We start from the raw sequence: 235,012 nt of genomic DNA, 5'->3' as shown, positions 1-235,012 counted from the left end.
GAGTTCAGCTCTTACAGGGTGGGGGGAGAGGCGAATCATTATCTCGCAGACAGAGAGGGGAAGAATCAGAGGTGGAGGGCGGCGGGCCGCGATAGCGAGGGAGAAAGGCCTCACGTTGGGAAGGAGACACACCGATAAAAGAAAGAAACCATCAGCCGAGCAAGAGAGAAAAAGGGCCTCACATATTGGCAAAGAGAAGTCAGGGTCTCTCTGCTTTGCATTTCATTTACATGACTGGCCGTATCGACCAATCGGATTGGGAGCAGAGCCCGTGGCTTAGGAAGGCGAATAAAGACTCCAAATGCCTTCACTGCTCTCATCCCTCTCTCTCATAATACCCTGTCTGCCCCTCTTTTCTCTCGCTCCCTCTCTTTTCTCTCCTCGCTGTCATAATACCTTTTCTCTCCCATTCTCCGCTGGCTGGCGCCGCACTATAAGCAGACCCTGTCCAATGTGATAGTGGGATGAGGAGAGCGGGAGAGGCGACGCAGGGATGAGTTTTTTCCCTTTCTTTGCCGCCTGCCACCCATGAAAGCCAAGGAGGGAAGGTTACTCTTGTGTGTTGCGCATCCGAAGGTGTTTCTGCACGTGCGTGCTCTTTTTAGATGGAACGCAGACACGTGCAGGCGTCCCCGTCCACACAGGAAACTACAGCTGACAGGACGACTGTAGAAGTACCATACGTGCAACAACTTATGTAACACTGTTTCCCAACACCCCCCCAAGACTCACCGGAAGTTGCAAAAGGAATTACTGACAATAAATTATTTTATTTATTTAGGCAGTGCTGCCCAGATCCAGTTCTGGGTGGCCGAGGTTTGCTTGGAACAAGTTTTTCTACCTGGTAGGACAGAAATCCTGGCTGGATTACGGCCCTCCAGGACTGGATTTCCCCCTCCCCGATCGAAGGCGCCCTTTAAATATGTTTGCATCCCGTTTTAAATGTCGTCCTTTATCATCTGTTCTACCTTTATAACATCGACACAAGTCATGACGGCACCATGTCACCCAGAAACACCGAATGCCTAAAATCACGTGTGAATCATCTTAACAGCACAAACATTTGAATAATGTTTGCAGACCTGACATCAGAGAAGCCCATGCTCGACTCCAGGCAGGTCTCACATTAAAAAGCAACTATTTAAATCATAAGGACGCCCCACACACTCACACGGGCTTGCTGGGATCTTTTTTTTTTGCCATATTAGAAGCTGAATGCTCCACCTTCCACCAGCCTCCGTCTACAAGAGGGAACCTTTTTATTCCCACTAATACGTCAGTGTAAAAGCAGGAATGAGAGGCCCAGTTACACCAGTAGCTGCCCCCCTCTGCACACCTCACTGGCCGGCACATACGCACGAACCGCCTGGTGCATGCACATTAAACCCCTTCTGGTCCACCCGCCATCCAGACTGATATATAGAGGTTGAGGCCCCCACCCCCGCCACACACGCACACCTCACTCCCGCTACACTCGTCTCTCTGCCACCCTCACTGCTGTTAATGATCCATAACAATACCTTATTTGTCAGGGAGGAATGTTTACAATGGGATGGGCCCCCCCCAGGCGTGCGAGCCCCTCCTTCAACACCGCAGTGTGTCAGTGTGCCACCAATTACCGAGCGCAAACTAAATGAGGTCATAGCGAGATGGGGTCATTAGCAAAACAAACCTGTCGGCCCTGTGGGGCATAAAAAGGCGTGGGGGGGGGGCGGTGTCAATCAGAAGCCTCCAACACTGATGCTACACCCTGATGCTACAGGTTGCTACAGGGGATGGTTTGGTCCAAATATGTCATTTTTATTTCTTTAGAAGCAGCGAAAGCACTGGATTACATCACGCACTCAAATCAAGAGTAAAACTGTCCTTTACATTAACCAGCACAACTCTGACAGCACAGACTGTCCTTAATTATATCCCCCTTTAAAAGGTGAGGAATCGTTGGAAAAAACGACTCTAACTGCAGACAGATTTCATCTCCCAGGTGATGAGTCTGCATATGTATATATTTATATATATATATATTCAGGTTTAATCAGACCAGTAGCCCATAATTTTCTTCGTTTCACTCCAATCTGGTCTTTGGATTTCATCGAATTTGGCTGATATTGGTATTTTCTTTCTGAACTGGCTTGAGAAATTCTCCCTGACACGTATGAATGCATCTTTTTTTGTAAAATGACACTTAAACACACCACAAAGAAAACAAGAGGCCACAGCTGCTCTTAATACCGGCGACGTTCTGATGAGGGTCGGCTGACGTCAGCGTGTTTTCGAGAGTTGAAAAGTAGGACAACAGATTCTGTTGTGGGTGCCAGGAGAGCCGGCGTGGCAAACACCACCCTCCACACACACACACTCACACACACACACACACGCATGCATGCTGACACGTGCGTGGAAAGACGCTGTCAAGAAATAATCCATTGCTCTGAACTCTCCTCCTGACAGCGTCAGTCATCACAAACATCATCTGCCACGTCGGCCATCCTTCACCAAACTGGGAAAAGGCTGAAGTTGCTACAGGCGATTAGCGGCGATGCCGTGCGTGTGCATGTGTGTGTGTGTGTCCTTTGTTGGCTGAGGACATATTTGTGTTTGTGTATTTCCATTGTGACGCGTGTAATCCGCATGCTCTCTAATCCTGGAGCAGGTGGCCAGGCGTGTGGCGGCGGCGGGGGTGCAAAGGGGGCACACTCCTCCTGCCCCCTCGGCCACTAACACACTTACACAAATGTGATGATTGATCCATAAACCCACAGACGCATCAACGCTCTTCGGGACACCCATCGAGACAAACACCTGCACACACACACAAGCGTGCGTGTGCCTGTGTGTCAGGTCCGTCCCTCCATGGTCACCTCCTCCCTACACGCACACACGCTCGCCGCTGCCATTAACAGGTGGGGAGAGAAGAAGGCATCTGCCATCGAGGCTACCTGCCTCTCCATCTGCCCAGTCAGGAGGAAACAGGAGGAAGACGGGATTTTACTGAACATCCAGACTCCCTTTCAACACATCAACGTCCAATTCTCAATTCTCCTTTGAACTTTTAGAAGAATAAACTTGTGCGAACGGCAAATAAACAAGAGAATCAACGGTTTTCACCATATAGCAGTTAGCAACAGCAATTTCACTGGAATGATTGTAAAATCTAATTTTTCCCCTCGTTATTACAGCGTAATTACATCCATCTTTGCTGATTATTATCGTGTTGTGAACATCATCCAGTTGGTTCATATGCAGAACTGATTATTTCTGTAAACCGCGATGCTCCGCGAGGTGCTGCTCTGCATAGCTGCTCCCCACTTCTCTTCTTCCACTGGGAGGCCCCTTGACCTTTGACATCTGTATTGTCAGACAAGTACAGGAGAGGTCTGACAGTTGAGGGCGGCATTTAACAACTCAATGTGACCTTATTTTGAAGACGGTGTATCCTTCTAGGAACAGCTAACGCCACAGGAGCCCTTCAGATGCTGCGGAACGCCGCAGGCCTGTTTTTGTGCCATTGTCCTTTATCTGAGGAGCGTGGATTGATTACACTGAATTGATTTTTCTGCATTTATGTACGTTTGATGTTCGGCGTGAAGCCTTTTATTGCACCGGTCAATCCCAGTTTTAATCAGAGCACTTCACTGGTTTCCATCCACTCGATTTACATTTAAAACAGCTTTTTTGAGGGTTAGGTTGAAGCTCTGGGTTTCTCTTGTGTAAAATTGCCCTATAAGCATCTGACTGAATGGTTATTTTAGGTTTAATAAAGTTTTGCAGGTTTATTGTGTAATCCCTGATACAACATAACATAAGAGGTTAAAATAATAGGGGTTTTGATCATTAGTAATGGCTCCATCCTCTCTCGTCTCTCCTAGCTTCCTAAACAATACGTCACTCAATCATCTGTTAGCATCAAATGCTTTTAGCTCTGGTTTGCGGATATAAATTTGGCTATTAAGTGCATGTAATCTGTTATTACAACATCTCCCTTTGGCTCTTTTAAGAAGATTTATCTTTTTTTCCAGCTAATGGTCTGTTCTTATAGGAACAGGAGTGCTTTGTTGGCTGAATGTCCACCGTCAACATAATCCGGGGTTGCAAAGTCCTAAGCTAAATGGATGCTTTGGAGAAAAAAATGGGAGGAAAAAGACATAAATAGGCATTGACATTCGTGAACCACCAATTTAGCGTTTATTTTATTTTGCATATGCTGGATTGTCTTTAAACCTATAATGAGATTTCTGACCTCTGCGATTGTGTCTGTCTACCCATGTTTTCTGAAATGTGAACATTTAAGCATTTTTTTTAATGAAAAAGTGCCTTTTTAACCACGCGGACGTGCAATTCCAAGAGAAAACCAAGCATGCAGCGCACCACATTTGCTACACAAACACACCAGCAAGAGCACGAAAGCAGCCTTTTATATCCAGAAGACCACTCTGCAGGTCCAGGGGAAACTATTTTTTTCAGGTGTTTCCAGCTGATAAAGAGCCAAACATATATTAAACATGCTCCAAAACCTAAAACTACTGGGAGAATAAATTGGTGCAGTTTAGCTGCGAGTCCAATTTGAGCAAATGAGAGTTTCAGAGCTCCAACACCAGTTACAAGGGCTGTGGAGCAGCACATCATTAATTCTGGATATCTCTTGCATGTTCCAAATGTGTTATTTAGAACCCTTTCATTCCTCCAAAAGCTCACGTTCAGCATTTCTGCCCTGAAATGTCCACCAGCCGAGGGGACGCTCTCTGTCCTCCATCAGGGATGCCGCTTCCTTTGCAATCAACGCAACTTCCGCTGCCCCTCCGAGTGTTTGAAGCAATTAAAAGAACATTCCGCCTCACTTTAAGTCCCATTAAAACGCCGCATGGCAGCGTTCAGAATGTGCATCTGATAGAACTGAGTTTAATCCCATCAAATAGTGTAATCCGTGTGGATGAAATCACGCTAAACGCGAGGTGGCTTAACGCAGATCGAGGAGGTCTGGGAGAGTGTTTAGGTTTGCCCATTTACCATATCCTCAACCGCCAGTCTAATGGAGTACAGGAGCGCTATTGTCTCATGGATTCAAATGAGATTCCACGACTGTTGTTGGTGCAGATGAATTATGTATGTGTTACTGTGCTGATATGTGATAGACATCATCTCTGGGGGAATGTAGGACACATGCTTATGCATAACAAAAGATTTCGGTTGTATTCTCACCCACAACTTGGCCGTTTAGCTCCCATTTTCTCTTCCTAATAAAACAAACTATTCAGCTCATCTGAAGCAACTGTTGCCAGAGAATTGGGCCCGTATCCCTCTTTATTAACATACAGGATTGCCCCAGAACTTTCCCTCAGTCTTTTCTTCTGGAAAGAGAAAACAAAGTCACGCGGCTGCTGGCGACCCCGAGCATCTGGGAGTTCATTTAAGATATTGTTTGACACCTTTTGAAATGGAGATATTATCCAATCCAAACATTTGGTGGGTCTGTTCTGTAGATCTGACCCGTATGGTGTTGAGAAGAGGCCAGAAAATCCTGATCGGTTGTTTAAAATCTCTTTTTTTAGTTGTCTTTCAGGGTTGTCCTACTTTTAATCTAAATCAGTATTAAATTTTTAAAAAAAAATACAATAAAAATTCGAAGTGAATGTATCGATTTTACATTAATTCAATTTGATGTGCAAAAAAAGTTCTGTAAAAATAAAATAAAATAAAAAACATTGACTTTATTTTGTGTTTTGAGTTATTCAGTAAAAATGGAACGAGGCCCCCGGAAGTCACTGGGAGAAGTGGGTTCATTTTCAGAGTGGATCTCTCAATGAGAGAGCTTAAATCTGCCACCATCCCGGCAGATCACCGGAAGTCCGCAGTTCAGAGCTGCTGTTCGGGACGAACCTCCTCTAAATGTGCGCGCTCCTCCACTAAAAGGAGGCTTCCTTCTCTGATTGTTTAACATCCTCAAATATGATGAGGGGATTAATAAAGCGCGTCTGTCGGGCCCATATGTCCCCCTTTAGTGCCGCTTGTGCTTAATTAAAACCAAATGGATGCTCTGGGGCCCCGCTCGTCCTGCAGGAGGACCGACTTTGGCCGAATCTGTCCAAAACGTCTGAGTCTGGTTTTAACGTTTGTACATCGTCTCGATATAATTAAAAAGATTTTCCGGATTGCTGTTTTTTACTCATATTTTAAGGAGGAACTACAAGTCGTTTTTCGTGCCTCAAAACCTTAAGAATTCAGATCCAACCCGAGATATTTTGTTAAATCTGTGCGTCTCCAGACGGCCTTGAGCCACAGTCCACATTAGACGCGGGCCAAGCGGACAATAAAGTCCTTGGAGGTGAAAATCCAGAATTCTGAGACTGTCACGTCCTAATTAGACCGATAGCACGACTCGGTTTTTACCTTTAATCCCCGCACGAGTCGTTGGATTAATTCACGCACGTTTCTCCCGCAAAATCCGTCTAAACACGCGTCATAACGCGCGGCACTATCTATCTATCTATCTATCTATCTATCTATCTATCTATCTATCTATCTATCTATCTTGGATTATCCCTCTTTACGAGACGGGATTAACATAGTTCTGCCATAATTCACATTCCATTAGAAATGAAGAGTTTCACTGGTACAGAGATGATAATTAAAGCCAGTTTTATGTCGACAAAGAAGGTTTGAACATTCAACCACATAAAAATTGTCAAATGTTAGGGGTTATATTGATTTCCCCGCAGATTATGGCAGCGTGTCGTGTGGGTATTTTGTGGAATAAACACAGATTAGATGGATTTACACAAGTGTTATCGTGTCTTCTTTATTGTCATATGTTTGTGGCCTTTACATGAACCTTGCTATAGACTTGATTTACCCTGCAATCCCTATTTTCATTCAACTAATGGAGCCTCGCAATAATTTACCAGTTCACAGTTGAGACATGGAAACAAACCCGTCAAATTCACAGTTGTCTTTGTGGTGTGGGGAGAAAAAAAGTGTACACAGGTACAAAGAAGCACAATTTAAACAGAAATCTAAAAACTGGGAAATGTGTCAAAACATAGAAGGACATTTATGAACACGCGCAAATGGACTGATTGTCTCTGTAACCTAAGATTAAACATATTTCTCATAAATTAATAGTGCATCTGTGTTCATATCAATGCTGCTCTCTATTACACGCACACTTTACGCACACGCTCACGCACGACGCTTTGATCAAAAGGGCTTTTCAGCGTTTTCAAAAGAAAAAAAATTAAAAGAAAAGACAAGAGAGGGGAGTCTTTAAGAAGCTTAGAAGAAAATCTGACCTATTTCTCAAATTCCGCCCAGTCAGGCTTTGGATCTTTTAAGTCTTTTGATTCTTTTTTTCTCCTTTTGGTCAACTCATTTGTTCCGTGTCCTTGATCAAAGTGGAGGAGAAGTCAGTGTGAATGTTCAATAAATTAACCCAACAAGTGAGACAACCGGCTGCCAGTCCTCTGCTGTGTCCGAGGTAGAATTTGGAGCTTGGAGAAATCGCCAGCTCGCTGCTCCCAGCCTCGGATTTGACTTTTTTGTTTGTTTGTTTGTTTTGCTTTGCTTTTTTTTAAATTCACAGTTTGCAGTTCCGAGGGTGTCTTTTATAGTTTTCTCCTGTCACAACACTTGGAACTTCCACGCTGCCTGGTCTTTGTAATCCAAACAGTCGGCGTTGAAATTGAGCTTCCACGACGAGGACGTTTGGTCCTTATAGTCCAGACAGTCCCCGCTGAATCCCAGCCCCGCAGCCCCGTACGCAGACGAGGACAGGGAGGACGCGGTGCTCAGGTGGTTGGACATCCCGTTGTTGCCCATGGGGCTCATGGTGGAGCCTGCGGCGGACAGCTGGTGGTGCATGGGCGAAAGGTAGGAGCCGCAGTCCATCCCGGCGAAGTAGGACGAGGAGCCCGTGTAGCTCTGGTTGTAGGCCGGCGCTTGGCTGTAGGTCATTGGGTAAGAGCGCTGCATGCAGGAGGAGGAGGAGGAAGAGGTAGACAGCGGGTCGGAGAGCGGGGAAATGGACGCGGGGCTCCAGATGGAAACGGGCGCCGCGCTGCCGCCGCCGCCGCCGCCGCCGCCGCCGCTGCTGCTCACAGGCGGGAGAGAGGTGCTGGAAGGCGGGGTGAACTGCCCGCTGGCTCCGCTCTCTGAGCTGACCTCCCTCACCGGAGAGGACTTCTTTTTCAGAGGCTTTGCGACGGCCTTGTTCTGCGCTCCGGACTGGGTCTGCTGGGCCTGCTGGCGATGCTTGGCCCGTCTGTTTTTGAACCAAACCTAGCAGAAAAATATGCGAATATTAACAAACACGGCCTATTTTATCGTAACTACACTGGGTGTTCTACTTATCACAAAATAATAAATAAAACAGAGTAGTTGTAATTTATTTCATTGTGATTTATATTTCATGTTCAAAAACAAAAAAGGCAAATGTCTCAGGGGGGGTTCAGTAATATCACGCTCACCTGCACTCGGGACTCTGGCAGGTTGATCTTTAAGGCCACCTCTTCTCTCATGAAGATATCAGGATAGCGAGTCTTGCCGAACAGGTTCTCCAGCACGTCGAGCTGGGCCCGAGTGAAGGTCGTCCTCTCCCTTCTCTGCTTGCGAGGGGTTGCTGATAAGAAGAAGGAAAATCGATTATTTACATCTCTGGTATCAGTAAAAAGTTATTTTCGTAGCCCGGCAGCGACGCCGAAGCCGCAATTTATCTTTAAAATGAAAAAACGGTTAAATCACTTGCAAACTACCAGCACAACCTGACTTTACTGTTGCTATTTTTTATTTTTTTTACCTTGATATCCCACTGAAGGGTGCAGCAGGTCCACTCCGGAGGTAGATAAGCTCAGTCCGTTCACCGTGTACGGCGGCTGCTTCAAATAGGACATCATGCTGACGGCCGGCGAGAAGAAAAGCCCCCCAAAAAATGCCAAAAAAAATTGTAATCCTTGCTGATCCGCGCACGGATGAACCTGGAGAAAGGCGCAAAGCGGAGAGGCAAAGGTTACCCGGACTCTGGTGTATTTTCACGCGCAGCCTTTACGCACCGCGGCAGCTTTAAAAAGTGGGCATCCTCGGGCGAGCTGGGCTCTTAAAAGGCGAGTGGAGACCCCCAGCTGTCCCTGCCGGAGTGAGGATGCTCTGTCTGGCTGACAGGCGCTTACGCCATCACCCCCCCTACACACACACACACACACACACACACACACACACACACACTAACTGCTACTATAACCCCGCCTCTTCTCCCCCTCCACCTCTCTCCCAAACGCACTCCTCTTCGAGCACCAAAACAAAACATTGTCGTTAAAATGCGCACAGGCGCTGGGCCCCAACCGGGCCCTTGATTAGCATATACCCACAGGTTAGGCGCAGCTTAATAGACAGCTGATTGGGGGGCCATTTGCAGAAACAAAGCTCACTGTTGACTGATAAGTAATGCTGATAACAAAAGACTTTAGGAAACAAACAAAGAGGTCGATGCTGCAAACTGCGCGCTCCTGCAGCTCCAGCCGAGCATCTTCATTTATAGATCCCCAACTATTGTCGCTTCCCCATAAAACTCTTGTACATTGAAATGTAACTGTAAATTATAATACGAAGGGGAACTTTTAACAAATAATTAGGAACACGGAGGCATTCCCCCGAAGTGAATGCTGACATATTACTCTCCTCTGAGCGGCCCTCCTCCCGCACGCACCCCCGCCCCGCACGCACACACACACCCTTTCCTAATGAATTGCTCCCAGTAATTAGATTTGGAAGGCGAGACTATCGAAAAGTGTTGATTAGAGAGAAGCATTTAATCTAAATAAACAAGGAGATGACCCACTAAATTTGCTGTTAAAGGAGAAAACGTTTTTACCCCGAGAGTCATTGATTTCCGCCACTAATTGTATTATTTTTAATGTTAATAACGAAGAAGTGATTGAGTAATTAAAAGCAAACCTTTTAGAAATCGGTAATAAATGTAATGCATTAATAATATATATATATTATTGATTGTAGTAAACTAAATCAAAGCAAAATTATTTCAGAAAAAACTCACAAATGTTAAAATTGTTGTTCAATTTCTGTCTTTTTTTAGGTTGTAAACTAGCATTATTACAAATAATAACCTGCTTGCGTGAGGTTATTAAACCCATAAACGAGTAATGCGCAATAGGCTTCATCAGAAGTTTATTTTCATTAGTAGCTAATTAGTTTTACCATATGCTGCTGTCTGGATCCACTGCTAACGTTTTCAGTGACACCTACCTGTAGAATAAAGTTCCCAGGACGGCGGGGGGCCGTTTTATATAGAGCCAATAACGGCCACTCGATCCCTCAATCTGCCACCTTTTTCCTCTTTGCTGCCGTTTGCGCCGCATCCGTTCAATAACATGGCCCGCACCCATGCCATTAATTATGATTATTATGGGCTGCGGGAGGGTTTCTCCTGCTCTCTCCACGTCTTTCTGTTCCTTCTGTAAGAAATTAACGAGATAATCCGGACGGCACGCGTTGGCCTGATTACATGACGCCAGCCACGACTCCGCATCCAGACCCCCGCAATTTTCTGCGTCACGAAAATAAAACAAAGCCTGGTATTGTATTTATCAGACCAGCTGACTGCCAGACACCCCCCGAAACCCCCCAGCGCATCCACAAACCGACAAGACGCACATTATTATTATTATTATTATTATTATTATTATTATTATTATTATTATTATCGTTGCTGTTGTTGTTGGCAATAGTAATAAATGATCATTTATTTTATTAAATCTGATATCATATTTTACTCCCACAGTTATTTCAATTAAATAAAATAGTGCTAATCAAGACTCCAGTTGGCCTTTTTATCCGCTTGAAAAGGTCCAGAGTTTGTAGTCAAACCCCAAACTCGAGTGCGGCCATTATCTGAAGAGGAGCTGCTCCACGTCCGTCATTAATCGCTCGAGTGCTTCTTTACTTGCGAGTCTGCGGTCCGGAGCAAAGTTTTTTTTTTTTTTTCTTTTAAAAGAACTCCTCCTCAATTAGCTCGCCCTGGGCTTTAAGTTCACGCCGACTAACTGTTAACACTATCTAAAACAGGCCCTGTAGCTACTGAAATGCTCCAAAAACCGCAAATTAAATAAGCCACTTACTTTAATTGCCGATATTTAACAGTTCGATTCAAAAACAAATCTCCAATCGCCCAGTGTTTTCAGCAAGGTTGGTTCCCTCTCGGTGGCTTGTTGGACGTGCATAAGAGATGCTCAGTATTTATACACAGAGAGGCAGACTGCCAGAAATTCCACCCACCAATGGAAAAGAGAGGAAATATGATGGACGGAGGTGCGCAAAAACGCAGCTGCTTCAGTCAAGCATTCTGCAGGTGGCCGCCATCACCTCAATATTCCACATATCTTTCAATATTATTATTTCAAGGCCACTGAACCGATGAATGCATGAAACAAATCCGACCAGAAGATTTAAAGCCAGCAGATTTAATTGTCAAAAAGCGCTGAGCAAGCAAAACCGAGGCAACTCTGTCAGCGGGAGGTGAAAATAACTTCCCCGTGGATGTGTCACGGTTTGATTCTGTGTAACCCTGTAAAGGAGATTTAAGAGAGGGGGGAAAACTCGGTCTGAGAACCTCTACGCCCCTCACACACACACACACACACACCCCACACACCCAGTTTATAGCTATTACACTTTAAAAAACAAAGATGTTTTTCTTTCATTTCATGGAGGAACTTTGGCCTCATGGTGCGGCCCAGGATGGAGGTTCCTCCCCAACAAGCAGCAGGTTAGAAAACTAATTAGGAGAAAACATGCCAGATGAACAGACTGTGGGGCTGCTGGGCTCTTAGACACAATCAATACGTTGCTGTATGCACTCCAGTCTTTATAGAGTCCCCTATCATCGTTTATTAAACACCTCAGGTCAAAGATGGTGGCGCGGAAGGAACATTTGTTGATTTTATGACACCTTTTTCTTCTTTTGGCAATGCTACTAATTATAGTAACAACGCTAAACAGCATTTAATTATAACAACTGTTCATATTCCTGTAAAGCAGCACGATAGAGTTTTCCCATTTACCCCCAGCGATCCCAGTTAAACAAACAGCCTAAGCACACTTAAATGCTATCTGGTTGCCTTGTTGTCCCACAGCTATATGTTTTTGGCTCCCGCCGAGTGCTTTCATCTTTAGCTCTGATATATAATTCATCAGAAAATATCTAATAGCCCTGGGGAGTGTTTGAGCTAAACGGGGCCGTGGTTGTAAAAAGGTGAAGTCGCTTGTTAACGTCTGTGGCGATGTGCCCTCCCCCTGTCTGCGGGCCAATTGATGAAGTCACGGTTTCTCCTGCTGTCAGGGAGACGAATTGAAGGCTAAGAATCGTGGGACTGAGATAGCGCGCTCTCACACGCAGAGCTGGATAATGCCGGCCGGAATGAGGAGGGTCTGATGTGCTGCCTGCTCTGTTTTCCAGCAGCTTTTTTTTGTTGTTGTTTGCTGCCTAACATCCCATAATATCACCGTTTCTCACATCAAAACCTTCCCCCGGAGTCTCTTCAGTGGTCCATCTCAAGGTCAAATCAATGACAAATCCCATCTGCTGGAGTCACGTATGAAGGCCTGCTTTTGACCATCTGCACCTCCAAGTTTGCGCCGATAGATTTATTGATGGACACGACGGCGGAGGCGATAAACTCGTCAATGCTTCTACAACAAACCAAAGCGTCCAAACATATTGAATTACCATATTTCCAGGGCTCCAGACGGGAGGTGCTCCTGGCACAAAAAGGAGAAGACAGACAAAGGATGTAAAGGCCTCTTTATTTTTACCTTTTTCATGTTAAACACAACCTGCTGCGATCGATTGGCGCCAGTTTTGCTTTTCACACGCAGTCAAATCAGATGTTTTGGGATGTAATTTTGCAGATTTGGACACACCACAGAATGCTGAATGCAGATAAATATGTTAATAATTAAAAGTCGTAATGAAATGGCGCGAGGATGTGATGGCAACTCCGTGATTGGAGCTATAAATTGTCCTAGTGACACGAGCACGCTTGTCCATGCGTCCTCAGCTTCAGTCTTGAGTTGTCCATCATTATCCTACAGTTCAGGGTTGATTATCACTGTTTTGTTTAAAGGTCGATTGAGGAAGACGAAGAAAATCATTTATTTGTCTTGCAGTGGGGACATTTTCCGTGTCGCAACCGTCTAACGTTAAACTATCTAAAAATTGCACGTGCAAAGTGCTTGTACATGGATCCATGACAGTGTTGGTTGGAGAACCTGACAGGAAGGAAAGTCCGGTTGATCGGATCAGTGTCACCAAAGCTGCTCTCCAGAGCAGACAGGGCGTCCGACAGGGGTGTGAGTAGATGTGAGTTGGACCAGGACCCTTCTGTCCCCCACTTCCAGAGGACAGAGGACAGGCAGGACCAGCCGTAGTTCTGAATCTCCTCAGGTTAATTGTTGTTGAGAATTAGACTGTTACCAGGGTCGTTAGTGTTTGTCAGCGAAGTGGTCAACAGAGAGAGACGTTTGTTTTACTAGAAAATGACGATTATATGAGCATTTTCACGCGTTTCATTCAGACACATCCACCACTTGTGGTTCGCCCAAGGGAGGCCTGAATGTCTTTGCCCTGCTGGTACCTCGTTAACCTCCCGCGGCCTGCGGCTAGTATTAACCAAACCGAGAAGCCTCATACCTGGGTACTGGTCAGCAGGGACTGCCCTGGGAGCCCTGGACCCCCCACCAGGTTAGGGGAGGGAGACAGGCGGGACAGAGGAGGGACAAACAAAAACACAACCTGGCAACCCCACTGCAAACAGCCCACCTACTGTCAGCCAGCATCTGGGCCACAGTACACATGAAGCCCCTTTATTCCCCATTCACACTGCAAACACTGAGCAAAACACACACACACACACACACACACACACACACACACACACCTATATATACACACGGGGGAATCACTGCACATCTCTATCCTGTTAACACATGCACTGTCTTGATCGGGAGAGGGATGTAAATAACAAAGAACGTAGTATTTCTTTAAATTAAATTATTTCCCTTAGATTTAATGACATGGAATACGTCCGGATCCATTTCAACACTTTGAATGCATCATTTTAACGTATCTTTCTACAATAACGTGCACATAGAATGTCAGAAAGGGACTGGGGGATAGAGTAACGGAGAGAGAGGAGGAGGAGGAGGAGTGTAAAGTTAATCCAGGCTGAATCGATGGGCCCGGCTGCAGGAGTGACACTGAAAACAGTTTTTCTTTTCTTTCTTTTCTCTGCAAATTTGCTCTCCCCTCTCCCTCTCTCTTTGCTTCCTCCCGTGCCTCTCACTATTTTTCTGCCTTCTTATCCTTTTTAATTAGAGGGGCTATTCTGCTGCACAGAGGACCTTAATCCCCAACTGACCAACAATGCAAAAAGCCAGCCTTTGAACAGCCGAACCGCTCCCCTCTTGCCCCCCCCCCCCATTACTTCCACCGGTCATTGCGCTGCCCAAACACTCCACCGCTCCCATCGCTGGGAAAACTAAAGCTCTCTTCCTCCTTCTTCCATGATTTTTTTCTCCTGACGTCTTGGACAAAGTATCTGAAAGAGCTTCTCCACCCAACTGCCCCGAAAGCTTTTTTATTCCCTGGCAATGGGATGGAGTCAGAGGTCAAACGGCAGGTGACTCTGGATGGAGAAGAGTTCCCAAAATCCTGCGAACATCTGACGTTTCTAGAAGAGATTACGCTGAACATTGGAAATGCTGGCACGACAATAGAAAAATCGCCAGAGTCCATCTGCTCAGTTCCACAGAAGTCAATCATATTTGTTTCCATTGTTTTTATTTGCACTTTTCTCCCCAATTCATTCAGTTTTGAAACATTCCAGGATCTAAACACGTAAAGCTCTTAACACAATCGTGTCCAACTGTTAGATTCCTCGTGCAAAAACAGAATTGTAATTTAAAAATGAATCAAACTGTCTCACTATTTCTCCCCAAAACACATCAACCACCCAATAACAGATAACCGCATCTTGGTAATATGCAACATATGCGGACACGCAAACAACCACCATTCACATTCATCACTCATTAATAAAACGGGGGTGTTTTCTTAATTAAATCCACCTTAAGTGGGGTCGACAGTTATTTGTCCAGCGGTCCGAGATAATTAGTGTTAATGATAACAATACTCCAACTCTGCCGACAACTAACTGAACTAATTTTCCTGTAATTTTATCCCTTCTCTATCAACGTTTCGCCAACACAGCAGTCTAACAAATTGCCGCTGGAGCACAATGACGGCCCACGCGCGTTCAACCCCGGCTGCCTCGCACGCCAATGATGGGGAAATTACATTCCTCGCGGTTTCTCATTTCTGCGCGCAGCGTGCTGGCTCGACGCTCCCTCGCACAGACGGGGAAAAGCCAAACCTTCTGCCTGGCTAATCACAGGCCCAATATTTCCAGAGTAGGCAATTAGCATCCTGCTTTTATGTGCGAAATGGCTAAGGCGAGGGAAGGAGCGAGTCGGGAAGAGCGGCACGGTAAAAATGAAGAGAGAATAAAAGAGCAATTAAGATGTTGGGTGAGCGGAGGACAGAGACAGGCAGTCTGCTGCCGTGTGATTTGAGGCTTGCAGGCCCAGTAATTAGCCCTTCATTGTGAGATAATGGACTTGGCTGGTCTTCCCGGTTCCCTGAGCTATCCAGCCCAAGTCAACCCACGAAAGGTCAAAGGCCACAATGTGCTGTTTGGCTTCTGTATGTTTGTGCGCGTCTGTTTGTGTTTGTGGTACAATACTGTACCAGCGTCTCTGCACACCTGATATCACAGAACAACGGCGGATTAATAATCTCTCTAAATCTGGAAATTTAGCCTGTGAGCTAGCGTCAGCCGGGCTTTGAGGCGCCACAGTCGCGGCTCCTCAGGGCTGGTGCTCCTTTCTCCCGCCATCTTTAGAAGAACGGTAATCTGTGAACCCTGAATCATAAGCTTCGGGTAAATCTATGTAATACGGGTAATTCGATGAAGCAGTATTTTCCTGGTGAGGAGCGAAATCCTGTTGACTATTCAGGGATTGAATCATCCAACAGTAATGCCATTAGACCAGTGCCACGGATTCCTTGGAAAATGCTGTTTAATTGCCAGTAGCCGGCCATTGTTTGGTGACGGGTAAACACTAGCCGACTTTTTTTTTTTTTTTTTTTTGGTGGGGGGGTGGGGGTGTCAGGCAAAGAAGCATGTGAAAAAGATGGCCCCTTCGTCTCCAGCCAATCGCCATTGAGCGACAGATTTACTCAGGCTGGATGGATCCCGCGCTGCAAAGTGGCAAAGGCACAGGCTTAACTAAAGTCTTCAGGAGTATAAATGCAGAGTTACTCTTGCCTTTAATACAGGATTTGCTCAACAATGCGATTTAGGGGGGGTGTCTATTCAAAACAGACATTTTTTATTTGAGTGGCGAGGGGTGGTTTTTTCTTCTTCTCTCTCTTTAGGATCAAGCCTTGTTGCTCAAGTTTATTAGCGCGAGACCGCGCAGCTCAGGGATTGTTGATGGTTGTAATCGTTGAGCAGTTTATCCATGTTTGTGTTTGGCTTACCCTCTGACACTAAGTCCTATTCTCTGCACCTGTATTGAGAGACTTTTAAGAACAATAACCACCTCCGCAGCCGTTTATCCTCTGATATTCGCCATCCAAATCAACATGAAGTGATCTAAAGCTACTCTAATAGTGCTATTTTCACTTTTTACTTGTTAATCCAATTCTCACCACGTAGTTTCTTTTTTTATGTAATAAGAATTTAAGTATTTCTTCAAGAGCATTGTCGTCCCTCCACGCGGCCCCCTCGCTCTCAGTGCCGTCCTGGAGGATGCAGATTGGAAGTGAGAGGTGTGGCGGCCCAGGATCACCTCCATTGTGAGCCGGTGCCTGGGAGACGGGCCGCGCTGCCAGGCCAGACGCTGATTGGGTTTGACACTGCGTCCAGGAGGCGAGAAGGAGCTTTTCTCTTGCTCTTTTTTTTCCTTTCTTTCAGTAAAAGAGAGCCTTTTTGTATCAAATCCCCCTCCTCTGCTCTCCAACTCCCCCTGGTTCTGTTGTGCCTCTCGATTCTTTCTTTCCCTCCTCGCTTTACGTTCATATATCGACTCCCTCGTTTTTCTCCCCCCTCCGAGATTAAAACCGGCGGACTTCTGTTCCTTTTCTCCTCTTCTTTCATCATCCCTCTCATTTGGACGTTGACCAGTAAATTTGATCCTCGCATCACATGATAAAAAAAATTTAAAAAATCACTTTTGTCCTCTGTTGCAATAAGGAACAATAGCTGTTACAGTAAAACACCGAGGGCTCCAAATCTCTCTCTCTGGCTAAGCCTGCCGCATACTGAGCCCACTACTCTGTCTGAGGAGGGACACTTTGCCACATAGGGAACCCTAATCACCCTGCCTCAGGCTATGGCTGCACACTGATCAACGCGAGGGCCTTTACACCTGATTTATCGCTCCGTTATATCAGATTAGAGCGCTTAAATTCAGAAGTGACACTGTGGATTCGTCAGGCTGTGATTATATTTATATTTCTTTTATTTTCTCATCATTCCTGCGTTGTTTCTTGGAGAGCCTCTCTGTATTTCTTTTCTGAATTGGGGGTCTGCGGCGCCGTGCAGATGGTAAACCTAGAGATAGGCTGTTGTTGTTTTTTTGATGCAGCTTTCTACAGCTCCAACCCAGAGGATTACGGGCAAGCTAGCGGAGATATTGGCTCTATTGCAGCCCGGCGTCCTGAGAAGGTGGGACGGCGGAGTATTATTATCATTGATTAATCTCTCCGGCTGATCACCAAAGGAGAGCACGGCCCTCTGGAACAGCTTAATGGCGGCACTAATGATGAGCTCCATTAGTTTAATATATGCTTTTATCGCTCTGCCCTTAGATGACTGCACTGTTTCATTAGACATGTCTGCCTCATATCTCACTTTGCACCCAGAGGAAACTGTGAAGGGATTAATTTTATGATGGACCCCCTGCCTCCTCCTGCCTCCTCCTGCCTCCTCCTGCCTCCTCCTCCCTCCTGCTCCCTCCCTCCCGCTCCCTCCCTCTCTCCCTCCCTCATGCAGCTCGGCTCCCGGCCGCAGCCACGGGGACCCAGGAGGAATAGTGTCTTTGTCGCCCTGCCGTTTTTCAGAGTTGAGGAACAAGAGGAGTTTAATCCTCATTGTCCAGGAGACTGCAGAGGGTGAGGGGGGTCCTCCGGCTGTAAAATGATCCAACTGGCCCCGACTAATCCCCTCCTAACCCCCACTCCCAGGCCTGACCCCCCTCCCGGACTTAATTCATGCCCGGGCCCTTACTAGAATGTACACAAACACATTTCTAAAAATTCGAAGCTGGGTTTGGATGTGAACAACATCACAAAGTAATAAACTTTCCCCACAATCTCAACAACTTAATGGACAATAATTTATTCATAGTTCTGCGGTAAGTGGTATGGGGGTATTTTTAAGTAGGATTTAACTTAATCACCTACATATAGGCTTAATCAACCAGTAATTCATCTTCCACTCTGGGGATCCTCACCACCAGTTGAGGTATCTAACAACTGAGGCCCCCACCATCTTCGCCGCCGCCATCCACAGCCACATAAACACTTTTTTTTGTCCATTTCATGTGTGTGTTCTGAGCCGCACCGATAAGGAAGCAGCCAGAATTAGCATCGACTGTAACTGGTGCTGTGCGTGGATGTTTGTTGGTGGCGGCGAATAAACGACAAATAGCCTCGTGTCGTCGTCAGCCCGATTAGCGGTGATGTGGACATGTGTGTCCGTGCACGAGCGCGCATCTGTATGTATGTATAAAAACATTATTGTTCTTCTCATTAGCTGAAGGATTATTTTGAGATCAAGCAGGACGCGGCTGGACGTCTGTTTGACGTTAAGTCTCCGTCTAATAAGACGGATGCTCTCCAGTCTGTACAAATCATCCCCTTTGATTTTTTTTCTACCTTTGCGTGAAGCCCTTCCCTCCCTCTCCATCTCTCTTCTGTCTTTATTTCTCCTCTGTCTCCTCCTCTCTTTCTTTTTCGGTGCTCCTCCCTGAGTGACAGCTCAATGCCCAACTCTCCCAGGCTTATCTAGCCTCAGCAGATGGTTGACTTGGATCACTGTTCATACGCCACGATCTGGGCCTATGATAAAGACTGTAACAGAGGGAATATTTGACATCTCTTGCTAGTGTTTGCTTTCTTCTCTCTGCTCCTCTTTATCGACACTGTCATTTCTACCCTTTTGTCCAGCTCTGTCTGTTCTTACCTGGACACGGATCCAGTCTTCTCCTTGTCGCCGTCCTCCACCTTTCACCACTTTCCCACCCACCCCTCCTCGGTCCGCCTCATCTCTGCCATCCCTCCATCTCTCTGTACTGGATCTGGAGCTGCGTGATTGTCTCTGCCTCCCTGCTGGGCTGGCGCCTGTCTAAAGGGCCCCAGGACCCCTCACACACTGAGGGTCTCCAGCCATGCCAGAGATGCCCTCTCTCCTCTCCTCCCCGTGTCTTCTCCCCTCACCTCCTCTCACTCTTATCAGCTCATCTGGTCCCTCTTCATCTCTCTGGGACAGAAGAAAAGGTCAAATAAATTTTTTATAGCTCTCCATGCCGTCCAAATTAGAAATGTAAGCGTTTTTGGCCAGATATGTTGTCTATCTTTTGTTTGTTTTAAAATGGTAGCAATATGTAAGAAAACGCAGGCAACCCTCAAACTATAGCAAGCAGAAGCTCTAGTAGACTCACATTGGTTGCTTTTATTTGTTTCATTTGCAAGATCACTGCATTTCAATGACTGATGTTGTGTTCAGAGGCTTGGACTGGCCAGTTTCTGTATACTTCACTTGCCTGGATTGGTTATTTCATGTCCTCCTTGTGTTTTCTGTTCAACAGAGTCCCGCAACAAAGCACAAGGAAAGGATATAGCCGCCACCCTGAGATGAAAAAGGAAAGGACCATGCTGCCATGACAGTGATATGAATGAGACCAAACACCAAAGCGTCTTGTCTGACGGTGGGACTTGAACGCAACATACAGTAAATGAGCTGAGTTTGATGTGTGCTGGTTAACATTAGAGGGAAAGGGGACAAAAGCGAGCGGAGATCCTGTCATCACGGGGTGGAAATACAAAGGAAAACTGCTTAAATGTCTGAACTAATACATCTAATGATGCCAGCGTGGGTGCACAAGGGGAAAAAAACCCTCTCCTGACATTCATTCTCTTTCTGTTCGATACTCCAGACAATTTGCAGCCATCTTAATCTGAACGGTGGAATCTGGCAACGACACAGGAGCACCTGCATCCGTCCAGCCTGACCCGCTTTTGTTGCGGTCCAACCCCCTAACTTTAGCCCCTAATTAACCCAACAGAAACTAATTAAATACAGCTCTTGTGGACCAGACGCCAAGCAGAGGGGGAAAAAAGACATTAAAAATAGGAGGAGAACATGGGGAGGTGAACTGAGGGAGGCAAGTGAGCCAATATGACAAGCAGGAGTAGGAGAAGGGAGGGGTAGGAAAGAGGAGATCCAAGGGTTGGCCTGCAGCCCCTGAGACCGCTTCAATCAGAAAGACTGGGAGAGAGATTCGAAAGAAGAGGGTATTTGGGAGTCTTTGTCAGCCTGAGCTGCAGAGCTTCGCGCTGACCTTATGTCTCTTTACACTCACTGTGATTTTCAAGGTATTTTAGACTCGTCCTCTTGGATGAGCACGGTTGCCAACTTCTGTAATCACAAGCGCACCAGTCACATGATGCAACTGACGCCCTGGAGATATTTGGAAAAGGGTAGATGCAGGATGGAGAGGGGAAAAGAAGGAGGAGGATGACGAAAAAGGAAGGTGTATAAGGGACGGTGCTGTATAAGAGAGAAAATGTATAAATATGGGTTCAACCCAGCCAAGTGTCTTTGGCAAGAGGCTGCTGCTCCTAGTCTCCAGGACTGCTCGCTAAGTGATAGAGAAAGTAATTAAGAGAAGCCTGTTCAAGTAGATAGGCCTGTAAAGGAGATTTGAAAAGGGGGAACTGATTGTGCATGTCTGATTCCAGCTCTTCAGAGTTCTCAGCCCCAAGGCTTAGCTTTCAATGGACCATTTCTGTCTCGGTCTTTTTCTCTATGACACACAAACAGACAAATGTCATGTATCAAGAACATATAAGGTCAAGGTGACTCAACATCAAGGACAAATGAGGTTTTCGCTCACTGCCTCTGTTCCTGCGTATGAGAGGGCATGTTTAATCAAGACATCGCCTTACTGCATTCAGAAAACTGCAGTTGGGAAAGTTGTTGTGATGCATTTTTAAACTTTAAACTGTGTAAACTGTGTGAAGAAGACGGCGCAACACTACCATCCCGGATAGATGGTGGCATCTGGCTGATAAACCTGAATCAGAAAACTCAAACCTCTTGCCAGTGGTAGTTTGATCATAAGATTGATTAATCAAATTTTATGTAATGTTTTAAAAATACCATCACTATCCAAATCACACATTCCAATTTAAAAGGCCAAGCATGTATATACTGCAGTATATCATTCACCAAAATATGAGAAAATTGTTTTGTTTTTTGTTGTAAACGTGATGCCATTTAAAATCAGTAGTAAAATGTTTTTAAGACGTGCGTTTTATGTGAAAATAACTAGAGAAGGCATATAAGGGTCAAACACACGTAATGGAATGAAATATAAAACGTGTATGACCCAATAAAGGCCCGAGGCAAACCAAGACGCCCAAAACCCGGTAAGAATTGGTAATATATCGACATCTTCTGGAGATATTTAGAATTACACTTGTGATCAAACAAACAAAAAAAAAAAACCGAACTCATTCATTAATAACTAAAGAATAGTTACAATTTTACGTCCTCTGCAGGTGCCTGAGTAAACAAGTAATCTATGTTATAGATTTCACAAAATCTTAACGCACTGAATTTCACCAAAAAGGTAATATCATTAATAATTAATACTATATATGGCCTGAATATATAATAAAATCACACTACTGTAAGTTATGAATGAATGACAAAACTCGATTGTGTCGCTCGTAAACCACTGTCGTAAAACGCTGCTGGATTCTGTTGCAATGGCGTTTGCAGCGGCAGCACTTTACGGCAGAAGGGAAATCGAGGAGAAAGCAGCGACGAACGTCGCCAGCAGATACATAATTGTCACAGGCGCATCGGATTTATGTAATATTCGGTGAACTTGATCTTATATTGTGGGTTTATTCCTTCGCCTTGTGGATGAGATTTTGTTCGACGTTTTACAATCGTGACTCTCCACCTTAATGCGGTGGAATGGCCACAGTGCCGCCTGGGCCTAGTAGCGCACTGCCCGCATCCCCGGCTGATATTTCCCCATTTCCCACTGCTGGGAACGTGGAGGCGGCGGAGGAAGACGGGGAGCCGGCCTGCCGCAGGGAGGAGCGTGGATTCATCAGTACGGGAAAGAAATCTGTAAGCGAAGTCAAAACGTCGCTAAAGAATAAGAAGAAAAACATGCTAGCTCGTAGTAGCCCGGCAGCGCTGCACCTTAAAATTCAAGCCAGAGAGCAGCAACAGTTAAACGGCTTGGCCAGCCCTTCAGAGGACGATGACAGCCACCAACATTCAGGAAACCGGCCTGACAATCCGAGACCGTCCTTGGACAACTGTGACAGCGGCAGCGGTGCTTGCAACGATGATATGTCTTCTGTTAAATACAATAGTGAGCATTTCCAACACGAAGGCCACAGCCCCTTCTCCAAAAACGGTAGTCACTCTCCGCTGGTTAACAATAGCATGAACGGAGTGCCGGGGCTCACGAGAACTGAGGGGGCCCACGGCCGCTCCGGGGAGGACGGCAAAGAAGACATTTTTGACCACCCGGAGGCACCGAGACCACCGAGCGTCAAGACTCAAGAGGCTACGGGTCCAGGCGGGGTCAGTCCTGACAACGACCCGCAGCAACCGCTCTCAGCGGAGATGGCCAGACTGGACCTGGGCACTTCTTCCAGCCAGACGGAAGCAGACAGCCACGGCATTTGTTATGTCCGCTACGAGTCCGAGCTTCAGATGCCGTGGATCATGAGACTGATCACCAAGGACTTGTCTGAACCTTATTCGATTTACACTTACAGGTACTTCATCCACAACTGGCCACAGCTCTGCTTCCTGGTGAGTGTGACGGTGAAACACGTGACCTGAATACCTGTGCTTCCGGCCCAACTGACTGAACGTGAGCAGGTCGAGTCCAGAGATCTGGAGCTTGGTTGAGAGGGCCGACAAACACCACTTGAACACACGGAGATACCCCGTGATGACTGCACGTTTTGGAATTTGTATTGCTAGCAGCTGTCGTGCACATGCCTCACAAGGATCTTTTAGACTTGGTGTTGTGTAATTTAGCTACAATCTATGGTTGTGCAGGGGAGAAACAATAATGGCGCAACAGGGACTTTGGGTGTTTATCAGTGGTGTGTGGATTTTTGCTGGTTTTGTCTCTAAAACCCAATCTTCTGTTTATCATCTTTGCCTCAACATCACACGCTTCCTTTTTTTTTTTTTTTGAAGAGCTGCATGTGACTAAAGAGGAAAGGCCTTGAAACAAGGGTCAGAGGTCAGCTCTTTGAGTCAGTGGTTGGCTGACAGCTAAACTTTCTCTGTCTTGTCTGACACAGGCCATGGTGGGACAGGAGTGCGTCGGGGCAATAGTATGTAAGCTTGACATGCACAAAAAGATGTTCCGTCGAGGCTACATCGCCATGCTGGCCGTGGACTCAAAACACAGAAGGAAAAGTATCGGTGAGATATGTCTTTGTCTCTTCATGTACATTACAGCCGAGTCCATGTTGTGCAGCAGCATATTTTTATACTTTGATTATCAATCCTTTAATGCAAACTGAAGGGCTGATAAGTTAGACGCTCCCGACTGAAGTGTGACCCTGTCAACCTACTGAGCTGAGCAGGAATGTTGTTTTTCCAAAAGCTCATGTTATATTTGTGCCACTGACTTCAGACTTTTCTTTTTTAGGTACTAATCTAGTGAAAAAGGCCATCTATGCCATGGTGGAGGGTGACTGTGATGAGGTAAGTTGCAGTAGAGGAGTGTATCGCCTCTGTTTTTATGTAGCGGTCTATATAGGCAGGAAAAGTGAGACGTTCGTTAACATCGTGGTGCTGACATGCGAGGGGGAGCTTTAATATACCTGACGTTGCAAACGCCAAGTCGGCGTTTTAACTCGGTGTTGATGTCAGCAGGACACGGTGTGGAACAGCTCAGTGGCACAAAGGGAGCACAAAAAATACTCGTCTTTTGTCAATTCTGTCAATAATCATGTTTCTTTAGCAGCAACTATAGGCGCCAACTGACTATACATTTCCTCTCATTAAAAGAAAACAACCAAAATGAACTGTTAACGGTCTCGTATCTTTGTTGCACTCGTTTATTTCACTTAAGGTGAAATGTATTTCAAATCTCGTTTACACTGTGCATTTGTTGAAAGTTAGACACTTTGATGTTACAATTGATCTATTACCTCTTTGTATCATTCAGCAGAAAGAGAATCGTTAATGCCTTTCTTGTTATTTGATAATAACACTGGTACAGATATAGTCTTGTCACTTAAAACTAAAATAAATCCCCCTCAAGTTTTCTGTCTCTTTCGTTGTACTGATGTCTTCAGTCTTTACTTAGAAAACAGCATTTTCTGTTGTTTTACAAGTGGGTTAGGTTCTTTACCGTGCGAGTGTTGCTGTAACAGCACAATCAGCCACACTGGAGACTTTTCTTCCAGAGGAGCAGAAACTGCCAAACACCAACAGCATGTAGAGCCGAGGCTTGTTGAGCCTGTTGAGTGCTGCGTGATGTGTGATTTCAAGCTCCATAAACCTCAGCTGACTGCGGCGCAAGCAGCCTACAAGAACCCAGCGCATCCTTTGAACCGGCTTCTGTGATGGGAGGAAATCCTGGTCAACCAGTCTATATAAAAGCATGCTCACGCGGTTGTGTCTCTCCTCAGGTCGTATTGGAGACCGAAATCACCAACAAGTCTGCCCTGAAGCTGTACGAGAACTTGGGTTTTGTCAGAGACAAACGGCTGTTCAGATACTACCTGAACGGAGTGGACGCACTGCGGCTCAAACTGTGGCTCCGCTAGAGGAAAGACGAGGGGACAAGGAGAACGGGACAGCGGGTGCTGCTCACCTCACTCACTATCAGCCCGGAAGCCTCAGCTCCCTCCTGGTGGTTTCACACTAATAAACCCACACATACATCTCCAACACACACACAAACAGCCACACACAGAAGTATGCACATAGGTATGCATAAACATGCAAACACACCCTCCTTTATGTCCTCGATCTTTCAACAACTGTTGTTTGGACAGAAATGGACTGACATCCAGCCTGGGGGTTTCATCAAGAGGCTCCTGACCCCTTATTTGACAAGGAAGTCTGGGCAGCCTCTGGAATAACCTTGACTGGGGATGTTTTTGGGTTGTTGTTGTTTTTTGTTTTTGTTTTTTTTTAAGCTTGGGTGCCACATTGTCAAGGTGACAAGGCATGAGGCAGCTCAAGGGGGGGGCAAGGAGAGGACAGTACTACACCAAATCCTACAGATCCTACAGGACAAACACAGATTTAAAGAAAACACAACAACCAGGAACGCAGGGCTGTAAAAACAAACTGAGAAGAAACTGTTGTGGAGTTTATTTTTGTGTTTCTTTTTTAACCTTAAAAGTTGGACAGTTGACAGAAAAGGTATAGTATGCCTGTGTGGTTTGTACCGCCTCTTTTGTGTTTCTTTATTCTTTTTTTTTTTTTTTTTAAACGAGTGGGCTACTTTTGTGCTTCTGTGGCACGGCCGGTGGTCTGTTGAACATGTGTGGTTGTGACGGCGCGTGCTTGATTGGAATCGCACGTACTGTCGGCAACAGCCACTCCCTGCTGCTGTTTCATTCACCTGCCTCGATCTTCAGGACCGAAGCCTGTAAAGATATGCATGCATTTAGTTCAGTGCAAGTGCTGCGGAAAAGGCGCGTGTTTATTAACCAGTCGGGGGGGGAAAAAAGAACCTTCCACACCCTCCCTCGGGGAGGATCACTCCAAATTTCCAACAATAGAACCGTTTAGTCTGCTGACCTTTTCCAAAGTCCCTGGAGGTAAGGGAGGTTTTCCCAAAGGCACTGCCAGCTGCTACAGAAGTCCTAGAGAAGACGCCATCTATCAAGAGTCCTTGCCAGTTATGGTGATGGGGCAGTCGGACGTATTCCGAGTGCACTTTTCCCCCCTTCACCACGCTTCCCCAGTTCCGGATGTTCAATTATGGCGCGTGTGCAAAATGGATAAGTATTCTCTACAGACTGTATTTTATTGATTTCATGTGAGAGTCTGGACTTGCACGTGTTTAACTTCATCAGTCCACAGTGCCCTTAATTAACAAGCCCCTCCCCCAGCCCCGCCAGAACATCCAGTCTGCACGAATTATTGGAAATACCTTTTTCTTTTTTTCTTTTTTGCTTCAGCTGTGTTCCCCGAAAAAGTCAAAGATTGGATGCAATATTTTGGAAAAGGGTGCACGTGTGTGTATGAATGTGCATATCCACCTGTTCCCTGCTGTTCACATCCCAAAGCTCCAAAACCAGAGCCTTTTGTGATGGGTTTTTTTTTTTTTTTTTTTTTTTTGCTCCAGCTTTATAAACACAACGTGAAGGAACAAATGTCTTGCTTTTATTTGGCAGAGCCTGGGTTGGGGCGTCACAGCCGTCAGTAATCTCCAGATCAAAATTCTGAACAGATCACAAATGCGTTTCCGTGTCGGGTCTCTTCTCCTCGTGGCGCCCGTCTCGTTTATTCCTGCCTGCGGCGCTCGGAGCAGGATGCGGCGCAGCGTCCTGCCGTGTGACACAACCTCAAGAGTAAGGTCTTGGTAGATATTGACAAAACACAGGATCTTTGGAAATACGCGAGTGGAACGACGTGGACCGATGTAGCCTCTATGAAGGACACTACGGGACTTGGGTTGACTCCCTTTCAGTTTTTCAGGAAGGGGGAGTAGATGTTTACAGTATTTCCACCACATTACAATTGTCCGTATAGGTCTGTAACTGCGTTTGGAGCAGCAGATCACCTGTTTGTTCTTTCATTTTTGTTCTCCAGATTTGTATTCGAGTGTCGCTCTGTCAGATATACCGAGGCGCATGTTGTGAATCATCTGATGGGGAGAGGGCGGTTTGAGTTGATTTATCACCTGAGTTTTAATTTCTGTGAGGTTTTACCCCTTCGAGAGGTGTGACTGCAATAATGAGCAGCTTTTTGTGGGTATATGAAATGCTCTAAAACATAAACTACTTAAGGCCACTGCTGGAAATTGAATTAAAACCGTGCATCAAATTTTATTTTTTTCCAAAAATGGCACAGGCTACCTTTTTTCCTTTACACGACTGGCACGTGATGGGCAACATCTTCTCTGGTGCTCAAAAACCATTGAGGAGGTGTCATTTTTAGGCGAGAGGGTCCGTTATCTTCCTTTTCTTTTTCCTCTGGCAATTCCAATAGGTTTAAGGGCATTACTGTAGGTTGCAAGGAGCCCAAAAAGGTGCTGTGTTACCATGGTAACAGACTGAAGGGCTTCATCAACAATATCTGTTTGTATCCATGGTCGAAGGTGGCAGTTTTGGTCTCTCTCTCTGATTAAGGGTTTGGAAAACTTGACATGCCAGTTCAGTGTTGAATCATTTTTAAATCCCCCCCCCCCCCCCCCCCCCCCCCCCCCCAAGCAATTGCTTTCTTTATTTTTAAAATCATGGCTATGCTAAAATCCCCCCCAACAAGTAATCAGCCAACCACAGGGGCTTCCTGCTGTCTTTACGGTGGCCATTGAACCACCCTCCACCACCACCCACAAAAATGAGCAAAAGATATATAAACATATATATTTTTTGCATGTCAGAGTTGTTTCCCCTCTTCCTTCTTCCTGTCCCCTCTGTAGAATTTTGATCTGGAAATGTCCAATAGCTTTTATTTAATGTGGAAAAAGAACACAGAAATAAATTATTTGATTTTGGTTTTTTTAATACTGGCTCATCTTGTGTGCTGTGTGCTTCTTCTTTTTTTTTTTTTATTTCAAACATATTACAGCTGAGTCGGTCGGACATTTATTTGACCATGTTCTCTTTCTAAAACGAGACAAAAATATCCACTTTGTTACAATACACCAACCCCAAAACAGTATTGCTGCATATGAACAAGCAGTTGTGTTTAGTACAGCTGGATGCCAAAAGATGAGGCCTGCGTTACAGTTACTGCGTCAGAACACAACGTTTAAAGCTTCAGGAGATGAAATGTGTTTATGCTTTTCAGCAAACGGAACAAAACAGTTGGAAACAGCTAAACACATTTATTTTTTAGATCTATACACAGGGTTTGTACCGGTGCTTGAAATCCTTGAAAATGCTTGAAATTTAATGTGTTTTTAAGGTCTGAAACATGCTTGAATTTTGGGTCTAGAGCCTGTTGGTACTAAGTGAAATTGCCATTTTGAAAGCATTCATTTGTATCGTAGACAAATTTACATGCTTAAAAACCAACCTTGAAAGTCTTTTAAAAATGTACTTGAATTTGACTATGAAATATGTGTACAAACCCTGTATACAGTATAAACTTTATTATAACTTAAGTATTTTGCATTATTGCAACACATGCAATTAAATCAACCAAAAAATATATACAGTACAATACATTTCCCAAAAAAAGGTATAAAATGGAAGGAGAAAGGAACTGCTACATACACTACCATGACTTAACAGAAGTCGGCTGCAAACAGTGTGTTGGTGTTTTTATTTACATTATTATTGTGGGCGAATGCAGCTCTCCATCAGCCCTTTTTAAACGCTCGGCGGAGTGACCAGTTCCAGGACTTTGCAAGCATAGCATTCCTCCAGGCTGACAACCTTGCTAGTGCATCGCTTTACAAGATCATGTTTCAATGATGGCGTGGAGCCGTCACGCCAACCCTGCCGTGACACCACCTGACAACACTGGGAAAAGTGCTCACATTGATGTTATGAGGAATATTTGGGAGGACACACACACACACACACAAAGGAGACCTTTGTACAGCCGCTGTCACATTCTGAGTATCAGATGAGTCATAGCCAAACAGCCTTGGGTGGGTAGAGACACGGTTGTCATAGCGATAGGGATTTTTCTTTTCTTTTTTCTTTTTTTTTGCAGAGCCTCCGATACGGGATTGGACGTTTACAAAAAAGTAGGTCCAGAGGGTCAGAACTCATCCTCGGAGCTGTCGGCGAGCAGCATGGCTTGGTCCTGACTGCTGCTCCCCGTTTCTCCGGTTTGCTGGGAAGAAGAAAACTCCTTAAAAGACGCCCGATTGTCAATGAGAAACAAACTTTGAAGGGACGGACCTGTTGTCTGGTCTTCGTCCTCTGGTGCTTGAGATTGTTCCTCCTTTTGCGGTGAATCGTTCTGATGCCGTACAGGACGCCGACGATTAACAGGGCCCCAGAGATGCTGATTCCAACGGGGGCCAACATCCCGGACACATAACCTGCCTGGGGGAGTGGAGGAAACTAGTGAAGAGGTGTACTCCAGGTGAGCTCAGGCACTGTCCCTTGCAGCTCCAAATGGTTAAGCTTAGAAATAAAGAGGCTCTAACCTTTTCTCTAATCAGTTCCAACCAGCTCCGCACTGCAGGGAAAATCCACACATTTACCAGCGTGACCTTAAATGTTGCAGAACTCATCATTCAGGCTAAAAGACCACATGATGCAGAAAAACATGCTAGCCTACTCAGCCCCTGGTTGCGTTGAACGCAGACGGAAGGTAGAGGAAACATGCAGATCGCAGGCCCCATGGAGGAGGAGTCCGGCGTCGCCGTTGCGTCCTCTTCACTCTTATCTTCCAGCGATTCTTCAGAGTTCTCGTCCTCTTCATCGGGATCCTCTGTGAGGAGCAAACCAGAGATATTTCGGGCCAGAATCTCTTCTTAAAACATCCTCAGCCTGTAAATCTTAATTAGATCCTTGTTAAACCTTAATGCTGCTTTATTCTCTCACCGTCAGACTCCATCGCCTCCAACCCTGATCTGGATTTGTGTTGATGGGTTGTCACCGTTAAAGCTGTCACGGCGTGCTGGTCGGATGAGAAGGTGGAGCCACGGGTGGGCAAATTTGCCTCTAATTTTGGCATCTTCGAGGCACCTGATAAATAAATCAAGAGTGAGGGAATATCTGTGACTTTGAGCCAGAAAGAGTAAAAACACAGTTCTAAAGAAGAGAGTCTCTGTCGGAGTGATTCCCCAGATCACCTCCAGCCGGTTGTGGGGAAACAGAAGTGCTGGGGAATGTGGTCGGCTCTAGCTGCTCCCTGCCAGACGTCTGCCAGGGTGGCGTCCAATCTGGAAGTGGTGAGGTCGGTGAGGATGAGGGGCCTTCACTGTCGGCGGGAAAGGGAGGATGGAGGTTGCCGGGCGCCAGCGTGACGGCTGACGCCGTGTCGGGTGGAGCTCTTTCCAATACAGCATCTTCCAAGGGCTCAAAGATGAGAGGGAGCGCTTCTGATGACATGGTGCCTTCCATGGCCTCATCCGGGGACAGCGGGACCACCGTGTCCGCTGCGAGTATATGAGACAAGACGAGGGTCAAGCTGGTTGACAGGTGGAAGGATTTTCAGCCCACATTTTACCCGTCAGCGATAGAAAAGAACACGAGTTCCCTTTTGGTCTTAAATATCTCCAAAGTAAGCGGAATATACTTTAACTAGGCTGTAAAACTGCCTTGGGAATTGAGGATTTTTTTCCTGCATCCTTCTATAAGGAAGAAGCTTCATCAAACGGACAAACCCCAGTGGATGCTGGGAACACATATTGACTCAGTCATACTCACTAATCCATCTCTATTTTACCTTGCAGAAAAAAATGCTGAATATCAACATTTCTGTTTCTTTTGGACGTGGAAAGTGGATAAAAAAAGAGGTTGTAAATTAAACGTATAAAAGAGGTGTGAGATTACTACTATACAACGCACCGTTCCTTTTCTGGCACTTGTGTGTGTTCTCACATTTCCTTCCATGCCCGAGTCAAAAATAGAAAGTAATTAGAGCGCTAAGGGTCTCGGCTGGGGCTCAAAGTGGAAGAAAAGCAGCAAAGGGAGCGCCTCCGTTGTTAATAATCTAAGGCAATCTCTGCCTCTAGACGTTTCTCCTTTACATTTCACTTTTACATGTAGCCTCACTAAAGCCTGTTCATACTGAATAGCCCTAATAAAGGGCAGATCTTTGCTAACCCTTAAAAAAAGAAAAACAAGAAATTGAGCACCACTGTGCACATGCATGGCCATTTTCATGGTCTATTCACCTTCACTGGCCCTGGTTGCCTCAGTCCACACACTTTGTGGTCCATCATCTCTGGGCATCAAGTTTGCTCCGATATCAGGTAAGAGAGGATCAGGCTGGGAGGATCCAGTTGGTCCATAATGATCCCAAAATGGCGTGGAGGTCCGAGGGGTGGCGAAATCCAAAGGAGGGATCGATGATGGATGGTGATCGGTCCGATCTGGTTTATGTTGCTTATCTTTGGCGTCACCTTGGTCTCTGCTCTCCCTCTTTGTGATATTCATCTGGGGTAAAATGGAGGAAGGTGCCGAATTTCCACCCAGAGGTAACCTGGCAGTCAGCACATCTCCTTGTTTAGGTGTAACCGGATGGTCCAGGAACAGAGGTGACACTGAAGACGATTGTCTTCCAGAGTCCCTCGTCTCAGATGCGATCCCAACCTTTTTTATCTCACTGCTGTTGTTCCAGGCCTCTCCGCCAGCCACGCTCGACCCAGATCTTCCACCATGGCCGTCCCCGTTTTCTCTCTGCGTCACCACAGCTGCCCCCGTGGGTGTTTCATGTGGGGCGGCTTCTCCTCCTGCACCTACTTTCCAGAGCAGCCCACTCACACCTGAGTGGCCAGACCTCAGGTGTTTGGTTTCCAGCGAGCCGACACACTCTCCAGAACAGTTGGGGTCCTGGCTGTGGTGGACTGGCGTTCCACACACGCAGAGGCAGATCCCAGTCAGGAGGAGGGGGCGGAGGGTCTTGAACAGCATCATCTCTCTCACACCTTATTCCCTGTAAAGTGGATGCAAATTGAAATGCCAACAGGCTCAAAGCAGCAGACGTGTGGTCAGAAACGGAGTGAACATGGCGCATTTAAAGTACAATGGTCAGAATGACTCCTACGTGCAATCGGTTGTGAATAATGTGGATATAAACTCCTTATAGTCACAGACTCGTCTGGCTAGCATGGCCACCCACACATTCTTCATCTTCACAGGGCTTTAATTAATTTATGGCCTTCTGGACCGAGTCTGCAGAAAACACAGACACATTTGTATGGATGGATGCCCTGAAACCCTCACTTTGTTGTTTTGGATACAGTGGTGAACTGTAAAAGGGAGAGGGAGGGGATCTGACACAGCAAATCTTCCGCTCCCCCTCAGTGTTCCTCCTAAAAATAGCAGCAGGTTTTCTATCCTGTAGCCTACATAAAGATCCATGAATGTTACATTTTCTCATTACATAAGCCTAAATCTCCGCAGTAAAACAAGGAACAGCCATTTTCATAGTCAGAATCCTATTTAAATGCGAGGTACACATGGGAACTGCACGTGGCGCACATGATTTGGCATCATTGATCACCCAATGATCGATCACAGTTGTGGGAAAGATGGACGATACAAACTACTTTTCCATGATGTCCGAGCGTGACAAAAACACGTCAGAGAGGAAGAGATCACCCTGATTCCAGCAATGTCACAGCACATCCCACTTTGCCACCAACATGCGCACGTCCCCTGGAATCGATTAACGCGCTCAGACGCGTCTCACATTGCGAACATTTGAATTCGGATGCGAGCTGCGTTCCTGCACAGCGTCTGACAACGACAATGCATTCTGATTGACAGTTCGCGAACAAATGCGTAAAAGGAATCAAATAAACTTTACCCTCCTGTGCTCATGATCGCTCCACCTGTAAGAGACGCAGCTTCTCCCGCAGCGCGCAAAAGGATTTGCAGGGACACGAAGGCTGAAGGATGAGAGGCTTGTTGTGCAGTTCAGCGTCACCGACTCAAAGTCTCTATCCACGCCTGCTTCATGAGGGGTGCCAAGAAATATGATAAATATGACGTCTGACGACGATGGACGTACAAATGAATCAAAAGTCATTTATTCAGTCGTGCAAGACTTGAAGAATGACAGAGACTGAAGAAACCTCCCACTGACCTTACTTTATTTTTTTTTTAAAAGAAAGTATTTTAACTTTCTTTCTTATAGCACAAAAAAGAAGTGTGATAGTACAATTAAGGCTTCTCATTTTTATTATCTTTAAAAATATGATTAATGATATGATGTCACATCGTTGCAACAGTGTGACGTGATATCTGTGAATGGGTTTGCCTTCATTAAACTGTTATTCTAAAGGAGCGTGCGGTAAATGTGTTAATATTTTTTGCTTTTAAATGGTTCCTTTTTGGAAAGTTCAAGAAAATGACGTTTTGATCAGGCACCTTGACGTGACGTCATCCTGTCTCGGAGGACCCAACCCAACCCCACCGGAAGACAACAGATTTTTTATCCATTTCATACGATGCAAATTTGGAATTATCAACGCTAACTATCGGCATTTTTTCCAGAAGAATTTGGTACAATGCCCTTATTTGACGGCTTAGTAAGTGGAGGAGAGAAAACTGCGATCGTCATTGACTTGGGAGCGGCATATACAAAGTGAGCGTCAGTTGCTATCGCATTGTTTTTCAATAGATCCATCCATTTAGCATAATATCTCGGCGAAATTTTCTTTATTCTCTAATCACAACTGATCGGCACTTTTAGCAGTAAGATTCCACAGTTGCAGTATGTACGGTTTCTATGCGGATGTATAGCTGTACCAATGCTAACTGATGCTAATGCTAAGGTTTGGCATGTTACTGTTTAGCTTATTCAAAATGCAAGATAGTGTCTAATCTGTATAAATATGTATGGTTATTTATGGCTTCATGGTGAAGTGCACTGCCCCATAAACGCATTACAACACCATGACATTATGCTACCATTAGAATGTCCAATTCAGTAGTAGCTAAACGCATGTTAAATTATTTACGTAGCCAGAAATGCATGGAATGCTGTTGAAACATGTGTTTATATGTGGCTAAATTATAAAGTGACCCAGAATTTTATTGTGACATAGACGATTGATCTTTAAAAGTAAGTAGGTTTTTGCACCCGGGGAACAAAAGTCTTTAGCAATAGTAAATGCTGGTGTAAGTTGCTGAACATTTCATCCTGTTGATTAGAAACCAGCCCAAGGCAAGTCACATGAATATCAAGAGATCAAATCCTTTAATAAGGTTGCATTTGTTTGTTACTTAATTCTGAATTTGGACATTTTGAGTTGGTGGGTTTAAAATAATACGTCTTGGCTTTATACCAACAACTGCTACAATTAACTGCTAAAAAAAAAATCTCCCCAAAAACGTTAAACTCCATTCACTTGTATGGCTATATGTGGCTGAATTGGGAACTGTTGTGTTATTGCTTGTGTTTGACCCTTATCTCCCTTACAGATGTGGCTTTGCAGGGGAAACGGGGCCCAGGTTCATAATTCCGAGCGAGATCAGGAAACCAGGACAACAACAGGTGGGACGGCAGCATTTTTTGCTGTGTGGAAATACTTGCATTGTCCAAAATGTTAACTGAATGACTCAATGTCATGTTCGCAGGCCATCAAAGTAGTTCAGTACAATATCAACACAGAAGAACTTTATGCCATCCTCAGAGAGTTTATCCATTTACTGTACTTCAGGTGAGGCTGCTTTGTTTGTTCATAAATGTCTAAATGCAAGAGTTGAGCTCCCTAAAATCCTCCTATTTGTCTCATCAGGCACCTGCTTGTGAATCCTCGCGACAGAAGGGTGGTCATCATCGAGTCCATCCTCTGCCCGTCTCACTTCAGGGAGACACTCACCAAGGTTTTCTTCAAACAGTTTGAGGTATCAACACAAATTTAATCTGTTTTATAGTATCTGGAACCTAAGTAATTTCAAAATATATGCCAAAATCTTTTAAATCACGCTCAATGCTCCTCCTGTGCTTATTTTTATTTTTTTTCCAACACAAATGACCCTTTGGTAAATGTAAAAACTGTCTTGTTTCCTTCTTTGTGTCTAAGTTGTTGCTGTTGAACTTTATTTTGCCAGGTGCCATCTGTGCTCTTTGCTCCAAGCCACCTCATGGCCATCATGACTTTGGGCATTAACTCTGCCCTGGTGATGGACTGTGGATACACAGAAACACTCGTCCTGCCTGTATCCTTTTATTGTCCTAGAGGAGGAACACGCAAGTCTCAAAGCTGCCCACTGGGACATGAATTGTTTACAGTTTGGGTGGACAAAAATAATAGATTATTACAAGTACATGAAACAAAGCTTTGCATAGTAAGAAGAAAACATAAAAAAAACTGAGCTGTAGGTGTACCTTGTTTTTAAAGAAGCATTTGTAGGGATAAAAAATGAATTTGTTTTCCATCTGGAAGCAAGAACAAGATTCAGTATTAACTTTACCCTTTTAGAGGTTAAGCAAATTTGTATCTTATAGAATTGTTTCCACCTTAATTGTGAGATTAGGTGTATGAGTGCACTCCTATCCTGCCAGCTTGGGAGGCATTGCCTTTGGGAGGAAAAGCCATCCATAAGTAAGTAGCTCTTCAGGACAGGAGTGGGAGGATAGTGTTTTGGTAAACTATAAAAAGAAATAGATCCCTTTAGGGTGGAAATCATGGAAATCTTTTGTTTTTCTTGCAGAGAGTTAGATGGGCTCCTCATAGAGCAGTGCACAGTGGACACAGATGCAGCTGCTGGACAGAGCATACCTGCTGTCATCGGTACTCACTGGCATTGGAATTACTCTGTTTCTTTTAAGTCCCTTATATCTGATAAATTTGCCTTACAGTACAGGGAAAAAATGTATTGTTTTTGACCTGTGATGCGTCATTAATAGGAATGGCGGTAAATTATACCTACTGCATGTACTCTATTTTAGCATTCTTGCACCAAACAGAACCATTGTGAGCTCTGAGGTTTGCAGCAGAGAGGAAGCAGCTCGACACACTCAACTGCATCAATAATTAAGAGTCGCTCACTTGACTCAACTGGCACCTCTGCAGTGAGCTCTGAAGGGCTTAATCCCACCTCAGGATGAAAAATACAAGAAGTCTGCAGAGTTTATAAACTGTATTAAAGAAGATTATGTTATTATCATCTATTTTCCCCCACAAATCCTCCATATGCATGTGCACAGTCTTCTAGATGAGTCTTTATGTGACAGTAGGGATCATATACTGAGGTTTTCTCTCGCATTCCCCTAATCGCTGATGTTTGAGTTTAATGGAAGAGCCACATAACTGATTTACACCGAAGTGAACTACAGTTATTTGATGTGGCTCTCTTCTCTTTTTGCGTTAAGGAACAATCCCAGAGGAGACTGTGGAGGATATCAAGGGTAAGTTTGAATAGTTTATTTTCATGTGATCTTTTTTGGCTCACAAATTTTGTTCTTTTAGTTTCAGAAAAGCTGAAACACAAACACATTTTTTCATTTTCAATTATCACTTTTTGGTTCTGGCAGCTCGAACATGTTTTGTCAGTGACCTTCAGAGAGGTTTAAAGATCCAAGAAGCCAAGTTTAACCTGGATGGATCAGCTCAGGTAAGCATCTAGTTCTAGACCTTTGCATCTAGTTACAGTCATTAATAAGCCATTCAAATGATTCGCCTCTGTTTTTTAGCGCCCTGCTGATCCTCCCGATGTTGCATATCCTCTGGATGGTGAGAAGATACTTCACATAAAAGGATCAATCAGGTAGCTGACCAAATATGCGTTCAGTGGATTCACATTATTTTGGCCTTTTTAAAAAAAAATAAAAAAAATAATTATTTCATCCTTCTTACACCTATCACTAAAGTGAGTAGTTTTAGTGCACATTAGAACCCTGTTACTTCAGGGAGGATGACTACAGATGGGTGAGCTTCAGGGCCTAGTTTTTCCTTAAGAATAGTGACATCTAGCGGCGGATTGCCCTTAAAGCAGCAACTCGATTTGGTCCCGGTAGTCACCTTTACAGTAAATAATCAGAGGAATATGTATGTGGTGGAGAAGTGCCATCACACTGTGTAAAAATACTTTAAATCCCAGTACTTTTATAGCAGTTCTCTGAACACTGCAGAGCAAATGCATCATCTGTCTTTATTATTGTTTTTTCCTTACAGGGACTCTGTGATGGAGATCCTTTTTGAACAGGACAATGAAGAAAAGAGTGTTGCCACCCTCATTCTGGATACCCTCGTCAAGGTACAGATAAAATATGAAAACTATACGACAGATACAATCTGCTTCCTAATTATCCTGCTGGAATCCTTTAGTGTCTTTGGCAGGCGGAACGCAAGAACCTAGTTTTTTCTACTCCAAAAAGAGATTGATTACGCAGTTTGACGTAATGTGGTTGCCATGGCAATGTGGGCTACAGTGTTGTTTTGTTTCTCCATTGGGAACCATGTCAGCAGAGCACAGCCTAATTAATCTCTGTAGGTCCAGAAGCAGCAGCGCTGATGTGTGTGCCCTAAGACAAGCCTATATATATAATGTGACTATGCAATTTTAATGTTGGGATTTGTTCATGTGTCTCTAGTGCCCCATTGATGCTCGGAAGGTGCTGTCGGAGAACCTGGTAGTGATCGGCGGCACCTCCATGCTGCCAGGTTTCCTCCACCGACTCTTGGCTGAGATACGCCTCCTGGTGGAGCAACCGAAGTACAGCAACGTGCTGGCGAGCAAGAGCTTCCGCATACACTCTCTTCCAGCCAAGCCCAACTGCACCGCCTGGCTTGGAGGTCAGACATGAAGTTCTTATCACCCTGGTGTTAGAATTTGTGGAAAATAATCGGTGCGTATTTGTAAACCATTATTCCTGTCTCCATACTGTACAGGTGCTATTTTCGGAGCACTTCAGGATATACTGGGCAGCAGGTCTGTGTCTCGGGACTACTACAACCAGACAGGCCGCATTCCAGACTGGTGTTGCCTGAGCTCCCCTCCACCAGAATCCCTGTACGAAGCAGGAAAGACCCCTCCTCCACTGATGAAGAGAGCCTTTTCCACAGAGAAGTAGTTTGCGAGGTCGTTCAAGCAGCATATTATTCTTTACCCAAACAGAACACCGCAGTCATTTAAGTGTAACTTACTGTTATTTGTGAACTACAGGCAGTTCTACTTGTTAGGAAGGTATATTTATTCCTCCCGCACTGATTCAGGACTGTTTGACGATCAGGTGAGCTGGATTCTGACCACAACCCAACACATCTGGTAAATTAAGGAGGGCAAAATGATATTCAAAACCACTTAAAGTGTGAGAATTTCAGCTAGATTTTAATGAATGTGCTTCACATAGCAGCATCTGTTTGTGTAGAAGACTCACGTGTGGATGTGTTGGAAGTGAAACTTAAGAAGCAAAACAAAAATGTGGTTTAAAAAAAAAAGCAGATGTGACCACGGGGGGTGGGTGGGGGACCATGTCCCAGAGGGATTAAAACCAAGCTTCTCTTATTTATTTTACGGGCTGTGCTTTCATTGCCCACGTGTTGCAAGTTATTCCACATGATAACACTTTTTATAGTTGGGCGGATTTGTTGATGTGAAATTTCTCACATTCCGGCTCAAATACAAATGCCTCCTCCTGTCACAGCTCTGAAAAGCAAATCGGACAAACCAAACCAAATTTGGCTGCATGTGTTTGTTCATAAACTGTAACACAACCTTCCCGACCACCTCGTCTTACTCTGTAACTTGTAAACGAAAACATTAAAAGCGTCATATTGCTCATACGTTCTGACCTTTGTTTTCAAAGAAGGTGAAACTATAAATACATACCATAATAATTTGCTATGATTTTAAGACTTTATGTTCAAATTATAATATTGTGATTAGTCTAAGCTTTTGTGGACTGTCCAGGCCTCAGTCCAAACATGTCCCTCGTGTCCCTGATTTGTTGACTGTATTTGTGATTTGTAGGTCACGCTAAAACGGTTGCGTAACAGTCGGCCGTCAGACAGAATATAATCCCTGGTGATAATTCCCCAGCTGAGCCGTAACCTCTGAACTCACTGTTGTGCTTGTCCAAGAATGGGGGCAGCTCCGTTTGACCTTTCGGGTCACACGCTCGGCGCCGGTCCATCTCCGGGCTTGGGAACGGTAGCATTACCCAGAATGCACCTGCCGCTCAAACACAAGCAAATGTGGGAAATGAGATGAGTCTCTTCAGGTTTCTGCAGATGATGTAGGGCCGGGCCATGGTCGCACAGATATGGTCTCCTGTGGTCACTAAAGATTCACCCACATTTAAGGAAATGTAGGGCTACACAAACCCACCTGCTGCTTCTGCCACGGCGGAGGGAAACCCCGTCCTCCCTCGATGGGGACTGGGACTGGAGCATCAGTGAGGTTCCCAGAGACAGAAAGTAGCAGCAGCAGCTGTCAGTTTGACCTCTGGATTTCATACTGGGAGTCTGAGTAGAGGAGAGGAAACACCACCCCCCCTCCAGAAAGTGGGTGAGTTATCGCTGTAGTGAGTGCTGGGACTTTGGGATCGCTGTTCACACACCCCCAAATCTGTCAGGATTTCACCTTTGCACAGGATAGCACGATGTTTAATAACCTTTAGAAACGCTCTGAAACTGTGGGAATAATATTTGCTTGTGCACATGGTACAAAATGCCCCGCCAAGAAAATACACCAAGTCTAATTGTAAAATTGCTGAATTATGTAATTGCAGTTCAAAAAATAGGCATCCTGATTTGGATCGGGCCATTTGTGAGGGGGGAAAAAGGGAGGAAAATCATTTGTGGCAGTCTTCTTGTCATTTACTGACCCTGTTTACGAGCTGCTGCAGCACCCAGCTGCTCCAGCTGGGTGTTTTCAGAACAGAGCAGACCCATAAATTTGTTGAAACACATCTGAGCCCTCCCAATAAACACAAGAACACTGGTGTGACGTTTTCAGCCTGGAGCTGCGATCGATGCAGTTTTTTTGACTCAACTTTTCACATTATAATCAATTTAGATCCTGTATTAGATTAAATGCAACACAAATCCTCTATGAAATACACTGTATGGCTGGTTACTTTCACTAACGTAAAACCGACGTCGTACCACAAAAACCCCTCAGTGACCATAACGGATATGTTTAAACTAAGGCAACTATCTCTTTTTTAGGGTCATTATAGATGAATATTCTTGTTTTTGTAATTACCGCGACGTCATTTGTGTTTGTGGCGCGCGCGCTCCGTCGCAGCTCGTGCTCGCAGAGGGACGTCATTTAAAAAGTCGCGCGCCGTCCTCACGCCTCTTCAGATGTTCCTTCCTGAGAGGAGCGGAGGTGCTGGTTCTGTTCGGCAACATGCAGCTTCTAATCGGAACCATGCAGCTCTTATTGGCTCTCGTGCTCCAGGTCGCACCTGCGCAGGTAAATCTGGGTTTTTAAATAATCGCACGCCCTTTTCTGTGAAGCCACAGCCATTATTGAGATTTGTTTTAGGAGTCCCGAAAGCTGACTTAGCATTATTATCACATGATATTATTTGAATTCATGTGCAATAATTTAAAAGCATAAAGTGACGAAAGAATTGATGATTCCTCAAACTGATGCGGAACAGGACCCAACTGGCGCATTAATAATTGTTGCCCCCAGAATCGGAATTGCAGTGAGCATCAATGTTTTTAAACGATCACTTCTGATCAGCAGTGATTAGGTTTTGTGGATTAAAGCCAACCATACTTCCACTTCTACTGTAAATGTAAAATGACGTGTAAAGAGGAACTGAGGTCATTCTCTTGAAGAGCAGAAACTGATGAGATCACCAAAATAAGGACAATAACAACAGGGATACGCTTTAGACCTTAGTACCAAACTCAGGGAGACAGAGTATCTCTTTTATCCTAATATTACAGATATTAGTTTAAATGGACTCCAACACACTGAGAAGTCAGTCCCTCACTAAAAAATCCCTGAACCCTTTATGAAGTGGTCCAGTACCACCTATAGAGGGGATGCTAGTATTATTCTGAGGTTTTTTTTATTTACTGTAGAACCCTGCACGTTTGAGTACAGTCCTGCCTGTTTGACCAAACATAAAAGCCCTTCTTGGTTAAACTGTTGCCCTTTGGAGCGTTTGGTTTTCTCACATCGCATCAGTGTTGGCAGAACATAGGGATGCAGCAGAGAGGTGAGGAGCAACAAAGACACTGTTGAGTTTCAGAAACAGAGGAGAGCCAAGATCAATCTAGCACTTGTGTTTCTCTTCAGTTTGATGCTCACAAATCTGGACTGGGAGTATGTGAGAACATGACTGGATTCACGCTGAGTCCTGAACCATGCCTTTGTTTAAACCGTCTTTATTGTGTGTAAATCTCCCACGAGTGAAGATGACGGCTACTCTTCGCTGTTATTCTTTTCAGACTTTGAGGGGGTTTGCTTTCTTGTCATAATAAAACATTCTAGGGTTACGGTAGATGGGGCTGCTGGTGGCTCCTCTCGTCGATTTTTGCTGATTTGCACAGCGGTGCACCAGAGAAACCATGCTGCATCTTTGTTGCTCTGGGTTCGGGGGCTTTTCCTCTGATTGGCGGACTGAGTGTCAATGTAATGAACACCAAACTGGCTATGACTGCACAGGAATCGGTGTGTGAATGGGCTGTGAAACCTTTTGAAATACCCACTTTTGCCACAAGATGGCAGAGTTACCGCTGATTTCTTCTATGGACTTATACTTTTATAATTACCAACTTTAAATGTAAGTGGCTGTTTAATATCTATATTTTCACCTTTTTAAAGATTTCATATCCACCAGAAAAGGGTCCCACAAAAGGTAGGCACTCTGTTTGGCTTTATCACACCAAAAGCTATTCTCCTGCTCGCGCTATTTTAAAGCCTTAAGATTGAACTTGTCACGTAGTAATGACATTCCAAGAGGTGTGGGCAAAGAGCATGTGTCAGCCCATGGAGCAGCTGGTGGATGTAGAGCAAGAGTACCCTGGAGAAGTGGAATATACCTACATGCCTGCTTGTGTCCCACTTAAGAGATGCTCTGGTTGCTGTGGAGATGAGTATCTGGAGTGCCAGGCGACACTTGAAAGCAACATCACTCTGCAGGTGTGGCTGCATCTCTGATCAGACCGGATTTGTGAACTTCCTTCACACCTTTGGGGTTAAAGATAAACATTCAGTTTTCACTTTTCCTCCCCTATCAGGTGATAAGAATTCAGCAGGCATCCATGAACTATGTGGAGATCACATTTGTAGAGCATCAAAGATGTGAATGCGGGTGAATCACAGATTCTTTCTATTGCAGCCTAAAGTAATTTTTAAAAAAAGCTAATTTTCAATTGTTTTTCATCCCAGATTAAAGATCCATAAGAAATCCATCAATAATAAAAGGTCAGTCAGTCGATTTGCTCTTTCTGTCTAAGACCTGAATGCATCGGCGAACATCCTCAGTGCACTTTGCTCTTCCTCCACTGCAGCAGTGACTCTGTCAAGAACAAACTTCGTCGGATGAAGCACAAGAAGGCAGCAGACGGCTGCGGGAAGTAAGAAATGGATTAGCTCAAAGACACACACACACACACACACACACACAGAAACACACAGAAACACACAGAAACACACAGAAACACACCATTTTCTAATGTTGTAACCTCTACTGCTGCATTCAGGATGGTTTCGTATTCAGCAGCACTTTAATCCACCGGCCATTTTGTGGCATAAATGAGTGTTTCTGTGGGTTTTATCTAATGACAGCAAGTGTGGAAATATTCTCAGGAAAGGAGGATGAGTTAAAAAAGAAATAGAAATGATGTGACCCAAACAGAAGTCAAGCCAAAGACTCCACAGATGTTTCACATCTGAATCAGCCTGAGTCCATATCGGTGCAGATAAATGTGCAACTGGCCACATGAGACTGACCAGAGATCAGACAGAGGCTGAGTATACTAGCGCCATCATTCTGTATTCACGCGGGGGCTTTTGCTTTTGCTATTATGGTCAAATATGTTTATCTTTATGCCTTATGCCTTTATTTTAGCTGAAGGAAACTGCACTGAAGCTAAACTTCAGAGTAAATATATGAGAAAAAAACCCAGAAGTATCTGAAATAATTATCCACTAGTGCAAGAAACAAATAGTAATACTACATATTTCCCAGCATTCATCACCACGTGTCTGTATATGATATGGGAGGTACATTTTTGGCCTTGCTTATATAGTTTCATGGTAGTCATGGACACACTCTAAGACTGGTCAGACCGGTCGCTCGATGGCAGCTGAACAGCTGAACTGCGCCTGTGATCTGGTGTCTGGGAACCCAGGAGACGGTGGTGCAGCTTCACCGCAGAGGCACCGAGCATGGCTGTTTTCATTTCCACCCCTATGTCTGAGGCTTTGACAGCAAATGGAGCCTTTAGAATTAACCCCGCTGGGCCGTGCCAGTTCAGACACAGAAGCTGCAACTGCGATCCAGATGCAAGACAAAGTGACAAACCTGGTTCAGGGTCTCTTTAGCCCAACACCGGACCTGCTGGTGGCCCAGCGACGGTTTCGGATCCTGTGTGGCCACGTTGGCCCGTGCTGATTACCTCACGTTGGTTCAAACCCCTTTTCCATTCCGACTTTAGTGGTTTGGAGAACACACATTTGCCACAATGATCATTTCTCTCATCACATCTGGGTGCCCTGAATTATGTGGCGGCGTTAGTGAAAATAAACTGCACTGCACTGCAGTTTCATATGAGACCAGATGGAGTAATGATCCACTTCAAAGATGTCACAGTGGCTTATTTCTGTGGCTGTTTAGAGTTAGTCATGAGGGACATGTTGCCTTTTCACGCACAGAGATTCACTTGTACGTGACCTCTGACCTCATATTTATACAGCCATATTTTTACAGACACACCTGAGGGTTGTGATGATATTCACGATCTTTTTTTAAGTGCAGCAGGTCAGAAAGCCTTACAGACGTGTGCTTTATGTACTTTAACCAATTTTTAATGGTTTAAATTGTGCATTTCAACCAGCCCTGTAAAATTGCCTCTAGCTGCGTTGCCATTCTTAGCAAAAATAGCAGCGTTTACTGACAAATTGCTATGAGCTCCCTCAGGTGTGAATATGAATAAATGTGTTTTTCCTCTGTTTACCCACAATTCTGTTGCTGGAGAAGCAAATCTCACTGGAAAACTGAGCAGAAGTTCATTAATAATGGATAATCCATATGCAATCATTAACACCCAACGTGCTGAATCATCCAGATCGTCCACCGTGATGTTCGGTTGTATTAATCTTCAATAATCAGTGCTTGCAGACGGTGATGCCAGACTGGTTGTGATTTCTGTCTTCTCAGGTGCCAGTTGTCACAAAACAAGATTAATCTGCACTGAGATGGATTCCTCTTTATCATTGTTTATCCAGCACATTTATCGAACATTCATTTTTGTCCACAACCTTTTTTTTAAAAACTTTTTTGTTTATTTGCCATTGAATAATAATACCTGCAGTGTTTTTTTAAAAATATGAAGACAGCAACATCAATGTTTATTTTACAAAAAAAGCTAATTTCTTTCATGCAAGAGGCTTAAAATAGACACGATATTCACCAGCCAGAAGGTGTACAGACAATGATGTGACTGTTTACTGATTAACTGTCAGATCAACAGTCAAACTGAGGCTGCGCCATTGAGGACTCTGCAGAGCGACTATAATGCCATAAAAGCTCATTGTCTGAGGGTGTGTGTGTCTATGGAATCATTAAGCTACTACATATATCTGGGTTTTATGCTGTAACAAAATAAAATTTAATCCAAACAAGAACTCCTGTGTTGTCTGAAGCTCTTCTCAATGCACCTGCCTCTGTATTAAACACCAAGGGTTATTGTTTCTGTTGCTGTTGACATGTTCCTAACCTTTCAGAGGGTGGGAGAGGATGCAGGGGTGGTTTTGGTTACCGTTGCTCAGCACATTTCTCTTAACATGATGATGGGGGGGCGTCCAACATCACATTTCTCATTTTAAATAGACTTGAATCCCTATTGTTTCGCTAATCTAAAGTCGATTTGGCTGCCTTTTATGCCTGGGCCTGTTGTTCTGCAGACGGATATCAGCAATAAGGGTCATTTGTTCAAGGGAAGCGTGTCTCCACGTGAGAACACGCTGTTCTGCAGGACCGTGTCGAGTAGACTTAAACATGCGGCAGAGAGAGAGAGAAAAGGGGGCCAAGATAGGTTATGTAATACACCAGAACATCACAGTCGAAACTTGGCGTCACTGCTTTCCCCGACATGCCTGTACTGTACTACACCTCCTGGATGCACGGTGGCGAACACAATGTCCTCAACTTGCCACACATTCACCCGCGGTCACGTTTTTCAGCTGCTGGCTCCTCCGGCCAATCAGAAGCCGCGAACGCCACCAGGTGGGCCGGCCTTTTGTGCGCGGACCGTGACGTCTACGCTCCTCTGGCCAAAGCCACGCCCCGACTACCAAACATGGTAGGGTGTCTGTAACGAATATCCTGTCCTTTGCCTGTTTTATTTGGCGTCGTAGGTAGACCGGTGAGCACCCCTCGGTCCCCCAGCTAATGTTGCGCGTTATCGGACGGTGGGAACAGACAAACAGCGGCGGCCGACGGTTACTGGCAACTTCCTTTCCTATGTGACCGAGCCACCAAGGGAGGGGCAGCGAGTCTCGTGTATTGTATCGTGGAACATCGAGTTCTCGGAATGTAGTTGTAGGCACACGCTTTGGACCAGTTCATACGAGCAGCCCCGATACAGCTGCGTAGTCGAGTCCTGCAGCTCCGCAGCGTCGTCGGATCACCGCCCAGCTCGAAGTAAGTTGAAAAGATTTGGTTTTTCTGTTTCTGTTTCTGTTGTCAAGTTAACGTCAGCGAAGTTTAATGCCAAGTTATTCATTCATGAAGGTTCAGTTGCTCATTTCGTTATTGGCATTTAAAAACACTGAGATCATCAAAATCCAAATTGCCTCTCTAGGTCTTCCTGATAGTTTAAGATAACTTCATATCATCTAGCATCATTTATTGCCAGGTGATGTCTGAAATATGTGTTTTTCATTGTTTAATATTATTGATTTCATATGCAGAATGTCTGACGTGAGTTGTTTTTGGACAATAGTGCAGCTTATCCCGGCACCTGAATATTTAGCTCGAAGCGACGGATGTGGCTAAATATGCGTGTAAAACTTAAGTTTACAGCAGCGATTAGGACCCGCTTTGTCCAAGATCACCTTGTCTAAACAATTGTCAGTTGTATTAAGTATTTTTCTTTCTGTATGAATGTGAAAATCCCTTATCTGCTCTTAGAGGGGCGAGTCCACTAGCTAGCTTCTGTTTTGACACATAGCACCTAAAGCTAGCTGCAAAAACCCGTCTAGACTGAAAACCCAGGCAAAGTGCTCAGTCTAGACTGAGCACTTTGCCTGGGTTTTAGAAGCAACTGCATCCTTGTGTACAGAGTGGTGAAAGGGGCGGTGAGTGGTTACAATGTCTGTAATGTTGCAACGTTTTTTCATTTAATGACCAGCCCCTTGGTTTGCTCTGAGAGGAAGGACAGTGTCTGTCCAGCAGGAGACGAGACGAGATGAGCACCAAGAGAAAAGCCGAGAGTCATTCAAGGACAGTGAGCAGACCACGGATCATGAAGTCCGGGGGCTCTCAAGTGGAATCAGAGAGAGACTCAGGATTTTCAGGTTTGGAAGGATCCAGTAGCATTTAAGAGTTCTAATGCAGAAACCCGTCATTTAACGGCCAAATTTCTTTTCTAGATGCCAGCTCGGAGCATATGAGCACGATGGACACCACCGACGCTGAGGACTCGCCCCGCCCATCTGTCAAGCAAGGTCTGCAGGCTTCAAGTTCTGGCCAGCCGTCTCAGCTCACTGTGGTGGGGGGCTCCTACTCCAACATGTCCCCCATGATCATAATGAACAACGTCCTCCTCAAACAGGTACGTGGACGGTGCCCAGCAATACCTTTATTCTGTAGCAGACGTCTAACTGTGGACGGAGGTCCTACAAGGAAAAGATATCCCCCAATTTTATTTTGGGTTTTTGCATTGGAATCTTTCACGTCAAGAATGTTTTGCTGCTCCCACCTAAAAAGATGACCTTTGACCTCTGACATAGCAGAGAGAATTTGCTGACTAGCAGCAATCCTGCAGCAGGAAAAGCCTGAAGTCACTTGTGCCTCTTTTACAAGCTACAAGCCCTTTATTTACTTTGGTGATTACCTCAGAGGTAAATTCACTACTCTTGAGGCTAGAAAGTGTCAAAAAGCTAAAGTATAAATAGGCCGACTGGCATTTAAGGAGCTGGAACCTGTAAATAATTTGCTTTAATCTCAATGACTTCTAAATTACTTATTTATATCATGTGTTGTTTGCTGATCTCTGATTCCCTGGAGAGGTGAAGAGGAGGTCGTAATCCGATTAGAATGGAATATTTTTATTGATGACTATGAGGTTTATGACGCACGTGTGTCTACGGTGGGTGCATGTGACATTAAGTGGTCTGTGGGGCTCCATCACCACCAGCCCTGATGATTAGTCGCGCACGCCTGCGCATTTTCTGGGTCACGCTGAAGCTCTCACTGGCAGCTGATCATCAGAAAAGAGGCAATTCTTGTGTCTGATGTCAAATGATTTAAAAGCATGATTTTTAAAAAAAAAAACAACCCAAAATTTCTTATTTTTTTCTGCAGCCTGGGGACAATCCTCCTGCCCTCAAACCCTGGGGGTTCAGCCCCACCGTGGAGGTGGTCCAGCCTGTGGTCCAGCAGCCTCAGGTGGTCTTTCTCCAGCCTGTAGTGTCTCGTCGAGCTTCCTCGGCCTCCAAAGAGGTCTCGTCCAGACACAGGCGGCCCAAAAATTACCTTCCGATCCTGAAGTCCTATCCTAAGATCGCTCCACACCCCGGGGATGGCTCCAGCTCCTCGGGGAGAGGAACCGCGTCCTCGTCCTCTTCCACCTCCTCCTCTTCCTCTGGGTCAGAGAAGGGCAGCAGTCCGTCCTGCCAGAGAGACAAGCAGCAGAAAGGTAGCGGCAGTGCCAGCAGCCTCAGCCCCTCCGCTCCTGCTGTTCCGTCGAGTCCCCACCCAGCTGAAGCCGACAGCGGCAGCGCCTCTGTCAGAGAGAAGCCTTCATCACCCGTCAGCCAGGCACAGTTGATCAGCTCCTCGGCGTCGCCCCCCACCTCTGTCGCCAAGAGCCTCCCTGTCCCCTGGGGGGACGCCCAGGAGGACACACAGGTGCCACCTGATCCCAGCGAGAGCAGCGCTGACATAAAGAGGAAGCGCTTCTGCAACACGTACAATATCCTGAGCAAGTCCGGCCTGTTAGACATCGCTCTCCGAACCAAAGAGCTCCACAGGCAGAACCGCCGCACCCAGACTGACCTGGAGCAGCTGAAGGAGCACACCGACCTCTTCCTTCAGGCTCTGTACAGCGGCGACGCCAGCATCTGCATCAAGCTGCAGGCCCGTCTCCAGGAAGAAGGTGGGGAGAGGGCTGCTCAGGCCCTCTCCAAGACGGATAAGAGCTAGACCAGGGCCAGGGGGTAATCCTTTACACCCAGACGGGGGAAGACCCACCAGGGTGGGGGTTGGAGAGACAGATGGAGCATAAATAACGTGCTCCACAGAACACACCCACACCCAGACCGCCTCACGCAGACGCTGCTGTGACCTACATTTTGGCTGCCGGCTGCTTTCGGGCCCCGACGCACCATCGCCTCCAAGAACTCGGTGCAGACGAAGACTTTCTGTTGCCTCTTCTATTTAGAAATTGCACATATCCTGATGAGAGCAGGTGGTCTGCTGACCACCAGTAATGAGCAACGTGCACATATGTTCTGCACCTGCTGGAGGAGACGCTCCAGTCAGTTGGAGGTTGATAGGTTTTTACCACGATAGCGTCCAGATACTTCTGCGAGCTTAAAAGCGGCCGCACCAATGGTGCGTCAGGAATCTGACAAGGCTGGGGGAATACACAATATTCCATCTTTATAGATGCTTAAAAAACCCACAAATCATCAAGAATTTATAAAAAGATGTTTGATTAGTGAGATATTTTCTGTATTCAAAGCACAATAGAAGGCCAGAACACACTTGTTTGACGTGTCGAGTGGTCCACAGTGTTGATTTCATCTGAAACGAAGGAGGACTCAGTAGTTGACTCATCCTAAGGTGCCAGTTCCTTTAGCATTCCTTGTCTTTAGTATTTCTCCTGCATCCTGTTTCAGGCGTCACCCTGATATCAGCGTTGGCGAGGGGCATAAGGAAAAGCTCCAAGGCGGCTCCTCGGCTGCTGCCTCGCAGGACTGGATGGGAAAGATTTGGCTCAGGCCGTCGGCGTTCCCGTCGTGTTGATGGCAGCTGTAAACGCGGCAGCGGAAAACCAAACTGACAATTAGACGCTAACATCCAAGCATAATTAGCGCTTCCTGCAAATTCAAGCATTTTCAATGCCGACTCGCGTGTGACTTCTCCTTTTGGACTTTTTGTAACATTGCGGTTATCAGTTTAGGGAAATAATTTATTTTGCTGCCTTTTTTTCAGCATTTTTGGTAAGAACTTGTTAAGCATTATCAGTAGTTTGGATGTGTTTTTGAATCATGGCCTTAGTATCCACACCGAGGGTGTTGCATTTGCACTAGAAATTGACCTGAAGCAAAATTCAACGGCAGCTATCGTAGCTCATTTTTGAGGCGCATTTTTTTTTTCAACCTGTAATATAAGCACACCTCCAGCTACCCTCGTTCTCCAGATCTGCATTAATCTGTGCTATAAGAGAAAATTAAATAAAAGCATAGTTGCTCCTGAGGAACGTCTTTGATAAGGGATCCGTTTATCTACGTCTTAGCTCGTGTACAATAAAGGTTACACGCGAGGGTTGTGTATTTGTGATAAAGCTGTGTTTGTGTTTTAAAGATGCATGTTTTTCAGAGGCCATAGTGATGATTTAAGATCTGCCAGGTGACGCAGCTGTTGGCGTCCGATGTCTTTAGGACGTCAGTTTGCGTGGGCAGAAAAATGGCATTTGTGCTGTTAACACTGTAATAGAGTAGCCATTTTTATATCTCTAGTGTCCTTAATGAAGGCCTTATTAAGACACTGGATTATCTTTTTTTTGCCTTAAAACAAATACCAACAGAGCAGTTAAATACAGATGTTTACATCTGGATGCTGTAAAATTGCTTTATTAAACTGGCTGGCAGCAGGAGCAGAGTTTTTGCTTGTTTTTTTGTTTTTTTTCAATCATCGGCTCACAGTAATCAGAATTCTGGCCTGTTTACACCGATCCACCCAGCTGTGGTTGGATAATAGGTTAATTTATTAAATCTTTGTTTCTGATGCCACTTTCATGTTTGTTTAAGTGATTTTTAGCGATCGTGTGATCGCGATTGTGTTTCCCGACCGCAAATTTTTGTTTAAGGAACTCAAGTCATCTGGGTTTATCGTGTGTTGGCAGCTCTTGTCTCTGCATTTCGGTCTCCATTTTTTTGTGAATATTCTGAAATTTTTGTGTATTTAATTGCAATTTCTCTTTGGCGCACCAGCAGCAGTGATTGAATAGTGGAATGCTTTTTGTCATTGTAAATGCCATCAAAACTTGCCATAGTGAACTCTCATGTCCTTTGTACCTAAACAGGGGCTCTGTAATAAATCCTGATATTTCTGAAAGACAAATCAATGAAAAATTGATTTGATTTGGAAAAATAAATAAAATGAGGGAAAAAGCTCATGTGTGTCTTCAAGGCCTTTTTTTGTACATTTATGTGAAAGACTGGTCTAATAAATGTCATTCCAAAGAAAATTAGTCTCATTTGACTGATGACCTAATGTGCTCCATTTATTTATAGATTTTCTTTTTCTTTTTAGATTATTTACCTAAAGTTTAGGTTTCTTGGACCATAAACCGTTTGCAAATACTCAAAAGTCTTGTGCTCTGGATAACAGCTCTGGATAATTCAAGTTATGTTGGAAATTACTGTAGATTATAAAAAGCACACTCCTAAACGTTTCCAATTTTTTTTTAACTCGATTGAGCGCTCCGTCCAGATGGGCTAACGCTCGATTCCATTTCCCTCCGCTAGATGGCGACATATACGTTGCATAATGCCGCCATATACGGAAGTGCTCCGCGTTTGTTCCCTCAGAGACTCCGTAGAGATTACCTGCTACTCTGTTTTGGGACAATTTTTCTTTATTTTGCGGTGGTTTGTATTTTCAAAAGATGCCAGGTAAATCTATTAGTTTAATATTTAGAGGTAAGGTGTGGAAATGGCTATATATGCAGGGTTAGGTAGAGACCAGGCTTTGTCATCGCGAAGCTACTATCTGTCTGTTAGCACCGGTAGCTAGTTAATGAACTGCTACCTTGCTAGCTAAGTTAACAACGCAGCTTTCTTTACATCTGTTCCCTAAGAAAACAATAATATACTGATTCAGCCTTGTTGTTTTAGCTACAATTAGTTATTATGACCGTGTATGTTGTTCTCCCGGTCTTCAATTAACACAAGTTTAACATCTGACTAGCAAAGATGGAAGGTTTGTATATTAAGACGTTTTCTCTCGTTTTACAGTAGATTGTGTGACGGTTTTGACCAAAAGATGACAAACTACACCCTATGACGGACAGAAAATCCCAGATTTAGCAGGTCATAATCAAGGTAAATGTTTTATTGAATTGATTAAAACGAGTCCAGTGACATTTGGGTACCTTTTGTACACTGAAGACCATCACTATGCTGTTCTACAGGTTCTGCAAAGGGTGACCCATGCTTTCTGATGAGCTTGACTCCAAGCCAGAGGTAATATGTTTCCACTGCAAGGAACAAATAAAGGATCTCATTGCCAGCCCCTTGTTGCATTACAATGTTAATTCTTTTCAGCTGCTGGTGCAGTTTGTACAGAACGCATCCATCCCGTTGGTGCAGGGTCTGGAGGACTCTGATTGCAAACACTCCTGCCTGCCTCTGCTGACGCCAGCAGACAGCTCGCTGTGCAGCCCGCTGGAGCTCACAGGTCAGCATCGGTGTAAAACGCCATCTCGGTTTTTATCCGATTGTGTGTAAGTAGGCATTATAGCTCCCATTTTGAGCGCACGATCCAGAAAAGGCAGATAAAAACCGCGATTTTTACCAAGTTTTTCTTTAACGTATAAGCAGCAGATGCAACATTCATCACAGCAGACACTCCAATGTTAGTGATGGCCCAGATTGGAGTGAGAGTGCACAGCGTGGGTGAAGGAAACACGCTGTGTTCCTGTAGGTGCTAATACATGACCAAACGCCTCATCGCTCCTCTATTTCAGTATCAGTCTGAAGAGACATTGTTGTCACTGTGTAACTATAATGCTTATCTGCTCTTATTTATGCACCAGGCAGCAGCACACCCACTTGCTGCCCTGTAGTGCAGCTTTGGAGGTCCATTATGCAACTTTTAAAGTTTTATAATTATACTGTAATTGTTGTTTTTCCACATATTAGACTCTTATGGGGTGTTTTTAATCTGAAATGTAAATGGACCATCTAGGGATGGTGGAAGAACGTGTACGGGTGGACCGTGCGCTGCCCCTGCAGAGCACTACAGCCCATCTCCTGATTCCTCGCAGTGCTGACTCAAGACGAAAACTCACACTCAGTTTTTCACACTCAGATGGAGGCCTGAGTCATGAGCCTGAGAATTCTCACTCCCTCTCAGACTTCGGTGGTCTGTCAGAACGTAGCCCGTTAGTGGTCCAGACGCACGCCCCTCCGCGGGTCACAGCCAGCCCCTCGCCCATCCTGCATGACCTGCAGCAGTCAGACAGCGCTTCCTACGTCCTTCTGAACCTCGCCAAAGGTAAAGAGGATAAAATAAAGCAGCTTTTCAGTACTGCTCTCCTCCATGACTGGGTTTCGTCTGAACGAATGAAATGATTTTTGTGATGGTGTGAAGACCAATATTAACACCCCAAAATACTCCTTTTTCTGTGCTGTGCTGTTCTTTTCTGAGTGCATCGTCTCAGGCTGTAATGTGAAAACTTTTATATTGATTTCTGTCCTGCCCTGTTCTTTTCTTGCCTCTCAGGCATCACTGCCTCGTCGGAGTCGCTCATCTTCGCCACAGACGGCGCCGGAGAAGACGACGATGAGGGGGTGTCTTCGGGGGACTACGGGATAGATGGCAGCGCCCCCTGGTACCTGCGGGTACAGGAGCTGGCTCACGACAGCCTCATCGCCGCCACACGGGCGCAGCTCGCCAGAGACGCCAAAGCCAGTCAGGACGCCAGAGCTGCCAGCGTCAGTAACGGTAAAGCAGCACATTTCTGAGATGGCATCGGCTGATCTGTGAGCACCTGATATCAGGGGCGGAAATGAAGAACGAAGGCAGCGATTAGATGAAAAGGTGCTTTTAATCGGCACTGACTGAATCCATCTTGATCTCGCCGCATCATAATCTCTCCATCAAAGTGAATCTGGGATCTGTCGATAAGACTTCAGTCGAGTCAGCAAATGGAGTTTGATGTGCAACACGGAGGAGAGGCAGACAGAACAGGCCTGGACCCGGATGAGAGCCGTGACTGGGAATGCTATCCCGGCTTCTTTACTGGTTAAAACCACCTCTTACCTCATAGCTCGCCTGGTCAAAATGAGTACTTTCATCTTTTTTTCCCCACTCACTTTATCGCAACGCGTCCATCTGAAATCCCCGACCGCCGCTGCTCTACCGCAGTGCGTCTGGCGTCGCAGCCCGCTTCTCTCCACAGGCCGCTCGATACCCGTGACACGCATGGAAGGAGCCGTGGCTTCCAGCAGCATCTCTGATCTTTGAACTTCTGAATTGCAGCCAGAGGTCTTGGTGAGAAAAGGGGATGAGGGAGCGCCGGCTTTCATTTCTGGAGTTTGTTCAGGAAGTTCACCTTAAAGGCCGACTCGATGGACGAGCCCTCGCTTCCTCAAAACACAGATTTCCTGGTTCACAAACAGAAAAGGGGAGATTTAGCATTCGGGGAAAATGATGGAGCCTTTTTAGCGACTTGAGCCAAAGGAAATGCACAATTTTTCCCTCGCAATAATTCATTTCCTGGTTGCGCACTATGACCTTTTGAATTTCTTCATTAATTCTTCACCTCAGGACAGTTGTAATTGGATAAACTATTCTAATGATCAGAGGTAAAAGGCTCACTCTGGAGCCGGACAAAAATGAGATAAAATGTTTTGCACGTACTGTAATAAACATTAATGTTTTCCAGCTGATAGGTCAGCAGCAGAGGGCTTGAAATAACCATTAAATAAAATGTTTGCAGCAGACTGGCTCTCACTGTGGGAATAAAACTCCATTATCTGATCCTGTGTAATAGCTTGACCTCCCACCAGCTTGCATTAGATTACTTTCTTTCAGCGGTGGGCCATCAGCTAAAGGTGCATTACTGCTGGCGAGCCTCACGCTAAATTGGCCCTGTTTAAGGGATTTCGAAGGAAGTCCGAGCGCGTGTAAAGGGGAGGCGACCGCCGCGAGCTTCGGGGTGTTTTCTGTAGTTGAGCTGCAGGTCTCAGCGGAGACGCGATGTTTATCCCGTGCGCGGCCCAGACTCCGGAGGGTGGCTCTCTGCCACTCGTGTAATTGTTTTCTGCACAACCTGTCTCACTTTTCCTTCTCTGGTTGCCTAGGTGATCACACACATAACCCGACCGGAGATGGAGACCGGGCGCCTCAGAGCGGCCGCCCGCTCCCCAAGCAGATCCTGCGCTGCTCGTTTGAGGGCTGCTGCAGGACGTTCACCTGGCCGGCTCATCTCAAGTATCACCTCAAGACGCACAGGTACCCGCTCGCTCGCACGCACGGCAACCGCGTCGGACACCTTTCCGCCTCCGATGATTGACATTGTGTTACCTTTCACACCTACACAAGAGCTTTGGCCTCTGACATCTGTGAATGTCCTGCTTGAAGTCTCTATACATCAATCCAGCAGACGCCAACTTTTCCTTGTTGGGTTCTCTCGTCTCCAAGGAACGACCGGATGTTCAGGTGCGGCGCCGAGGGCTGCGGGAAGAGCTTCTACGTGCTGCAGAGGCTCCAGGTTCACATGCGCACGCACAACGGCGACAAGCCGTTCATCTGCAAGGAGAAGAACTGTGGCAAAAGGTTCACCACCGCCGGAAACTTGAAAAATCACCAACGGACGCACACGGGTACGTAAAAGCCGCTGGAAGCGATAGCAGACTAGGAGCCATTTTGGCTCTGCTGGTTTTAGTGCTTCCTCGGTGCAGAAGGGGCTGCAGACGTGACGACTCAGCAGCGCTGGCTCGTCCATTTCACCGTTGCAATAGATTGCAGCGGTTATAATTTATTTAGCGTGTCTTTAAGAGCTTGTTGGCCTGTCTGCGGAGCCGAAGCGCCCTACTATAGTTTATACCCCATTCGTGTGTCTCAAACCCACTTTTTAAAGGGTGAAATACTGAGTTCCTCATTGTAGTGCATCAAAGTAGGTCAGTCTTCACTATCAGCGGCACTTATGCCGCCGAAATCACTTTCAACCTTCTGCAATAATGAGCTTTCTTCTCTGAGTCTTTGTTTATTGAGGTTCAGTGAGTCGATGGTGGGTGTCTGCTTCCAGGAGAGAAGCCCTTCTTGTGTGAAGCAGATGGTTGTGGGCGATCCTTCGCCGAGTATTCCAGTCTACGGAAACATATGCTCGTACATTCTGGTGAGTGAGAGTTTACAGCTGTTTTTCTGAGCCCAGCGCCTGTTTTTCTTTTCTTTTTTGTTTTGTTTTAAGCGGCGGTGTGCTGCTGTTGCTAGTTTATCAGCATGCTTTGAGTCAATGTGCTCAGTTACTCTGCATCGCTGACGTGCACCTCCCAGGTGAGAAGCCTCATCACTGCGGAATCTGCGGGAAGACGTTCTCCCAGTCAGGCAGCAGGAACGTCCACATGAGGAAGAGACATGGCGAGGAGGGGCTCGCTAGCGACAGCAAAGAAACAGGTGCTTCTTATCACACACTCGCTGCGCTCGGCGGATATGTTAATCCTGGGATTATGTAGCTTGGAGCGCCCATACATTTTAAAATGCGTGCAGCGATGGCGCCGCTTTAAGTAACTTTCAGGAACATTTTCTGTATAATTAACATGCTCCATTATCGCTGATGCTGTTGCACTCCGGGCTGCCTTTCTGCACGTATGTGTGAAAAAGCCGAAACAGCACATTTGGGTTGCAGAAAGGAGCCTCCCGGGCACTTTGGGTTGAGGTCCGAGTCGCTGAAGAGGCACGTGATCGCCAAATTAGAGTGACACAATTATTCAGTCACATCTGCGGACCTTTTTACCCACATCTCAGAGGAGGAGCAGCGGATGAGTAAATTCCGCTGTGGGAAATGCATTTCTGCTTCTCCTGTCAGCATCCATTTCAGCTCCACTACTCACTGAGCAATTTGCATTCCGACATATGGCCCGATGGTGCGAAGTCCACCAAATGAGTCCTTTCTCTGTGGGGGCAAAAATGAGAGCAGACAGACATCCCCTCCCCCCCGTCACGTTGTCAGTGGGGTTTGCAGCTGAATCACCACAGAGGAAACGCCGCCGCTGCTCTAATTATAAACATATTTATTGAGGTCAGTCTCCCCAAAGATGCTGGTCTTTTGTAACAGGAAGATGCTGCTTCATGTCACAGGGTTCGTTTGTTATTTACCCCAGATGCAGTTACTGTGTTGGAATAGAAAACAGGCTAATAAGGATGTAATCTCCGTAGCTCCTGGATAAAGTTGTGTGTGTTTGGGCACCGACAGGAGAGGCGCTGACACAGAGCAGCCTGCTGGAGGCCGACGGTGAAAACATGACGACAGCGGTGGAGCCCATGGACCTTCACCATGCCATGCTGAGATCACCAGGTAGTGTTTGCACATACCGGGCACTTATGCTGCCGTCGGCTCCCATTTTAATGAGCCATAACTACACCGTTAGTGTCTCTGATGTTAGCGCTCATTTGGAGACGAAACAGTAAACAGCAATCAGGCTCTGGACTTCCTGTTGTTACGACCAGGCGTGTTTTTGGTTAAAATTCACGTCTCCCTCCAGGCGCTGCAGACTCAGTGGTCGTTCTCTCTCAACCAGACGAGCTGGTGACCATGACGACCGAAGGCCACGGATACGGAGAAGATGTGGTGGCTCTGCTGTAGACGGTCGTCACGATAAACGTCACCAACGGCCCGTTTCCACGGAGCTACGCTGATCGTTCAGTGGACAGATGATCAGATTTGTAATTAAATACACCAACTCTTTCTTCCCTGTAGATATTTGTATTTAAAGAACAGCAATGGTTTTATTTTAAGAACGCTGAGACTGTTTTTACAAAATCTCATCCTGCTTTTAAAACAAACTCTCGTAGAGGCACCGAGACAGGTTTCTGAAAATATAATACATAAACAGCACTGTTGTGTGGCATCTTTGTAAACGAGAGTCAAATGACACGAGGAGTGTTTATTTGCCATGTACCAGACACGTGTAATACCCCGTTATCAACTAAACACTTGACATTAAAAACTGCTAACGTGCTGTCATCACAGTGCTGCATGTTTACACTGGTCCTCAGCACAACCAGGAAAACAAGCAGACTTTGAATCTATCAAGATCGTCGAGGCCCAATCTGCATATTCAGAGTGTTTCTCCTCATTTACATCTTTATAATTTTAAACACAAACTGCTTTAATAATTACCCCCCGGAAAAAAAAAATCTCTGCTTAAGGAAAAATGTGGATCTGGACATTAGATAAGGTTGTTATTTATTGTTGTGAGCAGTCGCTACTTTCACCTCAGCGGATATTCAGGTTGTAAAAATGGTCCAATATGGCACCTAAAGCCCAGCTCGACTCCACGTTGTTCACCTTCTTGCTCAACTAGATGGAGGAAAAAAACAATATTATAATGCTATAGTCTGACACGTATTCATCTGCAGAGCTGAAACGGCCGTACCTGTAGCACCGTGCTCTCCTTGAAGCCAAAGCCATCCTTGAGCAGACAAGTGATGTAGGTCATGTCCATGCACAGAAAAGGAAAGGCGGGCGGGCGCTTGGTGGTCTTACTGCACGCTACAGCGGGAGAAAGAGGGTCTGGTGAGGGTGCGATGTGATAATCACGTCTGCTTTGTTCTGCTGAGAGTTGGTGGGCAGGTTTTATTAGCAGCTGCTAAGATGCACTCTGCGTCTGGAGTGCAGTGATTTCTCCTCCATCTCACCCTCTTTAGCTTTCTTCTTAAAGTCCCTGACCTGCAGCCTCCCTCCATGGACATCACCTATAAAACAGAGTCATGCTCGTCATCTTTAAGGTGCTACGTCAGTCGTGGCAGCACCGTACGCTAACCGCTAACAACACCCGGTGGCCCAGGTGGCAATTTCCCAAACAACTGCAGACCTATAGCTCAGCCAAATCCACTGAGACAGGTGCAGATGAGTCACCCCCCCCCCCTCTGACAGTGGAATGGGTAATAACCCCCAGCTGGGGCTGTAATTACGTAAGAGGTGTGTGTACTAACCGATAAGGCCGGCATCCACTGCTACATCATAGTAATAGGAGAATGCGTAGAAAACGGTGTTGTCTTCCAGCTCAAACGGCTGGTGAATAATCCCCTTCACCGCCTTCAGTACTTCCTGATAACAAGTCTTATATCCAGTATAACCTGGAGGGGGGAAAAAAGAGTGGTATAAATTATGCTTCTTGTGATGCTGTGAACAACATAATGAAACGATGCATAATTCAATATTTTAATGAGCGCTTTTCGCGCTCGCAGAGGTGAACTTTGGTATTTACATTCCAAGAAATCAACAATACAGAGGTGGCTGGTTTCTGTGCTCTTAGAGGGTGCAGCGTTTCTTTACACAACGAAAGAGATGTTTTCAGGGTCGCATCTGTTTAAAATTAAACAATTGGATCAGAGACGTTTGACCTTTGCTGGAGCCGATATGTGCATTAAATTAGGTTTAAACTATTCCAGCAGAGTCGTTAAGAATAAATCCTTTTTCTTTACCATCGGGGTCACCGCTCACTTGATAGGTCAGGCCCCCGAAGCTCCATTCACCCCTGAATTTCTTTGGCAGGCAGGAACTCCTGAACACTCGCCACTCCAAACCTGCCGTGAGGGACACAGGCGTGATTGAACCCTGCACAGCTTCACCCTCGATCACTCTGATCTAACTCAGGAACCCACCGACACAACTTCCTGTAACAAACATCTTTCACTTTACGCAGCATCTTTTAACAACGCGGCGCCATCTGACTTGTGGTTGTGTCTCCGCTTAGGAAATGCACAATTAAGCAGACAGCAAAGTTGCACGCTGCCCTCGTGCACGGTACCTTCAGCATCCAGAGCTCCCAGCACGGCCAGTCGAGCTACCATCTGCCCGTTTCCAAGATAACTGCAGGAAGCCAAAACATTTTAAAATAAACATATTAAACAAGTCACCGGAAGAGATTTGATGCAACTAAAATATACACATATATATTTTTACCTGTGACTATATAATTCAAATGTCCTGTTGAGGGCGTCAAACCTGGCAATGTAATCTGCTCCGGGAACATCTTCAATGGTTTTCTACAGTGGGACATGAAGGCCATTGTTAGTCAAGCATCAGAATCATCGATGCTGCGTCACCAGCTCGCTTCAGTCTCTCCGTCGACGGCACTGAGCGTATGAGAATCCTCAAAAGGAAAAATGGCCTTTAAGAACAACAGTTTCTGTCTGCAAAAGTGTTTCTGAGTGAATGTAAACAGATTCTGCGGCGGCCACTCAGACGTGCAGAGACGGCGGCTCGGAATCAGCCAATTTTCTCACTATTGGTCTCGTTTATTGTTCTGAGAGCATCAATATGAAATAAAAAGTTTCATAAGCGGCCAGTGACTTTAATATTTCATGCCTTCGATGAACAGTTGGAGACGGTCGCTCCTGCTTGAATGTTTTTCCCAGCAGAACATAAACTGCAAACAGATTTTTACAGCAGCAAAAAAAAAAAAGTGGTTCAACATTTTTTTTCTCCTTGCAACACGAGTTAATTTTAGCACTTGGTGAAGATCTTAATTGGTCCCGAAATATCTGAACACTCCAACGAACCTTCAGTTTTGGCAGGAATGTTATCTGTGTGGATCCTCCTCCCAGATCCAAGATTCCAACTGTGCTCTTGGTTTCCTTCCTCAGGTGACCTAAAAAGATTTTCTACTTTAATCCAGCAGCCACAACAAAGAGACACCCTCATTTTAGAACTAAAATCCTATTTATGCACAGAAGTTACATAAAGCCTGAGTCTAATCCAAATGAATGCTGGCAAAGCCTAGAAAATACAGAATATTGAGTGTGTGCAGCGCTCACCTGTCAGAAAGTTCATGGTTATCCAGGCCAGGATGCCTACATTTAGAGGATTAGGAAAGACAGACGCACAACAAGGAAAAGTGAACAGTCATTTCAGAGGATCATCTCAGAAAAGCTGACATCGGCTTTTCACTAAAATTATACAGGCTGACATCCATGAACACGTGTAAACACGCAGGCCACAATTCTAAAAAGGTAGGTGTGGTGCATGATTACATGCATGATGTAAATACAGCCTCTATGTTTGCCTGTCAAAGAAAAAGAAATACTAAAAGGTGAAGAGAGGACGAGAGGATCTGCGGAGCGAACCCGCCACGGAATCGGCAAATTTGATCGTCATAGGGGTGAAAACGGCGGGCAGACGTTACCTTCCTTTGTGCCGTTCATTATGCTGACGCTGTTGTCTGGGACAAAAAACGGAGACTCATCAAACACGTGTTGTACCTGTGGGAGCAAAAGAAGCAGGGACAAGAGAGAGAGAAGTGAAAGAAGCTGCAGAGCAATGGCGTTAATGTGATCTACTGTAATGGTGGCTCATCCGGGGGGCCCGCAAATCAAAGGGATTAATTAATTCCCTCGGGGGCTTAATGAAGTATCACTTACTGTATTTTCCAAGATGCCCTGGGGCCATCCATTAGGATCTAATCCCCTCTACTAGACCTTTCCCAACTAAGTTCACACCACTCTGCCACCCGCTGCAGGTCTGAAAATGTCCCCGCCTGGATGAGAGGACTGGCATCACTTTGAAAGTGCCAGACAACGTCTCATCTAACAACTCCCAGAGCTCCCAGTGGGAAAATCTAATCTTCCTCGTTCCGGTGTTTTACCTGGTCGAGGAGAGCCTGGGCTTTTCCTGCCGGCAGCAGCCGGAGCCCCGCTGTGGCTCTGAGCAGCACCGGCGTCCTCTTCCACTCCAGACGGGGGACGGCGTTCTTGGCCACCTTCAGCATCGTCCTCACCGTCTGTGCTGCCTTTGAAAACACACAACTGCAGTGTGAGCTGGGAGGATCATACACACGCAAACACACAACCAAAAGTCCAGCTTGATGAGGACTGAACGATTGAAACACCTGTGTTGGTGTGATGTACGTCTGTGTACCTGTAGGTGTGTTTGTGCTCACTGGATACTGGATAAACAGGCAGATTTGCATCTATATTTATAATTCTGTGTGATTTGAGCTGGAAATCATATTAGTTAAAAAGCCACTGGAAATGCTTTTTCATCACCGGGCTGCCTGACGTCTCCACTGTTGTTTTATTTATGATTCCCAGGAATCGAGTGTGTAAATATCAATAAACCCGTGTGCAGCAGATGCGTGAAAATGAAAACTCTTTTCAATGGGTCTCCGTGCTGTTAAATATAAACAAATCTGTCATCTGATTCATGCTCACGTCTCTCATTTCTTTGCTTGTCAACCTTGTCAAGTGTGGGCTGGTTTTCTTTTTGTATAGCAGAACAGTTACAGCTGATTGCATCACCACAATAAATATCAGAAAAAGAGCATTTGATTGATGTACCATTGTGCAAGTAGGTTTTTATAAGTTCTATTATGCAATAGATGGGAGGTAATTTATATTCCTAATTTACATTGCCTGCCAGAGTTTCTACTTTCTTAGCTACATATAGGTGACCTTTACTTTTAACCTTTCTCAGGATGCAATTCATGAACGTGCATGGTAATGAACTGCAGGTGAACTGTGGGCACATTTATCCCTCCTGTCTACTGTAATCTTCAATGACATTAAACGCGCGGGGAGACTCCTGCCGAGGTTTTCCAAGCGTGACGCGCTCAATGGAATCGATCAGGCCCGACAATGAACTCACCATTTCAGGGATGTCGACGTAAGCCGACAAACCAGGCTTCGTGGAATAGAACATCTCATTGTCCAAAACTGGCAGCTCCTCTAAAAAAAACAGAAAATCCGCCCACATCAAACAAGCCGTCGCCGTTAAGGGATTTAAGATGCCTAAATCGTCTTAGCATACATACGTGGAATACATCTGCATGGTTAAAATGAGGCCTGTTGACTTGAATCTGACTAAATAGGATTATTACTTTAAAAGTTAATGCAGTCAAGTGTAACAAATGCACACTCAAGCAGAAATATGTCCCGACAGAACTGGGATTGCAGATTATTACTCAGCGATTTGCGGCGGAAATAAGTCAATCGCAGGTCCTGACATTGTAGCAGGAGGAGCACGTGATTTAAGACGATGCAGAGCTCTGCTGAGGCCTTACCCGAGTCGGTGTGGATGAAGGTGAAGACGTGGATGCGCGTCCCCGTGCTGCCCGCATCGAACATCACCGCATAGAAGATGTGGCTGTAGTTCGCCGGACGGCTGAGGCTGGGGAGGACGGTCCTGGAGCTGCTGGACAGATCCAGGAGAGAGTTGATAACCTGGGCCTGGCTGAAGCCTGCAACAGTGTGCAGAACCAGGAGAAGAGGAGTCCAGTCTGACAGCTTCATCTTCAGTCTGGGGAAGATTAAAAGGAAAGCAAATCTTCTAATGATGCTATTAAATAATTAAGAAATGGTGAAGGGGGGAAAAAGCAGCGCAGACTGTGCTGATTAACAACAGGTTGTGTTGTAGCATGTCAACCAGCAGACGCTTCTGGGGTGGTTCACTTATTTGAACACACCCTCAGACTTGCCAACCAACCAGACACACATCCCAAAATCAACCTCTCTGCCTGCTGAGTCAACAGCCACGGTGTGCAGACATTACAATTTCATCCTGTCACACTGTAAGAGAGTTTGATCCGACAATGTAAATGTTGAGTAAAGTTCAAACAATATTTATCACCAAAAGATACACAAGAAGGATCACATGATGATAATTCATAACAATGTTGAATAATGGTATATTTTTTAAAGTGCTGTAGGTTTTAACATCTGTCTAAATTTATTGTAAATTGACTGACTGGAAACAACCAAGAAGTCTCATTGATTAACGGATGTCTGCTATATATTTAAGCTAAATGGTGAAAACTGAGCAGGTCTCACTTTGCTGGCTGGCAATTCATTTATCTTATATATGCTGTAGAAGAAAGGTGAATAAACTGCCTCGGGCGTTATTAAGTTTGACTGAAAACAGGTTTGATATTCCTACAGCACACATTTGTGGAGAAATGTTGCCTTTTAAGCTGATTTAAATTGGGGGTTTGAAATAAAGACTATTCTGGTTCACTTTTGAATACTTGTTAAATCTCAATAGGAAAACATGTCATTTTTCGTGTTTAGGGAAAATTTGAAATGCCTATTTTTAAAATGAGCGCCAAGTATTGGCTTTATTACGTTTTCCCTCAAAACGTTTGTTCAGGTCTCATGAAAGCACAAACATAATTTCCATTGGCGACAGCTAGCTTAGAATGTAAAGGAAAATGCTAACCAACACAGGTGTACATTAGAAAAGCATCAACGATTCAGTGATCTTTTCTGGTGTTTTTTGTTCACCAAACCGAAAACCTGTCATTAACTTAAGAACAAAAACTACTTGAGCTTACCATAATGGCAGTCAGCTCTTACTAGAGCAGAAACGTGGTGGGAGACAGCTTCCGTCAAAATAAACTCACTTCCGTCAAAATAAACTCACTTCCGCCAAAGATGAACTAACTTCCGCCAACTTGATTTTTATGTTAAATAAAGACGATGAGGCGTTTACAAAACGAAGCAGAATATGTCCGCTTTAGTGTTTACGTACATTTTTTTTCTCATGTGCTTTAATTTCATCATTGTGCTATATATTATTTCTATAATTTAATTACAAAGCTATCTACAATCGCTCAAACTTAAACAAAATGTTGTCTCTGCAAATTCAAGTAAAATAACATTTAAATAGAAATGTTAACCAAGGAGCATAAAAGCCATCCATTATGTTCACCACTGAATTATGCTCATTTGTATAAATCTAAAGTATCTTATGGTTCAACACACCAACATAGACATTACATTATCAAAGATGGAAATTAACCCATAATGTTTAATGGAGCCAAATGAATCTTTATTCACAGCTGTTTCTATACCAAGCATTAACACCAAATCTGTACCCACATAACACAAAAAAACTGAGGGTTGAAGCAATGCGGGTATTTTACCTGATCTTGCAAGTATGAAAGAGTTTACCAACTTTAGAAAACCCACCATATTTGAAAATGCTACATGCACAAATGTATTATGGCGACACAAAACTATATTTGCTTATCAGTTATTCAACCGCGTTCAAGGTAAAAATGGGAAAAGATGGAGTACTTTAGCTTTAACAGGAGTGAATAGTTACGCTCTAGTCTGTTCATACCAGTTTTTACAACAATGTGCTGATAATGGAGCAGAATGACAAGAGGAAGCCCATCAAAGGTGAAACAAATGATCAACAAAATGCTCTGGTTTAAGAAACCCGATAGCCAAAAATGATCATTTATCAATTAACTTCGCCACAGAAACTAGCACCGATTATTGCATCAACCCAGGTGAACTCTGTATGAGCTGCACCTTGCATTGTTGTGCGAATTTACACCAACACCATCATAGTTTCACAACCACTACCAAACAATCAGCAGCACTGAGGGTAACTAATCTTCCATCTTCATTTTCTTCTTAAGGCATGTGAGGGGTCAGAGAAGATATTGCCGAAAGTGCAATCCATTTAGCGCCCCATAGTCGGCATAGTAACAGCTGGGGATGTGACGGTGGCATCCTCGGCCTTCCACTGCGAGGTGACGGTCTTTATCTGAGTGTAAAACTGGATGCCCTGGAGGCAAGAAGAGACAAGTCCTCAGTTGAGCTGCAGTGATGCTCACAATTGTGACGTTTGTGGATGTGTAAATGCGGTTTTACCTGTTTTCCATAGAAGTTGGTGTCTCCCCTGAACGAACCTCTGGAGCCAGTGAAAGAGAACATGGGCAGGGGAACGGGGATGGGCACGTTCACGCCGATCTGCACACATGAAGGATATTTTCCTCTCATTTTTGTCTTTTTAGAGCAGCACATGATGACGACGACTGCATAATGGTCACAGAAAAAAAAAACAACCCCACAATCCACATTTTGATTTGATTCAATCAACCCGACCGCTACTGTGCAATTTTCTCTACCACCAAGCGTGAAATCAACCAGGAAAACGAAGGCTGTCACCAAGGCAACATTTAACCTTTTCCATATACCCATTGTTGGCGGAATGAATGCAGATGTTCCCCTTCTTTCGTGTGAAAGTAAGTAAATGCCAATGAGAACTTTAGAAGCTGAGAAGATATTGAGGATCATCAGTTCACCAAAAAAAGGAGTCATGAGAACTGAAAGTAACAAAGGCAACATTGCTGGAAGAACCACGCGGTCGTTTTCATTTTTAGATTCCTTACGTTTTTTCTTATGATGGATGCATCCAATATTGATGGACTGATATAATTAAAACCTTCAGACTGTTGATGTCATGACAGATTTTCAGACAATTTTGTTCCACCTACAGCAATGGAGCTTAAAAAAGCATTAAAAAAAAAAAAAGAAATTTAAGCTTTAAAAAAAAAATTGTCTAAAATGAAATAATCTGTTTATTAAAACTGATGAAAGCATCGGCGTCTGATAATTAAATCGGACCAATTCCACTTCATCCCAGGTGAAACATGCTTTTACTTCTCTAAAAATGTAAATATTACTCAATTCATATCACCTTATATCAAGTCTAAAGCTTTAAAATGTTCCCTATGATTTAATGAAACTACCCACAATAATAAAATATTCAATTTTCCCATAAATTAAGGGCTCTGTTTGCTTCATACAGTGAGGGAACATACATTCACATCTCACCAGGGAAGGGAAAAAAAAAAAAAAAAACAGCAAACCAATCTAATTAATTACAACAGCTGCAGTTAATATCTGGGCTTCTTTATACATCATCCTGTTATTAAACCATTCTAAAAATAGCCCCTCACCTGGCCAACATCCACCTCATGTGTGTATTTGCGCGCTGTGGCCCCATTAGTGGTAAAAATAGCTGTGCCGTTGCCATAGGGATTTTGGTTGATGATGGAAATGGCTTCATCCAGACTGTCGGCCTCGAGGACGACGAGCACCGGTCCAAAGATCTCCTCTTTGTAGCAAGTCATGTTTGGCTGAAACAAACAGGAGCAGAATTAATATGACGCCATCTGCCAGCAGGGTTTCAAATAATTTAGTAACGCTTAACAGCTCCTTTCCATTTTAAATTGACCACGAGAAAGAGACTTTGGCAAGTACAAAATGAGGAATCTACACAATTAGACGGGTTTAATGTGCAACTTTGACTGTAAAATATCTATAGCGGGCCTCTTGAAATGAAAATGTACCTTTAAGCTTGTTGAAAATTGACTTTAGGTGCACTATATTGATGCTGCAAAGTGTGATGTTTGCTTGGATTTATAAGCTTTTGTGTTAAGCTAGCAAGGAAATGCATCTAATTGATAAAAGATTTCCTTCCATTACACAAAGATTACATTGGGCATCTCAAACTATCTAAAAATCTCACCATAACTTTGCTCAGGATAGTTGGCCCAACAAAGTTTCCATTTTCATATCCCTTGACTTTGACATTCCTCCCATCCAGCAGCACTTTGGCGCCTTCCTCCACGCCAGACTGAATCAAACACTCCACTCTCTCTTTGGCTTGAGGAGAGATCAGGGGTCCCACATCTGCGCCTGGCTGATCACCTTAAGCACAGAACATGCATAAAATTCTTTCTTGCATTTTGCAAAGGAAAAAAAAAAGGTGAGAAAAGTGAAATAATAAGGACAAGCGCTGTTTGAAATGCAAATTGGCATCGGCACAGATACCTGCGTTCACGCGCAGCGATCTGGAGCGTTCCACCAGCTCTGGGAGCCAATTGCGAGACTCCCCGACAAAAATAGCAGTGGAGAGGGCCATGCAGCGCTGGCCAGCTGCTCCGAAGGCAGCACCCACTAGCTGGTTGATGGTGTTCTCTTTGTTGGCATCAGGCATCACTACACCGTGATTTTTGGCACCCTAATGTAGAAAAATGTAGAACACAACTCAGTAGGGAGTCTCACCAGCAGCACAGTAGGACAAATGTTTAATACAGCCAGCGCAGTGAGTCACATATGTTACACATCTCTCTGACTGACAGCCTCGCTGTAGTCCTCAGCTGTTGCCTTGGTAACAAAAGGAAATATTTTGCTCATTTTATTCACAACATAAAGAATCCTATTTAGGGGGGGGTTTAAGTTTTGATCGGGCACATTAAAGTCCTGCCGTACCATATTGGACTGCACTCTCTTGCCGTTCTTGGACCCACGCTCGTAGATGTACTCCCCCGCCGAGTTGGAGCCCACAAAGCTGATGGCTTTGATGGCCGGGTGGTCACAGATGAAGTTCACCGCTAAAGAAGACACAAACCGGTCATGTAAATCTTCACCTCAGTCCTTCCGCCCCCCGAAGGTACACAATAATAATATACAAAATCTTTGAACGCACATATTCTTCCTCTTGCCTTGAGCGCTCCTGAATTACTTACAGATCAAGGCTGCACTTATTATGGAAATTTCTCATCGCGGAAAAGCCGGGAGGTAGATGACAAGTGCTCCAAAACAACCTTAGGACCCCCCCACTTATTGGTTCTTACAACCATCTAAATGAATGTTGACGTTCACCTGCGTGTTGTCCGTGGATGATGTTGAGAGTGCCGTCTGGAGCCCCGGCGTCCTGGAGCATTTTGCCCAGGAGCATGGTGCATCCTGGGACCCTTTCGGAGGGCTTCATCAGGTAGGTGTTGCCACATACCATACCAATGGGGAACATCCAGAGAGGAATCATGGCAGGGAAGTTGAAAGGGGCAATGCCAGCACACACCCCGATGGGCAGGCGGTAGGTGTAGGTGTCCATGTCCTTGGTGATGGAAGGTAACGTCTCCCCCAGCATGAGGGATGTGATGCTGCAGGCATGTTCAACCACCTCTGAGGACAGATAATAAAGAATGCATGCCTGAATACTGGAGCAAGCTAGTAACGAGCTTAGACTGCTAATTATCTCTACTTAAAGCATATTTTGCTCAATAAAAGCAGTTGATCAACTTCTTTTCTAAGTGAGTAAATGCAGACGATTCTCTATAATGTTGGCAGCACACCTGCAGATACGATGTGTTACTCAGCTGATAAAGTCAGAATGACTCAAGATCTGGGACCATCACCAAATTGGCTCCTCTGCTGTTTAATAACCAAAGCAAGTTTTTGTTTATTTGCAAGTGTGCATGAATATTCATTTCTCATCAGGGAGCCAACGATGCAGGCCAAACTGTACTAATGTGAAATGATCCAATCGTGCCTTTTTCATTAACTTTAGAAGGACAGTGTAAACAGGTAACGTACCCAGGAAGATTTCTGAAAAGCCATCTCAGAATGTGACGAATATGTTCTGTTACATTTGTAAAGCTAAAAACTAATTTACATATCATCAGCTGAACCTTAAAAGCCACTTTTTACAAAGGGACTTTCATGAGAAACCAATAAATCACGATTACAAAGACAAACTGATCTTTAAAGTCAGTTATACAAGATAATTATTTCATATTATTGCCAGTACTGCAGTAATGCAAAAGCTGCACTTTTTAGGCTGGGGTTGGTACATTAAAGATAAAAGGCTTAATAGATTTTTTACACAAGTAAGCTAATTTTACTTACGGAGTCCTCTAAAAACATCGCCTTCTGCGTCAGCAAGAGTCTTTCCCTGCTCCAAGGTTATCATTTTGGCTAGCTCTTTCTAAAATATGAAAAAGAAAGTTATTTACTGAACAGATCTCAGCATTCAAGCACATTTAAAGGTAAAGACAATAGGGAGGAAGTATTTCTCTACAATGTTATCTTTGATGAGCTGCTGATAGCGCAGGAAGATCTGCTGCCTGCTGAGGATGGAGGTCTCGGACCAGGAGTGGAAGGCTCTGGAGCAGGAGTCCACAGCTGCCAGCATCTCCTCCTGGGTAGCTTTGGGAACACGTCCCACTACCTCATTAGTGGCCTGAGAAGCAGGAGACAGACAGGTTGACTAAGAGCAAAGGGAAATCATTAAGGGGTTTTGCAATCATTTATTAATATTGATGACCAAGTGTTTGTTTTCCATCCTCTACTGCTTTGATATTTTATGTGATAAAAGCAGATGGTTGTTTTTGTGAGTCACGGTTATTCATCCGGCCTTGCAGGCTGATAGCTGACAGGCCATTCACTGAGTGCTGCTTCATATAAAGCAGGACTGGTTAAGTCAACGGTTTCTTTTCAAAGATATAACAGAAGTAATTTCTCCCCATTTTGTTTCTACAGTCCCCCAGACTGACCCTGTAGCCTCTTCCAGAATACTTACAGGGTTGTGAATGTCGAGCCATTCGGAGGTGCTGGACTCCACAAATTTGCCATCAATGAAGAGCTTGGTGGTGGGCTTAAAAATGGCAGGAATGTGGGATTAAACTTTTTTAACTCCCTAATGTATGTTCATCCTGTGTGTCACTATGATCCATCTTTAATCACTGCTGAAAAACATGCATGTTGTACATTAAGCACGTCTGTCTTTAATGACACATTAAAAGCCCTTTTAAGTAGTCTTCATGTGGCTGCTCAGCCCTCAGTTTTGCAGAGTTTATATCAGTAACAGGTAATGAAACTTTAATTACAATTCTCCCATTTTCTTACTTAAAGCGAAAGAATAATGTTAATTGCGCAACTGAATAAGGAGGCACAAAGATAATTAGTATCATTGTCCTTGGAGCTATTTTTAAAAACCAAACAAATCTACTCTTTATATCCAAAAGTATTCGTCGTTGATTTCTAATCTCACCACTGAAGAGGAGTAACAGCGACCCAGCTGGTGCGCAACCTGCAAGAAGTAAAACAGCCGTTTACAAATCAATGCACATAAAATCTGCTTTTCAGCTCCTGGAGAAAGAGGGTGGCATTAAGCGCTATATGGTTGCAAACCCTCTCAAACTACTGAACTAGAAAAAAAAAGACGCAATACATGTAATACGCGTAAAAGCCTGTGTGGATTTTGTGCAACGTGCACGTTGGATCATGACTTTGTTAGCTAGTAGCCCAGGATGTTAGCTATCTTGGTTAAAGCACGCGCCAAACAAGTTTATTGCTGCTGCTTTGAAGTTGGGAGTAAGTTTGGTTTACCTTTTTAATTAAAACGGATCGGATAAGCGCTGCCATTGTTGGTAGCCCTGTTTCTCTTTACCTGCCCCAAAACCCTTGAACCGTCCCACGCCAAACCGGAACAGTAAGAGAACTTAAGCTAGCAGTTAAAAGGGGCTCGGCGCGGTCGGTGGTGATTTACAAATCATCGACGCTGTGGATTTCAACACCGAGCACTGGCGCACATGATTTGTTGATCAGTAAAAGCAGCTTGTGACGTAATTCCATGACTATTGAATGTGGGCGGGACGAACTCGTGAACAACCAATCACCGTGCGCTGTTCACAACACACCCCTAAGCAAAGGAATCGGATTAACTGTTATCCTTTAGTGGCTCTTTTTCTCACTTTATCAAACGTAAATATAAAAGGAAGTGAACTTGCAAAATGGCTTGAGGTAAAAAAAAAAAACAACAACACATAAATGTTTTCCATACTTCTATTTTGGATTTGAAAAAGCTTGCCATGTTGTCATGGCAACATTCCGCGGACAACATGGAGTTCTTGCAGTGGAGCTGTCATGATGTTGCAGAATGGATCGAGTCTTTGGGATTTGCAAAATACATTGTAAGTCAACGACAACCTAAATAAATAAATCTGTTACACAGTGAATTTATATCTAGTTTTGTCTTTTGTCTTTAAGGCATGTTTCACGGACAACCTCATCAATGGAAGAAAGCTCATTCATATTAACTGTTCCAATATGCCAAGACTTGGAATCACAGATTTTAAAGATATGAAGGTAACCAGAAACACTTGTTAACGTAGCCTTCAAAAGGTTGATTTTATTTTGGAATCTAATTTGCACATCAGAGATATGACGCTCAGGCACAATGTTCAAATAAACCTGCAGTGCTCAAATGGCACCGAAAATAAAACTTACCCATTGGTATATCTTACTGAATTAAATATCAACAACTTGACTCATACCACAAATGGCCCAGCATGAAGTCCTGCTTGTTAAAGCCAGTTAGAAATGGACTCCTTATAAAGAAACCAACTAACAGTAGAATTTTTTGTTGCTGCCCTCCCAAGAATTTTTGAAACCGGTCTAAATTGCCCACAGACAGTCGATTGTGTGCCAACTCAATTGCACATTCCATTTAGCACTGGAATGCTCTTCCTTTCAACAGTATGGATTCCAATTAAGGTTTTATCTTGTAACCCAGCATCACTGCCAGAAAACAGCTCAAATTACTGCACCATATATGCTTTTCACAGTCAAACTGACTTTTTTTCTTTAATCCCTCCCTGAGGTCAGAACTAAATTGGCTGAAAGTGACTGCATGTAGCCTATTCTGCTTCACTGCATTAGCATCAAACCGCATGTCTTGAGATTGTCTCAGTAGCCTGTGGCACGTCTAGTCAAGATTTATAATGCTTTAGCCCGTAACTCATTTATTTTGCCCCTTTCGCTCATTGTGCTGGAATCTTTCTAGATAAATCTTCAGGTAGTGCAGCAAACACATTTAATCAAAAGATTGAGCAATGCTGTGTGTACCTGCAGGTCATCTCCGCCCACGTGCGCAAGTTACTGGGAATCACAGCCACCCCGTGGAATCACAGCATTGCCGACCCTCCGCAGGACGCTCGGACCCTGTTCTTGGAGAAAAAGAGTCGGACAGGTAAGTGGGCAGACCGCCTCACCTACCAGCAGTCCCTGGATGGCATCCATCACGGAGCGGGAGCCTGACATGAATCACAACACTGAAGGAGTGGAGAGGGAAAAAAAGAAACCAGAGACTTGTCAGTGTCGGTTTATATCACCTACTGTTAGCTCACCATGACTCTGACGATACACTCATGGAGTGGGTCACATGTGGGCTCTGACATTTACACGTCCCACCAAATAGATGCAAGATTTTTTTTCCTTCCCATTGTAAAAAGAAATTATCATTGACCAATCTCTGTGCGGTGACACAGATTAAGCTGCCAATGCTGTTTCATTTCTGAATAAGTAAAACACCAGGCTGAAAAAAATGTATTAAACTGGAGCCATGGATCAAGAGAAAAACTTGGAGTGATTCTGTGGAAGATAATCAACTCCTGTGATAAGTGACAAGAGGCTCCAAGTGGTCACTGTTCCCGGGGATTAAAACACAGCGTCTGCAAGAGTTCTGTGCTACTGAATTTAAAGGCCATTTTGCCAGCCTGCACATGAGGTCTGGAGATCATTGCATCAGAAAGTGATGGGTCAGGTGCCAAGTAGACCCAAGAGAAGCCAGGCCGCCGTTTTTGCCAACTCAACACTTTCTTACCAGGAACCTATAGGCAAGAGTCCCTGCAGAGATATTTTGGCTTGTCCTGCCATGTCCTGACCACTGACCAGTCATCTATCATCGATTGTGCCTTGTTAAGAGATTGAATTGAATTGCATTTTAAATTTTTTGGATTAAATGAAGCTTGAGTGGTAAAGTGATTGAAATTGTGTCATTTTTTTTAAAAATTAAGTAAAGAAATTTTCATTTCAAGGACAATTACTCCAGCCCACGAAGGATATTTTGAATCGCCTTTCATGCACCTTTCTTACACCTACAGAGTTATTAGAGTGCTGGGGAGGGGGTGCGTGTTGCTTTCCAACCCCAATATTTCAAGATCTTATCCTCTCTTTGCAAATCCTTATTTATAAGCCAGTTTTTGTTGTACCTTGGAGTTCAAAGTCCATGAATAAATGATGATGCCTTCCTCTGTGATAAGCTGGGAGGCACTGCATCTGTCTACGCACACAAATAGTCTCTGTGCAGCTCTGAGCGCACTGATTACCATTCCGAGCACAACACCCCTGGACAGAAATGGAGCCGGGTCGGTGGTTGACGGTATAGTCCGGGGGCAGCCCGAGAAGAGGTGGTGATGTGATGGGAGGGCTGGTGTCATGCGACGGCAGCAACCTTTCAGTCAATCTGGATTAACTCGAACTGAGCCCTGCGTCGCCGGTGAAAGCGATACCAACATCTGGCCGAACTGAGCGCAGCACCAGTCGCTCATACGTGCGCTGTAGATTTGAAAGCAGCCCGTCGCCACAAAAGGCGTTTTCTCTGGCGAAGGTGCATCCAGGCGGATGCGCAGTAGAAGCGATCCCGCACAGCTGCAGCCTGGAAGCCACACCGGGACCCTGCAGGTTTTTCCAGGGTTTTGAGGAACGCCAATTTACGTTTATTCCGGTGCGACGGGATCGTACGGGACTCGTCCTTTATCCGCTGGTCATGGATTTCTTGAAGGGCATCGCCGGTTTCACAGGCCGTCACATGTTATAGGAGACAGTGCGCGGCTTTCGGGACACCTGAATTATCTCCAGTCGGTCCCATTTTTAGGTTCTCGGAATGTTCTCAGTGCTCTCATTCCCCGTGGGACGAAGTCAGCGCAGACCCGACCTCTTTTGATTTGGCTTCATGTTTCATCTGCAAGGTAAATCCAATATTTTATTTATTTAGTGAATTGCGGTGTGTGAACTCTTCTGGGGGAACTGTCTTTCATGAGGCGCAATCCGAACTTGAAGTGCTTCAGATTTTCTCCCATTGCGACGGGGGCAATGGCACAAACCCACCAACCCAAAGACCTGCACCAAGGTCAAAAAACACACCTCATTTGCCAAGAAGCGCTGTCAGATTTTTTATTTTTAGTATATCCTTGGCTGCGTTCTTCGCCGCTGTTTGCTCCCCCCTCCAAAAAAAAGAAAAAAAGCTGCAACTGGGGATCAAGCCAATGTGGTCAGCTGTTGGATGAATGCAAAGGATGCATTGGGAATCTATTGTGCATTTTATCAGCAAAGATGGGTGGTGTGATAGACTGCCCCGCTGTTAAAGTATATCTGCTGCGCAAATGACAGCATCCACAAAGGCTGGATGAAGTCTAAATTAACCTTCAGTCACAAAATTGATATCTGGGTGTGTGGGCAAAGGATTCTGTTGCCAGGTGACTGATGAAAACAGGTAAAAATGTGGCTCCAGTAATTTTGATGAAAGATTGGATATCCTGCTCCTGCTCTATATTGAGTGTTAGTTATCACATATCTTATTATTCATGAGTGCCTGAGGCATCGGTGTAATGGCTACACCAGTGAAATTAGGCCCACGCCTCAATTCTGTTTGCTCTTGCTGCCATGTTAATGCACCCAGTGATGTATGTAGTGCATATGTTGCTACCTTTCACTGGTGGTTGAGGAATGGTGTATGGTTCCCGCACAGGCTGCAGACCTGCTTCACATCCACTGACCCAAATTTCTACCAATTTTTTGCTCAAGAAGTGCATTCATTAAGCCTTGAATTCTCTCTCTTTCTCTGGCTCTCACACACACAGACGTACACGCACGCACGCACGCACGCACACACACACACACACACACACACACACACACAGATACACACACCAGGTCAGAATTTTGTGGATATGGGTCTTGTGAGAGTTGCTTTTCGATTCCACAACACGTAGACATTCTGAATTATTTAGCTATTTTGTTTCTGTGTGAGGTGGGAAAGCCCCTGAGGGTTTGTGGACGATGGTAAAATTAATCGATGGATGCTGTAATCATAGATTTCAGTTTAAATCTCCCATATTTAGGGGAATAGCACAAATATTCTCCCAATTATTTTGCTCCCTGCACCCATAAGGGTGCTTGGGAATTGGTGTGTTTGAAAGTCTACAGGCCCGTGGGTCTATATGGTCTTAATATTCACTCGAGGAGCGTTTATTGATATTCAGGTGGTGTTCATGAACCCTGCATGTGTTACTGACTCTGGAGGAAAATCCCTGGTCATAAGCTCCTCACATCAGGGCACATCACAACGTTGCAAAAAATGGAGAAACCAAAGTCAGTGATCAGCATTTAAATGTGGCCCCTCCGCGTTAATCACAGACAGCATCCATCCAAAATATGAAGTGATGGTCTCTGTGTTTGTTTGCTTGATGGATTGGGACTCCGCTCGGATCACAGCTGATTTTATCTGTAATGTATCACCGAAGAAGGAAAACATTTGGGACGACAAGGGTGAGTTGTAAATGCTGATGAACAGCACTTCTATTGATGCAGCGGGGGTCTGCTTAGTATGCTCTCCCTCCGGCACGCACACATGCACGCACACACGCACACACGAGCCCGTCTGTGTGGAAAAATAAACTGCGTTACCTCTTAGTTCTACATCAAGTAATTTAGGGGTGTTTTATGTGCAAAATGGGAAAAACTGCAATTACTGAGTCGGTGCAAACCTTCGATCCAGCGTAAAATTAGTTGATGGCGCAACCTCTGCAATTTCCATCCCCGCAGCATCAAAAAAGCACAATGACTCTGTTCTGTCCAACCAACCAGAACCTCAGTGGTTGACGCCACTCATTAGACGATTCTTTGTTCTAAATATTACTAGTTCAGCCGAAAATGAGGCGGTCATTAGATCTCACCAGAATCTGACATTTTCTGTGTTGCCATGGCATCAAGGCTGTCACCCAAGAGCTATCACAGTCAAACTTTGGCAGACTCCACAGGAAGCGGCTGCCCCAGCAGCACATACCGACATCCACAAACACAGATGTGTCAGTTAGACGGTCAGCAACGGCATCGCTGTTTGATCAGGATGTTTGGACTCGTGGCGAGCAGAAACAGGATTTCCAGCAGTTCAGTCAGAATATGATGAACTTCACCGATTACCAAGCGGAGGACACGTTTCAGTGCTCCGCCGACGCCATGTTCCAGCATCAGTTTGCTACCATGACTCAACAGGGCTTTCATTTGGCAGACGCACATGCCCAGGCTGCTTTTTTCCAGGTGAGAACCCGCCGAGACGCTGCCTTGAGCCACTGTTTGGACCTGCGTGTAGGCATGCTAAGCAGCCCTCATCTCATTAGCTTCTTCTCGCAGGGCTGTGTTCCCTGATTCCCTGCCCAGACATGGATTGCAGAGGCTTTTTCACATGAGCTCCGACATAAGTTCGACCATCTGAAAACATATCCCCCATGACCTCATCGTCCGACTGGCGTGTGTTTTGCTGCATAAGGACTTTCTTGGCGAATGCTGCCCCAGGGAGACTATAGATATCCTCTCCTACTGTGCACTGATGCTGCACAGTAGCAGCAGCACTGGAGGGGTATTATTGTGTTGTGAACTACATCTATTAGGCACAAATCCACCCACTGTTGTTTATGTGTGGGTGGGTTCTGTCAGTCCGCTCTGTTCTCTGAGGGGGAAAAGACCTGCTCAGAGGTTGTAAATGAACATTTGATTGACTAGGAAGGAGATTATGGTTAATGCATTAGCAGATTATCTGTTTTCATGTTTATTTGAGGGCCTCCCAAATCGCCCCGCTATAATGTTATAATGAACAACGCAAGCTGCAGGATAATGATTTTTCTGGATGTGTGACATTTAAAGATGAAATGTGAGATTGATGAATGCATTGATTGATTATCTAATTATTTGTCCGTGTACCTGATGAGTGCCACCCGTTATGCAAATCTCAGTGGAGCAACCATAATTAAATGCAAATTAGGGAGACAGTGTCAGATATTTCCTGCCCCTTCTCACCATCCTTTTATCCTGACGGAATGAGTTCCTCAGGGATTACCATTGCAACCGCTCTTTTCGTGTTTGGCTGAGTTTTCAGCAGCAAAAGGAAAAAAAAAAGAGGCCTGTCTCCACAGAGTGAATCAATATCACGTTTTCAGCGCCAGGCCGGTCTGGAAGTAGCAGGTCCACTCTGCCTGAATGCACTTCCAGATCCGCGTCATTTAGCATCAGAGCAGGAGGTGGTTGGCGCGGCAACACATCCACATTTCTGTTCTTCTCCTCTGCGATTTGATTTACAGGCGGGCGCATGTACGTGAATATTTACATTTAAAAACCACAAAAATGGAATTTAATGAAAGAAAGGGCTCCACGTATGACCCCATTAACAAAATCTTGCTTTTGTGTCTCAACTAGTGCCTTCTAGAAATGGGTCAAGAATGATTCATCGCTGCTCCATCAGCAGTATGAGGACACCCCTCACGGTGCTGCTTTTAGCATCATCCTCATGCCCCCCTCTGCCAATGTGCGGTGACCCCTTTCCTGCTCCCTTATGAGGGCCTGTAAAGGGTATTATTTCACTTTGGCTGTCAAAACACAACCACTGTCAGCATATACTACGCGACCACCACTTCCTCTTACCTTAAAACGGTCCCCCACACGGCAACCAGGTCATCCCATCTGCTGTTTGCTATGCACTGTGATATTTACGTTACTCTCCAACCCATCATGCATATTAGAGTGTGAGCTGTGTCGTAACTGCAGCGCAGCAGCATTTCAGGATGCTTCGTTGTCAGGAAAGACTTGTACACACACACACACACACACACACCTTTCTTTAGGCAGCATTGACATTAAATGTATTTCTGAAGCTATCAACATTAATCACCCATTCTCTTCTGTATTTAAAGGGTAGCCTTCGGATTTTTACTCTATATGTGGGAGTGTTTGATTGGATTGCTCTTCTTTTGTACGCCGTAATTAGACGCCAAGAGGGTTGAATATTGCACATCCAACCGTAGTGACATTACATTTCAAGCCTAAATTTAATCACGGTGCAATGGCACTCTTGCTCTTGTACAGTGTGAGGTGCCCTGGCAGATCTGTGATCCGATCTGCACTACCTTAGTTTTATGACATGTTACATCCCTGACAAGGTTTCCGGACTCATCAAATGGAGCTCTCCTTATCCCCCATCTCAGTTGTGTCATAAGTAAGAGAAGCGGCAGAGAGAAAGAGAGAGAGAGAGAGAGGAGAGAAAATCAATAGCAAGTCATAGCGCATCCTTGCCGAGGTACTGGGCCCAGTCATCCCTTCCTACTGGTGATATGATCCTGTGGGTATACTGAGAGACTAATTCTGATGTAGCACAGGTTTGCCAGTCTACTTATCTCTGCACCAATAGAAAAGGCCTGGGATTATCCTATCATGAAGCTAATTTTGGAGGCTAAGAAGAAGAGGTCCCGCAGCAGTCAGACGACGCTGGAGATTGATGTAAAGACTTTGAGTGACTAATTAGTTTCATGTCTTAATCGTGCAGCATTTGTTTGTTCAGACATTGATTTGCTAAGCTTCTGAATCAGGAGACTCTAAGGTTAAATCCACCAGAGGAGCATCTATGCCGCACAGCAGAATCCCCCAGATCTGATTGGCTGTGAGGATGAATATTCAGTTACCAATATAATTTGTCAATGTCATTACTGGAGCTTTGTGATTGTATTTTTTCCCCCTCTGCAAAACCCAACAGTTCTCTAACAAGCCCCTTCTCCACTGCTGCAAATCACTGATTTCCTGCAGGATTGGGAGGTTTATGTTAGAGTTAATGCCAGCTTCATCGATTAACACGATGTCTCCACCCCTCTTTTTTCTCCTTGCGTTTGCTTTAGGTACATCATTCTGGCTGAAAGGCCAAATGGAGTCTCTCCTGGTTTACCTGATAGTCCTCTGTATGGTCGTGAAGGCCCACAAAGTTCAGATCTGCCCAAAACGCTGCATCTGTCAGGTGCTGAACCCCAACTTGGCGACCCTGTGCGACAAAAAGGGGCTGCTATTTGTGCCGCCGAATATCGACAGGCACACGGTGGAGATGCGACTCGGGGATAACTTCGTAACCAATATCAAACGCAAAGATTTTGCCAACATGACCAAGCTGGTTGATCTGACCCTCTCTCGGAACAGCATCGGCTCCATCACGCCTCATGCATTCAAAGACCTGGAGAACCTGCGAGCCCTCCACCTCGATAGCAACCGCCTAACACGCATCACCAACGACACCTTCAGCGGCATGTCCAAGCTGCACCACCTCATCCTCAACAACAACCAACTCACTCATATCCAGATTGGGGCGTTCAATGACCTGACAGCTCTGGAAGAACTGGATTTATCGTACAACAATCTTGAGAGTGCGCCATGGGTGGCCATTCAGAGGATGTCTAATCTCCACACTCTCAATTTGGACCACAACATGCTCAGCTACATTCCAGAGGGAACCTTCTCGGGGCTTCAGAAGCTCAAAAGGCTGGATGTGACTTCCAACAAGCTGCAGAAGCTACCTCCCGACCCTGTTTTCCAAAGAGCCGGAGTCTTGGCCACTTCTGGGGCGATGGGACCTTTATCTTTTGCGCTGAGCTTCGGAGGGAACCCGCTGAGGTGTAACTGTGAGCTGCTCTGGCTGCGGCGGTTGAGGAGGGAGGATGACCTGGAGACCTGTGCCTCGCCACAAACCCTCGCTGGCCGATATTTCTGGACCGTTTCAGAAGAAGAGTTCCTGTGTGAACCTCCTCTCATCACAAGACACTCTCAGGTATAACTACTGAATGGATGCATGTACAAAATAACGCTGCCTGCTATTAGTCTTTGTATTCTGTCTCTGTTCATCCAAACGTGGTCTTTTTCCTTGACTGTCACACTAAATATTAGGCTTGAGAGCCAGAGGAGACTTACAAATCTTGTGGGACTTTCCTGTACAGCTCAGCTAACGTAATATTGTAAAATATATATGACTTACTTAAAATATAATGGAACTGTGGCCCGTGGTGGATTTTTAGAGGCATTCTTTCCCAGGGTTTTCAGATTTAATAAAGTCATTTGCAGGTTTGCGACAGATCTCCAGCGAAGCTCTTATTAAACAACAAAAGCTTGGAGTTATTTAGTGCGGGATTCATGCCTCCAAACAAGAGGCTTACATCAAATTCTTGCCAAACAACTACAGCTCTGTCACCTCATTACATTCAATATAACTTCTTCACATAATTGAAGAGACAACAATGTTTTATTTGGACTCTATACACGGTGGTGTTTAGTCACATTGATCATCCTGCCACAAATACTTCCACCAAAATACAAAAATTATGATAAATTGTTTGTACTGTAATTTATATGGGTGTATATGCACAGACACATGATCTATGTGCATTAATTATGTCTTCTGTGTTTTAATCTAATCAGGGTGTCTCTCTGTTGCTAAAACCCACATAATGCCTCTCCTCCTATCTGCTGCAGGAACTGCGAGCTTTGGAGGGTCAGAGCGTGACTCTGCGCTGTAAGGCCAGGGGCGATCCCGATCCCAACATCCACTGGATCGCCCCTGACGGTCGCCTTATGTCCAACTCCTCCAGGGCTGTGGTTCACACAGACGGCACGCTGGACATTCTTATCAGCACTGTGAAGGACTCAGGTCTGCTAACACTCCCGCTGGTTGTGCTTGTTGACTGAAAGGAGTTGATTGTTTGCTGGTTTGTGCATAAGGTCACAGCATTCATTTACATTAGGACAGAAAGTTAAGCATGGTAAAGATTATTTAAATAACCGGTTAAACCTGTGGCCTATTTAGAAGAGGATTTCTATCATTGTAGGTAGTGTAATTAATTAATTAGTTTTAATTAATTAATGTTTAGTTCTACTTGAACATTAATGTGATGCTTTAAGAATAGGGTAAAATGTCATGATTGACAGTTGAGCACTATTGTGATTGAATGGGCTGCTGCTCATTACCGTTCCTCAGCTTCCTGAAGATCTGATTTCCGTTACTTTGCTTAACTGCTTTATAGCAGGAACTGGCCACACACCATTTATTGTGCTTTACTGTCAGAACACACTACACGACAGTGGGGGTTTTGTTAGTGAAAATGAGGTTTTTACATGGATTAAACAAAATTTATAGTGATATAACTGACAGAAAAAGGTCATCGCCAGGGTGGATTATTCTACTCTCAAGGCTTTTGCGGTGGTAATGGGGAGCCTGATGACCCTAAATTTCCTCTCTTATACTCATTTGTGTTTGCAAAATGAAAAGGATGCCTGAACCTATCTTTGCCATGGGCAGCAGGGGTGTCTTACACTTCCTGACCCCTGCACTCACTGCACACAGTTGGATGCAGAAGCTCAACTGTGCACAAATCCCTTCATTAATCAGTGGGTGTGTGAGCCTGTGTGTGTGTATTTGTGTGTGTTTGTCCAAATATGCAAAATCTTCTATGGCTTTTATGAAAGAAAATGTGAAATCTGAACTAAATTTAGAAGCAGAAGACGATATATGCATGGATATATGGAAAAACAACAGGAGGACAGGCTTAAATGCTCAAAGAAAAGAGGAAGAGAACTATTACACAAGCCCACACACAGAAACTCATAATCATAACAAGAAAAAAAGCACCCTTATCTCAGTAGCACAGCATTTTTCTCCATATTATCATTCTCGCTACATCAGAGCAAACATCCGGGAGGGTGACATTCTGATTATTTCCTGCTCCAGGTGTCTTCACCTGCGTGGCCTCCAACCCGGCAGGCGAGGCTCAACAGACGGTGGATCTGACCATCGCCAAGCTCCCTCATATCACCAACAACACAGTTGAAGAGAGGGAGCCTGACCCTGGATCGTCAGATATCGCCACCGTGACCAAGACGGGGGCAGAGGCGGGCGGTCTGCCTCTGGGAAACGCAAAGACGGGCCAGGATAAGAAAGTAGTGATTGCCGAAGCCACATCTACCTCGGCCCTGGTCAGGTTTAATTTCCAGAGGAGTATTCCAGGAATTCGCATGTTCCAGATCCAGTATAATGGCTCTTATGACGATTCTCTGGTTTACAGGTAAAAAAATTGCAGCACGATATAAAGTTTTAATTTCCAAATTAAAAGAACAAATAACATTTGACCAAGGCCAAGGCCAGATAAGGCAGTTTAAATAGAGACTCCCCTTTTTATAATATATGTTTTTACTTTAACACGACGATCCTGATTTCTTTAAAAAACAAATTCTGGTTAAATAAATTAATCAGAATTATGACTCTTATCCAACCACTCGACCCTTTGCTTTATGATGTAAAGAAACGGCTTATTTGTATGTATCCACACGTGCAGGCTTGTGTTTTGATCTCAATAAGGCAGATGGGGGGGCGGGATGTTCACTGGACTCTTTGAGAGACTGGGTCACTGCTGTGGGTGGGACAGGTAATGCCTAATCAACAGAATCCAAACAGAACATCAGCAGTGCAGACAGGGGATGAAAGAGTTGTCAGTCTGTTGTCAGATGATCTGAGACCCCACCGTGCACGGCGTTCTCTGTCTCACCTCTAATCAAATTTCAAATCAAATCAAACCAAAATCACCAACATTGTTTCACCCAGAGGGCTTTACAATCCGCACAGGTGTGACACCCTCTGTCCCTGGACCCCTGAACCAAGTCAGGGAAGTTCAAAAACCCTTTAAAGGGAAGCCTAAAGGAGAGCCACAGATGAAGGATTCCTCCCCCCGGGACAGACACGCCATAGATGCCACATATACAGAGAACATCGACATTAACATCAGAAATATATCTGTGTTCATGGTAACTGGAGATATAGGAGTTAGTGTATCATCTGTCCGTGGATGAAGGTATTGCTGTTATTATAAAGAAGTTCATGGCTCCATTATATAAATTTAAATGGTGTCATCAGCGTCACAATGGAAGTTTATTGAATACTTTCTGTTTATGCTACTGAGGGGGAGCATGAATTAACTCTACCACTCTCTGTAGCCACCAGAATGTCAGACGACTGTTGTGCAGTTTGTCTCTTCTCCTCCACGAGTCAACAGCGCGTATGTCAACGAGCAGTAGCTACTGAAAATCCACTATAATCCAGATGTTGTGACTCAAGGCAGCATAATATCGGTAATGATGATGGAAAGAATAACTCAAATGCCACCGATTATGCCCAGGCAGATCTTAAGTAGCCTCCTGAGAAATAAATGATTGTCAAGTCATTTTATTCCCCTAAAACAATAAGCTGGATAATCTGATTTGGTTTCATTTTCCTCTCCCTAATCTAAACCTCCAGCCGATCTTTTCTCCGTTACAGAATGATACCCCCGAGCAGCAAGAGCATTTTGGTAAACAATTTGGCAGCCGGCACGAACTACGACCTGTGTGTGCTGGCCATCTACGATGACCAGGTGACCTCGCTGACCGCCACCAGGGTGATTGGCTGCATCCACTTCACCACGGAGCCGCAGTACCTGAGGTGCCATTTTATGCAGTCCCAGTTTCTTGGCGGCACCATCGTGGTCGTCATTGGCGGGATCATTGTGGCGTCGGTGCTCGCTTTTATCATTTTCCTCATTGTGCGCTACCGGGTGTGTAACCAAGGAGACGCCGATAAGGTCAGTTCAGCATTTGTCTGTTCTTTTGTCTGCTCATTCATTTTGTGCTTTCTGAAAAGAACCTAAAATACAAAGTAATCACACAACTAGATTCTCTGTTACAGTCAACTCATTGTGAAATTGGAGCCTTAAGCCTGAGGAGTTTTCTGTAAAAAGACAACGTGTGATCAAAACATTGTGTTTTGTTCCATTTCTTCCCTTCTCAGGCCCTAGAAATGGGGGATATTCGGTCACTGAGCAGTGACGGCCAGCTACAAGGCTGCGGGGTTCCTAAATCTCTCTCCAAGCAAGTCCTTCGTCCAGAAAAGAACGACAAGGACGCCCTCAAAGTTGCCCTCCCACCTCCGGAACCAAGCAAGCAGAGGCCGGCGGTTGTTGCAGCCAACAACAAACCGTCTGTGCCAGATTGCATGGTGTCTACCTCCGCCGCCAGCCACAGCTGGCACCCGGCCTCCCCCGGTGCTCCAAGGCCTAAACGCTCCACTGCTCCATCCAATCCCGCAGAGGCTCATCGATCAGACGCCCAGGCGGATGTAAACCTTGACAACACGAACCGGAATAACTCTGCAGAGGTTAAAAAGGCCGCCGCGCTGGCCGGGCCCATCCCCGGTCGAGCCGCCCAATGGACTACAGCTCCGAGGGGTCTGCGGCACCACCAAGCCCCCCAGTATTACATGACTGTGCCTGCAGGAGGTGCGAGGGTGAACCGCAGGCACTCCATTAACGCAGACTCATACAGGGAGCGCTGCTACGTGGCCTACCCAAAAACCGGGGCCAGCCTGCGCTCTAAAAGGAGTCTGTCGATGAGCGGAGATTTGCCGCAGCTCGAGACCGCATCAAATATTCACCGGGCCAGGGACAAGCTTTCCAGGTCTGAGTGGCTTTTGGAGAGCACTTTATGATTTGAACTGTAATCTCTTGTTTTCTTGGATTGGACTTTGGGACCATTTGTGCAACAGTCCTGGGCTTTTACGCCTTCTCTGAGCCTTTTTTTCCGCCCCCTAAAAAAGGACCTGCAGGCTTCTCTAACAGTTGAGGGCGGCAGCAGGCATGCAGGGTTATGGGAAACACCGCGAGTTTGTTTTCTATCTTATAACCTGTCAAAAATGTTTATAATGGCTGAACTCTGGCGAAAGGCACAACAGTATATAAAGCAACTTAATGTACATTGTTTAGCTGTGTGAGATGCCGTATATCTCAATACAACCGTATGTGTTCATGTGGTATTGAATGCAGTAACTTGGACATTCTGTATAATAACACAGAGAGACTTATGCAGGGGCGGGGTTATTATACGCACAGTCTCATCGCCTGTTAGTTTAAGTGATTCAGTCTCTGTAGACTTTAATTCTTGTCTCTGATTCCGCAGATAGGAAGCGACACGTCTTAATTACCTTGGTGGTCGTTTGGAGAGATTACGAATGTGCTTTACATCCCAGAGGTGACGGAACAGAATGTATTCGACAAACACTCCTCCATCTCTGCTTCGTTTTGTCGCGCGGCACAACGCCGCACCTTCCCAGTGGCACGCGTCCACCCAGCCTAATACTGCCCTCTGGTTTAAATCAATACATTTCTATCACGCAATTACATAAAGACTCAACCCTGATAGGATTCCTGTCGTGGCTGATTTGAGGGAAAATTGAACCAACACCCACAGCATGACAGGTGCTGGAAGTGATCTGATATCATCTGGGGATGAGATACAGGGGAACAATTCAGTTCCATATTTTTTATTTCATATTTACTGGCATTATGGTGTCACGCTGGTGACAACCCATGTAAATTAACTTGTCAATGTAAGGGAAGCGATAATTACAAGAACGGAAGGGTGTCAGCTCTTGATTTTTGCTGTTGTTTCTGTTCGATGTTTACCAGTATAAATAAACCTGTTATAAAAGGGACCCACTCAGACTTATCTCATTTTCAGCGAGCGTCGTTAAATCCCACAACTCTTTAGCGAGCGGCCGCTGTGAAGTCGGTTCGTGCTGAAACAATAGACGCCGCATCCTCTCAGCTCAACACGCTCCGCCAGCCGGAGCCGTAATGAATACGGGGGTCTTGCAGGCGGCGGCGGACCTCTGACGGATTATTGCGCTGGGCCCCTGCGTTTCCTCAAACAGAGGAGGAAGGCAGATGATGAAAAGAGGCCACGCTATTCACAAGGGAGGCCTCTCGCCTCTCACGGTGGACAGACGCCACTGCAGAGACCTGCTGCAGCGGGAGCAGCTCGTTCTTGGGTTACAATAATGGAGCGGCCCACGTGCATTATCTGCTGGAATGTGAGCTCTGATTCTCTGAGTATTTGGGCTGTTTGGAGCTGCCCGATTGATTTTTATGCAAACGTATCGGTGCGTCCCTCACAGCATGGACACCTCAGGGGACACGACATATTAGTGAGAAAATATGCCATAGATCTCTTAAAATGAGCTGCCCGCGCTCTATTTAGGCCAATAATTAATAACTGCTACCCAAACAAGCCAGTTTCAAGACTGTTTATTGAGTATTCCTCGCTCGTCAGTGGTGATTAAAATACTGAGGAGCTTGGCCTCACCCTGGGTCGGGTCTTGAGTGCCAGAGGTGTGTGTTAATAATAGATGGCTTTTTTGCATGAGGAGAAAGAGAAATCCGAGAAACAAGGGGAGGAGGGGAGGAGAAGTGGTGGCAGGTAGATCACAATACAGGCGTCTCAGGGAAGTGAAGAAAAAAACTGGTTTGCATTTGTAAAGAAATGTATCATTTAGGATTAACAACTACAAGTTACTACATGAGCTGTAATAGCACAATTACCAATAAGAGTCTGTGTGAGCAATATTAAGTAACCAATTAAACTTTGAATTAAACTTTTTGCTCGCTGTAAGCAGCAGCTCATGTATCAGACCCAAACAACTGCAGTGTTTATAATGATGAATGGTTGGTCTATCAAGAGGGCTAAAATCTCATTGCCAGTTGGAAGATTATGAGAAATCATTTCTGCACTGAGGTGGGTGGGGTGGGGGTGGGGGGTGGGGGGGGTGAGGCTAGCGACACAGTGGGGGGGGGGGGGGGGGGGCAGGGAGAACATGAGTAGCTGAGTAGCTACGAATGTAGAGCAAGAGACGGAGGAAAGAGCATCCTTTGTAAGCCGGCCGTGCCGCCTTCGGCTCTTTGGTATTCGGCACAACTTTTCCGAGGAGGTTGGGGGGGGGAGTCTGAAACAGAACGAGTCCTACGGCCATGTCGTGACCACACACGCTCCATCACGTGTGCACACAAGCCTGACCTGCTTTGGCACATCTCTAACGTCTGTCCTGGCCTTTATCAACCCCCCACCCACCGGCTCTAGACTACCGTCTTACTTCCCATTGCCACCATCTTGAGAAATGGACCGACCTCAGTATGACCTGTCTAGTGTGCCCGTCATCAGTCTGGACAGCCACTGCTTGCCAGGAGCATTCTGATATGAAATACTCATTAGAAGTGCTGACGTGTCACCGCTTTTCCCTCTCACTTGCACGGTTTCAGTGCTTTAGAGCCACGTTCTGAGGTCTTAATCAAAGACGTTCTTCAAAAAGTGCGATAGTGGCTCGTGCTCTCGGTGTCGCTGCTCAGTGTTTAATTATTTTCAATGGTTGGCCGCTTAAGCCAGACCCACATGTGAGACATCGGTCTCCTGGAGAGCGTAATTGCCAAGAGTGCATGTGGAGGAGGGCTGCCGGAGAAATCCAGCCAAAACACAACTATGGTGGGGGGGGGGGCAAGCAGTCTTTGGGGAGGTCCAGTGTAAAGTATGCACAGGCAATTCAAAGACTATGCATTATTGAAAGAAGTAAATGGGAGCAGGATGAGTATCATGGTTCATTAATAGTGAATGTATTTACTGTTTCTGGGAAAACAGAAGTCTGGGCAAAGGGGGGGGGGTGAGGAGGGGGCTGAAGGAGTCAAATGTAAAGCTAAATATTTCCTTTGGCTTTTCATCAGCTCTCATTAAATGTACTGTTAGGACAGCAATTACCTAAACTTTACTCCCCTAGCGACGGGTGGTCTGGCCTGCCTGACTCCGGTGGAGCAGCAGGGAGCAGTGAAAGGTTGGGGGGCATCCATCTTTTATGATCTTTCGAGCCAACTCTGCTTCAATTATCTACAGGATTTTGACAAAGCCGGAAAAGACAATGAGCCAGCAGGTTTTCTATTTCTTGAGTGGAGGTCTCTCACACAGTTTGACACGCAGACTTATAAATAACTCGGTATCACCTCCCAGCACACTGCTGCCATATGAAATAAGACGCAGCGCATCGACAGATTCGATCAGGAATGCTGTCGATTGAGAATTGGGGAGTCGGATTTGCAGCGCAAAGCTTCCGCATTGATAAATGTCAGCAGTTACATGACATCAGGTTGGGCTTGATGTCAACTTAGCGCGGGCCACCTCCTGACGCTGAGGAACTCTGACCAACAAGATGGATCCTCCTCCTTCACATCCTCCTCCTCCTCCCATGCTGATTTTGTTAGTAAGCTCTAGGTTGATGGACGGTGAGGAGGACAGCTGCAGTCTATACCAGACATAGCGGGCACCATTAGCAACCATTTTCTGCCCATTTGCCTGATAGCTGCCATCGCTTGTGAAAGTGATTTGCTCTTTTTCTGTTCAGCAAGCGTCCCCGGTGATGGATCTCTCATTGACTTGCAAGTGTTGGAGATCTATAAGAGAAGTCAGCTCCCAACCATCTATCAGCCCGCTTGTGAAGAGTGCAGTGGGGAGGTTTAAGCCTCTTTAAGGATCCCATTCACAGTGACTTACTAAAAGTGCTTATGCTAATCTTGTTATCGCTTCAGGCTTTTGGTAATGGAGGATCGGGAGCTGCAGGGAGGTCGTGGGCCACATTATTTCTTTTTTTTTATATATATATAAAACCTCAGAAGCACAGAGTAGTTATGCACTGTTTCGTGCTCCTGCTTTTCGCTCTAGCATATTGCTGAATGTGTTCCACATGGGCAAACACAGACATCTGCATGGCTTTAAGGCTTTCACAACCAGCTCACACCCGGATTATGAATTGTATGTGTTCCTGTGTGCTAATCTTATTTATTGCTCAGAGTGATCTCATCTAAGTGTGCTTGTTAAGTTGAGACATCAAACCATGGTGTCACATTTAACATAAATTTCACGCTAATTGGGTGTATAAAGAACACGCGAACACACTTGGGGATGTGGGCAGAAAATAACTGTGTAGTGGCCCCATGGCTATTGTTTGATCTGTTGTCATCTGCTGCTGCAGATAGGACGTAGACACTGCTGGGAAAATTAGGGATGGCAGGTAACTCCTCGCAAACAAGACTTTAAAGGACGTTTGATCTAATGGGGACCATGTTTGATGATGTCGAAACCTGCAGGCTGATCAAATCTCTGCACGGCTGTACAGTTCGGGATTTGAAACACTGACGCTAACGTCATCACCTTCATTGACCGGACGTGACAAGGATTCTGAAATAAAGGATTAACCACATAAAGGTCAATTTGTGAGTGATGTCACGTGGCTGGCGGTTTTGGGGAGGGGTGATAGAGCAGTACCTCCATCACGCAATCTGCAGCAACGGTGGAAAAAAGGTGTAAATGACAGCAGATGGCACCCTGAAGCTTTGAAGCAGCCACAAGACAATACAAAGAATTTGATTATCAGAGGGAAAACAGAGCCTGAATGCTAAATGAGCAACTGCAACTTGGCAAGTGAGACTGGTGGACACGGACAAACCTGGCAACCCACAGAGGAGCAGCTCTGCCAAAAACAGAGGGGATGCTCTACGTTACCCTGCACCTTATTTAAAGAGCAAAGCTCCTATCCCAAATAAAAGTCTTCAAAGCCCTCTCGTTATTGTGTGTGATGCCGTAGGCTGCTGCTAACTAATCATTTTCATTATTGATTAACTTGGCAACACTTTCTATGAAGGCCGCATCTGCAGTACATTATGGGGACATTCATGTTAAATTATAACTCTCTTATGACGCGTGTGAGGCCACTAATGTCGTCTCTCGCACTCTATTGAGATTTCAAATTGGACTCACAATATATTCTAATTGGAGTGTCTTCTGGATGCTTTTATGTGGCGGAGGTTGACGGATGAGGTTTCTGTTGCATTACAACTCCCTGCCTGCACACCTCAATAGGCAACCAGACATTGGTGCAATAATCCAACATAAGATGAAGTCCTAATGGGATTTCATAACATTTAATTTATGTTATTAAAACAGTTATATGATTTGATTAAAGGTGCATAATGAATGCAGTCATTTAAAATTCCCTTTGTCAAACAAATGGTTAACCTGAGCACATGGCACAATGCTCCAGTTGATTGCATTTGCATAGCCACTTGTATTAGCCACTTGAAAATGTGTATAGGGTTCTACATAATGTGTCAAACAGTGCTAGAGTGCATTTTATTTTATAAAGATAGATGTTAAACAATCTCATCTCTTCTCTTTTCACTTCCCTCACTTTAACACACTAAATCAGTGGAAGCAAAGGCACAATATCCATCAGACATTATGGAAAATTGAAACAACATTGTGCACAAATTCTATGTGACACTTGGGTTTTTATAAAAATATCATCATACCCACGTTGACTGACAGCAGAAGAATTCCCACACATGGGGCCGTGAAGGCAGCATCCTCAGCTTCTCCTTCAATTACCAACCTCAGTGGCTAATTGATGCTTGGCGTGTACCGCTGTGTAATGATGCCTTTTTATTATTTTTTTTGGAGGTCGTCACCCTTGTGCAGCCTACTTCAGCGGCGGCGTAGTTAATTCTGGCTGCTCTGATGAAGCAGTTCTGAGTTTGACAGGCAGAGAGAAGACGAGAGAGGAGACAGGTGTACGGGGAGGAAAGGCAGAAACACCATCTATATATAGGCAGAGGCAGACTCAGGGAAAAAAGAGAGGTGAAAACAGGACTGATAAGAGGACCAGAGGTGAGAAGAAGGGTGAGGTGCAAAAACAGCAAGAACTGATAAAGCAAGAACAGCCTGTGTCGTTCTCTCTTGTGACGCCTGTGCAAACGGCAGATGTAAAACTCCGTTTTGATGTCTGCAGCAACAAAAGGCAGCGTTCGCATGTGTAAAGAGCGGCTTACAAACACTGCCAGGGTGGAGCGCTGCGCTCTACGTCTGCAGCGGCAGTCCTGGCATTCAGGGAATATCGCAGCCTCGCTCACACTCGCTCTCCTCTGTTACCTTGGCAACATATTTTCTGCATGGAAATAGCATCTCTCGCAGTGCTCACCAAAGAAAAGGGGAGGTTTTATACGTTTTTATACGTTTGCTCTGTTCTGCACGTTTTACCATTTAATTGGTTGTGTGAGGGACCAGCGTGAGAGATTCAGACATTCCTCAGTTCTGACTGATGTAAATGGTGGAGCAGTTTGCTACACATCAGGAGTTATTTAGATCCGACACAGAGTTCCACACCACAAGCTCCTCGCAAAACCGACATTCTAAATGTAAAATAAATAAGAAACCTCAGAGGGTTGGGGGGTAAATCTGTAAGGATTTCCTGATTTAGTCTCCATTCACAGATGAAAGGGTTTAGTGCAGCGTCTGCGGATATCTGACTGCTCAGGCTGTCTGCTTTGCTTTGATAAACCTTTGTTTGCTTGCCACTAGTGCAAGAGAGAAGGCAGCTACACTAATGAAAGAAAATGGCGTCAAGATTGCAGGCCAGATCACACTTGGCTGCAAATGAGCTCAGACTCGGGCCGTTGCCGATGGAAAATGTAAAAAAACAGTAAGAGTACCATCCAGGTAAGCACGGAATGGGGTTATTAATGGGGGGGGAAAAGTCAGACGCGTAGACAAAAGTGCCTCGACTCCTGGGAGAAAGGGGTAGAGAGGAGCTATAATGAAATAAGCATCTGAAAGGAGAGCAGGTGTTTGAGACTTGACAGACTTCAGCTGCATAACAAGTAGTGCATTGACTCTCCTGTGCCTTTGTCAATCAAAACAACCAATCCTGTGGATAAATGCTGGCTTTAAAATAAAGAGGAGAAGGCAGACACCCCCAAGTGGAATCATGCCTCAGTCAGCTCGGGTTCTGTTTCGATCACACGCTCGCACGCGCAACACACGCACACGCACACACAAAAGCCCAAGTTTGACTTGGGTAAAGGTAAAATCCTTCATCGAGCGGCGTGTCTGAGCTCACTTTTAAGAAGTGGGGCACTGCAGTCAAATTAATGAATTCCAGATCAGAAAACATGGCTCCCTCTCACGGCTCCTCGTTTTTCTTTTCTCCATCTGTTTGAGCACATGAGCACCTGCTGTGGATCAACACCACGGATAACACCGGCATCTGGATGAACGCCTTCGGTTTGCTGCCACCAGGGGGCAGCCGCGGGGCGTGCAGGGGGAGGATAGGGATCAGGCCAAAGTGCAGGTCTTAGCAGGGATGCTGAGGTGGACAACTGTGCTAATCCTGCTGGTCGAGCAGCATTAAGGCACCCACCATTAAACTACCACCTTGCAAGAAAGGGGTCAGGAGCAGAAAGAAGACAAGGGAATTCCATTGAGATGATGCAGCTTTTAACAAGTCAGAAGGTTAAAAGCCCGATGCAAAATTCTCCGGGAAACAAGCCAGATGTGTGTGGGGTTTATTTTAAAAGCTGCAATAGCTGAAATCTAAAAGCTATGCAGACGGTATTGAACTAGTGTGGAAGAGCCTCTGCAAGACAAAGAAACCATTGAATGCTGTTATGCTGCAGATGAATTATCAGCAGCAGACAAATTAAATAGGTTTAAAAAAAGATTCTAAACAGTGAGCAGCACCAGGACAAACTGAATGATAATTAATGGCAAAGAGGATGTGCAGACTGACTCTTCCTTTCATTGCTGGGTGGATTTTCTGCATTTGTGTGCAGAAACCTGAGAACCACTCTGGTATCAACTCAAGCCAGCGTTGAAGGACAGAGAGAACTGACCGCGTTGAACTACAGCCTGACATAGACCCTCACTCAGACCTATTTGATTGGTCACAGCTGCACCAAACATCTGGAAAATACCAAAGATTACACCAGACCAGGCCATTTTCAGCACCAATTATTAAAACCGTTAAACGGTCCCGTTCGCTGTGGGCTCAGGACTGGGTACTTCACTCTTTACACAAATAAATGCATCATCCACTCCAGAAACCAATTCATGTTCAATTTTCTCAGGCTCCTCAGGGTAAATGAGCGCTCCTCTACCACACCATTTCCCACAGTCTAATTAGGCCTTAAATGCAACCTAAGAATACATAAATGTCGTTGCTTTTAAATGTCTCCGTATGACTAACAAAGCGTAAATGTCTTCCCCATTAAGTGTGATATATTCATCTTTATAGCACTAACTTTTAACACAGGAAAGGATGAACACGTGGAGAACGTCACCCATTATCTGAACTTCCATAGGTCACAATTAAAACCGTGGCTGGTTAAATAATAGCTCCTCTTTCACATGCAACAAAACCCTGCAAATTTGCTCATTTCAGGACAATCTTTTCCTGTCACAACTGCTTCAATGTATCGTGCGTTTCATTAATCAATCACAATGCCGAAGCCTCAATTTTCAGCCATAATTGTAGAGCTTGCAGGGAGAGTTATGTCATGTCTGGAAAAAAAACCCAAAAAACAGCGTTGCAATAGAGCTAAATTCTAACCACGCAAGTGTAAAATATCCACCACTTTAGGGGTTTCGATTGAAAAACACACTTAGTTAAGACTTGGGTAGTTCAGCAGGGTTGGAATGACCCATTTTATTGTGGGCAGTTGAGATACATGAGTGTAAATATCAACAAAGGAGGGTAATGGTTCCACGTCTGTACATTACATTCTAACAAAGAAAGGTGGTGGTCTCGCTGTCACGCATTAGGTACTGAGACATGCCGTGAGTACGACTGTTACTCCTTTACGTGTGTAACAAACAACAGTCCTTGAAAAGTATAAAGCAAAGTCATGACTAAAAGTTTAAATTGGTTAACACTTTAAATCACACCTCTAGCTATGTCTATGCAATTGCAATACAGCCATACGATACAAGTATACATAGTTATTTTGTGGTTAGAGAAAATACAACCGAATGTATGGAAAATGCAAACAAGAGCTGTTCTCAAATGTGTCATAAAGGTGAATCGGGTTGTGCGAGGCTGGAGCCTTTTGCGTCATGGTTCGATCTAATGGTAAAGGAAGTCAGGGGGAAAAATATATGTATATATATGTATATATATCACATTAGCAAACATAGCCTGAGTCAAGTGTACAATATGCACACTCAAGGAAAATAAAAGCTATGTGAGAAAATAAAAATGCTAATAGCTTGGCGCTTCTCACCTCACTCTGGTAAAAATAAGTCTCTGTTTGTCCATGAGTTCCATCTTCTGGCAGCTCGGTGCCACTGAAGAAACAAAGGGGGCTAAATCGATGGAGTCTTCAGGGGAAAGGCTCTGTTCCTCATCCAGTGTGACAGCAGAAAACAGGGGATGCAGGAAAACTAGCGGAATTTCACTATTAAAGTCTCAAATCGGACCGGCCTTTTTTCCTATCAATCATAAAGCCACAATCTTTTCACTCCATTGGTTTAAAAAGGTTTTCTGTGCACCGATAAGTTGCTGGGTCCCCCCCACATCCGCCGCCACATCTCCGCACTGGCCTCTCATTGGTTGTTTTTAGCTTTGGCGTGTGTGAGGATGTGAGACTTTAGGTTGGTGGATTGCGCAAACTTCTTATTGCAGCCGTCGAAGGGACAGACGTAGGGCCGGTCTCCAGTGTGGATCCGCACGTGCGTGCGCAGGTTGAAGTCCAGAGAAAAACGTTTCCCGCAACCTTCAAAGGTGCACTGAAAGAGGAAAGAAGGGCTCAGGTGTGAGGTTTAGCAACTCTGACTCGCCTGCCTAAACACTGCCATATTTAAAAGTATGGGGCTAATTAGGGTACCCTATTTTTGTCAATACTGTGGAAAACAGCGCCACCTGGCGGTCAGTTATTTAATATTACCAGCGCAAATACTAGATTACAAAAGGCAACCGTTTTCTGCAGGGTCTTTCAGAAACAAACAATGTAGAGATTACTCTATAGCAGCTTGCTTTGTTCTGGATCCAAACACAATTTTTTCAAAATGTTGAAAATTAGTCTTAATTGCAACAAAAGGCTCCAACGGAGACTGTTAGCAACAGACCCACGATCATCTGAATGCATCAGGAATAGAAAACAGAAAAGACTGAATAAAATGTATTAACTGCAGCTTCCGTTAATAAAGAAAGTTAAAAATCTCAGAGTTCAGCAGCCTCAAAGACACTTTGGTGCTTTTTAAAAAGTCTCACAGAGCCGGTTATTTAGCTCGCTTCCTCCGCTTGTGTTTAACGTTGTGGTTACATTAAAAACAACAGATGCCAACCTGGAAGGGTTTCTCCCCCGTGTGAACAAGCTGATGGCGCTTGAGTTTCGAACTCTCGACGAAAGCCTTGCCACACTCGGCACAGACGTGCACGCGGGGACCGTGGGTGTGGAGATGCTTCCTCATGGCTGAATTATCCCTGAACATCTTTGTGCAGCCCTGGGAACCATGGGTCGGAGTTAGATATGGGTCGGAGTTAGATATATACCCGCCTTTGTATATTCCATGCACAGAAACATCAGGCGTTTGTAGTATTTTTGTAGTTCTTAAATCTTAATGCTCTGCTAACCCTGTTCTCATCATAGTGACAGGCTATCACCAGGTAGTTATTAAAGATACTTACATTAGCTTCATGTAAAATATTAAAGAAATGCATTTCACTGCATCAAATCAATACACTAAAACACCCCCCCCCACCTTTTTTAAAGTGCGACATTATTTTGAACATACTGTAAGTTAAACTCACTTTGTGAGGACAGGCTATTGTCCGGGGAGCATCATCCTCTTTGACTTTCCTCGGCTTCATCCTATTAATACAGAAAAAGCGTGTAAATAATACGGGGCAAAGGACAACCTTATCTATTAGTCCAGTTAGCAGCTGAGTAAATCAATAACCAGCCACAGAAAAAAGTAGTCTGAAAGCATAAAAATCACTGCAGTTCTGACATTTCTGCCACAAGTCAATAGGGGAAAATTAGTATAATTACAATGAATAATTACTACATACTGTACACAATTGCTGTGAACACTTCAGGATTCCCACTTAGGCAACTTGCACTTAGAAGGCTATTAGCACTCAAACTTAGATGATTTATTCTGTGGAAATGACTTCAAGGGCCTTGGTTAACCAGAATTGACAAAAGATCACGGCTCAACGCCTAATAAACAGTGAACAGTTCCTAAACACCAGTAAAAACACACGTTTAGTGTCATTGTTGTCAGTATATACAGCTCCAAAAGGTAGGAAAAACCTTTATCTAAGCTCCAGGATGCAGAAACGCAGGTGGATTAACTCACCTGGCAAACTCAGCCAGCTGTTTGGGGTCGGAGAGGTCGATTCCCGGGATGCCACCAGGGGGCAGCTTCTTCCCCGTCATGTACTCGGAATAATCCGGGGGGGAGTTCTCCCCAACAATCTGCTCCTCCACCACAGACTCATGGTCAATGTCTTTATTGTCATCTAGAAACACAGTACAGAGACTGAACCGATAACATACTGGTTTTCCCCCCCAAACACGTGAGGGAAGGCAAAACACTGACGACTTTGTAGATTTATTTAAATCAATTAAATTGAGGAAATATACTTTTCCTTACTAAATAAGAATTCTTAGCTAGAATGACATCTTAACTAAACCCCAGTGTGAAAAAAAATAATACACTTCTACTTCAAACCAACCAGCAGAGTGCACTAAAACAGATGCAGCCTAGATCCTCCACCATAAAAATAGGATTTCTTGTAGTCAAATCCGTTTTTATATTTGGATTTACATGTGCATCCTCTGGAAATAACGATTAAAGGTTGCTCTATAGCTCCTTTAACACTGGGGCTGGATGCGCTGCTGTCGGGGTCCTGCACCCGGGACGCGCTCGCTCCTCTCTGGGCGCTGAACCACAATAGCTAACAGCTAAAAGAGGACAAAATTAACCCCATCGAACTCTTTAGCCGTACATTAGCCTTTCATATGCTCCAAATACACTCTTAGCTACACGGAGCGGCTAAGAATCCCAGGTTCTCCAGCCGTTTTGCGGCCTGTAAAGTGCTCCAAGCACAGCAGTCGCTCCCTGCCCGAGCACCGCCGCCATCTCTGTCTGACCGCGACTATCGCCATTTTTTCGGGGCCGCCGCCATACTTACTATTCTCGGGGAATATGGCGGCGCCCATCAAGACCTAAAACATGGCTTCCCTTCAAAACATAAACATTTAGCCACGGTAGGACCGGGTTTTGCGTCGAAAACTCGAATTATTCGTGGCTTTTCACGGCAGCACTTGGGACTACTCCAGGAACTAGTCTGGTGCAGCAGGACAACGCCCCGGCAAAGAGGCCTCATGCATGAGCTACCAGATCTGGCACACAGGCTGTCGTTACTTACCCGAAGACCACATTGTAACAGAAAATTCCCCCTCCAGTGTCTTTATTTGCACCTGCTTCTGTTCCCATTTTCTCCCGCCGGCATCCGCCCCGCTTAAATAGCTCTTTTTGCCAGCTTTCTTGCCCCCGCCGCCTCCCCGTTTCACCCGACCCACGGAGCTCTTCCCGGCTACAGTCACCAAAGTCTGTTCGATGTATTCGTCCTCCACTCCCGGAGCCGGTACCGGGATGAGAATCTGATCCTCGAACGCGCTGCCGCCGTCGGTGTGTAGGTCCGAGTCATCCCCACCGACGACCTCCTCCCGGGTCTGGACGAGGATCACCTCCTGGTGCTGGTGGATCGAGTTGGGGTCGTCCGTGACCAGCGGCTGGAGCGCGATCATGGGCTGCCCGTCATCGTCCTCCCCGCCGACTACCGTGGTCTCGATAGTCTCTACTGGTATCGTTTCCACCTCTATCTCGTGGAGCTCCACGATCTCCGCCGGCATCTCCGAGCCGTCTGTCTCGATGTACAGCGTTTCCCCCGATGCCATGTTGAAGTCCGCCAGTTTGCCTCTCTCATTCACGCCGTGTTTGGACCCCGCACACACACTCACACACCCCCGGGCTTTGCTGCTGCCTCTGTCGGTCCTCCCTCTTCGATAACAACTCTCTTCACTCCGTCCCACGCCACTTCTCGTCGCCACTATGCACTTTAGCCCAAACATCGCGAGACTTTGGCGAACCCCCGCGTTGGCTGCTGGTAGCGGTGATTCCAGGGGAGTCCCCAAACTGGCATCAGGTTAAATCACTCATGATCAATAAACTCTGAACGGTTTATTACACGTGATAGATTTCCAATAGCATCGGCAACTCATCCATGTATTACAATAGTCTTAGAATACTGATCAACGGCTGCTAACAAAATGTAATAACTATTATAGAGTTGTAGATGCCAGCAGTTGAATGTAGTCTAAATGTATAAAAAGGACATTACGTAGTTGTTGTTTTTTTAACATTATGTTTTTCATATTATTTTGATAAATTCATTAAATGTTCATCTTTTAATCCAGTTTTTCACAATCTTCCAGCCTTTGGAATGCATTTAGGTTACCTTTACATAAAGTAGTTTTCTAAAGAATATGCAGATTAGAAATAATGTAAATATCTTCACTGCTGGATGATGTAAAAAAACAGCAAAAGGGAACTCATTTTAATCATACAGCAGCCAATTTGCATCCAGTGGATTAGGTAAAGCATTTAAATTGAGTTTTTTTTTTCTTTTAATCTTACAAGAGATGTACTGCTGGGTTACTTCTCCATTTCAGTCTAATTCTTAAAGCGTTGAAGAACTATTTTAGATTCTAATGATACAGTTGTACAGACACACCTCAGATGTTTCACATTTCTCCAAAAGTGCAATTACAGTGGGATTAAAAGCACCATAAGGGACTTAAAACCAGACAAAAGGATGATCCAGTCTCATTTATCAACACTTTTTTCACAGTTTTATTTTATTCATTTTAAAATCATGTTTCATTTTATTGTTGTCAAACCAGGAAGCACTTTGTAATAAAAGATGCAATTAAAATGAACAATACTTAACGATACCCCCGCGGCCAATAAACATTTCATTAACAACATGTTCACAAATACTCTGGTGTCATTTTTATTTTTTTAGTTTTTAAGATTTCAATATCCAAAGAAGATTCTTCCACCATTTGTGTTTTTCTGGTTCCACATGTACTGTAGCTGTGTTGGCAGAAATAGGATAAAAATATATATAATCATAAAAGAAATGGTTAGATAATGACAAGATGTTTTTGGATGACTTTCAAGTGCATCCAGAACAAACCTTAAAGGAAAGTAACCATATATAAAGTACAAAAAGCTGACATAAAGTAAAACAATGTGCAATTATACTCTTCAATACTATCATTCCCTCATTATTTTTTCCTCATTATTACTATTGCGCTCACTACACTACCACGACTCATAATAACATTACACCGGCAATTGTAAAAATGTTTGATAAGAACAATGAAAATGATAGCAATGATTTGAAAAAAAGTGTTCAAAACTAACAAAATCGTGACAGTTTTCTCCATTGTTCTGTGGGTTTTCTGGGTGGAGGACAGAGGGGGCAGGCTGGGCTAACACGCAGATAGAAAAGTCTATGAAATAAGAGTAATCGGTACGAGAGTGTGTCCCATTCACATCCACCTCTGCAAACACAAACGCTACACACACGACTGAGGTGTTACAGCAACATTGCTGCGTTGCTTCAACACCACAGCTGGACAGGATGAGTAGATGTCACAGTTTGGGCCTCTGGTCCTCAATCCCCTCCTCTTGCTCAGGACCACTGCAGCTTGCTGAGGGGGCAACACTTCAGAAAAAAAAGGTGTTTCACGTCGAGGAGTGTTAATTATGTTGTGCTGACTCGGCTGAGTTCGTTTCTAATGGCTGCAAACAGGGAGAAGACATGGGAATAAAGTTAATAACCACTTTAATATCACGCGTGTGTGCTTCTAACTGAATATCTTAATGACCTATTAGGTATTTTGAAAGTTTCCACTGTTACAATTATGACATGTTAATTTCGTTGTATGTTTTATACATGATAAATATCTCAATTTCTATGTCTTGAATATTTTTTCTGTCTCTAGGGCAACTTAGTGGCCGCAGTGCTGAATCAGAACTCGACTCCGCTGTTCTGCTTCTGTAATAATCAGAATGAATGAGTCAACAAACACGCTATAAAGCAAATTTAACATACCATCAAGGATTTCGTCCCTCACTTTGTGCAATTCACGAAAGACCTCTTCCAAAATTTCCTAAAAACACACACACAAAAAAAACTCATTCAACTTTGCTCCTCAAGCATTTCTTAATATTGCAAAGCTATTGCTCGCATTTTTACCTGTTTCATTCTGTCAAAGTCTATGTCTGAGTCACTTCCACCCCCACTGGGCCGAACCCTGGATATCAAAAAAATATTTAAAAACATCTGTATAAATTGTAATATTTCAATGAAGAAAATCCAGCTGTGCAGCTTCCAGCTCTCACCTGGAAACCATTGACCTGTCTGCAGAGTTTGCCCGGTCCCACGGCTTTTTTGCGCCATCTAGAGGAGAGAAATATACGCCAGGCAGGTCAAGAGGCAGCAGCTTATTGACACACACCCATAGACACACATCTTTTTCCCACCTGTGGCATTCTGACCACTTCGGTTGTTCGGTGATGAAGAATTTGGATCATCCTTAAAAACAAAACAAACCGATGGTTAAATCCTATTCAGCTCATGCATATTTTATTACACTGTAATTATTCCAGTCACATTCACTCACATTTTGGCTGTCTTCCGGCTTCTCTGAAGCTGCTTTCCTTCTGATGGGGAAAAGACAAGTCTTGATGTTTGGACACAAAGACTCGGGCAGTAAAAGTGACTTTGTCATCTCACCACTCTGACCTTCGTGCCAAAAGGGCGTTCATCTCCTCCATCAGTCCTCCACTTCCTCCGCTTGTTCGATTCACTTCATTTTTTCCGCTTGAAGAATTGTCATCGGGCTGAAATGTAGAGGAGACGATCTGAAATTACCCGTAACTGACGGATCATATTTCTGCCTGGAAGAGTTAAGATCTTCCTCGAATAAATAAATTAATCCGGTGTCTCACCCTCTGAACGCGGCGGAGTTTGGCTCCGGCGATCATTGCTGCCAGGCCCGTCTGGGCGGGGGGCTCGTCCCCGTGGCTTGCTCCACCCATGGGAAGTGGAGGTGGGAGAGGAGGCTGGGGTGCCCCAGCCGAAGGAGGAGGAGGTCCCGGTGGGGGTGGAGGGGGAGGAGGACCACCCATGTTCATGGGAGGCGGTATGACTGGGGGGGCCACAGAGAGCACAGCGGGGTGTCCTTGGAAAGGAGAACCTGCAGGGGGAGAAAACAAATGCAATCCTGCTTCACCAACCTGCATCAACATACACCTGGTGCGTAACTATGGCAACAATAAGGATGCAATCATTTGTGGTTGAGTCTATCTGATGTACCTGAGTTGGAAGACCGTCGTTCCCGCTCCATGTGTGCCTGCATCTGTTGTTGCTGCTCCATCATCTGCCTAGGCGACAGTGACAAGAAGGCAATTTTTAATTTCTCGTCTGTCATTCTTCCACATCAAAAATAAAGGGACAGATGTTTTCTTGCAATACCAAGGGCTCAAAATCCAGGAATTCGCCCAGTAAAGTTTCTATGGATCATTTAAACCTGGATGAGCAACTGTTTTGTTCCATAGCTTTGTTTCCTGTGTGGGTATTGAGAGCCAGTTTTGTAGACTTTCAACAGTCTTCTTCTACATCGCTGCCTTCTTTTATCCAAAACTGCCCAGAATCGCATCACACGCTCGATCATCTCCGCACGCCTCCGCTCTCCACCCTTCAGCTCCCATCAGCGCTCCGCTCATCTTTGCTCCCGTCTCCGTCCTCCAGTCGGAGCTGTCATGACTCAGGAGGAAGAGCGAGGGAGGAAAGGGGCGACTCACGGGGAGGAAATGCGATTTTCCGGCTGTGTGTCAGAGGACAGAATCCCTCTTCAATGTGACAACAGGACAAGCGGCGGGAATAAAGCTACTTAGCACCGCTGTCCTATTGTCAGATCAGGAGGAGACAAACATCTTACCAATTCTTCTGCATGGATCAAAATACAAGGAGCAGCCAAAAGAGCTCAATAGCACAAGACAATTAGATTGAAGGGTGTTCAATTGAAACTGCGGGGAGCTACGACTGACGAGTCAAATTAATTTCCAGCCGCGAACGCATGAGCGATCCAACTCAGCTTACAATCACAGACGGAATCCTCATCGCCAGAGGTGGAGTTTAACAGACGTAGGATCAGTGAGAGCTGGAAGTGCCTTTGTATTTGTTCTCCAATGCCATGGAATTTGGATGCACCAGAATACAGAGGAACAGTAGCCTAAACTGCCTGGGGCATCATTTTGCATACCAGAAGGGTCCTTCGATTCAGAAAACAAACAGCTGCTTCACCTTCTTCTGAGGCCTGACATCTTTATCTGACTGCTAACTATGAGAAGGGCGGGAAGAGTGAGAATAAAGCTGGCAAAAGGGGAAAGAATGACAACAGGAATAAAAGCCAGTACGCCCAGTCCAGTGCGTATGTCAGCTGCTGGAGTTCAGATGGTCTCTGTGTGACAGGCTGTCATGGGCCTGCGCTCACTAACATAATCCAAGACACATCTGGATTGAGTTCACCAAAAGTTCAGGCACTGGTTTGGGGATGGCTCGGCAAAAGATCCAAATAAGTCAAACAACTGGCTCGGTAATAGAAGAAGCCTCCTGGGTAGCCGTTTGTCAGACAGACAGTGAACGTCTCATCACGTATAAATACAGCTGACATGTTTAATCTTTAAAATCCCATCTCTCATGTCCTGCTTGTCCTGCCTCTGTTTCTTGTCTCAAAAAGCTGTCTTATTTAAAATAGAGGGGTCCCAAACAGCTCTGTGTTGCTCCGTTTGTGTTGCCGAGTTCTGTTTTATTGCTAGACTGTTGCTACGGAGGTCAGACGGGTGATAATTAACTTTAACATCTAGAAAAGTCTTCACCTGGCTCTCTGAGCTTCTACCTCATCTGAGGTGGGTCCATTTTGCACCGGGCGCTGGACAGATGGACCTACAGATGGAGACAAACAGAGAGAGAGAGAGAGAGAGACAGTGAAGTTGTCTGTAATAATCCATTATGAGGACTTAATGTTAATTAAAATGTGTCCGTGTCGAGCCAATTAACTATCAACATCCTCTTTGTTCTGTAATGAGCAAATGTGCGGCGAGAAGCATATTAATCCAAATTACATGAAATAATGGGTGGATTCACGCACTGCATGAAAACTATTAATTACACAGAGCGCGCACAGCAGAGAGGTGCCTGGAGCCGCACGCCACCGATCATCTGTGCTCAGAATAAAGTGATTCAAGTGTCCTGTGAGGATTATTCCATGATGACATGACATGAAAGGTGAGCAGCTTCCAAACAGATGTCTGGAAATTGGACACAGGATGATTTCTGGGATTTAGGTAACTTCTGCTTCCGGGATTTGATCTTTTTGATAAATCTGAGGGAATTTAAGGGAAGCAGATGTTTTACAAGATCCAAATAATTAGATTCATCTCAGAGAGCTTTGTGGTGAGGAAAGAGAGAAACATCATTAATCAATAGCAAAGATCTGAGCAACAAGCCAGTGACAAGATAGTAAAACTCTTTAAGCCTGCGCTCCTATTATGTTTGCGTGGAGGTTTATCCTCTAAATCAGTCCAGGTTTCAAGTCCTGGGATTAACAAGACACTTTTATCTGCTGATCTGTGATCCCAATTAAATGCTGATCGCGACTGGCTATCAGATGGAGACACTTTTCTCCTCCGTTTATCCCCTTTGTGTCTAATTTAAGCTGATTGTTTCCCAGCTCCTCTCCTCCCCATCGTCTCAGGCTCAGTAACGATGATCCTGTCAGGCCATGGCGATAATGGCTGCTGTTGATCAAGTGGCAGAAACCCCGAAATAGCGTAGTGACCAAGCCGGTACCTGCTGACACCTTAGACTCACACACGTAACGCACAAATTACAGCCTGTGATAAATATTTCAGCAACAGATCAACAGATACACTCGACTGCCATTACAATTATTGTTACAAATGTGTTTTCACACCTTTTGGTCCCCATGTTGATAAATCTACATTAAAGGAGGTTCATGGCTTATTTTAAATATACTACTACTTCTACTAATTATATTACTACTATTACTACTACTGCTACTACTATTGTACTTGAAACTGATACTCTAACTGATAGAATGGGCTTTGACTTAATGAGTGCATTTAAACTCAGTTATGAATTTTTCATTCAAGCATATATGAACTCTTTCAAACATCCCATAATAAGCAGTATGTATATTGCCTCGACTTGTCATTCTATCTTATATGGCAGAAAGATTAAAAAACTTTAGAAAAATTGCTTTAACACCTACATGAGATGCTGAAGAGGAGGAACCGGCTGTAGCAGACACAGAGACACTGACAGACCCACTCGCCGCTCACCATCTCTCACCTTTAGCTCCCTCTTCCTCACCTTCCATCTCTGCTCTCTCTCTCTCTCTCTCTCGCTCTCTCTATCTCGTGCCTCACCTACCCATCTGTTTTTAGCCCCCCCTCTCCAGCCGTCGGCAGTATCACCTGTCATCTTCATGTAACACACACCTGCAGGCAGCGGCAGCAGCGCGGCGAGCATCCGCGGCTACTCTTTCAAAGGTCGGGTTTGACTGGAGGATGCTCGGCCTGGGGCCACACACACAGATGAATAAGGCAGCGCGCTGATATATGCACGTGGCTAAAGAATGTCAGTGTGTGAAAGGTGACCCGGCAGCTGCATGTCCACTGATATTGTTTTGAAATTGGCAGAACTTGACTTCTTACCACTAGAGGGCGCACACCTATATAATATTTGGGGTAGGCCTCATGTTTGAGAGTGGGTGTGTTTGAGATCTAGAGTTACCGTCTCATTGAAGTCTGCTTGCATCTTCGACATGTCCGGTGTGAGTCCCCCCCCCCACCTTCACCCCCATCGTCACTCGAGCTGCTTTGTTTCCCTTCCTGTATCGTCAGGTAGATAAAAAGATCTGCTCTTAAGCATAAAACCCCCAGGGAAGATCCTCTCAATGACTCGTTCTCACTTGGGGGCCGGTGGGGGGGCAGCACACTGCTGACATCAGGATGGGCAAACCCTATCACCGCCAGGGGAATATGCCTAAATATGTCCCTCTTTCTGGACAGAGCAGAGAAAGAGACAAGCTCAGGTTTATTTCCCTCCTGCTGCTTATATAATGTTGCCATTCTTTGATGTGATTGGCTGCTATATTAGAGATCAGTGGTCAGTTACCTTCTGCCTGCTGTCAGACAGCAGACTGAAACCAGGAGTGCGCTAATTTACCTTCGCTTTAATTCTGCGCATTCTTTTTGTTATGTTGCTGCAGATGTTCCTTTTCCCCAAAAGGCAGTTGTCCATCTACTAATGCTAAAACAATCCCGTTGCAAGATTTTTCAGCAAATATTAACCCAGTGTGAAAACAATCACCTCCATCCTGAGCGCTGAGGACGTTGAGGGCGAACAGCATGGCGTTGGAGAAGGTGGTGGCTTCCTCCTTGCTGGCAAAGTTGAGGCCGTAAACCTGCCGGGCATCCCGCCACTGGTGGAAGGTTGGGGTAGCCTGGTTGTACTTTAGACCCTTCACGATTGAGTAGTTAATAACCACCTGAGAGGAAACAGCCACATTCATTATTTACACATGGTTTGATAAAATTAACAAAATATAGAGAGAAGAGATGATGTCTTTCCCCCACACAATGACCAAATATGGTCATTCTGGTCTAACCGTAGAGGTTATTCCCCCATTGTGTTATAGAGCCGCTCCTCACACACCTGCTGGTCCTGCAGTTTGACGCCCACCACTCTGAAGGTGTTGTTGGCAGTGTTGTGGTAGATGTTGATGCGACTGAAGCCCTGCTGTCCAGGTTTGATGGGCACCCACTTCTTACTGGTGTCGTCGTAGACCATGACCGAGGCCCTCGCCTGGCAGATGCTCTGCTCACTGGGAAAAAGAGGAAACCTTCGGTCAGGTCCTTCAGTGTTCAAGTACCTCCATGTTGCTAAAACTCAAATTCGCCTGATTATTGCTTCTGCTTTTATCCGAATACATAACATCAGCTACTGTGTCTGTGTGTGTATGAGTCTCTTAATCCAATGCTGGACTAATGATCTCATCCAAATGTAATCAAGTGCATCTGTTCATGTACGTAACGAGAGGAAATCATTGTCATTCAATGAGGTCTTTTTTAAGCACACATACAAACACTAAACAGGACTTTGCAAATGATTTGCTGCATCAGGCGCAGTTCTGCTCCCATAAATGACCCCAGTAGGCCAAAAGAGCAAACACGCACTCAGATTAGTATGCTGTGGATCTGTCTCGTGTTTGTCGAGGGGGTGAAATAGAAAGATCAAGGTGGGAGAGCGTGAGGCGGGAAAACACGGAGGGGAGACGCAGACTCATTTTTGACTTGCAAATGAGATTAAGAAGAAGCGTCCCATCTGTGTCTTCGCCTCTTTGCCAAGCTAAAATTAGTGGATCAACCCCTGAGGCCAAGTGAAAGAGCTGCGTCAGACAAGAGAAAGAGAGCAAATACTGAGGGAAAAATCTCAGCTGTGCTTGTATGATATGCAATATAGGCTCAGCATTAAACGTGCATTTTCCATATTACAAAAATCATTTATTCATTTATTTTTATTGCTGAGGAACTCTGATGTCAGCGAAAATGATGTACTATCGTCTATGTGTAAAGCCAAAATCATAAGCATAACCTCTGGGCGCACATTACGAAGCTAGCATTAGCATCGCGTGACACACAGAAGGACCTTAAGCTTAAAGCAGAGAACGTTAGGGGGCCAATTCAAACTCTGACATTTAAATCATACAAAGCAGAAGAAAAGAAATAGCAATTAGAGGTACAAATAACACTCCTTGAGTCATTCTGCTGTGCATACATTAGAAATTAGCCCGAGCATCAGCGGGGCAATGATGTGTTTAATTTATTTTCTTTAACTTGTCAAGACTGTTAATTTTTAAAAAGGAATACTTGGCAAGCAGCTGAAAATGGCATCGAAGGCCCGGGAGCATGAATAAATGAGGTTCCTGCAGTACCAGAGACTTCAGCAAATAAAGAGAGCGGAATCAGTGAGAGAGAGAGAGAGAGAGAGAGAGAGAGAGAGAGGAGCTGTGGGAAAAAGAAAAAGTGGTGTTCTTTGACTGGCAGTTATGGGACACACACTCAGACTCTCACATGTATAGCACAAATATAGAAGTATAGTGTAGCGCACTCCAGCACTCACTGAAAAATTAACTATTTTCTCCATAGGACATGAATAAATCAGCCGCTTCTGAATTGACAGCACACTCTGGGACACACACACACACACATACACACACACACACACACACACACACACAAACACACACACACACACACACACACTCCAAACACCTTCCTCTTTGGTCTGCAGCAGATTCATGCTGACAGGGACAGACAGAGAAATCTCAGAGAACTACTTTGGAATCATTTTAGACTGAGTCTCTTCTTCAGGATGTCTGACACCGGGGATTCATGAGCAATGTGCTCACTCACCTTTTCAACTTTCAAAACTGCTATTTTGCACAGCGAACATTGCACCCAATGAAAAGGTTGCACTGCAAACCACCAACGGTTTGAGCTCATCCCTCAACATATTTCACTTTCAATTCAGTTTCCTGTTTCCAACGCATACGTTGCATTTGATGCATTTTTTTTCCTTCTTTGGCTACCAACACCACCACTTTTTCCATTTCCTGATTTAAAATGATCATAACGGTGGGTGAAATAAGCAGCGACATCAATTTCCAAGAAACAAAGTTGTCACATGTCTTAATACATGCAGCATAGGAGATAAATCAGCAGCACATGTTAATTAATGGCATCAATGGTAGAGAATTTAGAGGCCAGAGGGATCAGCAGCACACCAAAAAAAACTCTCGACAACTCTTTAAAGTATCCCACAGTGGCCTGATTTGTAGCTCAAATTACTTAAACTGACATTATGCTATCGTTAGCATTATGTTTTGCTCTGAGTTATCGAGTTTACGCATCTGTGTGTCTGGCTAAGGTCACACTAATGATGGTCTGCAGCGATAAACACATGAATTATTCATTTTGCACAGAATCATCAAGGGTTCCTTTCATCTCCCTATGTTAAATAGACACACACACACACACACACACACACACACACACACACACACACACACACACACCATGGCCATTTAAAACTTTCTTTTTTCAGTGTTCACACCTCCACAACATGCTTCTGGGTCACTCTCACCTCCTTCCCCACGTCATCAACCTGTTTTATCCCCCTCACAATTTCCCGTCAGAGAGCATTAAACACACTCTGTAGCTTCTTCCGGATCCAAGATTAGATCAGGAAATCAGAGCCGTGGACCATGAAAGCAGAGATAAGATACTCAGGACACTCAGTAGAAAATTCTTTTAGGTGAAAAGAAACAAGCTTCAGCCGGAAACATAAGTGATGAAATCTGAAGCATAATCAGCCTTGTGACCCCCCTCCATGCTGATGACCTCAGAGGGCAGGGGGTGGAGGAATGGCCTGGATAGCGTGACAAGTTCAAGGTCAACGTTAGCTTTCATTTCGTGGTGAATCAGCAGCACTTTGATGACGACTCGCCACAATTTCAAACACGGCTCCGTGTCAGTCAGAGTGTTCAGCAATTACATCTCTAACCTAAGTGTCTGTTCCCTCGGCCTCACATGAGTGCTCGTCGGCCCCGGTGCGAACACACTTGTCAGCATGTGAGCCTGTGCACGTGTCACTCCCAGCCTGTCTCGTACACTAATCTGTGCTGTCAGCGGGCCCGATGCGCGTCTCAATCTACGCAGCAGGCAGGCAGCTGCTCTCACGCCGCCCTGCAGCCGTTGCAAATATCAAAGCCGTTGTGCTGCTTTTCTGGAGCCTCGGGGCGGCGGCTAACAAAGGAGGATCTGAAATAGAACCGCACACGTCACTGCGTGCACATCAGGATGCGCGGTGCTCTCTGTGGGAATGAAGGCTGCAGAAGTCACCATCGGATGAAATGAAGGGACGTAAAATGACCCAAAAGAGCAATGAATCCCTATCAAATGGTCTTCGGAACCTCGGAAGCTCTAAAGTTTAACGCTCTCTTATCCCACAACACGCGAACACATCAAGGTAATACTGAGATAATGCCATCAGATCTGGAGCCGCCATCCTCTAATGTGTCTCTGCAGGTTAGTCAGACACAATCCACAAGAATCAACAGTCTGATGACGTTTCCCCGCTGGGTGGAAACCTGCCAGAGGGTGGCAGCAGCCGCCATTAGGAGATCAAAATGTTCTGATTTGATGGATTATCCAGTATTGCTGCTAAAGCCAGAACAAGAGCTCGACATTGTCAGCCTGCAGATGATGCATCTGAGGCGTCACTGTGCACTAAATCTTCTCTTCCATATTCAACTGTGACACTCTCAGCCTTTATTTGATCATTAACCACAGCAGCAGAGCCCTCAATGAGCAGCTGTTGGATTTCCAGACTCTTTAGCTTCGAGTTTGGCTGTTTGGGTGCTGTCACTCTCTGCTCTTCCCTGCAGAATACACCAACCCCAACACCAAACCTCCGCACGCTCTCCCAACTCTGCTTTGTTTATAGGAAAATGCAGGAGAATCCACTGCATACAGACTGGCCAAAATATGGAACGCCATGAAACTTGCATATGCAGGCGTGCATCATCTGCATGGAACATCAAAGCTTCATAAAACACAGAGAAGAACAGCTGACAGCTTAAACATTTATAAGCTACATTGGCGATGAGGCTCAGCTTGAGTTAAACCTCGGCTCCCACGGAAACGGGGTCTTTTCTGCCATTAAACGATGCTGTGACCCATCAGGTGGGGCCAGTTGGCGTCATTAGGAGCCACTTTGCTAAAATGATATTAATTTCTGCTCCCATCTGAGACTCTAAGCAAACTACAACTAAGGAATATGCAGAACTACTGGCTGAAAGCAGCTGCTGATCCTCTGAAACCTTCTGTTTTGGATGTCAGGCTTGTTTGTTCTGCAGAAATATTCGGGCGGCTCAGAATGATCAAATGGCATTCAGACGAATTTACCGTGCGTGAACATGACATGCTTACAAGCCGCAGAAGGAAAAGTCGGGTTTCAGAGGAGTATGTGGCCTAGTTTTCTCATTTCTCAAAATACCTGACAACTCAATCCCAGTAAAATCAGATTTCTTTCATTTTTTAAATGATGACAGCAGATTTTTGTTGAAACAGGCAACAGAACAGGGGCTAACGCGCAAAATAGGATGTTGATTCCTTTTAGCAAAACCTTTCCATTTAATAATGACATTTTAAAACTGTGAGCTTGTATTTGCTTTGCAGTCGCTGTTCTAGCATCAGTTTGGAAAGCTGGCCCGCAGCTGCAGCCAAAAGGAAGAACAAGAAGAAAAAAAAGAGGTTATGGTAATATGTATCAATCATCAATAAGGCGGAATATTCACATCTTTGCTATCATGTTTGCTGATGTCATGTTTAAAAAGAGACTTTTGTCCTTTTTTTGTTTTCTGTAAGGCGCCATCTAGTGGTATGAAGGAGCACAGGAAGGCAATAACAACAATATATATAAACCGTTGCATTTATGTAGCTAAAGCATAAATGTACTAATTTTCTGCTTCTATGTCCACATTATTTCTTTATATACTGTCTCAAACATTGCTTTCTATCAAATATCAATTCAAAGGTTTGAGTTGCAAATTTTAAGCAAAAATCTTGCAATGTTGCTAAGAAATGTCCTCTTATATAAGAAAAGTTGTTTCCATTAAATCACATGATATTGAACTCGGACGCCACACTTTTGTCGAGGAAAATGACATGTTATGATGATTACACAGCGAATGCGTGGCAACGTTAGGCCGGCACAGGTTTGTCTTTCTGCTATGAATCACCAAATTGTTAGAGACGTAATCATGTGTTTGCATGGGTCTATGAAAGATGGTCTCCAGGAAAACAATCTGAAGGCCAGTTACATAAGCAGCTTTGCTGGCGTATTTGTGGTTTTGGTGGCGAAGAGGGGAGACGGGAGAAAAAATGAAGCACAGGGAGCAATAAAAAAACAAGAGACTCTGAAGTAGAAATAAATGGCCTGTGCTGACAGCACTTTCAAACATCATGTTCAATTCTAATACAAACAGCTATAAAACATGGTAAATTCCTCAACTTGCAAAGGAAAATAAAAAAAATCTAAAAATAGCTGGCCTCCATTGAATCTGGTCGCTTAGTTTACATGCCAGTGTGTGCAGCAAAATATTTCGACTTTTTAGTCGACTACCAGCAATGGATTTATAATAAACAAGCAGATACTTCTGGATATGATGCATATCTAATGATCTCTCAGATGGAAGCGGTACGCAACAATTATTCCAGAGAATTATTTGGTTTCAGGAATGCCGTAAATGGCAGCCTTTGCCTTCTGTGCAATGGGAATTTGAATTTGAATTTGAATAAGTCAAAGTCTCGTATCATCAGAAGTGTTTTGCATCTGATTGTGTGTGTCCAGCTTGAGAGAAAACACACACACATAAGCAGGACGTGCACGCACGCTGCTAGTGTGGACTGCTGAGCGAGATAATCTTCCAGCAAGACAACTGGAGTGGAACATTCGCTTGGCCTAGAAAATATGGCTGTAAAGAAAACATGAATAAGCACTGAGATTTGGATACTGTGGATAATTAGACTCGTTGCAACTAAACGGCCCAGCGTCCCGCCTTTTCCCTGAGTTCTCCACTGCTGAGTGGCTGCAGCAGCAAATTTAGCACATTTGCTTGCATCGATGTGAGTTCATGAGCATGCGTGCACGTGTGTGTCGCTGTGGACCGCTGTGCGTCCCATTGCCTCCGAGGCAGTCGGTGCAGACTGTTCGGACTGTGAAGCATATTCATAACAATTTGCTGCGTCTCTACATGCGTTCATGCATTGGGGGTGGGTGCGAAAGAGCCAAAACCACGACCCGGTGCCATGAAAATCACTCTTTTTATGGTTTAACTCCAGAAGCGAGAGATTAGAAAGGATGAGTTTTCTTTTACTGCTGCTTCACATGGCCGCATAAAGTATTTAAGAGTTTCCTCCAGCCCAGGGGTTCATGCTGAGACACTGAAAAATCTGCCCCACAGTGGGAAATCTTCATGGGCTGGGTGGCTTAATGAGAGGCTGCACAACTTTTATGTGTGGCCAATAATGGCTTGAAATCCCACTTGAATTGCCTGGTTTTGCCACATGCTAATGCTTTGAAGAGGACGGTCATTTATGATCATCTGAAATCAAAATAGAGAATGTTCGGATCCTGCATGGCTCATATTAGAGGGGAGAAGAATGGAAAATAACTGAGAGACTGAGAGTTGGAGGATTTAGTCTTCGGATGGTCCTTTCAGCCTCTACACAGACTGACAAATCCTCTGACATAACAGAGGCCTCTGCAGACACAACAGACGGTCAATAGACCCTGATGGTTTGACCGCAGCCGTGAACAAGTTAAGCAGCTGTGAACTAAGTGCAACCGAACGCAGCTGATTTGATAAGGCACCGACAGATGAGAAGTTTTAACCTCCCAGTGCACGCAAGGACAGAGTATTAGGAAATAAATGTTCCAATGCTAACAGTGGCTAACTAGCAGTAATGATTAATGCAAAAACCTGCAGGGGTGTTGTGATATTCCTTAACAATCAAGGGATGGTTTGAAACTTTAGACATCTGGAATTACTGACAAGAAGCTTTTACCAAGAATGTTTTGGATAACAGAACATTGTCATCACATGGAAAGCTTATTAGCGTACTTAGTAGCAACAGGGAATCAAATATTATGTCAAAAGAAAATGAATCTTAATTTGAGCATACAATTAACAAATTCAAGTTTTAACCTCTTCACCTTTGTAACGTTCTGTTTAGGAGCTCTACAGATTCCCCGTCTACAGATTTGTTTATCAATGCTTCTGGAACTGCTCCCCATTTCGAGATAAAGCAGAAGTGCAAGCGGACATGAATAATAAACGGTTATACCGATCCTTTACATGGACACTGTAACAAAATACCACAGCTATGACTTGTTATTGTTTCTGTGTGGGATTAGAAGCTTCAATAACTGCATGAAACCAGACATTCCCCAATAATTACTGTCCTTTGTGGGGATCCTGATTTCAGCTTAATTAGCATGAAGAGACTGGAATGTTTAATACAGTCTGGACCCTCTGGCTTCCTCTGTCCTATGCGTTCTACTGTAAACATCATAAATTAGTCACTTCTGTATGCATGCGGAGGTTTTTTGTTTCAGACCCCATTGGGAAAATCAGAAGAGGAAAATGAAGTCATAAGAATGTGGACAGGTAATGGTGTAGGCAGAAAGATGTATGTGGAGAGGCAGCGAGACAGAGCGGCCAGCAAAGAGCAGGGGGTTGGTTAAAAATACATGCCTCTCCATCTAGCAGAGGGTGAAATTCCCCAGCAGAGACAAGACTTAGTGTGAGCATCAACACTCCAAGTGTCTAAGAAACGTTGTCTCGGGAAGTGAAGCTGAAAGCAAAAGGATGAAGGAAAAGTTGTGGTCGGTTCCCCGAGGCCGCTCGTCTCCCTCCTCTGTGCTGCTGCTTACAGAGGAGCCGACACACAAACACACACGGACGCACAAAGACATTAAAACAGCGCAGACGTGCGTACAAGTGATCCACTTTACAGCTGAGCGTTCGGTCAAGGCTATTAGCTTAAGTGCTCTCCATCGTAGACTCCAGTAGGACCTGTCAGTCTACCCAAAACACACGTCTGTAAGTACACCAGTCTTTTAAATATGCTGGTTCCCCATTAGTCAGCTGGCTCCACGAGCAGTAGCGTCTCACAAATTACCGAGGACTGGACATACGTGCGTGCCGGATTCCATCATTAACGTACATCCGAGACTTTGCATCACAGCCATGGAGAAATCCTGAAACACAGAAGGCCTTCGCCTGCTGTTGGAAGACATCATCCTCCAGCAATAATGCGCATTATGGCCTCTCTTGGATTTTAAAAAAGGCTTTCAAGTTAAAGTGGAAAAGAGGGAGCTGAAATCCTTTGTGAGGGTCACAGAGAAGCTGACAGACGATATCGCTGTTGCCACGGATGAGCTGAAGGAGGTCTTCCTAAAGGGCAGAAGGAACCTGAAGACTTCCACCATGGTATCCAGGACTTGTGAGTGATGCAGACTAGCAGCTGCTGCTCCATGCTGAGTGACAGGCTCTTATTTAAGACTTAATTATAACGACTTGCCTTCCCTCTTTTTAAAAATGCCTTAAAAACGTAGAAAAAAAACATCTTTGCAGTGACTCCTTTCTGAACAAAATGGATACAACACTGTCAAAAAACAGCATATTTTCAGGAATATTGGACGATTGTAGAACCTCTCTCTCTCTCTCTCACTTCTGCACATACACATACATGGTCTCCGAGCGACTGTGCTTCCACTGATTGGCCAACACTGGTTGTCATGGTTATTTGGCTATACCATGGAGTCTACATTGGTCACCATGGAGGCACCAGGCTGGTGCTTATATCCCTGCGTCCCTCACACAGATTTCAATTGTCTCATTAAAACCATCTTCGTGTTTTCTTCCATTTGCTCTTCAATCACTCTTTTCTCCTCTAATTCCATCTTCTATACGTCCTGTTTCCCCTTCCTCATTTCCCCTTCCTCTCTCTCTTCCTTCTGCTTAGCCTTGCTTCTCTCACCATCCCCCCTCGTCCAGTCTTTTACAGTATATCTCTCATCTCATTTCCCTCCTCTCCTCTTTTTCTTCCTCTGTCTTCATTTCCTTCTCCATCACCGACCCTATTTCCCCCCACTTAGCTTTACTGGTAGAGTAATTTCTGGGCTACAGTGAAAACTAAATATCTTACATTTGTGCATTTAAATCCTCATTTTCTCAGTAATAACTGGAAACCAGTGATGCTCAAAGGCCCCGACTGGTCGGTGTTTATTATATGTGTATATCTGGCTTGTGTTTTTATCTCCATAAACGAAGAGGAGACACACAAAGTCAGACAGGTGTGAGACTAGTGTTTTCTTGCTGCAGTGCACAGACACACACACATTTGCATTTCAAAAAAGGTCATTTCAACGATGCTGCATTATGATTTATATCTGTCATTCAAATATGAAAACAAATAAATAAATTGAAAGCATATTTAAAACCACTGACAACTCCTGCATAGCGTGCTGGCCAATTGATCTTAATGCTGTTGTATTTGAAAACTTGGATTAAAACGGTGATTTTTTTTAAGGAAACCTCATTGTTAGGACAGGTTGGAACATCAGGAAATGCAGCCAGCTGGTGACACTGACCCATCAGCCCCCTGCAAAGCCTGGACGGACCAGCAGCCAGAATACAAGCTGCTTAGTGGAGCAAAACTCTGGCTGAGACCTTTAAAACCATCAGAGGTGTTAAGAGGAAGAGTCGTAAAACGTACTACACACAAGGCTACTCAAGAATGCAGGATGTGTATGGGCGAAAGAATGGATGTAAGAAGGCACTTTTTCATTCATTCGACGCTGTCTTCAGCTTGAAACGTGATATTTTCATGGTGTGACTGACACACAAAGCGAGCCAGCCTGCCCGCGTGCCTGAGTGCAACAGTTCCATCTGGCACAATTACGTCTCCGCGAGACAAAGAGCGGGGAAAGCTGTTGCTCCTCTGAGCATGCGTCTTCAAGAGCTCCGCGGCCATGACGGCAGGCGTCGGCAGAGCAACAAGCAACACTGGCAGGAGAGGAAGAGCAGCGGCCACATAAAGAGAGGCGTAAACACAGAGAACAAAAGAGCCACAGAGGTTAGACACAAGCAGCCGATGGACAGCTAATATAACACAAACGCTGCACTATCGCCCCTTCTGTCCAAACTTGGCAGGCACCTCTGTGGACCATCAATGCCCTCTGCTCATCCCAGGAGTCCAACACTTTTCTGCACAGCTAGCTTATACATTAGCATGCATCCCCATCCCCCTGCAAGGGCAACCAGGCACTCACAGTACCCATACACTCAAATGCAGCAGCAGCAGGAGCAGCTGGGGATGATGAAGACACAATCCCGATGCTGTACGTCCTGGGAGCATCATAGGCAACATCCTGTGCTGAACGAGAAGCAAGGCTCAGGAGAACATCTGCACTTGGAATCCTACCTGACTTTGAACTCGGTCAGCTGCGGCTGTGCCCCCGGTTCAGCACAGTAGATCTGGGGGAAGTAGAACCGGTGCGACTGGAGGTTGATGTCCATATTCCCGTTTTGCAAAATGCCAAAGAACGATGAACGCTGCTTTCGGACCTTTTCCTGACCTGAACTTCACAGCTGACACTTTCTCGAGGGGTCAGAGTTGAGCGGCAGCAGCATCCCAATTTCACCTTCTCTGCCGTGAGCTCACAGGGCTACAGGAAGACAACATCCCCCTCCTCTTGGTCTCCTCCGTGCACAGAGCATTCAATCACCTCTGCTTCCAAACAGGCACACTAACCTATTTCCCCACCAGCACTCAATGAGCAGCAGCAGCTGTGAGCAGAACAAAGGTGTCTGGATGAAGGCAAAAAAAAAAAAAAACAATAAGAATTTTAAAATGTTGAAAATCCTACAGAGGATAAGAAGAAGAAATGTATCGTTTGGCTTGACGAATGGCCAGAACATTTAAAAGTGAGGCTGGAAAAATAGGCACATCCCTCGAACACACCGAGAGAATGAATGGGAGATGAGAGTCGAGTGCTTTTTATGCTTCATGGACAGAATCGGGGAAAAAGAGAGAGAGAGAGAGAGAGAGAGAGAGAGAGAAGGATGGAGATAGAGAGATTCCGAGTGCTGTGAGGCGTTGCCCTCGCACTGCCTTTCCTCTCTCTGTCTCATTGGATTACCTCCTCCCTCTCTCTCCCTCCTCCTCCCATCCTTCCCTCCCAGCTGTGGCGAGAGCGATGGAAGCCTCAAAGGCTGCTGGTCCTCCCCCCCACCCCCCCCACCCTCACCAACCCCCTCCTCCCGCGCCTCCACACCCGTCAGTGGGATTGGCTAAAGCAAAGGCAGGAGAGGAAGGGAGGTGAAGGAGGAGGAGCAACAGATTTTTAATTCATCTGATGGCTCCCGTATTTTCTCGCGCATGGCGTGCCAGGCCGGGGTGGAGTCCTGGTCACACACGCACATCACAAGCATCACACAGCTAGTGTCTAAATATTTATACTAAAATTGGCCACAGGGGCAGACAGATATATATATATATATATATATATATATATATATATATATATATATATACATATAACAAATAACGAATATTGCAATAAATAATTTATATTCAACTAACCTCTGGTCAATAAAACATAATAAAATCTGCCATCTGAGCCTTTTCATACACCAGATTATACATTTATATACAACATGTGTGTGTGTGTGTAAGAGAGATGTTAATCCTCCGGTTCTACAACATTACAGGATCAAAAATCTCTCCTATATTTACTGTACGTCTTTCTAGCACAGCTCACCAGAGCAGCCACATCTGTCCTGCTGTGTTTGGCTGGGGGACAGTTTCATTGATTACAGCCGCTGAACGGCATCGTCCTCGCTACAATAACCGCAGCAGCCACTGTAATATGACAGCAGTTCACAACCCTTTCTCATTTAGTCCTGAAGGATGCGGTTAACAGTAAGAGGCGAATGTCTGCTTACAACAAGTTGCGTCATGTAGCTCACGGAACAAGTTAGGATTATTTATTTATTATTTATTGATATTTCAATGCTTTTCTATGGAACTGCTTTGAAAAGAACAACAAGGATATTTTTATGCACCAGGCTTCATAAATGATACATTTCTTAGATTTACAGACAACATGCAGCTTCCCTTCATTCTGTTAATGTCTCGTGCTCACTAATGCAGTTTTTGGGTGTTAAATTTCAGCATATTCTGATAAACACCACACAGAGAGTTCACAAAGGTTTGAGTTAGAGTCTGAATAATGGAAACTGTCAATGCTACATTCCCAATTATCTATCCCAAAAATGGGATAATGTATGCAAAGAAACTAAAACCAGAAAGCAAAGAGAAATCCTCGACAAAAGTAATAATTAAGGTTAAGAAAATCCTTAATTTCCATAGGTACCCATTTACATTACTTATAAGTCTAATTGAACGTCTTGTCAACTCTAAAAGCCAGAAATGCTTCTAAATAAGAGCGACTTAGAAGGCAAAAGCTTTTATTGCTCAGCTGAGCCAAATAAAATCTACTTCCTTGCAGATTAAACCTTTAAATCAATACATTGGAATGCCTCCTACTAAGTATTTTAACTCTCTTAAACTCTTAAACCTTACAAAGTAGCTCAAGTACGTTTAAGCATTACAGCATGACAACACACAGCAGCACCTGAAAGTCTGTGCTTCCCTTTTTCTCAAACACACTTTATCAAACAGGTGGAGCAGCTGACATAAGGGCTGATGGAGGGAAACAGACAGATGGACAGAGGGACAGAGTTAACCGTCTCAGCAGGAAGGAGAAGAACGGCAGGGGGAGCAAAAACAAGAGGAGAGGAGGGGTGAAAGGACACCAGCCTTCTCGGGCCCATCCCCCCCTCCCACCGGCTCTGTCAGGTTAGACACACAGCGGCAGATTGTGCACTAATCCTCAAACACACACCTACATTTCTGCGGTGTGTTGGAGTGTGAAAGAGCTCGGACAAGTTTTAGCCTCCCATTAGCATACAGCAGCAGAGACGGCCTGTTTGACACTCAGCATGAGCTCATGTGTAAGCAAGGGCATGTGTGTGTGTGTGTGTGTGTGTGTGTGTGTGTGTGTGTGTGCGTGCGTGTTTGCAGAGCCAGGAGGACATGATGGAGCTCCGGAGTGACTCATACAAGGCAAAGATGGAAGTTGGGGGGGGGGGGGGGCTGCTGAGAAACTGCAGGAAAGGGACATGAAATTTGGTGAAATGCGATTACATGTGTAACCACAGGCTGAAATGCCGCCAGGGCTTTTAAATTAAGGTTTATGTGACACAAACACATGATTTGCTGGAAGCTCCTGGAGTGGAGCCTCCTCAATGAGTCACGAACACGGAGGAAACGAACGTCAGTTTGTAGAAAATGACTCTGCAGCTTGTTTAATCACGGTCACGGATGAAATGTAGTCCTGCTTTGTGTAGCTTTGGCATTTTAAGCCTGAGATGAGACAAGAAGAGCAAAACCATGACTGCATCCCATTTCAGAGAGTGCAATGATTTTTCTGGTATCAAATATCTAGCTTTCTGCACAATGCATCTTTACAGTTGTTTAGATTTTATTTGCTGTACATAAAAAAGATTAAGTGCGGGCATTTTGACCCAAGTGCTTCAGTTTTAATCCATAACATTGGAAGGAAAATGAGCCAGTATCCCAACAACACGCAGATTGTGCTGTATGAATTCCTTGCCATCCAATCGGACGTCATTCTGCATAATCCAATTTGACTCCCTGTTTCCCTTTATCCCCTAAAACACCCACAATCCACCTGTGTGTGCGCCCATCCTGCATGAGGTGGAGAAGCGAATGCGAGAGGTGTGACACAGAAGATATTAAAGATGTCTGACGTTTCCTGTCCTCTGCCATGATTCATCCGCTCAGGCCTGCGGATGAATGTGTGACACAAACACACACAAACTCACACACACACGATCATCGTTTTAATTACAGCAGTGGAGCTTTAACGAAGTGAAAAGGCAAACAGAGGCGGGAAATGGAGCAGGGAGCCATTTACCATTTCATTCACAATGATACAATCAACTATTACTCCTTAGCGTGCATAATTATGACTCATAAATTACCCCGCTGTCACCCAGAATGCACTGGTTTTCTCTACAGAAGCAACAGAGCACGAGGCCACGAGCGAGCGGGAATTTCCTTTAGAATTCTGCCACATCTTTCATTTGACAAGCCTTCACGTGACGTATTGAGAGGTTTTGCTCAGCAGTCTGGGATATAATCACTGTCAATCCAATCATTTTTTCCTCACATAAGCAGATAAACTACACAACAAGCGACCAGTTATTAATCTGCCTCCCTTCTCACATATGTTTGCTGTGATAAAAGACTAAGGGTTTAAGTTCATTTTAGATTTTTTTTAAATCTATACATCTAATAGCAGCACTGCTTGACATATTTTACAGCTGCAATAAAAACAAGATAACATATTTATATTGATTGTTATCATTATCCATTCAGGTTTTGGGTTGCAGATTTAAAAATAATACACAAAACAATCAATAGTAATTAGGAAGTTCAAGCCTCACTAAAACCTGGTATATCTCAGTCACTGTCCTGAACTCTGCGTTTCCTTTGCAGTTAAGTTTTGGCTGAGACGACAAATGCAGGAGTTGCAGGGCGATCCGCACCCTCTAAAGACAGCACAATGACTGCCGCTTGTGGAGTATTGATGCATCCAGCCGTGAAGCTGAATCAATGATGAACAACAGCAAACCCAATAAAGCTCTCTGCAGAGCTGAGACAATCTGTTAATGGTCTTAGTGGTAAATCACATGTAAAAAATGTTCCCTTGAACACCAGATGCTGATTTAATTAAATTCTTTCCTCATCATTAACTCTGTAACTTTGCCTAAAAGTGACCTCACTGACAGCTCACACCTGCAGACCTGAGTCATGATTCTTGCCTCAGCATTTCGCCCGTGCACATCTGAGTAACTGATTTCACCCTCGGCCTCCATTAATTTAGCACACAGTTACTATTAATGTGGCTTTTCATATGGGTCACACGCACCACCAACCGTTCCTGTCAATACCCATCAGCCAGCAGTCAGGCTACTGGATCGATAGTCACTCATGATTCCCTTCCAGAGCACAACGGAGTCCATGCCGATGGAGGAGAGGGCTGCAGCGGAACCGCAGGCAGGACCACACATTGGTCAAGCTTCATGAGTGGAGCGTAAACACCAGCAGATGTGTCATTTTGGTATGGAACATGGAAACATTTGATGCTAAGTGCCAGCCAAAGTTTCTTATAAAAGAATATTAACTGTCTTTATGAATGCTAAAATGTAGCTCGGTTTTGTCTCTATGGTGCCCTGGAATGGATAAACCTACATTCTAAAGCCATCTTTATTATATACGTGTGTGTGTGTGTGTGTGTGTGTGTGTGTGTGTGTGTGGTATGAAAGTCTTCACACAGCTTTTGGATCGATACTGCCAGAGATGGACAGGATTATAAGCTCAGCCACCAGAGAAAGAATCGGGCGTCCAGGCTCCATCGAGACGGATCCATCCTTCAACCCAGATCACAAATTGCGACGCCAGATAATTAAAGCCAATACTGCGTCTTAAGCTTGACAAATGAGCAGCAGACAGGGTTTCTTTGTTTATTCAAGTCTTATTTAAAGAAACGTCCTCAAAAACAGGGATGCCTGGAGCAGCTAAAAACACCACAGCTCCTCCTGTTCACCTTGAGCCTGCTGGATGTCTGACCTTGAATAATGCACGTCTGAGCTGCAGCTTGTGTCGTCCGCACATCAGTCCTCATCACGCAAAACAGCTGCTTGCACCCCCCACACCAACATGCATCAGGGCAGGCGTGCAGCCAGATTCACGGTGAGCAGACACACGTGCATCCATCATGCTCTGCGATGTGTTGGCTCGTGGCGGTGACTCAGTCTATGTTGCCACCTACAGAGCACCTCCAATAAGCACACAGACACCCATTTTAACACAAATGAGGGTTTAAATCACAGAAATGATGCATTGTAAAGGCTGTGCTGATATTTAAAGCTTAGTTAAAGCAAAAGAATGAGCTTGGAGTTTAGGATACCACAGATATCTCGTTCCTTTTAAAATTGTTTTAAATATAGTCTCATAACCCTGCTGGGGCTTGTGGCACAAACATTGGTGATAAATTACAACTTAGCATCCTACTACTTTAACTAAAAAGTAAATGGTGGTAAAAGCAGCACAATAATAGAAGATTTTTTAAAGGAAACATATTAATTTTACTTGATTTTATACACATAAACAGTTCTGGTTTGATTGACACTTGCACACTTTCATTTATGCATTACCACCCTATAGAAACCTTACATGTCGTTAGGGGAAAGCAGCTGAAACCCTGACCTACAGCTCATAGTCACAATCCCCTCTAACCTTGGGTCACGAAAACCACTCCCACGCACGCCAAATTTGGTGCCAAAAGCAATTAAGACTGAGCTCAGGGCTCCTCCTGTCAAGTTAAAGCCGTGCCAAGGGCTGGTGCCACACCCACCTCTTTGTAACAGCATTCAGACAGCTGATTGGCTGCTCAGCTGGCGCCTGCCAACAAGGCCGAACATAATTGGCTGTGTGAAAGCAGGGCTCGCATCCACCGAGAGACGCTTGGCTGTCTGGATGCTGCGATGATGGCTGCGCTCAACTGATTGGTCCTCGGCAGGGAAGGTGTGTGCGCGCGTGCGCGGATATCTGCCTGCGTGCACGCACGCATTGTAGGTGTTCATGGCAGACATGAAACACATGTGCTCCCTCTGGAAATCTCGCATTTTCACACCGTGTCGCAATTAGGCATCATAATTAAACATTTCTGCACGTGCAATCCGGTTCCCATGACAACATAGGTATTTTTCTCTTGCCCACCACGTGACTCAAGTCAGAACCAATTTCAAGGAGAGAGTTTAAACCGCCCTCTTAAAGTCTCAAATTATATCGGCCAACAGGTGACCTGCCTGTCCTTTAAGCGTGATTTTCAGATGTGCTTTTTGTATTGGTGGCACATGCACACGCGTTAGAGGGGAGCTTAAACGCAGTTTCCCCGCAATCTCGCCATATTCTTTGATATCCTATAATGACGCGCACATCTGCGGTTTGATTACAACGCATGCTTACCTCATCTTCTTCTGATATCCGCTTGGATGAAATAAGAATGTTTATCTTCCCAGTCTCTTTTATTGAAACAAAATCCGGATTTGGCAGCAGCTGAAGCGATTCTATACGTTTTTATAAAAATTAAGAAAAAAAAAAAAAAAAAAAAAAAAAAGCGATGCTACCGGAGAAGTCTGCAGCCGCCTGGATGTGCAGATGTTCGGGGTAGAAAAGGCGGCAGGGTATGAGAAAATGCTACACGAAGGCCCACAGTTTTCAGGTCTGGCTCTTACAAAAATGATACTTCCCCTGCTGCGTTCTCTGTCCGGCGGCGGGTGGGGGTCTGGGGGCCACCTCAGAGGGCGGCACGCCGCTGTCCGCAGGACGAGGAGCCGGGCGGAGAGCCTGACAGCCTGGACTTCTGAGGTGCCATCTTTTCTCCCTGTAACCACTGGGAGGCTGGAGAGAGAGAGAGAGAGAGAGAGAGAGAGAGAGAGAGAGAGAGAGAGAGAGAGAGAGAGAGAGAGAGAGAGAGAGAGAGAGAGAGAGAGAGAGAGAGAAATGTGTTTCCTGCACAGCAGCGTCCTCTACCTGTAGAGCTGTGTAAGGCTCTGTGTAAGGCTCTCGTTTTGAAGAAAAAGTCGCGACAAAGGCCCAGTAACTCTTACTTTGTGTAAGAGGAAATATAAAAAAATATAGATATTAAATACTTCGCTTAAAGGCAACACATATGACAATCTTGTAAATATGACTCGAAATTAGGCACCACGATTTGAGGATTGCAGATTTTAAGACCCAGCTGAAATAAACAGAATATTATCATTTTAAAAAATGTCTTTGGTTTGGCCTGTTTGGGACCCCTTATTGAAGCTAAAAACATGCACATGCGCTCGCACACACCTGTCCGGGGAGAATGGGCCAACTAACATCTGTTTCTCTCTACATCAGACTCAAATACCCAGTGGGCCAAAATTCAAAACTGGGACAAAGTCAGAGGCCAACATTGATATTTATTGAAAAAAATCTTCCTCCAGCTATAAAAGGGAACCTTTTGATATGGACCCAAACTAGTTTTGCTCAACAACTGAACATGGAACAAGCAAAGCTTAACACAATACATTATATATAATTTATTATTGCACACATGCAAAATCGAAATTCAAATAAAAAAAACACATCACGGGCAGTCATTGTTTCTCTTTTAAATTTCAACATTAATCTTTTGCTGTTTTAAGTTAATGTAATATAAATGTAATGCCTTTTCATCTCTTCTACTTTCTGGCTCCTTTGAGTCATTTCCAGGTGCTTGTGCTTGTCTTGGTGTTGCGTTTTATAGTGTCATCTGTTGTTGTTCTCCTTGTAATGCACATTGGCTCCACATACAAGACAGACAGGTCCGTCTACATATCTAAACAGATATTCTGCCTCCTACCTGTTCAGAAAGGTCCTATTTTCTGCCTTTCCTTTAATCATTTTTCAGAGGGGTAGTGCCAGAATTAGCATTAGCATATAAAGTCGCTATGATTACTTTCTCTTTCTTGGTGGTTGGCAAGCCACAAATTGGTGCATTACCACCACCAGCTGATGTAGTGTGGATTTTCACACCAAAACACCAGCAGAGCATTCTGGTATTTGTAGTATTAGCACAAGCGCTTTAAGCAATAATACCAGCGGGCCAGCTCTAATAGTCAATTGGTATGGCTTCGCGGGCCAAATATAATTACATTATGGGCCAAATTTGGCCCACGGGCCAGAGTTTGACACCTATGCTCTACATTATCCAGGTGCTGCTTTGGGCAGCACTCACGCTGCACTCACACTTAGAATTTTTGGTATTTATCATAAGGAAATCAGTTTATAAATATGAAAACAAGATGCTGCTGTGGACACAATTTTACCTCAAGATTTTTAAAAACCTTTTATAGGCAGCTTTTTAGCTAATACCAGCATAATTTTGGCAACATGTGTGAGGGTTTTTTTATGTGTTTACAGTGTTAAACAGAGCTTTCCTAACCTCTCAATTTAAATTTCCCAGTTTTGGACCAAACCGTGTTTACGCTTGTCCCGGTGCAGTACCATAAGCTCACCAAAGGGAGCGCTCTAACACCCGAATTCATCTCAGGTTTAATTGAAACTCCCTGTCAAAGTTTATTGCTGATGAGGTTCTTCATCCTGCTTTTTTACTATTTGTTTTTTCGGGTGATACTTGAAAGTTGACATTTGACTTGGTTACTGCCGTTCACTCTAGTTGTAGGTGCTCATCACACCTGAGGACACCTGAGGTAATTTATCCACAAAAGGCCGACAGTGCCTCTAAATTCAAGGATACGCTGTTTATTATTCCAATGAAAGGACCGTGTGTGACGATAAGACAGATGTGCTGAATCAGAGCGAGCGCATCAATCAGAGTCAGATGTCAAAGGTCACCTCAGTAAGTGTTTATTGGTTATTCTAGAATGAACCTGCTTCTGCTACATGGTGCAACTAACATATGCAGGAAGTGGAAAACCAAACACTGACAAATAAACTACAAACAGCACACGACACAGGATCTGGGACACGTGGAGCGTGGGTTTCCTCTGCAATCACACAGCCAACGTGCAACAAAGTCTACAGACGCGAATTAAAACCTTACAAAGTTTGGAAGACCATCCTCAAAATGATAAGTTATCATGGAAAAACACAACCGAAGTTGAGAGTTTGGGTTTAATTGGTGACAGGAGGATTGCTCAGTAGCAAATCTGAAAGTACTGGCTGGGGGATTTGACGGGGCTCTTGTACAAACAGTCGTCCTGCACCGTGTGCTGGCTGTTGGTGGTTTTTTTCAGGTTCAATGAGAACGACGGTGGCGTCTTCCTCCCCTGCGGCTTGCTGCCTCCCTTAGCATGGGGGTTGGCCGTGGACCCGCTGCTGGTGGGCACCCTCGCCGCCAATTTGGCGTCTTCAGAAGACCCAGTCTTTCTTGTGAGGGGGCTCAGATAGATCTGCATAGTCACTAAGTGAAGTGGTGAAGTGAGGTTAGGAGGTTGAGTGGAGAGCGAATGGAAAGATGCATGGAGAGGGCGGAGGAAGAAAGAGAGGGATGAGGGGAGAGGAAAGGCATACAGGTCATGGTGAGATGTGGAAAAGAATGAAGGATGGACAAAATAACAGCTCAAAACGCAATTCCTTCCACTTTTAATCGAACATCTTTGTGAATTCTAGATGATAAAAAAGCTTAAAATGAAGAGCAGCCTATTTTAGTCCTTAAAAACAATTTGATCACTGTCTAAACTGTCAACGTTAAACGTTATTTTCAAGGTTTCACAGGCCATTTCTTAAATGTTGATGATGAAGGGACGAATCCTACCTTTGCAGTGTGTTACACGTCTTGACCCTACGGGACAGAAAACACAAGAGACAAGCAGCAATCAGTCATTTTCCTGTTTTCCCCTTTTCCTTATCTGCCTACAGTCTTATTATAGCATCTTAGTCAGCGCATGTTTCACATTCCAGCCAGTTTTGATCTGGAAATAAAGGCAGGAAAGAGGGAGCACGTACGTACCCACAGAAACCGCAGCCTCCTTGGACTTGTTGCTGTTTGAAACAGGAAGAGATGTCAGTTACTGTAAATAAACGTGGTGATATGACTGGAAATGTGAGCAGCCAGCCAATAGACCCAGCTGGATGTGCTGGGACATGAGGAATAGTGGTTCAAAAATACAGTGGAGAACATTCTTACCCTTCCTCTGGTTTCTTACTGGCTGATGAGGTGGGTCTTGATTTAGTGCTCTTACATGGACTGTCCTTCACACTCCCCAGTGGGCTCTTTCCACCACTGGAAAGGGGAAAACAAGCCATGATCACCTTGATTTTAGTTTTAAAAGTTTCAGCTGTGATGCATTCAGAAGTCTAAATCAACACACTTTTGTTTCCTGTGAGTTTTGGACCTGCAGGACCGTTAATTTTGTTGGCGAAATTAACATTTCAGCATATTATTTAAAGTTTTATCAACAGGGAAAAACGTCTATGTTCCGGTCCGATTAGGAGCTGCACCACTCTTGCTAATGGTGGCAGTAATTATAGCAATGATGCTGACAGTGACCAGAGCTTTATTCCTCTTGGTTCACGTATATCGGCCTCGCTCCGGATAGAGAAACAGCACATTAAGATGCCGCAGAGAAAAACCATTATTCTCTCTGACTAATGCGCTCTGATGGCAGGATCATTTGGCAGGTAATTGAGAGGAAGACGTCAGCACAGAACGGTGGAGAGCGCATTGTGCGGAAATAGGGGCAGATTCTGAAATAACTGGGCGTTCATGAACAATATTTCAGGGATTATTGCTTTTGCACATTAGATAAATGAAGCCTAAGCGCTGCTTCATTCGAACAATTTTCCAATTTTAAAGAAAACTGGTGCGTGTTAGACTAATTTTCCTCTAATGAGGAACAGTGCTTTTATTATTTTTAGACAAATGCCGGATAGACTCTCAGAATCCGGATGAACACACCTCTCGTTGGCTTCTTTGAACTGCAATAATGTACCTGCGAGGTGGCGTCGGGCTGTAGTTCCTCGACGTGGCGCTAGAGGGCAGCGTGGAGCTCTTTTTCAGGTAGGCGCTGGAGGTGCCCATGGGGGGTCTGGAGGGCAGCGCCAGAGATACGGGCCGAGCTGCAGGGAGAGCTGCATCAGTCCAGTTACTGTAAGTACTTTATTACATTTAACAGGTATTTGGATCTTTGAGTATTCTTTCCTTTCTATGTTGGGGGCAATATTAGTTACAATATTTATATTCTATTGTTAGGGAAAAATCAAACTGACTTTTAAACTATAACCTTCCTGTAGTCAATGGGGACATTTCTAGCTTAAAAATTTGGAAGAATTTAGAATTTATTGATTGAAATCATAATTTGAGGCAGAGATGTGGAGAATTAAATTAAAATTTGAGAGAAAAATGGTCAATCTTACAGAGATCTCTTTTGATTTTTAAATATAAGATGTGAGGCATGTTTAGGAAAGTATTTAAGTTCTGACTTTTTCCTTGGTATATTTTGACAGAGGCTTGCAAAACAAAATGATTATTTTGGCAGAAAAAATATGAATTTGTTTGGTACATACAATTTACCTTTTTACACAGTACATAAGAGAATTAGAGTGAATCTGATAATTTATCACTTTTCACCTTACAGCTTAAACCAATTATATTAGGAAAACACAACATAAAGCAACCAACTTAATCAATATCAATCAATCAGGTATGTGCAGACGTAAGCAATTATCTGTTCACCTTTAGCTCCTGTTGGTCTCCTGCCTGTTGCCGTGGCAGCAGCGGCTTGATGTTCCTCTGAAATGTTGAGCCTTTTCAGCACGTCTGCCAGGGCCATCTTCAGCAGCTGGATCTCATCCTCCTGCATCTGCATCCGCTGCTCCAAATAGGTCAGCCGGTCGGCCACGTCCAGGCCGCTGGTGGCGGAGCTGCGGTCATCTGAAGATGTAATTGAAAACAGGAAGAGAAAGCTCTTTAAGCATCTCCCTCGTTGCCTGCACGGGGAGGGGGGGTCAAGCTAATGAGGTCAGAGCACAGCTGGACACAGCGGATCATCCGTGGTGACATCACACAGCAGCATGTAAACAAAACATCTAAAACACTCCCAACTACATGATATCTGATCTTCTCCTGTGCTGTTATCCTCAAAAATTCACAAGGTGATACCGTGAGAGGCACTGGACACCGACGAGGATTCCCTGCGCCCCTGCTGACCGGGGGGGCCTTCCTCTGTCCCGGAGGTCTTTCTTTTCTTCCTCTCCTCCCTGGAACACACTCTCTTTCCCTTTGTACCGCTCGGATACGCCGGATCTCCTTCCATCTGATCCACTGGCTGGTTTCTACTAAGATCTCATCTCTGTCGCCTCACGTGGGTCAGGGACAAACACACACGCGTGCAGGTTCTCCGGAGTTTTTCCTCTGCTCACATCAGCTGAGTAGCAGGAGATGTTTGGATCCTCTCACGTCCGACGCCGTGATGAGTATAACAGCATTTAAAGCTCTTTCAGGGTGTGTCAAGGTGGGGAGGGGGGATGGGTGGGGTTGAAAGTGCTTAAAACCTCAGCCATCGTCCAATTCAACCTAAATTGTCTCTATCTGTGTGTGTGTGTGTGTGTGTACGTGTGTGTGTGCGTGTGTAGTACAGTGATAATCCCTCAGACTGAGCCTATTTGACCCCGCCCACACACACATAAACCCCACGTCAATACGAGAGATGGAATCCGGGAAAGAAAACAGCAGGAACTGGAAAATGTGGTGTGTGTGTGTGTTCTTTTTTTGTGGTAAACAACCTACAACGTCCCAAAGGTCACGGTATAGGTGCCATCCAGAAAGAGGGTGGCTAAAATGTGATGCACCAATTCTTGGCTTTTAAATTTCTATAACAAAAACACATCGTTTTGGCTTCTAACTTCAATATTCGAGGATTTCTGGAAAATTGTGGCTTCAGCCTTGATTATCTGAGAGTAAGAAGGTTAAAAACTCTGCAGTTTTGGTTCAAGGAAACACATTTTATCCCCGGACATGTGGTTTTTCACCTCTCAGCAGTAATCATTGGCTGTAATCTGTCTCTCGTGGAGGGTTGTGACTCGTGCACGTCTGTGATTTTCTCCTCCTCCCCTTGTTCTGACAAAGACATCACCCTCATGCCACCTCCATATGGGATTGGGATTAGAATAGCACATAATCCCGGCGCTGTAAAAGGGAATTAGCAGCCCAGAGCTCAATCTCTGCACAAACTCAGCCACACAAAGACCAGGCAGGCTCCCTGCTGCTGCCAACACACGTGCACGAAGTCAGTGTCCTGCCTCAGATTACTCCATCTATCGCAGTCTCTCTCTCACACACACACATATACTGTATATACTCACACACACAAACACTGCCTGGAGCGTGTTAACAGCTTTGAAAATCACATGCCTTTAAGGCGTAATCAGAATGACGAGGATGAGGGTGCCTTAATCTGCGTTTGCAGATGTAGTTGCTTGAATGAAGAGCATCTGTCTGCTTGTGCCGGCAGAGTAAAGGTCACATGTGTGCATTAATGCAGAGGGACACGGTGGGGAAGAGCATCTCATTAACTGCCAGTAAGCGTCTGAGCACTGGAGAGTACTGCTACATTTCATTTACTTGTTAGAATGAAATAATCCAGAGGCCGAGAAGTAGAAATCGGTCTTTTTCCTTCTGACATTGTTCAGATTACGCAACAAAATAAAGTTTTCTGCCAACCGGATTCAGGAGGGCTCTAAATTTAGATTTGATCTAAACAGGCAGAATAATGTTTCACACAGCAGGCAAATGTAAGCGACATGTAGTCACTCAACTAATGCCAGAACATGTTATATAATTAACATTCAAACACTTATAGCCATTACGGGATACATTGTGGGAAGTTGGCGAGGTTCAGTCGGCAATCTGATGGCTAGTATGGTGTTTGTTTCCTGCTTCGGATGAACAGAGCTTGCAAATAGTGATTCTTTTCCATCATCAATCAAAACAAGGATCTGAAATCAAAGCCGACACCACAGGGAACAAATAGCCTGACATGTGAGCATTTACCTGGTAATCCTATTTTTGTTATCGACTCTTCTCTACCTGTTATGAAGTCAGCGTCGGGGGCCAGCAGTGAGTCGCTGTGGTAGGTTTCCCTCAGCGATGGCCTCCTCAGCAGGCCCTGGTCCGTCTCTTCCATTCCCAGGCCGTGATCCACCAGCTCCTCCATGTGTGCGTCCCCCTCCGGCGAGGCTGCTGCCATTCCCCCGACTGTCCTGGTGCGTCAGTGTGTCTCCGTCACCATAGGCTGCCACCTCTCGCTTTGTCCCCCTCTCGCACTCTCCTGAAGAACAGTGAAGAGTGCCTGAAGGGTGAAGGGAGACGGTGATGTCACTCTGAGGACAGATTAAGCGCCTGATAAGCCATCTGAAGCTCAGTTAGAGGACAGGACTTGGAGTGACTCTCAGTTTTCTGTGCCAGATTACAGTCTGTAGATGGTTCTTAGGAAGGTCTTCAGAAGAACTTCATGAAAATCAAGTCCCACTTATTGCTGCGTGCAAAAGGCTGCTCCTTAAAAGACAAACGGTTATTTACCCAGACAAAAGGAAAACAGAGCAGCAGGCTGGAAACTTGCTGTTGCAGGCAAAGTTGGAGATGTGCACACATCACGCACCTGAAAAGAGCTTACATCAGGCCCCGATGCAGCGCGAGGACGCCGAGACTCCGAGATTAGGGAGGACAACGTGATTAATTACAGTCATCAAGAGGACAATAAGCTGGACATGGTAATTAGACCAATATGGAAAGACAACAGGAGCAGATGAAAAGCCAGTTAGGTGATTGTGCCCCCCCGTTTCCTGATCTAAGCTGCCTTTCTGCCTATTTTGCATTTGCTGGATTGATTCTGTTGTGCAGCAGATGCTTCTGTTTGCTGACTGTCAAAGTTTTCGTGTAAGCAAAGTCTGAAATATTATAGATATAGATAGATAGATAGATAGATAGATAGATAGATAGATAGATAGATAGATAGATAGATAGATAGATAGATAGATAGATAGATAGATAGATAGATAGATAGATAGATAAAAGCAGAAGTGCTAGATTTGCTCTCTTCATGAAAGAGGAGCAGGCTTTTCATGTTTTCGTGTGTCTATGTGCCTTTTCTGTCTTTTTTTGATTCAAAACAGTTATCAAATCCAACTCTCATCCACACTGCAGCAGTCGTGGGGCAGAAGTCAGAGGTCAAAGTTACCTGTATACAGTTACCTGTATTTTTCCCTGGTGGACACCCCCTAAAGGGATCAATAAAGTACTCTTGAATACAAGCCACCATCTGCTTCTAAGGCCTTGTGTGATGGCTAAAGGCCACACAAGACTCTGACAAGGACATTTGGGGGAGAAGGAAAAAAAACAGAGGAAGGGGAGAAAGTTCAAACCTGTTTCCTCTCCGAGACAAATCAGTGTGAAAAGGTCAAAAGCGTGACCCTGACCTTTGGGACCGGGGGCTCACTACCGACCTCGTGTGGAGATTGTCCGCAGTTACATTAGTTTAAAGCAGAAAAAACTAAATCAGATAGATATTGTTCTTAATTTCAGGTACTTCAGTACTAGACGTGTCTTTGGAAACGGGGAATTATTTTCAGGCTAACTTTTGCCATAAGTAGAGCAGAGAAGGGGCAGAGGTTGAATATTTTCATTTCATTTTCATTTTACTCTGAGAATTCTCAGTTGTCTTTTTTCCTTTCGTTAAAGGTAAAATGATGCATTATACAAAATTAATCTATTCATGGGAGGCCCAGAGGCCATTAACAAGAAGGTTTTGATTTTAGATGTTATATTTCCAGAATATCAATTCCAATAGATCTTTTTTAAAAAGGAAAAATTGCTTTTCTACAAGGTGAAATAAAAAGCCACACGATGGATTTTCACAAAGGACTTTCAATTTATAAATATTCTCTTAATTAAACATTAAATCAGGGATGTTATACATTTCTTCCAAAAAAAAATCCCCCAGATTTTCCAGAAAGTGTGACAAAGTGACAATAATCGGGTACACACATCGCTTCTATCCTCAAAAAATATCTAGATTTTTTAGACTATCCCATTTTCTTCTAAAATATATCAAAATATATGATGACAAGCATCCGAACAGACTGCACAGAAAGCATACATTTGTGGGTTGCTTTCGTTTTGCCACATCACTGAGCGAGTAAACTTCCTGTATGACATCACTGATAGTTTCACCCATTCTGGACACCCCGCAGACCTCTCCCAAGTACCGGCAATGCCTCATCGTCATGGTAACAGAGGATGCAACTGCCTTCATGCAAAGCTGCTGGGAAATTAAGTCACATAAATAATAACATATAATCTACTCATGCTTTTTTCTGCAGGCCTGACGGCAGCACTTGGGAGAGTGACTCATGGCGACTCCCTCTCTAAGTGTTCTTCGGCCCCGTTTCCAGGAACCTTCTGCGTTGATCTCAGTCACCATAAGGGATGCGAAAGTAGATGACATGGAGAGGAAAGTGCTGGAAGGCAACCACGGCAGCTTTCAGCAGACACAAAAGAGTTCTGCCCTCTAGGGGACAGAGATCAACATGCGCATTTGGAAGAATGACGGTGGCTGGCTAATGGTGGGAGAGGGGCTAATCCTGATTCCAATCTGCTTCTTACATAGAAATGCACGTCATTGTGGCTCTTTGTCCAAAATCCCAATCAGTGACGGTACAGAGGTGGTATCATCTGCTGGGTCATCTGCACATCAGTATCGCACCTTTACTGCGGACTGACGACACAACACCAAAGCGAAGGTCGGGTGCTAGAGTGGCCTGCCTGCAGGCCTAAAGGGTCACCCACTGAAAGTGGGTAGTTACAAAGCATCAACATTTGGAGAAGTGATTAGACTGGGGCGCAGAGGACGTCCCGTCCTGTCCCGGCACCACCTTGTCCATCTCTCTCCAAATAGAATAGATCAATAGACTCTCAGGTGACCACGCCATTCTCCCAAACATCCTGCTTAAGCTTAATGTGGTGGAGTTTTGGAATCAGAAGAAGTTTAGATGGTTCCACAGTCTGTCAGAGTGTGCTTTGGTCTGCCCCCCCATCTACGCCAAAATGATATAAAATAACATTTACATCTCACTCATTTCATTTCTAGACTCACAAATAAAGAACAATTCTGTCCTGAAGCACAAACAGGATATATTTAATCAATTACAGTATTTCCAAATAAGTTAAATTGAAATCTTAATATAACATATTGTTTACTCCATTTAAATATTCTTTTTTGTCTTACTTTAAATATAATTATTACAGATCTTGCAAAAATACTACACTGTGCATTGGCTGTCAGTTTGTTAAAGAGTGCCCGGTGCTTCCTGGGTTCAGATATGTGCACTTCATCATTAGCAACGGCCTCGGAGGGAGTTTCTCGCTACTCGCTCATCGGCGACCTCGGGTCACATGATGCCGTTGAGTCCCCTCATTTTGGTCAAAACTCAATTAAATGCTGCAATAACTAAACTGGTTTGAAAACAAAATATAACTGATGCATATTACTTTCTTAATTTGTTACGTTCATTTTCCAAAAATAGTCTAAAAATATATTGCATATGCCTTCTTAGGAAATTGACATAATAAAATAGTCTGACTAAGGAAAAAGTGTAAAGTAGGAGAATATATATCTTCAAGAAACAAAAACCCAGGCGATCAGGTTTGATCTGGGCTCGGAGTCGTGCTGCTCAGAGAAAATGGCTTTTAGGGTTGTTTTGCGTATCATCCAATGTTGAAACTGTGTAGGAAAGCAATCGGGTACTCTTTATGCTTTTTTAAACAGAACAAAAAAAATGTACACACACTCGCTGGCACTACTTGTTTTCTAACACTTGTAGGTTAAAAGGCAAAAAATTGAGGGCACGGTCTGAAACTCCAGTACAACTCGAGTAAGTATCGAACACGCTCCCACGCATTCCCCGCAAACGCCCTCCCCTCCTTCAAAAACACAACTAGCGTGGCGCTACGTTTGTCCACACGGCCTCCGTCAGGCGACCTTCCTCAAATCTAATCACTAACAGTGTGGATACATACATATATAGTATATTTATATGCCAGCGCAGATTGTAAATCAAATGGAATGACTCTGGGAATATATAGCATATGTATTATATATTCCATATGATTGTGCACCAGGTCCCATGACCAACAGGTCAATTTGTCTACTGTTGAGAGAATAAAAATATACAGTCTGCAATGACAAAAGCAGCCAGTTTCCTTATTGTTTCCTTTTCCTCTACAGAAAACACACACACACGCACACGCACACACACACACACAGGTTCATGCGGGCACACACACAGAGAAAACTTTAATTAATCAAGGGAAGGATTAGTGCAATATTCTAAGGGAACAAGGGCAGAAGTGCTGACAAACAGAAAAGAGAAAGAGAGGAGATGAGGGCTCTGGCTTTAAACCTTTGGTTTGTCTTTGGGGAGTTGAGAGGAAGAATATGATGAAATTAGGTTTAGATGAGATCAACAGGTTGACATTATTGAGAGCGCGAACAAGAGAATAAACATTAGAGCTCTAACAATGACAAGAGCCTGTTAAAGCCCCCTGGTGGTCATCTTGATTATAGATCTCCCAATAATTTGTATGAGTGAAAATATGGAAAGCTAGTTGCTGCTGTGCACGATGCCACAGATCCTTTCAGCGCATGAAACGATGTGGGGTTTAAAAAAACATCTACGTTGTCGCGTATTAAACTTTTTGTGTTTCCCAACATTAAGACCAGCCACCAGAGGGTGTATATCGGCCCGCGTTGGCTAGTTTTAAGTAGGACATTTAAGCATTTTTAAGGGGTATTTTTGACAAAAGCATTTCATTAAATCATAACAGAGAGCATTAGGTATTAGACTGTGTTTCTGCACACACGACATCATCGGTGCTACATGAGTGCATTGTTTTTAGGAGGAAGTCGCACCATGTCAACCATCCATGTTAATGCCTGTTTTTTCCACTATATTAGAATAAATCCAATTTATTTGTTCAAGCATTTGCAGGCCTCAGCTTTAAATCAATCAAGATCGGACTATAAGAGATAACTGAAGCGACAGATCACACCCATAAGCTGGCTGTTTAGTCACAGACACGAGCAACGATGAGATAATAAAAGGGGAAACTGACATAAGACTGCTGATTGATCGTTACATAATTACAGGCCTTTAGAAGAAGCTGTGTTGGTTTGGAATTCCAGAATTCTTTGTCATGTGTATCTTCACCCTGCTTTACAGTTACGTTTGGTATGAAAACGCATCATTTGTGCGTCGCGTCGATCAGAAGAAGAGATGACGAGTGGGAGAGGGAAGCGCTGCCTCCTCTAAAGCTGTTTGTTTGGTCTGATTGCCTGAAAGCCTCCTAAAGAACCATCGCACGTACCCACATTAATCCATTTACAGTGACAATACGCACACACAAACTCTCCACTCGTGCATTCACGCGCACAAACAAAAACACACTAAGTGGAACAAACTCAGATCAGGAGGACTGAGACGACACTGTCGATTAGCTGCTCTTTCACCCCGGCAGGGTGAGTGCCGTTTACACTGAGCTGACAGCGTAGGCTTGTGTTCCTGGGGAAGCACAGGCACTAGGTTACAAATCAAACAACCATGATTGTTGTGCTAAGATGCTCTGGGGTGACAAGATCCCGACAGCAGCCCAGTTCAGACTGGGACTCAGTATTCCTTGGGCACAGGAGCCATATGATGAACTCTCACTTCCTCTTGCCTCCAAACTGGGAAATACAGCTGCTCTGAGATCTGCCTCCACGTAGTCATGTGACTGTGCTTCATGAAGTCCAACACGCCCCCTGTCTTCTCCTCACAAGGGTCACCAGCAGAAAAGACAAGGATTTAATCCTTCAGCAACCCCCACCCTTCCTGACCCCGCCCACCACTGTCCGGAGGGTCTGTGCCGATTTAAGATTCATTCACGGACCGCTGACACGCCTCCTCTTCGCCGCCCTCTACTGCAGGTTCTTCAGGATGCGGCCGTAGCGGAAGTCGTAGACGTGGCGGCAGAGGTAGACCAGCTCGGGGTCGACGTCTGTGGGCACGCAGCGGTGGAAAGGAGGGGTGAAGTCGGGACGACAGGGAACCATGCTGGCGCTGCCAGGAGGGGCATGTTCGGCCCGCCGCTTCACCAAGGCACAAAATCTAAGTAGGAAGAGGATTCAAACGACATGTGAACTTGTTTGTAATAAAAAAATCAGCAAGAAATTCCTCCACAGGCGTCAGACGCTGAGGTGTTAATGAAACCAAACAACGCCAACCCCCACTTAAACACACTCCCTTTTAACTGCCGGTGTGTACTTCTGCGTGCGCTCGCTTACCTACAGTACTGAGCGAGTGGTAGAACGTAGCATCTGTCTTCTATGCAGGCCACACTATTTTCATCCTGATGCCGAGAGGCGAAAATCTCATTCTGAAATCACAGTGGGTGTACAAGCGATTTGCATTAGAATGGAATCAATAGAGACAAAAACTTTTCAATGCCGAGTGTTGTGACAAAAAAAACTCTACTCGTCTCAGCACTTACTAAATGTCAATTATGGAGGAAAACGTGAGTAATATTCTAGCATGTGTGCTAACTGAGAGGGGGATTATTGAGAACTCTATAAAATATCACCACTTTTGTATTTTACTGATGCTAACAGTAGCTATACACAGTAGCTACTGGTTTCTTGGGCATGTGGATTTGTTGTTGCGGCACTACAAACCACACTTGATATATGTAGCTGCTACACTATTAAGAGGAAACACCCAGATGTGTCAAATAATGTTGCTTTGTGTCAGTTTCCTTCTAATCATGTAATCGTGGCCTCAGTTCTTTAAAGCCTCACCTCGCAGTGTGTGCTGGGATCTCTGCCTCCCTGTGTGTGCTCAGGCCGGTAGTACCAGAAAAGGCTCATCATCAGCTCTCCTGAGGAGGCAAATTAGAACACGCACACACACACACTCACAGGTAAACAATCTCAGCCCCTTCTTGTCCACTTAGATGTATTTATTCATGGTCCCTCTCCTCCTCTTCCACAGTCTAGTACCTGTTTTAGGGTCCTCCCACAGTGCTGATATCTTGGCGACATATGGGAGTGTTTTCTTCCTGGGGCCGGATCGCAGCAGCACAGTGTCCCTGACGCGGATCACTTCGCCGTCCCTCTCGACGCCTTCGTAACACTGCCGCAGGGCCAGCTCATCCTCTCCCTGACAGACGCACGCCAACAAGGACAGATTCAATTCTCATTAAAATGGAATTTGCTCAGTTAAGTTATGTGGTGGAAAAAAGCTGACAAATAACCTACCGCGATAAAGACCTCCCTCTCCGTAGGTGTTCCTACTGCCCGCCAGCCATTTGTGGCACGCCTGCGGCTCATTCGCTTCTGTTTGGCGTTGCTCAAACTTGGCAGGGGCAGCGGCTGTTTCTGAGGCAACCGCGTGTGGCCTGTGGACGGGGAGCTGTTTGAGGATTTGCTGCTTTTGGGGCATTCTCTGGCTACCTTTAATTTGGCCTGGGGCTGGTCTCGCCCTGAAAGAGGGGTCAACGGGTGGGGTTTGGTCTGAGTGGAGGTGGGCAGGGGGCATTTAGACCCAGGGGTGACCATAAGGGAGGGGCTGAGCTCACCCTGAGTGGAGGAGTAACCCTCTGCAAAGGAAAGAATACACAATACAGCAAAAAGGATCAGATTTGCACCTAACGACAGATAATTGCTAAGTAATTAAGCACAATTTAAATTTAGATCCTCAAGGTTCCTGATTTTATGCGCACATTTTTATGAAAAAACCCACATCAACAAGGAGCTCTCTCACTGGTTGGAGCACACAAATAGCTTGAGGCCACCATTTAACAACATAGAAAGCTTTATGCCTGAATGATAAACTGATCCCAGTAGAACACTGGGATAATACGTTCTTTCATACTGGAAGCCACACAAACTGGGGTTAAAGGTGGAGCTCGTAATTGTGTAGAAATTTGGTTGATATCTGAATCACACACCGTCGCTTTCTTCAATGTCCTACAAGATTCTGGCTGGAAGTGACCTTAAGTCTTAGTTTGTTTATTTCTTTGTGGCGTACCTGTCTCACCACACCCTGAAAGTTAGATGCTTACCTATTTTTCTCCCCAAACTCACCTGTTTTAATGTTGTGTGTACATCCAGTGCATCCGGGACTAAAAGAGCACCCCCTACTGGTGACGGGAGGCATGGCTCTGTAGGTGTAACCGCTGATCCCACAGGAGTCACCGTAACAAGGCGATGTCACCGAGTTGCAGAAGGCGGGGTGTGCCAGTTGTGAGGTGTGGGACATCTGCGGACCGAGAAGCTTGGACCCAGTCATCCGACTGGGACACAAACCAGACGGTGCAAAGTTAAGAGAGCGCGAGGCCAGACTCGCAGACGCCGTTCCAGCGTGTGTCGGGTGGGCGATGTGTACGTAATAACTGGAGAAGCAGTGATCAGCGGTGCAGAGGCAGGGGTGGGGGCTGAGGGTCAGAGCTGTATGCGGATGGGAATGCGTCAGTGATGGTGTGGATACGAGGCACTCGCGCTTGACCGGGGGCATGGCTTGATCGTCTGATTCCCTGTAGGGCTGCTGGCCAAGGAAGAAGGCCAAGCGGTGGCAGTATTCCACCGAACCGTCTGTTGGACAGCAGTAGTATGGGCTCAGGTCTGTCTCCAGCTGCTCCTCCTTCACTTGCTTCAGTGGATACGCCAGCATGCGTGACTGGTAGCCTGGTTTGGTCAGCCGATGTGCGCAGTTAGTCGTGTCCCATTCCACTTTGGGCTCGAAATCTGCCTTCTTTTTGCAGGCCGTGCAGCCACTGTGAGCGTGAGGGGCCTTTCTCCCTTTCTGCTTGTGTGAGTGCCCCTTCTGTTTGAGCTTGACTCTGGAGGGCTGTTTTGGGTTCGAGACGGCAGCTGAAGCTTTGCAGTCTGACGTGACAGTCGCTGTGGGTGCGGGCTTGACTCTCTGCTTACTGGTTGCGGAGGAGCTGGTTAACTTCAGCAGGGCTGCAGCGTTGAGTCCAGCCAACCTTCTCGGGGCAGGGGCATCTAGATTCTCCAGACTCATCCCTTTTCTCTCCTCACGAACATTCGAGGCCTTCTTGGCTTGCTTAGAGGTGTGGCACGGCACAGGTTTGTGAGAGGTGGAGTTTTTCATACCTCCTCGAGGCACCTTCAGACCAGCAGAGACACCACTCCTGCCTGGATCCGGATCCACGGTGATCTGCATATTCATCGGATCTTCTTGTCTCCGAGCCTGTTTGGCTGCTGGCTGAGGGTCGCTAGCTCTTTCCAGCAGCAGGCTGTTCACTGCCTCAGCATTTAGAGACGCCAGCCTGCGTTTACGGGGCTGCGGGACGAGGCTGAACCCTGCGTGACCTGGAGTGTTTGATTTTGATTTCGTCTTTGTTAACGACCTCTCCTCTTTTCGTTCGCGGATTTTTCCTTTTTTAGGTTTGGATTTGTGGGATAAATGTCGCCGCTGCTCCTTTCGCCCCTTTCTTTCAGAGCTGCCCTTTTCGCGGACACTTTCCTCTAAACGGGTGAGGAGGACATGGCAGCTGAGGCCCTCCCCATCTGAAGCGCCTGCCCTCCCCCTTAAAGGATACAGCTTGCGGTCCCGTTTCTTGTCACGCTTCTGGCTGAGTTTTTTGTGCTCCTTTGACTTTTCTGTTGTTCCCCTTTTGTCATTCATCCTCTTGGCTGGATTCTTCTTCGGTTTGAAGACCTCATTTATCTTTTTTGTCCTCCCGAATCGCAGAGAGCGCTCAAGCTGGGTGCCCCCCATAGTGCCACCATGTGGCCAGAGAGCGCGGTTACTCCACCACTCGACACCACTGTTGCTCTCCCTGGGGGAAATGGCTTTTCTGGCTTGAGGCATCACATGCTTCTAGTCAAGGCCTACAAAGAAGAAATGTAGAAGAAGGGAAAATTACAGCACTCATATTGGTCACCTTTGCTGTACTTGATTGTCATTGTCATCTTGGAGTCTTTTCCTGAGTCCCTTTTGTGCACAGGAACCACTATTTAGAAAACTTGCCCCAGCAGCTGCATGGACAACATCTGTCAAGGTTGTGAACTCTGGATTTCTTTGGCGAATCAAATGGATTTTCTTCGCCACCCAGCACAATAATGAACATGTATAGCTGGAGAGGGGCCGTAAAAGTGCATAAAGCTGTCGTACTATGGCAAAAAATAAACACGGTGCATACATGAATGCAAGTGTGCTTCATAAAGACTCGGTGACGGGTACATTCAGCTGAATGGTTTGGTGATCAAGCGAATGCATAGGGTATGATCATATGGTGAGCTCCAGCTGTACGCTCATGTCTCTTTATGCAGCACAGAGGAAACCGATGCCCTCTGTAATTTGCTCACTGAGCGCGCCGTCTTATCAATGTGCGAACAGAGCTTGCAATTAACGGCTTGTTAAAGGACTGTTTAGCACAAATGTTTAGTTTGAAGGGAAAACGGCGAAAAGCCAACTGAAACACAGAGCTTAACCGAGTCAAATGGGACAAATGGGCGAGCCAAATGCCTTAAGTAGCTGAAGCAGCGAAATGTTCTCTCTATAATCTATTTCTACAGTCAGTCTGATGCACATATTTCAACCAAGATACTCAACTGTGTGAACACTGTTTCCTTTAAAATAAAACATGACTGCAAATTACACCTGAATATGCAAAATAAATGCATTTGTCTAGTTTTACATCAACTAAACGTATGTGAATGTACACCGACAGGAATGACGGGACAGGAAATCAGCAAACAAACAGCTTGAAAGTATTAAAGAATCACAAATCGAAGCAACTGTTCTTTAAATAAAACATAATTTCACTTTCTGACATCTATTTTGTCTACCTTGATGCTGTATTTTGTTTTTTTTAGTGCTCAGACTTTATAAAAGCATGAAAATGGTTTTCAGAAGCTGCTGTGAGGCAACTTTGGGAAGCGTAGGTGGGAAATAACGCAAGAAATTGTTTTATTTTTGCTCTTAAAACACAGCTTGTTCTAGTCACTCTAAGCAAGGCATTGCGCCATTATAAGGTAAAAAAAAACAAAAAACAGCTCGTCACACACAATGCTGACCATAATATTTGTTTTCCTCTGCAGAAAACACAACAGGATGCACAAGCAATTAAGGATTTTCTTCAGTATCAAACATGTTGCACCTCAGCACAGGTGTCAAGTTAGACAAATACTGGAATATGATTGTGATGTATTAATTATCCACAATCAATTTAACCTCGTTTAAATGACTGTTTTTCCCCAGAGGCAGTTCTTCCTCATCTGACAGAGTCGAGCATGGTTTCAGATGTGAAGCCTGCCTGGGATGGGTTCAAATGTATTGGAAAATAAACCTTCGGAGCTTTTTCCACGCGCTGCTGCTATAGACGTTAATCTGGGCTCAGCAATTTCACATGACATAATGGCAGAGGCTGCGTATTTTTTCTGGGACCTCGCACCATTGCTGTTGGCTCTGGCACATTTGTATCACTTTCAAAAGTGCTGCGGCCCGGTCGCCATGTGTGTCTGGAGGTTGCCACTGTTTCCACCCGGCCGGACATAAACTAGTGGAAAGCCCAGCGGCTGACCTTACACTTCCTGTCGTGTCCCCCTCACATAAACATCACTCAGCTTCATCAGATAAGCAGAACACCTGATAAAAGATCTGGGGGGGTAATTCAGGGTCCATTCTGACACCAGCACCTAATAAAAGTGTTTTATCACCAGATAAATTTCCACCTAATTGTATATTGTCTGGAAATGACAAAGTTGATAAGGAGTTAATGTCCTAAAGAACAGCCTGTATCATAAAGGCGTAGGAAAAAGTTAAAGCAGCATGTTAGGAAATGAGAAACCAACATGAAGAACCCAACTCTCACATCGCCAACACGGACTCCTTGGTAACACCAGCCAGAAACAACTCAGCCACCTTCATTAAACCTCTAATTACCTACATCCACCTGTTTTCCACACCTATTCCCTTTCCAACTTTCAACCAAGGCCGGAGCATCGACAAAAACACACCGAAGCACCTGGTTCGAGGCGATCCGACGGGCTCATGTTACTCCCATTCCTCTCGGCGCGGCTGGTGACAGCGCAGCGCGGCGCGGCGGCATGACGCCGATGAGGTTTATGGACAAGAGATAAAAGACTGAAAGAATTTGAAAACATCGCGTTTGTCGGCGGCTGCCTTTCTTCCGAGACTTGCGCCGCAGCCGTGAGCTGGAAGAGCCAGATCCACCGATGAGACGAGGAAGCTCCGCATGCGGGCACGCCACAATAGATCCGCGGACCACATGCGTAAATTAACATTTAGTGACCGAGAGAGGCGGCAGGATGGGATACAGGAGGGATCGACGTAGCCTGGCCATCTGAAGTAGCCAGTCAGGCTCTAAATATGGGCTGAGAGTAGAAAGAGGGGGGTGGACGATACACAAACACGCACACACGCCACGCAAAATAAAGGGCAGTCACCTCTGTTGAGCATATTTTCCTCACCGGAATCTTTATTAGCGACGCGGCGGCTGTTCGGATCAGTCCTGGTGGAGACTCGGGAGGATATGGCACGTAGCAGCCAGCCCCCGTGTGTCGCTTCTGGTGCACGAAGCGAGGAAAAATGGGCTCTGCGCTCCTCCGCGAACGGCGGCTGGCCAGTCGGAGCAACTTCAAACATTCAGGGCGAAATCGCAACAGAAACCATCGGGGGTTCCTAACTTACCGCTCTCCGACTCGCTTCCTGCTGCCGGCCGCGGAACCGTCGAGCAAAATCTGCGGGGAAAGAGAGCGCAGGGTGCGGGAGGCGGGGAGGTGGGGGGAGAAACGCCGGACTGGTGCGATGGCAGAGCTCAGTAAACTGGGAGAGCTGGGGAGGAGTGGAGGAAGAGAGAGAGAGAGGACGGTAGCGCTGCGTGCGAGACGTGCGTTTATGTGTGTGTGTTCGTGCGCTTGTGCTCTTCCTGGTTGGTCATTCAATGATTTGCAAAAAAACTCCACTTGAAGCACCGGGTGGTTCCGTCCTCCAAACGCTTATTGTGGGGAAGAATCGACAAGAAACTAATATTTCATGCAGAATCACAAGTAAGGAGAGGCTGATGTCGCAGCTAAGACAGGCAAACATCACCCTGTCAGACTGCCATGGCCAAACCACAACAGTGGAGCGTGCACCAAACTGTAAAAACATGTCCTGTCAAAGGGAAAAATAGAAAACTGGCGTCTGAATTTATGGTCAGCGACACAAATGTTGGAATTGAACAACTTAAATCACCCAGAACCTTGCTATAAAGTCCCATTGGAGACCTCCTTCAGGTCATGTGACAGTATAAAATCTTTATTTTAGCTACTTTAAAAAAAATTATTACAATGCAGTGTCGGAAGAACTCACGCTGACACACACACACACGCACAGATTTGAAAAGAAACACATCAATAATCTTTAATACCTTTCTATCCCGTCAACACTTTTCCTGGTGCGCTACTTATGCGCATTTTTAAGAGATCATTTGTGTTTTTTGGACGATGCACAGCGGATCACGACTGATGAAGATTGAGTGCAGACGTGAGCCGTGCTCTGCTGAAAGCTCTGCTGAGTTTGTGCCAGGCCGCATCAGCTGATTGCTCAGATGATTGTCCTCTGTCCTACTGCTATAGCTAAAAAAGAAGCCCTATTAGAGGAGCCTAAGCCTTCCTTACTTCCTGCTTCCTTGGCTATATTACAACCATCTCCCCTATAATTCCTCTTGGTTACATTGTGTAGGAACGTGATTGTTCCTTTGTCGTTAACGCTTGTGCTGCTCTGTGTCTTAGAGGATCATTCTGCTGCTTCTGCTGTTCCATTAGATGCTGCAAGGCTTTCCAGGTAGGCTCAAGGGAAAAAACAGAGAGCTCCAGGCCCTAAAGGCTTGAAAACAATGTCCTGACATTAACCTCGCTGGACAATGATGCTTATAAAGCCTCAAAATTGGTCTATGCAGGAAGGTAAACCCCTGGAATTACTTGACCATTCCAACAGCAGCAGCAGACACCTGTTATAATTAAAATAACCCTAGATCATCTCCTCCAGTGATTTGCATTTCATTGGGTGTTTACAACGGACCCATAATGATATTTTTTCTACTGAGAAAGCCACACTCTGGCCAACCCTGATAAGCTCCTAATAAACTCCAGACCTTGTGGATTTCTAATGTGCAAAAAAAATATGAAGAAGAGGCTTCAATTAGCTTTTCTGCTGACATTAAGGGCCTTTAGCATGGCTGAAAACGCCTTTTTTTAATAGCAGCCATCGCAAAGATGGCAGCCTACCAGGACACAGGACCAACAGAGACCCTGCTGAAAAGATTCATTTCCGGACCAAAACACCTCTTGGATGTGACAAGCATAATGGACCCTTCAGTTCATGGATATTTGCTAGCAAACCGATGTGGATTCTCAAATACGATCCTCGCAGTCGCAATGATTGTGACACAACGGATCTGTCAAAGCGCTAATGAGCCGATAAATAGTAGTTGCGCCGTGGTAACACACGTACTATGATCACTTTAAAAATAGGGAGACTAGTATTATCAGGAAAAACTATGCTGTGACAATGAAAACTCTGACACATTTACAGTAATTCTTGCCTCCCTGTGACCTTCGCTGACAGATAATTGTTGAGGTTCTTTTCTGTAACAGCTCTGAAAATCAAATAAATAAATCATGCATCCTCTGCGCTTATCTCCTCTCATAGTCTTTAGGATCCACTTAATTATTTATTTTTCTTTCACTGCGATTCCCAACCTGATGTCCCTCTGAACAATGTTCCAAAGCCTGCCAATATACGTTTCAAGGGCGGAGTTTAAAATTAAACCCAAAAAATGCGCATGTCTATAAACATTTGAATGTAAATCCATCCTGTCAGTGTGATAAAAAAAATCCTTCCTTAGAGATAAGAACTTAACCGCAGTGTCCTGAGTTATCGCTCCTGCCTCCCGCCGAAACTGTATGTGTTTTTAGAGTTTGCTGCTCCGAATGTGCTTAAATTTCTTGGGTAGAGTACACTTGAATCAGTCCGTGCTCAAGGACACGCATGTTATTTCCACCCCCAGTCTGAGGGAGCTCAGACCGATTCAAGTGTAATCTATTTTATGTTCTTTGTGCCTCCTGTTGAGAGAATAGAGCCGCCGTCTGCAGCGAGCGGGACACGGATAGATGAGGTCACACGGTCGTTAGATCATTTTGACGAAAAAAAAAAAGTCGCCAGACGTTTTGTGTAGTCTGTCTGCAAAGAGGGACGATTCTTCTGCAGAGGACAGGACGGGCTGGACGGGCTGCTTCCGATCATGCAAAGCAGGGGTGCAGGATACACCCTGGACAGGGCACAAACACCTTTGCAGGTTTTTGGCCTATAGCAGGAAATGATATGAACTGTTTACACCTGTCCATAAACATACAGTTAATATATGTATAATAATATGTGTCAATTAGCACAATTTCCCTTTTTTATTACAGTTATTCTACAGAAATTTGTCTTAACTAAACCCCAATTTAGCAATCGTTGAAAGATGTTCTAATGACAGATATACTGACTAGAGGCCAGGTTGTGCTTCTGTGTTGAGCCCACGGTGTCAGTGAGAACCCTGTAGCTCAGCCTGGCGTGCACCTCCCCGACACGCTGTGCATTTCCTCCCATGCATTTCCTTTTGATTCGCTGCGGCTTGTGGAACAATTTGCAAGGCTGTTGAAAGCAGCCTGTAAATATGAACATTTATGCCACCCGCCATTAAAGGATTCCATATTCTAGATTAAGTGAGGTTTCTGGTTAGAATTGTGACCAATGCAATTGTGATTTGCTTAGGATTTTTATCTTAAAGCTGATTATTAACAGTGATTTAAACTGATTTTTACTCATGCTGGTTAAACGTTAATGCAAAGAGAGAACTAGGTACTGTAGTCCCTCCTTTTCCATAAATCCTCCATAAAAAGCTTTTTTTTTCAGGTGAATGAGCAATCTGAAAATAGCCACTTTGCTACCTAACCAAAAGCTTTTTAATGGTGAGAAATCGTGATGAAAGGCTGAAAAGCAGAATTAGAGCTGAGTTACAGCTCCACAGGGCACTTCAACACTCAGTCATTACATTCAACCCGACTCTACAAAAGACTTCTCTCATTTTTTTTAAAAAAAAGGCTCTTTATACTCCGCTGCAGTGGCTGTCACATTGTGTAATATCAAATAATCAATACATGCCGATAGCAGACATTCTGACACAATCAGTCCTATTGTTCCATTAAACACGACTCGCATGTTATCTACCAAAAAAAGAAATCACATTTTTTTCCGTCTATTGAGTATCAAACAATCACTTCCTCCAGCTTCCCTGCATATTAGATTCACACAATGAACAGCAGAACAAAAACACACACTTCTCTTTTTTATTGTTTTTATTTGCATATATATGCTCTGTGCGTATTTGGCCATCAGTTTTCCAGTCACTGGGTTCATATCCAACCATCCCACCACACCATCAAATAAAAATAACAAGAGTGTGTCGCTGGGAGCTAAGAACTGGGAGCCAGTGTGTTCAATTGGAGACTATACGGTTCACGCTCCGGCAATTAATCAAATACCATCTAACCAGAGGTGAACGGCGGTGGAATCGCAACAACAGCGGCTGATTAACACGCTGAACTTTGCTGAAGCCGACCCAAACACACACGCAGCCGCCTCAAAACGGCAACTTCATCAGCGGAGCGGACCCCGGAACGTGACCTCCACCGCCGCCAGCCGCTTTCATCAATAATGAACTTCAACAACAACACTCAGGAGGAAAGAGCAGAGTCTTCCGGGGCCCCTGCTCCCCGTACAAGGGGCCTGTTAAAACAAGCAATACTCACATTTATTCTAATGAAACTGATGATGACCAAATATTATTTTGAACTGAAATGGCCATCATTATCAACTGAGGAAAATTGGATTTTGGCTTTAAAATAACAAGAAAAATACAACTCATTTAAAATCTCTAAACACTGTTTCCATCTGCATAATATTAACCATAAAATAGGATAACCCAAGAATACACAAAACAACTGTCTAGCTGTAAAATATAGTTAAATTATAGTTAAATGGTTAAATTAGTCAACTGTAAAAGGTAAAATGAAGTCAGAATAAGAGAACTGTGCTCTGTTTTATAGCAATGCAGTCCAATTTGAAGAATTGTTGTTTGACTAGTTGTTTCCTACAACTTAATTATGTCATTATTTACTCTTCCAAGTAAACCCAGAACTTGGACAAAGAATAAATTAGAGTATGTTAATGTAATTAATGAAGAACGTGCATATCTTAAATACTTACAGACTGAACAAACAGAAACATTAAGCACATAATTCAGGAATTTGCTGACTTTAATACTCAGAGGCACCAAGAGAAGGCAGGCAACCGCTCAAGAACCCAGGCCGGTAGGGGCCCCCGAAGGTCTAACAAACGAATCTATGGCAACGCTCCCTCCCGTGTGTGTGCTGTGTTCGTGACTCTGTGAAATAAGTTTGACAATGCACACCACCATAATAAAACAAAGAAAAACCCCTTTAGTGAAACAGGTAGTGACGCAGCCTGACCACAACCACCTGGCCCTGCTGGGAGAGGCCCCCTACAATCAACACCGACTTTAATGGACTTTCTGACAAGCCTGAACTTTAGAAATGAAAATATTTGATTTTACTGTCAAATACTGAGAATTTGAAGAAGTAGATGTCATATCGAGGTAATAATCTCACCGATTCCTTACATATAAAATCAATAAATACTCCAAAAATGGATTCAAAAGGCTGCAGGGACGCAGATACACAGTAGGACGGTTCAGACTTTGCCGCAGTTGTGGATGTTTTTTTAAACTGTGGATGGAATCAATTAAAGCAGCAGCGAACCCTTCACTTCTCTGTGAACCGAGAAGAAGCAAACTGTGTTTTACAGAAGCCAAAGTCGTTCAGCGTTTCAAACCTCGGGAGAGGAATCGTTTTCCACTCCTTTTTTCAGAGATTTGCTTACAGCATAAATAATTTCGTCTTCTTCTGTCGCTTATAAAAACATCGGAAAAGCCAAAGAAGTCAAAAACTACACTAAACTGGTCAGCTAAAATGAACTGTTCAGCATCGAGCTGCTTATTTCAACTAGTGACCAAACATCAAAGCATCAAAGAAAAGAAAGAGCACACCGTCTTATTAAGATTTGCCAGTCTAAACTTTTAATGAAAGGTGTAGTTCTGCATGTTTTTGCTCCAACAATGTTAAACCCATAGGGTGATAAACAGTAAAGCGGTTGGTTTAAATTTCTCCAGTGGATGTGTTGTTTTTCAGAGTGTAAATGTGGTGTTTAGGTGCAGGCTCTCCTCAAGACGACGGCAGCAGATGAAGTGAAAGAAGCTACTACCCATGAAAGCAAGACAGCATGATGCTAATAACAGTTCGGGTATGGAACTGTTCAGATGACGCATATGCAGGCACTTAAACTGGCCTTTATATAAAAGACATTGATATTCATCCAGAGGTGGGCACTCTGAATGGAGCGCTGCCGCTCAAACTTATGGGATTACAGGAAAAGCAAACAGCAGCATTAGAATAATAAATGTGTACAGTTGGGATAATCTTTATCAATCACTGCCTCGTATGGCTAAAACCTGTGAAACAATGTAAAAATACCTAATTAAAATAGAGGATTGATTTTTTCCAGTGAAATGTGCAAATATTATTTAAAAAGAAACATATAACACTGTGATGTCATCTAGTGGACAAAGAAATGCTAGAAAAAAGTGTAGAAATATGACATTTTGATCATGCTTTCTTAATTCAGTGCTTGCATGAAATGCTAATAATACTTGAGTTTTTTCCTCAGGTTTGGCTTGGTTCAAGCTCTCTTATAGATCCAAGCACAGGAGGCAGAGCAACGTTCAGTGATTCCACCATCCAAAGATAGCCTGATAAGTTATGAGAGGCGAGTGTGGAAAAATCAAAGCTTTTCTGCCCGAATCTGACATCTTTCCTGCAATGTTAGGGATTTTTATCTACGGACTTCAGAAAAAGTTACATAAAATAAGTTGTCAGAGGGGTTCAGACTATTTCTGCTGATAATGCAATATCAGAACTGTCTGGTAGCGTCTTTGAGTTGTAGTTTAAAGACATGGGCAATTCGTCAGTGCAGAATCATTTAAATAGAACATATTTTCACCTCTATAGGCTGCATATCCTATTAATGTATTTATGAGGAAGAGGAACACTCAATCTTGGGCCAGATTACTCCCAAAGATTGAAAGATATGCTGCTAAAGAAGCAAAAGTCAACATTACCCAGGCATTTGCTGTAGTTTCCACAACAGGCTGACTGGAATATAACTGTAGCGGTCCTCGCTCCTCTGGTGATTTGCAGATATTAGCAGAGCCTCACTGATAAACCACGGTGGATTAGTGCTACAGTTATGACTCAATCATTAGGCCTGTGTTAATGGTGGGTCTAGGTATGAGCCATTAAAGCATGTCTGAATTAGGTTTTATGACATTTATGGAGGCTTAGTGAGGTGGTGTTCTGCATGTATTGCGGGATGAAATGTGGTTAAGAGACACTGTTCCAGTAAAGGGTAAGTCTGCTAAAAGAAACTGCCGAGGGATTAATGATCAACCACGGGTGGCCACAGATCAGCGTTTTCATGCACTCTGCCAGACTGTCTCATATACAGCAGCATTGAAACAACGGACACGGCCGTAAAATAAGAACTTGGAAGCATGAACAGAGGGGTGTGAATGATTATTTAAAATAAAGCCCCATAAACCTTTTTTGAAAATGCTGTTTTACAATGACCGCAGAAACGCCCTGTGAAGCTTTGTTGAGAACGTCGCAGTCTTAATTCTGTACTGTTGATCAACACACTTAAGAGATCAAATGTCCAGAAAAATGAGAAAATCTCTGCCAAAATCCTGCAGTGGAGGAAGTTATTTTCCAAGGTTTTTCCCTGCAGATGCCACTTTCTCCTCATCACTTCTAAGAAGCTGAGAGATCCCGCACTGACAGCCCGAGCCACCCCGGGGTGCTTCATCTATGATGTCATAGCAGCATCATCGCTTCTGAGCTCATCGTCTTTTTTATTACCTCATCGGCAGACCATGGTGTGGGCTAAACGCGTAGGCATTTAGGAAGCCACATCATCTACCTGCGCAAGAGATTCTCCTGGATGAGGCTCATTTTCTCACTTTAAAGGCTGATTCGCCACCAATCGCAAAGTTGAAAGCGCCAATTGCGCGAAATTTCGCAAACAACTGCAATAAAGTTTGCAGTCCTTAAGTGCGCCTGAAGGCAGCGCGGTTGATATCCAGGTGCATCTATCTATCACGACCCAACCCTCACCTTACTGCCCCTTCTCGCTGACCTTGTGTTGGCGGACAAAGCACTACTATCGCCTTACGCTTAGGTGGCTGTTGGAGGTGGAGGGGCTGCGGGGCAACTATGATAACACGGCGGGTCCGGCAGAGTACCACTCCCTGGGAACCGTCTTCATCATCATGGCCATTATCTGCCACTGCAACGGCTTCCACACAACACAGAACACGAAAAGAGAGAAACGTTGTCCATGCATCCACCCTGGGCGGAAACGACCCCCCATAGAAAACCCAGTGTGAAGGAAGAGATAAGGTGGAGCCGCCGCTACTTACCGTTCGGAGCTCCGTGAAGCGGCAACACTATCGCCTAATGTTGAGCCAGTCAGGGCACCCTGCCCTCCGAAAGGATAGGTAGGACAAGTCCGCCTCGTTCGACTGGTTCTCCGATGCAGCCTCAACAGGAGGAAACAACCCCAAATGTCGATGATGTTTCGCCGCTTTATACAAAAAAAGGGACGACGAGAAGCGAGGACGGAGCAAACAACTCTCACAAGAAGCGATAACACTCCTCTCTGAAAAGAGGAAGGCTGGCTCTGGGTGTTTCTGGGTTTTTTTTCCCCTTCTCTCCTCAGCTTCGTCCACTGCTGCCGCTGGAGATCCCGCACACACGTCGCTAAATACCCCTCACTTGGCACCGACACCGCACGGAGCTTCCAGTTTTGCGCACCAGCCGCTGCGTTGTTGCCGAACAACAACTAGCAGCGCAACATGACTGACTGACAGACAGACAGAGAAAGAAGGTGGGGGTTGGAGGGCTGGGCTCCCCCTGCTGCCACGCAAAAAGCAGCAAGCCTCAAAAGTACCCCCCGCAGTTGCGTTTCGCAGACTTTAGAAGTAACGATTTCGTTTTACATAACGAGAAGAACATCCTCATCCCACTTCTGCGCTGGAGCATGTGATGGCAACATGGTGAGCCTTTTAAAGGGGTATCCACGCGTAACTACAGGCGCGGGCTGTCTGGTCGCCTTCACCGCGATAACTTTGTTGGAGAGATGCGCCGCGACGGTAATTAGGCGCGCTGTTGACGGTCGAGTAACCTGGAAACACCTGGAAACCCCTGGAAACAGACCGGCCCACGGCTAAATCTGCGTCAAAGCCATAAACATTTATATGTGGTCTCTGCCAACGGCTATGGTACGAACAGGCGGTCAAATAAATTAAAATACCACACATACGTGTGAAATTGCCTCAGCTTGTATTCAATAGTTTTGTACCTTACTTTAATAAGTATGATGAATATTTCTCAGAGGGATCATTTTAAATGCCCAAAGGATGAAATAACATAATTGTTCACATCATGTGTCACACACCTCAATATGGAGACTCTCTTGTGGCATTAGTGCTATTTTATGAACACTCAATAACACATTTAAGTTGTCTGATGGCAGTTTTCCCCACCAGGTGGCGTTGTTTTTTGTGAGGAAAAACTGCTGTGATGTTTGGGGGGAAGTATATCTTTTGGTCATATGTCACTAGAATACTAAATAAAACACTTTTCTGAACTTCCATAAATGTTTGTGCATCGTGACCAAAGGGTCGTGTTTAATTTTTGGTTTTCCTGATCTAAATAATGCAACAAATTGTGACAGTTACTGTTAGCAAACCTCAGCAAACCATCCTGCCAAAAGAGAAAACAAAACTGTTTATTCCGGCTTTGGTTTCTCTTAATAGTTTTCTCTTTGTGGCAGAGTTGTAGGCTGACACAAAATTTGGATGAAAAGGATTACTTTTGTTGTTGAAAATCTAATTGTTTCCAACTCAACAAACAATGAGGGTTTTTTCATCTTCATCTCTAGTAATGTACTTGAGTGTTTTTTGGAACGATATTATCTATTTTACACCAAGTTGGACTTTTTAACTAACCTAATGAACAAAAAGTCAAGTACATCATATTACTGTAGGCATAATTAAACTTCAAATGCCAGCATCATTCATTTGCTTCAACACCAACTAAATGATAAGATTTAAAGTGCAAAGTGCTCCTGGTTAGTTAAAAGTCAATTTAACCAGTCCTCTTGTCCACTTGTCAAATTTATCTGAATAGGTTTCCTCACAGATTAAAGTTAGAATGGACATGTTCCACTGCAGGTTTCGTTGTGTCATTGCAGGGGGAAAAAATCTAGTTAGTCTTGTTATTTATTTAAAAACCATGATAAAATAAATCCCAGTAACAGCAGCTTGCAATATATTCGATTCATTACTATCCTGCAGTGACACTTAAAAAGTCTGCTGTGAAACATCGAGTCGACCAACGGAAATGACCTTTGCTGTCAATAGACTAATAGGACAGTCAAAGTGACATCAATTAAAAAGTACTTACAGCTCCCACGGTTCTGAGAATAGGCGCCCGAGTGTCCCGGCAGTAAGGAAATGTCAGTCGCGCAATCAGCTGTTCAGTGGATAAAAGGTTGAAGCTAATTTCATGTTGCCAAAAGGATTACCCCATTTCTTTCTAACACATTTCATGATAATCGACACCATCTGAATGTTTTGTTCTATGCAAATCAGCATCCCGGCATGCTGAGTCACAAAGGCGGATATGACAACTCTTTTTAGCCTGATTATGTTAATGCTATGCTTCTGAGAGCCCTTTTGTCTCTTGTTTTACTGTATGTGCCATCGTCAAAAATGTTGTTTCACTGTCACAGTAGTGGTCAAGACTTGGGCTTAACAGTTGTGGCTTTACACCAAATGTACTGTCTTTATATACCAAATAAAAACAACCAAACATCACGCATGGAAAAAAAAACTACAATAAAGTGATGCTATAAAGTAAATAATGGCTAGAACTTCCTAAGCTGTCCAGGTCTCCTTACGCAACACTCAGTTTGCCCATTTACTGCCAGCGAACATTTTATCCGTAATTACACATGCATACACACAGTGGGATTCACAATTAAGCTGAATCAGGATGTAGGATGTGGTTAAGGAGGACTTCTTCTTACTAAACAGCAAATCGAGTAAGGGAACAAGACAAGCTGGGGCATGAAATGGCCACAGATGAACAGTAGGGTCCAGGGGCCCCATCACGTTATAAGTCTCTGCTTTTGTCTCCCTAACAAAGACTTTAATTCTTACCTCATTGGAAACTTGAATGATGACACCAATTCCTTCACGTATTTGTAACGTCTACTCATGTTTGACCTCACAAAGATTGTGTCTCTTTCCTTTTTGTTTGTGCCATCATTGAAAATGCAATTTCACTTTCACAGTAGTGGTCAAGATATGGGCTTAATAGTAGATCTACAGTCTAATTTCTCTCTTAATCCAACATTAAAGGGCGGGATTGTGAAATCAGATGGCCCTTTAACCTTAGAGCAAATCCTGCACAACTGTCTTAAAGTCAAGCCATGAGACTGGAAGTAAAGCAAAGAAAGAGCGTTGATTATCATCAATTTCTAAAGGTTTATAGTTATATAATTTTTGATCAACTACTCTATCTCAATTGTCAGCAGTTTAATTTAGTGTAATTTTTAAGTTACTTTTCATTTAGGTGGCTGATTTCTGCACCTTGCTTTACCTCCTTTCTAGAGAAGCTGCATTGTGCAAAAGCAAATCTTACACTGGAGTAATTAGGCCGGATATGAATTTCCATTAAGAAGGTGAACAAATTAATTGCAAGTTCATGCCAGTTTCCCTTTTCAGCCTGGTTATCCAAAGGGCTTCCAATAGGAAGAATATGTCATTTATCTGTTCAGTGATACTAGAAAAATAGAAATGCTACAAGATGAAAATGTGATTAAAATGTTTTCATTACAAGGTAAATGCCATTTGATTAATATTGTCAAGGTTATCTGTGGTTTGCAAATAAAATAATCAAAAATCCTTCAAGTATACAAAACATACTCAAGAGGAAATGGATTTTGTAATATTTGGTGGGAAAAAAATTGGTTGCTCCGTTTCTAAGACTAAGTTTGAAAAGCTCAGAGGATAAAACTTTAATGATTTCCATCCTTCAGTGTTTCCACTAACCCCTTGTTTTCCTTTCTCTAATGAGCCAATCACATCGAGATCTCTGCCACCTTTGAGAACTTGATAACAAGGGTGTGTGGTCGGTGATGTGGAAACACGATGAGGGACAAAACACGCTGCTCTTTTGTGTGCCGGCAAAGACTTCCAGCCTCTCTTTGCCGCAAGGAACCGGAGCGGACATTGACGTGTGGAAAATGCTCGGTTTATCTGTCCAACTCCTGGCCACGAGAATCATCATTTCCTGTATAGGAATCTTTGGAAATGTATTTCTTATTGTCTCGGTTGTTCAGAACAAGTTCTCCCAGATCAAATCATTTGAGCTCTTTCTGCTGGAACTGGCTGCAGCTAACTTAGAGGAGATCCTCATCGTGAATATCTACGACATGATCATCCTCCAGACATCCTTTGCGACCGTGGGCACTTGGTCGTGCCGTTTGCTCAAATTCCTAACCATGCTTGGTGAAAACGCCAGCATACTCGTCACGGTCCTCATCAGCATCTTCCGCTACCAGAAGCTCAGAGATGCCAGCAGGAGGGTGAACCTGCCAATCTACCTGGACAGCATCAGGTCAGTGTGGACTGTGAGTGGGATTTTAACAGTGTTCACCATACTGCTGAGCAGCCCCATTTTTGTCTTAAACATTAAGGAGACGTCACAAAATTTCACAAATAATGGCTCAGGCTGCCCTCCAGACTTTTTCCAGTGTAATAAAGAGGACTGTCCCGAACTGAATGGTATATACAAGTACCTGTTTATCCTGTTGTTCAACCTGTTGCCCCTAATCATCGTCACAGTCACCAGCTGCCTTATCATTGCTGTGCTGCTGAGCCAGCGAAAGACTGTAACACCCGTGGAGAGCGGGTCAAGCCAGATTTCCCGGAAGAGTAAAGGTCTGAAGTTCCAGAGAAGCACCATAGCAGTTCTAACAGCAATGGGACTGTTTCAGGTAGACTGGACGATTTACCTGATCTTCCAGCTGACTATCAGCCCCGGTGACTCCAGCTCTTGGGCTGAGATCAAGTTCTTCATCTCCACTTCCTACACATCCATCAGCCCCTATGTGTATGGGATCGGGAATAATCTGTTCTCCCTTAAGAAATTAAGAAAAAATTGAAGTTAAAAAAAAATTAGATCAGTGTGTTTGAAAAAGATCTTTTGGTTTGGAAATCACCATTCTGGCACAGACACCAATAAAGAAAACTTTATATTTATGCCACATTGTAATCATTTTAATACTTTCCTGTCCTTGAATGGAAAGAGTTTCCCTTGTCCATGAAGGTCTTGGTGCAAATTTTAGTAATAAGCTTTTTATAACTGAAAACAAAACGATGAAATACGATCACAGGTCAAGCACAGATTATATCTAATTTCATTTGCACATTATATATACTTGATATAAATAACCCGAGTAATTCTGCATTAAATCACATGTCATCAAGCATGAAAAGTGAAATAAACTGTAAGATTTTATATTTATAAGAAAATAAATGATTGGCCTGTTCATGGTCAGAAGTAGTTTAACAAAAAATACGACTATACTTTCCCTTGTAACTGTAATAACCTTCAGTAGCTGCTGCTATCAGGGATATATAGTGAGCATAAAATGGTGGCATGCAGAGAGATACTGCAAATAAATTTGTGATCATGAGATGCAAGTTTACATTAGTGTAATAACAATTGGGACATTTGGAGGGAAATAGTAAGCTCAAAATACAGTCTTCTGTTGACCCCTGCATGCCTGCCTGCCTATCTACTATTCTGCAGTTACATCTCTCTCTCTCTCTCTCTCAGACACACACACACACACACACAACAATATCAAAATGATGTAAAATGATGTATTTTGTTTTCTGCTCTTTTCACAGACACCCTAATTGAAAATATAAAATAAATGGGCTGTCCTTGTCCAAATAACTATTGTGTGACTTTATAGGAAAGCCTTCATTATTGCACCGTGGAGCCAAACTCTCAGATTCAACTGTGGATGAATATTGTCTCTCCCTAACAAAGTCAGGAAGATGAATAACTTGTGTGTGTGAACTGCAGCATATCACCACGAGATCCCCACGTGGAGGAAAAAAAAAGTGTGTGTGTATGTGTGTGTGTGCGCGCGTGTGTGTGTCTGTAATCGTCTCTCCCACTTCCGTGTCTCGTTTAGACCCCGCCCTGTCGGTTTAATACGATTGCGACTGGCTCTTTTGTGATAGTTCGACGTTTTAATTTTGTAGGCAAAGGTTTCTTGTAACATCATATTTATCTTTCAAACACAAGCTCAGCAGTTTTGATGGTACATGACAGAAGAAGCAAATAAAAGCATGCGTGTCCTTCACTAATGAACCCTCTGAGCGCTGCACACGTGGGGTGCCTCCTCACGTGATTCATTTCCTGGTTTATTTATTTATTTACGTCGCTTTTTCTGCTGCAAGAATAGTGCCACTATCCCGACCCTCTTTAGTGAGTATGCACAGTCTGATAAACCATTTTTTATTTGGTTATTTCACTTAAATTTCTTTCATTTTGAGGCAGACCAAATCTCACTGTCAACATTTGTTTTGATGACAAAATATGTCGCCCCCTTGAGGATTCATCTACGTCGTGTGTTTTATCATGTGGGGTCCCTAGCTTGGCCTATAAATTTACTTGTGGGTTTTAAAACTCTAGGATAAATACTAAAGATAATTCATTTAACCATCCAAATAATGGCGTTTTAAATGCCAAAATATTAGCTTGCTGCTGAAATACTGATCACATTTTCAGTTAGTTTCAGTTAACAAGAGAAAAAACACTTGGAGTGGACCTCCACCAAGCAGGTCATTTACCCACAAATGGTCTTACACCTGTACTGTAGTAGGATATACATGCATGTGTAGTAATACAAGGTTACATAACATAGTAAGAAGCTTTGCTTTGTGATCAAGGCTCATTGTCTTTGAACTTTGGAATATCAAGTCTCTCCGGAATATCCAGAACATCACGAAAATGTAATCAGTCCTTCCATCGCCACTTAACATTTTCTGAAAATTTTTGTTAAAATCTTAATTCAATTAACTCAATTTTTGAGTTGGTTTGCCAAAACCCAATCACGTAACCTCCTTGGCATGGAGCTCATTATGTTTAACACTAGGAATACACTGGGATAAACAATTACTCCATTAGCTTTGAGATTATTTGTTGTGTTTGTTCCCACAGTATCAGTGCTTACATGGTACAGTTGCAACTAATTTTTGTTAACTCTTATGTGGTTTTGGTTTTTGTCCATTTCTAATCAAAACAACAAAATGCAGCTCCAACGGGCATTACATAAATATTCCTCCAGGGACAGAGCTTGGTGATTAAAATTGAGCTAGAACCTACTCCATTCTAGCCCATGGATTTTATTTGTTTTTAAGATGGAAATTGATTTGCAGTACTACTTCAACCAACAGAGGGCGCGGTCTCAGGAACAAATTTAGTATATTTCAGTCTCATTAAAATGCAAATAAAAGATATAAAGATGTAATATTTAATTTACACTTTAAATTAAAGCAAAACAGATTTCCAAATGAATGACAAAATGGAATACAAGATATTTTGGATTCATGCAGGTGACACCAATCAAGTGTGGTTCTGTTTTTCTTGGTGTCATAATTGGAATTCAATGCATTTAATACACAAAGTTGTTACCATTTTGGTGCTGGCAGCATTTTAAATCATATACAATTTCTGCAAGTATTCTTGTTTTTGATAACACAGTGAATTGAGCCAGTACCTACAATAATGCATTGCAAGTTATACCTTAAAAGGTAGGCACTATGAGGAAAATATGAAACTTAGCTTAACATCAGATCACATTGCCTTGTATTTTTGGTTTTTACACGTGTGGAACAGTTACCCAGTTATCTATATTGCTGTTGAACAAATCATTACTTCAGAACAATTCACGGAATTATATTATTATTTGAGACAGACCCTTAAACAAAGCAAACGTTAATTAACCACGACATTTCGCCGCCATTTTGAAAGATGGCCGGTAGACGTTGTTTGTGGTGTGAATGTTCACAGTTGTGGAAAAACTAAACCATTAAGTACCTGGATAATAACTTCAGGTTGGGTTTGACCAGTGGCCACGTGTCCTCTTCCTTTTCATGCCTCGCTGCGAACAACTATTTATCGTGTGATGAGGGTCAATCTTTGCCAATGACACCATTGAGAGAGCACAAGGCCGACCGGAGAGAGCTTGCGCATTGGTTACTTGAGTCCAACCGCCATAGTGAGTGAGTTACGTCACAGTCTGAGAGCGCGGACGCGTGTGTCTGTGAGTGTGTGTGTGTGTTTCAGGGAGGGTGAGAATTGAACTGTGATCGAGAAAAGGTGCAAGAAGTAAAGGAAAGAGCGGAGGAGGACGCCAAAGTATCGGAACTGCAGGAATTAGGCGGGTAAATTCTCGCGCAACTTGCGGAGAGTTTAAAAAAAAACAACCCAAAATAGATGATATTGTGATTATTCCAGGCGCGTGGGGTGAGCGCGAGGTGGGAGCGGGCATGGTGGATTCTCGCTTCCCTCGCTTCGGCAGCCCGGGAATCACGCGCGACCGAAGCGGTTGATATTCGTGCATGCGCTTTGGCTTCAGTGCGTGCACGCTCGGGTCGGTCGATGCGAGCACACTGGCGTGGCTCTCGGCCTCCATTTGCCCGTGTGTGTTTATGTTCGAGGCATCCGCCGAGCCGTCAGCCGCGGCGACGACGACCCGCAACAGTTTGAGTTTCCGCCGCCGACGCCATCTCGACGTCGCCGCGGCGGCCACGGAGGGATTCCGCCGACGTTGAAAGGTGAGGCGATTGTGAATCCTCCAACTTTTCCAACTTGCTGAGTGGTGGAGCAGGCGGCCTTCCTCTTCGCGGCGCGCGGCGAAGAAAGAGATGCAGCCACATAACTTCAATTTACCCCCTCGCCGATTTTTTTGGAGTGGATTAAATTCTAACACGGAGGGCGCCTGGGAGTTTGCGCTGCAAACGTGGACGTAAAAGCCGATTCGGTGCACTCTTTCGGTCGATTAACACCTTTAGACGTCAGCATCTGTGTGTTGGTGTGACTCTGTGATGATTAGTGGATTGACCTGAGGGAGAGAACGACGGGGGTGCAGGGCGACACGAACGCAGGTATTTTTTATTATTATTTTTTATTTTTAGCTCGTCTTCGGTCGTCGACGGAGATGGATTCGCACGTTTTTCAATTGTTTGGCGAAAACGTTGCTCAGAAACGGGTCCCGTCCGAGCAAATCAGCCATGTCCTCGGCTGGCTTTCCGGCAGCCTATTGGTCGGTCCAACCGAAGCGGTCTCGCAGTCCTCACGAAGACAAAGTCCACTTTTCTCAGTTTTCAACCAGAAATATGAACTCGAGAAATAATCACTGTCTTTTGCGCCTTTAGCAGCCTGTAATGATCTATTCGAGGCGACTGCGACGAGTTACAACTGCGTGTCATCGCTAAGGACACGTATTTATTTATTTTTTGTTGAGCTTATTTCTTGTCTGTGTTTTAAAGCCTGCGTGCAATTTGAGGTTGCTTTTAAATTATATACTAAATGTTTAAAGTGCTGTTGTCCCGCTGGTGTTGTGGAAATATGGGCAGGTGTTTTTCTGTTTGTTTTTTTACATACTGTTGTGAAGGGGCACAAAATGTCACGATGGCATTTGACTTTTTGAGTCCATAATACCCATTTAGTGAGTAAAACAGTACTGTAGTCAAATCCTGTAGAGTTGAAACAAATTGAGGGTGTAGATATAAGGGGGAAATGGATTATTGTTTCTGAAATGCTATCCAAATGTTTCCATGTTCCAACTTTATCAATGACTAGTAAATGCATCACTATCAAGGAAGGCTTCACAACTTATTGCTAAAAATCTGTCATTATCCGTATACAGTGTATATCAGCTTCATTCTCAGTAAATGTGACAGGATTGCATCTGCCCTACATTTGCACATAGTCTGTCCATATATGTGACCAATCAAATGGCGCTGGAGCACTTTAGATATGGTTTTATGTTAAAATGCTAGTGCCTGACTAGCATTAGCTAATCAGATGGCAATCCTTGTTAATGTAGTTTGGTGCTGCTGTTTCTCATCACACCTGTTTTTCATTTTGCAAAAGGCACAATCTTTGACTGAAACCCTACTGGGAAGATCTTGTTTCATCTTGGTGTTCTATAGATTTCAAAAACAAGTTACTACCACCAAGGAGGTTGACAGCTGGCATTTGTTAGGACAATAACTTATGAATAGATTTTAATGGAATATTTCAGGAAATGTTAATGGGCCAAAGAAGACCTGATAAAATGGTAATATTGTGCAGGGATTTTGATCTCCAAAAGATCAACGCCCACCGGCTATGATCATCATGCAAGCTTGTGGCACTACTGTCGATATACCTGTTCTAGTGCTGGCCCTGGTTAAGTTGGAGTTTTGCCTCCATTAATGGAAGCCAACTGTCCAAATCTCTTGATTCTCTAATTGGAATCATAGTCTATAATCTGCCGCCTCTATTAACAAGCCTTTCACAGAGGCTAATCCTTGAATACAAGTCAAGCAATCTAGGGTGGAAGACAAACTCACTGGTATTCCAAATAATTGGATTGAGTTTTGAGTGTAACGTCGGGAAAATATCTGCTTGTTATTGCTATTGCTTCACTTAGTTATCTGTATAAATGTTTGGACATGCATATATTTTTATTATAATTTTTGGTCGTTAGCTGTATAATGAAAATTGTTCTTGTAATTCTCCTGCAGGAATCTAATGAAGGGAAGCTTCCCCAAGCATGGGTGATGCCAGTCATGGACTCTGAAGTTGCACCAATGGAGGACCGCCGTGCTCTGGAGGAGGGGCGCGTGACTGATGGCCCCTTCCCATTTGCTCCAACGTCCGTCCCCTCTTCAACGCCATCTCTGCTTAACACAACTGGAGCTGATTTCACCAGTGAGCCGGAGATCGAGATGAAAGCCGTCTCCATGGCGAGTAACAACTGCAGCTCCACTTCCCTGTCTTCACCTGCTGAGGCGAGCCCAGCCAAACCTGTCGTGGCATCACCTACCCTGTGTCACAGTCCTACTGAACCCTACCAAGCTACCTCACAACTAGCATCAGAATCCCTGATGTGCACAGAGACCAGCCTTGTCAAACTACCACAATCATCACCATTGTTGCCTTCATTTGTATTCACCAAATTACAGAGTTCAAACACAGAAGGTGACTTCCCTACTGTATTGACCCACAAAGGTGTCAGCGTTACACTGGAGAACAATAGCGTGTGGAAGCAGTTCCACAGCTGCACAACTGAAATGATTCTCACCAAGCAGGGGAGACGCATGTTCCCATATTGCCGCTATCGCCTGTCTGGCCTGGAGCCTACGCGCATGTACAGCCTGTTCCTGTCCATCGTTCCAGTAGATCAATACAAGTACCGCTGGAGCAACTCCAAATGGGAACCTAGTGGAGTAGCAGAACACTACAACCAGGGTCTGTTCAGGGCGTTTTCACACCATTACTCGCCCAGTCAAGGCTCAGCTTTGATGACTAGCCTGGTGTCCTTCTATAAACTTAAACTGACCAATAATATGAATGATCAAGAAGGTCATATAATCCTACATTCCATGCATCGCTACATTCCTCGATTGCATGTGATACCTGTTGTGGATGGGGAGATATCTCTGCCCGACAAACTTGCATTCATGGGACCAGAATGCTTGACCTTTATATTTCCGCAAACTGAATTCATGGCTGTGACAACTTATCAGAACTTTCGCATCACCCAGCTGAAAATCAATCACAATCCGTTCGCAAAGGGCTTCAGGGAGGAAGGGAGCTGCTCTCGCCTGAACCGGATCATTACAGAAGTTCGGCATGTGGCAAAGGCAGGTGATCCGATACCTGATGTCAAATCAGAAGTCAAGGAGGAAGATGTGGAGCTGAGGTAGGAGTTTTGTTTTATTTTTAATCATTTGGAAGATAAAATGAGACGCGTGAATGGAAATAAGGACATCCAGTTTAGGGAAATCATTAATGACTGAACATTTTGTAGAATGGCAAAGACAACATTTTACTTTTTTTTTTTAAATTTGGGGACTCCACCTTGCAGACCATTTACGTAATGCGGTTGCATAACCTTAATTTTAAAAATTGATGGCTTTCCACTGGGTCAACTGCTGCAGTTAAGCGATTATTACGTGTTGCCATGTAGTTTATTTCACATTTATTGGTTTATCATCTATGAACACGAGTCAAATTGTTCTTGCAGTTTAAATGGTGACATAGACTCTACTTCCATCACCAAGACCAGGCTGGTCCTGAAGCCCATAATGTCCAGCAGTCCTGGTAATGCCCCTTTCGTCAACTGTTTAAGAGGCAAGCATGCGCTAGGTGAGCTTGTCCTTGTCGAAGACCAGCAATGTGTGGTGCCCAAAAAGGAACCCCACGTGGAAAGCTTAACCCCTAAGGCCAGGCAAAGATTCCGAGCGTCTACCCCGGGATCGTCACTCAGATTACGCAAGCGGGGAAGGAGGATCAATAGGCGCTGGGCAAATTCACATGGAAGAAGATGGAAAGCTGCGCCTGCCTCCCCCACGGTAGTCCACAGCCCATCGTTGACTGTCGCTATGCAACCGGAGCTGGATGATGTAGAGGGCCTGTTGTTTGTGTCATTCAGCTCTAAGGTAAATTACTCCAAAGTGGCATCTGCATATATCTCCACATCTGTGATGATTTCTATTTATTTATTTATTTTTTATAGTGATATAGTGCTGTGATTTCCCACGCTCAGGCCCTCACAGGCTTGGCTGCTAAGTAATAAAAGAGCCTAATATTCCCCTTGTTTACAGGAAGCGTTGGAGTTTCACATCAGAGACAAGTCTCCCAGTAGCCCGCCACCATCAACAAATGTGGAATTAAAAGAAACAAATAAGCTTGGAGGTTTGTTTTATTTATTAATTTCATTCATACTTTATGACCTGCAGTTAAATTCTGTTTTTAAAATTCCAAATATAGATATTACCTGAAACTGTGTAATTTTTATAACCTTTCTATAATTCAGATAATTCAGTCAAATTTTGACCAGATTTCATCTACAAGCTTCCTTAAAACATTTGTGGTGTTTTCAGCAGTCAGTCCAGAGGGAGATGAAGAGAACATACCTCACCTAGAGGCGGTCTTGCTGCAGGACCTGTCTCTCTGCAGACATAGACAGGTCCTCCATCCTGTGCTGCAGGAAGGTGAGTTTATCCACATCTCAGAAACGGCTACTATAATGTAAATGTTGCCCATCATTTCATCATTTACCTTGTGTATTTCAGTGGGGTTGAAGCTGAGTTGTCTTGACCCAGCCACACCTGTTGATTTGAAGTATCTGGGTATACATCTACCACTACCCCCCCCAGAACTTCCAGAGCAAAGCACAATCACATCTCCTTCTGGTATGTTAGTTATTGTTAATGCACTCATTCTGCTTGTATCACTACAAAATAGTAGCCTTTTTTTTTGCAAAGCAGCACCAGTTTAGTGTTTATTTGTGATGGTAAATGGAAAGAACCAGGCTCCACTATGTTAGCGCTGGTATGCTATTTCCATCTGCTCCACGTCTTTAAAGTGGTTCTTTTGATTTAACAGGTGAAAGGTTGTCAGTTCATTGCTGCCATTTTGAGTATTTTGAGTATTTTTCCTTTTGCATCCGTCTATACGGTTTCACTTATCATTTGTTCACCTTTGATCAATTGCTTTTTAATTATATTGCTGCTAATAAGTGATTGTGACACGATCAGGAAGTAGCACAAATGCTGTTTTTAGCATTTCCCATAGTCCTTACACACTGTCATTAGAGGATAAGCAGAGTTTTGTAACCTGAAATAAGAGTGGGCTGTATAGGTTAATGGTTTAATGTTATTTCCTACACAGATGAGGGATTATCCTTCATTTCTCGGACTGGAAAGACGAGCGACATGACAAAAATAAAGGGATGGAAAAGCAAGTTCATAAAAAGCAAAGAAACCTGTCCTGGCTCCGATGGTGCGGACTGTTCATCTTGTTTTACCAGTAGCATCCTTTTTTAACACTTTGATCAGTACATTGATTGTAATTACATAAGATTAATAGCATGGAAGCAAATGAATGCACTTGTCTTATTCCTTATTGCACACAATAATCTAAAGATGATTTTCCTCCCGCTAATTCAGGATCACAGAAGAACCTATCTGCCTTCTGCAGCAACATGTTGGATGAGTATTTAGAAAGTGAAGCCCAGAAGATCAGTGAGCGAGCTGCTGCCTTTTCCACCAACCCCGAGGGCCGTGTGTCCTACCAGCTGCCTGCTAAAAGCTCCAGCTATGTAAAGACCTTGGACAGTGTCCTCAAGCATCGTGGCACTGCATCCAAATCTGCGGTTGGGTCCAGCAGACCATGTCCCCTTTCCCACAAACACCTCTTCAACTTTGCTCAGAGCTCATTGGCACAGACTGACCCCGTAAGTCCAAAAGGAAGTCCATCGGTGCCTCGGTCTGCACCTTCACATTTGGCAGCTGAGTTAAAGGCGTGTTCTACTCCCGCGTCTCACGGCACTAGTCCTGTACAACAGACGTAAGTCCCTTCTATTTATATAATGAAAAACCTGATTTATCAGCCCTATGTTAGAGATCTATCACATATACGTGTCTACAAAATTTAGAATTCTTCAGATTTTTATTCCAGGTTAGACGTCAATGTAGGGTATGGCTGCAGCTATCGTATATTTTAATCATCGCATATTTTGCTGAAAAAAATTCCTTGGATTAATCAAGTGATCGGATAAAACGCATCTGAGTTTGTGAAAAAGAGGAGCCTTCCATGGGAGGGGGGGGTTTGGGTGTGACTACTCTGTAAACAACACAATTGGATGGGCGTGTTTGAGGCTCTAGTCGGATAAAATGCCAGACAACTTTGAAATTCCTCCTGGATGCTTTTTTAGGTCTCAAAAAGAGGACAAGTGCAGACCAAGGGGGATGTCTGAAAACCCTGCACAAGGGAATATGTCATCATTATTGCTACTTTGCGTCAAGTTTCCCATCTTCCCACTCCATTTTCACTTCCTCCTTCGTTTGCATCGGTAACATGAGCGTGTTTTGCCACATTTAAAGTTAATAAAGTTAAATAAATGATTACTCGAAGCAGAGAAAATTGCTCGATTATGTATTTTACTGTATATGTATTTTAGCTACTTGAATTACTTGAAGGGGGAATAGATTCTCCCCTTATGTAGAGGAACTGTATATTAAACATTCGACCTGTTCTGCTGCAGCTGCCGTTTTTGTGAATTTGGGGATTTTCCTTTACTGTGTCGACCAAATTGGGTTGTTGGTGTAGTTTTTGGGCCCGTGTGTCTAGTATTTAATGACAATTTTGCAAGTGCACGTAATTGGGGAGAAAAGAATATATCCATGCTGATCAAAGGTTTTGGCTTTTCATCTGATTGAGATTATAAAAGGAATTTTGTTTGAATGCGGAATTTGAAAATAATTTTGCCAACAAATTGGCCTCAATACAGTTTTTAATGTCAAAACTCACCACAGTTGTTGTCAGTGGTGTCTTGATGCAAATCAGATTTTTTCTATGATTACCTTTGAGCCTTGATTATACAAAGCAACCTCTCTCTGTTATGGTTTGGTTTCATGTCATGGCAGACTACAAATTTTGTGAACAGAAACACTAAAATTGTTGCAAATAAACAGTATCCACTGATTATTTTCAGCCAATGCAGAACTCAGTCTTGGACCAAAGTAACTGTGATTGCTTCATCTTGTGCCTTCAGGTCATCAGCACACCAGCCAGTGGGCATCCAGAGATCAGTGACAAGCCAGGGACTGACCTATAGATCTTCAGCCCTCACCAAGTTCCAGTCCAAACTATTGGAGATGGAGATTGGAACACTAAACGAAGGTCTGAGCCGAACACAACTCACAAACGACAGACTCGGTGTAGCTCTGTCTGTTTTGCTAACAAAAGAGGTATGAGCTGTCCTTGAAGTAAGAGTGTGTAGCAGATAGATGCTGCAATAATTAGCATCTTAACTCAAAAGGTAATCCTACATTTTCTGACTGAATTTCTTCTTTTAAAACAGATGCAGCCTAGTCAGATCTTGAAGGTTGCCAAATATCCAGTGGATAAAACTACTAAAACCGAATGTGGTTGGGATTTCTGCAGACTGGGCTGCCTGTGTGCTAGTCTGCAATATTCTAGGAAAGGTCCCCTCCACTGCCAGCGCCCTGAGTGCATGTTTGGCTGTGCCTGCTTCAAACGTAAGATCACTAAGCAGTTGATCACAGCGGAGGACAAGGCAGAAGGCCAGCCTGTTTACTGTAAGCCCAAACTAGTTTTAAACTACCTCTGCAGTGATGGATTCCCTTGTTTATAGCTTTTCCCTTAGCTTAAATTTTTTTGTTTTTGCTCTACCAAAAGTACATTTAAGAAATGTTTGTCTCTCACACAGCCATGACTAACATGGAACATCCATCCCAGCCTCAGCGTGGCTTCCATGCTAAGACACTCTGGAAATGCAGCACCAATAATGAGGATCCAGAGCCTGTCTTTGCTCCCAGTGGTGCTCGACCATGTTTGGCTCCTATAAAGGCTGCAAAACGTAGCAGCCTGGCTCATCAATCACAACAGGTAAAATACAAATTTATGTTTTTTGTTTTTTGTTTTTCTGTGCTTTTTCACGCTTTAACCCCTTAGTGTTCATACTTAATAGTTAAAACAGCCAAGTTACAGGTCTAAAAATAAGTGTTTTAATTTATATTTGTCTTCAAGCTATGAGGTTATGTTTGTGGTTTGTCTGTTCACTCAAATGGGATATTTCCAGTTCACTCTAAGGGGATTTTATTAAGCACAAAATAATCATGTGCACCCAAGGATGAACAATGACCAGTGTAACTATGACCTCAGAATTTTGAGGATTTCTCTTTTCCCTACCTGGTAAAAATATTGATTTTGACCTGAGGATAATTGAGATTACTTTTCTGGTATTAGGAAACATTTAAAATGTGTATATAAAGAAATGGCTCAGCTTAATCATTTTTAATAACATTGCACCAAAACAAAGTTCTTGCCATGTTTAAACACCATAATATAAAACCAGAAGGCAGGTTAGAGGGTATGCTAAGCTGCTCGTGTGTGTTTGTGTGTGTATGTGGGTGTGTGTGTGTGTGTGTGTGTGATATTCATGATCTAGAACCTCTTGAAACCTCTGCAGGTGAGAGAAGACGATAAGGACCCTGTGTATAAATACCTGGAGAGCATGATGACCTGTGCACGTGTAAGAGGGTTCAGAGAGAGGGCCCCACCTGAAGTGAATTTAGAGCCCAAAATCATCGGTACATCCAGAATCATATTTTTGTACTATTAATGTGGACACAGTTCTGGTTCTGGTTTCGGTGACATAACAGTGTTTTTGTTTTCTGTGCAGAGAAACCCCCTCAGTTGACAGCTTTTGATGAGAAGGAGGCAAGAAAACAAATTGAGATCCAGTCCGGATGTCATTGGAGGAAGGACCGCAAAAAGGTCCTGGAAGAGTTATGCCGACGCATGAATCAGAATAATATTCCTGAGAGCTTTATCATAGAACCGTACCAGATCCGCCTGATTACCAAGATTGTCATGCAGAAGCCCAGCGGCTCAGTCATTAAATACAGGGTAAGACTGGAGATTCTAACAGATTTTACAATTTAAAGTTCTTCTGAAAGATGCTCTTGTATAAAACAGTCTTTCTCATCTTTATGAAGTTGCATATTAGTGAACCATCAGCCAATGATGAGGAAAAGTCTGAAAGCAGTGACAAAGAAATGCATGCCAGTGATGGTGAGGACATGGAAACAGTTGAGGAAGAGGAAGAGCCAGTTATGCGCTATGGAGTCACACCTTTTCTGAGCGGTGTGTTACCTGCTGGCAAACTGAGAGCCAGAACCAAACCAGTTGGCTGTCAAGCATCCGGACTTATACAGGTTATATACAGGTTATAGGCTAAAGGCTATAACACTTTTTCACATTTTTTACCTGATAGGGAAGTACACCGACTAAGTGAGTTTTCCTGACCTAAATTACTTTCCCTACAGGTTAATGGCAAGACGTACAATCAGGCCAGACTGTTGCTGGGAACTATGGGATCTTTACATCCAGCCAACCGTCTTGCAGCTTACATCACAGGCCGAGTGAATTTGCCCGCTGAAATAAATAAAAAAACTCTAAAGTCAGATCCTACAAACAAAGCCAACACTCCTGCTATCCTGCTCGTCAAAGCTGCAGGCACCGAGACCCCTTCGACAATAACCCCCAGAACAACTGCGAAGCTGAAGAATCCGACACAGCAGCCAGGTAAACTTGGTCTCTGAGACATAAGCACAGTTTTAAACAGATTCTCCCTCAGTGGTGAAAGAAGTAATAAACTCCAGAACCTTTCAACACTGACACCTGCAGCTACAGCTCACTATTGAGACCACCAAATGAAATGAAGCTTCTTAAATGTCCGGCTTTCAGATGTTATTAGTTGGATAAACCGGGCTTAAAATCTAACTGAAATTCAATATTGGTGTTAAGCCAGGTATCCTTTCTGGTTTGGGGCTTTAGTAAACATCACAAATCAAACAAATCATCACACAAGCTGCCTGATCGCTGGCTTGATAATTAAGTAATGCCATGAAGTTTCCGGTAGGTGTATATGACCCTTTACCTGTGTTTTTGTTTTTGTTTTTTTAGTTCAACAATCTGAGCTAGAATCTTCTAACAAGGGTTTTGTGGCACTACTGCTGCCTCCACAAAGCGCTCCATCCAAATCCCCGGTCCAAACAATCACCAGAGGAGACATCTGCCAAAGCACCACCTTCCAGAACAGCTCCATGACCTCAAACGTCTCCCTCACTGTCTCACCATCACTGAAAACCCCCAGTTTCTTAGGACAGACTGGGACCTTTTCATTTAGGATCTGCCCTCCCACTAACCAAGGCACCAAAAGTCAGACCCAGCAAGGAGTGTTGCTGCCCGGCGGCTTCACTCTCATTCAGCTCCCCAGCCAAAATACCAATGGAGACTCCCAGCAGGTACCATGTGAGAACACAGTGGGCACAGCCAACCTCAACTGGCTTGGATTGGACATTGCTGCTAAAGCTAGAGAGCTGTTAAGTAGCGAAATGGTGAAACCAGAGTTTTTCACAGCACCAAAGTGTAATGACGACACATCTTCAGAGGAGAGCGTTGAACTCAACAGGCAGGTGGAATCAGGTGGAAATGATTCAGAGTCTTTGGACTTCTCGGAAGAGAGTGATGAGGTACAACAAAAAGCCCGAAACATAACTGCTTAGTTCTACTTAAGCTAACCTTCATGTTTATGCTAAACCACTTTATCATGACTTCTGTAGGTGGACGTGGAAACTATCGATGGCTCACATGAATTGGTCATCGATAGAATCAAAGAAGATGCCAGAAAAGCACTCGTCACATCTCGGTAATCAATGTTAATGCATATCTTTTAGAAACAAGATGCACCATGTATATTTGTGCATATCTGATACTTGCAAACATCTTTCATTTCAGGAATTCCCAGGATGGTTTTAGATCGCCGCCAGCAGCCAGCATCCAGGCACAGCCTAATTCATCTAAAGTAATTATAAATTGCTCACCTTTGACCACAGATTCTTGTTCTGCGTTCCTGATTCTGCCACGATGTGCCTTTCATCACCAGCAACAAAAGGGCAGATGTGAGAGCCTCAAAATTCTAAACAGGCGGGAGACTCACACCTGGGTAGAGAGGTTGAGGCGTTCTGAACTGAGAGAGCTGTTTGACAAACTCCACACCATCCTCCAGACGAACCCCAAGCCCCCCCGTCTTCACCTGCTTTCAATGGTCTGTTCCGCGTCCTCTTAAATTGAGATTTATTTCTATTATTATTATTTGTACAAAAATCTGGAGAATGGTCAAAACCTTCCTACTCATTGTATGTTTGACACCAGTAACAGTAAAAAGAGCATGAAAGCCCATGTGTAAGCACTTTAACTTGCTAAAATAATTCATTTACATTATTTTGTTTGTGTGTTTCAACCTCTTGTCTCTACAGGCTCAAAATGAAATCAAATCTTTGGTTGAAGCCTCGAAATATCTGGAAGATCAGAAGACAAAACTGATACAGAAACAGCAGGCTTATTTGAAGGAGCTTTCACTTCTGACTGGTATGTAGGATTCAAGTTTAACATTGCTTTTTGCCTTAATAATCTATATCAAAATATTACTAATTTTTATGACATTTTAGGGAGGTCAGAAAAGGTTATTCAAGACCGACTGAAGGAGTTTTACAAGGAGGAGAAACTGAAGGAAAAAACAATGAAGTGGAGCCCTTTCTTTTCCAATCTCCTCCAGTCCAGAGCTGCTCTTCTGCAGGCCGATAATTCCGAGGCCAAAAAAGAAACCATACCTCTTTTGCCATCTGACTTTTTGCTCAGGCCCTCTCAGCATCCCTCCAACCCCGTAGCTGCACAGAACACTGCGGTCCTGACACCTCTGAGAATGCAACATTTCCAGCCTGAGGTCACGAAGACAATGTCACCGGAGCTAAAGAGTGTTGCTGCACCCTCACCGCACGACGACAGAAAGGACAAGATATCCGATTCCGTTGCTCAAATGAGTGTCAAAGCCACAACCTCAACACAGAAGCCTGATGCCATTCAGCCAGTGAAGGAGATTAGTTTTCCTCTGGTTCGCTCCAAAAGTGGCAGAATCATTCTCCCCTCATCTCTGAAGCCAAGTATGTGAAGACCTGCTTTTGACCTATTTGCTCCTGATGTTAAACTCAAACCAGTGGGGAAAATATGTACGCCTGTAATAAAGGTCACAAAGTATCTGACCATACAAATACAAGGATTGATATAGCAAAGTTTACCCATATGCATGAGATTTTTTAATGCGAGATGATAATTGCAGAAAGCCTAAATCTAAATGAGAAATTTAGTAAAATCCAGTGGAAAAATGAAAACAAAAAAAAGGGTATATGTGTGTGTGAGGTTTACATTGGATGTTTACATATGTTTTTCCTGTGTTTCTCAGTTTGCCAGAACATTTTACCAGTTGTGGGTGAGAAGAGCAAGCTGGCAGGAGAGACTGGTGAGAAGCCTGCTAAAAAACAGAAGACGGAGCCAGACCAGCCTGCAGAGATCATATCTGTGACAGAGGAGGACAAAACGCTCCAATCCCCAAACTCTAAGCCAACGCCTCCATGTGTGAATACACCCATGGCCTCTGTTACCTTCCTTAACAAGTCAATGTTATTAGTCCAGAAGGCCCTGCATGCTGCAGAACAAATTCCTACCGTGGGTCCTCAGGCTGCTCCGACCCAAACCCCTGTCCAACGCAGCAGAGGCAGACCTCGGAAGACTCCCAGGATCCAAGTGAAACTTGCTCCTGCTAGTGAACGGCGCGGGCACTCTGTTAAGAGTCTCGATCACAGTCAAACTGCAGTTGCAGAGGGACCCAAGGAAAACGGTCTGTTGACCACAGGGGATTCGCCACTTCTGCTCAAACGGGGCAGAGGACGGCCTCCGAAGAGGTCTTCATCTGAGGGGTTATGGAATCCTCCAGTCATACAGGGAAGCGTCACACCCAAATCTGAGGACATTCCTGAAAGATTTTCTAAAGAGAGTAGAAAAGCTCGGCCTTTAACCCGAGCCGCCCTTGGAAAAGACTTCCCCAGTGCGAAGAAACGCTCATGGATAGATATAGAGAAGGAATTGGAACAGGACACAGACTCAGAATAGTTTTATGACTAAAGCCAACGCATATGTCGGTGGACCTCAGTTACTGTTGAAGCTTTATGCTGCTTTTCTGTCCAAACCTCAGTGGAGTTTCATACAGCAGTGGGAAGTTTTGTCTTTTGTGTCCTGTATATCAGAGAAAAGCATTAATTGACCTTCTGAATGTACAAAAAGAAATTTTTAATAATCCTACCCACCTGCCTGTTGACTTAAAATGAAGCCTTACAAACTGTATAAATTAGGAGGACCAGCCAACACTGCTTTACTAACTCTGCATGTTAATTGTTTTCTTTATATTGGTCATCAATTCTTATTTTAATGAACTCACTGAAGACCATTGCTGGTAGCACTTTGGTAGGATTGGTCATTGTGGGATGTTTATTATGATATGCATTTAAAATATTAAAGAACTTTTTTTTTTCATGGGGCTTTAGTAATCTGAGGACATTTTATTTTAAACTTTGTTACATTAACCTACTGTGTGGATAATGTTGAGACACTGGTTTTCCTATTACTTTGGTTTAAAACAAATCATTTGACCATTGAAAATCAATAAAAATGTGACATGCATATATTGTGCCACAAGTTGTCACCTGTAGGTTTTCTTTGTGTGTGTGTGTGTGTTTTTTTTTACATGTTAAAAAAATAATGGTTTTGCTTGCTAATTGTTGCATTTTAAACCCATTCCATCCTGAGAAATTAGTCAAATGCAACAATGAGGACAAAACGGTTACAATCCAGAGGCCGTATCAACCGTCTTGTATTGACTTTTCCTAAATATGGAAATAAGTGTGAATCATTTGCTGCCCCAAGGTAGGAAAATTACAATTAAAATGTCAACAGCTATTTTCCATAAAACATTGAGGGCACTATACCTCTTTATTGTCTAAAGAGCTATGGTTAACTGATAAAATAAAAAAAGAATAGCTCTAAGTGATTAATAAAATGTTACTTTAAAGGAAATGGATACAGGCTTTCAGCAGGTTAAATTGACTACTAATACTAAAATCAATAGCCAGATATTTAGACATAATTGAAAGCTATCTCTGATTCATGATCAAGTGGAGTTTTATCTTACAATAAACTTAAGATTTTAAAAATGTAATTTTATTTCAAACTGCGGTTCAATCGTCGACCCGACGTCATCGCGGGGCGGGGCCTGTGCTGTATTGGGACATCACGTGGTCAGTTTACAACAAAATGACGTTGCCCTTTATTAATAAAACTTGGATTTGTGTCATTGTGGTCAAATTTACCATCAGGATCCCGTCAAGTTGCACACATTGTTTTTTTTAGTCGGCCCTCTGAATGTGATTGATCATGTTGGGCTCTAACAAATAAAAACGATCGCTTTAAGCAAATGAGTACATTATCCAGGACAAACAGTGCATTCAAGATAACTTTTTTATCGGCCAGCCAGGAACTAAATCAAACAATCCACCTTCAACTTGGCCCTCCCAGTAATCCCATTAAACCATTTAGCAACAGCGGTAACAAAAGCAATCAGTGATGCAATCATGAGGGCTCAGGTTCAGATTAAAGCCTCCAGCTCCTTCAGTCCACAGTTGTTGGCGTTTCCATGGTAGTGTGAAGACATCGGTGCAAAAGCGCCGGAGAGAAGCTCCAGAGGAGAAAAACAAGATTAGTGCCCACATGTCCTGACAGCAGGAGCTCCTTCCGACATTAGAGACGCGGTGTGTGCACAGGGTTCAACTGCTGCTCCAAGGATCTTTCTGTTTTTCTTCCTGCCTGGTGTTCCGACAAACATCATGCCTGGAGATGGATTCACCAGCCGGATCAGGAACTTACTGCGTTCTCCGGCCAGCAGACAGAGGAAGGACAAGAGGGAAAGTCTGTCGAGCAAGGTAAGACAGGTATCGATGCCCAGCAGATACAGCCATTTACCAAAATATATAATAGAGTTTAGCTTTCTAAAAAAGACCTGAAGTTCACTTAAGGCTCATCACAACTGTTATCAGTGCTGCACAAGGATACCTTTTCAGCTCATTACTCATAAGAGGCACTATAAAAGAAAAAAACGTTGTTGATATATTTTAATATGGAGGTTATAAAATTCTATTTGAAATGTTGCCAATTTAATAACGTGCACCTATTTATAACTGTTTTATTACTGTGCAAACCTGGAAAATACTCTGCACAGTCTGCTTTGTTTTGATCCGTGAAATTGTTTTAATAAGCAGTGGATAACACAAAGAAAATGCTTTAAAATTAATTTACAATTAATAATTAGCATTAAAACCCAAGCCTGAAATGGAGCTGAAGAAGAGTTGACGACCCTCACAGCTGCTTCATCTGCTGACACACTTTATCTGCCTTCTGTCACATTATCTGTTTATGAGTCTGACCTTGCACTTGATCCTTTACCCTTTTAATCAAATCGACATCAAATTTTAGAGATTCTTTCCCCAGGAATGATCACATCACACAAACCTTACACCTAATGGTAATATGTTTTCATGCCACTTGTTCTCACAACACATGTCTATCCAGGTGACTTTAGAGAAGGTTCTCGGCATCACGGCTTCGGGAAAGTGCGGTCTGGCCTGTGACCCACGTTCGGGGTTGGTGGCCTATCCTGCAGGGTAAGAACGATGATCTCTGCATCCTCATCTCGAGCCCTAACCATCCCATCTTTGACATTTCCCTTGACCTTTAGAGGGCTTGACGTTGCCATCAGTCCAGCATCAATTTTTAAAACACGAATTAGCTGTAGCGTCACATAAGCTTCTGTTTCTGTTTAAACACATTAATCAATGCTCATGCTTCTGTGACCCCCCCACCACACACACACACACACACACACACACACACACACACACACACCCACACAGCAGCAGCAGCCCTCATTAGCTTAATCATACCATGGGATAGCCTTCAGACTTACTGCATTGGTAAATGCATGAATGAGTGTATTTGTTGCTCTAATCTTGTGCGAAATGTCTTAACAGGTCAAAGCACAATGTTTAATTATGGATCAAGAGAGATTATTAAACTTGTGATTCAAGCATTACACCAGAGGTTGTCAGAAAGGTTGAGGTTTTTGATCCGCATGCATGTGTGAGATGAAGAAAAGAGTTTAGTTATTCATTTTTTGAAAATAAGAATTGTATGAAAAATACATTAAGTATTGTGCATAATTGTGTAAATGTAATGCAAAATGCAACGTCTTGCAGTGTCTTTTTTTTTTTTTGTGTAGGTGTGTGGTCGTCTTACTAAACCCGAAGAAAAACAGACAAAACCACATTATCACTTCCAGGTGAGCTGAAAATGTCACCCAAGCAGATGCAAAGATGATGTTTTCGGGGAAAAAAAGTCAAATACAGTATCAAAGCAGTAATACCTACAATGCTTTTGAAGAGATTAGGTAAAGGTAAAATCTTTGGATTTAGATGCTGTGTGTGATTTTTATTGATGTATTGTTAATTTCTCTGTGATCCGCCCCTTTAAAATGTTAAATATCAAGCATTTCTTTCAACTTGAACAGGAAGTCCATCACAGCTCTGTCTTTCTCCCCTGATGGAAAATACTTGGTCACAGGAGAGGTGAGCTTCCTCGTGTTTTCTTTTCTGAAATTTTCATTAAACTTACTTTGAATGTTCAAATAAATGACATTAAATAGTTAAAGTGTGTTATAAAGCATGTTCGGGCAGACTGAGAAGAGCGGCGCTGTTGAGTTTCCAGCATAAACTGTAAAGACAGATGAGTTTTGTACTCATAGTTTGTCCTTTTGTCCTTTCTGGAATGCAGCTGAATGTTTCTGCATGGTTTTTGAGAACATTCCAGCAGGACTTAAGTCACAGATCTCCCTCCTGTTCCGCTGCATCCTGTACTTACGTATGTTGTACTTACAGCGTTACTATACTAATCTGCTCCATCCAATCAAAGCTGATTAAAGACTCTGCTGTGCAAGTGGACGCCATAGCTGCCATTCATAGAGCAAGGTTCAAAGGCACATCAAGGATTAGGGTTAAATTAACGACTGGATGGATTTTAATATTTTAAACATGGCTCTTTCGGCTCTTTTCTATTTTTCTGGGCGATTTAAGTGGAGCCACAGCCCACGTCCTCAAGGCCGTCTCTCAGCGACCTACAGTGACCTTTAAGCAGTTGCTCTGCTCTGTTAGAATTAGCGATTACACAAATACCCCTGACCTTTGATCCTCGAGAGCGAATAATGTGGGCATGTCCAGGACGGCAGAAGAGAAAAATTTGTATTCAACAATCGCCTCACATTATGCTGCACATATACCCCTGTCCTGTCCATCAGAGTGGCCACCTTCCAGCAGTCAGGGTGTGGGACGTGGCCGAACGGAGACAGGTGGCGGAGCTCCAGAGACACAAATATGGAGTCTCGTGCGTGGCCTTCTCCCCCAACGGCAAATACATCGTCAGTGTGGGAAACCAGCATGACATGATTGTCAGTGTTTGGGCCTGGAAGGTAGCTTCATTTTGCTCCACTACATTTTGGAGGCTAATCTTGCAGTTTTTCCTGTCAAGCGTTGTGGTCTGAATGTGTATTGTGCTCTCCTGCAGAAAGATGTGGTTGTGGCTGCCAACAAGGTGTCCAGTAAGGTGACGAGTGTGTCTTTTTCCGAGGACAGCTCCTATTTTGTCACAGTGGGCAACAGGCATGTCAAGTTTTGGTATCTGGACCATTCCAAAGCCAGCAAGGTTAGTATATTTGGTTCGTTTAGAATAGCCTTTGAGTTATGTTTACCTCCATATTTTGGAGGAGGTAAACAAACATAGAATATAACCTTCTATAAACCCAGTTGGGCTGATCTCATCTCATCTTTCTAGGCCAGTGTCCCGGTCCCTTTGCTTGGCAGGTCAGGGCTGCTAGGAGAACTGAGGAACAACTTCTTTTGCGATGTAGCCTGTGGACGGGGTTCTACATCTGACTCCACCTTCTGCATCAGCTCCTCTGGACTCCTGTGTGAATTAAACAGCAAGAGAATGCTTGAGAAGTGGGTGGATCTACGGGTGAGGGCAATATTTACCTTTCCACCATTTTTCCCTGGTGTTTCATGTACCTAGACAAAATGGTTCTTTTCAAATATTGACAATGATGGAGACTATAAATTGCCCATTTAGTGAATGGTGTGAGATCTGTCCTGGATTCCTTCCTCTGGAGGTGGCTGCGCCACCCACCGTGGGCCGTATTTTGCAGATGAATGAAGGGATGGATGAATTTACAACTTGTTTATGATAATACAGATCAATACTTACCCAGTCCATTTCATCGAAGTGGTAATTCAAAAGAGGAACCTCATCCTGTTGTATTTGCAGGGAGACAGAGGATAATGAGAAAATGTTTTCCTCACTCTGTAGATGTGTCCTGCAGAGTGTTGAAGCACAGGGAGCTAAACTGTAGAGACATTAAAGGACCGTGTACCATATGCATCTGTGGTTACCTCCCAGCTGGGATGGTTTTAGTGTACAGACAGATGAAGGTGTTCAGGTTGTGCCTCTGCCTTCTGTCTGAGGATCAGCGAAGGATTAGCAACAGGGCAGCAGACAAGTACAGGATGTTTTTGGAAGCCTTCCATTAAGAACTTGTTGATGTTCCATTCTGTTGCCTCTATTGTTATAGGTAGTCATCAGTGATTGGATGAAATGAGCCATCAGTAACTAAGTGACATTTGTGCCCCGCTTTTAGACTGGTACGGCCCACTCTCTGTCTCTGTCTGAGGACACCATCTTCTGTGGGTGCGCCGATGGAACGGTGCACGTCTTCAAGGCCGTCGACCTGCAGTTTGTCTGCACGCTGCCAAGGCCACACCCCCTTGGCTCAGATGTCGCTGCCGTCACTGAGGCGAGGTGAGACAGGTGTAACGCGGTCTTTACCCTGGCTTGGATTCACTGAAGGATCAAATGCTCTCTATTTTAGGAGTCTGCTGCCTCAAGTTGCGACCTTTTTCCATAGAAACCTTCCTAATTTTAATTAAATGATGTCTGGGGACCGCTTACCCCAATTCCTTCTTCCAGTAGAGTAGCGTTCTTCTGACAGTGTTGCCATTTTATTTGTTGTAAAGCTGAATTTCTTTAAAAAAAAGTCCCCAATCTCTTTCCCATCAGCCACCTTTTTTCCACCAAGATGGACGCTCGTTACCCAGATGCCATTGCGGTGACCTTTGACCCTGCCAGCCACTGGCTCAGCTGTGTTTATAATGACCACAGTCTGTACGTGTGGGATGTGAAAGATGTTAATCGGGTGGGGAAGGTGCACTCTGCCCTCTTCCATGCTTCCTGTGTGTGGGACCTTGAGGTAAACTATGAGTGCTAGAGATTAATAAGTGTAATTTAAATAATATTACCTGAACACATCCACTCTTCGCTCTCAGATATTTCCAGATCTTCCTGATAAAGTGCGTAGTGGTTCGTCATCCGGCGTGTTCCTCAGCTGTTCTGCTGATAACACCATCAGACTGTGGCACATGGATGAGTCGACACGTTCTCAGAACATCCTGAGCACTGTGAGTTCAGCATTAAAGATGCATTCAGGTGCCAGAGTTTCTCAGAAAAAGGATTTCTTCATCAATCGCTGCCCTACAGGATCTTCAGAATGTAATCTATGTCAGTGGAAATGCTACTGCCTTGCTGGATCCAGATTGCACAGCGAACATAAATACAGACAAACCAGGTGATGGACAGACGGCAGAAACCAGGACGGGCATCAGAACCATCTGCTTAAGTCCAGATGGCAAACACCTGGCGTCTGGAGACCGTAATGGGATGCTGAGGTAATAGGTTGAACTTGAGTGCGGTGGCAGGCGGAAGTGACCTCTGACCTTTAAAACGCATCAATTTCTTTCCTGCAGAATTCATTCTCTGAGCAGCATGGAGGAGGTTCTGAAAGTAGAAGCCCATAATGCTGAGATTCTGTGTCTGGAATACAGTAAACCAGGAACTGGTGAGTGTGTCAGCGATGAATGTGTCTGGCTGGGTGTCCATATGATACATGATGAATACGTCTGGCTGCTTATAGGTCTCAAGCTGCTGGCAACAGCAAGCCGGGACCGTCTGATCCACGTCTTGGATGCCGACAATGACTACAGTTTAGTGCAGACTCTCGACGAGCACTCTTCATCCATAACAGCCGTCCGCTTCGCTGGTGAGCCACTTGAGAGTCTGTTAAGATCTGACAGTTAATCTTTTCATAATCCGAGCTTTCATCTCCCTTCAGTCCCTCCTTCTAATTCACTTGCAGCGCTGCTTGTTTAAATAATCAATGACCGCTCCACATATGTATTCAGGTGGAGCTCTGTTTAAGGCCCTTCTCTCCTCTGATTGTCTAATTGGTTCATTCCTTTTCTGTAGAAAGAGTAAAATGCGTGCAGTCTTGGGTTAAACCTCGTTTGTCAAGAAAATAGCAAAGTTTCTGATTTGTTTTACCAACTAACGAAAGAGTCGAATAATCCAAGAATGATTGGCTAATCAACTCTCTTCTCCAGCCTGTGAAAACAGTGTGAGGATGATCAGCTGTGGAGCGGACAAGAGCATCTATTTCCGTACGGCCCACAAGGTCAGACACGTCCAAATCGACCTTAAACTGTTAAACACGGTGTTTTGGGATATAAACAGCTCACAATTGAACAGGATATTTCCCTATTTTTAGTCCCCGTGATAAGGCATGCTAACGCTAACGGTTGCTACTGCCATGCTCCTTTTTTAAAAGCACCAAAAAATACCTTCTCCGGGCTTATTGTTTAATATTTTAGCAGTGCAGAATATTTTATGTAACCAGCAGAACATATTGCTAACCTAGAACACTTTCATTTTACCCAATCTCTGAAGTTGCTTTCCATTAAGAATTCAAATCACACCTTAATCTGTTTGGTTTTTGCGTGTAAGTACAACTCCGCAGCACAAAAAGTGCACTGGCCTGCAACTCATATAACTAAAAGGGACCACGGAGACGTCACTGCTGCTGCTTTTCCTCCGGATTTGCTTCTGGGTTACTGGGACAGTTTTCTATTCTGTCAGAGTTGCATAAGTCAGTTAGGTAAAAACTCAATTCAGGCCACAGCAGCATTGTGGAGCACAATAAACAATGGCCTGTTAATCCACTGCATTCAGACATTTATTATAGAAACATCTTGTGACAAACCTTCGAGCTGTATAAAAGTTAAAGGGGCATCTTCTCTTCGGCCTTGTTTCAGTGTTTTGACAGGATTTGAATAAACCTTTGTGTTGTAATTGGATGCCACTCACACTTTAGGAATAGTGTTGTTACATTTAAGTGATTCTATTTCATTAACGCTGGTGCAAAAAAGTCGCTGCAGCTTTTTAATATCAATAATTGCATCCTGCCTTGTACATGTACATACACACGTTAATGACAATCAATACACAGAGCTGCACCGTTTTCTCATCTGTCCATTTATCCTCTTTGTTATCATTTGTCTGTGGGGAACCAGACTGACAGAGGCACTGAGTTTAGACGCTCTCACCATATGGTCAGGAAGACCAGCCTCTACGACATGGGTGTAGACCCCACCTGCAAGTACGCTGCTGTTGGCTGCCAGGACCGCTGCATCAGGTGTGTGTTTTTTATTCTTTTAAAAATAATCTACCCCAGATATTATTGTTTAGGATTCTGAGGTCATCAGGTTCCCCTCTGTACACAGGATTTTTAACATCAATAGCGGCAAACAGAAGAAACTCTACAAGGGATCTCTAAGCGAGGATGGAAGCCTGATCAGAGTAACATTTCTGGGCACAACCCACGCTCCATCTCTATATTTGCACAGTGTGTTGACTCTTTCTTCACTCTTTTGTCCTCACAGGTACAGCTCGATCCGTCCGGTCAATACGTGGCCACCAGCTGCTCTGACAAAAACATCAGCATCTTTGAGTTCAACAGTGGGGAATGTGTGGCCACAATGTTTGGACACTCTGGTAACATGCATGTTTATTGGTACATCATCTACTGTCACACAGATTTAAGAAAATGTCTTGTCCTGCAGAGATTGTTACCGGGATGAAGTTCACCAACGACTGCAAGTACTTGATTTCGGCATCTGGGGACAGGTAGGGAATAAAAATAGACTGGAGAATGTACCGCTTCTACAGTGCAAAATGCAACTCCCAAATAATAAATGCAGGAAACACAAACTAAAATGTTATATATGCATCGCAAGATATAGTTTTAAACTCCTTGAATGAATAAAAGAATGATCTGCAGAACGATTGCAAACTCCAGAGGTCCGAATGTGAATTTTTGCTCTAAAGTAACTGCTACTGTGGATCAAGTCAGTCTCCGAATTAAAACCGTCTTTACTCTGGGCTGTCGGAGGAAATGAGCAGCCAAATGTGTTTGCAGACATTTTCCTCAACAGTCAAGCTGAAATGAAATGCTGAATTTTTAATGCCCGAATGCTTTTATCCATCAGCTGTATCTTTGTGTGGCGACTCGCTCCAGAGCTGACGATCAGTATGAGAGAAAGACTCTGGCAGCTCCAACAAAGGCCCGATTCGCCACCCGGCGCCACCTCTGGTCTCAGGTAATGGCGTCTGTGCGCTCGCCCACAAACCTTTTCGTGAGACAACACCAGAATCTTCATCATTTCGTCTGGCTGTCGCCGCAGGCACGAGCAGTCCGCCGCCCCCATTCTGAGTGGCCTTTCCTCCGACAGCGACCACGAGCACGAGGATGAGGACGGGGCAGAGAGCGAAGGCTGCAACAACTCAGAGGACATTACGACCAACACGTCCTCTGACAGCAGCCAGGGAGAGGAGGACACAGGTATAAACTCAGTATAAACTGTGAAAGGACAATCTCTGAGCTCCTGTTATTCCTGTGATGTAACCATTTGTGCTGGAAAAGCGTGGTCCTGACCTTTCCCTCTCTGCAGAGTGCAGCTTTAATAGAACCAATTCAGCCATCAAACGAACGATATTTCATTTCATTGTAAAGCTTCTGATTATTATGCTCTTCCGTACAACAGGTGGCTCGGATGAAGGGCAGGACTGGGAGCTGGCAAAGGTCGGTGCTTATGTCTGATCACAACAGCACAAACAATTTATCTCAGGCTCAGTTAAGTTGAATTTTGAACACAGTACAAGTGCACGGTACAATGCATTCATCTTAACAATATGCAGTAGTATTAATGTGTTGGACATTTGATTAATGCTTGAGTAAATGCCTAAAGGCTGCCTCCATTAGATCACTTGAGAAGGAACTGAAGTGGTTTTAGATACACTGCATGGCTTCACACATGAGATTAAATCCTCTGTGCTATACCAGAGTGGAAATGCTCTCCTGCTGGGTCTTGAAAGTGATATAAAAAGCTGCGTGAAATTCATTCTGAAACACACAGCGTGCGAGTGGGAGTTATAGAATTCAATCAGCTTCATTACAGATTTGATTTCTTGGATGAAAAATGCCATGGGAATGATCAAGTCCAGCTCCTGCGATTGTTTTCGTTGACATCCTGTCCGCTCCCTGTTTAAGCATGGCGCCTGCCCCGTCACCTCTGACCCCTCTAAACGACCTCGGAGGCGTTGGTCTCGGCGCATGGGCTCCCTGGAGGTGATGGTCAAGTCCATGTTGGATCTGAGGCAGCTGGAGACATTTGCTCACAAGAAAAACGGCTCCTCTAATGAAAAAGAGAGACAGAGCACGCCCAGCCAGGTATGTATGGAGCCGAGGTGGAGGGAAGAGGGTGGCGTTTGTATGCTGTGCTGACGCCCATCATTTCCTGCAGCTGGGCAACAGAGCCAAGAGACATCAGCCCTGGTTGTCCTTGCACTCCTCCAAGGTCATCCGGGATCCTGATGGAGCCGCCTCTTACCCAGAGGAGAACCAGGAAGATGCAAGTCTCCGGGGCAGGTACCGTACATCCCTGCTCAGGGCTCACAGAAACACTGACAGGGAACAAAACTGCTGAGGATGTTTGTCTCTGTCTATTGTTGCTTGTGGTTTTCCACCTCTCACTCACTGCTGTCAAACATCAGCGGTCAGGTGGAGGAGGGGCAGGACCGCAGGATGCAATGGAGGGACAGGCGCAGTGACAGTCAGGAGAGCCACAGCCCGGACAGCGCTTGTTATGTGAGCTATGACAGCGGGGGGTCCAGCCCCGATTGTAACCTGGATGGTGAGCTCCATACTCCTTATTCAAAAGCCACTAAACACCATATTTGTTCTGTAAAATAATACCAGTCCTCACATGGAAAATATTAAAAATAGACTTAAACTACAGTATGTGACTAAATAGAAAAATACAGCGAAATGTCTTTTTGTAGATGGAAAAGCCTCAATTTACCTGTTGAGCTGAACTTTTCAAGCTTTGAAGAAACAGTTTGCACTTTTAAAATAGTGTAAATCAAATCAGCGAGACATCCATTATCGGGATTAATGTGACGGACATGGAACCAGTTTAACATTTCTCAATGGTCTATTTTCTGTTGCTTGAGGTTTTTACCATTTTATTTCCCAACAAAAAAAACGACTGCCCTGAATCGACTTTAATAATTCACCATGTGGGTTTCAGTGGAGCAGACAACGTAATAGCGAGCGGGCTTGAATAGAAACGTCCATTTGAATAGCTAGAGTATAAAACACACAGCCGCCTTATATTTTAATGTTCTGTATTTCTTTGTGTAGTTAAAAATGTCTTCATTGTGTGTACATAATAAGCTTAAATGTAATTGAAAGCCATTATCGCTGCAGTGTAGAACCTGCTGAAACAGGTCTTGAGCACACTGAAGCCCGAACCATTTCAGTCTCCACCTTGATAAAAATTGTCAGCTGATGAAAGTGTTTTGGCCCCTTTTTTGTTGGATGTACCAGTTTTATTGGTGTTTCCTTTCGGGGTTTATCTGTAACCTTCTGTTGTGCCTTTTTGCCTTTTCAGACTCCAGAGACTCGGACTCCATGAGCCTGGACAGCTCTGAAGAAGACAGGGTGGAACAGGTGCTACAGGGAGCCATGACGAGCGTGGACGAGGCTCTGTTGAAGGTGACTGGAGCTGCTGAGCATGGCCAGGAAGATTTCCTCAAGCAGAACTTTGAGACGTTGACCCAGAGCTGCAGCACAGGTATGAGACGCCAAACACTAACATTAAAGGGATATTTGGGCGTTTTGGGTCAGTATGGATCAGTAGATAAGTGTCAAATTTATGTTCTCTAAAATGTTGAAAGGTTCCTGTTATTGCCTTCATGCATATTTTCCAATGTTGGGTATCCGTCCACAGCAGAGCAGAATGCCATGAGGCCGAGTATGTCTTCACGTTTTCTGGCCAGAGGACACAATAACAGGTAGTGTTGACCACATCACACCAGCATGAGCATCAGGTTTTTATGAACTCTTACTGTTACACCACCAATACAACATCATGGTCAAGCTAACTAGTCAGTTTAAAATATCAATTTTGTGTGCACAAGATTAACAAATATACTCTTAGATTACAGATGCATAAATGCAGGAAATCTGATGATAAAAACATCTGTATTGATTTTCATTCTTGGCTCAGGTTAAATATCTCTTTTGCAACAACAAATGATTAAATCATTGCCTTTCAAGGTCAAGTAGCAAATGAGTTTGTGCATCGTGCATTTCATTCCTCTTCTCCCCTCACTGCTTAATGACTTTTCTCTATGAAGGGGCATGAATCCTCCTGCCAAAATACATGGAAAAGATCAAGACTGCCACTCCGTTAAGCCTCCTGTGTCAAAAGGACGACCCTCGGTGGTAAACAGCACCCAAGATAAGACCCCTGTCTCATCTGGCAGAAGCGAGGGAACAAGGTAAAAAGACAAGACTGCAAATGTGGTTTATTTTTCATTTCTGCCACTTTGGCACACTTGGATAAATGAATCATGAATGCCAAAGATCAAAAAGCCCCAACGTTATTCTATTTGAAGTCTAAAAACAGGTTATTAAACATTAATAAACACACATGGCAGGAATAGAGTTTGACAGACAGGACTTCCTGGAGGCTCACAAGGGTACAAGACATTTTTATGCTGTTTTACATTGCCACAGATCCTTGTACATTAATAATAAATAGGAGTAAACAAAAGCAGAGAGAAACTCAACTTTCATCTAAAATAATTATGCACATTTAATTACATCAGAATTTCTGTCTCCCTAGACTAACACATAATCCTTATTTAAGTAAAATTACAGTAAATGTAGTGCCATGCTTAATGTGATATAAGTGCCAGTTACATAGCTTTGAGGAACTTTATTGTAACTCAAAGTTCTTCTTTTCCGTGATTACATTATAAAAGACTGACAGAGTATTCAATTTTAAAATATTCTGGTTTTAATGTCTCTCAACAGGTCTGATAATCCACAGCAAGACTGCAGTTTTAGACTTCGACCCCTGAAGAAGAAGCAGACTTCAGGGTCCCACCTGTGGAGGCTCTCCAACCCCCCGTCCAAATCTGTGCTGCAGCTGGACAGATCCACATCCTTGCAGAAATCCCACTCTGCCATTAATCTGTCCTCTGACTGTATGTTCCATTGGTTTTTGCGTGCTTTTGTTTTTAAAATTCATGTCAAATAATTCAATATATTTGCTGGGTACATGTTATAAAACGGCAGCCAAATTTTTCGGAGGTAAAAATAACGTGGTCTTAAAATGAAATGATGTTTTTGTATTTTAGAAAGTCATTTATTTCATCTCCTGTATCTTTGTCTTAAGCTCCCTACTCATCTGCGCCATCTAGTGACAGCCTCCTGTCAATAGAGTCATGCAGGAGGCCTCAGCATCTTTTTCTGGATCATGACTCTTCTCAGCCACAGTTCAAATTTTCTTCATCCTCCTCTGGGTCCCCGCAGTCACCACAGGTGACCCTGCCCTGGGAGATCCCCAGACAGAAGACCCAGCACTCCTACATGAACCATACTGCAAGCTCCTTGGCCAAAAGCAGTAGCTCCACCTCAGTGGGAGAAGGCCTCCAGACAAGGACGCCGCATGACTCCCCTTCCACTCACAAAAAAAGAAAGTCCTGTGAGGAGCTGGAGACCCATTCTGCCCTGCTCAGCTCGTCCTTGTCATCGCCGTCATCTCTCTCGACCAGCCCGTCCCCGACGTCTTCATATCCCACCCCTGCAGCATCAACCAGTGGTTTTAACCCGAACCCTCCGCCCTCTCGCATCCCTCTTCTGAAGCAGCCTGTCAGCCCGAGTCGCAGCCTGTGTCTGGAAGGGAGGCCACGCTCCAGTTTGGCTGGTGCTTCCGGATGTGAAATAATGCTTAATCCAGGAACTAGAGGTCAGTCACCCTTAGAACCAAGAATGGATCCGGAGCCCTAAATTGAAAACCTGTGTTAGTGTAGGACTTTGAACATATTCTGCTGTTTGCAGCTCGTGTCAGACATCTGTCCCTCAGTTTGGACCATTCTTTCCCAAGTTTTCTGCCAGTGAGGCAGAAGAGGTCCTCTGTTTCAGAGAGGTACGTGAATATGTTTAGTCTCCACGCTGCTAAACTTTTTCTGCAGTTATTACTGGGCAGTCAATTTGCCTAAAAATGAGCTTAAACATTAACTGCAGATTTCTGACTTTCCCCTCCAGCTTTAGGGAGCCGGAAGCAGCAGCCGTCGCCTCAGAGGATCCTCTGCTGTCTGAATGCTCAGGTTTGTGCAAATTGTGAGAATTCAATTTGAAAAACCTCATCCTGTCGTGGACGCTCCTGCCCGGCTGTACGTTGGGTGATAACCACATCACAGGCCAGCGACATTTCAATTTCAAGTCATAAAATGAAGCCATAATTGACCCTGAGTCCGCAGTTTTACCCACAGCAGTGTTTTCCTGAGGAGTGGGAAACGTGGCATCATTTTTCCCAGGCTCACAGCTCATCCTTGTGTTGTTTCTTCCCTTCTTCACATACAATATTCCTGCCTGCACTCCAGACTTTAGCTGAACATGTTCTGTTTCTCACTTCTCCTTGATAACTGAGGAAATGCTGGTCTCTGAGCCCCCGACTCTCCCTGTCTGTCTGACTCTGCAGATCACTCTGTCACCGTGGAAACTTGCAGGCAGGTGGTTAATGAGCTGAACAACAGTGTGAGGAAAACTCTCCAACTCTATTCTAAGGTGATTTCTGTGTGTGAGGGAACGAGAGAAGGATGGGAAAGTGAAGGAAATAAGGAAAATATATCACAAAGTACGAACAGGGAAACAAAAAAATAGTACCAAATATTTTTGAGAAGCGGCACAGCTTTTCTTTTCTACATAAGTGGTTCAAAAATTAAATGCAGTCACGCAGAAAAAGACACTGAGATGCAGCCGAGCCGCCTTCCTGTTTTTCACTTGGATGTTTTCCATTAAACCAGGTGCTGCAGCAGCCCAGCCAAGATCAAAACGAGATGAGGAGCATCCTGTCGGAGACCCTGCTGACAGTCAGAGCTGAGCTGGACGCTCTCCCCCACCCCTCCTCACTGCGTGTGGAGCCAGAGGTCAGGGGTGAGGGGGCTGAGGGGGAGAAAACCCTGGCTCTTTTGGAGCAGTACGCAGAGTTGCTGCTCAAATCTGTGGAGAGGAAACTGGACTCCAAGACCTGATCGCACCGTGGATCTGCAGGAGATGAATTTCAAAATGCTGCAGAAATCACTTTTAAATTAAAACTGCAGCCCACACGGAAGCACTTTGATCTACACTTTTGGTATTTGCACATACTGTAAATCTTTAGAAACCTATTTTTTAGACTAGAGAATATTGATTTGTCTTTGCACTGAAAAGCTAAAGTTTGCCTTATTTTTTCAATACTTTTTTCCTTTTGATTATTGTCAGTTATTGTTAAAAAGATGCTACATTTGTTGTTTTATAGCAGTGTTTACATGTAGCTAACATTCATCTTTTATCCAGGTCAAAGTGTTGCTCACTTTCTGTGGCCTTTATAACAATTTTTAAAGGCCGTGTGAGATAAGATTTTCTGTGTAATTCGTAATTTTTTTTACCAACTGTTTCTACTATGTTTTAGAGTAATTGTGCGTAATTTAAATTCTGTCAGTCTTACATCCTTTCTACAGCACCTTTTGTCTTTCTTAATGCACAGTCAACACTGCTGCACTGTTTTTTTCATCTAAATAAACAACCACAAAAGATTTCTGACTCAGGTTTATTTGAGAAACACTGCACACCCAAAAAAAATTACACATTTTCAGTTAATAACCCTGTTAAATCCTGACAACAAACACAATAAATATGATTTCAATTAATGACGTGGTAGATGAGTTATTGTTGTAACACACTTAAGAGGTCAACTCATTTCCTTGCTAAAATAACATTCACACTCTTGTTTAAGCATCATAAAATAATACTTGGAAAGCTTATTTTAAGGAAATTGCTTAAATGGAAGCATGTGCAAATTCCCAATATTGGTTGGATTTCTGCAATTACACCCAAGAGTGCCTGTGGTGATTTGTACGCCACGTGGGTGATAGTTGGGGTCCTAGGGAAGCGTCTCCACATTGATGTAAGTGAGGACGACATCATGCAGGATATTGATTCTGTCAATCCGGTTGAGCTCTCTGATGCGGTGCTGGAACTCGAACATTGGGATGTTGTTCACCGCCACCCTGAACATCTCTTGAGTGCACAGGATCTTCATCTGGAAGCAGCGAGGAGGACACAGCCATGGGGAATGTGGTGAACGTGAATAAGGGAGCGAGCGAAATGGACAAATTCGCAAAGAAGAAACTGATGGTTTAGTTTAGGCAACACAGACAATGATTGGAAACTTCTTAGAGAGGCCTGGGAAGCAACATGTGGCCTCCTATCTGACCTCCTGAAGCCTTCCTGCAGCACAGCAGTGCTATGACTTTACTACACACATGTCTTTCCAACACTTTCTATCTTTTCCATAGGTTAGCCTCATGCTAACAGTTGATCCAGAGAAACATCAACAATCATACATTAGCATGATTAGACTCACCTCAAATGGGCTCCCAAGAGCAAAGGGAAAGGGCCCCTTCAAGTCTCTCTCCTCTGTTCCCCAGCGTTCCCCAATTTTATGGTTACGGACCACCACCTGTTTACCCCCCTCATTGAAGCGGGGGTTGATATGAAAGGCAATGTCGTTACCTCTCAGAAAGTTCACTGTGAACCTGTGGAAGAGATTTTTGCCTCTCCTTCATCAGTGGCCTTATTGTGTGGAGTGCACAATTGAGAAGAAATCAGAGCATAATTGAGAGTTATGCTGTGCGCTGGACAAAAAGGTAAGACTTACATTTTAGCATTGGGTTTGACACGGCCTAAAATGGTCATCATCATCTTGTCATAGACCCCACGGGCCAGGTTCAGATTATATGGCACACTCTGAACATAGCAACAACAAACAGAACAATAATTTAGTGAATTAGGCTGAGTTGTAAGTCATTGTGTACTGAAAGATATTTTTGAACTGCATTGTAGATTTTACTTTTTCTCCATTGGCAATTTTTATGTTTGACTCACAAGTGGTCCAGAAGTTGGTGGAAGCCAGTGTGGAGCCATGATGGTTGGATTCTGTCCAGGCCATCCTGACTGTCCTGGGTTGTATGTCCAACCAGGGTGTGTGGGCCACACGCTAGGATGGATGCCCGGGGTAAGATGAGGTGCAGGGACTGGAACTGGAGCTGGAGCTACAATTTGAGCCGGTGCTTGAGGTTGAACTGGAGCTGGTGGCTGGGAAGGGTGGCACTGGGTGCCTGGCCAGAAGGCTTGGCAGGGCTGCACTGGAGCTGGAGCTGGAGCTGGAACTGGAACTGGGGCTTGAACTGGAACTGGAACTGGAGCTGGAGCTGGAGCTGGAGCTGGAGCTGGAGCCACAACAGGAGCAGGAGCTGGTGCTGGAACTGGAACTAGGGTTGGTGTCGGAGCTGGAGCTGAATAGGGGACCAGGGCTGGGGTGGTATAAGGCTGAGTACCAGGCCAGCATGGTGTGTTGGGCTGGCCTGGCCAACACAGTGCAGGCTGGGTGTTCTGTCCTGGCCATGCCGGGAACCCAGATGAAGTGCCCGTCCAAACACTGTTAGTCTGTGGGGCACAACTAGAGGACGGGCAGCTGCCATATAGAGCATCAGAATGCTGAGAGGGAAGAGGAGAGGGGCAAGAGGAAGGAGGAGAGGGGCAAGAAGGAGAAGGGGGAGGAGAAGGGGAAGATGGAGAAAGAGAATGGTCAGGGGCCAGGATGGAGTATCGGGGAAGAGAGAGGGTGGACAGAACAGAAGACACCAACTTGCAGTTGCAAACAGGGCAGTTTGACATAAGCGAAAATGATGATGTTGATATTTAGATGAAATATGCTACAGACAGCAGGTATTTCGTGGTCTTACCAGTGTAGGAACCTGGCAATTTGAAGTACTTACATCCATGCCTGCTAGGAAAGAAAGTACTTTTATTACCTTTGATGACATAACCATAAATTAAACTAAATTTTTACCCTTGAACCACTGTTTAAATAAACGTTTATTGTTTAACGAGGCATAACAAGTACATGATTCTGATTGGAGAGTTGTAGTTTTTTCTTTGGCCACAGGGGGGCTCACTTAGAATATTTGCAAAAGGTGCAAAACCCTAAGGAAAAGCATGCGTGTCTAAAGCTCATTGGATTCCAGGACATGGACTAATTGAATCAAGAAAACATCCAGAGTATGCAAAAGGACAATGGTACATCGATTAAGAACCAGGCAAACATGCAGAAGAGGAATTCCTACAGAAAACAATCTTTATTGTTAGGACCTTTAAATTCACACGGCTTATACTGGAGCTGCTTTTCCTGCAATTTTCTGATTTAAATAAGTTCACACTAAGTCCCCCTGTATTAAAGATTAAAACCAACTAAGCTAAAGTTTGCTTAATAATTGGCCATGTTAGTATAAATCCTATTTAAAAACATAAAGTGTGATAATATATTAATATATACAGTAAAGTTACATTTAACACTGATCTCTGTGGATCATTCTGCAGCAGCACAGAAACCAGATACTTAGAAAACTTTAAAAAAAAATCATTAGTAGTATTTAAAAAAAATGTACAATAAAATGAAAACTGCAAGTTACCTTTTCTTGTCTTAGGTCCTTCGGTGCAGACGGAGCAGAATGATGGGCGTTCAGATGTTGTCAGCTTGCAGCAGCTTGTGGAGGCCTTCTTTTATAGCCCCAAACTGTCGTGGCGTGGCCACTCCTCAACGTGCCCGTTCAGAGTCGCAGAAACACAGCCACACCCTCACAAGTATAAAACATATCAACTGAGAATATAAAAACAAATTATAATATAATTGTGCATGATGCATTTAAGGTGTGATTCATGTGTTTCTTCACACGTTCCACAGATTTCAGAGTGTAAAAGCCTGATAAAATACACTGAAGTGATGAGATGAAACTGTAGCACGTGATAAAGAAATCCTCACATTTTATAATAAACAGATCATCAGAACTGTTGAATGTTGATTATTCTTAACCCAAATGCAGACTCCTTCACCTGACAACAGTGACATGTTTTTTTGCTGATGCGGCCTCTTAACAGTCATGAGACTGCTCACATTCATGCCGTATCTGCACAGACATCGTAGAGTAACACAATTACAGGCTCATTGAGGACTCACTCCTCTACTCTGTGCATCCTGATGACTCAAACACTGACAGCTGAAGGGTCAGGCGTTGCTGCAGGGGTCACCCCCGGGTTAAGATGCTCCATAGCCTTTAAAGTTGGCCTTCACGGCCCAGATTGAAGACATTTCCCTGTTTGATTGTCTAACAGAGCTCACTGACTGCCTGAGATCTTTGTTAAAGTGCTTATTCTTGGTTTGATAGCAATGATGATGTCAGGATTAAATTGAGCCAAACAACATCATCATCTAATAAATCTCCAGGGCAACGTATTGGTTCCAAAGATACACAGTTTCAGACAGTTGTGTGGCTGTCTCCGACCATCATTAGATTAGGCATCATTTGAGCTGAGACATGCCAGAAATTGCACATGCACTTCCTTAAATGTTGAGATAAGGCGTGAAAAATGTAGAACTGGACACACACATTTCAATCCACTCTGAGGGTAAATAATAGTGTTTTTAATCTGTCTAATGCCCACACATCACTCACCGCTATTGATACGCTGTAATCCCTCCTGCAAAGGTCTGTTTTATTGCCCATTTTAGATTTTAGAACCCATTGAATTTCCCAGAGTAGCCATATTGTAAACATAAAATCTATTCCTACAGGAACAAAGGTAAATATGTAGGATTTATTTTAATTAGCTACCCACCTAGAGGAAACCAATGGGCCAAAAGAAATAAATGTAAAAAAGAGTGAATCCTTTTCCTAATGTTTTTTTTTAAATTATGCACACTCAAATGAAGGATATCTCAGTATCTTAATAGTTCGACAACCACCACCAGAAACAGTTATTTTTCCTCTCTCTCAAAGCATTTGTTAGAGAGGAAATGGAGTTTGAAATTAAGTTCCTTGCGCAGTTGCAGATAAGCAGCAACTGTGCTGATTTGGTTCACACGTCCTGATCTGAGAGGCCCTCATCCAATTTACCTTTCAAAATGTAATCTTACCTCGAATCCAATGTGGATTCAAATTCACCATGCAGGGACGAGAGCTACAGGTGATGCAGATGCAAATGTCTGCTCCTGGACTCATGCACGAGCACATGTACTTCTCAGCATGAGGTTCCACAACAGTTTTTACTTTGTGTAGTGATGTAATCTAACATTCCTGTTGGTGTTCAATGGTATATTTGTGTATATTCCACCTGTATGAAACACAATTATGCAACCACTGATACATATTATATTTGATAACATATTTAGAGAATAATTCACAGTATATACTCCTTTTCCTTTGTAGTGATGTGCTTTTTCTAAAGGTATCGATGACCTGTAGAAGGCTTTATCCAGAAGATCCAGACTTTTCTTCCTCTTTCTATCCTTCCTTTCCCCCACCAGCCATCAGCAGGAGGGCCCAGCTTAAGGTTTCTTCCTTGTCATGGTTGCATCTTTTTTCAATAAAACCTTCCAACGTACTGAACAATCCATTCCAAATAACTACACACTGATACTGACCTAAATTAAGTTAAACTTTGGCCTCGGACTCTGATGAAATCAGGCAATATATGAAAAAGCAAGGCGTCATCGCCCAACTGTTTATTGTGTCAGTCTGCTGGAGGAAACCAGGCCACGTGTCGGGTTTTGTGGTTCCCAGCACAATTAAATTATTTGTGTTGCATCTTGTTAGAGGAGATGTCCTGCCCCAAAACAATCCAGGCTTATCAAGAGCTGGAAATGACAACACATGTTCCTCCCTGCAATCAGCCCCATATTCTGACGTAAAAACATCAAAAATACAAGAGCCTAGACGTACAACAGGCAGAAATCAAGGAGTCAATCACAGCCTTTCCCAGTGGGTGTGGACCCTGTTGTTGTGACATATGTCGTCTGATGGGAGAGGAAGTAATGATGCCTCCTGTGCTTTGAACCAATGAGGGAGTTGAAGAAAAAGGAGGCACTATGAGGTGTGCTGCTGTTGGGCAGAAGACAGAGGCCTGGCAGGAGCGTTGCAGGGTTTTCCAAAGCCTCTGGTAAACTCTGGGCCTTGTTCCAACACTCGTAAACTTCATCCTCCCTACATCTCTCTCCACTACTTATTTCTTAATAAAGACGTACAGAGGCCAAGAAGAACATAAAAGAGACATCTGTAATTGATAATCCCCATATCAGATGAATAATCTGAGCACTATAATGTCATCAAATGTGGTTCTAAATGAGATAGAAAACCTGCGTGTTATTAAGATGTTTAAAAAAGGAAACTAATTAGATCATGCAGTGGAAGATAATGATACAGTTGCCATGGGGACAACATAATACTTTTCAGGGTTTTAAAGGCATGTGTGTATTTTTGCTGATGGTAAATTTAAAACTGTTTCGGAATCACTATGGGATCAATTTTAAATCCCAACAGAGTGCAACATTCACACATAACTACTGTGATTCATATTTGAGACGCAACCTGCAACAGCTGAAATTCCCCTCAATCCATGTTCTCTCATAACTCACCACTAGGTGGCAGTGTTAAAGTATTTCAGAACCGCAGTCAGTTTTCCCAAAAAATGGGATCCTGCAATAAACTTTACTAAACCAACGTGATACCGCGGCTGTATGGAAGACAGTGTTCGTATTTACACGGGCTACACTAGGAGACAGTGTCAGTACAAGCCAAGAGGTTACTGAAGCAAGGAAAAAATGTCGGAGTGGAGGAAAATCCTGTATGTGCACAGTAGGTTCCTACACCTACGTAACGCTGAGTAACACAGAGATTTATGTCACACACATACATGCATCTCAGCTTAATACCAGGCCTTGAATGCTTGGTTTTGGGAAAGGTAGTTTAAATATATATAAAAATCAAACAAAATCATCACACAACAAGGCCTTGATAACATAATGAAAATAAAGATCTCTTGTTCCCTCCTTCAGTTATAGACTGATGGGTGGACTTAGCTGTCACAGTGGGGGAAATTGGCTCGTACCTTCGCACAGTTGCTTATTGCAGTACGAAAACAACACTGCGCTGCAAAAAGAATGCCAGTGGAAGAGCTGGAAGTTAACTCAGGGATATGACACTGTCTGGCAGAGGCTGTCAGACTGCGTGTGTACCCGGTGCTCAAGGGCTGCAGCCTGTGTCTAGCTTAGCTTGAGAAAATCTTACAAGCCTAAAATACTCCTCAGAAGCCCCCCAAAAATGACAAGTTAATGCTGTAAAGCATTAGGATATGGGTCCCACAGGCCTCAGGTTGGGAATTATTCAGACAGATCATTTCATTCCCAAAAGAATGACAAAGCGCTGTGGAGCAATTCCATTTTTTTTTCTTTCCTGTAATGTTCAGCAACACCATATTTGTTTTAGCAAAGTCCACCAAGCAGGAAAAGCTATTTTACACACCTGCATGAGCAAAGGGTAGTGTTGCTCCAATCATCCAATACACTTGTGTATTTGCGTGTTTTCGGAAAAAATATATATTTATTATGATCAACAAATGAGGATTCTAACAGGTGCCGCTTTAGTGAGGGCTGGAACTCGTCCTTGCCTTGGTGCACAGGTGCTCCACATTACCCAGAGCGCACTCCGCCCTCTCCGCCAGCACCAACTGCGCTCATTCGCTCTCCCTAACAGCCCGGATGTAGCGCACAGGAGCGCACAGTCCTCCTCCGTGATAATAACATGGCGCTGGCGTACACATAACGGTGACCACCGGAACACTAGTATCCACAAGAACGGAGCAAAAGAATCGGCGGGACATGTGAGCTCTTCGGTAGAGACGCGCAGGTAGGCGGGGGGCGTTTTTCTCCCGATAAACACACGGGGACGACGCGATTCGGGGGGCGGGAGGGTTTACAAATATGTGGCTGCTGTCTCTTGTTGCAGGAGGAGGCAGAAACGCGCTCCGGGAAGGCGAAATGCCTGTCAGAGGGTTTTAGTTTGTGTTTCTGCGCGTACGTGCGCAGCTCTAACGTCTGGCGCTGAAACAGCAGTGTCATCCAGGGCAGGTTTGTGTCGCCGCTCACGATGCATCCGTGCAGAAAATAAATCTGTCATTTTGAAGTGCATGTGTTGTCATGGCTGTCAGGCTCTCCGTGCGTCGACCGCTGTCCTTGGTATTGAATTGGGTGGGCATCGCACCCATTCCTCGTTGCAAACATGCTCTCAAATTGTAATAATTTCTGCCTAAACGAGTGGAATTTGTTGTGTGTGTGTGTGTGTGTGTGTGTGTGTGTGTGTGTGTGTGTGTGTGTGTGTAGGGGGGGGGGGGGGGGGGGGGGGTGCTGGGGAATGGAATAGCGCGCACACATGCTCATCTAAGCAGCATCCTGACCAGCCTTAGCTCTAATGCCGTTATGTCTTTATTTTCCCCGTGACAGCATTTCTTTCTGCTGTACATTTATGGCTCCAGAGTGCGATAGTGATGATGACTGTGTCAGATATCCATTCGCTGGCAGCACAGCCGCTCCAGTTTGTGTGTGTGTGTCCGGGCTAATGTAGGCCAGGTAAGGGCAGGAACAGATGGCTCGTTTTCAAGTTCAGAGTGGCTTTGGGATTAAAATGTGTGGATGAAAATTAAAAGTGGTTGCTAGGCCCTGTGAGCTGGGGTTCCCCATCCTAAGCTCATAATTGCCCTTAGAGCATCAGGGGCTAATAGGGTTGCTATTAAACTGTAGCACAGACCCCCTAAAGAGGCCTATATTGGCACTCATATTTCCCAATCCGAGAAAGGTGACGGCAGTTTTGAAATCTTAACAGCTGTTGACAAGAGAGATCTTTATAGTTCACCATTTTTAAGGCAGTACTATTTACATGCATGACCTTGTGCAGAAAGCTTTGGCGAACAGCTTTCATTTATTTCTCATTAATTGAACATAATCCCCCCAAAACTGTACCACTTATTGTCAGATTTAAGGATTAATACAACATTTTATTTAACTGGAGACCTCCACCATGCCACTTACATCTTGAATACAGTAAACAGAAAGTTTAAGGTCTCCTTTTTGAAGGCCGTATTGTGAACATGTCGGGAGTAAATTAAAACCTCCCTCACTGAGATAGTCTGTATACACCTGTTTCTTCAGGCTGTGTTGTGCTTACTTCACATGTGCCCAACTTTCCGCTTCTGCCCCTTCCTGGAGCAATGACGTGTGAAGGTGGGATTAGATCAAATGTTCTGCCTATTTGTCCTTTTAAGGAGTTTGAACGTGCGTTGTTTCCGCAGGAGGCAACTTGGCGGGCTGTGATGTATTCGCGGTGGCACCGAGGACAACAGCTTTACATAATGATCAAAGCTTGAGGGATGCCAGAGCGTGGCATCATCCTGCATAATAACCTGTGAAGTTACCACAAACACACAACCCCTCTCTCTCTCGCTCTCTCTGTTTGTCGTTCTCTCTGCACACACATGCAAAGCGCTGCTCTCTGGTCCTGGTCAGTGTAATGCTTCTGGATGTGGGGTGGATGCTTAACTAAGGGTGGTGATGGTGAACATGGACCACCACTGTCTCTTTGAGGGGGCGGCCGTCGCTTCATGAGAGTCAGAGGAAGGAGTGGTTGAAGTGAAGACACAGAGCCAGTACTTGGGCACTATTCTCAATTGGTTGTCATATTTGGGAATTTTGTGTGGGTATTATGACCTTAGTTGATGCTTTATGGACCCCTTATTTAGTAGACTGGCAAATATGACCTGACAATTTAAAAAAAAAAAGCAGAGATATATCTTAGGAAGAAAAATCTTATGCTGCAAGATTATATTTGTAATTCTGGGTAAATTTGGTAAATAACCATCAGTTTTACAGTTTGAATAACCATTGTTGTGTGGGTCAGCATTGCTCTAGGACTGTCATGTACATTATTTAATATGCGGTTTATATGAATCACTGTTGAGCCTTTTCCCCTCCACATCCTATAGTCCCAGCCTGGTATTTATAGCATCCTTTCCCACATGAGTGCACATGTACATCTTGCATCTTGCATAATTTACTCAAGTGCAGCCTTTAAACAGGGAAAACATGCCGCATTAAAATCGAATATAGAGATTATATCCTTGTTTCATGATAAATGACACCCTTTTAACTAATTGTTGGTAGTTTTAGATGATTTGGGTTCATCTTAAATATAGAGCTTCAAACAGAAATATCAAGGGTAGACGTTCCCGTCTGTCTGAGTCTTGCTGCCTTTTTTCTCTGTCACCTTTTCCCCTTTCAGCTGCAGCCCAGCGGTCCGTGTGAATGCCAGACTCATCTTCAAATGTCAGCACTTTTATCCAGGTTATTGTGTTTTGCTTTTCTACTCCCAGGACTTTTTTTTTCCTTTCCTTTGTGTTTTCTGTAAGAATTGGAACGTTGGTAACAAAATGAGGTGTGCGTACTGTATGGATGTGTGTGAGGGAGGGAAGAGAGAAAATAGATTGAAAATAAATTTGGTAGACGGGGAGAAAATAATTTGGTGTATAGATGTGCAGCATCCACATAACCCTGCACAGATGGCACCAACATAGATTACTTTGTAGATATCAATACGTCTTTATTTTTCTTGCTAGATGGGCTCTGCTTATGTGTACAAGCTTTGCGTGCATGCGCTGTGGGTCATGAGGCTTTGAGACATCAGAGGAGGCTGATGAAGAGCCCCATTGAAGCTTGAACACTCGGCCATCCCCTCAGGCCACCAAGCAGCACATCTGCCCCTGTTGCTTCCAAACACAGGCCTGCCACCTTCCCTCTGGACGACAGGGCTGACGCTATTTCTGCGGAGGCCTGCGTGTGTCTGCCCGCCGCTGAGTGAGTGTGTGTTGCCAGAAGACCAGCGTACTTGGTGGGAGAAACTTTTGGAAGCGTGTGTTCTTTGTACTGGAGATTATCTGCTGACTGGTAATGTTGCAGCCTAATTCCAGTTTAATCACTCTTAAAGTGATACCTGGACGGCCTCAGAAAGCCAATTGCTGTGTCTGCATGCTTCAACCAAACTGTTGTGGGCCAGGATTGTACTAAAAATAGACGGTGGACTGTGTGTTGATGCTGCCGCTGCAGCTGCAAAAAATCATCTCAGCTACTCACTTGAGTGCACTGGTGTTACTTCCAAATGTAAGTGAGGAAATGTGTTTCTGCACACTCGGGTGTTAAGCTACACTTCTACAGGTGTAGAAGATACGTTGCTATGGCGTATGTACTGTGTTGGCAGGGTCCCTTGGAGGTCTCTGTGCCAGTTTCTACAACCATGACCGAGTGAACAAAGCATTGCAGTGACCCAAAGACCAGCATGAAATTCTAAATGTCTGCAGCCATGCATGTGTGGAAGCTGTGCACGAGACTCTGTGTCAAGGCCGACCATAAATCCAGCTTGAATACTGGAACAGCATTCTAGACTCTACTGTGCATGATGGAGCTTTCCAGTGATCAGCTGTGGATTAGTGACTGTTTTACCTATTTGTAAACTCTGGTTTGGTGCATTTACTGCAGTTTTGAGAGTTCAGTTAAGGATGAAATGATTTACTATGATGAAACAGACTAAAGCAGTTGCTGTGTGGAGATTAATACTCCATAATTACTTACTTTATTGTCATTCCTGACAGTCCTGGCAGTGCTTTGTAACTATCTGGAGTACCGCAGGCCTCCAGATGGGCTGCTGCATCTTTTCCTTTTCACAGCAAAGAGCCTTTTTTCCTCATTTCTGGGTCCTGATGCTTGTAATATACTGAACCAAAATGTAAATGCAACACTTTTGTTTTTGCTCCCATTTTTCATGAGCTGAACTTAAAGATCTAAAACTTTTTCTACGTACAAAAAAGACCCATTTCTGTCAAACTATTTTGCCAAATCTGTCAGTGAGCACTTTTTCTGTAGTGAGATAATCTATCCACCTCACTGATGTGGCATCTCAAGATTCTGATTAGACAGCACGGTTATTGCCCAGGTGATCCTCAGGCTGCCCACCACAAAAGGCCCTTCTAAAATGTACTGTTTTATCACTCAGCACAGTGACAGATGTCGGCATGTTGACCAGAGCTGCTGCCCGTCAATTGAAGGTTAATTTCTCTACCAATAAGCCGTCTCATAGGCGTCAGCAGTACATCCAGCCATCCTCAGCCAGGTGTAACCACGCCAGCCCAGGACCTCCATATCCTGCATGTTTACCTCCAAGATTGTCTGAGACCAGCCGACCGGACAGCTACGGCAGTAATCGGTGTGCACAGCATTTCTGCACAGTCAAAGTGTCTCAGAAGCTCATCTTCATGCTCGCCGTCCTCATCGGGGTCTAGACCAGACTGCAGTTTATTGGCGTAGCTGACTTGAGTGGGCCAATGCTCACATTCGATGGCGTCTGGCACTTTGGAGAGGTGTTCTCGTCACGGATGAATCCTGGTTTTCACTGTATGGGGCAGATGGCCGCGTGTACGGCTTCGTGTGGGTGAGCGGTTTGCTGACGTCAGCGTTGTGGATCGAGCGGCCCATGGTGGCGGTGGGGTTATGTGTGGGCAGGTGTATCTTATAAACAACGAACACGGGTGCATTTTTATCGACCGTATTTTGAATGCACAGAGACACCGTGAGCAGATCCCGAGGCCCACCGTTGTGCCATTCATCCATGACCATCACCTCAGGGTGCAGCATGGTACCGCACAGCCCCCCCAGGATCTGTACACAATTCCTGGAAGCTGAAAACATCCATGTTCTTTTATACATTGTTTTTTTTAATAGTCACGCTGATTTTTGTTTTTTGTTTGTAAAAGGAAACTGTAGGTGCTCACATCAGATTTTATCCTACTCAGTGAATGAAGGGGGGTATAAGATGGCAAACAGGGAAAAGTTTTGTATCCTCCAGTTGTGCTGCGCTCTCCATGAGACCCTGAACCCATATAGCATTCACAACAATCGCGGGCAAATCTTGTTCTGTGATCAGACAGGTGGAATGTCATCAAAGCAGACTTGAGTAAGAACGTTCATTATGTCTCGGCTTGATTCATCACCAATCTCCAGATCATACGCCCCCGTGGAGAGGCATCAAAGGAAGCCGAGCGGTTGAAGACGGAGGCTGCTGCTGCACGGAGGTTTGCAAAGCTGCATCTTCTGCACCATCCACACCTCGTCCTCCAACTGAGTTATTTTTAAAGTGGTGCGAAACAGAAGCCGCAGCAAACGCCTTGTGTGTGTAAGATTAATTGTTATTTTGCTGTATTGCTTAATCTGACCTTCCCAGCAGACTGTCGTCACTGTTCCCAGCTCGCTTGACTGATTGCTCATGTCTGCCTTTTGCACTGGTGAAACCCTCAGTTCACCAAATTCTAACATTAAAAATGGATGTAACACTTAATACAACTTTAGGATAGTGTTATCCTTGCGTTCTAGCACCTGTTTGACTCGAACAATGTTTAAAAAACACACAATGCAACTTGTGCTAGTGCTAAAGCTTCCTCAGCAGCTTCATAGACTGCTAGGAGATTTCATGAAGTCCATACGGTCTAACACCATGACAGATAATCGACCTTTAAGGATTTCCATCAAACCTTTTTCTATTCTATCCTTACTACAGTTGTTTTCCCTCATTTTGACCACCAATAGCAATTTACCAACATTATTTCTCATCAACAACAGTTGAATTTACTGCAGCCCTGTTGAACATCGAGCATACAAACCATTAATGTCTCTGATGTCTTCATATTGCTCCCATCTAGGAACCAAACACAACTTCAAGCATAAAAAAATCACCCCTCATCATCCTCTCTTGTCATCTTCTCTGTGTGTAATTGTCAGCGCAAGTATTTTTAGTCTAATCTTTGCGCGAGGCAGTCGTGTACACGCAGGCATCCGACTCATATAATCATATATGTATGACAGAAACATATGCCCGCATGAATAGTCCCATTGACATGCACTGTCCACCGCATGCCCGGTTACACTGGCGGGCAGTCAATGCTGTTGCCGTAGAAAGAGCATGCAGATGCACTAAACAGATTAAAGCATTGAGCCAGTCACACAGCTGTGCTCCGTTTGATGCTCCTCCACCAAACTGCGGGAAATTACAACAAAAGAAGGGCACGGAGACTTAGCCCATATTAAAGAGAGGAGCGCGCTGACGTGTTTGGCATGTTAATGCTGGGTAACGTGACGCTGCAGGCCCATGCTGATTGAGTGCAGCCGTGAGGTTGATTGATCGTTTTATGGATTAATCTGTCTGTGTTTACTGCCAGGCTATATATTTAATATGACATTTTTTTCCTGTTATGAAGTAACTCACTGCAGCAGTGATTGTTTTTAAACGCTAATACTTATTTGGAGCTCCGCAGCCTCGAAGGTCTCTTAATTTTCAGTCTTCATAGTGTTGCCAGCAGAGCTTTAATTAAGACAGGCACAAGTCCCCCCCCCCCCCCCCCCCCCCCCCCCACACACACACAGTTGCTATGATGCAAGAGGTTGACCTGCTTCTAATACTGTGCAGAGAAGACATTTCTGATTGTGCACTTCCGTGTTGGGCTACGCTGCATCATGAATTATTTGGTTTTGTTATATTACCACCGTAGATAAGCTGTCATCCATAACCAGAAACGATGATAGTGTGTGTTTGAGAGCGCTCTGAATCATTAAGTTGGAAAGATTTGATTAATTCAACACGTGTTTAAAATCCAGCTAATACCTGCGTGTGTTTAGCCGGTTAAATTGTGCTTGAGTAGATACTGAGGGAGCGATCTTCCATTTAGAATACAAGAAAAGGCAATTTGGGATTTTATTCTTGGAGCCAAGAACAAATCTGCAGACATTCAAACAGCTGCTATAAAATGCAGTTTTATCTCTATAGTAAACAACCAGTTGTGTTAATGAAGGTATTTTAATTAATTTAAACAACAGCCTGGGGTTACTGTTTGGAGTTCTGATGGCAGGAAACTGTCTAGCTGACCTCTGCCCACTCATCTCATCCATTTATCCCAACTGCTTCTCAAATTTACACTATTTAGAACGACAGAAAGAGAAAATGGTTCCATAGTTAGTTGGTGGGCCAGAAGGTAAAACTGTGAGAGGAAACATAGTGAGACAGGAGCGGAAGCTTCGTTCAGCTGCTTAAGATCTGGGATGAGGAACACACCCATTGTGGACTTGTATATTTGAGTTGAAAAGCCACTGAATTGATTACCTTCTCTTCTGAGATAGACGACAGGCAAATGCTGTAAGAGCTTCGGGGTGGGGGGTGGGGTTGGGGGGTCAAAGCAGCACACCTCCGACCAGTGGTCTGGATCACTGAGAACCTGCCTAGAAGTTCTTCTGTCTTTATTAAAATCCGTTCGCACTTGGCCTAGGAGAACACAAAGCATCAAAGTTCTGTATGATCAGCTTTAGTTAAGTTTTGTTGCCTTCTAGTCGACATCGTGTGACCCAAAGGCCCGACCTCATCCCACCCTTCCTCCCAGAATGGCACCCAGCCAAAAGTCACTTAAATCCAGTCACATTACAGTTGGTGGGTGCCACTGGCAGGGGATGGTGGGTGCACTGGATGTGCATATCTGTGGCTTTTCCATGGATCTTGGGTCCAACACGCACACACACACACACACACACACACACACACACACACACACACACACACACAGCCTCTCCCATTGACACACAGCCGCTCTAATCCCGGCTGTGTTATCAGTGAACATCAGCGGGTGAAGTCATGTGGACTGGTATGATTCAGTGGCTGAGCCTGGAACTCTGCAGCTGAGATCCGCTGATGAGAGCGTCTCCACTGGACGCATGTCATCCTCTGGAGCCGCGACCCTCCACTGCCTAGCAGGCCAGATTAGCCCAGACGCTGGCAGGCAGGAAGGGAGGACAGAACCAACCTTAAACTTTATGTGACATAAGATGTGCAGTTGGGAGGAAAGTCTGCCTTTAGTACTGGAATTTCTCTTCAACCTCTTCCAAAGTGAATATTTCAGACAAAAGCAAAGATTTGCCAGCGTTTATCTTTGCGAGATGACGGGGGCCTCAGAAATCGTTCATGTATCTGCGCTGCTGCGCTGGAAGCTGCTGCTGTTTGCTACTCAGCTGCTACTGTCCACATATTGATTTTATTAGTATTTTGGACCCGTGCCTACATTAAATTACAGCTTGTTGGATCAATAGGGCTGATACTCTTTAGCTACTGATTGCCTCTTATAAAAGTCAATGTGAATGATTTTAATTGACTTTTTAAACATGCCCTTTTGGTAAATACACTGTGTTATATCTTTGCATATATTAGCATCTCTGCTGACTTTAAATCAATACAACACTATTTTTACACTATGCTGAGGTATCAGAGGCTAATTCTGATGTTACTAAGACAACAGATGGGACTTGTGGAGAGATTCTTTGCGCTGGCTTAGAATTTTCCGTCCATACATGAGGTGAAGCTCTGTTTTTACACATTTCCAGGGGGCAGTGGCATCACCCGACCATCGTTTTTAGGACGCTGCAAGCTTCACATTTCCTTCAGCGGATCCTGAACGTGTGAGCATGAACGTGTGATCTGTCCTGTCGTCATTTAATCGAGTTAGATGTAAACATTAAAACCAGATCGATCCCCTGGACGCTCCATTGACCAGCTCTGTCTCCCGCCATTTGATGCCCTCCTCATTGTAATCCTGCCAAGCTCTGCTTTCGTTCGCCTTGATTCCCTAAGCAGCAGTTGTCTGCGCACGAAGCTGTTGTGCTCGTTACCACCCCGGCGTTGAAATAAAATAACTTTAGTTGGTAAATAATTGGAAGGAGCTTCTGCTTCTTACCTCTCCTACCTTCATTTATGCAGCCACTGGCGGAGTTTGTGCCGGATTTAAACATAATAATGGAACGATTGCTTCTCTGAACGTGAGGGCGGTGAAGTTCAGGCCAGCTGATGTGGGTCAACAGGTAGAAGCTTCCATCGTACATCTGCAGATGTGAAGTAGAGCAGAAGAGGAGGCAGTGGGATGTAAGCATCATACAGAATGGATGAATGGTGGAAGGACAACGAGAGTAAAGGAGAGCCAGTGATTGGTCCACAGGCTGTTACCGTGCTCTGATGAATGTTTTAGAAGTATCACTATTCTGCTTGTGGGTTATCTTCTCTTTCCCTTGTGGAGGTTAATGGTCCAGCCTCTGAGTCAGACTGCGCTGGGTCCTGAAGATAACCCGTTGCATTGAACGTCTGTTGCTTCGCTGTCGCCATAAAACAACAAAACAATCAACTGCAACGGCTATCGGTTTAGCAGAGAGTGACACCTTTCATTTATGAAATTGGATGTCAAAGGCGATGTTGTGCTGCTGTTTACAATTCCACACATTAGAAGTGACTTCAGTGCAACAGATGCTGACGTTCATCTCCAGATCTTCCCTGTTTTCCTCTGTATGTAACTACACAGTCACCTGATCCTTGGCTCTCAAAAATAAGGTCACGCTGTGTGCATCTCTAGGGCTCCGTGGTCTGTGTAGCGGCTCTGAGCAGCAGCTGGGTAGGTGAAACTCCCAGGGTCATCATTTGCCTCGGCCGAGGTTTCTCGGGCATCCTTGGCTGCGATGGTAGATTGATGTGTTGTCTGAGCCGTAGTATCCCGCTCATAAATAGGCGTGACCTCTTGACACGGCAGTGTCACATATAGGAAGAGCTTATGAAACGTCCTACTCTTGTGGTTAACAGTTTAAAAACACTGTTGCATATCTGTGTTTGGTATTTCTGGTTTAACAGCATCATGAAAACATGAACATATGCAATAATGCTGTGGAGTACTGCGAGCACTTGATGCTATTTACAGCCACATCTCCTCCAGTTTCACTCCACTCTGTCCCTCACATACATAATAGATCCAAGAGCTCCGTGAGAGCAGCCAAATACTCTGAAGAAGCACCTTTTGGATATGAAATGGGTCAAAAATCTATTACTCCCCTGTTAATGACAGTCACAAATGTGTGACCTACTTCAATGTGCATGTTTAAGGTCATACCGCAGCTAAACAATTATTTTAATTAATTTTATTTTTTTAGTAAGCCTGATGGAGAGTTTGAACCGCTTTTGCGTGTCCCACATTGTTTTTGCAATAAAATGACTCCTTTTGTAGGCAGACTGTCACACAAACCAGTGCTTTTATGATGAAATAATCACGATTTCAAGGCTTTCTGGGGGGAAGAAATGCTATTTTGAAATGTGCAGGAAGCCAAAATTGGTCCGTTTCACACAGAAATGTGGCTCACGCGGCCCTGCCTAATCAAAAACTGCCACTCTCTGTGCACAAATCCTCGACCCACATCTTTTTACAGCTCAGCCTTTAACCATTTTCCCATTACGCCCGGAGGGAAGGCTTCTTGGCGCGCTATCAATAATGAACGATTAAGTGGAGGGTTTAACATGCTTGTGTAGATAATGGTGTGGAAACAAGGAAGCTTTCAAAGAACAGAGTGCTTTTAGTCCAGAAAGGCACTAGAAAGAGATTGAAATGGTAGGTGGTGGTTTGTTTTCAGTCATCTCAGGATTTAGATTTGTAATCAGTAAAAAAAAAAAAAAAAATCTATTTTTAAGTTAACTGTGTATTTTCAGGCAGACTTTGCATGAATAATAGTTTAATAATCAACACTTTGCCATTTTATTATCGCTCTGTCCATATTCACATCTTTAGAGCTGTAAAATTGTCATTGTATCAAAATAATTAAATTTACCAACAAACTGTAATAATCCAGTGCTATTTACTGCAATACGGCCAACATTTGCTTAAGACGTCATCGTTTTCTGCTGTTGTTTGTCATTTTTGATTAAAAACGTAAGACTTCTGGTCTGAAATAAGCAGTTGAAATGAGATTAATGGGTAATGAAAATGTCATTAGCTGCACACTTAGGCTGCGGCTCACTGGGCATCAGCAGACGCGTCCTCGTAGTCTTGGTGACGGATTTTCGCACGAACACGTAAGAAGGAGGATCCTTCGAGAGCCCTGCAGGGCTGCCAGCAATTATCTTATATCTGACTGTTTCTATTGAAATGGCAGGGTGATGAAGAGAGTTCAGGCGGTGATGATGCAGAAACATTTATTCCTTCAGCTTGGATGCGAAGAGATCTGCATACAGATGTTAACCCCAGGGCAGCTACACCAACTCAACCGCGCCTCCTTTGCACTTGTTTGTTGGCGTTGATAACACAACTTCTTTATTAGCTCAAAGGTTATACAGCAAAAAATCATGACTTTATCTGCTGTTTCCTGCTGGATACACTCCGATTTCCCAGTTTGGAAAACTAGGGATTATTTTTAAACTTAGTCTGTCTTTTTTTTCCCCAATAAAAATGCTTGAAATCCCAAATACTCCAAGTGGTGGATGGAGAATCTGTTTTTTTTTAAGCCGGTCACCTGGTTGATTCTTTCTTCAAGTCTGATTTTGAGTGCATTCATGAGCAGTTAGACTTTTAAAGAAAGCTCCAGCCGCAGCTCCTTTGAAACGGGATCAGTGGCTGGAGTACATATCTCAGCTCGAGCTGGTCAGTGCTAGCTCCGAGTGTTTTAATCAAGCTCAGAGCTTTTGTCAGACTTGAATATAGTGTTTTTAAAGGTGGGGCACCTCGCTGCAGGCATGGACATGTGCACACATGCTCTGATGCACGATCTCATTTGGTTAACTCTCCTGACACCTAAACCTCCCAGAGTTTTCTCTTCATCCCATCTATTGTGTTATCACATGAGGAGGTAGCAGCAGGTTCAGCTCATCCTCTCACTCAACACTGAGGGATCAGGGAGTGTCTCAACTGTGTCAGATGTGTCAAATCAATGTCGCCTCTGCAGGTATTTTTTGTTTTCCCCCACTCAAAAGTGGAATGGCAGCCTGTACGCTGCAATCAAACATTTTACAGCAATTATCATCAGGTTGTTTTATTTATCTCACTAACATTAACCATTCTGTGACATTTGTGGCGTAGCCACACATTAGCCACATGCTGGGCGCCATATTGAGAGGGGGCACTTAGCATAATTAGCTTCAGCTGCCATAATCTAGTGGTTTCTTTATGGGCACTTCTGTCACACACACACACACACACACACACACATTACATCACACCACCCTCGGAAATAATGCAAATATATGCATCCCAGTCCACAATATAACGAATTCTTAATGAGTGGCAATTATGAAACACTATAAGCACAATATAATAATAATAATAATAATCAGTGTACATATAGTTTTATAATATAACAGAACTTATAATTCTGTTTGATTATGCACACTATAATTATGCATTATGGTATGTTCAGATGTTATATTTAATTATAGCATATCATATTAAGTTTTTTTTTTAAATGAATGTTTAAGAAAGAGAAGGAGGGGATCGAGCAATTGTCTGGACATCAAACCAGTGGATACTTGGAGTTACATGTTGACTGGCAGGGAGGAGGTCAGTGAAAGGCAGTTTAGGACACGGCTGGTCAGACCTACTTAGACAAACAATAAGAGTGAAATGGGATGGGTCTGGCTGGGCCTTGGTACTGTCTGCTGGCGTAAGCTCTTTTTTTGTGGCTTGTGTATCTCACGCCGGGAGTTATCAGAGCGTGCAGCCATAGCAGCAGCGGGCTAGCATCAGCTATAGTGGTAGTAGTATTAGCATTAGTAGCAGCTCACTGGGGGCTGTAGAGGGTTCCAGATCTGACCTGATTTGTCAGTTTGATAACTTCACAGAAGCGCCGTTTCTCCAGGGAATCATTGCTTCGCAATCCAGCTATCATGATGGGTGCACGAGATTTGCTGTTTTCGTGTTTCGCTAAAGGAAAATTGAGGTGAAAAACTGAATCTGGTGAGAGTGAACTGACACGTGAGAAAGCTCTGCTGCAGGATTGTCTCATTCTTATGCAGAACGCTTTGCTTGAAAGCCTGTTTCTGCCAGGTAAGATCTGCATTTTAATGAATTGTTTGTTCATCTAAGAAGGTAAGATCAGACATGTTCATCAAGAGGGCTCCAGCTCCCTGAACAATGCTGGTCTTAAAGCGCGCCAGGAGTGAGTGATGTCTGAATCTGAGGCCTCTGACGATAAAAAGCATCTTCTTCTATGGGAGTTGTTTGCTAATGCACAGATACCCCCGCTGAGAAATGATAGGTGATGCATGACGGCGTGAACACTTTTTGAGCCAATTAAAATGTGAAGAAGTTCTTGGGAAAATGCAAATGGGATGGAACCGAGCAGCACGCGGCATGCAGCAAAACAGGCCAAGAGGAAAAAATAAAGGGAGTGGGGGGAGACAGAACTGAGGCCACATTGATGGAGAGGAAGCAACCAATATACATGCAGCATTCAAGGTCATTCGGACACCAGAGTTTCTTCTGGTATTTTTTCTGTGTGTGAAACATTTGACCCCGCAACACCCAAAGCTGCTCCTCCTCTTCTCTGTAGTGGCAAATGAAGCAAAGAAAAGCATCTCTCCCTTCAACGCAGCAGCGTCCTCCTTGTTACATTTTAAATTATGCCGAGAGGATTTGCATGCCTGCGCGGAAGCCGGTGCCAATTTCAGCTTCAGAAATTACATTCCAATAAATGCAAAATTAATGTGGCGTTTGGAAAACACACAAACAGGATTTTTGCACTTTGCTGCGCAGCGCTAGAACACGCTGAAAGGGTCCAAAAATAGATGGTGCCCGTAGAAACGGCGACAAATCTGCACAAAAGTGCAATGCGCTGTTGTGGGTTGAGCTTTGCAGGGAAAGTCTAGGTGCATGTGCGTTGTAAGTTAAGGTGACGTTGAAACAAAATAAAGGAAGTGCCTGTGGAGGCTCAGAGGGTGACAGATGGTTTGTAGCCTGGGAGTCAGGATCTCTGTCCTGGGACTAACAGTCCTTTTATTCACTGCATGAAGATTCACTGTGCAGGTAAACATTTACATGCACGTGGCATTAAAATTGTTGTATTTTGTCTGGATGAGGTGTCTTAGATACACAACTTCCACTGTAGCACACTTTTAAACAAATGGAATGTGCTCTCCATTGCCTCATAATTGTGATATTTTTACACTTCAGCTCAAAAAAAAGCTTTGATTTGCCCTTAAATGACGACTCAAGTGGTCCTTCTGTGACAGATGGGGGAAACTGTCCAGTAATGTGGGTGGACTCCCACAGACGGGTAGACTTTGGGTGCTCGGTTCTGACCAGCGTCACCAGTCTTGGAGCGTAGGTGCTAAAAGCTCTGTGGTTCAGCAAGCGTAGGTGTGCGTATAGGGGTGTGCATGTGTTGTTGTGTCTTTAGCGGTTAAGCTTGGCCTAGACGACTTAAGCCCCGCTGGCTTTTTGTAATCTCATTCCCAAGATGCACCATCTAGGTCAGGGGATTCCATCTTCTGTATGGCTCTTTAAAGGTGGTGTCCTATAACACATGTAGCTGGGTTGGACATTGTTCTTTATGATTAGCTCATGCTAGCTAATATGCTATGATCCTGTGATGAATTGCGAGAATAAAGGAGAAGACTGACATTATTTTTAAGTGATTTCTAAAAAGATAACGATGCTGGAACTTGATGATCCTTGATTATGCTGCTGGTTGAAGCGCTGGACTTGCAAATGTTAACATTTCGATGACCTTTGGAAAGAGCATATGGAAATTTCAATAAAAAATTATGTTGAATAAAAAATTTTCCCAGATTTTCAAGTTATGCTTTATAGCTATGTATATTTCAGGGTACACACTGTGCAAATTGCAGCCTTGCTTTTAGATGTGGAATTATGGGATGTGTTTTGCTTTCACGCTGGCCTCAGCTGCTGCATGTGTCAGCTGATGATTCAGTGCAAGACGGGGATCATGGCTGTTTAGTCATCGTGCGTTTCTCTGCACCCACAGTATAAGATGATGTGAATTTCATATTTACAAAATATTTGAGCATTGCCTTCTGTTGAACATTTCCTTGGAGTGAGGATCTGTCTTTGAGTTCTCTGAATTTGCAGTCAGAAATACAATGTGGAGCTTAAAATCCATCAGAAAGCCAGAGATACTTTGGTGGTAATGATGGAGATTGACTAACAGTGCTACTGAAAGCTGAAAAATGAATTTTGTTTATGCATAAATGCTTTTAGCCTTTCGCAAATGGCATTTTTCTGTGAGGCTCTTGGTGTAAACCAGGGCTGACGCGTACGGCAGAAGGCAGAGTTGTGTAAACATGCCTCCGGGATGAGGTTTCTATCTATGACTTAACACCTTTTTGATCCTGTGTTGAGCCTTCTGAAGGCAGTGCTGTGCTGCATAATATGCTGTTGTGTTATCATAGTGGCTCTTTTTGTGCGCATCACAAAAGCCTGAAGCCGTCCCCGCTTCCCTCCTCTCTTCTCCATTCTGTACGTTTTTTGTCTCTTCCTCTCACCCTCATTCTGTTTTTAAACTCCCTTTCATGTTCGGCTTCTCTTCTTATCTTCTGCTCCCACCCTTCCCCCCGTGCCTCCCGTTCTCTCTCGCTCTCCTCTCTGTCCATCTTCTCCTGTTCGAGGCCCCTAATTTGGTCTGCTTGGCTCCTCCTTAAAGACAGCAAAGGAAATAAATGAGATTACAACATGATTTTCTTGTCCGTGATGTAAGCAACAGAGACAAAAGCAGCAGATCAGAGTTTTAATTTGCATCACTTAGCCTTTTTTGGCCTTGATTAGGTTAACATATTAGCACCTTCAGCAAAATTTGTCATAAATATGTGAAGCATCGCAAGCATTTGTCTAATAGGTGGAAAATCTGTACATTACAGATGCAAAAACAAGGTTTTCTTACCTGGATGCTCATGAATTGACCATGTTAATGTGAAGAAAATGCAGGATGGTGCATTATAGCCATAAAACATCAACGTTCTGAATCTAATGGAGATCATATCTCTCCATTGTTTCCTGTGTTCACACTCGTGAGTTTATCTTGGATATTTATGAACAGCAAACACAGATCTTTGCAAAAGCCACAGCAGACGGTGGGATAGATCACTAGTGGGAGGAAGAAAGATGACTTTGTTTTGTCTGGGGACAGTGCCTCCTAGAATGGAACCACACAATGAGCTTCATTCACTCACACCAACAGCATCCTGACGTTTTCTTCTGTGACAGGCCGACGTGTGAGATCCCCACCCACCAGCACCACAGTGGGATTTTCAATCCGTTCGTCCTCCAAGCGGGGCGATGCACACGCACGCCCTTCCTCTAATCCATCCATACCAACTTTTTCTAAATCACCGTCGATTTGATACAGGGACGGAAAATCCTCATTTGTCGTGTTTTATCTTTTCTTCCTGCTTTGGCGAATCGCTTTGATTCCGTTATGTAACCAAAGTGGATTCTTTGACTTGTTTGGACATTTTTGCTTGTTCTCTTTCTGCTTGTTTCTTGCGGTACTTTAAGGATTAGCTGAACATCCGCAGCATTCACAACCTATTGTCCAACTTCTGAAACAGTGTTACAGCTGTTTATAATAGTTTTATTGTCCTTAAACATTAATACACAGCATTCATTTGGTTTTTCCAGATATTCCAGGGTTTTCCAGCATGTTTGGGAAGAAGAAGAAACGGCTGGAGATCTCGGCCCCGTCTAACTTTGAGCACCGCGTCCACACGGGCTTCGACCCGCGGGAGCAGAAGTTCACCGGGCTGCCTCAGCAATGGCAGAGCCTGCTGGCGGACACTGCCAACCGGCCCAAGCCTATGGTTGACCCCTCCTACATCACCCCCATTCAGCTGGCGCCCATGAAGGTAGAGTTTGTCCTTTTTTGTTCCGCCTCCCTTCTACCGCTGCCTTCTCACTCTGTATAGTTTCCCTCGCTTCATCTCACCGCTCCATCCTCCACTTGTTACACAATTTGTTTTCCTTCCAGTACAAACCAGGTCGTTCTCCTGCACCATCTGGCCCCTTCGTTCTTTTGAAATGTTCCTCGGTTCTGCGGCTATCACAGCTTAGCTGTCTTTTCATAAGAGGTTTTTTTGATCTAGACACCCACCATGCTTTTGCCTTTTAGTCTGTTGTTTTAGTAGTGCGCCATTTGGATGCTTTTTTAATAAATCCTGTTGCAACGATGGGAAATGGACCAAAGGACTAGGGACTAAATTTGGGTGTAAATGTCCTCTACGGAAAAAAAGACTCATCCAAATAAAATAACCCATCTTCTGCCCTCTGCTGGTCTGTCTGTGAATCTGAACATCCTCCCCAGAGAGCTGTGGGTTGTTGGTTGTCTATGGAGACCCTCAAGATAAGCCTGCTTGTATTTTATATTTTCCTGCAGACCATGTTTTGCACATCATTCCTGCTCATGTGGCTTTCCTCTTATTGAACTGCCTCATTTGGTTGCATGTGTGATCTTGCCTGCTTGTGTACACTCTTATAACGTCTGCTTACGCCATCTTTTTTGCAGAGGAGATGAATGCGACCCATAAACCTTTGATCCTATGAAGGTTCCCATTTTTGATCTCAAGAGCTGACATAAATCTGTGCATTTGAGTTCATTTTAAAACAAAGGGTGAGCCTCACTCTACGGGGTAACTTTGAGTCTCCCAGGAGCCAATTACGCATCCGATTCACAGAGAATTCATGATCAGGCATATACAAAATGTCTGGAACAGACAACAGCAGCATGCTGAAGAAAGGGGAAAAGAAAATAATGCTGTGGCTCTTTCTTCACATCTCCCAAGATAGTTCGATGATCTGAAACAGTGTTGCAGAACCTATGACTTCCTCCTTCCTTCTGTCTTTAATCCCTCTTTTTGAGTCAGCTGCTCCTTTATAGTTCCAGCTTTTGTAGCCACCCCAGTCCTCCGCTGGCTGCTGCAGGTGGAGGTGGATGGAGTAACCTCCACTCTCCTTTACACCATTCACATGATCCTCCCCACAAGTGAAGCAGCTCCCCCTTCATCCTCCTTTTGTTGAGAATATAATATGACCTTAATTGTAATTATTAGGAGAGCCAACAGCATTTGTTCAGGTGAAGCATCAAACATAGCCGGATTATACCATATGTTCACTCATTCTATCATGGATTTGAATTCCAAATGGGCTCTGTTTTTGGCCTTTTAGAATAATTACAAATCTGATCCCAAATGACTGTGAAAGGAGATGTGAAGTTAACTTAGCTGTGTTAACTTCTGAGGGTCAGGTGGTGAATACAGACCAGCAATTCACCTTGCAATTCATGTGTGAGCTGGCTAGCTTTTTTTTAAAAAAAGTCAGTGAAGGTTACTACCGTGTGTGTGTGTGCGTGCGTGTGTGTGTGTGTGTGTGTGTGTGTGTGTGTGTGCTGATGGTGATCCAACAGCACTAAGTGTGATGTAAAAGGTCAGATTGCGTGTGTTTATATGTTTATACACTATAAGGATATATACGGTGTGTGTGTGTGTGCGTGCATGATTGTGCGTACATGCGTGTGTGTGTGCGTGAGAAGGAGTCAGAAAGGTCAGCGTGACCATCATACTGAGATAACCTGCAGCTCCTGCTTGTGGCTCATGGCCTCATCGGTTATTCACAAGCTTGCAGCCTTGTTGTCAGGCCGCTCTTCACAGCTGAGCATTAGTATGGCTCAAAGCCTTGACTCTCATCCTCCCACCTCTCCCTCCACCAGCCCTCAGAACACGCGCTGAAAGCAGATGTGTCGACCAACATTCTTCCTTCACAGCATTTTTGTGTTTTATTCTGCTCTTTAAGCCTGTATATGTGAATGTGAGTGTGTTTACGGGTGGGCGTGGGTGTGTGAACTGATGCTCGAGCAAGTGCTCTTCTCTTTTAAGCATCTCTGCAGAAAGTCTTCATCTTTGCAGGATATTTTGATGTGTGTGTGTGTAATAATGTGTGTGTCAAATTTTGTCAAGCAGTGCTATGCTATATGTGCTATATGTGCAGCAGCTAATAAAGTCATTACCTTTGACAAGTATTAACTTCTGTATTGTCGACTTGATTTAAATGAATTGAAAAGTTTTTCGTAGATCTTCTGCAAATCCGGATTAAACATGCTCATATTTTATCAATAATTGTGATGTATGTGAATGATGTGTAGGACACCTGCACATGAATCCACTACGGTCAGTCAGGATTAATGCTTGAGGACGGTTCTATCAGCTTTATAAGATTCTTTGCATTTGAGTGACGGTACAGATGCCGATGGAAGAATTTGGTCTTCTCGTCACCGTGTTTGATGTCTCTGCAGCACAGAGACCGTGCATGACTTTCAGGGCTTGAACTTCATTGCAAAGCTAAAGGAGAGTCATGCATATGGATCAAAATGGCGCATAATGATTTCCATAATAAGGAGGTAAAGCGCAGCCTCGGTTATGACACAAGTATCAATCCCTGATGAGGAATTACGCAATGAAGATGTACTTTACATTTGGATGCGCCTCCCCCTCCTCACCTCCCCTCCGCCCGCCTTGTCCTCCTCCACTGCTGGTTGAGATGTTCTGCTTTTCCTAAAATGACTGCTGCAGAGTGCATGTCTAAATTCTTGCATTCAGCTGTGGGTTACATGTGCTGTAGGTAGTGTAGGTGGTGAGAGCTCGCTGGTATTTTAGGTGGCTGAATACCTCCGCGCTGTCAGATCCATTATAGCTGCTCTGAAAATATCTCACCCTTACATCACAGTCAAACGGGGAGTTGGGTTACAAAATCTACCATCTTTATAAAGACTATTATCAGTGGCATTTGTTAGTGTGCACCTTTGTTTTAAAGATGCTAGTTATGCACAGAGCGGTTTTGGTACCATCACTGTGGCGCTGATGGTTGGACTTTAAGATCAGAGAGTCCCAGAATGTGACTGGCAGCAAGACAAAGCTTTCCTGTAAAGAGCACGTGATAATGGGCAGGACACACAGGGGGGCAACTGGTCCAACTCACTGTAAATGTCACTGGGTTAGTGATAGCGGCGTACAGACTCCCATCTACCCCGTCCAGCTCTTTGGCTGGCTGATGACGGAGCAGGAAACTCGATCACTGAGCGTCCCGGAGCAGTTTGCTGCCAGACCTCCAGTCAGTCCACGCTGTTCAGAGCTGCAGAGGGATTTGTTATGGCTGGGGGACAAATGGAGCAAAAGATCGACACCGGGGTGGCCAGGAGGACAGAGGGACTACCAGGGATCAGAGGGCAGGTGAGGCATTTGGTAGAGGCGAAGAACGGTGGGAGATGGTGATGTTTGAGCCCCGGGCACAGAAGATTCATGAACAGTTACAGATGGGATGTTTGGCTGTTTCTGCTCCTCATCAGCCAAGAGACGTGCTGCTATGTTGGGCGCGCAGCTTTGTGCAACAGGTCTTTGCTCATATTGGTAGCAGATAGGAGAAAAAACATTAAAAAAGCCGACCAAAAGGTGATCGTGCCCAAAGCAAATGCTGCAGGTCCGGTTACAGGATTGAGGATTTTGCTGTAAATCACTGCCCCACCATGAATTATGGCTGTTTAGAGGGCAGGGTGCTGTCAGAGAGGGGCCAGATTTGTGCTCCAAACACCACATGGTGAGGTTATTTTTGCAGCTTTGCTACATGGAAACTGTTTTACCCCCCACCGCCAGGGCAGAAATACAAACACATGTTTTTATAAGTTATTATGGGGACCATTTCTTTTCCTGGCACCTGCACGTGACTGCATGTACAAGTTCTTGTGGCCAATGAATATTTTTATCTTGAAAATGTAAAAGGAAAGAGCCTGTTGTTTCAATGACAGCAGTTTGGATAATAATTGAATGGTTACACTGGGGCAAACATACAAACAACATTTGTTCTTGTCCAAATTGAATTGTGCTCCCAACTGTCAGATGCTCATGCATGCGTCCATTCTGGGCCTAAACAAACCTGGGGCACTTTCATGCATTCGATTTCAAACGTTAAACACCCCCTGACTGTTGTTGAGCGCCCTCCCTAACGACATCTGTCTTTCAGGTCTCAGCTGAAGTAGATGGCATTGATTTAGACACGTCTTCTTCTCCTTCTTTCCTCAGCCTTTGTCCTTACACGTACTTGAGAACCGCCTCTCTCTGAGGTTTTAGGGGCTCGGTCAGCGGGGGTAAATTTGGCTTTCAGCGGCACAAACTGGACTTTGCCAGGGCAGCTCAAAGCCACTTGACTAACAACCATCCTTCAGTGTCTGAATGTGGGCTGTTTGCAAGGACATTTGGGTTGTGCATTTTAAACAAGGAACGATTGTTGCAGGGGGAAAAGGTTTCAAATGACTGCTGTGTCGTACATTATAAATTGCACTTTTACAATGTGCCTTTCTGGGGTGGTGGTAGGTGCAGGCATTCAAAAAATTTATCCACTTGAATACTTTCTCAATTTTCCTGAGTATAAATCCATTTTTGGGCAATTTTTCAATAGTTAATTCACAACTGTAGAACGGAGTTCCCTCACATTTGCAACTGGTCCTGTAGTGCCCCCGTGCGGCCATATTGCAGATTAAAGCATCCAGGTTGGTGTTATTTCATTTACGCTGTGAGAAGGTTGTTGAGTTCAGCTGCTGTCAAAATGTGACCATGGGAATACCAAAATGACCAAAAATATCAGTGTTGTGGTGGCTAACGTTGACATAATCAGAGATGGTCTGCATTCACAGCAAAGTCTGTGTCAACAATGCTTTAAAGTGATTTTCTAAGGTTTGGCAATGAACAGCACATATTAACAATGTGGATTCACATTCCTCACCTTTTTTCATTTTGACAAATAAAACAGGGGAGTAACCTGATGTGTAGTGGAAGAAACAGCTAATGTGATATAAGGGCCTTTAACGGGCTGACAGAGCTCAGATTAATGAGCTCCCGAGTGTAATTAATCTCTACCACAGAGCTGTCAGTTTATCTGTCTGAGTTGCCAAGGAGATAACTGAGAGATGTCTCTTATCCTTCTTTTTTCTGTCAGACTCTTATCTCCACCTCCTTTAGATCAATGACTCTTCTTCATGTCTGTCTTGAAAACAATGTTGACGGTTTTCACTCAGATGCAACAGTGAAGCGGCCTGCTCAATTTTCTTGTCATCTTATAGTCATCATGTTTTCCAGATATTCATGCAGCTTCTTGATGTTTCTGAATGAACCTAAATCTGCCAGCAGTCAGAGGCAAGGCGGGAAAGAAGGGCATCCAGGCCTTACCGCACTAATATGCTTAAGGTCGGGGATTTGGTCGGAGTGTATGTTTGCTTTTTATTATGCTTCCACCACTAATCCATTTTACTGGGAATCGTCCCTCCCTTCATGCAGCCCCCCTGTGTGACTCACAGGTCCTGGAGCTGAAGCTCTATCCACCAGAGGTCAAAGGTGATTGGGTCACACTGGTTTCAGGATCTGTGGGGGCCAAAAGCGTGGCCATAAATACCCACCGGCTTGTGTGAGGGGCGCCACAGTCTGCCTTTAGCACATAAGCACACAGAGCTTGTTACATTAGTAGATGCTATACTTGGACACGCACAGATTTATCCCATTAAACACCACCAGGGAGGCGGGTTTAGGGGGTCTCCCCTTGAGAAATCTGTGATTACATCCAAACCCGTAAAACAACATCTACCATTCTCTTCCTCTCCGTCTTGAATCTTCTATTTTTGGATGGGTAATATTTCATGGGAAGATATTTATTTTGCTATTGTCATAATTAAGATGTTAAAATTAACTACTGGCTTAGCCGCCCTCTTCTCTCCTCGACATGTTGAGATGATGGTTATTCCTGTAACTAACAGGCAGCAGAATGGCCTAAGGAAACAGGTCAGCTCACAGCCCATTAATCATGGCAACGCTGTTGGCATAATCCTGGATTCTGGAATAATCCTGTTCATATTTGCTTAGATCTCATCAGTAGTTCTGCTAATAACATGTCAAGAAATCACCGAGACATTTCCTTGTAATCCGCCACTGAGGATTACAGGTGGGTTGCCTGTCAGCCCGTGTACTGATCTGGGGTCATTCTCAGCAGGGTTTTGAGGTCAGGATTAGTTGTTCTAATTAAAAACTGTGATCCAAGATATCTGCCCGAAGGGGTCTTAACTTTTATTATGAAGAGCCTTGCTGTGCTTTGTCTTTTAATCAGAGAAATTAACTTTCACATCATTTTCACTGGTAATGAAATTTGACGGTTTAATGGTGAAATACAAAGTTCAACCACCAGAGGGCAGAAAACCCGATTTAGATGCCACTCCAATATAACACATGGGTTCTTATATAGCCACAATGTATGATTAAAAACAAAAACTAAAGAAAAAATAGTTGCTGCCACATTAATCTTCAACATATGTGATTTACCGACTAATTTTTGTCTTCTATCACTTGCATTATTATGAGGACTTTGTTACAAGAGAATAATTAGTAACAACAATGTCACTTTTTTATTATTTTCTACACTATTTCACTGAAAAAGTTGAGTGGCTAAACACGCACGCGCACACATCAAACGTGATTACAGCTCTAACTGGACTAATTCTGTCCAGCAGATGGCGCAAGAGGATAAGAACCCCTACTATTGCGCTGAATCATTTAAATTCTTGTTATATTTGCTCCAAAATTACCTTGTCTTGTCCAAGGGCTGTTGCGAAATAACAATAGTGACAAATGTCTGAATTCATTTGGAGAATTCATGATCATTCATTTATCAACATGTTATATTTGCTCCAGTGAAAGTAAACTGCTTTTGGGCTTTGGGATCTAATCTCATCACACGGATGCAAGAAGTCTATTGATGAAAGCGACTGTAGCTGCAGACATGTGCTGACATTTGGTGTGTGTGTGTGTGTGTGTGTGTGTGTGTGTGTGTGTGTGTGTGTGTGTGGATAAGAACAGAAAAGAGAGGGAATGATGCAGAGGCCCAATAGATGGAGATCCATTCTGTACTAAATCATGTATAAGCTCTGCAGGACAGAGTGGTGAGTGGGGGTGTTGAGTAGGTGATGCTCTGCAGTGTGTGGAGGTGTGTTAGGTTTCAGGTTTCAGGGGGAAAAAATCCCAATTTGTTGCTTTGATATCTGCTCAGCTCTCTTCGTTTATATAAAATGACGGTCCCCAAAACCGTAGTGACACTAAAACCTCCTATTGCGGTCTTGGGCTGCAGAACTTCCTCTGCCGCTTCTTCAGGCATCATTTACATAAATAACTCCTCAAATTTTTCTCAAGTTGTGGAAAAAAAGTCTGCATAGTAGAGAATTTACCAGCCACTGATGCAGACTACCTTCAGAGAGCTGAAAGGCTGCAAAGAAATCTGCAAGTCACAAAATGCTGCAATTCCACCTGGACAGTGAATCCATCCATTGACCTCTTCCTCCCAGTTGTCCCAGGACCTGGCCAACTGAACGCAGCCTCCAATCCAGGGTTCCAGCCAGGAGTCACAGGAAGGGCAAGCTCATTAATTATCTCTCCTTCTCTTCCTCCCTCCATCCTCCGATCACACCCTCACTTCATTACCAGCAAGGTTAATCCCCTCCTTATCTCCCAATGAGCCTCATTTTTCATGGCTCCCCGTCTACGACACCGTGTCCCTCCCAGCCTCCCTCGTCACTACTTCTCCACCCTCTCCTTTCCTTTCAGCTGTGCCTGTTTCTTCTTCTGCTTTTCTGTAGCTTCTTTTGCATCAGTCTCTCCTCTCCTCTCCTCTCCTCTCCTCTCCTCTCCTCTCCTCTCCTCTCCTCTCCTCTCCTCTCCTCTCCTCTCCTCTCCTCTCTTTTCCTCCTCATTCCTGTGCTTACCTTGAACAGGCTGGAGAGAGTAGATCTATTACAGCTTATCACTAAAGGACAGGCCAACGCTGCACGCCGGTGAAATATGGCCGCTGTCACAGCGGCTGCTGAACCCGGCCAGTGCGCAGAGCTCTTAGAGCTGTAAGGACAACGGAAGGGAGGGAAGTGGACAGTGGGAAAGAGGCACGGAAGCCAGTATCAGCCCCTTAATTCGAATTATTGAAAAGATTTTCGGCCTTGATGTCGACCATTTGACAGTGATTTGGCACACAATTAACCTTGTGTCCTGCTCCCTTTGGCCTCCCTCCTCACCCACTCTCTCTCTCTCTCGGCGCCATCCACACTCCGTGACATAGTATTGATTATGAACCAAGCGAGTTTAAAGATGTTTTATTGTACAACGGACACTCCCCGCTGTTGTATGCCAATTAAATTAGCTCTAACTCACCGACACCGATGCAGCGTGACAGGATGGGACTTTTAATTTTCACGTAAGTGAATAACTCAGGAAATGTTGCACTGGTTTGAACGGTCGTTGCCACAGTTCTCAGAACAACCACAACAAGGATCAATGTGCATTCAAGCCAGTGCAATGCAGCATCTGTCCAAAGCAGGATTTATCTTAAAAATAGGCTTAAAAGCATCTGTTCTGCAGATGCTTTACTGGCCATTTCACCTCAGGTTCCAGGTCACAGCACCAAGCATCGTAGTGCTGAACTAAAGACGTGAGGACTGAGGTGTAACGAGAACCGCCTGAGTAATTGAAAAGCTCCCGTGAAATGGGAATTAAACGTATATATTAGCATGACTGGAATGAAGAAAAACCTTTCTTCAAGCCTCTTTTGCAGTTAGCAGGAGAGACCTTGGGATGTGTTCACATGTGCTCTGGCAATGCAGGCAGAGTTGGGGGGCACACATGTCCTGCAGGGGGAGTAAAACACCTTGAAGTGACTGAAATCACAAAATAATTGATCGTTGCACATATTCCTGTTCTTCTGCATTGTTTATTTCTGCAAAATGACATCAGAGTTGAAAAGGAACAGAAATATAGCCAATCCGCTGTTAGAGTCGCCCGGATCAGGGCGAGGGGAGGACGAAGGTGTGTGAGCAGTGACGGTGAGGTGTCGTGGCGAGGTGAAGGCGTCTGCGTGCATCCCTGCGTCAGCAGAATTGTTCTTATCCAGGCTTTTCTGAGACTCTACCTCAGCACAAATGACATGGGACAAAAAAAACCCCTCAAGATGGACACGTGTGACAGCTCACGTGTGACACGTGTGACAGCTCAGAGACAGCGAGAATTTGCTGATGTGACATAGTTGTCACCATCAGAGTTGGAAAATACTAACGAGTACGAGCGCGATGGGTCTGGTTTTAATGCTTGATTAATTTTAGCCACAGTAACAATTTCAGGTCCTTTACCGCTCAAATAAAAGCATAAACTGGGTTTTGGGTTTGAGTTTTGTCATAATAGCTAACAATTCTGTCAGTTTTATCATAATCTAAAGCATCCCTGCATTTATGTGCATGACAGGGACTTTGGTGGAGAGCAAATCCTGGATTTGTTATTCAGAGCTCTTGAATCTGAAACACAGCTGCTACAGAAACAAAATTTAGCCGTTTTATTTGGTTATGTAAGAGTCCAAATTGCCCCTAGCAACGCGATTCTGCTGTTCTGAGGCAGCTTTTCCTGTCTGGGAGAGGGTGCAGATGTTGATTTTTATTTATTTTATTAAAAAAAGGTACACATCTGGGGCGGTCACAGATTGGCGGTGGTGATCCTGCCAGTGCACCACAGAAAAAAAGCCTGGGCTCGTGCACCGAGAGGAGCCCAGCGAGGGCTGCCGCGGCACGATTTCCCAGTGAGTCACGACACATCCGTGTAAAGGGCTTAACACAAGGTGGGAGGGGATCAGCGGCACCCCTGATGTTTGAGCTACACTCGCTTTGAAGCAGATGTGAGCATGTGTATTTAGCCAGTTAGCTTCTCCCTCTTTTTAATTCTCTTTTGCATGGCAGTGTGCAGATGCACCTCAAGAGTGCTAAACCCGACATCGGGCCTATTAATGGATCCTGATCAGCCTGCTGAAAATGAAGCTAATCTGTGGGGGGAAATAGGGCAACGATTAGCTACAGGTTTTTTTAAAATAACATCTCTTCATGCATATTGTAGCCTGGGTTAAAAAAAACTGTTGTAGGGGAAGACCATTACTTTTATTTCAGACAAGTCAGAAATAAAACCCTTTCATGTGGGCGGTTTACCTATGTGATTTATATCTCATTAACTACACGCCTCTACACTAATATAGCGCTGAATCTGGCTCAGTAACGCTCCTGCATCGCTGCAGCTCTCCTTGGTGCATGTAGGAGTTTCTGTAGACTGTAATGCGGGTCTGCACCTGCTGCAGATTCTCACCCAAGTCACCATTTCTCTTTTCACAGAAAAGAGCTAATATCTGTGCTCACAACCACAAACAACCACAGTCACAGTATCTTAAAACCGTGGTGCAGTGATTTTGCTCCATCCTGTATTTGAATACCTTTGGGGCAGTATGGTGTCGACATTTGAAGGTGTTTCACCCGAATTAGAGGTCCTGCATTTCTGTCAACACCTCATTCCATCTTTTGTTGGAATTATTCTGCTTCAACGGAATTTTCTTCCAGTATCTCTGTCAAACTGTGTTTCTGCAGACCAGAGTCAGTTAAACCGAATGTCTCTGCTCTTTTATAGACTATCGTTCGAGGGAACCGGCCACCCAAAGATGCATCCATCAATGGCCTTCTGGAGGAGTTTGACAACATCTCCGTGACCCGCTCCAATTCTCTGCGTAAGGAAAGTCCGCCCGGCCCCCATCAGGCAGGAGTCGGCTCCAAACCCCCTGGCAGTGGACACCCCAACGTCCCAGAGGAGAACGGCTTCAGTCATTACTACTCGCGCTACTCGTGTGACCTGGACACCTCCAGCAGGGACTTCTCTCTGGATCACAGCAGGCCGGGGCTCTCCATAGATGGAGACTGGGCGATCGGAAGACACTATCGATTCAGCAGGCAGAACGGTCACTCGTATCCCATCCGCAGCCCTTTCTACCCAGACGCCATGCCTCAGAAACTAGACTATGGCAAGCTGCCCCCCGACTATCACACATACCTGGAGAGCAAAGTGCGCTCAGCGGACGAGGTCGCGTCCACGGTGGGGAGTGGGGTCGGCTCCAGTGGGTACTATCGGGCGTCTGTGGGCGGCTCTTCCAGTCAGGATTACAGGGACACTTCGGTAGGAACTCCATCTCGTGCTTCCCTACACAGCGAGCAGATCAACTATCCAGACAGCGAGTGGAGCTATGGTGGCCTTCGGGACGAGTACGAAAAACGACCCAAGAGTTCGTACGTGACGCAGACGAGCCCCACGCCGGCAATAAGGCAGCGCTCCCGCTCGGGCTCTGGGTTGCAGGAGCCACACATTCCCTATGCAGCCAGTGGAGCTTTCAAGCACCCTCCACAAGCCCACCCATACAGCTCCTACACCTACCCTCGCCTCTCAGAGAGCCTCGCTAACTCCCAGACCATAGCCAAGGTGGGTCATTGCCTGAAATCCTAAAGCCCAGTGGTGGCTCCGGTGATCCTGATGCATTTTTAATAATGTATAAATCATATTTAAATCCTATTCTTCTATGATACAAGTTGCACCAACATTGGCCACATCAGGCAAACACTATGCCCATAATGAATCATAATATATAGCATATTTCTGTACCTTAGAACCAGATGTGTCAATGTGCCATGAAAAGTTATAATAATGCACAATAGGCATAAAGCGGAAGGATGGTTGTGGATGAAGGGATGAAAACAGGCATTCAGCGTGCAGGTGGCTGAGGGTTTGTCAACAGTGGTTAGCACTTGAGCCAACGTCAGGTTATCAGGCTGGAAAATGTGCCAGCGTCATCTGTTCGTGTTTGCTGTAACCCTGCCCTTTTTAAAATCCTGAACATCAGACTTTAAGATTACCAGATGATCCCAACCAGACTGTTTGGAGGACTGAATCGGGTTTAAATCCACTGTTTACTTTGGTCCGAGCTCAGCTTTGAGTGCTGCATTTGAATATTCGGATGAGTGAGTGGAGAAGCAGGAGAAACACAGCTTTCATGCATTAGTGACGCTGTATTTTACCCATCTGTCAGATGCGTATTCACTAAGTCTTCTGCAAGCTGCAGCTTCAAACAGAAATAGTTGACCAAAAACAGCAGAGATGAGGGAAAGAACAGTCAACCCATCGTCTCAGTTGATCCTACGCTATTCTGTGAGGCTTTCTGTGCACTAGTAAGTCCATTATAGAGGTGTGTGGCACAGCTCAGTGCCTCCTTCACACATCGTGAGTCTAGAAGTTGAGAGGAGATGTGGGTTTGCTGATGTAGATCCCAGGGTGCCTTGATGAAAAACCATTTAACCTGCACGCGTCAGTAAATAGCCACCCCGAGAAAAAAACAACGCCGGGAGTGCAAGAGAAGCAGGGTTGGACTGATGCAGAAGGTCATTTTACATATGTCTCTCCTGCAAAGAGAGTTCTAAAGCATTTGTGAAACAGGCAGTCTGTGTTGGAATGCTAAGTGTTTATCATGTCCTGTGTGTGTTTGGTTTCTTTTTCCGTGATGCTTAGAAGTAGTGCGGCAGCTCTCGCAGAAAAAAACGAAGGAAAGCTGAAGAGAAACTATTCTTCCTGCCTCATGGACCTTGCAACAGACGCGCCTCGCTCACTCTCCATCTATTCTTCTTTTTTACTCATTCAGCCCACTCATACCGCGGAAGTAAATCCTTCTTTCTGTTGTTAGAAGCTGCTGGGAATGTAACCGCAGATCCGGCACACACACACTCGGCCACACGGATACGCGGGCACGCCGTGTTGTAAACACGCCCCCCCACCCCCCCGCGTGTGTTTCGGGCCGAGTGCGGCAGCTCTCGGTGACAAATTGATGTTGCGGCACTTTCCCTTTCTGCAGCCTTAGCATAAAACTGGCCGAACGATGTTCCACCGCGGAATTCAATTTCACAGTTGAGTTAGGTTGTTGATTACCCTGCCAAACTCAGATTAATGCGCGTTTAACCAACATGGATCAGGAGACCCTTGGCTGACAGCCAGCCAGCGGTGCCGGCCAACGATAGGGGGGCTCGGGGCTGGGCTGTCCCGGCAGCACCCCCCCCCCTCCACCTGCCGGAGAGTGATTGATTAAAACAGTCCACACCGTATTATTATACACCATCCTATCAGACTCCTTGTGCCTTGTCTATCTGTGAGTGTGCGCATGTGTGTGTGCGCGCACGTTTGTCTGAGTCTGTGTCACTTTGAGTGAATACAGAGAGAAAGTAAGATGGAGTCTGAAACAACAAAGAGGAGCTGTTTTTTTTTTAAAATTAATGATCTCTTAGAACAAAAGATACAGAGGAGAGCAGGAAAAGAATGCTGTTGATTTAGGCCATTTTCAGAGAGGCGTGGCCAAAGTCATTTCATTTCATTCCTCTGCTGGTCCTAACGTGGCTGATGAATGATGCAAATTCCTGTTTGATGCTCTACTTGGCATCTAGTAGAGTCTCCAGTGAGGATCATCTGTGCCCATTTGTTACAGCAGAACAGATTCCACCTTCATAAACTGAGAAAGGCAGAAATCAATATATTTGTTTCTTTTACTGCACATTCTTTAAGGTTTGCGCATCAGAGCTGTTATGACTCAGATGTGTTTGTACTTCTCACTCACAGTAATGAGCATTAGCGTTAACCCCCTTAACACACACACACACACACACACACACACACACTGGTGCAACATTGCCTGCAGTAAGATGTAAAATGGAAAAAGAAATGTTGGGAAGGTTGTTTCACACAACATTAATTGGGATGAAAACTTTCTGTCGGTATCGTTTGGCTTCGTTCCCGTGTGTTGGGAGGAAGTGGTGACACATCGACCAGCTTTGTTCGTGTCAGCATTTTCTTTCCTGCGGTTTCCAACCGTCATCTTGTTGCCCTCCCCAGGCTGATTACGAGCGTACGTTGCGCGACGGCAGCCCCCAGGTCACGGGCGGCGACACCTACCCGCGAGCACCTCTCAAGCAACCTCAGAGCCACGCCAAGCCCCCCGGCTACCCCCCGTTACATCTGCCCTACCCTCCTATGTTTCATCATTACAAACCTTCGCCCTACCACCACCTCCCGTCCCAGCCCAGTCCACCTTACACCCCCCAGGTACAGTATGCTAGTTTACCCTCATGATAGTTCATTAACATCCTGTCAGGATTTATGACGCCTTATGATCAGAAATAAGTACCATGTTCCCAAAGGACAGTAAAGGTCCTGTACATGTGTCTTGATCCCAGGGAGCCTACTCGCAGCCTTCATCACCTTACATCCCTCCGGGGGCCTACCCACCTCCATCCTGGGGGTCCAGCTCTGACACTCAGCCTTCTAGAGTCTCTCACGAGCAGTTCAGAGCTGCACTTCAGCTGGTGGTCAACCCAGGTAAGGAATCATTACTTCATTATTATTTATCATAAACTTTATGTCATGTTTGTAGCGTTCCTTCAAAGCTGAGCCCCCTCTGGATCTATCTGCAGGGGACCCCCGGGAATACCTGGACAGTTTCATCAAAATCGGTGAAGGCTCCACGGGGATCGTGTGCATCGCCAGCGAGAAACATAGCGGCAAACAGGTGGCCGTGAAGAAAATGGACCTGAGGAAGCAGCAGAGAAGGGAGCTGCTCTTCAACGAGGTGCAGAGGAACACAGAAACGGAATAATTGCACCTGGAAACAGCCAGAGTGAAGGGGAAAAGGACTCCATGCTTAAACAGAAAATAAAACTGTGCTTTAAATGAAAGATTTGTGAGGATAGGCCTGTTAATTAATAGAAAACGGAGAGGGAATCGTGTCTGTGCGTAGGATCGAAGGAAATACTGCACATCTCTGCATATTTACTGTGGCTAAATGAACACTGACGTGGGTGTTGAGTCAAGAGCTAATTTTCTCCATGTAATCCTATTAATTTCGGAATGTAACCCCTTTAAGCTTTATCCCCAGAACATGTTAGTGTAAGATGAGCTAAGCTACTAAATAATTTCACATGAGAATCTCTTGTTAAAAGTTTCTGCTTTTCTAATACCGGCACCTCAATTAGAAAACAAACCTCTTCATGTCCTCCTCTGTGTGTTTGTCCTTCAGGTGGTGATCATGAGGGACTACCATCATGAAAATGTGGTCGACATGTACAACAGCTACCTAGTGGGAGACGAGCTGTGGGTTGTCATGGAGTTCCTGGAGGGGGGGGCTCTCACAGACATTGTGACCCACACCAGGTAACAAAGGAGCATTTGCTGTTCTTTTTATTGGAAAAATTGATAGCAAATGTAGTAAACTTCAAAGCTTATTCCTCTCCAACTTTTCCCAATCGCCTCACTTGTGCATCACATGTGGAAGCTCTCGCCACATTGTTTCAGACTTACTTTGCAGTTGGTGTTTAATTACAGTCATTTGCGCGGAGTGTCAGCATTAGCAGCGCATAGTGTCGGATTCTAATAACACGCTTTGGTGAGGCTGAGTGCCGCTGTATCCATGAAGTATTTTAAGCAGTTTTCCTCACAGATGTTTGAGTGTTTCTGGGTTCAGTGTGTGTAACAGGGAGAGTTTCCGTGTGTGCATAAATGCTTTTAAACATGCTGACAGGTGCATCGGAAGCAGCACTTTCTGTAGTCCCATTTCAGTCCAACATCTCAGCCACACTTATGACTTGCTCAGCGTCACTGGGACCCAGCATATGTTGTTTGAAGCAGTTTTTTTTTCACCAGTTCTACGTGCACATGTGTTCATGCCTGTGAGTGTGTGTGAGTGAGAGAGATGGAGGGGTGGGAGAAAGAAAAAGGCAATAAAAGGTGAATTGTGTATGCATACCTGTTTATTTCTATTTGTCTCTGAGATTGTAAATGAAGGCAAATGTGCTGCCACTATTAATGAGGATGTGTGTGTGTGTGTGTGTGTGTGTGTGTGTGTGTGTGTGTGCCTCAGGTTTATCAGTTTGCAAATTTGTTACCTCCAGGCACGTTCTGTGCATCCAGCAGTCAGTTGTAGGGAAATGCCTTCATTAGCATACTTTTAATGCGCAGGCATCGCATATGCATGCCTGCATGTCAGCGAGACCTTATTTATGCGCATGTACCGTACGTGCACACGCGACCTCGGATGAGCAGCTGGGCCTCGATGTTAATGTTCAGCAGAGCCGTGAATTCCTGTGCGAGCTCAGTCGGATGCGCTGCATTACCCCATCGCTCCATATGGGACCGCCTGCGCTGGGCATCAAAGCTGCAGCTGCTGCAGGCTAACGGGGAGGTTCGCCTCCATCTAAACTGCAGAGCAATAAAGCAGACTGTAGCATCGGAAACCATATTAACACTCAAATGAAAATGAAAAAAATTATTTTTGCATCTTTTCTCTCGGATTGTCTGGTTCTTTGATACCATGGAACGTCTGAATGGTACTGGGAGAAAATAAATGTATAAACCAGTCGTCTCTCTGCTTTTAAGCGTGCTTGTTGCTGCGTTTGTTCTGACAGGATGAACGAGGAGCAGATCGCCACTGTGTGTTTGTCGGTGCTCAAGGCTCTGTCCTACCTGCATATGCAGGGCGTCATACACAGGGACATAAAGAGCGACTCCATTCTCCTGACTAGTGATGGCAGGGTAAGTCCATGTGGGGTTTTTTCACACACACAAACATTCACTCACACTTGCACACAAACACACACTTGCTAACCTTTTTCCCAAGTCCACTTGTCAACAGCCTTCGCCAGAGTCATTGGCATCAATTACCATTTGTTCCATAGTAATTAAATCTAGCCTAATGCCTCCTAACAAGCTGAGAATATAAGATTAATTAAAGGAAAATGAGCCTCTAATACAGGAGATTAGTGTCTTCTATAAGAGTTCTTCATCAGGATGGTTCACTGCATCTTTGACCCCAAACGGTGTTTCTGAAGCAGCTCTGTTGTGATGGAGACAAAATCTGTTCTGCATTTGCAGATAAAGCTGTCAGACTTTGGCTTTTGTGCCCAAGTTTCCAAAGAGGTGCCCAAGAGGAAATCCCTTGTGGGCACACCCTACTGGATGGCTCCGGAGGTCATTTCCAGGCTACCATACGGCACAGAGGTGAGGGATACAGTGAGGGGTATTTTTAAAAACCTGCTGCTTTTCCGTTGCCCTGCAGCTGTCTGGAGTCACCTCTGTTTGCTTCCAGGTGGATATCTGGTCTCTGGGCATCATGGTGATCGAGATGGTGGATGGAGAGCCCCCTTACTTTAATGAGCCCCCTTTACAGGCCATGAGGCGGATACGAGACAACCTGCCCCCCAGGTTAAAAGAGTCTCACAAGGTAAAACCTGAAGTTGATTCTAAATACAAAATAGTTGTAAATAAGTTAAAATCGTGACCGTTTTCTCATTCACACAACTTAAAGTAATTCCACTTGCGGCGTTCTTCTTAGAAATGAGGTTTTTTTAGTGACTTCTTTCTTCTGTCTCTAAATCAGTCAAGCAGAGCTTGTGTCACTGCCGCTCAACCCAGTTTGGCTTACAGACCCCCCTGTCAGCCTCTTTGTGCATCACTGGCAAAACACTGCTGTCATTTAGCCAACATGATCCTAGTTACAATGCTAACATGCTAATTTCAGAACAATGCACTCTGTGTTTCTCTCTTTAAATCACCTGTCTCTGCTTGTAAACCTGATTCAACCTTGTTCCACTCCTCAGGTCTCCTCTGTCTTGCGATCTTTCCTGGACCGGATGCTTGTGCGGGAACCCTCACAGAGAGCCACCGCCCAGGATCTCCTCCAGCACCCGTTCCTCAAGATGTCTGGACCGCCCTCCTGTATCGTCCCCCTCATGAGACACTATCGCCACCGTTGAACCTGTTGGCCCAGACTTCTGTCCTCGTTTCCACTGTAAACACACACAAATACACACGCCGCCGGGGTGACACTGCCCTCACCCAGCCAAAGCACCCTGCTACTCAGCGGCGGGCCCCCAAATCTCACCTGTAACCGTGAAGTAGATTAGTTACATGAGTATCGAAGGAAAACATGTTCAAAACAGAGAAAATTAAATACATGGAGAAATTAGCCGGAGCAGAGGAGTCCACTGTGCAATAGGGACTTCCAGTAGGGGGGCTGAGCCGCTCTCTACCATCTCCAACTTCATGTTGAACTCCAATAGCCATCAGCAAGAGCTGCAGAGGGGCTGCAGACAGGTTCGGGGGGACCGTGGCGCCTCCTGGTGAGAGTGGCGGAAACAGACGGGGCCCTGACTGACAGAGCCCAGCTTACCTGTGTCTCCCTTCTCACAGCTAAAATGTATTTTAGAGAAAACTTGTACAGTTTTGATAATTTGCAGTATTTTATCGTGTCGTAACCATTGTGATATGAGCAGTATTGACTAGCGTTTCTGAAGAGATCTTTCCTACTGTTTATAGTCCAGTTTTTGCTTAAAGATACAAGAGATATCCCAAATAAACCCACCATAACTGTTACTAAAAATGCTAAATATATTTATTATCTTGCATTTCTAGAGAGAACTTCCATTAAATGTTGGGAAAAAAGGGTAATGTCAGAATTTTGTATGACATTTTAAAGTATTTATTTATTTATTGGACCGGAAGGTTTATTTTTTGGTAGTGTGGCCTTTTGTGTTTCTTTTCATTCACATGTCTACAAGTGCATTGGCAGTGGCATCACCCGAGCAATACTCCAATGCTGTTTATGAGAACACACAACCCTGTATTTATGATACTATAATGCATTTAAATGTAGCACAGTTTGAGTGTTTAAAAAAAAAAAAAGACAGAATTTCTTCCATGGATACCAGTTTCTTTTCTGTTTGGAGCTACTGATATAGAAGTGTTTGTATTTTGCACACCTTTTCTGTCGTCCTCTCACCCCTTATCCCACCTCACACACACACACACACACACACACACACACACACACACACACACACACACACACACACACACACACACACACACACATTTCCTGTCACTGGTGCTTTGCCGCCATTGTCATCTCCAGTCAGATGGAGGGACACCGTAATCCTTCTCACTGCATTGTTCTTACCCATCATCCACTGTGATCTGTAAATATGAATCCGTGTGTGTGTGTGTGTGTGTGTGTATGTGTGTGTGTGTGTGTTGTTGGTGAGTGTGTGACAAAATGCTGTGTGTGTGTCCTGAATAACGCTTGTGTTGGCCTGTACAGTGATAATGCACGTTTATTATCGGTGAAGCTGGTTTTAATTAAAAAAAAAAACATCCATAAAATCATTGAGTTATGTTGCATGGATTTTTCCCTTCATCACTCCACTTTTTTCCTGATTTTTCGGGGAGTCTTCCGTTCTCATTTCCATCTAATTCCACCCAAACTTCACCTCCGTGCAGAGGAGCATGGAGTCGTGTCCCTGCATCCCTTTCACCATAATATATGAGGTTATTTGGTCTTCTCTCCTCTCAGCCATTTCCCTCTGAAACACTATAATAGAGTATTGATTCAGCTCAGACAGAGAATGGTGCATCTCACTCGGAGGAAGATTCTTCTTGCCGGGGGCCCAGTAAATAAAAGCACAAGCAGTGATGCCGCTGGGCCGAGGCTACAGTCTCAAGAGTTATTATTTAACGGGGCAACACATCTGTATTTTCTAAAGGAAATTGCTACTACATGTCATTGGAGTTGCAGCTTGAATGAATCTGTGCTTGTACATCAACACCAGACAAACGAGAGCCAATCCAGTAGATTTTTACTGTTTCTTCTAACTTCTTTATATTTTCTGTGGATCTTTCAGGTGGGTTTTTGACCATCAACAGGTTATATCATATATAAAGATATCAGCAAGTGAGATGAAAACATTGTGAAAGGAACAGGAATAAAATATGAGTTTCTATCTGAGCGTTTATAGTCATGTATGTCCTACTTACCTGGATTACGTAACATCCTGCTTGTACACTTGTGTCTCATTTCCGTTACGAACACGCCGGTTTTAGAGATGGAAGTGAAATAAACTACACATTTGAACATATATTGGTGAATAATATAGAACGGGAGTTTTATAACGGAGTGTGAAAAAAAACCTTAATAAACTGGAGAAGTCAACTTGAAGTCCGCGTGCCCGAACAGGTAACTCCCGGTATGAATGTTTGGAATTCAAGGCTGGAATATTTGCTTGGTGCTTGTTTGCTGCGGGATTATTCCTGGATATTCCTTTCGGTTCTTCATGAGGCCAGAGATGATCGGACTGACGGACACGCTCGACACCAAACCCAATCCGCGGATCCTTGAAAATTTCACCAACAAAGTGTTGGATTGCAGTACCTCTCGTGTGTCACTGCCAATCCGCGTGTTCTTTAAATGAAGACTTCAAGTAAACAAATGTCAATTTCAAAATGTATTTAGCAAACAGATGTATTTAGCAAACAGATGTATTTAGCAAACAGATGTATTTAGCAAACAGAATCAATTCAAGATACAAATATTACAGAGCTCTGGGCCAGTTCATAACCCTAGCAACAACAAAGTCAATTGTCAGGGCATGAAGTCTGACGACCTAACTATCCCTTGACCCAGTCTTATATAGAAAGATATATGTAAATTATTGATGCTAATTCAGTCCAATCCAGTCCTTCTTCTTGGATGACCTCATCTTCTTCTTCCAGCCTCCTTTGGTGTTGGTGTGGTCCTTCTTGTCCATTATCTTCTCCAGATGGCCAGGTCCGAAGTCATATTCCTGCCAAGGAACTTATCAACACCAGTAAACTACGTTGTCATGTTTTACGATGGGGATCTACCCTTTCCTGTCTGGCTGGCTCCAACTGTCTGACCAGTCTTCAGGTCAAGGAAGGGTCAACTGACTTGCTTTTGTGTATTCCTACTAAAGAGTATATAGTATTCTTAACTTCTAAACTAACTGTAACATAAAACAAAACATATAGTATAACACATGCTAATAGGATAAAAGATGCTAACAAGATAAAATATTTCTCTTCAAAAGTAAGAAGAAAACCAGCGTCCTTTATTTGAACTGATCCATCCTCGTCTGTGGATGTTTGGGTTTGCTGCAGCCTCTGCACAGGTATTTCATTCTGACGTGTTTGTAGACAGATGTGCATTCCAACCTGAATCCGTTCCTCAGTGTTGTCTTGTGTTTTCTGATTGTCTCCTATAAATTCTTTTTTGTTTTGTATTTTTTGTCTTCTTTTAAAATGAAATAATGGAGTGTGTTTTAATCCCACTATTCTTTGTCAATTGCAATGCAATTCAACTATATTCTGGATTTTCGTGAGTGAAGGAGCTTCTGAGATTGCTTGAATATGCTTAAATCTTGCTCTTCTTTGCTTCTTTTGGGATGGAGGTAAGAACCTTCTCTCAGATATCCCAACCTTTTTGTATTTTCGCTTTCAAATCAAATCAATCTTTATTTATATAGCGCCTTTTACAATCAAAATTGTTTCAAGGCACTTTCCAGAATCCCAGGGCCTAACCCCAGACAAGCAACAGTGGCAAGGAAAAACTCCCCTTTAACAGGAAGAAACCTTGAGCAGGACCAGGCTCATGTAGGGGGACCCTCCTGCTGATGGCCGGCTGGGTAGAGAGAGAGGGAGAAGGAGAAGGAGAAGGAGAGGGAGAAGGAGCAGGAGAAGGAGAGGGAGAGGGAGAAGGAGAAGAAGGAGAGGGAGAAGGAGCAGGGAAGGAGAGGGAGAAGGAGAGGGAGAAGGAGCAGGGAAGGAGAGGGAGAAGGAGAGGGAGAAGGAGCAGGGAAGGAGAAGGAGAAGGAGAGGGAGAAGGAGCAGGGAAGGAGAAGGAGAAGGAGAGGGAGAAGGAGCAGGGAAGGAGAAGGAGAAGGAGAGGGAGAAGGAGCAGGGAAGGAGAAGGAGAGGGAGAAGGAGAGGGAGAAGGGGAAGGAGAGGGAGAAGGGGAAGGAGAGGGAGAAGGAGAAGGAGAGGGAGAAGGAGAGGGAGAGGGAGAAGGAGCAGGGAAGGAGCAGGAGAAGGAGAGGGAGAAGGAGCAGGGAAGGAGCAGGAGAAGGAGAAGGAGAGGGAGAAGGAGAAGGAGCAGGGAAGGAGAAGGAGAGGGAAAGGGAGAGGGAGAAGGAGCAGGGAAGGAGCAGGAGAAGGACAGGGAGAGGTTTGATTCCGTCCTCTCGATTCCTCTGTGCTGCACTCTTTATAGTTTGGTCAAACATCTTTCAGATGATTAGAAAATGTGCCTGATTGATTTGTTGGGTTTGGCTGTAGTTTTATTTTTGCTTTGTTCTCTTGCCTTACATTGTTTGGAAAGACACACCAACTTCTATTAGA

At 44.4% G+C, this 235,012-nt stretch overlaps 20 protein-coding genes and 1 long non-coding RNA gene across 53 annotated transcripts; 12 read left to right on the top strand and 9 right to left on the bottom strand.

Annotated features, from left to right (window-relative positions):
* Nucleotides 1-6,775: 6,775 nt before the first annotated feature.
* LOC101066953 (homeobox protein OTX2-A) lies at nt 6,776-11,216 on the bottom strand. 2 transcript variants are annotated; one of them, XM_003971532.2, is made up of 4 exons: nt 11,124-11,216; nt 8,789-8,966; nt 8,460-8,611; nt 6,776-8,271 (listed from the first exon to the last, which is right to left on the bottom strand). In XM_003971532.2, the coding sequence occupies exons 2-4, from the start codon at nt 8,883-8,885 to the stop codon at nt 7,615-7,617; spliced, it is 906 nt and encodes a 301-aa protein (XP_003971581.2). In that variant the 5' UTR covers nt 8,886-8,966; nt 11,124-11,216; the 3' UTR covers nt 6,776-7,614. The 2 variants fall into 2 exon arrangements, with proteins under 2 accessions (XP_003971581.2, XP_029705894.1); XM_029850034.1 differs by lacking the exon at nt 11,124-11,216 and adding an exon at nt 10,252-10,502.
* A 10,908-nt stretch (nt 11,217-22,124) lies between these two features.
* naa30 (N-alpha-acetyltransferase 30, NatC catalytic subunit) lies at nt 22,125-28,089 on the top strand. Its single transcript, XM_003971598.3, has 4 exons — nt 22,125-23,192; nt 23,696-23,819; nt 24,049-24,104; nt 25,037-28,089. Exons 1-4 carry the CDS (start codon nt 22,335-22,337, stop codon nt 25,172-25,174), a joined length of 1,176 nt encoding a protein of 391 aa, XP_003971647.1. The 5' UTR covers nt 22,125-22,334; the 3' UTR covers nt 25,175-28,089.
* A 30-nt stretch (nt 28,090-28,119) lies between these two features.
* On the bottom strand, nt 28,120-33,244 carry armh4 (armadillo like helical domain containing 4). The gene is made up of 8 exons (XM_011611938.2): nt 33,030-33,244; nt 31,393-32,153; nt 30,346-30,651; nt 30,095-30,238; nt 29,829-29,981; nt 29,695-29,726; nt 29,444-29,590; nt 28,120-29,375 (listed from the first exon to the last, which is right to left on the bottom strand). The coding sequence occupies exons 2-8, from the start codon at nt 32,132-32,134 to the stop codon at nt 29,301-29,303; spliced, it is 1,599 nt and encodes a 532-aa protein (XP_011610240.2). The 5' UTR covers nt 32,135-32,153; nt 33,030-33,244; the 3' UTR covers nt 28,120-29,300.
* A 339-nt stretch (nt 33,245-33,583) lies between these two features.
* actr10 (actin related protein 10) lies at nt 33,584-38,958 on the top strand. Its single transcript, XM_003971531.3, has 13 exons — nt 33,584-33,809; nt 34,649-34,721; nt 34,805-34,887; nt 34,966-35,074; nt 35,282-35,389; nt 35,708-35,775; nt 35,885-35,964; nt 36,546-36,581; nt 36,708-36,787; nt 36,867-36,940; nt 37,348-37,429; nt 37,767-37,968; nt 38,065-38,958. Exons 1-13 carry the CDS (start codon nt 33,733-33,735, stop codon nt 38,244-38,246), a joined length of 1,254 nt encoding a protein of 417 aa, XP_003971580.1. The 5' UTR covers nt 33,584-33,732; the 3' UTR covers nt 38,247-38,958.
* A 1,146-nt stretch (nt 38,959-40,104) lies between these two features.
* On the top strand, nt 40,105-44,989 carry LOC101062196 (vascular endothelial growth factor A-like). Of its 2 annotated transcripts, none has more exons than XM_029849722.1 (7): nt 40,105-40,594; nt 41,963-41,996; nt 42,084-42,280; nt 42,379-42,452; nt 42,530-42,565; nt 42,652-42,750; nt 42,781-44,989. In XM_029849722.1, the coding sequence occupies exons 1-6, from the start codon at nt 40,529-40,531 to the stop codon at nt 42,719-42,721; spliced, it is 477 nt and encodes a 158-aa protein (XP_029705582.1). In that variant the 5' UTR covers nt 40,105-40,528; the 3' UTR covers nt 42,722-42,750; nt 42,781-44,989. The 2 variants fall into 2 exon arrangements, with proteins under 2 accessions (XP_029705582.1, XP_003971646.2); XM_003971597.3 differs by having other exon boundaries at nt 40,440-40,594; nt 42,652-42,717; nt 44,523-44,989.
* A 688-nt stretch (nt 44,990-45,677) lies between these two features.
* Nucleotides 45,678-51,003, top strand: cipcb (CLOCK-interacting pacemaker b). Its single transcript, XM_003971596.3, has 4 exons — nt 45,678-46,007; nt 46,717-46,882; nt 46,958-47,139; nt 47,892-51,003. The coding sequence occupies exons 2-4, from the start codon at nt 46,774-46,776 to the stop codon at nt 48,729-48,731; spliced, it is 1,131 nt and encodes a 376-aa protein (XP_003971645.3). The 5' UTR covers nt 45,678-46,007; nt 46,717-46,773; the 3' UTR covers nt 48,732-51,003.
* A 303-nt stretch (nt 51,004-51,306) lies between these two features.
* Nucleotides 51,307-60,054, top strand: znf410 (zinc finger protein 410). 4 transcript variants are annotated; one of them, XR_003891191.1, is made up of 14 exons: nt 51,307-51,430; nt 51,773-51,859; nt 51,949-52,000; nt 52,082-52,214; nt 52,848-53,033; nt 53,262-53,483; nt 54,845-54,995; nt 55,185-55,366; nt 55,792-55,881; nt 56,040-56,159; nt 56,959-57,060; nt 57,248-57,428; nt 59,263-59,386; nt 59,465-60,054. XR_003891191.1 is itself a non-coding variant. In XM_011611934.2 (12 exons), exons 3-12 carry the CDS (start codon nt 51,968-51,970, stop codon nt 57,346-57,348), a joined length of 1,284 nt encoding a protein of 427 aa, XP_011610236.1. In that variant the 5' UTR covers nt 51,307-51,430; nt 51,773-51,859; nt 51,949-51,967; the 3' UTR covers nt 57,349-57,712. The 4 variants fall into 4 exon arrangements, 2 of the variants coding, with proteins under 2 accessions (XP_011610236.1, XP_003971579.1); XR_003891192.1 differs by lacking the exon at nt 59,465-60,054 and having other exon boundaries at nt 59,263-59,394; XM_011611934.2 differs by lacking the exons at nt 59,263-59,386; nt 59,465-60,054 and having other exon boundaries at nt 57,284-57,712.
* On the bottom strand, nt 57,935-64,126 carry LOC101061741 (ectonucleoside triphosphate diphosphohydrolase 5-like). Of its 2 annotated transcripts, XM_003971595.3 has the most exons (14): nt 64,034-64,126; nt 62,768-63,003; nt 62,353-62,432; nt 61,355-61,498; nt 60,896-60,971; nt 60,528-60,563; nt 60,273-60,361; nt 59,674-59,756; nt 59,519-59,580; nt 59,193-59,294; nt 58,701-58,844; nt 58,404-58,460; nt 58,142-58,257; nt 57,935-58,065 (listed from the first exon to the last, which is right to left on the bottom strand). In XM_003971595.3, exons 2-14 carry the CDS (start codon nt 62,994-62,996, stop codon nt 57,982-57,984), a joined length of 1,302 nt encoding a protein of 433 aa, XP_003971644.2. In that variant the 5' UTR covers nt 62,997-63,003; nt 64,034-64,126; the 3' UTR covers nt 57,935-57,981. The 2 variants fall into 2 exon arrangements, with proteins under 2 accessions (XP_003971644.2, XP_011610237.2); XM_011611935.2 differs by lacking the exons at nt 57,935-58,065; nt 58,142-58,257; nt 58,404-58,460; nt 58,701-58,844 and adding an exon at nt 58,902-59,073.
* Nucleotides 64,127-64,508: 382 nt separating this feature from the next.
* LOC101066279 (methylmalonate-semialdehyde dehydrogenase [acylating], mitochondrial-like) lies at nt 64,509-70,831 on the bottom strand. The gene is made up of 12 exons (XM_003971529.3): nt 70,674-70,831; nt 70,336-70,374; nt 69,865-69,939; nt 69,364-69,525; nt 69,192-69,270; nt 68,166-68,468; nt 67,773-67,894; nt 67,332-67,521; nt 67,027-67,208; nt 66,455-66,634; nt 65,364-65,462; nt 64,509-65,277 (listed from the first exon to the last, which is right to left on the bottom strand). Exons 1-12 carry the CDS (start codon nt 70,707-70,709, stop codon nt 65,173-65,175), a joined length of 1,572 nt encoding a protein of 523 aa, XP_003971578.1. The 5' UTR covers nt 70,710-70,831; the 3' UTR covers nt 64,509-65,172.
* On the top strand, nt 69,179-70,001 carry LOC115252911 (uncharacterized). 2 transcript variants are annotated; one of them, XR_003891193.1, is made up of 3 exons: nt 69,179-69,331; nt 69,397-69,547; nt 69,825-70,000. It is a non-coding gene; the product is annotated as an uncharacterized lncRNA (long non-coding RNA). The 2 variants fall into 2 exon arrangements; XR_003891194.1 differs by having other exon boundaries at nt 69,186-69,331; nt 69,392-69,547; nt 69,825-70,001.
* Nucleotides 70,832-71,170: 339 nt separating the features above from the next.
* On the top strand, nt 71,171-72,414 carry LOC115252910 (sterile alpha motif domain-containing protein 15-like). The gene is made up of 3 exons (XM_029849208.1): nt 71,171-71,257; nt 71,334-71,432; nt 72,198-72,414. The coding sequence occupies exons 1-3, from the start codon at nt 71,186-71,188 to the stop codon at nt 72,381-72,383; spliced, it is 357 nt and encodes a 118-aa protein (XP_029705068.1). The 5' UTR covers nt 71,171-71,185; the 3' UTR covers nt 72,384-72,414.
* A 980-nt stretch (nt 72,415-73,394) lies between these two features.
* lrfn5b (leucine rich repeat and fibronectin type III domain containing 5b) lies at nt 73,395-85,719 on the top strand. Its single transcript, XM_003971594.3, has 6 exons — nt 73,395-74,095; nt 79,067-79,983; nt 80,682-80,856; nt 81,934-82,267; nt 83,515-83,815; nt 84,022-85,719. The coding sequence occupies exons 1-6, from the start codon at nt 74,080-74,082 to the stop codon at nt 84,715-84,717; spliced, it is 2,439 nt and encodes an 812-aa protein (XP_003971643.2). The 5' UTR covers nt 73,395-74,079; the 3' UTR covers nt 84,718-85,719.
* Nucleotides 85,720-93,547: 7,828 nt separating this feature from the next.
* On the bottom strand, nt 93,548-98,028 carry yy1b (YY1 transcription factor b). 2 transcript variants are annotated; one of them, XM_003971528.3, is made up of 5 exons: nt 97,306-98,028; nt 96,231-96,393; nt 95,680-95,740; nt 95,214-95,372; nt 93,548-94,655 (listed from the first exon to the last, which is right to left on the bottom strand). In XM_003971528.3, the coding sequence occupies exons 1-5, from the start codon at nt 98,009-98,011 to the stop codon at nt 94,473-94,475; spliced, it is 1,272 nt and encodes a 423-aa protein (XP_003971577.2). In that variant the 5' UTR covers nt 98,012-98,028; the 3' UTR covers nt 93,548-94,472. The 2 variants fall into 2 exon arrangements, with proteins under 2 accessions (XP_003971577.2, XP_011610235.1); XM_011611933.2 differs by having other exon boundaries at nt 96,231-96,381; nt 97,306-98,026.
* Nucleotides 98,029-98,774: 746 nt separating this feature from the next.
* Nucleotides 98,775-123,285, bottom strand: evlb (Enah/Vasp-like b). Of its 3 annotated transcripts, XM_029849438.1 has the most exons (14): nt 122,856-123,285; nt 121,455-121,663; nt 105,757-105,925; nt 105,412-105,589; nt 102,894-102,960; nt 101,329-101,396; nt 100,962-101,209; nt 100,756-100,853; nt 100,634-100,673; nt 100,494-100,545; nt 100,353-100,410; nt 100,207-100,264; nt 100,063-100,120; nt 98,775-99,749 (listed from the first exon to the last, which is right to left on the bottom strand). In XM_029849438.1, exons 3-14 carry the CDS (start codon nt 105,889-105,891, stop codon nt 99,712-99,714), a joined length of 1,098 nt encoding a protein of 365 aa, XP_029705298.1. In that variant the 5' UTR covers nt 105,892-105,925; nt 121,455-121,663; nt 122,856-123,285; the 3' UTR covers nt 98,775-99,711. The 3 variants fall into 3 exon arrangements, with proteins under 3 accessions (XP_029705298.1, XP_011610233.2, XP_029705297.1); XM_011611931.2 differs by lacking the exon at nt 121,455-121,663; XM_029849437.1 differs by lacking the exons at nt 121,455-121,663; nt 122,856-123,285 and adding an exon at nt 116,157-116,739.
* Nucleotides 123,286-125,250: 1,965 nt separating this feature from the next.
* Nucleotides 125,251-130,745, bottom strand: LOC101065829 (echinoderm microtubule-associated protein-like 1). 6 transcript variants are annotated; one of them, XM_029849388.1, is made up of 7 exons: nt 130,417-130,740; nt 128,101-128,298; nt 127,358-127,496; nt 126,553-126,648; nt 126,376-126,407; nt 126,181-126,207; nt 125,251-125,826 (listed from the first exon to the last, which is right to left on the bottom strand). In XM_029849388.1, the coding sequence occupies exons 1-7, from the start codon at nt 130,610-130,612 to the stop codon at nt 125,561-125,563; spliced, it is 954 nt and encodes a 317-aa protein (XP_029705248.1). In that variant the 5' UTR covers nt 130,613-130,740; the 3' UTR covers nt 125,251-125,560. The 6 variants fall into 6 exon arrangements, with proteins under 6 accessions (XP_029705248.1, XP_029705250.1, XP_029705249.1 ...); XM_029849390.1 differs by having other exon boundaries at nt 130,453-130,737; XM_029849389.1 differs by having other exon boundaries at nt 127,358-127,484; nt 130,417-130,736.
* Nucleotides 130,746-132,271: 1,526 nt separating this feature from the next.
* On the bottom strand, nt 132,272-151,707 carry LOC101061062 (bromo adjacent homology domain-containing 1 protein). 4 transcript variants are annotated; one of them, XM_011611927.2, is made up of 7 exons: nt 151,084-151,707; nt 138,539-140,311; nt 137,711-138,051; nt 137,453-137,612; nt 137,252-137,331; nt 136,742-136,833; nt 132,272-136,565 (listed from the first exon to the last, which is right to left on the bottom strand). In XM_011611927.2, exons 2-7 carry the CDS (start codon nt 140,289-140,291, stop codon nt 136,376-136,378), a joined length of 2,616 nt encoding a protein of 871 aa, XP_011610229.2. In that variant the 5' UTR covers nt 140,292-140,311; nt 151,084-151,707; the 3' UTR covers nt 132,272-136,375. The 4 variants fall into 4 exon arrangements, with proteins under 4 accessions (XP_011610229.2, XP_011610231.2, XP_011610230.2 ...); XM_011611929.2 differs by lacking the exon at nt 151,084-151,707 and adding an exon at nt 142,892-144,403; XM_011611928.2 differs by lacking the exon at nt 151,084-151,707 and adding an exon at nt 142,916-144,403.
* A 3,269-nt stretch (nt 151,708-154,976) lies between these two features.
* ora6 (olfactory receptor class A related 6) lies at nt 154,977-155,994 on the top strand. Its single transcript, XM_003971591.3, has one exon. The coding sequence runs from the start codon at nt 154,977-154,979 to the stop codon at nt 155,895-155,897; it is 921 nt and encodes a 306-aa protein (XP_003971640.3). The 3' UTR covers nt 155,898-155,994.
* Nucleotides 155,995-159,049: 3,055 nt separating this feature from the next.
* Nucleotides 159,050-173,149, top strand: mgab (MAX dimerization protein MGA b). Of its 8 annotated transcripts, none has more exons than XM_029849515.1 (23): nt 159,050-159,198; nt 159,272-159,591; nt 161,548-162,728; nt 163,053-163,467; nt 163,633-163,723; nt 163,915-164,022; nt 164,104-164,223; nt 164,702-164,812; nt 164,980-165,379; nt 166,587-166,782; nt 166,896-167,133; nt 167,265-167,443; nt 168,006-168,147; nt 168,240-168,466; nt 168,556-168,774; nt 168,886-169,144; nt 169,526-170,094; nt 170,185-170,270; nt 170,360-170,426; nt 170,508-170,669; nt 170,881-170,992; nt 171,073-171,564; nt 171,864-173,149. In XM_029849515.1, the coding sequence occupies exons 3-23, from the start codon at nt 161,584-161,586 to the stop codon at nt 172,568-172,570; spliced, it is 6,045 nt and encodes a 2,014-aa protein (XP_029705375.1). In that variant the 5' UTR covers nt 159,050-159,198; nt 159,272-159,591; nt 161,548-161,583; the 3' UTR covers nt 172,571-173,149. The 8 variants fall into 8 exon arrangements, with proteins under 8 accessions (XP_029705375.1, XP_029705377.1, XP_029705376.1 ...); XM_029849517.1 differs by having other exon boundaries at nt 163,912-164,022; nt 166,896-167,073; XM_029849516.1 differs by having other exon boundaries at nt 163,912-164,022; nt 168,027-168,147.
* Nucleotides 173,150-174,285: 1,136 nt separating this feature from the next.
* On the top strand, nt 174,286-188,633 carry LOC101079388 (mitogen-activated protein kinase-binding protein 1-like). The gene is made up of 33 exons (XM_011612007.2): nt 174,286-174,432; nt 175,079-175,170; nt 175,785-175,844; nt 176,073-176,130; nt 176,856-177,026; nt 177,122-177,259; nt 177,389-177,571; nt 178,248-178,408; nt 178,667-178,856; nt 178,933-179,064; nt 179,144-179,331; nt 179,410-179,501; nt 179,577-179,702; nt 180,043-180,113; nt 181,009-181,130; nt 181,219-181,294; nt 181,378-181,489; nt 181,558-181,621; nt 181,984-182,094; nt 182,179-182,336; nt 182,539-182,576; nt 183,045-183,224; nt 183,298-183,422; nt 183,548-183,687; nt 184,447-184,629; nt 184,786-184,849; nt 185,195-185,338; nt 185,877-186,049; nt 186,241-186,813; nt 186,906-186,993; nt 187,113-187,174; nt 187,549-187,634; nt 187,874-188,633. Exons 1-33 carry the CDS (start codon nt 174,337-174,339, stop codon nt 188,099-188,101), a joined length of 4,485 nt encoding a protein of 1,494 aa, XP_011610309.2. The 5' UTR covers nt 174,286-174,336; the 3' UTR covers nt 188,102-188,633.
* Nucleotides 188,634-188,642: 9 nt separating this feature from the next.
* LOC101079160 (galectin-3) lies at nt 188,643-191,727 on the bottom strand. Of its 4 annotated transcripts, none has more exons than XM_011611921.2 (6): nt 191,582-191,727; nt 190,856-190,899; nt 189,996-190,607; nt 189,769-189,857; nt 189,475-189,646; nt 188,643-189,150 (listed from the first exon to the last, which is right to left on the bottom strand). In XM_011611921.2, exons 2-6 carry the CDS (start codon nt 190,892-190,894, stop codon nt 188,992-188,994), a joined length of 1,071 nt encoding a protein of 356 aa, XP_011610223.2. In that variant the 5' UTR covers nt 190,895-190,899; nt 191,582-191,727; the 3' UTR covers nt 188,643-188,991. The 4 variants fall into 4 exon arrangements, with proteins under 4 accessions (XP_011610223.2, XP_011610224.2, XP_029705802.1 ...); XM_011611922.2 differs by having other exon boundaries at nt 190,889-190,899; nt 191,582-191,705; XM_029849942.1 differs by having other exon boundaries at nt 190,856-190,896; nt 191,582-191,701.
* A 3,957-nt stretch (nt 191,728-195,684) lies between these two features.
* pak5 (p21 protein (Cdc42/Rac)-activated kinase 5) lies at nt 195,685-231,976 on the top strand. 5 transcript variants are annotated; one of them, XM_029849108.1, is made up of 12 exons: nt 195,685-195,850; nt 201,043-201,113; nt 212,505-212,728; nt 223,382-224,221; nt 226,670-226,879; nt 227,011-227,152; nt 227,248-227,402; nt 227,850-227,983; nt 229,234-229,360; nt 229,700-229,825; nt 229,914-230,048; nt 230,425-231,976. In XM_029849108.1, the coding sequence occupies exons 3-12, from the start codon at nt 212,525-212,527 to the stop codon at nt 230,578-230,580; spliced, it is 2,229 nt and encodes a 742-aa protein (XP_029704968.1). In that variant the 5' UTR covers nt 195,685-195,850; nt 201,043-201,113; nt 212,505-212,524; the 3' UTR covers nt 230,581-231,976. The 5 variants fall into 5 exon arrangements, with proteins under 5 accessions (XP_029704968.1, XP_029704967.1, XP_003971575.2 ...); XM_029849107.1 differs by lacking the exon at nt 201,043-201,113 and adding an exon at nt 195,950-196,071; XM_029849106.1 differs by lacking the exons at nt 195,685-195,850; nt 201,043-201,113 and adding exons at nt 197,352-197,401; nt 198,275-198,336.
* Nucleotides 231,977-235,012: the final 3,036 nt, after the last annotated feature.

This window comes from Takifugu rubripes, chromosome 16 (assembly GCF_901000725.2).
Source record: "Takifugu rubripes chromosome 16, fTakRub1.2, whole genome shotgun sequence".
Classification (NCBI taxonomy): Eukaryota; Metazoa; Chordata; class Actinopteri; order Tetraodontiformes; family Tetraodontidae; genus Takifugu; species Takifugu rubripes.
The sequence above is the reverse complement of the archived record's forward strand: the minus strand, read 5'-3'. Positions and strand labels throughout refer to the sequence as shown.

What these genes read in the sequence shown, in the direction of transcription:
- LOC101066279 (XM_003971529.3), bottom strand. Translation starts at nt 70,709, where the DNA reads ATGGCAGCGCTTATCCGATCCGTTTTAATTAAAAAG. An exon ending in GATCCGTTTTAATTAAAAAG is followed by an intron (nt 70,375 to 70,673) that starts GTAAACCAAACT and finishes TACTTCTTGCAG; the next exon opens with GTTGCGCACCAGCTGGGTCG. An exon ending in AGCTCATCAAAGATAACATT is followed by an intron (nt 69,271 to 69,363) that starts GTAGAGAAATAC and finishes TTCATATTTTAG; the next exon opens with AAAGAGCTAGCCAAAATGAT.
- LOC101065829 (XM_029849388.1), bottom strand. Translation starts at nt 130,612, where the DNA reads ATGGCAGCAGCCTCGCCGGAGGGGGACGCACACATGGAGGAGCTGGTG. An exon ending in AACAAAAATAGGATTACCAG is followed by an intron (nt 128,299 to 130,416) that starts GTAAATGCTCAC and finishes TTACATCTTCAG; the next exon opens with ATGACCGCAGCTCCGCCACC. An exon ending in ACGTGTAACACACTGCAAAG is followed by an intron (nt 125,827 to 126,180) that starts GTAGGATTCGTC and finishes CACTTCACTTAG; the next exon opens with TGACTATGCAGATCTATCTG.
- pak5 (XM_029849106.1), top strand. Translation starts at nt 197,367, where the DNA reads ATGCCAGAGCGTGGCATCATCCTGCATAATAACCT. An exon ending in ATCATCCTGCATAATAACCT is followed by an intron (nt 197,402 to 198,274) that starts GTGAAGTTACCA and finishes TTCCCCTTTCAG; the next exon opens with CTGCAGCCCAGCGGTCCGTG. An exon ending in ATGTCAGCACTTTTATCCAG is followed by an intron (nt 198,337 to 212,504) that starts GTTATTGTGTTT and finishes TGGTTTTTCCAG; the next exon opens with ATATTCCAGGGTTTTCCAGC.
- LOC101079160 (XM_011611921.2), bottom strand. Translation starts at nt 190,894, where the DNA reads ATGGATGTAAGTACTTCAAATTGCCAGGTTCCTACACTG. An exon ending in ATTGCCAGGTTCCTACACTG is followed by an intron (nt 190,608 to 190,855) that starts GTAAGACCACGA and finishes CTTCCCTCTCAG; the next exon opens with CATTCTGATGCTCTATATGG. An exon ending in CACCAACTTCTGGACCACTT is followed by an intron (nt 189,858 to 189,995) that starts GTGAGTCAAACA and finishes TGCTATGTTCAG; the next exon opens with AGTGTGCCATATAATCTGAA.
- LOC101079388 (XM_011612007.2), top strand. Translation starts at nt 174,337, where the DNA reads ATGCCTGGAGATGGATTCACCAGCCGGATCAGGAACTTACTGCGTTCT. An exon ending in GACCGTAATGGGATGCTGAG is followed by an intron (nt 179,332 to 179,409) that starts GTAATAGGTTGA and finishes TCTTTCCTGCAG; the next exon opens with AATTCATTCTCTGAGCAGCA. An exon ending in ATACAGTAAACCAGGAACTG is followed by an intron (nt 179,502 to 179,576) that starts GTGAGTGTGTCA and finishes GGCTGCTTATAG; the next exon opens with GTCTCAAGCTGCTGGCAACA.
- evlb (XM_029849437.1), bottom strand. Translation starts at nt 116,251, where the DNA reads ATGGACATCAACCTCCAGTCGCACCGGTTCTACTTCCCCCAGATCTAC. An exon ending in AACGCCCTTTTGGCACGAAG is followed by an intron (nt 100,674 to 100,755) that starts GTCAGAGTGGTG and finishes TTTCCCCATCAG; the next exon opens with AAGGAAAGCAGCTTCAGAGA. An exon ending in GAGGGACGAAATCCTTGATG is followed by an intron (nt 99,750 to 100,062) that starts GTATGTTAAATT and finishes CCCTGTTTGCAG; the next exon opens with CCATTAGAAACGAACTCAGC.
- naa30 (XM_003971598.3), top strand. Translation starts at nt 22,335, where the DNA reads ATGGCCACAGTGCCGCCTGGGCCTAGTAGCGCACTGCCCGCATCCCCG. An exon ending in ACACAGAAGGAAAAGTATCG is followed by an intron (nt 23,820 to 24,048) that starts GTGAGATATGTC and finishes TTTCTTTTTTAG; the next exon opens with GTACTAATCTAGTGAAAAAG. An exon ending in TGGAGGGTGACTGTGATGAG is followed by an intron (nt 24,105 to 25,036) that starts GTAAGTTGCAGT and finishes GTCTCTCCTCAG; the next exon opens with GTCGTATTGGAGACCGAAAT.
- LOC101062196 (XM_003971597.3), top strand. Translation starts at nt 40,529, where the DNA reads ATGCAGCTTCTAATCGGAACCATGCAGCTCTTATTGGCTCTCGTGCTC. An exon ending in AAAGCAACATCACTCTGCAG is followed by an intron (nt 42,281 to 42,378) that starts GTGTGGCTGCAT and finishes CTCCCCTATCAG; the next exon opens with GTGATAAGAATTCAGCAGGC. An exon ending in AAATCCATCAATAATAAAAG is followed by an intron (nt 42,566 to 42,651) that starts GTCAGTCAGTCG and finishes CCTCCACTGCAG; the next exon opens with CAGTGACTCTGTCAAGAACA.
- LOC115252910 (XM_029849208.1), top strand. Translation starts at nt 71,186, where the DNA reads ATGGAGTTCTTGCAGTGGAGCTGTCATGATGTTGCAGAATGGATCGAG. An exon ending in TGGGATTTGCAAAATACATT is followed by an intron (nt 71,258 to 71,333) that starts GTAAGTCAACGA and finishes TTTGTCTTTAAG; the next exon opens with GCATGTTTCACGGACAACCT. An exon ending in CAGATTTTAAAGATATGAAG is followed by an intron (nt 71,433 to 72,197) that starts GTAACCAGAAAC and finishes GTGTACCTGCAG; the next exon opens with GTCATCTCCGCCCACGTGCG.
- actr10 (XM_003971531.3), top strand. Translation starts at nt 33,733, where the DNA reads ATGCCCTTATTTGACGGCTTAGTAAGTGGAGGAGAGAAAACTGCGATC. An exon ending in GGAAACCAGGACAACAACAG is followed by an intron (nt 34,722 to 34,804) that starts GTGGGACGGCAG and finishes TCATGTTCGCAG; the next exon opens with GCCATCAAAGTAGTTCAGTA. An exon ending in GGAGGAAAAGCCATCCATAA is followed by an intron (nt 35,776 to 35,884) that starts GTAAGTAGCTCT and finishes TTTTTCTTGCAG; the next exon opens with AGAGTTAGATGGGCTCCTCA.
- lrfn5b (XM_003971594.3), top strand. An exon ending in CAGCACTGTGAAGGACTCAG is followed by an intron (nt 80,857 to 81,933) that starts GTCTGCTAACAC and finishes TTCCTGCTCCAG; the next exon opens with GTGTCTTCACCTGCGTGGCC. An exon ending in GACGATTCTCTGGTTTACAG is followed by an intron (nt 82,268 to 83,514) that starts GTAAAAAAATTG and finishes TCTCCGTTACAG; the next exon opens with AATGATACCCCCGAGCAGCA.
- znf410 (XM_003971530.3), top strand. Translation starts at nt 51,968, where the DNA reads ATGCTTTCTGATGAGCTTGACTCCAAGCCAGAG. An exon ending in AGCTTGACTCCAAGCCAGAG is followed by an intron (nt 52,001 to 52,081) that starts GTAATATGTTTC and finishes AATTCTTTTCAG; the next exon opens with CTGCTGGTGCAGTTTGTACA. An exon ending in TAGCGACAGCAAAGAAACAG is followed by an intron (nt 56,160 to 56,958) that starts GTGCTTCTTATC and finishes GGGCACCGACAG; the next exon opens with GAGAGGCGCTGACACAGAGC.
- LOC101061741 (XM_003971595.3), bottom strand. Translation starts at nt 62,996, where the DNA reads ATGAAGCTGTCAGACTGGACTCCTCTTCTCCTGGTTCTGCACACTGTT. An exon ending in AGTGGATGCCGGCCTTATCG is followed by an intron (nt 58,461 to 58,700) that starts GTTAGTACACAC and finishes TCTGTTTTATAG; the next exon opens with GTGATGTCCATGGAGGGAGG. An exon ending in TAAGAAGAAAGCTAAAGAGG is followed by an intron (nt 58,258 to 58,403) that starts GTGAGATGGAGG and finishes CTCCCGCTGTAG; the next exon opens with CGTGCAGTAAGACCACCAAG.
- cipcb (XM_003971596.3), top strand. Translation starts at nt 46,774, where the DNA reads ATGAGCACCAAGAGAAAAGCCGAGAGTCATTCAAGGACAGTGAGCAGA. An exon ending in GAGAGACTCAGGATTTTCAG is followed by an intron (nt 46,883 to 46,957) that starts GTTTGGAAGGAT and finishes TTTCTTTTCTAG; the next exon opens with ATGCCAGCTCGGAGCATATG. An exon ending in ACAACGTCCTCCTCAAACAG is followed by an intron (nt 47,140 to 47,891) that starts GTACGTGGACGG and finishes TTTTTTCTGCAG; the next exon opens with CCTGGGGACAATCCTCCTGC.
- mgab (XM_029849513.1), top strand. Translation starts at nt 161,584, where the DNA reads ATGCCAGTCATGGACTCTGAAGTTGCACCAATGGAGGACCGCCGTGCT. An exon ending in CCATCCTGTGCTGCAGGAAG is followed by an intron (nt 164,023 to 164,103) that starts GTGAGTTTATCC and finishes TGTGTATTTCAG; the next exon opens with TGGGGTTGAAGCTGAGTTGT. An exon ending in AGAAGGCCAGCCTGTTTACT is followed by an intron (nt 167,134 to 167,264) that starts GTAAGCCCAAAC and finishes TCTCTCACACAG; the next exon opens with CCATGACTAACATGGAACAT.
- yy1b (XM_003971528.3), bottom strand. Translation starts at nt 98,011, where the DNA reads ATGTTTGGGCTAAAGTGCATAGTGGCGACGAGAAGTGGCGTGGGACGG. An exon ending in CAGCTGGCTGAGTTTGCCAG is followed by an intron (nt 95,741 to 96,230) that starts GTGAGTTAATCC and finishes CTGTATTAATAG; the next exon opens with GATGAAGCCGAGGAAAGTCA. An exon ending in CAATAGCCTGTCCTCACAAA is followed by an intron (nt 95,373 to 95,679) that starts GTGAGTTTAACT and finishes CATGGTTCCCAG; the next exon opens with GGCTGCACAAAGATGTTCAG.
- armh4 (XM_011611938.2), bottom strand. Translation starts at nt 32,134, where the DNA reads ATGATGCTGTTCAAGACCCTCCGCCCCCTCCTCCTGACTGGGATCTGC. An exon ending in TTCCCCACAACCGGCTGGAG is followed by an intron (nt 30,239 to 30,345) that starts GTGATCTGGGGA and finishes TTTATTTATCAG; the next exon opens with GTGCCTCGAAGATGCCAAAA. An exon ending in GGACGAAGACCAGACAACAG is followed by an intron (nt 29,376 to 29,443) that starts GTCCGTCCCTTC and finishes TCTTCTTCCCAG; the next exon opens with CAAACCGGAGAAACGGGGAG.
- LOC101066953 (XM_003971532.2), bottom strand. Translation starts at nt 8,885, where the DNA reads ATGATGTCCTATTTGAAGCAGCCGCCGTACACGGTGAACGGACTGAGC. An exon ending in CCCTTCAGTGGGATATCAAG is followed by an intron (nt 8,612 to 8,788) that starts GTAAAAAAAATA and finishes TCTTCTTATCAG; the next exon opens with CAACCCCTCGCAAGCAGAGA. An exon ending in TGCCAGAGTCCCGAGTGCAG is followed by an intron (nt 8,272 to 8,459) that starts GTGAGCGTGATA and finishes TTTTTCTGCTAG; the next exon opens with GTTTGGTTCAAAAACAGACG.
- LOC101061062 (XM_011611927.2), bottom strand. Translation starts at nt 140,291, where the DNA reads ATGCCTCAAGCCAGAAAAGCCATTTCCCCCAGGGAGAGCAACAGTGGT. An exon ending in TACACACAACATTAAAACAG is followed by an intron (nt 138,052 to 138,538) that starts GTGAGTTTGGGG and finishes TTTCCTTTGCAG; the next exon opens with AGGGTTACTCCTCCACTCAG. An exon ending in GTGGGAGGACCCTAAAACAG is followed by an intron (nt 137,332 to 137,452) that starts GTACTAGACTGT and finishes TTGCCTCCTCAG; the next exon opens with GAGAGCTGATGATGAGCCTT.
- ora6 (XM_003971591.3), top strand. Translation starts at nt 154,977, where the DNA reads ATGCTCGGTTTATCTGTCCAACTCCTGGCCACGAGAATCATCATTTCC.